Source organism: Notamacropus eugenii, chromosome 1 (genome assembly GCF_028372415.1).
Source record: "Notamacropus eugenii isolate mMacEug1 chromosome 1, mMacEug1.pri_v2, whole genome shotgun sequence".
Lineage (NCBI taxonomy): Eukaryota > Metazoa > Chordata > Mammalia > Diprotodontia > Macropodidae > Notamacropus > Notamacropus eugenii.
This window is the reverse complement of record NC_092872.1, coordinates 267779935-268068292: the sequence shown is the minus strand read 5'-3', so window position 1 is coordinate 268068292 and position 288358 is coordinate 267779935. Positions and strand designations below refer to the sequence as shown.

The following is a 288358-nucleotide window of genomic DNA, read 5'->3' as shown; positions in this document are numbered from 1 at the left end:
GTCAGAGGGTGCAAACCATTGCCATTACCAAAATGGAAAGAGGCATGAATTTTAAAATGCTGCTGTTTCTTCCAATTTTTTGTTCAAATTAGAGAAAGCAGTGGCAGAAGACTGAGAAGCAACATTCACTATGCTATTTTACATTAAAAAGCATCTTAAACCTTAACAATTCTAATCTGTCAGAGAAGGTAATATCATTAAGGGACAGTCATTGTGTGTGTGTGTGTCTGTGTGTGTGTGTCTGTGTGTGTGTGTCTTGTTTATTTCATTGACTGAGTGTAAGACTGACTATTGGGGAAAACAACAGAGACACAGAGGAGGGAGAGTGGAGGGTAAGTAAATAAATAGAATATTAGGCTTAAGAATTAGGAAGAACTGGGTTTGTATCCCACTTCTGACACTGACTAGCTCCGGGAGCCTGGACAAATCACAATCTTTCTGAGGTTTGGTTTCTTCATCTGTAAAATGAAGTTACTATCAACTATTATTTTGACCTGATGGGAAGGTTGCAGATCATATTAGATCATGTAAAGTCCTTTGTAAACTGGGAAGTGTTTACATAAATACTGATTATTAGTCACAACCACCAAGTTGGAAAATACATTCACACCACTGTCAACAGTCTTTTACTGAATGCCTGATATTTTCAGAGGAACTGGGGGAAGGTACAGTGTTTAGCTAAGATGAAATCCCTGCCCTAGGGAAACTTAAAGTCCAGCAAGAAAATAAATGTAATATTAATATTTGAAATGTATGTCTTGCTTTAAGATTTATGGAACACTTTGCTTATATTATCTCATTTGGTTCCCAGCTCTCTGAGGTCGCAGCTATTATTAATTCCATTTTACACATAACCTAACTACAACTCAGAGGTCTCTCAAATGGTATGTGTCTAAGATAGGATTTGACCTTATCATCCCGGAAAGTTATGAATCCAGTATCTTTTTCTCCTCCCTCCCTCCAAAAATCCATCAGTCACCATTGTTTCTACTTCATCTTCTCTTTGGAAGTTATACAATCTGACTTATAACCTCAACAGAAACCCCTCTTGCGAATGCTAAAAATGATATTGATGATGATAGCTAGTTATATTTGTGTAGATAGATATAGATAGTTATGTAGCACTCCAAATTGCAATGAATGTTACAAATGTCATTTTACGGGCATAGGTGCTACTGTTGTGATCATTTGACAGATCAGGAACCTAAGATTGAGAGTGGTTAAGTGAGCTGTCCTGGGTCTCAGAACTAGTATCTGAGGCCGGATTTAAACTCAAATCTTCCTGATTCCAAGACCACAACTCTATCAACTGCAGCACAAAGCAACATCAAAAGCCATAACCACTAATGTTGCTTTCCCGAGATGAAGTAGTCCAAATTGTTTTCCAGACCACTAGATCAATCCACAACTCCACCAACAGCTCATTGGTATGCTTATCTTCCACAAAGCCCTCCAAAGAAAATTTACCATTTTCATTTTGGTCAATCTGACGAATAGGAGGCAAAATCTCAGAGTTGCCTTAATTTGTATTTCTTTTCTTATTAGTGATTTGGAGAATTCTTTCATAGTGCCATTGATAGTTTACATTTCTTCTTTTGAAAACTACCTGTCATATTCTTATCTGTCAGGAAGTAGCCCTTGTTCTACATTTTCCATAATTCTTTGTATAGCTTGAATATCAAACTTTTATCAGGATATTTGATGTCAAGATTTCCACCCAATGAACAGCTTCCATTTTTCTTCCTGCTGCATTTATTTTGCACATACAAAAGTGTTATAAATTGAAACTGTCTGGCTTTTTAAATTTTCATCCTTACTATTCAAATAAAACTGCTCTGTTCAAGGTTACCAGTATAGTTTTCATTGCTAAATCCAATGGATTTTGTTCAGTCCCCAATCCCCTTCACTTTTTCTGAGTATTTGTTACCATTGACCATCTTCTTCTGAATACTTCCTCTTCCATAGGTTTTCTTGACATTGTTCCTTGGCTTTCCTACTTTGTCTGACTAGTCCTCATTATCCCCATAGTGAGTATCTCCCCAAAGCTCTTTCCTGGGCCTTCTCTTTTTTGCATCCCCTCTTTCTTGCTGGTCTCTTCCATCCTTATAGTTGAGTTTCAAATATTGCCCTATAGATGATTTCCAGGACTACATATATATTCAGCCCTAGTCACTCCTTAGTTCAGTCTCATACTACCAATTCCCTAATGGATATATCAAACTGGATGATTTGTGGGAATCTCAAACTCAACATATACAAGATAAACTTTCCCCCCAAAACCTACCCCTCTTCTGAACTTTCTTTTCAGTCAAGTGAACCAATGTTCTTCTAACCATCCAGGCTCATAACCTTAGAACTGTCCTTCACCTTTATTCTCCTTCAACACTCCATATCCAAACACTTTTTAGGTCTAAGAGATTCTAACTGCATAGCAAATTTCATCTCAGGTGCTCACCATTTCTCCTCTGGATTTACTGCCTGCTAATTGATCTTCCTGTCCTCAGTCTCTCTTCTCCTTAATTTATCCTCCACAGAATTGTGAAACTGACATTCCTAAAGCACAGGATGGACCATGTTACTTCCCTGCCCCAGAGGTTTCTGTGGTTCTGTTTCCTCTAAGATAAAATACAACTTCTATTTGTCATTTAGGGGACTTCAAACTGGCTCTGCTCTATCTTTCCATACTGATTTCATATTACTCCACTCCAATCACCCAAACTCCCCCATGGCTGTAGTGGTCCTTACCACTTGTTACCTCTTTAAGTATGTAAATTTATTCAAGGTCCAACTCAAGTGTCCTTCCTTGCATAAGACCATTTGTGGTTCTCCTAATTATTAGCATATTTTTATATTCCTCTCCAAATGACTTCCTACTTATTCTGTAATATACATATGTGTGTACATATATGTGTGTATTATGTATATAGTATTAATTTATCTCAGTGCCTGTTATGATTCCCTCCCCAATCTCAATTGAATTTAAGCTTCTTGAGGGTAGAGACCATTTCGTTTATATCTTAATCCTTATCACCCATGACAGTGCTTTGCACATAGTGCTAAGTTTTTAATAAATTCTTGTTGAATGAATAGTGAATAGTGAATTTTTACGACCACCTTCATTTGTTGGTTTAATAATTCTACCCCTGGCCATAGAGGTGGAAAGTTCCTCCTGCAATTCTCTATAATGCATTGATAATGTCAACTTTTGTATTCAGGTCATGAATCTGTTTGGAGCTTATTACAGTTTAAGATATCAGATGTTAATTGAAACCTGATTTGAGCCAAATGAATTTCCAGATTACTCAGCGGCTTTTTTCAAATAGAGAGTCCTTGCCCAAAATAGTTTGTTTTCCTAGGTTTATTAAACACCAGGCTCCTATGTTCAATTGCTTTGGGACCTTATTTACTTCATCTGTTTCCCTGATCCATTATCCTTTTTTTATTTAAGCCAGCATCCAGTAGTTTTGCTAATAACTGCTTCATAATATACTCTCAAACCTGAAGATAGATCTGTTTATTTCAACTATTTTGCATTATTTCCTTAAAGTTTTTTTTTGCCTCCCTCTCCCTCTCCCCTTACCCCCATGAATTCTCGTTAGTTTTTGAATGGCTGTTGTTTTTGACAACATATAGATAGATATAGATATAAAACACATGTGTATGTATGTACTTGTATGTATTATACATATATACATATATATGTGTTTACATACATATATGGGTATTTTTGTATGTGTGTGTATAACAACAACTCTGATTATTAAAAAATTTAAATATGTAAATATATATACATCATCTATATGTATATGTGTATGTGTGTAGGGGTATGTATGTGTGTGTGTGTGTGTGTGTGTGTGTGTGTGTGTATCTTTTTGGCAATCAGATTGGTATGAGGCTAGCAAATTCATTTCACTGGTATTTGTACAAATTTTACTGGCAAAGCCCAGCCATGATCGCTGATTATCTTGCCAATTATTAAAGACATTTTTGGTTTTATCTTACCTAAAAATTTTAGTGGTTACCGTAACCATATTTTATTTAAAAGGTTGCTAATATTTCTTCATTAAAAATTATGCTAGATGTAAGCTTTATTAGATACCGCGTACTCTGTAAAGGAAAAATCCACTTATCCTTTGCTTTTTTATTGTCTGTAACATGAGTGTTGTATTTTTCAAAGGCTTTTCCTGCACTATTGATGGAGTCATATATTTTTGTAGCTTTTTATTAATATAATTGATTGTGTTTATAGTTTCCCTAAAATTAATAGACTCCAGCATTCCTGCCACGAATTCAACCTGATGATAGTTAATTTACCATATGCATATGCATATATACATATACATGTGTATGTGTATATGCAAAAAGCAATACATTCATTGAAAGAGATTTTATTCAAAAATTTTCATTAATATTCATTAATGTTGTTCTTTGATTTTCTTTCTCTGCTTTACCTTGAGTCATAGACGGATTTGAGTAGCTGTGTTCAATTTATTTTTGTCAACAATTTATACAACATGGAGAATAATTTTTCTTTTAATGTTTGCTGGAATTTGCTTATAAATCGATGGAGTGAGAGGCAGCATGATGTGATTGTGAGAGAGTTGAACTTGGAGTCAGAAAGACATGAATTTGAATCCTAATGCCAGAATTTACTATCTGTGCCTCAGTGGCTTCACTTTATTTTATTGATCATTTCAAAAACATTCTCTTACTTTGGTATTCTCAATAGTCTCTTGGATTTCATCTTTGTTTTTCTCTTCTTCAGTTGTCAGAATTTCTATTTTTGTATTAGTTTGGAAATGATAAATTTGCTGATTTTCTAATTTTTCAGTCAAATGTTTGATTTATTTTTTTTCTGTTGATAAACTTTTAGATTTATAAATTTATAAGTTTTGATGTGTCTTCCATGGAATATACATATATATGTGTATATGCATACATGTGTATATACATATGCATGCATACACATATATGTGTAGGACATATATACATATGTCAGCATTGGTTGCGGCTGGGACACATGCAATAGAGTATTCAGTCTACAATTTGGCCCTGTTCAGTGGGAGGTACATTAGCTTCTTTAATGGCAGCTAGTTGGCTCAGTTGGGACAGCTAAGTGGTGCAGTGGGTATGGTGTCTAGCCTGGCGTCAGGAAGAGTCTTCTTACCAAGTTCAAATCTGGCCTCAGACACATACTAGCTGTGTGACCCTGGGCAAGTCACTTCATGCTGTTTAACTCAGTTTTCTCATCTGTAGAAATGAGCTGGAGAAGGAAATGGCAAACCACTCCAGGATCTTTGCCAAGAAAATCCCAAAATGGGGTCATGAAGTATCAGACATGACTGAAATGACTGAACAACAATAAAAAGTTGACTCAGTACATTGAACACTAGATCTGGAGTCAGGGAGTCATGAGTTCAAATCCTGCCTCAGACATACACTAGCTACGTGATCCTTGGCAAGTCACTCCCACTATGTCTGCCTCAGTTTCCTTATCTGAAAAATGGGAAGGTACTTTCCTTGAGCTGTTGTGGGGAAATAATATTTGCAAAGCATTTTGCAAGGCTTCAAGTACTATACAAATAATAGTAGCTATTGATATGGGACATGCATAACCAACAACTCTAGTATAGCTTCCATATGCTGCTTTTCACCACCCTTTGAGAGGATTAGGAGGGGAAAGAAATAGAATTCTACCAAAGAAGACTGGCCAGTCACGGAGCAGCAAACACTACTCAATTTAAAGAGAGAAAAGCTGTTCTTTGTCTCTTCTTCCGAATGTATGGATTTGGACTTGAATATTTCTTCCATGTACTTCCCATAGTGGGGGACAGGATTTCCCAAATAACTCTTGGGACAGTGTCCTAAGAATTAGGAGTTAATGTAGCCTAATTAAGTATTTATATGTGGATTTTTATGTGGGTATTTTTTGTGGGAGAAAAAAGAAAGAAAGCTGCCATATGCCTGATTTGCTTTGTACATTTAGTATCTTCCTGGAAGGGAACCCATTAATCCTTCTTGAGGACATCCTAAACTCAAATCATTCCTAAGGAGTGTTTAAGAGATTTTTCAAAACTTTTATTCTGAGGTAAGGATGCAATAAGTCAGAGATAATGAGAAAAGTCCAGAGCCCAAAGCTAGAGATAGAAAATACCTTTGTATTACCATTTTTTGTATGTTGATGAACTTTTAGATTTATAAATTTATAAGTTTTGATGTCTCTTCCATGGAATATACATATATATGTGTATATACACATGTGTGTAAATGTGCATGTAGGAAGTAGGACAAGGTTCTTTGAGTCCCATAGAATATGGGAATTTGTACATGAACATATGTGTATACACACAGAGAGACATATATGTATGACACACATATAATATACACATCTATGTATGCTGCATTCATTTATGTGGAAAGATATATAGATATATAAACATATATATATTATCGATAGCTATGAAGAGTGAGTGGGGGAAGAGAGATGAGACAGAAAGATACAGAGACAAGAGAAACAAAGAGAGAAAAAGAGACACAAGAGAGAAAACTGTAAGGTCCTTGAGGGCAGAAAACAGTTTCACTTCTGTATTTGAATCTACATTGCTTCACATAATGCCTGGTACCTAGGAGGTTACAAGTTAGGGGTTCATAAATTGGAGCCCATGAACTTAAAAAATTTTTATACTTGTACGTCCATACAATGTTTCCTTTGTAATCCTATGTAATTTATTTTATTTATTTAAAAACATCATTCTGAGAAGGGATTCATAGACTTCACCACACTGCCTAAAGGGTCCAGGACATACAAAACAATGAAGATCTAAGAAGATGCTCAAAAAATGCTTATTGAAAATAGAATGAAATGGAAAGGCGGTGCGATAGATAGTAATGGTCTCCATTCCTGCCTCTGCCATTTATTACTGGGCATTTTGCTTAATTTTTCTGGACCTGTTTTCTTATCTGTAAAATTACTAGATGACCTTTAAGATGCCTTTCATGTAAAGATCTAGCTTAGAGCTGCTAGACACTTAGCGCTGTGCCTGGAACATAGTAGATGCTTAATAAATGTTTTATTTGATAAATCTATGACCCTCTGGATTAAATTGTACCAACTTTACCCTTTCTCTTAAGTTTCTTACTTTCCTATTCCTGTCTCATAGCAGTTCCTTGTATTTCTGTATTATATTTGATCCCCAACTTTCCTTTTCCTGGCTCTGATAAGACTAACATTCCTGCAATTTCCTGGTACCCCCCCCACCTATTACTCTATGATGTTCCAATTATGAGAAATAGCAAGTTCCTTTCCCTTTTGCCCTACTCCATTCTTAAGAGATACCTTTTTTCTGTCTCTGTTTCTCTCTATGTCTGTCTATGTGTGTGTCTATGTTTCTGTCTCCTTCTCTCAAACATATTCTCTGACTTTGTTTTTCTTTGACCCATAGGGATGGTATGATTCCGAAGAAAAAATAGTTTCTTCTCCCTCTTTCAGGATGTAATCATTTGATCCTCATTCATTCCTTTTAAGTTTCTCAAACCTGTTTATGTTTTCTGTTTTTTTTTCCTTGTTTTCTGCATTTGAATTTCAAATGTCCTACATAGCTTTGGGTTTCTCAACAAGAATGCTTGCATGTCATCAATTTTGTTAATGTCTTTTTTCTCCAGTAGGGATAAATAGAATTCCACAGGAAAAAAAATTGAGTATAATCTTTTTCCTGCTGTCTTTTGATAAATCATATTCCCATCTTTTTCTTACTTATTTTTATAATTGCTACTTAATCATGTGATTCTGACTAGGGTTCCTTGTACATGATCTGTCTCCTGACTGCTTGCAGTAATTTTTTTTTTCTTTTGAGTAATAGCTTTGGAGTTTGGAAATCCCTTTTAGGGCATATTAAATTGGGGGTTCCTGTTAGGTAATAACTTCTGTATTCTAAGTTCACTTTGCTCTCTTGTTCCAATAGATCTAAGCAGTTTTCTCCCATTGACTTCTGAATGTATATTGTCTGGGATTTTTCTTTCATCATGCTTTTAGGGAAGACCAGTAAATCTTCATTTATTTCACTTTAACCTGATTTTTAGAGTAGTTGTTTTTGCTACTAGGGCTCTCTTATGTGCTTCCAATTTTCTAGCCTTTGAACTTTGTTCTGATATTTCCTGCAGTATCATTGAATTTTTTAGTTTTATTTCATCTATTCTGTTTGTCAGGATATCTTCTACTTTGCTAAGGTTTCCAACCTTTGTTCTAAGATATTTATTCTTCTTTTCAAGAGATCTAATTTGACTTTTTTCCTCTTCCTCCGTTGCTCCACTAACTCTTTGGCGTCCTTGTGGTCTTCTTTGGTGTTCTACTTGAAAAATCATGCCTGGCATATGGTAAGCACTTAAGTCTAGTCAAATCAACAAGTATTTATTATTATTTGATGAACACTCTGATAAACTAAACATCTAATAAGTGCCTATTGATGCTTATGTTCTTGAGATGATTTTAGAGGCAGATGGATTTGACTGCCTCAGATCTTTCCCAGTGCCCTCTTTATCTGAAATCCTTACACTTTTCTGTCAAACTCTCTTTTTGGGTGTCAATGTTACCATCATGACCCCTTCTGGGAAAGGATTGAGTTATTCACCCCACAAAGGGAGCATCCTCACTACCACACACTCAAGAACCAATTCAACTTACAATGGTCCCTCAAGTTGTGAAGCTAGGGTCCAGTGTTAGTACATGGCTTCATATCCCACCTGGCTGCTTTCCTCACTTCACAATCTCCAGAAATTCATCCTGCTGGAGAATGAAATCAACTCTGAAATACATATTCTTAGCAGCTTCTGCCCCTGGGGCCTCTCCCTCCCTCTGGTTGGAAAGGGTAGAGGATATCTGGGAAATTCTTCCTGATCCTCCAGTACTTCAGGAGAATGCCCAGCGCATTCTCCTGATTGTTCTGCACTAGTCTGCTTTGTTGGACTCCATCATCTATAGAAATTCACCATTGTGAAAGATGAAATCCGTTCTGAAAATCCCTCTTCCTCCTGTCATTTCCCATCCTGGCTACAGGACCTCATCATGCCCCAGGATCTTCATTATGTCTCATGCCAGGTAAACTTCTCCCCTTTTTAGCTATATATGCATTGTTCCCTTCACCTCATTATATTCTAAACTCCTTGGGGACAAGGATTGCCTTTTGCCCCTTTTTATATCCCTGATGCTTAGGACAGCACTTGACACATAGAATGTGCCTAATAAATGTTTATTAAGTGACTCTTACTCTGATATGTCTAGTGATCAGAACCTGACATTGATATGTCTGACCTGATATGTCTAGTGATCAGAACCTTGCCATTCATGTTTCTCCTTCTCAGAGGGGCAGCATGGGATAACAGACAGAAGGCTATATTAGGAGTCCTCAGTCAAATCCAGCCTCACACTCTCACTAGCTAAGGGACCATAACCAAGTTCTTAACCTCTCGCTGACCTAGTTTCATCATTTGCAGTATAGGAATTGTAATACTTATAAGTACCTAAATAAGAAGGTAGCTATAAGGCTCAAATGAAGTAACACGTAAAGTGATTGGCACGTTTTAAACAGCCATAAAAAGGTAAATTATTATTATTAACTCTTTTAATTAACTTTATTATATGTAACCATTTCTGTACTCTTATCACTGATGCCTAGCACATAGCTGGCATTTAATAAATACTTGATGATCAATTGTTCTGTTATCGATCGGATTGTTGGGAATATATGTCCTGCTTCCCCAGCATGATGGCAGGGGCTATTTCCTTATGTATCTAGGACCAAACCACTCTAGCTTCTTAGCATCTAATTAGCTCAGTTTGTTAATGAAGATGAGACTGGATTGACAGGCAGGGGAGGAGGAAAATGCCTCCTAGAGTTTTTAAAACTAGGTGCAAAACAATTATGTTGTTAGAACCTAATTAAACTAAATAGCATTTAGAGAGAAAAAGAAACGGAAATGATTGCAAAACTTTAAAAAGGAAAAAAAGTTTACCTTGAGGTAAAGCAGCCTTGAAAGCAGATCATAAAGCATCAGTCAGCCTCAAATGTTTTTGTTGTTTTGTTCTGTTTGCTTGGTTTTTCCCCCCAGTTCTTCCCATTTAAAAAAAAATTCCATCTCAGAGAAATAGAAATGGTACAAAACAGCATCAGGGGCCAGGATGCCTACAGGAGCAGTACTCTGAGCAGAAATCTTCATTCAACCAATTCTTCCTGCCTGCAGCTGGAGTTATTTCCAGTGTTGACTGATTTCTTAGTAATGCAATCCAACAAGCATTTATTAGATTCCTATGATGTGCCAGGGACCAAAGACACAAATTCAAAATCAAAACATCCTCTCTCCTCAAGGAATTCATATTCCAGGTTAAGGTTAGAATTTTTTGCATGTGCTTGTATCAGCACAATTGAAGGTGCTTTATTGGCTTGGAGATATGTTGTGTAGACTCATTTGTGTTACTAGAATCATTGACTTAGAAATCCAAGGAACCTTAGAGGTCATTTAATCAAAGGTCATCTAATTCTCAGCAGCTAGGTGGTTCCATATTGCATAGAGGGCTGGGCCTAGAGTCAGGGAGATTCATATTCCTGAGTTCAAACCTGGCTTTAAAGACTTACCAGCTGGATGACCTTGGGCAAGTCACTTCACCCTGTTTGCCTCAATTTCCTCATCTGTAAAATGAGCTGGAGAAGCAAAAAGCAAACCTCTCCAGTAACTGCCAAGAAAACCCCAAATGGGGTCATGAAAAATCAGATAAAAATGAAAAATGACTGGGCATTTAATTCCCATTGTAGAGATGAAGAACTTGGGACCCAGAGAAGTCAAGCTAATAGCTCAAGGTCACACAAGTGGTAGTAAGCGCAGTATTCAAGTTCAGACCCCAGGATTCCAAATCTAATTTGTCTATATGATTCTCATTGAGGACAGAGACTGTGTCTTTTTTCTGTTATTGTATTCTTAGCAGTTAATAAAATTACTTGGCACATGGTAGATACTTAATAAATATTTGCTGATTGATTTATTAGGAAATACTTGAATGCTTAAGCTATATGATAGAAAAATGGAAAAGTGGACAATGAACTGTAACATATCACCAATAATGGCATGTACACTAAGTCAAATAAAAACATCACTGCTCAGAAGAAAGAATAGCCTAGTCATGGAGTGAGCATGAGGGATAATGAGGAGCTGGCCCAAATGTGGCAGTAGAATTCACTAAATATTATATGACCAAGGGGACAGCCTCTACCTCCTCAGGTAGATCTAATATGGTGACTTAATGGAATGAAATGGACAAGAATCACACAAGATGAAAAAATGCGTGTCTAGGCTATGAGGTGTCTACACCAATGAGATCTCAGCAAGTTAGTTAGGAAATCAAACATGAACACCAGAAGGATTTTATTTATATAAAGCTTGGAGTTTATAGGAAAGAGATCAGGATTTGAGGTCAGAAGGCCTCTGTTTCAATTCTACTTGTGCAATTCATCATAAAAAGTGATGGGTGACAGGACCTTAGAAAACCTATTGTTTCACTTTTTAGACTTAGAAAAAAAAAGACAAAGAAGGGAAGGGCCTTGCCTGTGGTCACACAGGCGCTAAGTGTGATTTGGGGTGAGTCATTTACCTTTTCTGGGCCTCAGCTCATTCCTATCTAAAAAAAGGAGTAGGACAAGGTGATTTTGAGTGTCCAACTCTAACATTCAGTGAGTTCAACCAGGTTGTGTTTCCTACTTCTAATGAAGCCCCTCCTTCTGTTTGTTATTGTAACTACACAGTCAGGAAACTGCGCGTATAAGGTCCAGATTTGATCTTGGTCACAGCCACAAGATATCACATCTCTTTGATTTGTTTTGTGTTTATCCAGAGTTTCCTCTTGGAATCTCAGAATATAGCTTATGTCTAGTCTGGAACTGTACTAGGAAGGAAATTGAGCTTGGGATTGCTAGAGGGACAATCTTCAAGTGGGAACTGACTTCAATCCATGGACCCACAACATTCCTCTACCTTTGCAGCACTATCCTGTAGGCTTGGAATCCTCCCACAGGAAAAGAATGTGGGAATGACTTAGCAAGGCAACTCTTTTCTCATCAGACTTACATTATCCAAATAACGATAAGAATAGCTTAACACGTGTATAGTAATTTAGGACTTGCAAAGCACTTAACATGGATTTCTCTTTTGATACTCATAAAAACCATATAAGGTAGTCATTACTATTATTATTTTCATTATTGCCATTTTATAGATGAGAAAACCAAGGACGAAAGGGTGTTAGGTGATTTGTTCAAGGTCATACAGCTATTAAGTATCTAAGACAGTATTTTTGACTACAAGTCCCTCCCAAAGACAAAGATCAGATTTTTCTATTCCTCCATATTGTTGTTTTGTCCTTTTCTTTCTCTTCAGCTGTAGAATTCATGCCTCCCTCAAGAGGTTGGCCCTATGCAAATATTACTTCTCCACTCTCTGGAAAGCTGAATCTCAGGACTCTGCAAGAACTCAGTATCATCCAAAAAAAATCCTCCCTCCAAGAGTCTGGGCACAGAGCTCTTTCCTTTTCTGGAACCACATGGCTAAGAGACAAAGCTGGGACTAGCACAGGTTTGTAGAATAGAAGAGGCCTCAGGGACCATCTTGCCTGACTTATATTTAAGTCAAAATTCTTTTTACAATGTGTCTAAAAGTGAAGCAGCTGGCTATGCACAACCCTCCCTCACTCAAATCAAAGTCAATTGCAAGTCATGTCATCATCTCCCTGATGTCATGGTCCTCTTTGAAACCAAAGGACAAACCACAGCCAACGAGTCATCCATCTCTCACTTGAAGACCATAAAGGGGAGGGGGGGGTGGAGACTTTCCATCCCTAAAGTAGACAGCTCAGATTATTAGAAAGGTTTCCCTCACATCAAACCCAAATTTCCCCCTTTTTTAACCTCCATAAAGATAATTTTTCCTGAATTTTAAGACCCCAATGATACACCAAAAGCAATCCTTCTGCTAAGTCAATTGAATGAACTTTCCACTTTCTATGGTTAAAAAAAGTCAGAAAAAACAACAGCTAGTCCTTTCCCTAGTGAGGAGTTTCTTACATGTTTTTCTCCTTTCCAAGAAATGTTTTGTGTTTGACTGAATCTTCAGGCTACAGTAATTCCAAACATGAGCTCCCTGGATCGCTTTTTGCCAATTTTACTGCTCTCTAAGATCTCATAAAAATAGTTGCTTTTATCCTCTCCTCTTCTTTTGTCCACCATGCTTCCTCCTGCTGCATTTACGTATTTACCATAATATGAATGATTCACCAGTATAACTACCTTATGAGACATTGAGTCTTCTGACCCACAGGCTGAAATCATAATAGGCATGTTGGGTTATGGTTGGAATAAATACAAGCGAATTCCCCAATCCTATTAAAACTGTGAAGAGGATCTAACCACCATAAAAGCCAAATATTTAAATTCCTTCTAAGGAGAGTGTAGTCAAATGCAGTCACCATGATTAAAGGGAAGTAATTTAAGCATACAAGACTCCATCTCTGTCTTTTGCCTTTTGGCTCATCAGTCAGCCTCCGAATTAGAATTCTTGAAAGAATCTGATGGGCTCAAATAAGTTGATAGCTTTCACCATGTCAGTATCCTCCAAGAACTCAAATATTCCCCTTAGGAGAAGGTGAATGTTGAACAATTCAGGGGAATATACCACTAAATTAAAATTCCTAACTCAGTTATTTGAATCACACTGGACCAAATCTACGTCCTCCAAGATTCGATGGGAATTTTCTCTGTGGGAGATTTTCTAGCCCTATTTTTATAAAAATAAAGAAATAAAAATAAAAGAAACAAACCTTTTCTTCTTCTTTTAAGAAAAGGGTAAATTACTTGTCTCTGTACCTTTAACAAGAAGAAGAATGAAATAAAACCTGGGCTGCAGTCGAAAGCAATGAGGCAATAATTTTGAAATTAAAATACAGGGCATGATATATCAATATAATTGTCCTGTATATGTGAAGATAACTCTGCCTTGATAGTGTTATTTCCGGAGTATGCAAAGCCTAATAAAATCTGGAGGGCTGTATTGATGAGCAAGGCAGCATTGGAGGTTATGAAAAACATACTCTAAAATATCCAAACAAAATTACTGAAAAAATTGTAATGAGAAACTGTCTATCTAAATAATAGGTGGGGGGAGGAGTGGAGAAAAAGAGAGAACAGGAATAGGGAAGAAACTTCCTAAACTCCAAAAGACAACTCCTGGAAATAGATAGTGGAGCTACAGATAGAGATAACCAAGAGAGTGAGTGCTAGATTTTAAGTCAGAGGACCCAGGTTTGAATTCTGACTCTGGCACTTGCTATGTGATCCTGGGCAAATTGCTTCTGCTTCAGTTTTCTCCTCTGTTGGAGTAGATGACTGCTGAGATGAACACTTCCAGCTCTCAATCTATGTTCCTAAAATCTGAGCAAGTAGAATGCCTCCTATAGGGTCATACCCTTTTACAGATGAGGTAACTGAGACTTTTATACATGAAGTAACAAGGCTCAAGGTCATACAAATGCAAAATGTCAAAATGCAGGTCTCATGTCTCCAAATCCAATGCTTTTTCCCCTCTCCATGCAATTGAGATTGTTTGTGATTGCCATGGTGCAGCTGCCTCATCATAAAATGTAGATAATAGTGTATATATTATCTGCCTTACAGGGCTGTTTGGGGTAAAGTTCTTCATAGACTTGAAAGCAGTATAGAAATTATTTTTAATAAGTGTCCTTTCTGCTTTACAAACAAGATTACTGTTTAGTGTAGATTTTGACATCATACCTCCTGTCATCCATTGACTTCAGTTTCCTTATCGAAATGGAAATGTTGAACAGATAACCAGAAAAGAATCCTTGGTGAAGAGTTGAAAACCACCCCTACCTCCCACAAGTTAATTAGCCAAATGGCACTCAAATACCAACCTGAATTTTCTAAGACCAATAAGGAAGAAAGAGAATTCAGTAACCACTGACCTTTATACAATAATGTCATTTGGGTACCTTATCCCACTTGATCCTCACCACACTTTTATAATGTAGATGCTACTGTTCTCTCCCTTCTGCAGATGAGGAAATGGAGGCTGAGAGAAGTTAGCTAGAACTACTACGTATCTGAGGCAAGGTGTGAAACCATGTTTCCTCAGACTGCAAACTCATTGCAATGCCCAATGCAGCACCTAGCTTCCACATGAGTACATAAAGGTTAACAAGCACTTTCCATGCTCTCATTTTCCTTCCCTACATTAAGACTACAGTGTGCAATGCTCTCCCTCCTAACCTCCACTGCTTAGCACCCCAAGCTCCAAGTTCAGGTACCATCTCTTTCCACAAAGCCTTTCCTGACTCCTCTCCAGGCATTACTGTTCTTACCTCCAACCTGAAATTCTTTTGAATTTACTTGGTATGATTTTTGTATTAACTCATCTGAGTACCTGTTATGCCCTCCCTACCTCTCTGTCCAATAGAATGTAAGATACTCATGGGCAGGACCTGATTTGTTTCAGTCTTTTTGATGCCACACCAAACATAGTATCTGAGACATAATAGACATTTAAACATTTATGGAATTAATCTGAGTTATTATTATTTTTCTCATTTTATACATGAGAAAAATGGGTCAGCTATGAGCAGAAAAGAAAATGTGTTGGTTAACTGGCTTCCACCACTGTGTCTCACTCTTATTTTATAAAGGATCCCCAGTAGACAACCCGGGAGCACCATTGTGATCCATACAACAAGAAGATTATATGTCTAGCTATTTTTGTTGTTTTTTGGCCATTAAAATAAAAGTTCCTTGAAGGCATAGATTATTTTTGCCTTTCTGTTTCAGCCCAGGGCTTAGCCCAATGCCTAGCACATAGTAAATGCTTAATGAATGCTAAGCAGGTAGGAAACCCTTAACTTTTTGTAAGGATGCATTGTGGAAAAGTTATGTGACAACATGGACAAGAATCTTGAAGAATAAGAAAGCCTAGATGGGTTATACCCACTCTTTCTCATTGGGAAGAATTCCCCAAGAAATACTGAAGTATAATCATTGAATAGAATATTATTGTTAACAATGCTTCTTGCAAGTGATAGGTAGTATCTTGCCCAAGGTCACACACCCAACTAGTGAGTGTCAAGTGTCTGAGGTGAGATTTGAACTCAGGTCCTCCTGGCTCCTGCACTGGGGCTCTATCCACTACACCACCTAGCTGCCTCTTCCCATCCAGATGCATTCCCCTGGACTACTTCATGCTCCAAGAACCTCTTCCTCCTGGAAAATCCCTTCAGACCAGAACTTAGAGCTCCTCAGGACTCTTCCCTCAGGGGCCTCTCCAGCTGATGCGAGGATGGAGAACTCTCAGAACCCCCATTTAAGGAGGTCAAGTGCAGGCTGTCCCTATCTCTTCTTTTCCCAGCTGGCTACACTACTCTGGACTTTTCTGTCATGCTCCTGTGCTTGATACCTTTCTTCTACCTTATCTCCTTTTCAGCTTCTTTTTCTGTTTTGTCTTCCCACATTAAAATATAAGTTTCTTGAGGTCAGAGACTACCTTTTGTCTTTCTGTGTATCCCAAGAACTTAGTATGTGGTAGGCTCTTAACAAATGTTTACTGTCTATGTTCAAAGATAGTCAGTGTTCCTGCTCCCAAAGTCCCAGTATTGCAAATGCTCATTACTACATCAAGGCAAACCCCCATTGCCTCATCCTGGGCCATCTCCAGTCATCCTGATGAATATCAGGTCACTGGATTCAGATGGCTCTAGAGGAGAAGTGAGGCTGGTGACCTGCACAGCCCTCCCTCACTCAAAACAAAGTCAAGTGCAAGTCATGTCATCATTTCTCTGATGTCATGGTCTTCTTCGGCTACGAAGAATGAACACACACACACACACACACACACACACACACACACACATACAGGTAGTCTCCAAACTCACTTTCTCAACCCACACTGGCCTCTAGCAGGTTGGGTAGCCACAACTGGCTACATTTCCCATTCAGGTTTATAGAAATACTTCTCAGGAGCAGAGGAATTCTGTTAATATTATCAGCTCTAGCTGCCATTTGGTCTACCTCCACTCTCCAATATCACTGCTGCTGCTGAGTACCTCAATATCAATATCATTTAATGCATTGATTACTCTTTGATATCATTATTAAATAATTAAAACCAGAGATATTTACCAAAAAGGCAAAAACTAAAGCTCAAAACTATCTCCCCCAAATAAGATAACACACTTTTGCCTCTGTAGGTCACTGGGGAGACTGAATTCAAACTGAAAGTGGCAGCTACAGAATATCAGCCTCACCAAGGTCACTTCCAGGTATGGCATAGCTGATGGATGGGTCACTTCCTTGATTGAATGGTACAATGCCTCAGCTGCTAGGTAGATTGACTACACCTTTCCCCAGTAGAATGGGTGGATGTGGACAATTTGTTTCAAATGCTATGAAGGTGGCAGAAGCATGCACTGTGTGGCACTTAGAGCTTGGTCAGACATTGCAGATGCCAAGTTCATCCACTATATCCTGGGCCATCGCCAGTCATATTTTCTTTTGTCTGGCCACTGGACTTCAATTATTCTAGAAGAAAGAGGGAGACTAATGACTTCGTCAATTCTCCTCACTTAAATCCAATACACTCACAAGAAATCATGCTGTGATGTCATTGGTTCTCTTTGAAAATGAAGGATCAATAACAACACAGATTGACTGCTAGGTTGAATCACATAGGTTCTTCCTTCCCAGACTCAGACCATTTGAGATCTCACAAAGTTCTTTACCAAAGGAAAGAAGACACAAACACAAACAGCAGATGTGCCCATCCAGACAATGATTTGCCTAGAAGATCACATTCCTGAGCTAACCTAATGGGGGAGGTGGGGAGGGTACACCCCACTGACCATTATTATTCCTATTTTATAGATTGGGAAATTGATGGTCAGAGAGGTTATCACTTGCCCATAATCATACAGTTAGAAAGTAGCAGAATTAGGATTTGAATTCAAGTACTTTTGGTTTCAAGTCTGCTGCTCTAAGACCTTCACATCTCCAGGTTGTTCTTAAATACACAGGGAGATTAAAAACAGACTCTGAGCAAATGTATTGTTACTGATTTTGTTTTGTCAAAACATATGGTACATATGACCACTGATCAGGTGTTTTATGGAGAAAACTCTTTTCTGGATATAGATTGAATGAGGTGGTCCTAGCTAGTACCAAATACTACTAACACTACTACAGTACTGTTAGCATATGGTACAGTGTGTTTTCTTTTTAATAAATGTTCAAAGCATTTCAACAAGGTAATTTAGAAATTTTCTCCCTATTTGGCTGCTTATTTGATTATTAGTATTTCTTGTGAGCATTAGGTCGATGGGAGTCATTTCTTAAAGGTTGTGTAGCCCACATTGAAAATAGAAAAACTCCTGAACTCTCTTCTGTAATTGAGGACAGAACAATGTCACAGATTCTGATCTGGAAAGTCACCTAGTCCAACCCAAAACTAGGAAAGAGTATTCTCTACAAAATGCTTGATCAGTGGTCACCCTGTCTTTGCTCAAGGACCTCCAGTGAGGTGAACATGGCTATCTCCTGAAGCTGCCCATTCCGCAGCTGGATAGTTCTCATTGTCAGGAAGCTTCTACTGACTTCAAGATGATGCCTTCTAGTTTCACCATCTGGGGTCAAGTAGAACAAGATTAATGAATCAAGTCCCATTTCTAGAGGGAAGAAGAGAAATTAACAAGGGTACCCACAGTCTACAAGCTAGATTAGCCCTGGAATAATTGAATTGACTGCAGATGTCAGTAGAAGCTTCTTAGCAAGAGGAGAGGCTACAAAGTCTGCTGAAATCTACCCAATAAGACCCTTAGTTCTAACCAGACTGTACAGTCCTTGAAGGTAGGGGGCTGTGTTATGTACTTCTGCATCCCCAATCGAAGAGATACAATAGTTATGCAGAGAGGATGTATGATGCAATAAGTGGGGGCAAGCCAGGGAAATCTGGACAAAAGCCTTGCTCCCAACCCATACTAGCTATGTGTCCTTGGAAAAAGTACTTGAACTCAGTGCCCTAGGCAACGTTCTGGGAATAGAAGTTACCTGCAAGCTGCAATCTATATCAGTGAAGACTTTCCACACTAGGCATTCCCTGCCACTTTGAATCACAGGTCCAAAATACTCCTCCCCCAAAAACAAATCAGTCCTCAGCAGAGTGGTAAGAACACAGCAGATGCTCAGTAGAAATGCAGTAGACTTAAGACCGTACTTCTGAACTGATTGAAATCAACACTGCAAAATACTCAAATACCTATGGAGTTTCACATGTTTAAGTATGTATGTGTGTGTAAATATGTACATGTATGGTCAAACACCTAGAACGTTCAAGGTAGAATTTGAACCCAGGTCTCCCCAATTTCAGGGTCAACCTTCTATCTACCATGGGACTATCTGTCGTGAATAGGTGAGCCCATGTTCATATGTGAGAATTTATATTCCAATATCAACTTTTTATATGCCTATACAAGTTGGGTGTTGCATTTTTTAAAAACATACCTATTGTAAGTGTGCTTTAAAAATTCAAATATATAGAATTTTTAAAGAGGAGGCACAAAGAAGACCATTTTTTTACCCTGTCCTAAATGAAATTGACCCCTGAGCTTGATAAAGTAAAGATGCTAAAGATCAGTCTCCTGATCCTGATTCCTTTCAGGAACTTCCCTAATGGGCCAAGTTAGTTGGACTAAGTGCAGTGAGTGGGTATGAGCATGACCCATTGTACCATAAAAAGGAGAATGAGCATATCTCTGGAATAGATTAGTGGTCAGTTAAGTCCAAGGCTCAAGAGAGATGGCAAGAAATGAAATACTGAAGAACGACCGTTTTCCTCCTCAAAAACCCCAACATTATAACATTGCTGGAGTCTACTAAGTTGGACAACATTGAATGTATTTATACGTTACAGATGGCATGGAAGGCTGCCAGAAAGGCCGTGGGGATAGCTTTTGTCTGACTTTTTTAGGGGCAGAAAGATAAAGTAGCCAGAATCAAATCACTTCAAACCTGAATCAAAGAAATGCAATGAAAACATAAACTCATTTTAAAACTCAGAGGACACCTATGGCTTAATACAAACCAAGGGGAGAATTTGATACCTTCAGAAAAAAAGAAATTATTTCATATCAAATCATCCAACTAAAGTGTCCCTGGAAAAGTGAATAGGCCCACAATGCAACTGTACAAACTCCAAAGTATGAGTGCTAATATATGGGGATGAGGTGGAGGAATTTTTCAGCATAATTCACATAAGTTCTTTATGTTTAAAGGAAAAGAGGAGTTTGCAGCCCTCAGCTGACCAGATAGGCTAATGAGAGAAATGATTATTTCTTTCTTATATTAATAACCAATTACTAATTAAGATTTTTTTCTGTTTTTTCATACAAAAAATAAATCCCTGTAGGTTAATTCAGCCAGTTTTCAAAAGACATTACTGAACTTGCCTTAAAATTTACCCCACTAGACCCTCTTATCTAGGTGGAATTGTTATCCCAGCCAATTAGAAAAACCTTACTGAAGAGAATCTAATGTAGGTGAATTTCAGCCCATTGTGTTCTCCTCAGGCTTGGGGAGGCTGTGGGTAAATCCTTTGTCTAGATTGCTGGGGGGTAGTCTGGGAGTCAGAGTGACATAATCAAAGTCAAGTCTCTTAGCCCCTCATTAGAATAGGCTCACCTCTCATTATAATATTCATTCTCTCAATAACTCAATAAATCAGAGTTGATTGCTGTCCATGAGGAAGACCCACTCTTCCAAGGGTATGTAAGTGTCAAGAGGCTTTCAGGAGGGATCTTTCTTTCAAGTGACCATCCTTTTATTAATTATTCACTAGCCATCATGAGTAAAATGATTAATTACCCAGAAATTACATCTTCAAATTTTTTGTATATCACACTGCATTGATTTAATTTTAAAAATAATTTAGGATAAATTAGAATTAGGGGCAGCTAGGTGGTGCAGTGGATAGAGTGCAGGGCCAGAAGACCTGAATTCAAATCCATCCTCAGGTACTTACTAGTTGAATGATCCTGGGCAAGTCACTTTAACCTATTGGCTTCAGTTTCATCATCTGTAAAATGAGCTGGAGAAGGAATGGCAAACCACTCCAGTATCTCTGCCAAGAAAACCCCAAATGGGCTCATGAAGAGTTGGACACAACTAAAATGACCAAACAATAATTTAGAACCTGAGATTTGTTCGAGCTGGAATGAGCATCTGTGATGTAGTCCATACTTCTCATTGTACAGTTCAAAAACACAAGTAATTTACCCTAAGTCATGCAGTCATTCAGTGGCAGAGCTGGGATTTAGACTTCAGTTTTCCTACTCCTCATCGAATGTTCTCCCTATTATATTGTCCCACTACTCCTTTCTCCTTTTACTTTTTTTTTGTTTGGGGTGTACATAACCATGGAATTCCAACAAGATTCAGAGAGAAGAGAGAGCATTTGATAGAGCTGAAATAAAGCAAGAAAATACTAAAATATGAAATTCCCCAAATTTGCTCAAAGGAGTGAGTGATCGCCATTTTCACCCTTTATCTGATTCCTTGAACTTGGGGAGAAAGGGCAAAATTGAAAACTGAACCTTAATTTATCCAGAAGTTAATTAAACCTTATTTTCCTGAAGTATTATCTTCCCTCTTTGGGATCATACATTTGCTAGAGTCTTGGAGTTCTCAGGGACATACCAGCCTCTGCTAGGAGAACAGCCTCTGAAGGTTCCTTGGAGGACTTGAGGGACCTTAAACCTTCTAAATGCCTGCTTTCACCAATGGGACCCTTCCCATACATCACCACTCTATCTGAACTCATTGCCTGATGGTTACCATACTCCTGCCTCCCTATCCCTCTTCTCTATTCCATCAGATTGTCCCCATCATCAGCCATCATCTTTCCATAGCCTTCCATCTCTCAGTATTAGTTCCTTTCTGTTTTTTATAGATAACACATAACCCTTGCATCCCTAATTCTCTCTACCTCCTGACTAGAGCCTACCATGACCATTCTAAATTTCTCTTTTCTTTATCAACTAACTTGAAAAGGCTGGTACTTCCACGTCTCTCACTCTCTTCTAAACCCTCTGCATTCTGGCTTCTAACTGAAACCGCCCTCTCTAAGTTCCAGTGATCACTTTGTTGCCAAATGGAATGTATTTTTCTCAGTCCTCAATTTTCTTGACTTCTCTCTAGCATTTGACACTGTTACCTAGATACATCTGGATAGACTCCTCTCAAGATTGTCATAATTGTGTTCTCTCTCATCCTTCTCTTATCTTTCTGCCAACTTCTCCATCTCCTTTACTGAATCTTCATATAGTTCAAGTCTACTCTGAAGAAACCTCCAAGGCTCTGCCTGAATCCTCTTCTCTCTCACTTCTTGATCTCATTAGCATCTATAGGTTTATTTATTTCTAAGCAGATGATTCCCAGATCCAGTCCTAGCTCTCTCTCGAAACATCAAGTGCCTATGGTATCCATTAGGCATCTCAAATTCAACATCTCCCAAGCAGAATTCATTAGCTTTCACCCAACAACTTCCCTTTTTTCCAACTCCCTTATTACAGCTGAGTCCACCACCATCTTTCCACTCACCTACCCATGTGCTAGACTTGACTGCTCACTCTCTCATCTCATATGTCAGATCAGTTGCAAAATGTTGTTTCTATCCCTGCAACAACTTGTGTATAAATCGTATACCTTCCACTCACACCCCAACCCTATTTCAAGTCCTCATCACGTCTTGTCGCACTCTTGCAATAGCCTCCTAATTGGTCCCTCTGCCTCTGTTCCAAGTCATTTTCCATGCAGGTGCCCAAGAGATTTTCCTAAAGTGTAAATCTAACCATCTCATTCTCTGACTCAATAAGCTGGTGGTTATGAAGAGTAAGATACCTCCAACATCAAATATAAACTTCTCTCTTAGGTTTCTATGGCTCTTTACAACCTGGCCCCTCCCTAACTTGCCATATTTCTTCTGTACTACCATCTAACTGGGCCACTTGTTCCCCATACTTCTCATCTCCTTGCCTTTGCATTGGTCATGTCCCATGATTTGACTGCTCTCCTTCCTCACCTCTACCTCTTACCATCATTACTTCCTTCAGAAGTCAGCTGAAAAATGCCACGTTTTACCTGAGGTCTTCTCTAGTCTCTTCCCTTCCCCTTCCCTGTTAATGTCTCTCTCCCTCTAAGAGTAAGGTTATCTTTCAATGACTGTTCTATTATGTATCATATATATGACTACTCATATACTTGCGTCCCTATTAGAATAAAGCCCCTTGAGAGTAGGGACATTTTTCTTCTTGTTTTTCTTTTACTATCCTTGGCCTTAGCACAGTGTCTGGCTTACAGGAAGCACTTAGTAGATGCTTCTTAATTAACTGATTCAAGCATCAGTGGTCTTCGTTTGGTGGACATTCCCTCTACAATACACTTTTCTACAACTTGGATCACAACTCTATCTATAATTTAAAGGATAAGTCTTAGAGAGTTACTTGAGTTTCAGAGAGAGTAAGTGATTTGTCCAGAGTCACACAGCCAGTAAGAGTCAGAGTCAAAGTTTGCCAATACACCATGATTCCTTATGTATACAAATCCCCTGCACTGACACCCTTTTTTCCTCTATCTTCTATCTCTTCTCTATCCTCAATATATTCTGCTATTTCAGATTCTCCTGAAATGAGTAGTGGGGTCTCATTAGACTCATTTAATTTCACAAAGGTTATGTTCCAAAAAAGGAATTTGCAGTATTTTTTCCCTCTCACTGCTCTAAAAATTTCACTCTTCTTTGCCTGTGTCTGACACGTTGTCATCAGATAATCTAGTTTAAATGAATTTTTCCTTTCCTGTTTCTAAAATGCAATTCAAAGAGAGTAGGCAAAGAAGCTTACGTCCTTGTTTGGAACCTGTGTCTTTCACAGGCTCACAGGAGAAAATAATACCTGACTCACAAGGTTATTATGAGGCTCAAATGCGATAACATCTTCAAACCTTAAAGGACTCTGTTGACTCCAGTTATTTTTTATGATAATGATAATAATGATGATGACAGTGGTGGTAATGGTGATAATGGTGATGGTGATGATGATGGTGATGATGATGGTGAGGATGATGATGATGATGATGGTGAGGATGATGATGATGATGATGGTGAGGATGATGATGATGATGATGATGATGGTGAGGATGATGATGATGATGATGGTGAGGATGATGATGAAGGTGATGGTGATGGTGATGATGATGATGATGATGGTGAGGATGATAATGAGGGTGATGGTGATGGTGATGGTGATAATGGTGGCAATGATGATGATGTGCCTTTGTCTAGATGCCTGGCCCCCCTTCTCAGGTGACTCAAAGTGAAGACTCAGCTTCTCCCCCATTTTCTTTGCTTCTAGGAGCCAGATACTCAGGGGTTTGGGGTTAGTTTTGTTTTCTTAAAGGGAGAAAATATAAATTGGTTCCATCTAAATGAACACACATTTGTTAAGCTCTTAAAACCTGCAAGTGCTTGACAATATGGCCTCATGGGTAGAGATCCAGGCATAGAGACAGGCAGTGAGGTCTAGGGGACAGAGAGCTGGCCCCCACGTTTCAAAGACCTCCATTCAAGTCTTGCCTCTGAAGCACGCTACCCTTGAGACTTTGTGCAAGCTACTCTACCTCTTAATGCTCTGGAGATCTTTGAGCAGTTCCTGATCCATAGTGGGCAAGGGGATCCCACCCTAGGAGCTCCTTGAACCAATGAGGTCTCTTCAGTGAGATAAAACAAAGAATAATAATTATAGCTTACAAGAAGCAGAAATTCATAGGGTAATGAGATTATAGTTTTAGAGCTGGAATGGACTTCAGGGGTCACCTAATAAATATAAGAGTGAATAGCTAGCATTTCCATATCCCTGCTATGTTTCAGACATTGTGCTAAGCACCTTGTAAATATTATCTCCTTTGATCCTCATGAGAATACTGGGAGGTAGGTGGTGTTATTATCCCATTTTAAAGATAAAGAAACTGAGACCAAGAAAGGGTAAGTGACTTGCCCAGGATTGCACACCTAGTGTCAGAGTCAGGATTGAAACTCTGGTCTCAGACATTTTCCAGCTAGATGATCTTGGATGAGTCATTTCATCCTGTTTGCCTCAGTTTCCTCATCTGTAAAATAAGCTGGAAAAGGAAATGGCAAACTGCTTCAGTATCTTTGTCAAGAAAACCTCAAATGGGGTCACAGAAGTTCAGATACAAATCACAAACAATTGACTAGACTACAAGGCCTTTGCTCTGTTCTCCACCTATAGCCACCTATTTTTGTATTCATAGTGATTGCCGTATAGTAGGAACTTCATAAATACTTATTGATTTGGCTAATAATTCACATTATCCCCAATTTAAACTGCCACCACTCTAGTACAGGCCCTCTTCACCTCACACCTGGGCTGATTTCATAGCTGCTGATGGTTCCGGCCACCTCATCTTTCCCCATTACAATCCATCAATTCAGCCTCTAAAGAAATTTTCCTAAAGCTCAATTCTGGTAATGTCACCTCCCTACTCAGTAAACTCCAGTGGCTCCCTACTGCCTCTAAGATCAAAACAAAATGGCCCATTTGGCTTTCAAAGCCCTTCTTACACTTTACTCCTCCAGTGATTCTTCCATCCAGTGACAATGGCTTCCTGGCTACCAAGACATTCTATCTCAGCTCTGGACATTTTCTCTGATTGTCCTCCATCCCTACAACACTCTCCCTCCTCTTCTCTGACTACTAACCTCCCTGACTTGCTAAAAATCCCAAATAAAATCCAACTTTTCACAGGAAACTTTCCCCTTAATTAATACAGGAAACTTTCCTCTCAATTCCAATATCTTTCTCTATTAATTATTTCCTATTTTTCTTGTCTGTAGCTTGCCTTGGATATATATATATATATATATATATATATATATATATATATATATATATATATATATATATATATATATATATATATATATATATATATATATATATATATATATTCACATGTTGCTTCCCCATTATATTGTAAACTCTTTGAGGGCAGGGACTGTCTTTTGTTTCCTTTTTAATCACCAATGCTTAGCACATCACCTGGCATATAGTAATCACTTAATAAATGCTTATTGAATTGATATTCAGATAAATGAAATATCTTGGCTGTGGTCAAATCTGTCATATGTCAAGGAGAGGATTTCAACCCATTTCATCTCATCTCTAAGTATAGCATTCTTCTCCATGCTAGGTTTGGAATAAGACCTGGGTTCAGGTCCTATCTCTGCCTCTTCCCACCTGTGTGAGCCTCTGTTTCCTCTGTTGTAGATTGATGGGCTTGGATAGGAATTCCCTCTACTAAGGTAGATCACCAAGATGACTCCAATGGTACAAAGGGGTTCTAAACTTATAATCCTAAGCACAAAATATCCAAACACACTTTAGAGCCATACTGGAAGGTATCTCAAACACCATTTGAGTATTAGATTGGCCAACCTGTCTCTGATGTTGAGTATTATCTTAAAGCACCTTCCTATTTCCTAATGGTCTCATGAGAGAAAACTTGACTCAATTACTCTTGTTGGCAAATCTCCCATTGGGGAAAAGGGACACAAGGATATTTCAATATTACTGACTACACAGCCAGTCAAATGAGAAGTGAATTGTGTGATGAGGATGGTGTCACATTGATGCCTCCAATTTACAAAAAATACTTTCTAAGTTGTATTCTCTTCATTTCCTTTAAATAAATGGACCTACTTAGTTTATTCATATCAATTAAGGTTTGTCCCTCTTTGTTTCCCTCACTAAAAAGGATAGTAAATGTTGTGAGCATATTATGCAATGACATGGTCCACCGGTGTCTTTGTCATGTTTTATAGGCAGCTTTTCTTTGCTGGAATCTTTTGAAATGATCATTTCTTTGTTTTCACTGTACATATTTTTTTAATTTTTCTGGATCTGTGTAGGGAATTCTCGGTGCAGGAATAGGAATTCCCTCTACTAATGTAGATTACCATTCATCTCCCATTTATAGTTTTAGTGGGACTAAAAGCTTAAGTACCCTGTCCATGGTCACAAATGCAATAGCTATCAGAGGAAGGATTTGCACCCAGTTTTTTCTGATTCTAAATGCAGCCCTCTATTCACCAGGCTGCCTGGCTCATTTAACACAAAATACCACTGTGTTGATTTAATGTCTTTTTTCTGGACATTTTCTAAAATTTGCACACACAAAAATCAGATTTTTCTCTATATTAAATATGTCCATTAAGTAATACTTGTTTCTGAAGGCTCTGTGTCCAATTTAGCTAACATTTATATAGTACTTTCTCTGTATTATCTCATTTGATACTCATAACAACCTTACGAAATACATAGTATTATTGTCTTCATTTTAGAGATGAAGAAACTCAAATTAATGAGGCCAAGTGATATGCCATGGGCTATGTGATTAGTAAGGGAGGCAAGAATTTAGACCCAGATATTCCTGATTCCAGCTCACTGTTCACTAATCAGTTAGCTATGCAACTAAGAGGCATAATGGATAAAGATCTGGGCCTGGAATCAGAAACACATGAATTCAAATCCAGCCTCAGAAACTAACCAGTTGTGCGACTCTGGGTAAGTCACTTAACTTCTGTCTGCCTCAATTTCCCAACTATAAAATGGGGTTAATAACAGTACCTACTTCACAGGGTTGTTATGAGGAACAAATGAGGTTATATTTGTAAAGCATTTAACACAGTACCTGGTACATAATTGATACTTAATAAATGCTTATCTCCTTCCCTATGCCAAGCTTCCTCTCAGAAAATCATGCTATGTTATATTTTAATGAAATACATCCTCTTCTCTGACAATCAGTGCAATAATATTTTAATGTGAACCCCCAAAACAATGCATTTGGCTAAATTTGGGAAATAGGGAAAAAACACAATCAGACTCGGTGCAACATGGACCTGGCTAGTCCTTGAAGCATGCACAGATATTCCGCGCAAGGTTTTAATCCCAGTGATCCCATGGATGATAAAGATTGGTGCTGTGTGATGATTAAAACTATCTCAGCTGGCCTCAAATCCAGAAAGACTAATGCCTGAAAGGTTTCTTCATGTGCAGGGATAGGGTGTGTCCTGGTTTAGTGGAAATCTTTCGTACCAACTGCTTTTATAATATTTGATTAATAAAAAACCTTTTGTAAAAATTAATTAAGTCTAGCTAGATAACCATGAATGGGGAACTCACTGGTGGGGGCTCATGAGTAACCGTATAGAGATTCCATACCCTCAGGATTACCCCTAGATCTCAGAGGGGAAAACAGTCACCTACCCTCTGCAGACTCAAACTACTAGTGCCCTTGGGAGGAAATAGTAAACCAATATTCAATCACTGTTTAGAGAGAGAGATGCATATATACATACATGTATATATATAATACATATATATGTAACACATATATATTCACATGTGTATGTATATATGCACTCATACAATATACTACAAACATACACATATGTTTGTGTGTATATACGTGTGCATATATTTATTTATATTAGATAACTTTCTGGTTTAGTAGTAATCAGGACTGGTTTCTAATCTTGGTTCAGAAATAAACTTCTTATCTGAACTTGGCCAAGTTGCTTGACCAATCTTGACAGGGTTATATCAGCAATTTTGATGCCTGTGGCAGACAAGTTCAGACAAATGTCAAGCCAGAAGCTAGAGCTTAGATAATGCTACTCAGTGTTAAGATTCAAGGACATGTGGAAGGACAGAGTCAGGATCCCACCATGTAGGAGGAAGACAGAGATTTAGGTATACCATGTGTCTGCTGCTAGGGATAACATCATTTGGAGAAGAGAGCAATGGAAGAAGAGGTAGAAAGAGTGAAATTAGTTCTTTTAAAATTAATTATTCTTGCTAATTAGATGCTAAATATAAGTATTGCCAGTACCTCCTAAATGTGTTCCTTTGGGGGAAAGCCCTGTTGGCCCTACCCAAGTTACATCTCTGAATCTGTGGCTCACTTTTCTCAACTTTAAAATAAGAGAGTTGGATTGAAAGACCATAAGGTTCCTTTGAACACTCAATCCTATTTATTTTTAGAAATGAGAGAAGGGAGACCCAAAGATGTTCACTAAATTTTCCAAGGTCACGCAATTTGGTGGTAAAGACAGTATTAGTTTCCCAGATCATGGTTGTATTTCCACCACTACACTTTGCCATTCACCAAAACCATGCCCAGAAGGAGGTACAGGATGGAGAGATGTTCACAATGTCCAGATCAAATATAAGTTTATGACAGTTCATAAACTGAACAGGTTGGCGGGGTAAAATGGATGTAGATTGTTGGGACAGCTGGGGCATGGGGAAGCTAATAGAGCACTGGGTATGGTAAGAACATAAGAATCTCCACCTTCCCTGAAGGACCAGTCTGGAATGGAAAGAGCATCTGGATGAGATTGTTAAAACCCAGTTGGGAGACAGGAAACCCAAGCAACATTCAGTTACACTGATTCATGTCAGAAACTTGAAGATAGAAACAATTTAAGATAAAACAAAGCCAAAAAGGCCTATGAGAGAAAAGTAGCTGCTATGAGCTAGTGCATGGTAATGACTTTGTAAAATATCCAGCAAGAGGTAAAATACAAGCTCATGTGCTCACACACACACACACACACACGCACACACATGCACACACACATACATGGAAGTAGTAGAAACTGAAAAAAAAAATGAAGTTCAAATGTCTCCTTAGTCTAAGCCCTTCAGACAGTCTAATTGACTTTGTGATCCATTCTAGGCTGAAGCACCACCACTGGGGAATGGAAATTTTTCCAGAGATCTCTTGAAAGGACAAGCGTACCCCAGACCCAGCCACTGGTCCTCTCTAAAGAATGTTAAACCCCATTGATATCTTTATTATCTTATTAAAATATTTACTTCTGAGCTAAGAAACCCATTTATTTATCAGATTCTTCAATATTTTTGTCCAAACATTTCCACTAAAAACTAAATATAATGGAAAAGGTTGCGAAATGTCTCCAAGATAGATAAAGGGCATTTTCATTGCCCTTGACTAAGTAGTTCCTAAAATAGCTAAGAGTATACTCGTGTGTGTGTGTGTGTGTGTGTGTGTGTGTGTGTGTTTTAATTTGGTAGTATTGAAACCCATCATGCATGTGCCTGAAAGATATTTCAAGGCAGCCTAGGTATGGTTTTAAACCCCTTCAGAATATGATTATGGTGAGGAGGAACAAGCAATCACAAGAACACAGAAGCACCAGCTATGGACTCAGAGGACAAGGGTTCATATCTGACCTCTCACAATTGCCTGACTGGTGTCTATATGTGCATTCTTCACAGATCAGGATTTCTCACATTTCACTTTTTACTTACTGACTTGGATAAACCGGAGAAAGAAATGGCCACTCCAATATTCTTACCAAGAAACCTCATAGAAGATATGGTCTAGGAGTTCACAAAGAGTCAGACATGACTGAATCGACTGAAAAATAATAACAGCACCTTTGACACTTAGTTGACTCCCTGACCATTGCTCCATCCAGCACTGGGAGTCATGGTTGCCAAACTCTCATCTTTCTCCAAAAGTCCCCTTGCTCAGTAATGTCCCTATCCCTGGAAAGAACGTTAGATTGCTGAACTCTTAATTTAGAATTGATTACATGCCACTACCCAAGGTGAGTAGTACCCAAGACTTTTCCCTTCTCTAGACAGATGGCAGGATTACACCACCTAGGAAATCTTTGCTGGCTTAATTTCAGACCTCTTGAATTTGGGACAGCTAAAAGGGCAGTCCTTGATTCTAGCTCTCTCCTAAATAGATAATGAGATTCTGGTAATATGCCACCTAGGAATCCCCCATCCTCTCCTTCATTATAACTAAAAGGAAGGTCTTAGAGAAAGACATTGTCTGGGTTATACGTGACCAGCAGGTACTCTTCTGCAATTTCTATCAATGGCTGGGGAGGTTGAAGGGAGATCCCCTTCTCCATGCACTTGCTAAAGTCTCAGGATTGATCAAAAAGAATGGTAGAAAGGTAAGGATTGGAAAAGATCCTGAGTCTTCCATGAAGACCACATTGAAGCCTAGAAGCAGACACAAATAAAACAATTTTATTACCACCTTGTCAAACTTAATATACATTTTAAACAAGCTATACATAGAAATTCACAGGCTCATAAATAGAATCCTCTTTTTTTGTTGCCCGTTGTATGTTGAAATGTTTTGTATTTGTTAATTAGTGTTAAACTAATAACTGAAATTAAAATTTTAAGACTGCCTTCATAGGTGAGCCCCAATCAGTGGCCTCTCAAGCCAGTATCCTTCTAAGCATATGAGATGGATTTCACAGTTCATCCTGGAAACCTAGTGGTGAAATCCAAGATGCAGCAGAAGTTCAGGAACAGACATAAAATAAAACTCAGTCATTGAGACTTACTGAGATCTAGTCCATGTTTTCAATAGGAGATATCCATAATCTCTATAGGAAGAAATAATAAAAATCCCCAAAGAAGATTCATGCAAGCTTATCCACTGGATCCAGAAACTATCATGAGGGTCTTCAAAACCATTCAGAAAACTGGATCTAGGCCTGGCTGAATGTGAGCAGCTTGTCCATGACTTTAAAAGGTAACACATTTCTCTTGCAATATCAGACTAGGCCACGAGACCTCTATTCTAGTCTTGGCATAAACTTGAGCCATTTAACCCTTCTTTGGACTCTAAAAATTAAAAAAAAAAATCTGTTCCTTGTACCCATATACTGAAGAATCTTATTTGTAATAAGAGGAGCCGTGTTCTAATTCCACTTTGAGACTACTCATGTGACCTTGGCAGGGGTGTGCTGAAGCCAGCTCAAACCAGCTCAGAGCTGAATCTTTAATTTTCAGTGAGAAAATTTACACTTTGAAAACCTGCAAATGCTACAAATCAGCTCTTGATTTATTATTTTGTTGATTGTCTGTATCAGAGATGGTAAATACTTGACTGTAGCAGCATTGCCCCAACTCTCAGGCATGCAAGTTGAACCAGAAAAAAAAATGTAATAGGAAAAGATTTCAGAAAAAAAACTAGAATACAATAGCATATAGATGATACTAGCATGCGGTTTTCTAAGTCAATGTGTGCCCCACAAGGATCTTTACGTATGATTGAATGATCCCCATTTCTATGACTTTGAAACCACTGGTTTAAAATTAAGAAAGTGATGGAGAAATTGTTGAGTTGTTTTCAGTTGTGTGGGACTCTTTGTACCTCCCCTCCCCTTTGGGCTTTTCTTAGCAGAGATATGGGAGTAGTCTGCTATTTTCTTCTCCAGCTCATTTATAGATGACTGAGACAAACAGGGTCAAATGACTTGTCCAGGGTCACATGGCCAATGGAGGTCTTAGAAGAGATTTGAACTTGAGTCTTCCTCACTCCAGGCCTAGTTCTTTAATATAGAATAATCTTAAACATATGCTTTAGATATGTTTTTGTTTTGTTTTGTTTTGTTTTTTGGAGAACCCTTTATTAAATGCTTACTAGCATTTCCTTGGACAGTGGGCATATTACCACCATCTGGGGCTCCATTCTTTCTTCTGAAAAATGAGAGGCTTCAACTCAGTGGCCTCTAATGTTCCTTCAACTCTTCAATCTATGGTCCTATTCCAGACAAAATGTCTTCATTCCAACTGTTGGCCACTGTACCTTGGTGGACCCAAAATTTGCATATGTGAAACCATGTAGAAGCACAAAATAATCTGATTTGTGTCAACAAGCCAGACAAGAGGACCAAAGGGGAGCAGGGGAGGAAGAAACTGATTTAGAGCCTTGATTTTTCTCTTCTGTTTGTGGGAGGCAGAGGAGGGAAAAGAATAAATATTTTTATGCCACCTACTGTGTGTGCCAGATACTGTGCTAAGCATTTCACAGATATTCTCACATTTGACCCTCACAGCAACCCTAGGAAGTAGGTGCTATTATTATCCTCATTTTACAGTTGAGGAAACTGGGGCAAACAGGTTAAACTTGTCCATGAGCACAGAGCTAATACATGTGTAAAGCTAGGTTCAAACTCGAGTCTTCCTTACTTCTGACCCAGCACTCTGTGCACTAGGGCACCACTTAGCTACCTCTGGAAGGAAAGAAGACTTGGGTTCATGTATAGTCTCATATGACACTGGGCAAATCATTTAATCTCTCAATGACAAATCTCAAAGATGATAAATTTCAAAAGAAGGTACCTTTGCAAAAGATCCTTTTGTCAATTAAAACCTTTTCTTTATCCCATAATCATGGAATTTTATTTGATAGATGAGCAAACTGAGGCCCAGAGGGAAGTGACTTGTCTAAGGTCAAGCAGAAAGAGAGTCATAGAATCATTGGTTTAGTGTTAGGAGGGACACCAGAGGTCATTTTGACTAGCAGCTTCATGTTGCAGATGAGGAAACTGAGGCACAGAGAGAAGGCCTTCCAGAGCCTTTGGCTTTGGAATCAGACGACCAATGGTCTGAGTCTAACCTTCATATCCTTGTAACCTTGGACAAATTCCTTCCCCCTGCATTTCAGTGTCCTCTTCTGTCAAAGGGTAAAGGACCATTGGAGCTTAGAGGTCATTGAATCTAACTCCCTCATTTAAGAGAGTTTAGCCAAGAGATATCCAGTGACCTACCCATAGTCACACAACTAGTAAGAATCTGAGATAGAATTGGAATTCAGCTCTTCCTGACTCCCAGTCCAAAGCTTTGTCTGACAGCTCTTAAGCCTTTGAATCTATGCCTAGCCCAAGGTCATATAGGAAATGAGTGGCAGCATGAGGTAGGGGGAGTTTGAACCCAAATCCTGCTGTTCCCAACTCCAGCATTCTCAAAGGCACCATGCTGTCTCTCATTAAAACATTGGACATGCATTCTGTACATTTGCCTGGAGTGTGTGGAACAAGTGCTTCTCTAAATTAGCCTGTCTTCATTTTTTCTTTTATTTAACATTCTAAACAGGTTTCTAATTATATACCCTCACAGTACTATTAATAACCAAGTTGTAGAATAAATGTGACTCTCTGGTTGACAGCATCACTTGCAGCTCTCCATTATGGTGATCTACTAATCTCCATGTTCCCCCTTTCAAAAATCCAATCTTCAGCCCATCAGCCTAGTGAGTCAGCCCTCTTCCCCTGTCTAAAGTTCCCCCTAGTGCCTGGAATTCTAGTTCTGTTTACAGAAGCTGATAAAGGAAAGCATTCTCTACTTTGTGTTAGTTTTCCCATATAAGACTGCTGGGTGCTGATAGTGGAAGGCACAGATATTACAAGGCTGAAGGTGGGGGCAGCAAATCATGGAAGGGAGGGAAAATGATGGATGGCACCAAAGGTTTCAGTTAGGATGGGGCAAGATTGGAGGCTCCAATGGAAGCTGTTCCACGGTTCCTGTTCTCTAGGGACACTCAACAAATGGCTGGTTTCCCTTTCCCGTTGAAGTTCTTGAATTGGAATATAGGTGATGGAGAGAGAATATTCTCATCTAAAACTCTCTCAGAGCCAAATGGAATCATCAAATATTAAGTATACCCCCCCAAAGAGCACCTTGAACAGGGTAGGCTTCTAAAATAACCCCCTTTGTTCTTGATTGAAGCTTTTTCTGATATTATCAAAATTTCTGAGTGGTTTTCCTTTTCCTTCTTGGAGTCTGGCTGTGGTGAGATCATTCTGCGACAATTTCCTGGTGCCATTCAGCTGGAATACTGAGTCAGACTTTTGACTAAGGCATATTGGCCATCATTTCAAGTTAGTTCTTTAAAATCCCAAACTGTAGTGGACCCACCATTTTGTTCTAACAAACTTTCAATGAACCATGCCACATGTAGCCAGTAGATATTGTCCGTCTCCTCCTGTTCTCTCCATCAAGTAATTTGATATGGAGAATGAAAGAGACAGAGAGAGACATAGACACAGAGAAACACACGCAGGAGAGAGAGAGAGAGAGAGAGAGAGAGAGAGAGAGAGAGAGAGAGAGAGAGAGAGAGAGAGAGAGAGAGAGAGAGAGAACATTTTAAACTACAGAGGACAGAAGGAGTTTGTGACTTCTCCTCCAGAAAGGCTGCCTACCCTGAATTTTTTTTCACAACACTGACTTTCTCCTTCTCAGCCACCCATAGAACTGACTCAATCTATTCTAGCACAAATCTATACTGGACCTTATTACCTGAATGACCTTAGGAAAACAACTTCCCCTCTTTAGGCATCAGTTTTTCCATCTGCAAAATGGGAGTGTTGGAAAACTCAGTGTTTCAGAATTATAATAATTAAGCCTAGCCCTGAAGAAGAATTGAGATAATGCTTCTCCCCTTCTTCTTTGCAGAGGCAGAGCACTATCGGGATATCATGCTGCTTATATTCTCATATTTAGTTGATATGTTGGTTTGTTTTGTTAAAATTCCTTTTTTCCCTCTTTATTATTTTGTTTTTGAGTCTCCTGACTAGGAGAGGGAGAAGGGATGCTTGGCAGAGAAAGGGGAAGCAAAATGAAAACCATCAATATGTTTAATGAGAAGTTTGAAGGAGATGATCACTAAGATGCCTTCCAGCTCTAGCTTCTAGAATCCTTTGATTACAGTACTCTGTTATACATCATTTCACATTTGATTGCATAATGCCCTCTATTGTCCTACATTCCTCTTGTCTTTAATTGTTTAATGCATATTGACACCAGCCATAGCTCATACTTTAATGCCCTTTGCAGGGATTAGCACAGGGCTAGGCACACAGTAGATCTAGTAAATATTCATTGAATGGAAATGAAAGAGATTTCACCATCATCTGGGAAGTCAAGGTCAATAACATAACCAGAGGAAGAATCCCTCTAAAAACAAAAATTAGAACAATAATTCACATTTGTATAGTACTTCACAATTATTAATTGACATCTCATTAAGTGCCTACTATGCGAAGAGTCCTATAAGATGTTCTGGGGCTACAAAGACAAAACCTCAATACCCTAAGTGCATATCTCCTATTGGAGGTAACACTCCACCATTGACTCTCCACCCTGATCGACCAGGAAGCCTTTGTCCCTTCTAGGTGCCAGGATGATTCAACCCTCAATTCAATTCAGTAGCCATCTATTAAATGTCTATCAGCTGCGGGCAATAAAAAAATAATTTTTATGCCTCGAAGGAGCTTATAGATGTATTTAGGAGTTCATAGATATATAAATATGACATCTATTCCAAAGTCAGAAAAAATAATTTCATGAAGCAAAGAACATTATCCCAACAAAGTCTGCCATCTCTCTACACAGCTTCTCTCCTGTTTTGGAAGGATTTGTTTGTTATTTGATGTCATTCTTGTAATTGTCTTGGGAATCTTTCCTTGGAAAATGCTAACTCTTGATCTAATTTTCTTTTCCCATTCAAACCCCCACAACAACACTGAGAGGTGGGTAGTAACCTGAAGAGGTGATAGAAAAAATATTAATAATGCAAATTAAACTTCAAAAATGTGTCATGGGAACACTTTTTTCCCCTGGAGAGCTTGTCGTTAAACATTTACTAGCATACCCCTGTTTCTAGCCCTACTATTCAATTAGCATTTATTAAATATTTATTCTATGAAAACAAAACTGTCCTAGGCCCTCAGGGGACAAAAATAAAACCCAGTCTCTGCCATCAAAGAGTTTACATTGTACTGAGGTAGTCTTGTTTGCCTGCAGTGAGGTCTGCCATGGTCAAGGTAGTGAAGGTGGTTGGGGAGGAGGTTATTCTCCCCCCATCCCAGCTTGTTTTACCATATGAGATGTATGAAAATTTTGAGAGACAGAGTTTCTGGGCAATTCATAATCAATTTATTAATTAGGCTACCTGGCAATCAATAAATTGATGGTCATTAGTTTCTCTTGGCAACCAAATGAGATGCCGAAACTCTCTAAATACCTTTGGTAAGGGAATTCCCCTGACAAGTGAAAATCAGTTCTAATGGTGGACATTTAATGAGGAGGTGGCCTGAAAGTTTTTAGCTCCTCCTGCTGAGAATGTGGCTTAATAACGAGACTTGGCAACCTTAAGGTGTCTGGGCAAGGAGAAGCCATCTCCATCCCAAACTCTCTGGCTAGTTTTCTCCTTCATAAGCTGGGTCACCCTAAATTCTGCAAAGGGGACCAAGGACAGGGGTTCCCTCCTTCAGGATAATGGCTCAACTTCATTGGATTCTACTTATGCTCTAAGCAGAAATTAAGTCCCCTAGTTGGGTGTGACCCTGCCCAACCTAGTTAACGTCTAGGAGCAAAAATCAATCAGCTTTAATGCCCTTTGCAGAGATTAGCACAGGGCTAGGCACACAGTAGATCTAGTAAATATTCATTGAATGGAAATGAAAGAGATTTCACCATCATCTGGGAAGTCAAGGTCAATAACATAACCAGAGGAAGAATCCCTCTAAAAACAAAAATTGCCTGCAGTGAGGTCTGCCATGGTCAAGGTAGTGAAGGTGGTTGGGGAGGAGGTTATTCTCCCCCCATCCCAGCTTGTTTTACCATATGAGATGTATGAAAATTTTGAGAGACAGAGTTTCTGGGCAATTCATAATCAATTTATTAATTAGGCTACCTGGCAATCAATAAATTGCCTGACTGACTGACCTTAGCAGATATTTGGGCATTTACAGAAAATGAAGGAAAAAAAGGTGAACCACAATTAAAAATTAGTTATAAATAAAACAGTATAATGTTAATTTCTCTCCCTTCGTCTTGGAAAGCCTTTATCTTTTTTTTCTGTCCTGGTCTTTCTCCATTATCTTGACTCCCCCCAGGTCTACAGCTGTCTCTGTGATTGGATCATCTCCCTATAGCTTCTGAGAGAGGGACTGGAATGGGTTAGGGTTAGGGTTAGAGTTAGGGTTAGGATTGAGCTGGTACACCTCCTAGACTTTGAACACTAAGTCTCCATCTTCGTTGAGTCTAGGTACAAGTGGCAGCCAGAGAAGCCAGAAAGATGGGAATTGGGATGTTAATTTTCTCCTACAATATGATGGCACAATACTCTAATATTCTGTCTGTGGTTATGGCCCCTAAATGCTAATTCTGAGTAAGAAACACCAGACTTCGGAGGCAGCAGAAGAAGAGAATGACTTGAGTGTAATTTGAAGAGCAGGAAATAGGTTTAGGAAAAAGCCATCATATAGTTCTGATTTATGACCCTGGGCCCACATCTGGAAAAACATCTCCCACCACCAATTCTTGTATTTCTTCTCCAAAGATAAGAAAAATTATGAGCTTTTAATTTTTCCTTTCTTGAATCATATCGTGAAGGTCGGCTATGAGCCATTTTCCCTTAGTCTCTCCCATCTGCCCAAAATACCAAGCTCAAGTCCAACATTGATGACACCTTTGCTGTCCTACCTGAATACATGAGGGTCTTGAATCCTCCTTAAATGCTCTAAGCTGGGAATCAGGAACTCAGGGCTCATATTGTTACTCCAACACTTTCTAACTGTGGGGCTATGAGCAAATAAAAACCTCCCATTCACTGAATCAACTTCCTCATTTACTGATAATAATGATGATAATAATAGCTAACATTTATACAGAGCTTAAGGGTTTACAAACCATTTTATGCTTGCTATCTCATTTGATCCTTACCACAACTCTGTAATATATGTTATAATAATGGTACTAATAATTTGGGCAGCTAGGTGGCACAGTGGATAGAGAGCTGGGCCTGGAATAAGGAAGATTCATCTTCCTGAGTTCAAATCTGGCCACAGACACTTATTAGCCATGTGACTGTGGGCAAGTCACTTCACCCTGCTTGCCTCAGTTTCCTCATCTGTAAAGTGAGGCAGAGAAAGAAATGGCAAACCCTTCCAGGATCTCTGCCAAGAAAACTCCAAACGGGGTCATGAAGAGTTGAAAATGACCAAGGAACACTTGAAACTCACATTTAGGTTTTGAAACTCACTCTTAGGTTTGAAAAGAGCTTTACATATATTTTCGAATTTGATCTTCAGAAGCTTTCTACCCGGACAGTATTATTATCCTATCCATTTTACAGATGAGGAAATGGAGACTAAAAAGAGGATAAATAACCTGCCCAGGGCCACCCAGTAAGCACTGAAGGCAAAGCTGTGGGTTCTGTTTGTTTATCTTGTAATGAAAATCATCACTTGCCTTATTATTTGGCCTGTCCCAAGTTATATGCTTCTAAACTAGAATAACAATCAAAAGTTTTGATTGTAGATTTATCAAGGTACCAAGGTGGGATGGGTGGTAGCACAGTAGTTGGAATGCCAGGCCTGAAATCAGGAAGACTTGAGTTCAATTCCAGCCTCGGACACTTATTATCTACGTGACCCTGGGCAAGTCATGTAACTTTTGTCTGCCTCGGTTTTCTCAACTGTAAAATGGGGATAATAGCAGCACCCACCTTGAAAGGTTGGTGTGAGGGTTAAATTAAACAATATTCATAAAGCATTAGTACAATGTCAGGTACATAATAGAACTATATAAATGCTTCCCTTTCCCCTAGTTTTTAAAGCCGTCTATTGACTTTGGGGTTTTTTGAGAATTTTTTTTTTATTCTGAACTTAACACCAAGCAGAACAAACATTTCCATGTAACCTAGATAGGGCAAGAAAAGAGTATTACGTACGAAACAGTGAATAGTAAGTCAAGCTTGCTTTTCTCTTTAAACTTAAATTTCTTTTAACATTAAAATTCAACATTCAGTTTGCAAAGCTGCTTCTTCATGATTCTGTCACAGAAGAATTTAAGTCACCTTCCTCTTCATCCCCCTGTGCTGGATTTATGAGAAGATAAAGAAAAGGATACCACAGGATTTCTTTGTGACTGAGCATGAGAAGTAAGAGACTGTTCATAAAATCATGACAGTTGGGAGCTGGAAGGGACCTGGCAGCCAGCTAGAAGGAATGCCGCTATCTGTGGGCATTTGGCAGGTCAATCAGCCAGGAAAGAAACATTTATTAAGTACCCATTCATTACATATGCCAGCCACCAAGAAAGGCAAAAGACAGTCCTTGTCCTCAGGGAGCTTATACTCTAATAGTATAGCAAGTATGTGTGTGTGTTTGTGTGTATGTATACATAATATACATATGTGTGTATACATTATAGATTAAGCATGTGTGTACGTGCTTAATGTGTGCACGTGTGCATGATGGACATATATGCACATGCATGCACCATACATTAGGCATGTGTGTATGTGTGTGCACAATGCATGTACACATACACAATATACATGTGTGTTTATGCACATGTATGCACACAATATACATGTGTATATACTTACACTATACATTATACATATGTATATACATATATGTGTGAGCACAATATATATGCATGCATATATACACTATATATTATACATATATACATATGTGTGTGCACACAACATACATATGTTAATATACATATACACTGTGCATTATATATGGATATATACATAAATGTGTGTTTATGCATACACAAACTATACATTATGTATATATGCATGTATATGTGTGTGCACATATACATATGTGTGCATATATTATACATATAAATATCTGTGCTTGTGTATACAATATACACATGTGTACACATGCGTACATCATGCATTATACCTATGTTTATGTGTGTGTACATGTGTATGTGTATGCAAACAAGTACTACCTAAAACAAATAGGAAATCATTACCAGAGGGAAGCCACTAGAGTCAAGAAGATTGAGCAGAGATGGGTCAATGGTCAGGATGGGAAAGGTTCTCACCACAAAGCGCCATTTGTTAGCATTTTATCTTCACTAATCATTGTGACTGGCTAGGTGTTAAGCCCTGTTGTTTCCATGCTAATAAACAACTCTAGCTTCCCCTCATTTTATCACCATGAGACCAATCCCTAATCACCGTACCTTAATTATGTCTCTATATGGATGGGTTGTAATCTGCCCCTTTTGGAGGTTATACCCACATTAAGGCACCTAGGTGGTTCAGTGGACAAAGTGCAGGTACAGAAGACAGAAAGACTCATCTTCCTAAGTTCAAACCCTGTCTCAGACACTTACTAGTTGTGTGACCCTGGGCAAGTCACTTAACCCTATTTACCTCAGTTTTCTCGTCTATAAAATGAACTGGAGAAGGAAATGGCAAACCATTATGGCATCTTTGTCAAGAAAATCCTAAATGGAGCCACAAAGAGTCAGGTATGAATAAAACAACTGAACAACAAAAAAACACACATTAATGACATCACAAAGGATTGGAATACTATACTATCAGCATTTGAGAAAGAACAAAATGTCTAATTTCATTGCTGTGTTGGAATCTAACTCATGCAAGGAAGGCAGAGATATTCTTTGTCATGGTCATAGTCCTACACTGGTACCTACCATACAAGATGCACGGACTTCGGAAGAAAGCTAGATTATAAACCCACATTATGTAAACAGTGAAGATTTTTGGAAATCAATAATGATGTCTACAAAATATCAGAGATAAAATTAAGCTCATAAGACTTCAGCTGCATTTAATACTGGGTACATTAGGGTCCTTATAGATCTATTTAAACTCTCTGGTTAAGCTATCTGCTTCTGTAATTATGGCATTTTCTTTTCACTTAGCCTATTTCAACTTGCTTGAGGGGGAAGGGGGAACACATGCCCCTGAAGTTAAAGACCCTTTTAGAAAACCCCTCTGTTCACTCCTTCCTCAGAAATTCAATCAAATATTAATATTAGGCTGAGGACATTCAGCCCTGCCAAGATTTACTTCCTGTTTCTGCTTGGGCTGCTTGAATATTATTATCCACCATTCTGAAATTGCATGTCAGAATTTATTTGAAAACATAATAATTTGAAAATGGATTTCTTGCTAATTGGCACATCTGTCTAGAGGGGGCTATTTTCTTCTCCTTTGCACCATTCTGATTTATATTGAACCCCTCACCTCAAGGGCTACTGCACAGTGTTTAGGAATAATGTTCAACTCCATTCTGTCTGTGGAGCAATGGAAAATCATCTCAGGTTCGAAGATTATTCTATCAACAGAGAAAATCTTTCTCTACTTTGTTCCCTGCTGGGCTGGTTTGTTGCCAAAGTGATGATTTATGTTTTGTTTGCTTCCAGACACTGTTATTCCAATTCTTTTTTTTTTTTTTTAGAGAAAGACTGATTGAACTCTACATAGGCAAGAATTTGAAAAGTTCATTCTGTGAGGTGTCTAGTACTGCCTTCCACATCTCTTCCATCTTTCCTAGATAAGCCAGTCAATAAGCCTTTATTGACCTATATAGTGAAACGTATCAAATGCCAGGAAAGTCAAACTTATAACTGTTCTTATTTATGGATATGGTAATAATGATAACGGTGTTGGTCATGGTGATGGTGATGATAATGATGATGGTGGTGGTAATGATGATGGTGATATGATGGTGATGGTGATGATGATGATGGTGGTAGTGGTAATGATGATGGTGATAGCGAAGGTGATGGTGATGATGATGATGATGGCGGTGGTAATGATGATGGTGATAGCGATGGTGATGGTGATGATGATGATGATGGCGGTGGTAATGATGATGGTGATAGCGATGGTGATGGTGATGATGATGATGATGGTGGTGGTAATGATGATGATGATAGCGATGGTGATGGTGATGATGATGATGATGGCGGTGGTAATGATGATGGTGATAGCGATGGTGATGGTGATGATGATGATGATGGTGGTGGTAATGATGATGGTGATAGCGATGGTGATGGTGATGATGATGATGATGGCGGTGGTAATGATGATGGTGATAGCGATGGTGATGGTGATGATGATGATGATGGTGGTGGTAATGATGATGGTGATAGCGATGGTGATGGTGATGATGATGATGATGGTGGTGGTAATGATGATGATGATAGCGATGGTGATGGTGATGATGATGATGATGGTGGTGGTAATGATGATGGTGATATGATGGTGATGGTGATGATGATGATGGTGGTGGTAATGATGATGGTGATACGATGGTGATGGTGATGATGATGATGATGGTGGTGGTAATGATGATGGTGATAGCGATGGTGATGACTGCGATGAGAACTGGAATTTATTTGATATTTTATTTATTCTTTTTTACTTTAAACTCTGCAATTCACTTTATACATGTGATTTCAACGGCATTTCAAAACAACTTTGGGCATTAGATACTATTATTATTCCCATTGCACAGATGAGTAAAGTGAGGTAGATATTAAGTAACTCTCCCAGGACAACACAGTATCAGAGGCAGGATTTGAACTCAGGTCTTCTTGACTCCAAGTCCAGCACTCTGTCCAATATACCACCTTGGTGCTTCCACATCATGAATTCTTGCATTTCTAAAATTCAGAATCCCCGTTATCTTGTCATCGTTATGTATTAACTACAAATATTTGAATACTTGTAATTTTTACCATAGATCTATAGAACTAATCCAGTTTACTGTTTTTTCCCAATATCTTCCATAGATACTGTATTCCCTAGCAATGAAAGCATGGTCACCTCTATGCCACAGAGTCCAGATCAGAGAAGTACAAGTTCTGGAATATCCAATCAAGCCAGAAAACCTTTGAGTATGGGCTTAATTGTGGTAGCCAATGGTAATCAGCCATGCTAGAAGGGGAAGAGTCCCATGTTTCCATCACCTATTGAATATGTCACATGTCAAACCTGTTGGGAGCCAATACTACTTTCAAGATCCCTAGGCTTTGGCCATAGATTATTTACAACACTGAAACTATCCCTCCTCCAAAAATTAATATGCAATTTTGATCAAGGAATAGACAAATTTACTAAAAATTCTCAAACCATAGTGAGCAGGAAATATCAACTCTGTTCCAAATATATAAATTAAATTGTGAAGCACCTGGATTCATTGGGAAAATATTAACTTAGTAAAGAGCATACAAGTCTAATAAATGTATTCTTATACAATGAAAAGAGAATCCTTAAAAATAATATAGATCATATAAGGCAAAGAAAAATTCTTGTAAAAAGGATGGCATTGGATTACAATTAATACTTTTTCTAATTCTTATTCTAGGTGAAGTTAGGTAAATATAGACTTGAGACCATATGAAGTTATCAACTCCTATCAGAAAGTGGGGGAGGAAAGGTGGACAAACTGAAAGATAAGACATGAAGAGAAAAACAGGAGGATGAGAAGGGGAAGAGGGAGAAGAAGAAGAAAAAGAAGAAGAAGAAGAAAGAAGGAGAAGTAAAAGAAGGATAAGAAGAAGCAGAAGGAGGAGGAAAAGAACAAGGAGGAGGAAGAGGAAAAGAAGAAGATGAAGGAGAAAGAGAAAAAGGAGGAGAAGAAGCAAGAGAAGAGGAGGAAGATGAAAGAAAGAAGAAAAAAGGGAAAGAGAAGGAAAAAGTAGAGGAAGAAGTAGAAAAAGAAGAGGAGGGGGTGGAGCCAAGATGGCAGAGTACAAAGATGCACATTCTCTAGCTCTTCCCCCACAGCCCATAAAATACTTGTAAAGAATGACTTTCACAAATTCTAAAGTAGCAGAAGCCTGAAAACAATGAAGTGGAAGAGACTTCCAGCCCAGGGTAACCTGAAAGGCTGATAAGAAAAGTCTGTTGGTGGAGCCCAGCCCAGCCTTGACCATGCAGTGCAGGGAGGAGGACCTGAGCAGGCCTTGGGAGCAGAATCCCCAGTGGTAGCAGCAGCAGTTCGAAAATACCTCAACCCACAGGTGCCAAAGGTCAGTGAGAGGCTTTTTCAGCTGGCCAAGAAGGGAGGAGGGTCCCTTCCTAGCCCTGGCCCCAGGCCATGGCAGCAGAGGTTGCACCAGTCAGTGGTGCCTATACTCAGTCCGAAAGCAGCAGCCCACATCCATTGTTGGAGGCCTCAATGTAAAGCCCCTGGGGGAACTGAACAGCTGATATGAATCTCAGCCCCAAGTGCTGGCTTGGCAAAACTGGAGATGAGGTGGTTGTGTAGAGGAAATTCTACTACTTGCAGATTCTGGGCACAAAAGTTTCTGGTTGCTCCCAGATCAGTGTCCAGGACTTATTGTAACACCTTGGAGGAACTGAGATCTTACAGGTTTCCAGAGTATACCCTATTCTTGACAAAGAACCCAAAAGTCAAATAACTGGTTGAGGAAATGCCCAAAAAAGGGGAAAAAAAACAAGACTTTAGAAAGTTACTTTATGGGGGAACAGGTATCTTCTTCCATCCTTTTGGAGGAGGAAGAACAATGCTTACCACCAGGGAAAGACATAAAAGTGGAGGCTTCTGTATCCCAAACATCCAAAATAAATATTCAGTGAGCTCAAATGGGCCATGGAAGAGCTCAAAAAGGATTTTGAAAATCAAGTAAGAGAGGTGGAGGAAAAATTGGGAAGAGAAATGAGAGAGATTCAAGAAAATCATGAAAAGTGAGTCAACAGCTTGCTAAAAGAGACCCAAAAAATGCTGAAGAAAATAACACCTTGAAAAACAGGCTAACTCAATTGGCAAAAGAGGTTCAAAAAGTCAGTGAGGAGAAAAATGCTTTAAAAAGCAGAATTAGTCAAATGGAAAAGGAGGTTCAAAAGCTCGCTGAAGAAAATAGTTCTTTCAAAATTAGAATGGAACAGATGGAAGCTAATGACTTTATGAGACACCAAGAAATCACAAAACAAAACCAAAAGAATGAAAAAATGGAAGATAATGTGAAATATCTCATTGGAAAAACAACTGACCTGGAAAACAGATCCAGGAGAGACAATTCAAAAGTTATGGGACTGCCTGAAAGCTATGATCAAAAAAAGAGCCTAGACATCATCCTTCATGAAATTATCAAGGAAAACTGCCGTGATATTCTAGAACCAGAGGGCAAATAAATATTTAAAGAATCACCTCCTGAAAGAGATCCAAAAAGAGAAACTCCTAGGAACATTGTAGCCAAATTCTCCAGTTATCAGGTCAAGAAGAAAATATTGCAAGCAGCTAGAAAGAAACAATTTGAGTATTGTGGAAGTATAATCAGGATAACACAAGATCTAGCATCTTCTACATTAAGGAATTAAAGGGTGTGGAATATGATATTCCAGAAGTCAAAGGAACTGAGATTAAAACCAAGAATCACCTATCCAGAAAACTGAGTATAATACTTAGAAAAAATGGTCTTTCAATGAAATAGAGGACTTTGAAGCATTCTTGATGAAAAGACCAGACCTGAAAATAAAATTTGACTTTCAAACACAAGAATCAAGAGAAGCATGAAAAAGGTAAACATGAAAGACAAATCATAAAGGACTTACTAAAGTTGAACTTTTTACATTCCTTCATGGAAAGATATTTGTAACTCTTGAAACTTTTCTCAGTATCTGGGTAGTTGGCAGCATTATACACACACACACACACACACACACACACACACACACACGCACAGAGACAGAGCACAGGGTGAGTGAAATAGGAAGGGATCATATCTAAAAAAATAAAATTAAGGGGTAAGAAAGGAATATATTGGGAGGAAAAAGGGAGAAATGGAATTTGGCAAATTCTCTCTCAAAAAAGAGTCAAGGAAAAGCCTTTCCAATGCAGGGAAAAAGGGGAGAGGTGAGAGGGAAAAAAATGAAGCTTACTCTCTTCACATCTGGCTCAAGGAAGGAATAACATGCACACTCAATTTGGTATGAAAACCTACCTTACAATACAAGAAAGTAGGGGATAAGGGGATAAGCAAGGTGGGGGGGGGATGATGGAAGGGAGGGCAAATAGAAGAATGGAGCAATTAGAAGTAAACACTCTTGGGGAGGGACAAGGTCAAAAGAAAGAATAGAAGAAATGGAGGGCAGGATAGGATGGAGGGAAATATAGTTAGTCTTACACAACATGACTATTACAGAAGTCATTTGAAAAACTACACATATATAACCTATTTTGAATTTCTTGCCCTCTCAGTAGGGATGGGTGGGGAGGGAGGAAGGAAGAGAAGCTGGAACTCAAAGTTTTAGAAAAAAATGTTGAGTATGTTCCTGCATGCAATTGAGAAATAAGAAATACAGGTAATGGGGTATAGAAATTTATCTTACCCTACAGGACAAAAGAGAAGATGGGGATAAGGGAAGGGAAGGATGTTAGAAGGGAGGGCAGATCGGTGGAAGGAGTAATAAGAATGCTAGGCATTTTGGGGTGGGGAAGGGATAGATGGGAAGAAAATTTGAAACTCAAAATTTTGTGGAAATGAATGTTGAAAATACAAAATTAATTAATTAATAATTTAAAAAATAATAATGATAAAAGAAAAATAAGAAAAAGAAAAAGAAGAGGAAAAGAAGAGAAAGAATGAAGGAAAAAAGAAAAGAAAAAAGAAAAGAACCTGAGAGAGAAATAAATGAAATTAATTTTCATAATTAATAATTTCATCAAAGTTGCATGATATAAAAATAATTCACATCAGTTTTCTTAATTTCTTCATAATGCCAACAAACCCCCAAAAGGAAGATATAGGAAGAGGAATGTCAGGTAAATTAAGTGCAGCATATACAAAATGCTTGTGAATCTACCTACCAAAAGATAGAAATTATAAGAATGCAACTATAAAATACTCTTTATAGAAGTAAAGATGGGACTAAAGAATTGGAGCAATATTTATTGATTGTAGACAGACTAAGACAATTTAATAGCAATCATAATACCATCTAAACTAATTTACTTATTCAATGTCATGCCAATCAAACTACAAAAATATTACTTTATAGATGCAGAAAAAATAATAAAGTATATTTGGAGGAACTTAAGGCCAAGAACCAAAAGTGAAATAATGGGGGGAAAAGATAGAGATAGTAAGGGGATCTAGTAGTGCCAGTCTTAACCTACTTTACAAAGCAATATTCCTCAACATTCTTTGGTATTGGCTAAAAAGTAGATAGATTGATCAGTGAAATAGATTAGGCATATAACAAACAAAAACAAGAGAATCCAGTAGCCTAGCATTCAATAAATCCAAACATCTCAGATCCCAGGGTAAAGACTTGCTATTTTATAGAAACAACTGGGAAAATTAGAAAACAATCAACCAGAATGTGTTTAGACCAACACCTTACATGATATAAGAAGTTTAATTAACTCCATAGGTACAAATGGATGGATACAAGTTTAACTAATAAAAAAAAATGAAGAACAAAGAAGAAATTTCCCTTCAGATTTAGGGACAAGGGAAGTGTTCAAGAAATAGAGAGGATCATAGAAGCTACAAAGAACAACTATGATTACATATAACTGGATAGTTTTTGCACAATGAAAACTTATGCAACTAACTTTAAAAGGAAACGAGTTAAATTGGGAAAATATTTGCTACAAGATTCTCATTTCCAAGAAATATAAGGCTTTGATTCAAATGAATAAAAAATAAACCATTTACCAGTTGATAAATGGTCAAAACAAATGGCTTGGGAGGGCAGAAAAGAAGCCATTTAAGCTATCAAACCCCAAGTGAAATAAATGCTCCAAAACACTAATTGTTATACAAATACAAATTTAAAAAATTCTGAAATTCCACCTTCTACCCATAAAATTGTGCAACTAGGTGGTACAGTAGATAGAGGACTGGGTCTAGAGCCAGAAAGACCTAAGATCAAATTGAACCTCAGACTCCGACTCCCTGTGTGACCCTGAACACGTCACTTAACTGTCTGCCTCCACTTCCTCATCTTTAAAATGAGCTGGAGAAGGAAATGGCAAACCATGTCAGTATCTCTGCCAAGAAATTCTTAAAAGGTGTTATGAAGAGTCAGACATGACTAAAAACAACTAAACCCATAAAATTGGCAAAGATGAAAAAAAAGGAGGGAAAGGGACAAATGTAAGAGAGGGTTCAGGAAAAATGTGTTCATTGATGGTGGAGCTATGAGTTGATCCAGCCTTTATGGAAAACAATTTGAAACTATGCCCCTAAAATCACTAACCTTTCCATACCCTTTGACCTTGAAATCCCTCTATGGGGCCTGTTCTCTAAAGAGGTCAAAGAAAGAGAAAAATGGCTCAATATCATTCAAATTCCTCTCTACTATTAACTAGTCTGGGACCTGCCACTAACTAAAAGTTTGTAAATGTAGTAAACCAACCTATGAAATTAACCATTGCAGGTAGCAATAAATCTTGAAATGAGACCACAAACATTTTACTGATCTTAAAGAACTAAATAAGTGTCAGCTGTTAGCAATAATAACATTGCCAGCAACAGAAAATAAATAGAAACATCACCTTCACTTGTTTAATGAGATAGAGATAAAATTAATTCTAGTCAATACCAAATAACTCACATTTTATAGCTCTTCGAGATTTACTAACCTTCCCACAATTCCAAAGATATCACAGATTCTTAGAGCTGGAAAGGCCCTCAGAAGCCAGGTGGTCCAACTCACACCTGATAAAAAAGTTCCCTTTACAAGTATGCAGAGATGGGTCCTCCTGCCTGTGATCTGTAGCCTCCAGGGAAAGGCTGTATTTTCTCATCCTACAGCTCTACATCTCTATATTCTCCAGTTCTAGAGCTATGATATTATAATCCTGCTGGGAGGACCTGTTGGGTATGCAAGCAGGGCTTTGGATTCAAGAGTAAGTGATATAATACAACTACAGCAAAGGTGGCCATTGGTCCAGCTGACAGAGTTCTTTTTGCCAGAACTGGATGCCCAGTCCACTCACCCTGCTCCAGATTGGATTACTTTTGTGTAGAAGAGGTTGAAGGTTCCTAGAAGTAGTTAGAAAAATGCATGGTAGGCTCCTGGGTGTTGAGTCATTTTTCAGGTGTGTCTGACCCTTCATGACCTCAACTAGGGTATTCTTGACAAAGATACTGGAATGATTTGTCATTTCCTTCTCCAGCTCATTTTACAGATGACGAAACTGAGGTCAACAAGGTTAAATCACTTGCCCAGAGTCACTCGGCTAGCAAGGGTCTGAGGTAGGATTTGAACTCGTAAAGATGTCTTCCTGATTCCAAGTCCAGTGCTCTCTCCACTACATCACCTTCAGGGGTGTAGGGTGTGTTCAGGGAAGACTAGTACCATTGCCAAGGGTTGCCAAACATTTTTTAGGGTTGCTTTCCACCTTTGTCTGCCTGATCCACCTTATTCTCACCTGTGACTCCAAGAAGCTATAGCATGGGCAGTGGTCACACCCCAGTAAACCATTTCAGCAGATGGACTAAACCAGGTTGAGTATAACTGAGGGGTCTCAAACTTGTTGATGGGAAAAGGAAGTGTCTCCCCCAAGCATGTGAAAATTTCCCCTAGGGGAATGGGTAAATGAGAATAATTTTTTCCAGAGGCCATGAAGGCAGTTGAAGCAAGTGTCATGGAGCACTCAGAGGTTGGTTAGACATCAAAGTAGTCAAGGTCATTCACTACATCTCGAGCCATCATTCGTCATCTTGACTCTGTGACACTGGATTGTGATAACTCTAGAAGAGAGAGTGAGACTGATGAGTTCATGCAATAAATCTGATTTATGCATGAATCAATAAGACATCAGCCATATCATTTTACCATTTTTTACCTATCTCAAAGTCCTGTGGCAACAGGCAAATGACAAAGCAGTGTGTGCAGATACACTGGAAGCTGTCGTGAAAACCCTGCACACAGGTGACCCAGGTCATGGGGTCCTCTCTCATTGGAAGTGGCAGTGGGATTCGGAAACCCCCTGGTTATCCGAGCAGCCTTTTAAGATTGTGCTGCTTACCTCCTGGTGTGAGGAAGGGGCTAGAAAAGGTGCCCTAGAAATTGTCTGTTTACCTAATCCTGACCTGATTGCTGTGGCACTCAGGGATCCCTGCAGTTGAAACACACACACCAAAAAAAAAAAAGTACAAAAAAACCCCAAGATTCACAAAGTTAGAGAATCTATCCTAAATGTTCATATAGATTATTTGTGCCCAACCTATGGTAGAGCCTTCCAAGCTCATATTGGTCTGATCTGCCACAGTCATAGTGTAACTTGACTTTAACATAGTGAAGTCATTTTGTTCCGCTTTGAGAACGAAGGGCTTAAGAATCTATCTTTTTATCCCCCATGCTGAGCTGAGATCTGGCATTCACTTAGATCCCAAGTCCATGCCCTATGCTGTGAGTGCCCTATAGAAAATGCCTCTAAACTTTCTGCTTCTTCATCATGAGCGTCACGACTCAAGTCTACCTGCTCAGAGAGGTGTGTTAGTGAGGGACTAGACAAAGTCAAATAATTCCTGTTTTACAGTGCCTGGGTCCAACTTGATCCTAGGCCTGAAGTTTAATGGAACAACGCTTTAACAGTTTAACACAACAAAGCTTCTTGGTATGAAGTTTTTTATTGCTGTGCATTGTATTCTTATTAAATGTTGTTTATTTCCTTATTAAGTCTGTATAGAGTAAAACTCAACTGTATGTAGCATTGAAGCATATATGTCTGCTGCCACAAGAGCTAACTGTACAGTGCCAGGGTCACATGACTAATAGATATCAAAATACAGCAAACTCACAAGAAATATAGGGTTTCATTAATAGGTGGGGGCTCAGAGCTAAGTACTAACTGGGTTGATAGACATCTACCTATCCACTGACAACAAGTTGGTATCACTATCTAGCAAGAGGTGAAGCTAAGTGATTAAAGGTCACCAGCTCCCTGGAAACTATAAAAAGGAGCACGTCTACCCATTGAGGTATGTGCAAGCCACCAAGGTAATCATGGGACAAGTCCATCTCCAGATCCAGGTAGTGCTTCCAGTGCCACCCAGTGGATGGATGTGGAATTTTCTTCAGGATCTAATACAAATTGACTCCACAAAGTTATATGCGTCAGGGCAGGATTTGAACCCAGATTTTCCTGGCTCTAACATCACATCTCTACCCACTATTCCATGGTAAATATGAGTTATAGTTAAGACATTTTCCAAAATTTATACCTGAGTCATTGAAAAATTTGGAAATCAAAGTAAAGAAAACCCTTTATTATTATTTTTTTTCCTTGAGGGCACCACCATCCTTCCAGTCATCCAGTTTTCCAGTCATTCACTTGTCCTCTTCTTCACCCCACTCCTCATATCTAAACAGTTTCTAAATGTTGTCAGTCAAGCTTGTGCCCCATGCATATCCCCATCTGTGACAAAGTCACCAAACGATCAGGTCCTCGTCATCTCTCACCCAAATTATTACAATGTCTTCCTAGCTGGATTCAGTGTTCCCAGTGACTTCTCATCCTGATACTATCTCTGTATGGCTGCCAAAATAATGAAAGTAGCTTGATGCAAAGGAAGTCAACCTCAAAATCAGAAAGGTCTGGGTTCAAGTCGCTATCTTGAACTATATCTTGGCTATACGACTGAGAAAGTCACTTAGGGATTACTTCTATTGAAAGCCTATACTGTTCCACCCATATTCAGTGTTTTATCCCTCCTCCTAGAATGAATTATCTTGTATTTATTCCCCCACCAATGAACCTAGCACCATGTCTCTCACATAGCATTGGCTTAACAAATGCATATGGATCAATAGCCTTAAGGTTTGCATTATATCTCTGTGTATATGGCACATATACCATCACTACCATCACAACCCCACTAGGGGATGCTTCTTGAGGTAAGAAACTGTACCATATTTATCTTTGAGCCCCATGCCAAGTACAGAACCTGGCAAATAGTGACCACCAAGTAACTGCTTGCTTAAATGAATTGAATTACAGCATGATTACAAGGAGGCTTATGCTTAGTTAGTCTAACAAGGAATCTTCTCTCTCTCCAAAGCAAAGACCCAAATTTTGAACAAAGCATCCATTTGACTCATCTGAGCCAAAGGAAGGCCTCCTACTCTATTGTTTTAGAGCCCTGCTTCTGGAGGCTTGGCATGGAGGATCCACACACACCCAGATGCAGCCAATAGGAGCACCCAACAGAAAATGCCTTCTTAAACTTGGAATCCTTCTCAGCATCCTTCTTGAATAATACCCCCGAGTAGCTGTTGAATTGAGACATCTGGGAAATGAAGGCATTATGTGTTGACCTGGGATAATTTGCTATGATGCTGGTGATTTTCTATTCATTTTCTTCAGTACTTTTCAAAAGACTATTGTATTTAAAAAACTGAATTGCTGGCACCATGCAATTTTTTTTTAAATCTTAGTACAAAAATTACTGGGGGGGAGGGGGGAAGGAGGAAGGGATATGAGAGTTTGTTCCAAGAAAAGCTGGTAGCATGGAATGTGTCACACCAGAAGCCTGTGCAGTCACTCTTTGTACATTTGCAGATGTGATTTATAACACTCCTATGCAGGCAATGTGCTTGTTCTAGAGCCAAAGACTCCGCCGGGAATCACAGCTTATGGAAGCACTGATTTCTTGTCATTGACTTCAGATGATTCCATCCCATTGGCCTGAAGTGATGCCTTTTTGCCTAACAAGGTCAGTGAATGGACAATGCATCTGTTGATATGGGTGTACCCAAAGTCAATTCTATCGTTTGGCCTTTGTTTCAAGATAACCAAGGAAGGACCTCATCAGAACCATCCCACATGCCCTGCGTGCACTGCTAGACTGCCTTACCATCCCATTATGCACCGTGAATCTCTGAAAGGCTGTGTTTGCACTACCCTCAGTTACTTGCTGAAGGCTGTCCAGGTTGGCCAGTCCATGTCATTGTTTGTACAGAGCAGAAACATGAATTAAATCTGTCAGTCTTTTGATCTACATGCCAAGTCGACAGAGCAGTCATTGTAAGCACTTATCAAAAAAAACCCTCTCTATTCTCCCACTGAAAAAACAGGGAACTGTTTTGCCCTCTTGTCTTTTTTTTTCTTCCCCATATCACTTTCTACGTAATAGTCTTTTAAAAGTGACATTTATTTGTTGGTAGAAAACATAAATTTGTCAGAAGGAGGTCTTAAATATAGATTTTTGTGATTTGTATAGGTTTACATTACATCTTTCATATCAGGATAGACCCCACTAGATAGATATAGTGCAAGGTAAATTGGGTTGTGAGAGGGCTTTAATTTTTTTTATGCCCCCTCCCATAATATAGTATATAATTGCCTTGGAACTCTTTGCAAAGTATGGGCAGAATCTGTTGTTACTCATGCATCATTAAAGTAGACATGATGTGAAGCAACAGGTAAAATGGAAACTCTTTGAGGCCAGGGAGTACATGGTATCCCCTGTGCCTACCCAGCATAATGCTGGGCACATAGTATGTGTTCAATAAATTCTCACTCAATTGAATTGAATTGAATTTCAGGCAGAACATGATAGAAGATGTTGAGCTAGATCCAAATGAAAGACTGTCCTTGAATCACCTAATTCAATTCAACAAATATTTATTAGGTAGTCACTATGTGCTATGTGCTAGGGATATAATGATAAAAAACGACCTCGTCCCTGTCTTCAAGGAGTTTCGAGTCTAGTGGTGTGATAGAACTTTTACATAGAGATAGAACTATAACAGCAAATGGAATATAGTGGAGGCCAAGAGAGATTCCAAACAAAGGACTCTAGAAAGTTCTGAGGAGGGAGAGAACACTTTCAGTTGTGTGGTGGGCAGGGATGGGAAGATGAAGTGCTAGATTTGAAGAAATGGGTTTGAATCTTCCCACTCCTTGGCCAAATTATTTAACAGTGAGAGTCTTAGTTTCCTCATCTGTAAAATAAGGCTTCTAAGATCTCTTCTAGATCTACATCTATAATCCTACAGTTCTATAACTCTGGGAAAACTTCATGCAGGAGATGGCATCTTGACTCACCTTGACAGAAGAGGATTTTCAAAGGAAAGGAGGAAGGAGAGCATTCAAGGTCTGGGAGCAGCCAGTGGAAATACACGGAGGCATGAGATCAAATGTCAACTTAGGATACAAGTCACTAGACCAGTTTGACTGACATAGATTGCATGGAGAAAAGGATATATGAAAGACTGGAAAGGAAGGCTGTAGGCTGATTATAGGAGACCTTTAATGGCTACTTAGGAAGCATGTACTTGCTCCTGTGAGCAATAGGGAGACACTAGTTTCTTGAACAAATGAGTGATATGTTAAGATCTGTTCATTGGAGAGACTATGTAATGTTATCCTTAGGGGGAGAAAACAACAATTGGTATTGAGGACTAAATAGAATTACAGGAAATGAGTATTCTGATCATACAAAGTACTTTAATGAAAGGGGGAAAGGAGAAGGGAATAATCATTAGTTAAATGCCTACTATGAGACACTGAGGCACTATGCTAAATAATTTCCAGTTATTATCTCATTTGATACTTACAATGACTCTTTGAGGAAAATGCCATTATTATCCTCACCTTACAGTTTGTGTTAAGTGACTTGCCCAGGGACACACAGCTATTTAGTATTTGAGCCTGGATTTGAACTCAGGTCTTCCTGTCTTCAAGCCCAACACTCCATCAACTGAACATCCTGGATGCCTCCAATATATAAAAACAATTGCCAAGAGCAATTTTCTAGAAAATTTAGATAGAATAGAAAGATTTCAGAGGGAGGGTCTGCTTTCTCCCCACAGAGCTTCAAGTGCGAGGAAGACCAAGTAGGTGGGTATAGGTAAACCACAGAATGAGTGGAGGGAATGTAACAGATTAAAAGACTGCCAAAGGTAGGACATGGCCATCTTCTGGAAAACTTTCAATGCTCGCTAGAGGAATTTCTATTTCATCCTAGAGGAGATTTTGCACTGACAAAATGCTTAGCACAGTTCCTGACACACAGTAGGGACATAATAATTAATGGTTATTTACTGTCTGGCTGACCAGTCCCATGTCTACAATGTTCTGCCTTCTCCTCTCTTCTAATTTCTTCAAGATGGCTCAAATTGCACCTTCCAAAGGAAGCCTTTCCTGCTTTCCCCTTGAGATTTCCTTCCATGTATATATACATCTTGTGTATACCTAGTTACTTGTGTTGTCTCTCCCATTAGCATGTGAGTTCCTTGAAGACAAGCACCATGCTTTTCCTTTCTCTGTATTCTCAGCACTTAGCACAGTGCCTGGTATACAGGGCATTTAATCAGTGCTTTTTTTCAAATTCAGGGGCTGAAAGAACCACTGGAACTTAATAAGTAGGGGGATGTCATGGCCAGCCCTGTTTTGGGGGAAAATCACTTTGGCAGCTATCTGAAGGTGGATTGGTGAGGGAAGAGACTTGACACAGAAAGCTCCATTAGGGAGTTATTTCAATAGTTGAGATGAGGAGTGTTTAGGGCCTAACTTAGAGTGGTACGAGTGAAGAGTGTCCCTGTATTGCTTCCTCTGATGCCTACACAAGCACCTTCATTGTGTGAGTTCTCCATAAAATAGTCTTTTAGGCAAACATAAGTTTGAAATTCAAACAATGTGGCCAGCTGATCAGCGTTATACTCTCTGCAGTAGAGTTTGGGTGTTTGACAGTTCATCTCAAGAAAGGACCTCAGTGTACCTAATATTGCCAGGTGGCAATAGATCTTCAGAATCTTCCTAAGACAATTCAAATGGAAGTGGTTCAATTTTCTGACTTGATGCTGGTTTCGGAGTCCAGGTTTCACAGGCATACAACACAGTCAGCACAACAGCTTTGTAGACCTTCAATTTGGTAGGCAGCCCAATACTTCTATCTCCCACTTTCCCTCAGAGCGTCCCAAATCTGAGCTAGATTTTGCAAAGTATGCCACCGAGAGAGACTCTCAAGGTCTGTCTGAACAACTTTGAAATCAATTATGTGACATGGGAGACACTGGTACAGGACTGCCCACCATGGTGTGCCTGCATCAAAGAAGATACTGTGCTCTATGAGCAAAGCAAAGTGGCAGTAGTTTAAAGGAAATGTGAAATGTGCAAATTTAGAGACATTTCCATTCCAACTGGTCATATGGATGATTTGTGCCTAACCTATGGTAGTCTTCTGAGCTCATATTAGTCTGATCGGCCACAGTCAGACACATTGTATGTTGACCCTGACATAGTGATGTCATTTTGCTCCTCTTGGAGTATGAAGGACAACAACTAACCATAAATGGAGAGAAGGGGCCACTCAGATATTGTGAAGAAAAAGATGCCAAGATTTGGCAACTTAATGGATGTGGAAGATGAATGAGAGAATAATAAACCTGGAAGACTAGAAGAATAGTCATGTCCTCAACAGTAATGGTAAATTTTGAAAAGGAAAAAATTTGGGAAAAGATAATGAATTCTGTTTTGGATATATTGACCTTGAGATGCTCATGGGGCATCCAGTTCATAACATCCAATAGTCAATTAGTGACGAGAAAGTGGAGGAAGAAGAAACATTAAGATGAATAAATAAGTCAGAAAATCATCTTCACAGAGATGATAAGGGAATCGATGGACTGATGAGATTATCAAATGAAAAGAAAAAAAGGTCTTGGGAAAGAACTTGGAGGACTCTTGAAGTGAATTGCCATGACATAAAGATTTAGGAAAAGATATTGAGAAAGAAAAGTTAGAAAAGTAGGAGAATAACCAAGAGAGATAAGAGTCATGAAAATCCAGAGATGGGAGAGTATGCAGGAGAATATGGTTAAGAATGTGAAATACTACAGGGATGTCCTGAAGGATGAGAGTTGAGAAAAGGCCATTGCATTTGGCAATTAAGAGATCATGAGTAACTTTGGAGAGTGTAGGTTCAGTTGAATAATGAGATTGTAAACTAGACTTCAGAAAGTTTAGAAGAGCATTTGAGCCTAGGGAATAGAAACCACTGAGTGGTGGCAGCTTCTTCAAGAGAAAGAGAAAAGAGATAGGGAATGAGACATAGTAGAGATGATAGGTTTTTGAGAATGGGAAAGATGTGGGCATGCTTGTAGGCAGAAAGGGAGGAACCACTACATAGGGAAAGATAGATAGATAGAGGGGGGGACAAGGAGGGAGGGAAGGAGGGGGAATAATAATAATGGAAGCAGTCTGATTGCAAGAGAAGGATTTTGCTTTGGAAGGGAGAAAGATTACCTCTTCACTGGAAACTCAAGTAAAATGGGAGATAGTGGGAGAAAATGTCAGAGGGATGTGAAATGAGAAGGGAAGATGAAATTCTAGGCAAAGTGCTTCAATATTCTCAGATAAGAGGATAGGAAAGGGAGTATCACAAAGATTGAGAAGTAAAGACAAGGTTTAGAACAGCTTCTGTGGTAGATGGAATAGAGAATTGATAAAGGGGGAATAGAAGGATTGCCTTACTGCAGTGAGGTCCCAGTTGAAATTAGGCGGCACAAGTTCACAGGGGATCCAAAATCATCATGATTCTGTGACCTCGTTCATTTCTGTTGGGCAGCACATAAGTAGGAGAAGAGGAAGTATATGGCCAAGGTCTGGCAAGGCATGATAGGCGATAGGAAAAGGTGACAAAAGATTCATAGTATAAAGTTCAACTGACTCATCAAGGAGTTGAAGTTGGGAAGTGATGGGGAATGTAACCACAGGATAATTTATGATCTGAGAAAGTATATGGAATAATAAAAGGCTATTTATGATAGGATAAATGAATTTAATAATTCTTGAGCATGAAAGTGAAGCACATGTGGGTGACAATAATATCAAGGGCAAAACCATCTTTGTGTGTGACTAAGGTGGAGAACTAGAGCATTAGAGTAGGGAAGGTCATAAGCAATTGAGTAGGCTATATAATTAGGAATTTATGGTATTTGAAGGGTCATCATTGCGGATTTTCCTGCATCCATCCTGAAGTACTTCGCTCTGGTCATCATTACTCCTATATTCTCCTTTCTTCCCAATCTCAATCCTGTAGGAAGGAAAAAGACAAAGAAGACAGAATAACTGTACACTATCCACTTAATTCATTAAAGAAGGAAGGAAAATGTTCTGGGGATCCATAGATAACAACCACCAGATTGAAACTGGGTGATAAATGTTCATGTTGTAAAGGAAAAGAGGCTACTAAATAATGGTCAAGGAAAAGTGTAGAAATGGTGAGGGGGGAACAAGGAGCATTCTGCTTCCCCCACCACATAAGGGGAGTGAACTGGGGAATGATATGAGAGAAAGTCCAACCATATTTAAAAAGGATGGCCAAAGACATCACAACATTAAAAGGAGCTCCATAGAACATGCTGGAAGAGAAAGGCAAAAGGTTGAGGTGGATGGGAATAAGGAAGTGAACAATTTAGGTAGAGAAGGGGAATTTTTCTTTTAGCAACCAGGAGCTTCACCATCACTGCAATGAGCAGAGTGAGAGAAGTTGATGATAATCATTGGGGAAGGAGTACAGGTAGAATATCAGTGGATCAGGAGTAGTCTGCCGACAAAGAGAGGTCATGAGAAGGTTGTTGGTCTTGCCTAATGTTCTTACCTAGAGCCCTACTTCCTAACAAGCACAACAGGGCTTGGTCATATTGTGATGGTAAATGAGCATGGGCTCAAAGACCTGAAGCTGGAACAGACCACAGAAACAATCTATTTCAATACTTCATTTCAATATTCCATTTTACAGATGAGGAAACTGAGACCCAGGGAGTTTAAGTGATATGCTTAAGGTCACAGCATCAGAGACAAGATTTGAACCCAGGTCCATTGACTCCAGAGTCAGTGTGGTGGGTTTCTACTGTATCATACACTGTTATTTTTTTTAAACCAACATTCATCCCACCCCTGCAAAGAAGAACATTTGTGAATCTATAGATTAAAGCTCTCACTCCCTAGAGCTGAAAGTTAAGTCATTCAAATTCTTATAGAAAACTATTGATTTAAGATCTTTAATGAAAGCTGAATTGGCTTTTTTTGAAGGATGGAAAATGCTTTCTAAGTTGTCAGCAATTAATACCTGAACCATTGATCTTCAGCAGCATCCAGCTAAGCACACCTCACAGTCTCTTAGCACTCCCTTCCCTAAGGCTGTGAGGAGAACAAAGGCCTGAGACTGAATGCAGTGTCCCCAGCCCTTTTCTGTGGCTGACCTTCCTGTAGATGAGAAATCAGACACAGCTGTTGCTGTGGACAGCACAAAGCTCGTGCTCATGATTCTGGCGGAAAGCTCCCACTCCCACTTATTCGCCTTTGTTTCCAGAGGCATCTCATACTCCAGTCTCGAAGCTGAGAGGCAAAGAAAAAATGCCAATGATAAGTCAAAAGCAAAACATGGATGAGATGGAATTGAATGGATGCCTGCCTCCACGTTTCTTTTTTTAGAAGCAACCTATGACTCATGTTTGGGTTCTAGCACCACTAAGATGAAGTCACTGAGCCTAACATTGGGTCCAATGTCCAAAAAAAGATGGTTGAGAGTCCTGTGACCTGAGTGCCAATTTCAACTTTTCCAGATCTCTAGGTTTATAACTTTGGCTAAGTTAATTCAACCCTCTGGAACTTGGTTTCTTCACCTCTCAAATGAAAAGGATTGTTTAGATCAATAGTTCTTATCCTAAGGCCTAAAAATTTTTTTTATAAATGTTTTGATGGAATTAGGGCCAAGAGGATGGAATAGTAAGCAGTATTAGAGGTTTCTCATCACAACTTCTCCAAAAAGATATAGTAAATACACCAAACCCAATCCTGATCGGGAAATCCAAGGAAAAATCACAGTGAGTCATTTTTTCCAGCTAGTATAACAACATAGACAGAGATGTATGCAGAGCAGGGATCTAGCCAGGAATATGCTGAGGAGCACTGTGGTGCCAGAAGAAGGTTCTGCAACAGGTCAAGAGGAGGTCTTCTACCTTTACCAAGGCACTGAGATGGGAATATGTGCCATCTACAAACTTTGTCACCCACTGCTTAGTTCAAGATCACAGATCCAGGGAGAACTGAGGAGAGTAATGGCACTTTGGGCGGTGTTTAGAGATCAAGTGCAGTCATAGAGCACCGATTGGGTACCTAGAGAGAAACAAGTTCAGAAGCAAGCAGCAGTAGTAGTGTGACACAGTCTCATTTTCAGCTTCTAATCTAGTCTGAAATCTACAAACAAGGAAGGAATCTCAGACCAAAGGGAAGCCTGAAGTTCTACCTGTCTCCCTAAATCAACCGAGATTACTAGCTGAATGGCACTAGCTAAGTCCAGCAGTGGTCTAATATTGCTTAGACCTAAAACCAGGCCAGGAAGTGGGTGGTTAAAGGAGAGTGGGGAAGAGGGGAGGTGAGAGAACTAATCAGTCATCTCCCTGGATCAGACTACTTTGGGATCACTGAAAGCTTGAACATCCCCAGAATGATCCTCAAACTCTGGAATAATAGAATACTTGATATCCTAAGAAAGCAATAGGAAAAACCCAGACCTTTCTTGTGGAAGTGTAGCAGAGCCCAGCCCTAACATCAGATCTGAAGTCAGGAGGTATACTGGAAGAATGGGCAAACATAAAGGAAATATACTGAGCTATGATGGTGGCCAGGACATTCAACACAGATGGAGAAGGAGAGAGTGACTCCAAGTAATCTACAAGGAAAGCCTCAAAGAAAAATGCAGCTTGGGCACAAATTTAGCTAGAATTCTTATAAGAGACAGAGTAAGAATTTTTAGAAGTTCAATTTTTTTAAGTAAATAAAATGATAGAATTAAAAGAAAAAATGGATGGAAGAAAAAGGTGGAAAGGCTATTAAGAGCTCTCCACAAGAGTTACCTAAGCTTGCCCAAGTAACAAATGCCCTGAAAAATGAGAATGAACCAAATAGATTTCAATAACCTCATAAGACAACAAGAAACATTAAAACAAAGTTAAAAGCCTGGAAAATTAGAAAAAAAAGTATGGTATTTCATATCAAAAACAACTGATTTAGGAAAAAGACCAAATAAAGGTAATTTAAGAACATTGTACTACCTGAACACCACAATCAAAGAATTAAGATGGCATATTCAACTTTATTCAATGTTTTTCTCCTTTTAGAATTCAGGCTTCCTGAAGGCAAGAACTGTCTTACTTTTCTATTTGTATTGATGATGTTTAGCCCATTACTTGATGCATAAAATGAATGCTTTTTTTATTTCTTCATTCATTCATTTTCATTCCCTAAGGACTCAAGGTTACATTCAGTTGTAAATATATGATTCTAAGATTGTATGATTCGTGCAAATAAATCACCTCTGATAAATAAAAAGATGAAAGGGAGGATTAATAGGAGTCTAACTGAATCAATTTAATCATATCTTCTTCTGTAAAAATATGGAAATATGCATTATGGCTTGGTTAAGAGAATAATTAACATCTCCTGAGTGTTTTTCAATAACTTGGTCTTCCTCCACAATGATTGGCTGGAATGAGACTCTTGTCTGTTGAATCACCTTTCGGTACTAGATTATAAAAGAGAACAGTGGACTCTGTTGAGCCTCTTGGCCTCTTCAGTGTTTCTCTTTTACTTTTCTTCTGGGTTACCCCTGGGACAGAGTTGAGCTAAGAAGCAGTTGATGGTGGCTATCTCCGAAGCATGTGCTTGGCCACCCAGCCTGAGAAGAGGGTTCTCAATTGACAGTGGATTTTCCCAATCCAAGATTTGGTAATATCCAGGACAAAAGTAGAGTGCCTGCAGAAACACATGGCAGAAGTAGTCATATTTAGGCCCATGTTGCCTAAAATGGGAGTTCATGAATAATGTTCCTGAACATTTATCTCCCAGGTGGCATGACAGATTTTGATTTCCTGGGCAGTCTGTTCTTGGAATCTTGCCCTCTGGCGAGGGAAGGGAAATTTCCTGGGCAGCACCAGCTTTGGAGTTTGCCTCACAAATAACCCCTGGAACCTGACCTTATAACCACAGAAGTTTTCAGGTGGCCTGATCCTAGATTCTAGAATCTAGTCCTCTAGAAAAAGAAAGGAGAGTTTTGTTGAGCAGCACCAGCCTTGGGGATTTCCAACACCCAACCAAACCACTCGAGTTCCAGGGTTCCTAAGTTTGAGTTCAGGGATTGGATCTTATGGAGAGAGAAGAAAGATGAGTGTGAGCCATCTAGACCCTAAAGCTAGAAGACTAATGAAGGAGATTTGTGACTTAGGGAAGCAAGGCTTCTGTACTCTGGCATCCCCTACTAGAATGTGAGTTATTTATCTAGCACCGCTCTGATGGAAAGCGATTGCCTACATGACTACCCTAAAGTAGATTTGCCTTCCAAATAAAATATAAACTGCTAAGACATTCCAAATGTTAGGAGAGTGAACTCAAGAGAATTTAATAAAGAGTTGCCCCAATGGCAACACCCATTTCGATTCATTCTGAGGAGAATATCTAGATCAACGTATGTGTTTTATGTATTTATGAACTTCTGAGAATTCTTTGTATCTTGTACATCATCAATGCAGTGAAACTAAGGTTATCATCTACCCATATGGTTACCTTGAAGGCTTATATATGACTCTGACACTTTGTTACCCACATTTAGCAAAGCTTAGACAACCTATGTCTGAGCTATATTGTATTTGGAGAATTCCCAGAATAAGCTTTGGATAGGAACAGACTGAGCCAAAAGAGAAAATTACCTTCTTGAGTCAGCTCCCAGGATTGAATTCAGTTTGTATTAGCCCACAGGGGTTTGGGGTCTCTGGGCCATGAGTTACAATAATAGTGGTGTATATTTATAGAGCACTCTAAGGTTTACAAAGCCATTTACATACATTATTTCCTTGGAGCCTCATGACAGTCCTATGAGGTAAGTGCCACAGGCATTATTATCCCAATTCAACCCATGAGTAAACTGAGGTTGAGAGAACTTAGATGATTTACCAAGTATAACAGTCACATCAGAGGTGGCACTCTAGGGCTGGCACTCTATCCGGTACCCCATACTTTGTCTTAAGTTGTCATCAGAGTAGGCACGATTTTTTTTGGCTGCCCTCAATTCAAACAAATTTAGACTCTAAGCAGGAGTGAAAAAAATATTAATAATAACTCACATTTATATAACATTTTAAAGCTTGCAAAGCACTTTATGTATGAGTCATAGGGGTTTTTTGGGACCACTTCTGAGGCCAACTTTCCTTGTTTCTCTAAATACATCTAACATTAGGATATGCTAAAGTGGGATAGAAATCTCATGAGACTAAGCCTTCAAATAAGATTTCTAACACTTCCTGCTTTCCAACAGGCTACAAATGTGATGCCAATAATCTCCCTCTGGTGCTTTTTTTTTTTTTTTTTGGATGTTTGATTTAAGGCCAGACCCAAGGGTCATACTGTTTTGATCAATTTTCTGTGGGCCTCACATGTCTGCAAAAAAAAAAAAAAAATTTCACTTAGCTGTTAACTATCCCATGAGCTTGTATTGGTCTGATCAGCCAGTCAGACACACTGTACTTTGACCCTAACATAGTGATGTCATTTTGGTCCTTTTCAAGAACAAAGGACAACAAACAACCAACTATCCATGGATGAAGTCCTAAAGGACAATTGTTTCACAGCCACAAGAGATGATAGAGATTGGCAGAGAACTTTTGGTTTAGAAATCAGCAGATTTCAATTCAGTTGCTGCCTGTCACTTACAATCCATGTGACCTTATCAATTCATTTACCTACTATGAGCCTCAGTTTGCCAATCTTTAAAATGAAAGAATTAGATTCTATGATCTTTAAGTCATCCTTATATAGCAAGGGAGACTAGGGGTCATTTCCAATCTTAGCACTAAAGATGTGTGGAAAATCTACTCAGCTCATTTCAATGAGGAATCATGTCTGTTTTTTAAAGATGTCAGCATCCACACTGCTAACCCTTGGACCTGAAAATGAAACTACCTGTGATGTGACTCCCCAGGTATGTTTTCATCTAGGTGATCCTGAATCTCATCCACCAAGACCCACCACTGGCATGTTGACATAAACAGCAGATACTTGCATGATCTGGATTCAAATCCTGACTGCTTCCTGTCTGACTATGGATTTAAATGTCATTTAATCTCTTTGAGCCTCAGGTTTCTCAATTGTAAAATGAAGGTATTAGATGATGTTTAAGATGTCTTCCAGATCACAAATTTATCCTCCTAAGTCACTTAGCCTTCTAGAACCTCAGTCTCCTCCTCTGTAAAATAACAGGTTCTAACTAGATGGTAGATAATGTCCCCATCACTAATTAATATGATCTTATGATTTTATGAATTACTAAGCAGCACACCAAGGAAACTGAAGAGGAAGGACTAAAGGAAAATCAAAAGACCTTAAAGAATTTGGGGGAAATTGGGAAAATAAAGATAAGTAATCAAAGTGGTAAAAATGGTCAATATGGTGCTTAGTTCCCCCAGAGTACCAAATTACCCTGAAAATCAGTGTAAGTGCAGAGCCACCAGAGTAGGAGACTCAGCAGTCCTCTAGGACAGGACAAGTAATAACTCACTGATTAGGAGGCTTGAGTTGAAGATTTAAAAGGGCATGCCAAGTCCATCATGAGTTGGGTGGGTGGGAGTTACTTTTGAAAATTTGGAGGATGCCATGTTTTGACTTCATAAAAATGAGTGACTACATCTCTGGCCCAGAGCAGAAGGAAGAGAACCAATATATAGAAAGAAAACTTTTGGATCTTTCTTACTACTTTCTTTTGCCATAATTCCACCAAGTGAGACCTTTCATTGAGACTAAAAACAACTACAAACTCATCTGATAACGTATGCAACATTCCACACCCCTAGCCCTCCACCCTTCTACCAAGAGGAGAGGAATGTTTTAGCATCTGCTACTCAGGACTAAGATTGGTCATTTCATTTCATCTGAATTTATTTTCCCATTAGCTTTTCTTTTCATTTGTATTTTTATAGTCATCATGTACATTTCTCAAGCAGTTTTTCTCTATTTTCTTTTAGGTTTTCCCAGAAGATTTCTTAGATAGGGGGAAAGGAAAGTACTTTCCAAAATGAAAATATTGGTTTTCCAGTATAAGAATATCCTCTCATTTCAATCATTTAAAAAAACTAATCCTTTCTAATGGTTTCTGTACTGCCTCCAGTTGATAAAATATACCAACCTTTTGAGAATCCCAATGCACTTTCTCTAAAGACATGCAGAGGAGGGGAGAAAGAAGGAGGAAGAGAGAGACACTGCTGACATTAATTAAGTCATGAGCTATATATAGCACAAACCTAGGAAATTCTAGTTCCTATCTATTAACCTCTTTTTCTTGGCCTTTATGATGGTGTGTGGAGGGCAAAACATTTAGCAGACTTGGTACTTTTGTTGTGAAGATCAGAAACTGCCTAATATGTTAAGGTGCCTAAATTCTCCCTGGAGAATCTTAATGAATAGCACAGATGCCCAGTTATCAAAGAGGTTTTATGTACAGTCTTTCTTGAAGGTAGAAGGAGGAGCCCTAATAGTAGGTTAGTCAGTCGATCAGCTAGCATATATTAAGTAATACTATAGTGGTGTGGAACACTGTAGTGAAACATGCCATCCCGTCTTCCAGTTAGGACTGGGGGGGAGGGTGACTCAGTGGAGCCGAAAGAACACTGGCTCTATTCTCAGAGGGGTTCTGATGGTCAAAAATTATTATCTGGTGGCCAGAAATCTCAGAAATCTAGAGATGGGCTTCCCTGAAATTAGCTCACACACACACACGCACACACACACACACACACACACACACACACACACACACACACACACACACACACACACACACACACACACACACACACACACTTTGGACCCGGCTAGTAACTGTTGCTTTTCTAGCTTGCTGGGTCTTCCTAGTACTTGTGTGGTCCTGAAACAGACTTCAAGAACCCAGGGTTACCCCCATGATAGGATAAGACTCCAGAAGATGACTTTTGTGAGGATGTGGTGACTGGCTACTTAATCAAATGAAATCAGTCCACTTCTGGCCTGGTCCACATTCTCCTCCCTCTGGGCCCAAGTTGGGTTAAAAATCACACCCAGGGTTGCTTGTTTGTTCACAAGTAGGTCAATTACATTCAGTTCAGTTAAAAAATATATTTATTATATTGATCTCCTTTCTGACCTCCCATCTTACATCTCCAATTATCTGTTGGACATCTTGGACAACATGTAGACACTTGAAACCCAGCATAGCCAAGACTGAACTCATTATGTTAACCCAAAGTTCTCCCCTCTTTTTAAATTCCATGTTACTCTCCACAGGATATAACTCTTCCAGCTGCTCAGGCTTGCAGTTTAGATATCATTCTTCCTTTTGCTCACTCCACACTGCTCAAAGCCAATCTGTTTTCAAATCTGGCCAACTCTACCCCAGTGTGTCCCTTTCTCTCCTCCAGTGGTGCCACCATCCCTGGTGCAGGCCTACTTCACCTCACACCTGAACTACTCCAGCAGCTGCTGGTGGGACCCCCTGCCCATGTCTTTCCCCACTCCTCCCTTCAGCTATCAAATTGATCTTCCTAAAATAAAGGCCCTGCCATGTTATTCCCCTATTCAATCAACTCTAGAGTCACCCTGTTGCCTCTAAATTGAACACAAACTCTTCAGTTTGGCACTTAGGGCCCCTCACAATCTACTAGACCCTTCCTCCCTTCCCAGTCTTTCCCACATGCTGTGACCCAGTGACACTGCCCTCCTAGTTACTCCTCAGACTTCCAACTCTATGGATTTCCACTGCCTGTTGCCCATACCTGGAAATTTTCTCCCTCTAATTAAATTCCCACCTTCTGCAAGAAGCCTTTCTCAATCTCCTTTAATGTTTGTACTTTCCATCCCTCGTCTCTAATTTGTTCTGTGTATATCTCTCAGTACACAGTTGTTTGCATGTTACCTCTTCTACTGGGCTATGAGTTTCTTACAATCAGGAACTGTCTATTGCCTTTCTTTGTATCCCCAGCCTTTAGCACAGTATCTTGCACATAGTAGGTGCTTAATAAAAGCTTGTTGATTTGTGGACTTATTTAGTAGCTACTAAGGTCAAGGCCCTGAGAAAAGAAAATTGAAAAAAAAAATAACATGGTGCTTGCTTTCATCCAGCATGCAGACTAAAAGGAGACATGTGAGATATCAACAGCTAATCATAGTATGACCTTGAATGTGGTTGGGGCTGAAGGGAAAAGTCCAGATAAGAGCTCTAGGAAAAGTGAAGATGGACAAAGTTGCTCTAAAACAAAGGCCTTTAACATGAAGCCTACAGACCAGAAGCTACAACTGGATTTAAAGGTGTCTCTGAATTTGAATGGGGAAATATACATTTTTTTCATTAATCTCTAACTGAAATTTATTATTTTCTTCCATTGTGAATATAGGCAACAAATATGATTCTGAGAAGGGGTCCTTAGATTACCAAAGGGGATCATAACACAAAAAATGTAAAGAATCTGCTCTAAGACCTTTTTGGAGAGTTGATTTCCAATATCCTACTATTCTAGAGAATGTTCCACATCTACTTAACAATTAATATTTTTTCTCAGGGTAATTGTAATGATCTGTAACTGTAATGACTTGGAGAAGGAATGAGGAAATATTTTGATCTCCTTTTTAGGGAGAGGGGAGGGAGAAAGAAGGGGAATTACTATGAATATGGATGTTACATATACTGGCAGACGGTTTATTTTGATTAACTGATTTATTTTTAACAAGGAATATTCAGGAAGGGTGGGGTATATCTGGAAAAAACTGTATAAAAAAAGATTCATTAAAATTATTATTTTAAACTTCTCTCCCAAGCCCTTTGCAGAATACAAGTTATTGGATTGCGTACACTTAAAGCTGGAAGATACATTATCCTTGATTTAGCCTACTCTGTCCGTTCAAGCAAAGATATTAATGGACCAATGTTACCTGTACTTGTGATATGTATATTGTATAGTGGTCTTCAATAATTTACCACCAATAATCATCATGGAGGCTATCTTCAGTTATCATGACCTATATTTTGCTACTGGACCCGGACAAGCTCCAGAGGAGGAAGTGGGGCTAGTGACTTTACACAGTCCCCACTTCACTTAAATTCAATTCACTTGCAAAGCATGACATCATCTTCAGGACTTCATGGTCCTCTTTGAGAACAAAAGATAAACACAACAACAATAATCAATAATCATTATTTACATTAGATAGTTGCCTTCAATAATCCAACTTCCTAGGAGTGCGTAAGATATTTCAGGTCCCAGGGAAGGAATTTGCCTGCAAATGCTTTTCAGCGGACCACCAATCATAGTACAGAGATGATTTTATAGGTCTATAGCTAGAAGGTAGGTCAGATGTCATTGAGTCCAACCCCTTCATTTTATGGATAAGGAAACTGAGGACCAGGGACTTGTATGAGGTCACCAAAGGAGTATCAGAGGTGAGATTTGAACCCAGATCCTCAGACTCCAGCATCAGAAATATTTCTGTTGTATTACCCACCTCCCCATACTCTGCCTATCTGTAAAACCCATCTGCCTAAGAAAACACAGGGGCCAATGGATGTCTGACTTGGATTTCTTGGGATTATGCATCTTGGCTTCCCTCTGGTGACCCAAGGAACTTCCCATGAGCTCATATCAGTTCAGAGCCATGCCAGGGACTTTTGGCCTCAAGGAGCAGGAGATTGGTGACCACAGGAACTTTTTAGAGAGAGAAAGAGGATGGGAGTCCTTGTCTCTTCTATGACTGAGACCATTGTTACAAACATTTGAATTTACAAGGGGAAATTGAATTGAACAAGCATCAGGACCTCGCTGTTTTTCATGGTTACCGTAATGTTTCTGTCCCTTCTAATGGGTTGAAATTTGGGGGCAAGACCTAGAGATGTTCTTTAATTCCTCCCACCTACTCTGCTTTTACTTCTAATCACTGCCACCAGGTATAATCAGTGCATACACGGTGGTGAGGTTTCAAAGGCCAGGGCCACATAACTTCTGAGTTCCAGGATTGGACCACAGAGTAGAAGACCATAGATTTAGAGCAGAAAGAAACTTTACTGCTCCTCTAGGCCTTCTCCCCCATTCTACAAATGAGGAGATTGACATGCAGAGTCCCATAGACAGTAAATGCCAGAACTTGAACCCAGGTCATCTAACCACATCCAGTCTGTGATTCCCCAACAGTAAAATATTCAAGTAAAATGAAACAATTTAATTGGCGCACACATAGCATCTTATACTTAGGTTCCAAAAAATCAAGTACAGTTGTGGGAGGCATGGATGCTTACCTGAAAAGACTCGGGGGTTTTAATATACTTCCAATCTTGGGAAGAGTCAATAGTGAGCTATGAAGCCAAGAAAGCTCCTGCAATCTCAGGCCTCTTTAAGAAAGGAGGTGGGTCAGAGACGAGGGAGTTATTCTCTACAATCTTCAAAACCACATTTGGAATGCCATATTCAGTTCTGGGCATCACATATGATAAGAGAACATTGATAGAATAGAGAGAGTCCAGAAGAGAACTAAGAGGACCAAGAAGATCCCAAGCACCTCCAGATCCTAGTACCTAAGGACTAGTTGAAGGATATTTCAACTGGGGAAGCAAAGACTAAAGGAATCCAGAATAGCCCTTTCAGGCATCTCAAGCTGGATTCCAGTAGACATCTTAAACTCAGTATGTCCAGAACTGAGTTCATTATCTTTCCCCGAAACCCAAGTTGTGACTCAACCAACAGTCTCAAAGTCTCATCCATTGTGCCATCATGATCTAGCTGACCCTGAGGCCTGAGAGTTATTTGATTTTATATGTTTCCTATGGTCATCTTTTGAGGGGAAAGAGGCTACTAGCCTGAATGGAGACTATCAGCAAGAGTTATTTTCTTTTTTGGCAAAGATTAACAGCCCCGTAACCTGACTGTGGCAATATCGGCCATTGGTAACTTCTTAAATGGTAGTATCTAACTTTATATTCTCAGTTTTTGCTTTCTACAAAACAAATTACATAATTGTTTGATTTATCAATAACCAATTTCCTTGGAATATAAGACAACATATAGAGTAATGTATGCTTTTTAATGAACATAAACTTCTATTTATATATAGTAGCTTTTTTTATTTCACTATTTCTGTCCAGTCTGTTTCTTTACTTCATAGTGAGCTATTAGTCATAACTCAGACAATAAACATCTTGTTATGATTTTTCTGCTATTCAATTTAAGCACTAAATATAGCCACATGTCTCTTATGAATCTGGGAATATTTGAGCCCCTGACTATTACATTACTTTACTTGGTTCCTATTCTCAGCTTTAAATTGTTTTAGTGGATCTAAACTGGTTTTTAAAGGGAGAATATGGAACACCAGTATATTTGCCCAGTTCATCCCATTCCCACAAAGTAGTAGAGTTCTTCTGTCCCAGGGATAATACAGTCTAACCTTTTTGACCCTTATCCTTTTCCCATACTTTAAAACAAGACAAAATATAGCCTTAACAAGTAGGACAAACTAATTTTATAAACAAAAAAGTAGGCATAAGCAGCTGGAGGAGCTGTGGATAAAGCACTGAGTATGGTGTCAGGAAGACCTGTGTTCAGATCTGGCCTCAGATACTTACTAGCTGTCCTATATAAAGGAATACTCCCTTCTTCCCTAGGCACAGCATTTGCCAACTTATGAACAAGCTAGGCAGCTAGATGGTACAGTGGAGAGAATGCTGGACCTGGCATCAAGAACATCTGAGTTCAAATTCAACTTCAGATATTTCCTAGCTATGTTTCCTTGCACAAGTCACTTAACCTCTTTTCACTCCATTTCTTCATCTGTAAAATGGGAATACCCCACATTGTTGTGAGGCTCAAATGAGATAATATTCATAAAAAGTGCTTAGCATAGTGCCTTGCATATAGTAGGCACGTCCTTTATAAATGTTAGCTCTCATTAGCTATTAAACTACTAGTGATGAGTCTTTCTGTTCTTATTCCACCACCAAGTAGTGCTACTATCCTTACCCTGATCCTGTTCAGTTGAAAGAATCAGCCATTCAGAGTACCACACTCTCCTTGATAGTTCTGGTGCTTCTGCCTAGGAAGTAGAAATGCTGGGAGAAATTCCCTGGTTTCCATAGATCTGAGAGAGGAAGTGACAGTCAAGAGAACCCTACCCTTTGATGGGCTGTTCCCCAGAATCTGTTGCCATCATCACCATAAAAGCCTTCTGGGATGATTGGAGCTACTCAAATTTGCACTCCACTGACACAGGCTTCTAAAATCCAGGGTCATCTCTTGACAAAATAAAATTAATTATAAGCATAATTTCATTTTCATTGCTAGAATTCTGTTCTAAGTAATAACAGTGTGCAAGTTATAAGCTCTTTTATCTGAAGATTTTCAGGCTGTCTGAACTCACCCCATCACATTGACTTCATTTTGCCTAATACCTACAACATGGCAGAAGTTCCAGCACTCTCTAGATTGCCCTTGAGTAAGATTCATCATCATGTCCTAAATTCTTTACACGCATCATTGAAAGCCTAGTGGCAGACTGAAGGGATTTTCAGGAAGCATAAAAGGCAAAATAAAAATTTTATGCTGTTTTAGGTAAGCGAATAGCTGCCCTATAGCACTTTCTAATATTAACTCATTAATCTTCACAACTGACCTAGAAGACAGGTTTCCGTGAGTTCTAGCCTTACTCCCCTTGTAAAATATATCATTATACATTAGTGGCACCTTTATTTTAGTCCTGAACACTTACAGAATCAAATGACAAATAAGAAATAAAAAACCTTGTGATAATTTAAAAAAGGAAGGGAGGAAGAGGTGCAGAAGGAAGAAGCAGAGAAAAAGGAGAAGAGGAGGAGAAAGAAAAAAAAGAGGAAGAAGGAGTAGAAGAAGGAGAAGGAGAAGACGACCACCACTGGGCAACAAGTTAATATAATTTTCATGTCTTTCAATAATTCAGTGATCCAAATAGCTTTGATGTTGGCATGGGAAGGTTTCTCCCCCAGAAACACACATCCCAATTTTAGCAAACTGTCCTCCTGAGTAGATGGGATAGAAAACATTTATCACCAAGAAACAAAGCTGTTCTTGAGCTACTTGGACCTAGGTTGATTGTTGGACTGTTGACATATAGCAAGTCATGCTCAAAGCTTTTCTAACTTGGTAGGACCTAACAGAACTTGTTGACAGAGATTTTGAGAAGCCTGAGTCACTTCCATGCCTAGATGAGGTATCAGCAGATGACCATGCATCATTGCATGGTCATTTCAATATTTGGGGAAATTAAAATCAAGGCCTTTGTTTCTCTTCAGGCACCTTGAAATCTGTCAGACTTGGGTTTTGTTTTGTCTTGAAAAGGAAATTTGAAACACATACCAATGAATTTTATCTTGATTTTCAGAATACACATGGTCTTCATAATAATAATGCTGTAAGTGTATATGACATTAATATATTATATTAAAGTTTGCAATGTGATTTAGATATATTATCTCACTGATCCCCACAGCAAACTTGTGAAGAAGACACTATTATGTTCATTTTACTGATGAGGAAACCTAGGTTTAGCCATGTTACTTCTCTAATGAAGAGGCCCCCTATAGCCTCTTTTAATGCTAAACTTATTAGTTTGGTATTAAAAGTCCATCACAATCTGAATCCAAATTATCTTTCACAGATGTCACTTTGTATTTATTTGGCATATATCTTATATTTGTTTACCATGGTCCAATTGTTTTCCTCCAGAAGATTGCAAACTCCTTGATCAGAGATAGATTTACCTATCCCTTTACCTGGTATATGCCCTACTATGTACTTAATACATGGTCATTGAATTGAATTAGGTTTAGTGAGTTTATTTGCCCATAGTCAGACAGTTAGTAAGCATCAAAGATTTATGTAACCTAAGTTTCAGGTGTAGAGCATTTGGAATAGACTCTTCTGATTGGTCAAGAGAATGACCAAGTGGTCCTATGTGACTAAGTGAGGGGTATAGTTGGCACAGTTGGTTCAAGAGCTTAGGAGAGGAGAGACATTTTCCATTCTCATTGTGAAAGTGATGCATGAATCTAGACTGTCTTCCAGACACGTGATTCCAAACTTGAGAGAAAAGAAAAAAATAAGGGAAACCAGCATCTCACCTTGCCTTTGGTTTCCAACTTGTCTCCCTAGATGCCTCAGAGGATTTCCCCTTGGATGAAACAGAAGTTTCTCTTTTGGTTAAAAAAAATGTTCTAACATGTATAGCCTTTCAGATTTCTCTTTGAGACCTGTTTGGATTAGTAGGTTGATTCTTATTCACTATTCATAATGGTCTATTGTGTACAGAATTTGTTAGGAAGAAGTCAAAGTGTTAACTTAGGATGCCTTGCCCCTTTAAGGAACAGCAACCAGGGAAGGGAGCAGTTTTGTTGTTTTAGAGGAGGAGGAGGAAGAGAAGAAAAAGAAGAAGGAAAAGAAGGAGAAGGAAAAGAAAGAGGAGGAGAAGGAGGAGATGGAGAAGGAGGAGATGATGATGATGAAGATAATGATGACGGCCCCTAAAACAGAAACATTTTGTGGAAGTGGGTGGAGTAAAGAAATGTAATTTTAATTCTAGTCTGATATATTCTTCTAGAAGAAAACAGAGCAACCAGCTTCATGCCCCTCTTCTGCTCCTTTCTTCCAGGCAAGAACCCAAGTCTCTTGGAGAGAGATGCCTTTCTCTGCAGCTACATTTAGACAAACCCTATAAACATGCATCTCACACACGTAAACTCTATCCATACTACCTCATCCTGGTCTAGTGTTCCATTCTTTTATTTTGTTTCTATTTTTCTGGGTTCAAATACCTCAACTATCCAATGAATAGATGATCTGAGCAATTGATTTTTCCCTCTAGTGATGCAGATCACTGTTGACCACGTCCTCCAATAAGTTCACCTCATTGAGTCCACCCAATGTGCTAGTGTCCTTCCTCAAGCACCTTTGATGTGGCCAGGATATAAGTGAAGAATGAGGGCTACTCACTCATTTTCCATGCCCTCATCCCTAGCCATGGCATCGTCTCCACGCCCTCCTCATCTGAAAATAGGACTCTACACCTGGTTCTTGCATGGGCTGTGATAGACCAACTTTGGCATCTTCTTGCTTGAGTCTAGGCCTCCATTTCATTTCCAGGACAGTTCTAGCCATGCTCCTTCATATGTACGTTTTCCATTCCAGCTCCCCAGCTCCCTTTTGTGGTTGTCTTTTCTCATTTAGAATAGAAGTTCCTTAAAGGCAGGTATTGTCTTGCTTGTTTATATTTGTACCCACTGTGCTTAGTCCAGTGTCTGGCATGTAGTAATCATTTAATAAATGTCCTATCTATCTCTGTCATCTATCTGTCTATCCATCATCTGTCTGTCTTTCTGTCTGTGTGTCTGTCCATGTGACTATATGATAATCTAACCATCTATCTGTCTGTCTGTCTGTCTATCTATCTATCTATCTATTTATCTATCCATCTATCCCTTGCTCTCTTCACAAGACTGGCTCATATATTTTTGCTAATATGTTTCTTTGATGACATCCTTTACACATCTCCTTTGTTATTCCATACTTCTAACATGTTGCCACCTTGCTCACACTCCTCTTGGCCCTCTCCCTTGCCCTCTGAGTGATACTTATTTTCAGTTCTTGGGAGACTAGAGTAGTCCATTCCAAATTGGAAACTGCTTCATTCTCATTTTTACAACACAAAATAAATGTGTTTGTTTTCTCCTTTTATAAAATTGTTGCCATATTCTCCTCCCCTCTCTCATACAAAGCAATTTTCCTCATGGGATTTGGAGTCTCTACTACATGAAATCTCTAATAATCACTATGAAATCATAATTTTACAAACCATTACTGAGCTAATTCCAAGGACTGTAAAAATAATCCAAATCTTTTCTGGGCCTTATTCCATATCTGAATCATAGTAAGTGTAAGAATATTTACCGATGATTCCATATTTCTCACATAGTGTTCTCTCCTCCCTCCCCAGAAAGTTGAGGTTTGTCTTCTTTTCACAAAGAGATTTTGATCTAGCACATAGTAATTCTGGCAAGAAGGCTGGTGTTTGGAAAGACATTCAGTTTATTATAGACTGTAAAAATCAAAACAGAATTAAAGTAAGCTTAAGGAAAAAATAAAAGCAATAGTCTATGTGAAGTATTGGGTTTGAACTCATCTGAATCTAATTTGTTATTTACTTAACAGAAAATATTTAGCTGCGATTATTAACAAGCAAGAATTAGTTTAAAAAACACTCACAAAAAGAATGAAGGAAGGTATTTAGGCTTATTTGCATATTCTAATTAACATTAAGAGAATCATCTTTGAAAGACTTGAAATAATGTAATAGCCTCGTACTCAGTTTATGGAAACACAGAATAGAGGTTTGTTGTTTTTTTTTTTTTTAATTAAGTTGTTACATAAGATCCCTGCAGTCTCTGCTGGCTCAGCATAGTTCTGGAGCTTTGGTCACAGAAGGATCTGTTGACATTTCAGAGCAACTGGAGTGTTCACCAGTGACCTTAATGCAAAACCATAACTAGCAGTCAGCACCCAGGGCAAACTTTACAAAGCATGCCCTCAAATCAATTCCGATTGGGAGGGAGATACCTCAGCAATGTCCCTCGACGATGCTGCAAAATACAAGGCTTCCAAGACTGGACACCTTAGGACCTTGAAAGTTCTTTCACCAATATCTCTTGTCCTTTTTTATGCTGGTGAAGGAATGTGGGTGCTCTTAGTACCTTCAGAAATTTGGTGTCACAGGGCAAAGCCTCAATCACCCTGCCCTCATTGGCGGACCTGCTCTAATGCAGGAGAAAGACATTTTTCACAACTGAACTGGAAGATAGATTACTGATTCCATTTAAATAGTGAGTTCCACTTTCCTATAAGATGCAAAACATCCACATAAAAGTGAAAAGAGGTAATTTTTAAGGCTACAGAGTTTATTTATTTAAAAAAACTTCTATTAAGTGTCTTCCCTGAGCAAACTGTGCCAATTACTAGGAGAGGTATGAAATTCAGCTAGGACTTAGTCCCTGCCACTCTAGACCTTATAATCTAGTGTTGGCATCATGCAATATATTATAGCAGTAGCTGGCATTTGTATGACACCTTAAAAGCTGAAAGATACTCGACATTCAACATTTTACTTGAAGTTTGCTACAACTCTGTGAAGTAGATACTAGTGATAATATCCCCATTTTACATATAAAGAAAGTTATAGAAAGAACTCATCATGTACAGATTGGACTAGGTCACCACTGATGCCCCTTCTAATTCTTAAATTTTATTTTGAAGTGAACTAAACACTTGTTAACTAACAAACCAAGGTTCTAAAAGAGCGAAAATGCCTACAAAATATACATTGTGACCAATTTTTAAATTGTGTTGTATTTTAAAATAATTATTTTCCACTTTTTGTACTTTCCAAAGTCTAGTTTCCTAGAAGCTGATCTCAGTCACCAGTAACACCCCCTCCCCAGCCCACCCTCATTGCCATGGTTCTGGTCACACAATTGAAGAATCCTGTTTAATATCTGAGTGAAAGTCTATCTTGGGTCAGTGTTTTCCATTGCCCCCAGCGCCTTTGTAAAGATGTTTGGCACAGCATCAAAATAACCTAAGCTATGCTCTGATTGACATCTAGGTACTTACAGGTCTGTATTAACATCTTTCAAGCATGGCTATAACACCAGGAAGGCACATTTTCATTTCCCAGATGAGTGCAGCGATCCAAAATTAAGTCAACTACTCAACATTAGGTGTCAATATTAAGAGCAGAGATTTTCTTGAATATCGACCACTAAGTGCTATCCGTCTCAACTAGTACTTACTTAGGGGATAATAAATGGAATGAAAAGAAGATATAATAGACAGCAATCAATACAAGAGGGTCTATAGAACACATTAATCAATGCAACTTAAAATCGTAACTGTATAGGTAACAGAGAGGTATGGGATTTAGAAATGAAAGAAAGAGCTGGGAGACAATTGGGCCACTCCTTGGCTCACTCAGTGACCTTTTACGACTCATTTTGACCTTTCTGGGACCCAGTTTTCTCATATGCAAAGTGAGAACCTTAGTTCTTGCTGTGTGGCTGATGATCAGTTGGAGAATGACAGAACACACTGTGGCATTTGAATGTAATGGAATATTTTATTACATAAGAAATTGCTAATAGGAAGAATTCAGAGAAATCTGGGAAACCTTATATGAACAGATGCAGAATGAAGTAGGCAGAATTAGAGCAATAAATGGTCAATCGTGACTACAATGAATGAAAAAGGAACAACTTTAAAAGGCTTCATGGATCTGATTAATACTAATTAATAATTACATATGTTATATATTATATTGTATATAATATATAGTATGTATATACTATATGTTATATTGTAATTAATAATTACTGATAATTACAGTGATCAATCATCATTTCAAGTTGATCGAGCATGGCCCCTGACTCTCAGGAGAGTTGATGGGCTATTGTTGAAGGAAAGGGGAAAGAGGAAATAAACATTTATACCCATATTGTGGTAAGTACTTTACAAATATTACCTCATCTGATCTTCACAACAGCCTAGGGAGGTAGGCTCTATTATTATTCCCATTTTCTAGATGAGGAAACTGAAATAAACAGAGGCCAGTTGAGAAGTGTCTGAGGTCAGATTTGAACTCGGGTCTTCCTAACTCTGGGCCTAGTTCTCTGTGCCCTGTGGTACCCCTTAGCTGTCTAGTTACCTGTAGTCTTAGAGAGTTGCCTGGGTCACTAAGAAATTAAATGACATTCCCAGAGTCATTTAAGCAGCACTGGAACCCAGGTCCTCCTAACTTCAAGGCTGGCCCTCTACTCTGTATGCCACACTGCAGTCTCAAAGTACCAGAAAAACTTGAGTCATTATTTACTCACGATAGAAACAATTATCATTTGATTACCAAAATCATTTCTCCCTTTGTTTATTCATTGAACAAATATTTAATGACCTCTTATTTTGTAAAAAATCCACAATATCAAGTACCAGGGGACATTCAAAACTGAGTAATAAATGATCCCTGCCACAAGGGAGCTTGCAGTTAAGTCAAGAATGAAAAGAATCATCTCACCAAGCACCTCCTCTATTCCTCAGCCTACAGTATTTCTCCCACCTCTCCAGCCTCCAGTACAACCAACTTTCTTTCAACAAGAACAGATGACATGAGAACACACACCAACGCAAAAAAGGATACAAACGCTAAACAATTCCTTAAGTCTTCAATGTCCATCCTCTATGGATTCAGTCTTGGGCCAAGGACAATAAATTCTTGTTAAGTGATTGATTGATTGAGTAAATGAGGGCTAGATATACAGTCTAGTCATCCATCATGGGCTTTGTAATGAATTATTCTGCTTTTCAGATAGAGAATAAGCACTATGAATCCTCGATAGTCTAGGATACTTGCCTAGAAGTGAGAGTAGCTGAATTTCATCTTTATCTCTCTGCTCTACTAGCTTTGCACCCTCAGTCAAGAGTCTCAATGTCCTCATCTATGAAATGAGGGGGACTAGATCAGATGGTGTTCAAGTTCTTTTCAGTTCTAAATCAATGATCCTAATATTTTGAATTAGCACTAAAGGTTGGTGTTTTTCAGACTAAAGGGACCCCCCACAGTAATATTACTAGTAAGTAATATACCCTAGAGATCAGAGACAAAAATATAGCACCTATTCATAGCAGCCCTGATATTACAGCGAAGAACTGGAAAGTAGGTGTCTCTCTATTGGGAAATGGCTGAACCAACTGTGGCATATAAAGACAGTAGAATAATATTGCTCCATATGAAAAAATGAATATGAGAAACTCAGAAAAATGAAACAACTTGGGGAGATTATAAACTCATGCAGAATGAAGCAAACTGAAATAAGATATCATATATGACTAGAATAATGTCAAAGAAGAGAACACTAAGATGGAGCCTGACTATAAGAAATTGTAATGAATAGTCTTGGCCAAAGAAAATGCCTTCCTCCTTTCAATAGAGAGGTAGGCAGCTACAGGAATGGAATGTTGTATACATTGTCAGACAGAGTTTAAGTCATTATCTCTTCTTTGTTTTTCTCTGTTATGATATAAGGTTTATTAATTTGGGAGAAGAGGAGAAAGTAGGCACATCTGAAAAAAGACAATGATATAAACTCAAAGAGCATCCATAAAACATGGGGGTCAGGCATCTGTCCAGACTTCTTGGGACAGCATCACACCATGCGGAAAGGCCTTGATGCTGCTTTCTGGATAATTGAGGTGATGTATAAGGGAAATGTCTTGAAGAGACAGTGGAGCATGTCTGACCATTCCATGTCTGGTAATGGTTGACCAACCATGGTGGTTGGGAGGAGCCCTTTTTGCATTGACTGCGTAGGTAGAACTGTAGAAACCTCCAAAAAGGTATGTGTCAATAGTGACCATCTCTTGTCTGGAGGAGGATGGTGACACCTTTACTCTCAATGTTAAGTGAGAAATTTTTCTATAAGTGATACAAGGCCTTCTTCTCCCCAGAGGTCATAAGGCCCCTGAGAAAGCGGCCTCTGTCCTTGTCCTTCTCCATCCATTTCCATCCATGGTACAGGGAGTGGAGTTTCAGACTTGGCCAGGAGAGTACACCACAGGAATCCAGGAGTCAGAATCCAGGCCTGGTTTTGTTCCAGTCTAGCATAAAGGAGCAAGTGGAGATCCTCAGGAATGATGTTTGTAACTCCAACCTACAGCAGCCACATAACATATGTGAATTTGACAGGATCAATGCTATATAAGAACCGAGCTATTACAATTTATAATCTTAATTTCTGCCACACCACACATCAAGACACCAAGATGATATACTTTGAAGTCAGGAAAACCTGAGTTCAAATCCAGCTTCAGATACTTACTAGCTGTATCACCCTAAGCAAATCACTTAACCACTGTTTGCCTCAGTTTCCTCCTCTGTAAAATGAGGATGATAATAGCACCTAGCTCCCAGGGTTGTTGTGAGATGCAAATGACATAAGAATTGCTAAGTGCTTAACACAGGGCTTGGCACACAGTAGGCACTATAGAAATGTTAGCTACAATTACTGTTATCGCATATGGAAGGATTTTGCTGTTGAGGCTCTTGCTGTACATTTATCTCTTTGTAAAAACCAATTGATGTTCAATAGTTCATTGGAATTAAGATACTGAGATAATGGAAGGAAACAGCTGGTGGAGGCTGGAGTCCATGGCAGTAGGGGATACAGATTCCCACAAATTCCTCAGGGTATCTGAGAATCTGAGAGTGGGGCCAATTTAAAAATAAATTTAAAATTTTAATTTAAAAATAAAAATTAAAATAAAAACAAATACCTCCAAAGGGATTTTAATGTTGGCATGAAATGTTATCATTGTTAATAAGGCCTTTTGAAGACTATTGACCATACATCTAAAAGAAATAAATTTAAAAACCAAGCATTGTGAGAAGGTTAACTTCCAACTCCCAGGCAATTCCCTAAGAAGGCATTACTTAGAGGAAGAGGAGTGAGTAAGAGGAAGACTGAGAGAGCCCATCAGCCTTGGCCTTGTTCTTGGCCTCTTCTGCCCATACCTATTGACCGCACAAGGGTCTCATGAACTTAAGAGGCCTGGAGGATTTGGATTTTTTCATTGGTGTCAGCATCTATTGCAATGTCTGCACTGAGGGCCAAGGATAATCTAAACACATTGAGGAAAGTCAGGTTCAAGGTTGTACAAGGAGCCCAGGACAAGTGGGACCATTACCGAAGGGAAATATTTGACTTCCAGGAGCTAGGAGTTACACCTTTTCCATATGCGTTTTTAACTTAAAACATTTTTTTCTTTGTTTCTTCTATACCTGGGCAAGAGTGTGCCACAGACTTGTTTTGTGCCAACTATGCCACCATGCTAAATACCCATTTCTAAAAGCAAATTACATCTGGAGGAATAATAAATACTTATTGATAACTATGGGGGTGGGGGAAGCACAGAAATGCGGGCTTGTGAACAATAGCCCTATTGACAGGACCTGGGGTCCACGAACTTATTTGGGGATTTTGATAATTGTATTTCAGTATAACTGGTCTCCTTTATAATTCCCTTTATGCATTTAAAAACATTCTGAGAAGTTCCTAGGCTTCACCAGAATGCCACGGGAGTAAAGTTGAGAATCCTTGCACAAGAAAGACACCTCCCAAAATCCCTTCGGGCTACCTTCAGAGGCCTGAGGGGTGTAACAATAGCCATTCTCTGGCACCTGACTTGCTAGAGCAAGTTGGGTTTGTAAGAGGAAGTCTACCGCAGGTGTTGGCGCTAACAATAACAAGAAGACCAGAACATAAAAAAACCTATAAAGATAGGGAGAGAAAACAAAAATATCTCTATTTGCCAACAATTTAATTGTTTAATTAGAATATTCTAGAGAAATAGGCAAAAAACGGAGCTAACTCATAGCTCTTATAAAGCTGAATGATAAAAGACAACCCCCCAGAAATCAATAGTATTTCTACGTAGCAATAACAAAACTCAAAAGCAAACAATATGAAGGAAAGTCTCATTCAAAAGAGCTTAAAAATGCATAGACTATCTGGGATTCAATCTACTCATTCAACATCAATATAGAAACAACTACAAAACACTCCTCAAAGCAAAAAAGATTGACTTGAGCAATTGATGAGACATTCAGTGTACATGGCTGGGCAGTGCTAGAAACCTGTACTCTTATATCAGTGTAATTAAAAATAATGGTAATAACTCAATAATTTACAAACTAAGTATTACACCAATCAGACTACAAGGGGAGACTGTACAAAGCTAAACAAAATCATTTTTACATTCATTTAGAGGAATAAAAATCTAGACAATCAAAGGAAATAATAGGGGTAGAATCAAGAAGACTTGGCATACCCCCGGGTTTGGAAGTGAGAAGAGTCAAGAGAGTTCTGGGAAAGGGTTGGGGAGAGAAGTTTAAAGGAACGGTAGGCTTAAAGAAAAAGATATTTAAGGCACAAAACACCACAAAATGGTAGAACCATTTAATTCGATTCAACAAGCATTTATTAAGCACCCACTATGCTAGACACTGTGCTAGGTGAGATAGATCCCAAAATCACAGATTTAGAACCAGAAATAATTTTAGAAATATCTTATCAATCCCCCTCATTTTATAGATGAGGAAACTGAGATCTAGCGATTTTAAGTGACTTGCTCAAGGTCATAAAGCTACTAAATGATAAAAACCAACCCTCCCCTCCAAAAAATATGGTCTCTGCCCTCAGGGAGATTACATTGTATTGGACTATGGCATTAGATTGTAACAGGCCTTCATGCTAGCCAGATGGATTGGGAACAACTTTGGCCTAGGTAGGAGTCAGAAGACAGAAGTTCCACTCAGGGTTCTCTCATTACTCATAATGTGATCCAGGGTAAGGCACAATAATGTTAGCTAATGTTGATATAAGTTAACACACAGTGTATGTGTGTGTGTGTGTGTGTATATATGTATATATATATGTATGTATATATATATATATATATAGAGAGAGAGAGAGAGAGAGAGGGAGGGAGGGAGGGAGGGAGGGAGGGAGAGAGAGAGAGAGAGAGAGAGAGAGAGAGAGAGAGAGAGAGAGAGAGAGAGAGAGAGAGAGGGAGAGAGAGAGGGAGAGAGAGAGAGAGAGAGAGAGAGAGAGAGAGAGAGAGAGAGAGAGAGAGAGAGAGGGAGGGAGAGAGAGAGGGAGAGAGAGAGAGAGGGAGGGAGAGAGAGAGGGAGAGAGAGAGAGAGAGAGAGAGAGTCTGCAAGGTAAAATGACTTGCCCAGGGTCATCTGACCAGTAAATGTCTGAGGTAGGAATCAAAGTTGGGTATTCCTGACTCCTGCCTCATGACTTCACTGGATCTCAGTTTCCTCATCTCCACATAAGGGGATTAGATCAATGCAGACTCTTAGCACCTCTGAGCCAGAAAAGGCCAAAGGGCTAAATTTCCTTCTATCTCCAAAATCCTCTATTCCTTAGCCTATATTTCAGCATGTCTGAGAAGAGTCTACAGCCTCCCGGGTAATATTACATTTTTGAGCCTTCAAATTTAGAGCTTAAAAAAAGCTGTTACAAGCAGCAAATAATGGAGCACAGCTTTCTTGAATCTCCTCAAAAGAGAACTGAGCCAACATTCGCCTATTTTTGATCCCAGGATAAATAATTTTGTGAGAAAATATACTGTGTGCAAAAAAGATGCCTCTGCCCAGGAAATCTAACAGATATTTTTCCTCATGTGTCTCCTTCATCTTGTTATGATTTTCTAATCAATTGCTATAAAATTATTTTGGATGACATGTGTCTATAAGAGTGTTATTTCTTCCTACCCCTGGGGTTGTTTCTGCCAATAGATTTTGAATTACAAATGTATCTTTGAAAATAGGAAATTATGAATAAAATGCATGTTGGGTCGTGGGGTTGGGTTTTGTCAGAGTAGCGTTTTCAGACTGACTCAGCAGCTCTGGGTCCAAGGCAGCTGCTATAGGGAAATTGCCCTGATTGACTCTGTGGTGAGAAAAAAAAACTGGAGATAGAACAGAGAGACAGGACAGAGGAAGCAGTGTGATACAGAGAAGCAGCACAAGATTTGAATCACAGGTCCCGGGTTCAAATCCCAGTGGTGGTGCCACTTACTACCTATGTGACTTGATCCATCTCAGCCTCAGTTTCCTCATCTGTAAAATGTTAGGGTTGGACTAGATGTGCATTCGGTGAGGATGAGATGACCAGAGAATAGCCATCATGCTCCACTAATATCCTCTCAAAGTCTCATGGGTGGATTCCCTATGGCAAAGAAGGGATGATGTGCACAAGATGGGCAGATGGAGTGATCTACACTATTAGAGGGAACACTGTCATCAGAGAGGCGTCAAGTTCACTGGAGCTTTTGAGGAATAGCTGACATGTATTTATTTACATTTAAGGGGTGGTTTGTTTTTTAAGCACTCTCCAAACATAATCTAGTTCAGACTCCTCATGGGCCCATAAGGTAATTACAGCAGACATTACCATTCCCCATTTTGTGGATGAGGATATTGAGACTCAGAAATGTTAAGTGATTTACCCACCATGACATAGCTAGGAAAGATGAGAGACTGAACTTGACTCAGGTCTCACTTGGCTCCAAGCACATAACATCTACAATACCTAGGGAGCTGTTAAATGTTTAACAACCAGATTCTCTGAAGGAAAGAGATATATCAAGACACATTTTTAAGTTTAATCTGCATTACTAACTTTTCTCCATCACTTTCTTAAGTCTAGACAATTGATGAAATAATAAATCAAGTCCCAATTTGTAACATGCTGATTCCAAGGTATAAATGCTCACATTGGAAATTTCATAATGGGCTCCCATAAGTCAGTTAGAGTTGGCTCCAGCAGACTGCTGAGCAACAGTGAGTCTCACCCCGAACTGACAATGTACAAAAATGATAATGATGTAACAGCAACATAATCTGACAAAGAAGTGACCAGTATATGTATACGCATATGTGTGCATGTGTATGTAAATATGTATATACATGTACATACACACACAGAGAAGGCAGAAGGAAATAAGAGGGTTTTGTTATTCATTCAGGCTAAGCCTTGGGGTCAAGGGCTGAATCTGAAGGATGGCACAGTGGATAGAAAGCTGGCTTCAGAGACAAGCAGGCTTGGGTTCCAGTTCCATCCCCGACGGCCACTGGCTATGTGACCCAAGGCAAACCATTTACCTCCTGGACAACATTCTAAGAGCCTGAGTTACAGAAAATTTGCAGACTTGCTTTGGTTCAGGGAGTTTCCTCATTCCAGAGACCCTTATACCAATGAAATCACCCACCTAGTCCCCCTTCCTCTCTGAAAGACATGAACTATGTGATGACTGGCCAGTTAGTGAACTTCTCAGGATCCCAGGATATTCTCTAAGAGCTTAGAGATAAGTCACTGAACTACAGTGGTGGAGAAAGATTCCATATGAGGCTTTCTCTACACCAATAGAATCAAGCACAGGTTTGGACCACCATATACATGCATACATATATATGTGTAGAGAGAGAGAGACAGAGAGACAGAGAGAGAGAGAGAGAGAGAGACATATTTGTGTACACATACATATGTATATGCACATATATACCTGTGTGTACATACATATACCTGCATGCACCTGTAGAAACATTCACATGTGTATAATACATGCATATATATTTATTTTTATATATACTTACACAGAGATGTATAGATGGTTAGCTAGATATTCAGTGGATAAAGTGTTGGTCCTGGAGTCAAGAAGACTAGAGTTCAAGGCCAGCTTCAGATGTTTACTACCTATGTGATCCCATGCAAGTCACTTAACTTCTGTCTGCCTCAGGTTCCTTATCTGTAAAGTAGACATAATAATATCTGTATCACTTATCTGACTGGATTGTTGCATGGTTCAAATGGAGTTTAAAGAGTCGAATAAATGCCAGTTATCATCATCTAAGTCATGCAGTAGATAGGGTGTCCAGTCTAGAGTCAGAAAGTTTTTGTTGTTGTGGAGCTGTTTTCAGTTGTGTGCAACTCTTTGTGACCCTATTTGGGGTTTTCTTGACAAAGATACTGGAGTGGTTTGACATTTCCTTCTTCAGCTCATTTTACAGATGAGGAAACTGAGCTCAGCAGGGTAAAGTGACTTGTCCAGGGTCACAGAGTTAGTAAGTGTCTAAGACTTGGATTTGAACTCATGACTCCAGGGCGGGTGCTCCATCCATTGTGCCACCTACCTTCCCTGGCCTCAAACACTTGTAAGATGTGTGACTAGCGGGGTGAGTCTCTTAACCTCTGTTTGCTTTAGTTTCTTCATGGGTAAAATGGGAGTAATAACACCACCAACCTCCCTAGGTTATTATGAGGATTAAATGAGATAGTAAGTATAAAGAGCTTAGCACAGTGCCTAGCACATAGTGAGCTATATATAATTAACATATAAATGTTAATTATTATGATTCTTATCCATCTTTCTCTTCATCTTTTCTACAAGGATAGGAGTCCCAGTCTCCAATCTTAACTTACGAACTTGTTAGACTAGAAAACAATACCAGATCTCTGGTTCATAGATCACAGATCTAGAACAGGAAGAAAACTGGAAAATCCTCCAGGGCAACCTCTTCATTTTACAGAGAAGGAAACTAAGACCCAGAGAGGATAATGACTTGGCAAGGCTCACAAAGCTAATACTTTTCAGGATCTTAAAAATTATCTAGTACAACCCTTCCATTTTATGAAGGAAACTGAGACTGAGATGTGAATTTTCTGGACTAGGTTGAACAAGTAGTAAGTAGCCAAAGTAGGTTTTGAACTCAGGTCTTCCTTAGTCCAAACATGCCTCTTTTTATCCACATGTCACACTGCATCCCTATTGCACCAAAGATTAATTTGTAGCCCAATTACGTTAATGAGTTATTTTTTCAGCCCAATGGGAAAAGTCTATCCAAAGTTCCATTAGGGTTGCTAATAGAATTGTCCTACAGAAAACACAGAGACCGTCTCCCCACACACAATGGACACATTGACACTTCGATGGCCTCCAGAACAGTGTCCTACTTGACATCCAGCAGGCGACTTAGAGCAAATGATTTCATAAGTGGAATCCCTCATTGTGAGAAGATAGCTACGCTCACTGTCATCCTGATGCACCCACCAAACACAGAGCCACGCTTCCCTTTAAACCATCCAAAGACTGGATGTTTCTTTCTTATGAGAACCAAATGAGATAACAGCTACCCTGGGAAACTTTAAAATGCTAGATAAACATTGGCTATTATTCTAGGCATCTGGGTGGTACAATACAGAGTGCCCTAGATTTGAGGTCAGGAAGACCTGTGTTCCTGTCTTACCATAGTCACTTAAGAGCTGTACGTTTAATCATGGACAGATCCTCTCATCCTCAAGTTTCTCATGTGTAAAATAAGGACAGTATTGCAGAACACTGAAAACAAATAAAATAATTTTTTTAAAAAAAACGAGGATAATAGCGCCTACCTGGCAGGGCTGTTGTGAGGAAGGAGTGAGATAATATATGTTAATGGCTTTAAAAACACTTTCTATAAACACTAGCTCTTGTGATTATTAGTGTTATCATTGCTATTTGTTGCTATCCATGGAAACAACTGCCTAACCCATAAGGCCAGCTCTCACAAAATCAAATCTAAGGACGGTTTTCATCCTTCTTTTTTCAAAAATGTGGATTTCCAAGGCAACAAACAAGAATTTTGTTAATATCATTGATAAGCTTGAAAGCATTTCTAACTTGGTAATAATGTATTATCTGTTCCCATTTGTCCTCCTCTTCATTGCCTACAGTTTTACAGTGATCATAATTATTTGTGTTCTTCTAATAACAAATGAAGACTTCATAAATGACGAATTCCCTAATGACCCGGACAAACTCCTACATTCAAAAGCAGTAGGCAGAAGCGGGGGAGGGGGAGAAAGAAACAAGAAAGGAAGAAAAGCCAATATGTTCCATGTACATTATTTTAATGCACATGATCAGTTAATTAAATGGTAAATAAAAAACAATCCAAACATGTAATTTCATCTTGGTGGAGATCCTATTATGGAAATGCCCTTTGCCGATTCAAATTAGCAACTCGGCTGCAATTTAGGGAGTTGCCTGGGGCCCAAGTTCAAACAGCTAACATTTGTTTATCTGACATTTATTCCATAAGATCGTGGAATCGGAGATTTAGAATTAGAATGGACCTCAGAGGCCATTAAGTTGAACATTCTCACTTTGCAGATGGGAAAATTGAGCCCCAGAAGGGTTAAGTGATGATAATAGCAATGATTATTATAAATAATTATTATAATATTATAATTATGTGTATAATATTTAAGTACAATATTATAAATAACTATTATAATAATAAATAGCTAGCATTTACATAGTATTCCGAGGTTTGTAAAATACTTTACACATGTTATCTTATTCTATGTCACAACAACCCTAAAAGATAGGTGCTATATTTTACGGTTGAGGAATCTGAGGTAGAGAGAAGTTAAGGGAGTTGCTTAGGATCATATAGTTAGTAAAGTCTAAGGCTGAATTTGAACTCTGGTCTTCCTTATTTCAGATCCAGCACCACATAACTCCCTCTAGGATCGACCAGCTAATAAATGTCTGTGACTGGATTCTAATGCAAGTCTTCCGGACTCTAAATCCAATCTCTTCGCTTTACTAACAAACTCAAAACTGGTTGCTTACAACCCTGCCAGTGTATTCTCCTCAACAAGCCTAGATGATCGGGGTCCCATGCCTCATCTTGCCTCATATCAATAAATCACATTCAATAAAATGGAGCTGATTCACTGCAAGCATAAATGTCTTTTCTCCATCATTCCTTTGAGTGGGCATTTCTGCCTTAGTGTTTCTCCCGCATACGCAAACACACATGCTGTAATCATAACCATAAACCAAATGACTCCATACACCACATAGATGGCTGGGAGAAAATACTCCAGCTAATTGATAATGACATCATGCTGGTATGTGCATTACAGCGTAAATGAGGCTGCTAGACTCATTTATGGATCTTTTATTCAAAGTTCATTCCCAATTCCTTTTATTTATATGGTTTTGAAGATTTTTCTTCAGCCTTTGAAATAACTTATCCCTGCTGATTTGCCCCCTTTGAAATTGGAACGCAAGTTCCAGTTTTTAACTGGATTTTAAGACAGATACTGACCAGCATTGAAGTCAAAAGAAAATGTTACCATGAAAACCACATTATTGAAAAGAAAACAAGAGGGAAACTGATTCATGAGTCTGCCCACAGCGTTACTTAAAAATACAATAATAATGATGTCAAGTTGTACTTTGTATCAGAATGTATTAGTGCTTATTGTGGGGATGGGAGGGCATCATCTGTGAGTACAGAGTAAGTGCTGTGTCTTCCATTTTTCAATACTCATGTGGTTTCTAAAGTGGGTTAAAATTCATTACAGATGCATCTATAAAGTTACTATATGGGTGTATATATAGTCACTATAAAGGTGACCTCCTAGGATCAAATGGATCTACAAGGAAAATGTAGGGCTCTGGACTATTCCTGAAGTGTTTGAAAAACAGCTAGGGAAAGAAAAAAAGATATTTGATCTCACAGACCTATTTTTGGTTGTCCTGCCTTGGGAGGGAATCCCACCAAGAGAATCTCAATTCATTCCTTTTCTAAGAATTTCCAGTTCCTAAAGTTGTGTCTTACTGACCATCCTGAAGGGCTTCCATAGGAATGCCACTCTCACTTTTCATAATTGTTTATGTTGAGGAAAAACAGCCTGAAGATCTTAAATTCGTTCATATTCACAGGAATATGAATTTGTGTTCATACATGGATGTGTGTGTGTGTGTATGGTTTTTACTTTCGCTTCTATAATTCATGCTTTTAATGGGTTATCTTAACTATAGTATTTGGGCCTCATTTTTAAGTAGAAATGGGCTTGCCTCACCCACCTTTTGAGATGGTTCAGCCTATTCCCACAAAAGCCAACTTGGGTAGTAGAAGGAGCCCCTGGACTTTGAGTCTGAGAACCTGGGCTCTGTTACTACTTGAGTAACCTTGAATTACCTGTGACTCACTGACCATGTCATCTAAGTTCTCTGGGCCTGAGTGTTTCATATTTAAATGAGAATCTACTGTTCAGTTCTTTTCTACTTCGTGACCCCACTTGGGATTTTCTTGGCAGATAGTAGAGTGGATTGTCATGTCCTTCTCTAGCTTATTTTACAGATAAGGAAACTGAAGCAAAAAAGGGTGAAATGACTTGCACAGGGTCACACAACTAGTTAGTTTCTGAGGCCAGATTGGAACTCAGGTCTTCCATGACTACTAGCCCAGTGTTCTAACCACTGAGCCACCTAGCTGTTCATTTAAATGAGGTGGGGGGATGGACTTAAATGATCTCTCAGGTCCTATCTAATTCCAAATCTATGAGCCAATGTTCCTTCCTACCTGAGGGACCTTGGGCAAGTCCATTATTCTCTCTCGCCCTTGGTTCCTCATCTGTAACATGGAGAGGATGGAATGACGGTCTCTAACATCCCTTCTCAGTCTAAGTCTGGGCTTTTATGGTCCTCTTTATGTAAGTTTGGACAAGCCTCTTCAGCTTTTAGCCTTAGTTTCTGTATTTGTAGAATGAGTGTTGGACTGGATGTCCTCTGAGGATTCTTCCAGCTCTAAACCTACACTCTTTCACTCTTGAGATTTATGATCTTATGATTTACACAAAAATGAATTCCAGGCCATCATGAAGTGGAGGAAAGGGACAAGTTCATTAGCCCTGATCAATCAGCGAGGTGTCAGAAATGGTCCTGGAAATGATGGAAACACGGAGAAAAGCGTGCTAAGGGATGATCTCATGCACTGATCTCACAAGAACCATTCGTCAGCCTCCCATTCTCTTGGCAGGGGAACCAGGTGATTGGAGCTGAGAGCCTTCCTTGAAGCCTGAGCTATCACCAAATGAAAGGCATCTTTCTGCTTTGTCTTACTGTTCCTCATTCAAGTTAGGTGGACAATCACCATGCAGCTGGTAGGTATTATTACCATCTAAATCATCCTTCTCTTTGTAAAAGAACAGCTCATTTGAACACCCCCTTCCCAAATTCATCTGTATTTTCCATTGACTCTCAGTGAAGACCCTGGATGAAACACGAAGTACACTCACAAGAATCTCAATCACATCATTTGTTCCCTCTAAGAGGGTAGTGGAGAAAGATGCAAGCATTGCATGAGAGAAATCAGGTACATAGAACACACTTGCTGGTGCTAAATGGTGCATCCTGGACTAGAGGGGAGGAGAGGGGGGCTCTGAGAAGCTTCTGGGAGAATTGGGATTCATTCTTTCTCCTGTGTCACTCACTGTGAACTTGGAATGATAGGTCACTTTTTATTTGAGGTTCAGGATTCTGGCAGGAATCATGGGAATCTAGAACATCTAAGTAGGAAAAAACTTGAGAGGCCAAGGAGTCCTCTCTACTTCATTCTTGGCAAGTGGTCATCAAGTCATCACTGGAAGACCTGTGCAGAGGCCAAACCCCTCACCTCCCATGAAGGTAGATGGGATGTTATATATTAGCTAGTGACAGCTAATGTCCCAGCTTTCATTGATAAAAAGTAGTAGAAGTTGTGTTAAGACTTAGGATCTAGACATAATAAGTCATTTACTTAAGAAATGATCTTTCTTTTTCATTCAAAGCTCAAAAACAGGCTTGTCAAGCTTGAGGAAATGAATTATGTTTGTGTTTACCCTTTGTTCCCAAGGCTTTAAAGATGCCTTTGATATCATAGGGTCAATGTATCACAGAATGAGAGAATTTAGAAAAGAAGGGGCTTCAATGCCATCTAACCCTGGGGTTCTCAGCAAGGAGTCTTCTGAGAGATTTAGAGGGAGGGAGGATTGAGAACTTGTATAGGGAAAAATACAGCTATTTTCACTAACCTATAATTGAAATTCAACATTTCCTTCAATTATGAATATTTAAATGTAAAAAAAAATCATATTATTCTCAGTATGAATCCATAGGTCACCAAAATCCCTAATCTAATCACCTTCTACAGATAAGGTAATTGGAATTGAAATGACTTGGTCAAGGACCAACAGACAATTCAGCTGAGTTTTGAACTCAGGTCTTCTGTACCTAAAGTTTTTACTGAAAGCAATTAAATAAACAAATTACTTGATTAAGAACATAAAAGTTGAGATGGGTACTGAATTTATTTATATACATATGCACACAGACTTGCATGTATATAATATATATATAATATGTAGCATGCACATTTCTTCAGTGATTTATACACATATCACTGATCACATAAGAAATTTTCTGGTGTGTGTTAGCTTGAAAATATATTACAGTCAGAACTAGGCATATTTTCACCTGGGGAAAACAATAATTGAGATGAGAGATGGGCAGTAGGGAGTAATGATGTAGAGGGGCAGAGTTATCAGGAGAGAGGGAGTGATGGAGCACTCATCCCTGTAGGGGATAAGAGAGAAAGCAGGTCCCATGGCAGAGTCTTATCAGGAGAGGGGAAGAAGAGCAGTGGTGGCAGTCCTTGATTACATACAAAGTAAGAAATGAAAGACTTCTGAATCCGAACTCCAAGGACCTAAGTTTGAATCACTAGATCTGCCAGTGATGGTGACTTGGGTAAGCAAACCCACCGAATCTCTTTGGGTTTCAGCTACAATAAGGCGGGGGTTAACCGAGGCTCATCCCAGTTCCAAATCTGTGATCCTCAATAAACTAGCAATATGAGAAGCTGTTCACCCAATCTGGAGCTACCTCACACCCATCCAGACCCCCACGCCCAAGCCCAGACCATGGTCTTTATGATTCCCTTCTTGGATTTAATGTTGTTTATCCCTGAACTGCTCCTCCTTCCTTCACCTCCAGAATGGTTCCCCTCATTGTGAATGTTGTCACAAAGCATCCCTATTGAATTGTGTTTATAGCAGCACAAAAGCCAGACTCTTAGTGAAATACTTTAGAACACACATAGTATTGATGGATTTTCTGAGTTCATTTCTATGCTTTTATGAGAGGTATAAATGTCTTTATGATTTTTTTTTGGTCCAGACTTATGATTTCATCTGTGTAGGGCACTGCTAGTGAGAAAACCTCTTCTAATCAGATGCCGACCTGCTCTGTAACTTAGAATCTTAAAAAGTTGTCCCGGACACTGAGAGATGAAATACTTGCCCAAGGTGATACAGCCGACATATGTCAGAGGACAAGACTGAAGCCTGGCCTTTTCAAGGCCAGCTTTCTATCCACTGAGTCATTCTGCCTTTTCTGGAATTATTCAAATAATTTATTCTAGTCAAGGATTCCCAAATAGACAAATCTGTGAAGGATCATAAGAGACCTCATCAGCCTTGGAGATCACCAGTCTAGGGATCCCCTCCACCAACACACATTGCAACCTACTGTGACTTAAAAAGTGGGGTGGGGAGGGAGAAGATGGGTAGTTCAAAGGAACCATCACTGACTTTGGAGTCAGAGGACTTTAGTTCAAATCCTCCCTTAGTCACTCATTCCCTGTATGGTCTCAGCACAGCAAGTCATTTCCATTATCTGGACTCTGGTTTCCTCAGCCATAAAATGAGGAGATTGAACTAGATGTCTTCTAGGGTCCCTTTCAGCTCTTAACCTCTGATCCTAGAGAGTTGTTTAATATAAACTAAAGGTTAAGTGACTTACCCAAGGTCATCCAGCTAGTAAATGCTGGATGCAAGACATACAACTAACTCTTCCTGATCCCAAGCCCAGTACTCCAACAACTATACAGTGCTGCCTTTACACATATACACACACACATATACATACATTACATACATATATATATACTTCCACATAATTCAAAAATATAGTCTTGGATGTATTCATGTACAACATATAGTGGAAAGAGAGGACTCTTTCCTGGGCTCAAATTTTGTCTCTGGAACTAAACACAGAGAATCTACGATATCAAGAACTGAGTATATTGCAGCTGTGAAGTGACCAGGACTAATGGTTGGCCAGCCACCAACCCTGAGGGTAATTGTGTTCCAGTAGTCTTCACATAATGTCTCTGATCCTCAGTTTCCTTCTTCATAAAATGAGGCTCAATCATGCACATAATGCTTTCCTTGAAGGGCTGTTGAAATTCCAAAGTGATGTCCTGTATGTAAAGTGCTTCACAATCGCCAAAATGCTGCATACATGCCTGTTGTTTTTGTAGTAGCTGACATTAAGCACTTGTAATATACCCAAAGAGCCTTTAGGACCAGAATCTGCAGCCACAGTTTCTCTCTTTGTTGCTGTTGCTTTTCAAGTTAATTTGACTCAGTGGAGAGCTGTGACAGGCAAAGAACGGTTGAGGCAAACTTGGCTCTTCAGAGACAGTCATTGCTTCCAGGACAAAGAAAGTGAAAAATCCCCACGACCTCCATCTTGGTCAAGTGTTCAGTACTCAAGGTCACTGAGAAAGAAGGGCATTGATGAGATGGAGGGAATCCCAAGGTCAGCCAATTTGGTTAAGGTCTATGAATTGTTGGCTCATCAGGAGCAGGAGAAGGAAATGGGACTGTGTAGCCTAGGATAAAAGACATTTAACAAGAACAAAAAAGCCTCTTCGGATATTTGAAAGGAACATCACCCAGAAGATAGATTGATCCTGAAGGGCAAAAATGCCAGGGGATGAGGAGAAGGCACAGAGAAGCAAATTTAGGCTTCATTTCAGGAAAAAATTTTTAACCATTCAAGCTGTCCCAGAGTGGAATGGGCTACTGCCTCAGTGGGATGGGTTTTCCTTCATTAGTTGTTTTCAAGACAAATCAGAATTACTGCTTATAGAGTATATTGTACACTCAGATTCAGACATAAGTTGGCCAAAATGGCCATTGAGGTCCCTTCCAACTCTGAAATCCTGCGATTTGGCGAAAATCATGTTTGAATCTCACTTCTTGTTTCTCTCCTACCCCCCCATTCATAAAATAGATTTCTTCATTCATTATTTATTTGATTTATTTAAAATGTGCTCACTGCCCAAAGACCTCTGGGCATGTGCACAAAATATAAATACAAAACTCAAACTAAATCTAACTGTGAAAATTTCTGTGGAATTAGAATGGAATTACCAAGTTAATGGAGCAGCATAATGAAGGCAGACTTAATAAATATGGCGTGGCGTTAATGGACACTATAAGAAGAAATGTCAATAGATATTGACGATTTGCTTGGCCAAGGCCTGACATTTGTTATGTTTATCCTCATGTTGTCAAGAATTAATTATTTTTATGGCCCGGTATTGCTGAGTGTTTTGGAGCTAGAGTGATAAGCCACATGGAAAGAGGAGATTTCGAAAAACCTTCTTTCCAGGATTCAAGTTATCTGAGCTGTTAAAAATAACACTAATTAAAGCTCTCCAGAGGTCTATCCAAACTCAACCACCAACACTAACAAACAGATCTGAAAACATGTCCTTAAAGTGTAGTGGGAGTTGGGGTGAGTGCTAAGCACTCAAGGAGTTTGTTCCAAACATTCTACAATGCTGTTCCACAGAGTCCTAATAGATGTCAGTCCTGTATGTATGTGTGTGTGCGTGTGTTCTATTCTCCTAGGAGGAAACTGGTTAAGCCCTTCAGAGCTTACCCTCCTCACCCCATCTCCCCCATATACAAGCAAGTGCCTAATCCTTTTGGAGAAAGTATGGTTCTTAAGTCTTTCTCACAACTCTTTATAAACATCTGCTAGCACAGCATGGCTTGAATTTCAGCCTCAGAATGCAAGAATGAAAGCACTCCCCAGACTGATTACAGAATATATATAAGCCTTGTACACTAATGGGCCCTGCCAAGCTCTATCCATTAGCCAACAAGAACAAAGGGAGGAAAGGGGAACAGCAATAGATGGTCTAGCTGACTGTCTGCACTAATTGGAGAACTCAATCAGAGAGAATTATCATGTTTGTTTTCCTTTTTGTTGTTTAATATGGTCCTGTGATTTCATCTTTGACGGGTACTCCTGATGTGAAAGCTCTGTCAAAAACTTAGTCCTATACAGGCATACTGCTCCTTTGTTGTGTGGACATTTGGTCAATGAAATAAGCAAGGGGAAAAAAAGACTATTTGCACCTGGAACACTGATCCAATCAGCCTGAGAAGAAGCAGAGCCCGGCAGATAAAAGTCCTATGAGAAGCACTTGCAGTTCCAGCAGGACAAGAGAAAAAAACCTGACTGAGGCAAAAGATAATTATTTTGTATTATGTTCTACCAACAAATTTACACATTTCCATTTTAGAACTTTAGAAGCTAAAGTTGAGAAACATTTAATTAAATAACTAAGGATTAAGGATGAATACATAAGGACTCAGGGATTGTTCATACATGACATAAAAGAGGATTTGTTAAGCTTCCCATCATAAGGGAGAGATGAGTTATTAACCCAAGAAGGTCCTTCTTTGAGCTAGAAAACTCATTTGTTGACTAGAGAACGTGAAGACAGGAGGAGACAGAAGAAGGTAGAGACAGAAGACAATAAGAAAAACTTCTTACAGAAGTCATAACACAGATCATGAAAGACAGGCTTCTCGGCAACTTTGCTGGGAGATATGGTGATTGGAAGAGAGGCATTATTTTACTGAGAGCTGATTGGTGGAAAAAAGTTCATCACTTTTTGTCACCAACAACAGTTTGAAAGAGGGGAAAATTCTCAAGGATGTTTATTTTGTCCTTTACAACCCTGTTCTTCTTAAGAATGAATGAAAGAATGAATTGGGGGGAAGAGTATTTATTAAGTATTCATTCTTTAATTATAATATTATAATTATAATATTTAATTCATTCATTAAATATTCATTAAGTATTAAGTTAAGCAGGAGACAGACAGATTTTAGAGATGTTTTACTGTAAACTATACTGATTGAAAGAGAGAAAACATTGCAAACAGCAAATGAACAGAGAAAATTCAAACTGTAACATTTAGATGAGCAACCCATGGTTCTGGTCCATAAATATTTGCATCTTGGACAGACATGGCAGATGGGCAAGGGACTGGACTCATAATAGAAAGAGAAGAAAAAGAAGGAAACAGGATCGCATTTGGGAAATCATATGGTGCTTTTCATGGCCTCCAAGCTTCTCAAGGTTCATCTTTGTAGAATAAGCATTGTCTTGGTTATGCTCCGTGATGGTGAATCATAGAATATCATAGTCTTCAAAGAATTAGTGTTGCAGGGCAAGCAAGGAGTAAGGGAAAGGTATTTGATGGGGCATGAGTAAGCAGTAACCCATTGTTGTTGTTCAGTCTTTTTTTTTAGTCAGATCTGACTCTTCCTGACTCCATCTAGGGTTTTCTTGAAAAGATACCAGAGAGCTTTGTCATGCCTTCTCTCGCTCCTTTTACAGATGAGAAAACTGAAACAAATAGTTTTAACAGGATTAAGTGACTTGTCCAGAGTCCCACAGCAAGCTGGTATCTGAGGCCAGAATGGAACCCAGGTCTTCCTGACTCCAGCTATCTGTCCACTGTACCTCCTCAGATTGATATACAACAAGAGAAGTCAACACATTGGACATGTAGCAAGAGTTAAGGGTTAGCCAGTGGACAACTTGTGGACTCAAATGGTACCCACATGACAGCAAAAGAACTAGAGTAAGACTCTTCCCATATAGGGTGGGCTTCCTAGAGATACTAAGGGAGAACATGAGCAAGAGTCATCAGCATGGGCAGACCTGGAAAAATCATGACCTTTACTGTTGAAAAAAGTTCCCAGAGAACATCCTCACAGATTGATCAAAGTATTAGAGTCCTCAGCAAGTATTCGTTTAGCATTTACTATGTGCCTGGAGCTAAGCTAGTAGCTCAGGATGTCACTATGAAGCTTAGGGACCTCAAGAGAGCCTACTTAACATCTCATCAAATCACAAAAGCAAAAAGTACTTTCTATGATTTGCAAATTTCCCTCACTCTGAATTTTGTCTCTCAAAGATTCTCTCCTCTAGCACTTAGGAAACTCTCACAGATGAGCTCATCTTCTCCTGAACTAACTAAAGAGAAGAGCTAAGCTATATCAAGAGTATGTTATACTCTTCCTAAGGAGTACACATTTCTTCTGTGCCAAAGGACAGGAATCTACCTTGTGGATAACCTAAAAATCAGTGAAAAGTGATTGTGTATTTCTGAAGATGACTTACATTCAAGAAGGAGTGTGAGGGATATCATTGAGGAAATGTAGGACCAGGAAGAAAGGAGACAAGAGGGATGTGCTGGGGTCAACTCTTCTGGCTTTTGAGAGCTAATTGTTAAATTTTCAGTGGAAGTATTTACACCTTGGCTATCTGCAAGCATTATAAATCAGGGCCTGATTGATTGATGGGAGAAAGTGATGGAGAAAATGTTTTAAATGCAGATTCAACTTGAGCATGTGGTGTATACTTTTTTCTCCCCAGAGAGCTGGTTCTTAAACATTTACTAGCACACAACTGGGTGAACCATAATAACAAATGGACAATCCAAGCACTCCACCAATCCTCCCAAGACCTAAAAGGATAAGAAGGCCTCCAGGATTGGAAGAGGACGGGGGACACTACATAAAGGATTTATGGGAGAATGTGAACAAATATTGCAGAAAATAAAAAGATGTGACTGGGTCACAATCTGAACCAGTGAAGGACTTACCTTCATCAGTACTTGGAAGGACTGAAGCATCCTGGTCCTCCATATTTGGTAGCCCATCTTATGCAATTTTTGTCAGTCCTAACACCAAGACCCTTTAATATTCTTACCATTTTGCATAAAACATGGAAATATGGAATGTTGTTGTGGCTATTTTCCAGGTATTTTATTACCAGAATTTCTGATATCATAACCAGGAAGATAGCCAGCAAGCATGCCACAGTGAATATCCAGAGATGATCAACCAGACTGCTCTAGACTCAGTAAAGGAAGCTGGTTTTGTAGATTATCCAATAGACTTAAGTCCAATTATAATGATTCCAGTCCATAAATAGGGAAACCTGTGAAATGAAAAAGCTTGGACCAGATGACCTCCATGATGGAGGCCACACAGTAGAGTGAGTACAACACTCCACCTGCAGTCAGAAAAACGAGAGGAAAACATAAGTTTGAATTCTGTCTCTGACATTTTCTACATATGTTACCTTAGGCAAGTCACGGGATCTCTGCGTCTCATTTTCTTAACTGTAGAATGAGAGAGTTAGACTCTATGATCTCCAAGGTCCTTCCAGCTCCAGTTCTATGATCCTATAAACTGGGTTCTAAATCTTAATTCTTACTTACTACTGATGTGATCATGAGGGCAGCTAGGTGGTGCCATAGTGCATAGAGCTTGGGGCCTAGAGTCAGGAAAACCTGAGTTCAAATCAGACCTCAGACACTGACTAACTTTGTGACCCTGGGCAAGTCATTTAACCCTGTTTGCCTCAGTTTCCTCATCTATTAAAATGAGCTGCAGAAGGAAATGGCAAACTACTGCAGTATCTTTGCCAAGAAAACCCCAAATGGGGTCACAAAGAGTTGGATATGACTGAAACAACTGAAACAACATGTGACTATAAGCAAATCAACTGACTTCCTGAGATATCAACACCATTCCCTTTCTTTGTGATATATTCAATGTAATATTTTTCATCACAACCACAAGATCACAGCTATAAAACTGGAAGGAATCTTGGAGATCACTGAACTTGACCCACTCCCACGTTTTACAAACAAGAAAATTTAAAACCCAGAGAAAGGGATGACTTGCCTGAGGTGACAAAGGCTTCAAGAGACAGAGCCAAGAATCCAACATGAGACTCCTGATGGCATGCCCATTGCCCCCTCCACCATGAGATCCAAATAAACTTGCATTGAATGCCTCTTTCAGTGGTTCTGAAAAGTGGGGGAGAAATAATTCCTCAAGTCTCAGGGCATGAGCTTTCATTGCCTTTGTATTATGTGCCAGCTCATAAACATTTGTCATAAAATTATCCAGCCCTTGTCGAAATCTGGCTCCAATGTGTTATTTTCTGAGCCCTTTTAAATAAATGTACAGTACTGAAGCTGGTTCAATTTCACCAACCTTCATTTTTAAAACATTCCTTTTCCAAGAACAGAAGTCAGCAGTCCCACCAGTTTGATAGCTTTAAAGGCTATCTCTAAAGACAGGGCAGGAAGAGGCATGGGCCACAGAACGATCACTGATTTTGAAGTCAAAAGACATGGGATTATTTCATATATTATAGGACCTTGAGCAAGTCACTTATTTTCTGAGGCTCAGTTTCCTCATCCGTAAAGTGAAGAATGACCTCTGAGACCCTTTCAACTCTAATCTATGATTCTATGATCTGAGTTAAAGTGCTAGCTTTGAGTCCTGTCATTTGTGTGCCCCTGGGTAAGGAATGTCACCTGTCTGGGCTCAGTTTCCTCATTTGTAGATACCATTAAATGAATTCAAAGGTCAGTTCTAAATCCACAGCCTATAAATCAAGGAGCATTTATTGAACATTTACTATGTGTTTGGCCTTGAGCTGGCTGCTTGCCATGCAAAGACAAAAATGGAAAAAAATAAGTCGCTGCACGCAAGGACCTCACATTCTTTGGTAGGGAGGGAGGACTTGGGTAGACTTAAGTAAGCACAAAATAAATACAAAGAAAATGGGAAGTAATATTGGGGAGGAGGCCTCAACAGATGGGGGAATCAGGAAAGCTTTCATGTAGGAAGTGGTGTCTGAGCTGAGCTTTGAGGGAAACCAGGGATTCTAAGCCTTATGGGAGAGAAAGAGGGCATGTTCGGTAGGGTCCCAGTCTGGGAAAAGGCTAAGAGATCAGAGAAGGATTACGTGGTGTGAAGAGCAGTCAGCAGGCCTATTGGTTAGATTGGAGCAAATAAAGGGTAATAAGCCTCTGGTTGGATTTGCACTTTTTTTTGTTTTTTGCACAAACATCAATAAACATTTGTGGCTCAAGATAGGAGGAACCATCTGTCACCTAAGCCCTGTAGGAACTGGAAGTCTTTTTAAAAGTGAATTCAGCATAGGACTTCTGCCTGTGTCTGGGAAAGGCATATATCTTACAAATGGATTCAAAATGAGAGCGACTCCACTAACCTCCCAGGTGACCAAAGCCTTCCACTGTGGAGATTTTTCTTCTCCGTTGGCACCTGCCTACCAAATATATGGGAGATGAAAATTAGCTTCCTTTCAGCCAATTCAGGTGTGGCCTCCAGCCTACCTGACTGTGTCCTGACCGGACAAAGGCTGCCTTCGCTCACCCCCATAAACTCAAATGACCTCCTCCCAGAATAGATCCACAAATGACCCACATGGCAGCAATGCTAGGAGTCCTCGGGCCCTCCCTCTCTTGTCTCGAGTCGCTCCTGCCTCCCCCTCCTTAGTTTTGACCAGATCTTAATAGAGTACTCCGTCTTGATCTGGGCTTCCCCAGGAAAGATGAATGCGGAGAATTTCCAGAGTGCTCAGAAATAACCCCAGAATGAAAGAATACGGCTTCCAAGGGAAGGTTCTGCTTACAGGGTCGCTCGGGCCCCAAGGAAGAGCCAACAGGTGACTGTGTTGGCCTGTTATCAGGGGGTGAGGACCCCAGGTCAGCTTCTCCTCGGGGGGAGGGTTTGTATGCCCCTTGGTACCTACGAGATACGGGCCCCGAAGAGGAAGGGGAAGCTCAGAGGGTTTGGCACCGGCAGAGGGGGGACCAGGGAGGGTAGGGCTCCTGTGCTGAGCCTCAGCGAGCAAAGGTGCCCTCCCAGACCATCTGCTCCAACCCCTTTATTTTACAAAAGAAGAAAGTAAAGACGACGGTCGTGAAGGGCGTGGGAAAGAGAATGTCTCCCAGCTTCCTCCTCCTTCGCCAGCCCCCACCCCTCAGCAGCAGGAGGGAGCCCACTCCAGACCCACCCCTAACTCCGCCTCCTCCCGGTGCCAGGTTCCCATGGCAACAGAAGGACGCTTCTCCCGTAAACATGAGTATGGCCTCTGCCTCCTCGTCTGGGATCCAGGTATGGGCTCCCTCCTTTCCTCTCTTCCCTCCCTCCTGCGTCTCACCCCCATGGGACCTCTGCAGGGGTCATGTCTCCCAAGCACCCTAAAGTTCAGAGCAGAGAGGGACCTTGGAGAGCATCCAGTCCAATGACCTCATTTTATAGACAAGGTGAGTGTTCCTGAGTCTGGATGGAGTGCTGGGCTTGGAAGCCAGGTTCAAATGCCCCCTCCATACTTCCTGGCCAGGTCTTAGTTCCCTTCTGTGTAAAATGAGAGGAGTGGTGGATTGGATGACCTCTAAGATCCTTTCTGGCTCTCAATCTGTTATTTTGACTTGCCCAAAATCACAGTAAATATCAGAGCTAGTATTTGAACCCAGGGCCTCTGACTCCAAATTCAATGCAGTTTGCAAGTTCTTTGAGGTTTTTTCATGGTTTTAATAAAATAAAAGTATCTACTTTCTAATAAGAATTAAGCTACATCAGGCTTAGAACTAGAAACATCCTCAGAGATCAAGGCTAGACCTCTCTCCCTAAAGATGAGGAAACTGAGGCCTGACACCTGAAATGACTTGGTGCTGATTGCAAATAAATTTCACCTTCTAGCCTCCAAGAAAGTTTGAGACAGAAAGTTTGGAGTCAGAGTAATAATAATTTTTATATAGCAGCTTATAAAGCACTCCCCTACTACACTCCTGAGACAACCTGAGTAACACAAAGAGGATTATCTAACTTTAAAAGTCAAGGCTCAGAGAGATCGCTGGCTTGATCACTGTCACAAGATTAGTACTCACTGGTACAAGATTAGGAGTCAGAGGGCCTGCTGACTCTTAAAACCTGTGAGATCTCAGGAAAGTGACTCAGGCCTCCCTTGGTCTTAGGAATTTTTCCCAAAAAGGGGGTTGACCTGTGTCTGCCATCGTGTAATGAAAAAAGCACAGATTCAGAAGATATTGGTTCAAGCCTTGGTTTGGACCTCAGTTTCCTCATAAGTCAAATGATGGTCTCTAAGACCCCTTCTAAATCCTTTGATATTTGTAAGAGAAAACTGTACCATTTGTTCTCATGAGCATGGCTTGCGGAGAAAGTCAGCAAGCACCTTTTTTTTTTCCTTTTAGATGATTTTTTTATTCTGTTACATATTTCCCAGTTACATGTTAAAAAATGTTTTTAACAATTTTTTAAACTGAGTTCCAAATCATTTCCCTCCCTTCTGTTCACAGCCCTCCTTGAAAGGTAAGAAATTTGATATTGCTTATACATGTGAAATCTTACAAAACATATTTCCACATTGGCCATTTTGCAAAAGGAAAAAAATAAAACATCAAAATAATGAAAATTTTTTAAAAGTCTGCTTCAGTCTGCACCCAGGGTTTATTGGTTCTCTCTCTCTCAAGGTAGATAGTATTTTTCCCAATTTACTTTTTTTTCCTACTAATTTTGTCTAAATTAGTTTCATTTGTGTCATGAGTCCTTTAAAATTGTCTCAGATCATTGTATTGATCTGAGTAGTTGTCTTTCACAGTTGATCATCACTACAACGTTGTTGTTACTATGTAACAACATAGTTCTCCTGGTTCAACTCGCTTCACTCAGCATCAGCTCATATAATTCTTTCCAAGGTTTTTCTGAAAAGTTTCCTATTTATCGTTTTTAATAACACAATAGTACCCTATCACAATCATATACCACAACTTGTTCAGCCATTTCCCAGTTGATGGTCATCCCCTCTATTTCCAACTCTTTGTCACCACAAAAAAAAAGCTGCTAATAAAAATTATTGTTATAAATACATCCTTTTCCATTTTCTTTGATCTCTTTGGCATCTAGACCTGCTATTGCTGGGCCAAAGTTTTCTCACACAGTTTTCTTGGCAAAGATACTGCAGTGGTCTGCCATTTCTCACACAGTTTTATAGCCCTTTTATACCCAAATTGTTCTCCAAAATGGTTGGATCTATTCTCAATTCTGCCAATAGTGCATTAGTGTCCCTATTTTTCCACACCCATCTAGCATTTGTCACTTTCCTTTTCTGTCATGTTAGCCAATCTGAGAGGTATGAGGTAGTATCTCGGAGTTATTTAAATTTGCATTTCTCTAATCAGTAGCAATTTAGAGCATTTTTAATGTGACTATAAATACCTTTGATTTCTTCTGAAAACTGCCTATTCATATCCTTTGACCATTTATCAACTGGGAAATGGCTCTTACTTTTATGAATTTGACTCAGTTTCCTATATATTTTGGAAATGAAGCCCATTCTAAAACTTTTTTCCCAATTCATTTTTTCCTACTAATTTTGTCTAAATTAATTTCATTTGTATAAAACCTTTTTTATTTCATGTCATCAAAACCATTTATTTTGCTTCCAGTAATCCTCTTATCTCGTTTGGTCAAAAAATTTTCCCGTATTCATATATCTGACAGATACATTTTTCCATGCTCCCCAATTTAATTATGCCACCTTTTATGTCTAAATCATTTATCCATTTTAACATTATCATGGTATAGAGTGTGACGTGTTGGTCTGTGCCTAATTTCTTCTGAACTGCTTTCCAGTTTCCTCAGCAATTTTGTCAAATGTTGAGTTCTTATCTCAAAAGCTAGGGTCAAGTCATCAATAATTTATTAAGTGCCTAGTATGTGGCAGGCACTGTGCTAAGTGCTAGGAATACGAACATGAGCAGAAAGATAACCCCCCATCTTCAAAGAGCTTCCTTTCTAATGAGAGATGACAAAAAAAGAAAAGCAAATTGAAGGCATGAAGGGAGAAGGGGAGAGAAGGTCCCTGGTGCAGCTGTGACCAAGAAATTCCATAGAATTCCATAGAACCAGCCACTCAGAGGAAGGGACCACAGGAGTGGAGGATACTTCAGTGTGAGGAGTCCAGTGGCAGAGTGAATTTTCAGAGTAAGGAGCCCACTGAGGTGAATGGTTCAGAAGTAAGATCTGAGCCAAAGTCTTCCTCACTCCAAACCTAGCACTATCTCCACTGTGTTTTGTCACTAGTGGTGGTGGTAGTAGTAGTAATAGTAGTAGTAGTAGTAGTAGTAGTAGTAGTAGTAGTAGTAGTAGTAGTAATGGTAGTAGCGGTGGTGGTATTAGTAGTAGTAGTAACTGCAGCCATAACAGCAGCAGTAGCAACAGCAACAGTAGCAGTAGTAGTAGTAACAGAAACAGTAGAAACAGTAGTAGTAGTAGTAACAGCAGCAGTAGTGGTGGTGGTGATAGTAGTAGGAGCATTAGTAGTAGTAGTTGTTGTAGTAGTAATACTAGTAGCACTAGTATTAGTAAAGAGGTTTGGGGTGCTGGGACCCCGAGAATGCCAAAGTAGAGTTGCCTAGAACAAATTAACACACTCAAGCCTTCTTTCAGTCAAATGGCAAAAAGTTTGTTGTACCACCAATAACAGCAGGCAAAGTTCCTTTGGGGAACTTGCAACTTAATGGGGGTGAATCTAAAGCTAATACAGAAAAGGGGCAGGGAAAGGAATGTTAAAGATGCTAATTAGGTAATTCAAGGAGTCCAGTTATCATTGGGAGCAGGCATCAGCGATCTATGACTGGGAAAGTTCACAGTGTCAGCAGAGACAACTTTGTTGATACCGCACAGGGAGAAAACACAAGTTTTTGTTTTTTTTTTTGTTTTGTTTAGTTGCCAAAGTCATGGGCCTTGGGGATCTGGCAAGAGGGAGAGTCCTTGGGCCAGAATCCCTGTGTCTGTTCTGATAAGGGAATATGTTCTACAACAAGGGAAAATTTTCTCCCAGGACTAGAGAGATTGGGAGGTTTCCAGAGATATAATCTTAGGGCTGGGGCCCAAGCACAAGCACCCCACCATTAGTAGGAGTAGTAGTGGTGGTGACCTAAATTCAAATCCTACCTCCATCACATGTTACCTATGTAACTCTGGACAAGTCACTTAACCTCCCTCAGCCTCAGTTTCCTCATCTGTAAAATGGGAATATTAGCAGCTCCCTCTGAAAGTTGTTGTGAGAATTAATAATAATAATAATGATAACAGACAGATGTAAATTGATTTGTCAGCTTTAAGGTTAATCATTATTAATTGATCACCTTATCGTGAGAAGCACATTTCCCAAGCCTTAAAGTGCTACAGAAATGTGAGTTCTTCATTTTTCTGCATCAGACATTACAGGGCTTGTGCCCTGCCTATGGCTACTCATGAGTAACCTGAATCTCTATCCATCATCACTAAGCACGTCAATATTTCCACTTTACATCTTGTCTTACTGTACAGTGTAGCAAAGCCACAGATGGCTTGGAAATAAGTTTGAAGACAAGAAAGGCAAATAAAGCCAGGTTTGTGATATTCTGAAAGAATGTCTTTTGTTCCACGTATTACACCACCCCCTCGCCCCCAAATAGAAACCACCAAACTGAGGCCACAAATCCCTCCCCCACCCCACCTAGCCCTTTCTGTTTTTAAAGGACTTATAGGTAAGAAGTAACTTGAACATCAACTTTGTAACCAAGTACTTTGCAACTCAGTGAATCCAAACAACTTTCCTGAGTAGGAGATCAGCATTATCTGCATATTACAAATGAAGAAACAAAGAAAACAAGTCATTAGATGTCTTATGGAGAGCCACCTTGTAGATCACTGGCAAAGCTGGCAGTTCCCCCAGAGGTCCAGATGTCTAGATTGCTCTCAATGCTGACTCTCCAGTGTGCTTTTAAAAACAGGGATGTATCAAAACATATTTTAGTTGTGTATTTCTTTAGGTAGCTAAGTGGCACAATGGCTAGAGTATTAGACTTGGAATCAGAAAAGATCCTGAGTTCAAATCCAACCCCAGATATTTACTAGCTCTATGACCCTGTGCAAGTCACTTAACTTTCCCCTACTTCGGCTTTCTCATTTGTAAAATAGAAATACTACTAATAAACATTTGTGTGGTACTATGTGCCAGGTACTGTCCCCAACAAAAGAGTTGATGGGGTCATTGGTTTCATGCCAGATGAAAAGTCTACTACCTGATTCTGAGACTGGCACCTTTCCATGGCTAGAAAAGAGAATCTAAGGACTGTAATGAGCTCATTAGTTTGACTCATTCCTTATGAAAATAGGAAATGGCCTCTTCCTCAGGAGATATCAACCTTCATATCAGTTGTTTAAAAGGTCTATCTAATAATGAATAACAACATCTGGCAATCATATGGTGCCTGAAGGCTCACAAGGGGCTCTCCATGTGAGGCAGGGTCTTCAGAGTGGGGAGTGCTGGACTTAGGAATCCAAGGACCTAATTCTGCCACTTCCTAGAAGGGTGACCTTGGGTTAGTTACTTAACTGTAAATTAACTGCTACTTAACTTTATAATTAGTATTTCCACTGGCACTCTCAACAGTCCTGGGAAGTAAGTGTTATTATTTTACAGATGAGGAAACTGAGACAGGCAGAAGTTAAGTGACTTGCCCAAGGTCATAATAAATAGCTCCCAGGATTTTTGTATCAAATGAGATAATATGTGCCAAGTGTTTTGCAAGCATTAAAGTGGTTTAAAGGGGCTCACTTTTATTATTGATCATAGTAATAGTGTGACTGGTCTAAATCCTTAGTCTCTCCCAATGATCTTTCAGTTGTCTTAGCAGAAACTTGGAAAATTTGAAGGTGTGAATTATCTCCTATACGTGCTATGTTGACAAGAAGTATGGGAAATGACCCAACTGAGAGGCAGGACAGGATAGATTGCCAGCCTTAGGACTAAGAAAATCTGAGTGGGGGGCAGCAGTTGGGAGGAAGTGGAGCCTAGATGGCAAAGAAATGCCAGAAATTCGTATGAGCTCTTCCCAGTTTCCCTTGGAAGTGTTAAATTAAATCTTTAAAGAGATTCTAGAGCAACAGAACCCACAAAAAGAAAGAGTGAGACAATTTTCAAGCTTAAGATGACTTAGAAAGACTCCAGGAAAGGTCTGTCTCACTTGAATAAAATGGGAGCACAGCCCAGCACAGACAGCGTCTGGGCAAGCCACCAGGGAGGTTCTTAGCCACAGCACAGAACAGCAACCAAGGTCCCTTGGTCCTGGCTCAGCCAGTCAGTGCCACAGTGGGCCATCTATGAGGCTTCCAGCCCCATTACAGAAGATGAAGTGCTAGCCCTGGAAGCCCCAGCACAACAAGCATGACTAGGCCAGGCACCCAGCACAGTGGGCAAGCCACAAGCACCTGAGGCCCCAGCACAGTGACCAGACCTCTGGCCCCCAGCATGGCAGAGCTCAACTTCAAAAGTCACAAAATAAGCTAAAAATCAGCAAAAACCAGAAAACAGTCCTAACCATAGAAAGCTACTACGGTGACAGGGAAGATCCAAACACAAACTCAGAAGAGGACAACAGTGTCAAAATGCCCCCATGCAAAACCTCAAAAGGGAGTATGAATCCTTCTTGGAAGAGCTCGAAAAGAAATGAGAATTATTCAAGAAAGAGTCAACGGTTTGGAAAAGGAGAGACAAAAATTGACTGAAGAAAACAATTTCTTTAAAAATACATTTGGCCAGATGGGGGGAAAATCCACTGAATAAAACAACTTCTTAAAAAGTAGGATTGTTCAAATGGAACAGGAGTTACAAAAGCTAACTGAAAAAAATAATTCCTTAAAAATTAGAATTGGTCAAGTCGAAGCTATTGACACTATGAGACATCAAGAATCAAGCAAGCAAGATCAGAAGAATAAAATATTGGAAGAAAAATATAAAATATCTCATGGGAAAAACAACTGATTGGGAAATAGATCAAGGGAAGATAATTAAGAAATTATTAGACTACCTGAAAGTCTAATCAAAAAAAGAGCCTAGACAGCATCTCTCAAGAAATTATCAAGGAAAACTGTCCTGATATCCTAGAACCAAAGAGATCCCAAAATGAAAACTGCAAGGAATATTGTAGCCAAATTCCAGAACTGTCAGGTCATGGAGAAAATACTGCAAACAACCAGAAAGAAGCAATTCAAATATCAAGGTGCCACAGTCAGGATTACACAGGATTTAGCAGCTTTTACATTAAAGAATTGGAGGACTTGGAATATAATATACTGGAAAGCAAAGGAGTGTGGAGTATAACCAAGAATAAACTACACAGCAAAATTGAACATTATCTTTCAGGGAAAACATGGACATTCGGTGAAATAAGGGACTTGCAAACTTTTCTGATGAAAAGAACAAAGCTGATCAGAAAATTCTGCTTCAGATACAAGACTCAAGAGAAGCATAAAAAGGTAAACAGGGAAGAAAAAACATGCTACTAATAAGGTTAAACTATTCACATACTGGAAGATGATACTTGTAGCTCTTGAGAACATTATCTCTATTAGGGAAGTTAGAAGGAATACATATAGACAGATGGTGTGGGTATAAGTTGACTCTGATGTGATGATACAAAAAATTAAGGGGTGGGAATAAAGGATTATATTGGGAGAAGAGGAAGGAGGAGGGAAATTGCATCAAACAAAGTGGCACAGAAGACCTTTTACAGTAAAGGGAAAGAAGGGAATGAGCATTGTTTGAATCTTACTCTCATCAATTTGGCTCAAAGAGGAGTAATATATACACACAGTTGGGTATAGAAATTTATCATACCCTATAGGGAAGTAGGAGGGAAAGGGAAAAGAACAGAGAGGAGATCGAAGTGAGGACAGATTGAGGAAGGGAGTAGTTAGAAGCAAAAGGCTGGTGAGGAGGGACTGAGTGAAAGGAGAGAAAAAGAAAAATATAAATAAGGTGGAAAATAGCATGGATGGAAATACACAGTTATCGTAACTGTGAATGTGAATGGGTTGAACTCTCATAAAATGGAAATGGATAGTACAGTGGATTAAAAACTGGAATCCTGCAATACTTTTATTTACAAGATATATTTACAAAATATATTTACAATACATTTATTTACAAGAAACATATTTGAAGCAGAGAGATACAGAGTAAAGATAAAAAGCTGGAGTAGAATATATTATGCTTCAGCTAAAGAAAAAAAAACCAGTGGTAGAAATCCTGATCTCAGACAAAACAAAAGCAAAAATAGATCTAATTAAAAGATATAAAGAAGGAAACTACAACTTGCTAAAAAGGTACCATAGAAAAGGAAGTAATATCAGTACTAAACATATAGCACCAAGTGGTATAGCATCCAAATTTTTAGAGAAGTTAAGTAAAATACAGGAAGAAATAGATAGCAAAACTATAATGGTGTGGGACCTCAACCTCCCCCTCACAAAACCAGATAAATCTAACCACAAATAACCAAAAAAGAAATTAAGGAAGTGAATAGAATTTTAGAGAAGTTAAATATAACAGAGTTCTGGAGAAAGTTGAATGAGATGGAAAAGGAATATGCATTTTTCTTGGTAGTACATGGCACCTACTCAAAAATCAATAATGCATTAGGATATAAAACCTCACAATCAAATACAGAAAGGCAGAAATAAAGGCATCCCTTCATAGAATGATGCAATAAAAATTAGATGTAATAAAGGGCCATGGAAAAACAGATTAAAATTAATTGGAAACTAAATAAGCTAATCCTAAAGAATGGATGAGTCAAACAACAAATCATAGAAACCATCAATGATTTCATGAAAAAGAATGATAATAAGATAGCATGCCAAAATTTATGGGATACAGCCAAAGTGCTTCTTGGGGGAAATTTTATGTGCCTAAATGGTTACATGAATAAAACAGAGTAAGAACATAGCAATGAATTTGGTATGCAACTGAAAAAAGCTAGAAAAACAAATTTAAAATCCCTAATTAAATCCCAAATTAGAAATTATTAAAATAAAAGAAGAAATTAATAAAATTGAAAATAAGAAAATGAATGAATAAATAAAACTAAGAGATGGTACTATGAAAAAAACAATGAAATAGATAATCTTTGGTTAACTTGATTTTAAAAATAAAGAAGAAAACCAATTACCACTATTAAAAATGAAAAAGATGAACTCACCAACAATGAAGAGGAAATCAAAGCAATAAATTGGACCTATTTTGCCTAAATGTATGTCAACAAATCTGACAATCTAGGTTAAATGGACGAGTATTAAGAAAAATATAAATTGCCCAGTTTAACAGAAGAAATAAAATATTTAAATAACCCCATTTTAGAAAAAGAAATTGAATAAGTCATAAATGAACTCTCTAAGGAAAATATCTCCAGGTCATATAGATTTACAAGAGAATTCTACCAAACATTAAAAGAACAATTCATTCCAATACCATATAAACTATTTGGGAAAATAGTCAAAGAACAAATCCTACCAAATTCCTTTCATTGAACAAATATGATACTTAAGAGCTGAAACAGAGAAAGAAAATTATAGGCCAATTTACAAATATTAATGCAAATTTTCAAGTAAAATATTACCAAAGTGATTACAGAAACTTATCACAATGATTATACACTATGACCAGGTTGGATTTATACCAGAAATGTGGAGCTTGTTCAATATTAGGAAAACTGTCAGCATAACTGACTATATCAGTGACAAAACTGGCAAATTATATTTGTTATTATCTGAATAATATTATCTAAATAGATGCAGAAAAAGCTTTTGACAAAATATAGCATCCATACCTATTAAAAACACTGGGGAGCATAGGAATAAATGGAGTTTTCCTTAAAATGACAAGTAGTATCTAAAACCATCAGCAAGCATTATCTGTAATGGGGATAAGCTACAATCTTTCCCTGTAAGATCACGGGTGAAACAAGGATATCTATTGTCACCACTCTTATTCAATATTGAATTAGAAATGTTAGCTTTGGCAATAACAGAAAAAAATGAAATTAAAGGCAATAGAATAGGTAATGAGGAAACAAAACTATCGTTCTTCCCGGATGATTTGATGAAATCAATTTAAAAAAACTACTTGAAACAATTAACAATTTTAGCAAAGTTACGGGATATAAAATGAACCCACATAAATCATCAGCATTTCTATATCTTACATAAAAAGTCCAGAAGCAAGACATAGAAAGAGAAATTCCATTTAAAGTAACTGTAGATAGTATAAAGTATTTGGGAGTCTACCTGCCAAGACAAACCCAGGAACTATATGATCACAATTACAAAACAGTATTCACACAAATAAAGTCAGATCTAAAAAATTGGGAAAACATAATTGCTCGTAGGTATAATAAAAATGACAATTCTATCTAAATTAATTTGCTTACTTAGTGCCATACCAATCAAACTACCAAAAATTACTTTCTAGAACTAGAAAAAGTAATGATGAAATTCATCTGGAAGAACATAATGTCAAGAGTATCAGGGGAAATAATGAAAAAAAATGCAAAGGAAGATGACCTAGCCTTATCAGATCTAAAACTGTATTATAAAGTGGTAGTCATCAGAATTATTTGGTACTCGATAAGAAATAGAATGATGAAACAGTGGAATAGATTAGGTACACAAGACATAGTAGAAAATGACTATAGTAATCTACTATTTGATAAACTCAGAAACTGGGATAAGAATTCACTGTTAGACAAAAATTTCTGGGAAAACTGGAAAATAGTATGACAGAAACTAGGCATAGACTAATATCTGTAAGCCAAGGTAAAATCAAAATGAGTACATGCGTTAGACATAAATGGTGATACCATAAAGAAATTAGGAGAGCAAGGAATAATTTGCCTGCCAGATCTATAGAAAAGGGAAGAATTTATGACCAAAGAAGAAATAGAGGACATAATGAAATGGAAAATCAAGAATGTTGATTACATTACATTGAGAAGGTTTTGCACAAACAAAATCAATGCAGCCAAGATTAGAAGAAAAGCAGAAAGCTGGGAAACAATTTTTCCAGCCAGTATTTCTGATAAGAGCCTTCTTTCTCCCATACAGAGAACTGAGTCAATTTATAAGAATATAAGTCATTCCCAAATTGATAAATGGTTAAAGGATATAACCATACAGTTTTCAGTTAAAGAAATTAAAGTTATCTATAATCATATGAAAAAAATGCACTAAATCATGATTGATTTATGCAATTTAATGCATAAATACATAAATGAAATTTGAAACAGCTCTGAGGTGCCACCTCACACCTACCAGACTGACTAATCTGACAGAAAAGGAAAGTGATAAATGTTGGAAAAGATGAAGGAAAATGCATTGTTGGTGGAGTTGTGAATTAATCTAACCATCCTAGAGAACAATTTGGAACTATTTCCAAAGGTCTATAAAACTCTGCATATTCTGTGATTCAGCTATAATTCTCTTAGGTCTGTATCCCAAAGAGATCATAAAAAAGGGAAAAGGACCCTTATGAACAAAAATATTTATAGCAGCTCTTTTTGTGATGGACAAAATTGAAAACTGAGGGGATGTCCATCAATCGGGGAATGGCTGGACAAGTTGTGGTATATGAGTGTAATGGAACACTACTGTGCTATAAGAAATGATGAACCGGCAGACTTCAGAAAAACCTGGAAAGACTTATATGAACTGATGCTGAATGAAGTGAGCAGAACCAGAAGAACATGATCCAAGACAATTCCAAAAATTCATGATGGAAAATGCTATCCATCTCCAGAGAAAGAACTATGGAGTGTGAATGCAGGTCAAAGCATAGTATTTTCACTTTTTTTCACTTTCTCATAGTTTTTCCCTTTTTTTCTGATTCTTCTTTTACAACATGACTAATGGAGAAATATTTTTATATTATGATTATACATGTATAACCTATATCAGATTGTTTGCTATCTTGGAGAGGGGTGAAGGAGGGTGAGGGAGAAAATTTGGAACTCAAAAATCTACTAAAAATGAATTGAAAATTCTTAAAATTCTTAAAAATGTAAAAATAATGATAATAGCAACTAGTGTTTCTTTACTACTTGAAGGTTTACAAAATGCTATACATATGTCATCTCATTTAACCTAATTACATACCCATTTGGAGTTTGTCTTGGGATGTGGTGCACTTGGTCCAAGTCTGACTTCTGCCAGACTACTGCCCAGTTTTCCCAGTAGTGCTGGTCAAATGAGTGAGGAAGAAATGCGAATGAGAGGCCTTCCTCCAGAAACTGGGTTCTTGGGGTTTACCAAACCCTATCCTGCTGTGTTTCTGTACTGCTTCTTATTTGCATGTAATATGTTCCACTGATTCATCTCTCTCTCCTCTTTTTTAAAGAGTACTAAGTCCTTTTAAACTAAAATTGCTTTGTAGTGCAGTTTGGGATTTAGTACTAATAGATCCCCTTCTTTCCCATTCTTTTTTTCCCCATTATTACTCTTGAGATTTATCTTTTTTTTGTACCTCCCTATGAATTTTGTTATTTTTTTCTATCTCCATAAAATATTCTTTTGAGAGTTTTATTGGTACAGAATTGAACAAGTAAATTAATTTAGATAGTATTAAATGTTGTTGTTGTTCAGTCATTTCTGTTCTGTCCAACTCTTCATGACCCCATTTGAGGTTTTCTTGGCAAAGATACTGGAATGGTTTGCCATTTCCTTCTCCAGCTCATTTTACGGATGAGGAAACTGAGGTAAACAGGGTTAAGTAATTGGCCAAGAGTCACACAGCCAGTAAGTTACTGAGGCCAGATTTGAACTCAGATCCTCCTGACTCCAGACCTAGCCCTCTATCCACTTCACCATCTAACTGCCCATTATTATATAGTATTAGCTAATATTGTCATTTTTTATTGTAAAGGCTCAGTTTATCCATAAGCAGTGCCTACTTCATAAAATTGTCTTAAGGTTCACAAGATAATGTACATAAAGCATTTTGCACATTTAAAATGCTATAGAAATGCCAGGGATCATAATAATTATTATTATCATTAAAATTGTCATTATTACTATTATTAACCTTGTAAGCTTTAGGCATTTAGGGCACTGGTACAATTCTTGACTATGAGCATGTATTAATATTCTTTAAACAGTATCATAGGCACCAAAACAAGACCTGGAGAGGATGCCATTTTTCTACCTGTTTCCCCAAATGCCAGAGAGTTCCAAGCAGTCTCCACCTGATTCATTAGTCATACTACACTGTTTCTTCCCTTCCAAAGGGAAAGATGAAGGTACTTATAAGAAAGAGTAGAGAGAGACTACTTGGGCTATTTTGTACTCTGAATATCATAAACAGAATTATTAGTATTTTCTCATTTCGATTCAACTAAACCTAATAGTTATTTATTGAAAATGTATATGTGCTTGTCACAGTGTTAGGTACTAGAAGGAAAGATGCTACCCAAAGCCAGTAGGGTTTTGCCCCAAGGTAAGAGATGTAAAGAACACAAAAATATAACCCTTTATCAGCAGAGCAAAAGGAGGTAGAACTGAGAAGAGAGCAGAGTTTAGAATTTCAGTGTCTGCTCCCTTTTTCTTTCTGTCCATCTCTAAAGAAATCCTCTCAGACAGGAGATGTCCATGTACTTTGGAGTGATCAAGTACTTGACTCTTGTCTTGAAAGAGAATGGTATTTAGGTATATATCTTATCCTAAGGGATAAAACTTAAACTCATTTTTCCTGTCCTTTAAAGCCCTCCATAATCTACCTCCAACCCATCTTTCCAGACTTATTTTGTATTACGCCTATGCACATTCCTTATATTCTAGCTAACTTGGACTGTGAGCTGTTTCCTGACAAAAGTGTGCCATCTCTTGTGCCCTTGAAGCTGAGAGAATGTGTTTTATCGCAGTATCATTTCCTGGCATATTTGACCATTACGTAACTCGATGTTAATAAACATATACAAAAATCATCACTATGAACATGATTGTAGTTTACATGCCATTACTGGTTTTTGAGGATGAAGAGATAGAGAAATTCTATGAAGAAAAGGATAGGTCTTCCAAATGAAGTTGGCATACATTCTGATACTTGGTGACTTCTCTGCAAAGATGGAAAAAGGTGAAGGCATTTATGGGAAAGCATAATTCAGGAAAAATTAATGAGAGGTGTCAAAGAAATGAAAACTTTCATTTCTCCCTTCATGAGTTCCCTGCTCTTCCTTTACACAGTTTACTTAATTCAAACTTCTATCATACCCTACCCCACCTTAATCAATGCAATGCCCTCCTAATTGGTCCACCCTCACTACTGTCCATCTAACACACTGCTGTCAAAGAATTTTCCTTTTTGGTACATATCCTGCCCATCATCACACTACTCAATCAACTCTCCTGGCCCCGTATTGCTTCTAAGATAAAATGTAAGCTCCTCCATTCATTTTTTAAAATCTTCTACAACCTGACCCCAACTTATCATTACAGGTTCTCTGGATATTACATCCTCTCCAGCATTCTTCTATGTATCCAAATGGGTCTTCTCTCTATTGCTCATACCCCAAAATTCATCTCCCACCTCAGAGCTATTAACAATGACCTTTCCCTACTCCTCGCCTCCCCTTTATAGAATCCCTCTTCTCTTTGAAAATGAAGTTCAAGCCCCAGCTTCTGCATGGAGTCATTATTGATTGCCTTGCCCACAGTTTTAGGTCTTTTCCTCCCAAATAGTTTAGGGGAACTGAAAATAAGAACCAGGAGTGTACCCACAAAAGTGAGAAGGAGAAAGCATTGTGAGAGTCCTGAGAATGAGCTGAACTGAGAGTGAAGTGAGTTTAGGTCTTTTCCTCCCAAATAGCAGGATATTTAACTATTTTGTATTTATTCACTTTCTTTGTGTGCTGCATTTATTTTTATATGTGCCTGTTGTCTTCCCCATTAGAATGTCATCTTGGGAGTAGAGGTTGTTTTATTCTTTGTACTTGTGCCCTCAGTGACTAGAATATAAATACTGACTCATTGAATGATTGATTGACTTGCAGATTGTACAGAAGCCTCATGATTTTATTTTATGAGCAGCTTTTCAGGGGGAAAAACATCGGTCATTTGCTAGACATGGCAAGCACAGAATAACATCACAAAATTAATTTGAAATGAATTCTACTTTAACAGACAGGAAAAGATTTGTTATTGATATGAAAGTTATCCAGTGTGCGTTGAACTTGTCAGGGCTAAGATCAGAATTAATAAAAAGCATGAAGAAAGAAAAATAATCAGAACAGGATATAGTCTAAATTGAAACAACTCAACCCTGAATGATTTAAACAAGCAACTGACAATCAAAGAGAGGGGATGGGCAACAAAATTGACATCAGAATCATTTTTAACAAGTTTAAAATTTAAGTTTAACTCTTTCAACCCAAACTCACTGAGAGATGAAAATGGAAGAACAATAAAAAGTAGGAAGTTGAAAAAGGTGTGTAAACAGACATTTTTATTATCCTTTATTTAACAATTTATTTTAACTATTTCCTCTATCAAGGAACATGGATATACTTATAAAGAAAGTAGAAATGGTATGAAAAAGAATGAAGAAAAGAAAAACAAGCTAGATATGTAACTCAAGAGTTCACTATGTTAAATTCGTAGTCTGAAGAGACAGATTTAAAAGGGTCCAAGTTTGTAGTCATTCCACCCTTGGAAAGGAAATTATGAAACACAAGAGAAAACTCTCTAATGATGGGCTGGGAAGTTGAGATCTCAGCCCTACCTGGAAAAGGCCGTTTCTTCTGTGTGGCTCTCAGAGCTGAACAAAACTTTATACATGAAGCAAGGGCATTCTTGATAATGGCATGAATAAAGAACAAACAGATTTTGACAAGTATTTTCCACAATGGGCCACTTCCATAGCATTTCATAATTGACTAAAAGATGCAGAGAATATGAGTTCCTACTTTGTCTATTGTTTATTGATTGTGAAAAGGCCTTTTATTCAGTGGAGTAAAATACTACCTTATAGATACTTTTTCAACCAGATGTCTCCCATCCATAGATAGGACAGACAGACGTGGGGTGGAGGGGGGGGAGGGAGGGAAGGAAGGAGGGAGGGAGAGAGGATATTGTCTTTTATAGGTACCACGTACTATGCTAAACACTGAGGATAAAACCACAAGAAAACAAAAATGGTGCCTATTTTCAAGGAGTGTATTTCTAACAAGGGAAGACAAAACATAAAGGGGAACTGAAAATAAGAGCCAGGACTGTACCCACAAAAGTAAGAAGGAGGAGCCATTGTGAGAGTCCTGAGAGCTGAACTGAGAGTGAAGTGAGCATTGCTGGGACCTCTCATGAAGTGGCCATCCCAGCCAGCCAAGGACTCACTGGATAGGAGGCCAGGGACCAAGCCTCAACATGCCAAGTTAGCCAAGTCTGGAATGGGTACAGAACAGTCCATGGAGAGGAGAAAAGTATAACAGAAATGACTCTCTGATCAGAAACACCAAGAAAGGCATAAAGCATGAAGATGGACATTTATCAGATCTTGGAAAGATTCAGAACAGATGGCCAAGTACAGGCCAAGATCCAGCTGCTCTCTCCCAACATTTCCCTCTAAACAACTTTAAAATAACTCCTGAAATCAAATGTGGGAGCAACAGAGCCAACGAAAGATCAAAGGGAGATATTTTTTTCACCTAAGACAACTTAGGAAGTCTGCAGGAAAGGCCTGTAATGCCTGGGTCACAATTCCAGGGCAGAAAGCTTGTAATCAGTCACAAGGGAACAGGGGACCTGATCAGAATTCCAGGGCCAATGTGAGTGCTAGCATTTGAGGCTGCAGGGATGCAGAGGCCCTTCCTGAGTTAAGACCAGAGTACAGACCAGAAGAGTAGTGACCACACCTCTCCCAGAATCACACTACCTTAGAAGCACCAAAAACTTGCACACCCCCAGAACTTGCTCTGAAAACAGAAGCACAAAAAAGGCTGGAGCTTGGCACAGTGCCTCTGAACCCCAGGTGAGCAGAACCCAACTTTATCATGAAGTTCAAAGTCAAGACTGGTAAAATGAGCAAGCACCAAAAAAAGAACTTGACCATACAAAGATTCTACAGTAGCAGGGAAGAACAAGACAGACTTAGAAGAAGATAACAATGTGAAATTCACTACAATCAAAGCCTCCCAAAGATAAATGCTATTTGGACCCAAGTCCAACAAAAATTCCTAAAAGAGTAAAAGAAAGAGATAGAAGTGGTAGAGGAAAAATGGGGAAACAAATGAGAGTGATGTAAGAGAATTACAAAGCGAGAATTAACAGCTTGTTAAGAGGCATAAAAAAATTGAAGAAAATGACACCTTAAAAATAGAGTTGGCTAATGTTAAAAGAGGCACAAAACTTCCCTGAAGAAAAGAGCTCCTCTACAAACAGAATTGGCCAAATATAAAAAGAGGCACAAAAGCTCACAGAAGAAAATAATTCCTTAAAAATTAGAATTAGAGGAGACCAGCAAAGCCGAGCCAGTGAGAGCCTCTGAGTGCCAGATATCAGGGTAGCAACTCCTGAAACTTCCAGCCCAAAGATTAAACATGGGTAAGTCACCTACTTGAACTTCCAGGAGCCAGGATGGTGGAGTGATCAGTAAATGCTCTCTCTTCCTGCCTTGATGACCGTGAAAGAACCATAAAATATTTCCCCAGAAAAATCCTGGATCAGCAGGAACAGCAGAGGGGGCAAATGTCTCATAACACCTGAGGCTAGGAAAATAGCTAAGGGGGATTCCTCCTACTGTGGTGGAGGCAAACTGGAAGGACAGAGGACCTAGGACAGAGAAAACTCACACTAGGACCCAGGCAAGCCTCAGTGTCAGGAGAGGAGCCCTAGGAGGGGTGGGAAGCTGCACTAGCATCTAGGCAAGCCTCAGCACTCCAGGGGAAATGGGAAGACAATAGAGCAGCTGGGATCACCATCCCCTGAGTTTACCTTTGCCTCAATTCAACTGAGGAGATCTCTCATTACCAGACCACTCCTCCCCCATACTTAACAAGCTAACCCCAGGGCTGATCGAGGAAACAGAAAACAAAAACCTGCTTTTAGCTTTTTTCACACAAATCGGTCCAACACCAAATTCTGCAGCTTCTAACTGAAAGAATCAGAAGCCACAACACACAATCAACATTATGAATAAAAAAAAGCAAAATAAGTGCAAAAAAAACCCGTAGAATCTTTCTATGGGGATAAGGACCAAAACACAAATACCAAAGAGGTCAGTACTGAGACTGTACTTCCACCTGAAACTTCAGAAGGGACTATGAGCTGCTTGCATGCACAAACAACTCTCCTGGAACAGCTGAAGAAGGAAAAAGAAGAAAAACTGGCCAATGATTTTAAAATTATAAAAAAAGAATTCCCTGATGAGAACATTTCTTTGAAAAGGAAAACTGAACAAATGGAAAAGGAAATTCAAAAATTAATTGGAGAAAATAACTCCCTAAAAGGAACAGTTGGTCAAATGGAAAAGGAAACACAAAACCTAACTGGGAAAATTGGACAAATGGAAAAGGAAGTACAAAAATTGTCTGGAGAAAATAATTCCTTAAAAGGAAAAATTGGACAGATGGAAAGGGAGATGCAAAAGTTAACTGAAGAAAACAATTTGATAAAGATTAGAATTGGGCAAGTCAAAACTAATGACTCAATGAGACAGCAAGAATCAGTCAAACAACATCTCAAGAATGAAAAGATAGAAGAAAACGTAAAATATCTAACTGGAAAAACAACTCACCTGGAAAATAGATCCAAGAGAGAAAATTTCAGAATTTTTGGCCTGCCAGAAAGCCATGATGAAAAAAAGAGTCTGGACAATATCTTCCAGGAAATCATCAAGGAAAACTGCCCAGAAGTGCTAGATTCATAGGGTAAAATAGTCATCGAAAGAATCCACCATTCACCTCCTGAAAGGGATCCCAAACTCAAAATCCCAAGAAATATCGTTGCCAAATTCCAGAACTATCAAGTGAAGGAGAAAATACTACAGGCAGCCAGAAAGAAACAATACAAATATCAAGGAGCTACAGTCAGGATCACACAGGACCTTGAGGTTCTACATTAAAAGATCGAAGGAATTGGAATCCAATATTCTGTAAGGCAAAGGAGTTGAGACTACAACCAAGGATTAACTACCCAGCAAAGTTCAGCATAACATTTCAGTCAAGGAGAAGGTCATTCAGTGAAGTAACAGATTTCCAGACCTTCCTCACAAAATTGCCAGAACTTAATAGACAATTCGATCTTCAAATGCAGGTATCAAGAGAATCATAAAAAGGTTAAACAGGGGGAGAAAAAAACCCAAAAACTTGTTACTCAATTTGGGCAAACTGTTTACCTCACTATAAGGGAAGATGATACCTGTCAATCTTGAGAATTGTGCATCTATTATGAAATATAAAAGGGATATACATAGAGGGAATGGGCATAAAGTAAATGATGTCATGTTAAAAATATGATTTAAGTATGCCAAGGGATTGTAACAGGAAGTATGAAAAGGAGGAAGCAGAAAATGGTAAATTACATCACAGGAAGAAGTACAAAATTACAGTAGAGGGAAAGAGGGGGAGGAGATGAGCATTACTTGAGAAGTACTCTCATCTGATTTGTTTCAAGGAGGGAACAGTAAACTTAAGTAGATAATCCTAACTAGCTCTATAGGCAGTAGGAGGGGAAGGGGGAAGAAAGGTGAGGGAAGCTAAAAGGGAGGGAAGAAGCAATAAGGGTTAAGGGGAGTAAAAGGGTGGGGGACTAAAAGAAGGAAGGGAAGGCTGGAGGAGGAGGTGGTGAAAAGTGAATACTATTGAGGAGGGGAAGGGAGATGAGAGAGTTAAAAGAACAAATGGTGGGAAAGAGGATGGAGGGAAATACACAGAATGTAATCATAACTGTGAATATGAATGGAATGAACACTCCCATAAAATGGAGACAGATAGCAGAATGGATTAAAAGCCATAATCCAACAGTATGTTGTTTACAAGAAACACCTTTGAAATGGGGGGATACACACAGGATAAAGGTCAAAGGTTGGAGCAGAATATATTGTGCTTCAGCTGATGTAAGAAAAGCAGGAGTAGAAATCCTAATCTCAGACAGAGGAAAAGCAGAAATAGATCTAATCAAAAGAGATAAGGACTGAAACTATATCCTGCTAAAAGGCACCATAGACAGTGAAGCAATATCATTACTAAACATGTATGCTCCAAGTGGTGTAGCATCCAAATTCTTAGAGGAGAGTTTGGGGGAGTTGAAGGAAGAAATTGACAACAAAACTATACTAGTGGGGGACCTCAACCTCCCCCTCTCTGAATTTGATAAATCTAACCTCAAAATAAACAAGAAAGAGGTTAAGGAGGTAAATAAAACTCTGGATAAGGTAGATATGATAGATCTCTGGAGAACATTGAATGGGAATAGAAAGGATTATACCTTTTTTCTCAGCGGAACATGGCACATTTACAAAAATTGACCGTGTACTAGGACTTAAAAACCTCACAGTCCAGTGCAGAAAGGCAGAGATAATCAATGCATCCTTCTCAGATCATAATGCAATAAAAATTACATGCAATAAAAGGCCATGGAAAGATAAACCAAAAATCAACTGGAAACTAAATAATCTAATCCTAAAGAAGGGGTGGGTTAAAGAATAAATCATAGAAACAATCAACAACTTCATTCAAGAGAATGATAATAATGAGACAACCTACCAAATCTTATGGGATACTGCAAAAGCAGTCCTTAGGGGAAGTTTTATATCTTTGAATGCCTACATAAATAAAATAGAGAAAGAGGAGATCAATGACTTGGGCGTGCAGCAGAAAAAGCTAGAAAAAAAGAAATAATTGAAAATCCCCAAGTAAATACCAAATCAGAAATATTGAAAACCAAAGGAGAGATTAATAAAATTGAAATTAAGAAAACTATTGAATTAATAAATAAAACCAATAGTTGGTTTTATGAAAGAACTAATAAAATTGATAAACCTTTGGTCAATTTGATTTTTAAAAAGAAAGAAGAAAATCAAATTACTAATATTAAAAATGAAAGGGTTGAACTCACCTCCAATGAGGAAGAATTAAAACAATAATTAGAAATTACTTTGCCCAACTTTATGCCCACAAATTCGATAATCTAAATGAGATGGATGAGCATTTTAAAAAATAGAAATTGCCCAGATTAACAGAAAAGGAAGTTGAATACTTAAACAACCCCATCTCAGAAGAAGAAATCTAATAAGCCATCAATGAACTCCCTAGGAAGAAATCTCCAGGGCCAGATGGATTTACAAGTGAATTCTATCAAACATTTAAAGAACAGTTAATTCCAATACTATATAGACTATTTTTGAAAATTGGGGAGGAAGGAGTCCTCCCAAATTCTCTCTATGATACAAATATGATTTTGATACCTAAACCAGGAAGAGACAAAACAGAGAAAGAAAATTTTAGACCAATTTCTCTAATGAATATGGATGCAAAAAATTTAAATAAGATTTTAGCAAAATAAATACAGCATCTTATCTTATCTTATCATACATTATGGGTAGGATTAAAACCAGGAATGCAGAGCTGGTTCAATATTAGGAAAACTATCAGCATTATCGATCATATCAACAACAAAACTAACAAAAACCACATGATTATCTCAATAGATGGCAGAAAAAACTTTCGACAAAATTCAACACTCATTCCTACTAAAAACACTGGAGAATATAGGAATAAAGGGAACTTTCCATAAAATAATAAGCAGTATCTACCTAAAACCTTCAGCAAGCATTATATGCAATGGAGATAAGCTAGATACATTTCCAGTAAGATCAGGGGTGAAACAAGGATGTCCATTATCACTACTATTAATCAATATGGTACTAGAAATGTTAGCTGTAGCAATTAGACAAGATAAAGAAATTGAAGGAATAAGAATAGGGAAAGAAGAAACTAAGTTATCACTCTTTGCAGATGATATGATGATATACTTAGAGAATCCCAGAGATTCAAGTAAAAAACTACTTGAAATAATAAACAACTTTGGCAGAATTGCAGGCTACAAAATAAACCCACACAAATCTTCTGCATTCCTATATATTAGCAACAAAGTCCAACAGCAAGAGATAGAAAGAGAAATCCCATTTAAATCTGGGGTAGACAGTATAAAATACTTGGGAGTTTACCTGCCAAAACAAACCCAGGGACTATATGAATACAATTACAAGACACTTTTTGCACAAATTAAGTCAGATTTAAGGAAGTGGAAAAACATCAGTTGCTTATGGGTAGGCTGAGCTAATATAATAAAAATGACAATTTTACCTAAATTAACTTACTTATTTAGTGCCATACCAATTAAACTATCAGATAATTATTTTCTAGAGCTGGATAAAATAATATCAAAATTCATCTGGAAGAACAAAAGGTCCAGAATATCAAAGGGACTAATGAAAAGAAATGCTAGAAGGTGGCCTAGTGCTATCAGATCTCAAATTGTACTATAAAGCAGCAATTATCAAAACCACTTCTTATTGGCTAAGAAATAGATGGGTAGACAAGTGGAATAGACTTAGCACTCAAGACACAGTAGGCAAGGAATATAGCAACTTCCTGTTTGATAAACCCAAGGACCTCAGCTTCTGGGATAAGAACTCACTGTTCGACAAAAATTGTTGGGAAAACTGGATAACAGTGTGGTAGAAACTAGGCATAGACCTATGTCTGACACCATACACAAGAATAAAGTCCAAATGGGTACACGATCTAGGTATAAAGATCGATACCATGGACAAACTGGAGGAGCAAAGAATAGCGTATTTATCAGATTTGTGGAAAAGGGAAGAATTTTTGACTAAAGAAGAGATAGAAAGCATTATGAAATGCAAGATGGATAATTTTGATTACATTCAACTGAAAAGTTTTTTCACAACCAAACCCAATGCAACCAAAATTTGGAGGGATGTAGTAAATTGGGAAAGAATTTTTACAGCTAATCTCATGGATAAAGGCCTCATTTCTAGAATATATAGAGAATTGATTCAAATGTACAACTATACAAGTCATTCCCCAATTGATAAATGGTCAAAGGATATGAACAGGAAATTTTCAGAAGAAGAAATTAAAGATATCTATAATCATATGAAAAAATGCTCTAAATCACTTTTGATTAGAGAGATGCAAATCAAAACGACTCTGAGGTACCACATCACACCTATCAGATTGACAAACATGACAGAACAGGAAAATGATAAATGTTGGAGAGAATGTGAGGGAGTTGGAACACTAATTCATTGTTGGTGGAGTTGTGAGCTCATCCAACCATTCTGGAGAGCAGTTTGGTACTGTGCCCAAAGGGCTACAAAAATGTGCATACCCTTTGTCCCAACAATATCGCTACCAGGACTGTATCCCCAAGAGATCATAAAAATGGGAAAGGGTCCCACATGTACAAAAATATTTATAGCAGCACTCTTTGTAGTTGCCAAAAACTGGAAATCAAGGGGATGCCCATCAATTGGGGAATGGCTGAATAAATTATGGTATATGAATGTAATGGAGTACTATTGTGCCATAAGAAATGATGATCAAGAAGACTTCAGGGAGGCCTGGAAGGACTTATATGATCTGATGCTGAGCGAAAGGAGCAGAACCAGGAGAATTTTGTGCACAGCAACAACCACAGTGTGCGAGAATTTTTTCTGGTAGACTTAGAACTTCGTAATAATGCAAGAACTTAAAAAAAAAAAAAGTTCCCAATGGTTTTCTAAGGCAAAATGCCTCCCACACTCAGAGAAAGAACTATGGAATTCATTCACAGAATGTAGCAGATCATGTTTGTGTGTGTGTGTGTGTGTGTGTGTGTGTGTGTGTGTGTGTATTAAGTTTTGATTTGTTATATGATTTCTTCCATTTATTTTAGTTCATCTTCATAGCATGACTATAGTGAAAACTCATTCAGTAGGAAAGTATACGTAGATCATATATAGAATTGTATGCCATCTTGGAGAGGGAAAGGGGTGGTGGGGGGTAGGTGTAGGGGGTAGAAATCTAAGTTTTATGGTGGTGACTGTAGAACATTAAAAAAAAAAGTAAATAAAATTTAAAAAAATAAATAAAAATTAGAATTGGACAAGTAGAACCTAATGACTCCATGAAATATCCAGAAACAATAAAAGAAAGACAAAAGAATGAAAAAACAAATAGAAGAAAATGTGAAATATCTCAATTTTTAAAAATGACTAAGGAAAATAGATCAAGTAAAGATAATTTAAGAATTATTGAACTACCTGAAAGTCATGATCAAAATAAGAAGCCTAGACATCATATTTCAAGAAATTATAAAAGAAAACTACTTCAGATATCTTAGATCCAAAGGGTAAAATAGAAATGGAAAGAATTGACCAATCCCTTTTTGAAAGAGATCCTAAAATGAACTCCCAATGAACACTATAGCCAAATTCCAGAATTCCTAGATGAAGGAGAAAATATTGTAATCAGTCAAAAAAGAAAAAAGAATTCAAATATCGTGGAGATACAGTCAGAAACACAAAAGATTTAGAAGCTTCCATATTAAATGAGCAGAGGGCTTGGAATATGATATTCCAAAAGGCAAAGGAGTTAGGATTATAACCAACAATAGCCTACCCAGCAAAACTGAGTATAATCTTTCAGGGGAAAATATTGATATTTAATTAAATAGAGGATTTGCAAGCATTCCTGATGAAAAGACCAGAGCTGAATAGAAAATTTTGTATTCAAACCAAAACTCAAGAGACGCATAAAAAGGTAACCATGAAAGACCTATCAAAGGGATATATCTCCTAAGAACTTTATCATTATTAGGGCAGTTAGAATGAGTTTACATAGGCATAGGGCATGAGCATGAATCAATTGTATCAGGATGATCTCAAAAAAATGAAGGGGGAAAAAGAGAAGAACTGGGAGAAGGACAAGTGAGATGGAGAATGAAGAAAATTTTCTCACATAAAAGAGGTCCACAGAGGGCAGCTGTGATGGTGGAGGGGAAATGGGGAGTGGTGATAAGCAGTGTTTGAATTGGAATTAGTACAAAGAGGGAGTATATGTGTGTGTATATATGATATATTTCTCTGTGTATGTGTATGTGTCTACATTCAGTTGGGTATAGAAGTCTATCTTACCCAATAAAGAAACAGGAGAGGAAGTGGATAAGAGATATGGGGGAGGATAAAGGGGAGTCTGGATTAAGGGAGACAGTGGTCAGAAGAAAAACAGACTTTTAAGGAGGGACAGGATAAAAAAGAGGGAGAGAGAAAGATAAACAGAAGAAAATAGGATGTAGGGGGGAAATAATAATCATAATTATGAATGTGAATGGAATAAGTTCACTCATAAAATGGAAAACAAGATAGCAGAATGGATAAGAAACCAGAATCCAACAATTTGTTGAACAGAAGAGACACACTTGAAAGAGAAAGACATATACAGAGTTAAAAGAAAGAGCAGGAGCTAAATCTATTATTCTTTGGCTGAAATAAAAAAGGCAGGCGTAATCATCATGATCTCAAACAAATCAAAAGCAAAAAGAGACCTAATTAAAAGAGAATCATGGAAATTGCATTTTGCTAAAAGATACCACAGACAATGAGGTAATATAAAAAATATATAGTTAAGTTTCTCTAATAAGGGCCTCAGTTCTTAAATATGTAGGCAACTGAGCTAAATTTATAAAGATAAGAGCCTTTCCCTGGATGATAAATGGTCAAAGGATAAATAGTCAAAAGAAGACATCAAAGTTATCTATAGTTGGATGAAAAAGTACTCTAACTCACTATTTATTAGGGAAAAACAAAGTAAAACAACTCTGAGGTACCGCCTCACATGTATTAGAGATGATAAATGCTAGAGCAGCCGTGAGAAAATAGGTACACTATTGAACTGCTGGTAGAGTAATTAACTGGTCCAACCATTCTGGAGAACAATCTGGAATGATGCACTTTGATCCAACAATACCACTACTAGGTCTGTACTTCAAAAAGATAAAAAAACAAAAACAAAAAGCACCTATATGTACAAAAATATTGATAACAATTCTTTTTATGTTGGCAAAGAATTGAAAATTGAGAGGATGCTCATCAATCAGGGAATGGCTGAACAATTTGTGGCATATGATTATGATGGAACAGTATTGTGCTATAATATATGACTAATGGGGTGGTTTCAGGAAAAAAGCACATGCAAGACTTATGTGAACTGATGCAAAGAGAAATGAGAACCAGGAGATCAATATCTATGGTAACAGAAATGTTGTAATGATGATCAGTTATGAAAGACTTGGCTACTCTGATCAATATGGTGATCCAGGACAATTCCAAAGGATCCATGTTGAAAAAATGCTATCCCCTCCAGAGAGAGAACTGATGAACCCTGAATGCAAAATGAAGTAAAATTCATGCTCCTCTCTCTCTCTCTCTCTCTCTCTCTCTCTCTCTCTCTCTCTCTCTCTCTCTCTCTCTCTCTCTCTCTCTCTCTCCCCATTTCTCCCTCCCCTTATCCCTCTTTGGTGGGAATATGGCTAACATGGAAATGTGTTTTGCATGGTTTCACATACATAATTGATATCATATTGTTTGTCTTTTCAGCGGGTGAGGGAGAGGTGGGAGGGAGAAAATCTGGAACTCAAAATTTAAAAAGAAAGAAATGTTTAAAATAAATAAATATGTTACTCCCCTTCACACTGTATATTTTAGTCCAACTGAACCATTAGAGCTCTGGGTTCACCCAAATTTCTCCCAGCTCCTAACTCTGTATCACTCTCATGTTTTAAAGGCATAACTCTGCCTGTTCTGATCTTTCTCTTCCTTCCAGATTCCTGTCAGGTTACATCGCTTCCTTTAAGCTTCTCTGAACCCAAATAAAAGTGGCATAACGCTTTCCAGATCTTCTTGTAGCTTATTGTCTGCTTATCTCTTTTGACCCTATTACATCCTACCTTTGTCATACTTGCTTGAGTATGTGACTTCTCCTTCCTATCCTATCAGAACCTCCTCAAGAACAGGGACTGAGGTATTTATCATCACTGTATCTCCAGCAGCTAGCACATGCCTTAAACAACAATAGGTATTTAATAAATTCTTACTGAATTTATTAAATCAAGAGCTAATTTGAATTGTGAGGTCTCCAGTTGAGGAGAGACTGCCCCAGCTGTTCCTAAGAAAAGTATGAAAATCATTTGACTTCTGTCCATGGGGAAAGGTTGTGGGAGAAGGAATTGAGATGAGTAAGAAGGAATCGGAAATAATGTGGGTGATTTGAAGGAGTTTGGATTGAGTGACATAGGTCAGAGGCTACATTCAGGGAGGAAAAATTGGGGAGCAATTCAGGGATTTGAAAATCATTCTCCAGATACAGATGTTGAACAAGACTGTCCTTCAGGGTTGAAGAAGTAAGCTTAAAAGTGACTAAGTAAAATTCAAAAAGATTAAAGAAGATTCAGGAAAATTAGGGAGTAGGACCTGAAGAGGACTCAAGAAGGAAAGAAGAAGGTAGTTGCCAAAGTAAGTAAGAAAATATATATTGGACAATTGAAGATAAATCAGATTGGTAGATGGGTTTTGTGTATGAGTAAAATCAGAAAAGAGGTTGATACAAAGGGATGAAGGATGGATGTAGATTGTTTAAAATAAAGAAAGGGAGATAAATAGGGTTGTTGAGTTATTAACAAGTGATAACTGACCATAAAGAATTGAGGAGGTATTTAGAGATGAGGTGTAAACACCTCTAAGTCATTTAGAAAGTAGGCAAGGATTCAAATCTCAACCAGTGTAGGGAATAAGGGAAATAGTGTAGTGACTTGTGTAGAGTGCGTGATGCCTATATTACTCTCATGTTCCTAGGATAGGCTATCTCTCTCCCAGGTGAGAAGGTGAAGGGATTCAAAGTATGATTTTCTACCCTATTAGCTGTTAAGGACAATAAAGTATTTCTAAAGGATTGATACTTCAGTGGATCATGGGAGGAGACCAAAAGTGGAGGAGTGTGGACCCTTGTCAGGATGTTGGAGACTGAAAGTGTAGTACAGAGGGAAGAAAAAGGGAGAAGAGGAGGAAAAAGGGAAAGAAGGAGATAGCTATACACTTGTTAAAAATAAGGGTGAGGCTTTTCTTGAAGAGGAAGGAGCTGGATGATCTGAGGAAACAGCTGCTTATCATCCAAACAATGAGTCACAGAAGTGATCAAGGGAGACAGTACAATGAGAGTCAGAGAATGAAAGAAATTTAAGAATTGTTGTGTTGCTACTCATTGAAATTGAGGCAGCTATTTGTCAACTGAATAATGACAAGGGAAAGGTTTTGTTTTGGTTTTGGTTTTTGTCTTCTAGTGGTAAAGAATGTAATACATAAAAGTCCTCTGATTTCTAGAGATTCACAAAGGTACAAATGATGTCATCGGAGGAAATCTAAAAATATCACCAGTGATTATGCCATCTTTGACAAGAAACTGGCAACCATAGGGATATGGGTTGTTTTCCCCACTGTTTGACACTAAAACAAGGGATGCAGAAGGGAGCAACTGATTAAAAAGTTGGCATCAGAGAATAAGATTTGTACCTCTAGATGATGGTATAAAACATAGGGTTGATAGATTCCTTACCAGAGATGGAGCAGATTTAATAAAAGCTGGTAACAATGTACTTTCTGAGTATCTTGAAAAATCTAATGAAAGACTATAAACTGAAAACAATGGAAGAGGGAGACTACTGTCTATGTCTATACATTATCTGAGTCAGATAACATACAAAGAAGGGAGAAAAACAGTTTAGACAAAAAAAAATTCATAGCAGAAAAATGCCAGCAAAGAAGATAGTAGTAAAAATCCTGAGCGCATATGTCTATATAACACCTCCCAAAGTTTGGGCAACAAACAAGAAGAATTAGAAATCCTAATTCAAGAAGGAAAAAATGTCTCATGGCTACTGTTGAGACTTGGTGGAATGAAATGCATGACTGCACTATTGTTTTAGATGACTGTCCCATAAAAGGGGGTGGGAGAATTGCCTTGTTTATTAAAAAAGGGTATGTGAAAATATCCAGGAATTAGAAAAGGGAAGTATGGGGGAAAGCATTTGAGTGAAAGGCAGTGAAAGGAGATATACATGCTACTGTTTACTATAGACAACCAGGACAGAAGGAGGAAATAGATGAGGAGTTTAGGAAATATTACAAACTTAATGTGAAAGTATGTCTTAGTTGTTATAGGAAACTTCAGTTTTCCTGACATTTTCTTGAATCTCCCTCAGCCCTCTTCCTTCCTTCCTCCTTTTTCCTCCTTCTTTCTCCTTTTCCCTCCTCTTCCCTCCTCCTCCTCCTCCTTCTTCTTCCTCTCTCCCTCCCTCCCTTCTTAGAGATGTGCATGGAACATATTAGGCACCTAATACATGTTTATTGATTGATTGATTATCAATTTTCCTCTCTGGCATTACCCTCCTTAACTATAAAATGAAGAGGTTATGAGAGTACATCTCTAAGATTCTTTATAGCTCTAAAAATCTACAAGCTCCTAAGCAGACCACCATTGGAGGCAATTACTACTCCACATGACCTTTTACTTTTTAATAAAGCTAGTTTACTCTGGGGTTGAGAGAACTGGGGAGAATAGGGCATGTATTCAGGTAGACAAGCATATTAGTGAATTTCCTCAAACACAGTGATGCAGTAAATATCTCCCAAAGCCTCTTTTTAGTATCAAAGGGTGCCGTTCATTTGATATTGTGCCATTTGGATAGGCAGGAGAGAGGTCTTCACCAAACTATGGCCAAAAGAAAGGGATTCAGCAAAAGCAGCGTCTAGAAAGCACACATTTATGGAACACGTATGGAGGCTCATCCCACAAGAGCTTCTTTCCAAAGCCATTTCTTGTTCAACTTTTCCGTACAATTATTTTCCTTTATCATCATTGGTGAGAGCCTCTGTAGGCCCTTTCTTTCAAACTGCCACCATATTCCTCCCCATACTCTGGCCATCTTCTCATCCCTGCTAGCCCCACCCCACCACGAGGTCCAGAAACCTAATGAAATCTGCTCCGCCATTGTTCCTGGAACAATGGTTTCACTCACCTTCTTTGTAAATTTCTATAGTAAAGAGCTCTTCCTGCCCAAACTCCCAAATGCCTGTAGGCTCTTCCTATTACGTGGAGGGGGGGAGGGAACAAACATTTATTAAGTGCCTACTATGTGCCAGGCATTGTGCTAAGTGTTTTACAAATTATAGCCTATTTGATTGGCACAACTCTGTGAGGTAGGCTTTATTATTATCCCCATTTCACAGTCAAAGGAACTGAGGCCAACAGAGGTCAAGTGATTTGCCCAAATCACCTAGCCAGGATGTATCTGAAGTGAGATCTGGACATAAGACTGAAAGGACTCAATGGCAAGTGCACCTAAATGCAGGTCCAATGTTCCATCCATCGGGCCACCGAGCTGCCTAGATTTAGAATGTTACCTCTTGTGAACAGAAACTGTCTCTTTCCTAATATTTGTATCCCCAGAGCTTAGCACAGCGCTCAGTACATAGTAAGCATTTAATATAAGTAAATGCCTTTTTCATTCATTCATTTCCTTAACATTTGCCTTCAATTAATTTGTCATTTGGATTTTATGCCATTTGTAATATTTCCTTGGTGGATCAATGATTTCATCTAGCCCTTCCTTGGCTTCCATGGCATCAGCTTTGTGCTTTCTGACATTGGAATTCTGCCTTCTACATCTGTGAATTAATTATGCCATTGGATACGCTTGGGCTTGTTTTCATTTTAATTGTATGTGCTACAATATCTCCAAAGGCATCATTTCATGTTCAGGCTGATTTAGGGGAATATTTCTTCATAATATTTTACTGTTAGAGACCAGATGTTTGAAATATCATTAATCCCAGAAACAATGCCACTCTTGGAATGGAAATACATAAAGCATTAATGCTCTTTTTTTTGTGGGGTGTGGGGGAGAGTCTAAGCCTGTGATTTTATTGGTGTAGGGAATTCCCAATGAGGAAACTCCTTCCTCCAATGCATAGCAGCCCCTACTCTACAACATGATGTCTTAGAGATATATCTAGGGGCTTGAGACATTAAGTGACTTAGAATCAGAGGTTTAGAGCTGGAAGAGATGAGGAACCAAGGCTAGAAAGGTGAAGAACATTATCATAGGACCATATGACTATAGATTTTGAGCTGGAAGAGACCTCAAAAGTCATCAAATATAGCTGTCATTTTACAGATGAGGAAACTGAAGCACAGAAAGATGAAATGACCTTTCTGAGGCTACAGGACTATTAAATTCTTGTGGTAGGATTTGAAACGAGCTTTTCTTGACTCCAAGTCTAGTGCCACACAACTCTAAAGTAGCCTGAGGATACCTAAATTGTAGGTAGCAATACTGGCTTCTGAACCTAGCTCATCTGGGTCCAAACTTTTATTCTTTCTACTGGACCAGGCTGATTTACTCAGGATCATGCAGCCAGTGTGTCAAAGGGTCCAATTCATTGTCCATCAGCATCATCTGTCCAAGATCTGTGTCCAGTATAATGGCTAAGAAGGCATGTCTCAGATGAGGTCACAGGGACTGTCTGCCTATATTGCTATTTCTCATTTACCTGCCATTTTGGGCACCAGTTCTGGGAGAAGCCTGACTTTTCAGCAGGAATATTCAACCCCCTGGTTTTCATTCACTGGCTCATCACCCTAACCTGTTTCCTGAGAAAAGTTGCCAATTTCCATAATGTTAACTTTGACTCTAGTCAAAGATTTGCCTTCAGAAGGGGAGGGAGAAGGGAGGAAGTAAAAAAAAGAAGACATTCAGTGCACCAAAATGAATCAAGTATAAGATGGGTTTATACCTACTCAAAAAGTGGAAAGCTAAGCATAAAAAATGAAAGCGTGTATTATGAAATGATTAGGCCAGAACACAGTCACTTATCACCCTATTATAATCATTTGGGAGGCTTGTATTCAAGCTTCATTGGTACATGAAGGATTTTGCAATGCTGCTTATTAGCCATTTTTAATTTTGCCTTTATGAGCATGGTCTAATCAAATGCCAAATGTTCTCTTCTTTCTGATGCTCCCCTCCCCAGCCCGATCTTTCCCTTGGTATTACTGCTGCCACTGCAGCCTCCAATAACTCTATTCAATTTTATTGCTTCTCTCCACCATTCAGAGGTCTCACAGAAGCTTTGGAAGCTCACATCACAGGCTAGGGGCAGCCAGGGACCTTGGTAACAAACCCAGCTGGTTGAATCCATGGTCCACATCCAGCTCCCACCACCATTATGTGAAGGTATTGAAGTGCTGCCCTTTTCCATCCTTCAGTGCACCAACACCTTGTCACAGAAGGAATTAGCCAAAGAGAGACTCCAACCAAAACTCTCTTCTTTTTATCCAAGCAATGGTTCTGCCTTCTTAGCACTTTCCCAGGGTTGAACCCCTGGATGGGGTCATAGAGATGACCAAAACACGACTCAGATCTATTCCATTATTTTAAGGCTTTTCAGCACTGGGCCAGTATATGACTGGGCTTTAAAAAAAAAGTATTTATTAAGCACTTATTATATACTTAGTATTGTACTAAGTGCTGTGAGTACAAGCAAAGATGGTGCGCCCTGATCTCAAGGAGCTCATGGTCTAATGGCCAGGAAGTTCCTGATCTCCAAAAGCTAAAGCAATGAGACATTTTGTCCTTGTAGTCTTAGAGAGATTCAGGGGGGTGGGTATGGGGGGTTGTAGGCACATACATCCTAAATAACTGTAGTAAATGCAATCATTCTTGTTACATATGAGTAGATGGACCAGTCCTATTGGTTCTCCACCTAACTGCATAGTACAGTGTGGACAATATCCATTCTTCCATTATTTGGTTTTTCCTGTGTGGAAAGTTAAACACACTAATTTAACTAATTATAGATTTCATTTAGAAGGAACTAAATTGTTCCATTTCTTGATTTAAAAAATAATAATTGTTAACATATAGTGACTACTATGTGCCAATAATGTGCTGTGGTGGGTTTTTTTCTAATCTCATTTGATTCTCAACCCTGGGAGGTAAGTGCTATTATTATCCCCATTTTACAGATGAGGAAACTGAGGCAAATAAAGGTTAGGGACTTGCCCAGAGTCACATAGCTAGTGAGTATCTGAGGCTAGATTTAAACCCAGGTTTTTCTGACTCCAGGTATGGTGTTTTATCCACTGTGCCACCTAGACGCCCCTATGATAATGAGCTAATCTGTTTAGTAAGAGTTATATTTGTAAAGCGCTAACTGTGTGCCAGACATGGTGCTAAGCACTTAGCCATTATCATCTCATTTGATGCTCACAACAACCCTGGAAGTAGGTACTATTTTCCCATTTTATAGATGAGGAAACTGAAGCAAACAATAGTTAAATGACTTTCACAAGGACACAGCTAACTGTATATTTCTTGATTCCCCACATCATAACTTATATTCCTAATATTTCTCTATGTGGTCATTGATTTCTCATAGCATATCACCATCATGAGAACTGGTCCTACTACTGTGTCTTTTTTCATAGTAACAAAATCATATTTATTTCTGAATTTATCAAAGAACAGCACACAAGAGATTTAGCAGCATTTGATTGTAATGCAGTAAGAACTGATCATAATTCAGTAGGAACAAAATGAAGAAAGAAATCATAGGAGCACAGATTTAGAGCTATGATGAATCTTCATGGTGATCTAAGTCATTTCTTCCTATCTCCGCTCACTTGCAGATGAGGAAACTGAGGCTCACAGAGGGAAAGTAATTTGTTTGAGGTCCCATGTTAGGATGCAGATGTCTGATCTCCATCCCTTTCATGGGATTATAGGATCATGGGACCATAGATTACAGCAGGAAAGGACCTTGAAAGTTATAGAGTTCAGATCCTTCTCTCATTTTGAAGCTGAAGACATTGAGACATTGAGACTAGAGAAGTGATTTGACCAGTATCACAAAGATAATAAGTGGCTGAGACAGGATTCCAACCCATGCTCCAGTCCAGCATTCTTTTTCTATTGCATGGTAATGCCTCCAAAAACAAACCGAAAATTCATTTCCATCATTAGAGCATCAAATGTTACAAAATAATAGAAAATTGGCATAATTTTCTGTTCCAAGAACTTTAAGAATAAAATCCTTTTTCTTATTATAATTTGGATTGTAAGAGCATTACATGCTAAACCAAGCTGAGTCAAAGGGCTGGTTTCATGTAACCAAAAGTCAGATGAAAAATGATACCCATGATTTGACTAAGGTTTTCACTTTTCTTCTTTTTCTTTTATGCTGTTTCTAAACTCAACTCACTCCCATGCTCTCTCCCCCCACAAAAAAAATTAACAGTAATTCCCAGAGAAAGCATATCTAATTCTGAGATTTTTAGTTCACTTTCCACATTCTGTGGGTTGGACCTACATTTGGAATCTCTACTTGAGACATATTTCACTGTTCATCAGAAAAATGCAACAGGTTTCTGTGAATGAGCCATCTTGGGATATCAGATTCCAGTGGGTCCTATTGTTGAAGGAACAATCCAAGCCCAGCAAGGTATGGGAAAACAATAAGGTACAACCTAGCTAGGGGGCGCCATAGTGCATAGAGCTCTGGCCTGGAGTTAGGAAGATTCATTTCCTTGAGTTCAATTCCAGCCTCAGACATTTACTAGTTGTGTGATCCTGAGCAAGTCATTTCTCTTTGTCTCCCTCAGTTTCCTCATCTGTAAAATGAGCTGGAGAAGGAAATAGCAAATCACTCAGTATCTTTACCAGAAAAAAAAATGGAATCAAGAAAAATCAAACATGACTGAAAATGCCTAAACAAATAGCCTACTTTTGGCTCATATGGTTCCACCCCAACTGGTAAGGGCATTTCACCAAAAGAGCCACAGTGGTACTTCCAAAGAACCATCAGGAGTCTGACTCTCTTTTCTAATTTGTTTGATTTTTACAATTGTCAGTCAATAAATATTTATAAGCACCTACTATGTGCCAGGCACTGTGCTAAGCCCTGTGAATGAAAAAGAAGCAAAAGAAAGTCCTTGCCCTCAAGTTGCTTACAATCTAATGAGGTAGATGACATGCAAACAGATACAAAGTAAGTCATATACAAGACAAATAGCAAACAATTGACAGAGGAAAGGCACTAGAATTAAGCGGGGTTGGAAAAGGCTTCCTGGGGAAGAAAAAGAAATTTCCCCTTCTAATAAGAGTGTGAGTCAAATTGCCATAATGCTATTTCCTTTTTAAAATAAATTAGAGGAAAAAAGGTTTCCTAAAAGGCAGATTTGAAAGAAACAATCATGTTTCCCCAGGAACTACCCTTCTAACATAGATATAGTCTATGCTATGTGGTTGTTCAGTCATTTTTCAGTTGTATCTGACTCTCTGTGATGTTATTTGAGGTTTTCTTGGCAGAGATCCTGGAATGGTTAGCCATTTCCTTTTCTATCTCATTTTTACAGATGAAGAAACTGAGGCAAGGAGAGTTAACTGACTTGCCCAGGGTCACACAGTTAGTGTCTGAGGCCAGATTTGAACTCAGAAAAGTGTCTTCCCGACTCCAAGTCTTGCACTCAGCACTATGGTAATGCCTAACTGTCCAGTCTGTGCTATATTAGTATCGATAATAGTTGCCACTAGGTGGTGTATTGGACAGAGCCCAGCACAGGAAGACTTGAGTTGGAATCTTGTCTCAGTCACTTGATAGCTGTGTGACCCTGGGCAAATTAATGTCTCTGATCTTCCATTTCCCCCTCCATATAATAATGGATATTTATTATTATGAGGCTCAAATTTAATTATGCTTTTAAAGCATTTTAAAGTGTTGTATTCATGTCTGCTATCAGTGGAGAGAATTTCCACAACAGGACTTCCCCCAGCTGATGAAACCACAGGTCCAACATGGTTCAGTGGAGAAAGCACTGGATTTGGAGCCAGAGGACTTGCCTCTGCCATTTACTGCCTCTGTGACTTTGGGCAAATCACCTGACTTCTCTCAGACTCAGTTTCCTCATCTGTAAAATGAGTTAGACTAGATAACCTCTAAAATACTTTCTAGTTCTAAAGTTATGATTCTGCTACCCAGATCATGTCCCTGACCCTCACAAAAAAAAAAATAGTCAGTGTTATTTTATGTGTTAAAATGTAAACCACACCCCTGACTTCAATCAGTTAGCGTTTATTAAGTGCCTACTATGTTCCGGGCACTGTGCTAAGCTCTGGGGATGCAAAAAGAGACAAAAGACACAGTCTCTGCCCACAAGAATCTTATGATCTAATAGGGAGAAAACATGCAAACAAATATATGCAAACAAGCTATAGGACAATTATGCAACACCAAAAATTTTCATATTATCCTTGCTATTAACCCTTTGAATTGTTTACTTCTTGGCTTAGGAGAATGATTTAGAAGACAGGTTGGTAAAGTGGCCCTGGACCCAGAGCCTGGAACTAAAGGGAATAATCACCCTATACACATACACACACACACACACACACACACACACAAACCAGGAGTGTGGGGAACAAAATAAGAGGTCACAATCCTTACACGGGAACATTCAGAGTTCAGGTTGGGGCTGCAGACCTTGGACATGACTTTTTGAGTTTCCATGAAAGAGAATGGGAGCATGTGGGGCTGCAGCAGTTAGTTGTTGCCAAAGGCACAAGCGATATACAACCAGGATCACATGGAGCAGCAGAGACCATGGCCAGTGTTTTCCTGTGGTTGTGGTGACACACACAAGTGGGATGAATCATATGAGAGTAACTTACGCTGGAGACCAGCAGAAAAGATGCCGATTCTGAAACAGAGAGGGGGGCCAAGAGATGAGAGCTTTTATATATACTGATGGGATTGTAAATTTGGAGAAAATTACTTCTCTGCCCAGTCTCTCCATCTTCCCTGTATGTGTTTTATTTATTTATCTGTAAAATAATCTGGAGAAGTAAATGGCAAGCCACTGTAGTATCTTTGCCAAGAAAACCCCAAATGGGGTCATGAAGAGTCAGACAAGATTGAAAAATGACTCAATAACAACAAAAATGTGTATATGTATTCTCCCATTAGAACATAAGCTCCTTGAAGACGGTAGCATCTCACTTTTATATTTGTATAATCATTATCATACCACTTGGCACATAGAAGTTGAATAGTAAGTGCTTAGTGATTAGTTGATTAGTGCACAGCAGAGTATATAATTATACCATACTGATTCTCTGACTCTAGTTATTATAGAGATAGAACTGAGAGAAGGAAAATTATAGGTGGTAGATTTCATATTTTAATGTTTTCAGAAATATCTCATTTTTCCCCCTTAGATTGACTTGAAACCCAGTCAGTTGAGGTTAGTTCAAACTACTCAACACTAACAAAGCCTGGGCTTCAGTTGGGGGAAAGGGTCAGGGTGTTTGCAGGTTGTGTGCCATCTGATGGCCAACAGAGATAATGCAGTCCTTTTTGGAGACTAGGATGCACTTAAACCAGAGAAACTGACAAGCTTACTATGGCTCAAGGAGATCACTACCTTGTGGACTCCTCCGGTATTGCACTCCCTTTTTGGAAAATTAATGTAATGTCATGCTGTCTTTCAGTCAGGTTATGAAAGACAGTACTCAAGCCACTTGCACAACCCCAAGGGTCGCTGGAGTATTTGGAGTGGAGGAGAAAAAAATCACAAATATCACAGAGAAACAAAAGCAACATATTTTAAAGATTACTAATAAAATGAAGACTAGAGGAGGGTCAATGATTTGCTCAAAGCCATATGGTTGGTCAGGCCTAGGGTTAGGGAAGAAAGGTTGCTCTAATTCTTAGTTTATGAGCGTTTCTCCCATATTGAAGAGTTCAGAAGAGAGGTATCACATAAATTCAGGGCGAATTATGGAGATTCTTATTCCAATTAGCATAAAAACGGTCAGCATTTTGGAGGAGGTTTTAGATTTCCTTACTGAAGAAATAGATCCAAACCAACTGGCATTAGCTCTGTTTGGGGACATAAGGATTAGGTCTATATGATACTTGATAGCAGAACAGGCTCTAGGTCCAAGTGGGTACTGAAATAATCTTCACTATTGTTTTCTTATAGAAACTTTCTGACAAAGACTCAGCAAAGATCCTGGATTCAGATTTCCTTTCAGATCTCCAAATCAATGATCTGCTAAATGAAAACATACACGGGGTTCAAAAGTGAGTATCCTGACAGTAGAATTTAATCCAGCAACTTTCCCAGCAAAGGAAAGAATTGAATGGTCATAGTTTTTAAGGTGGTCTAAAAGAATTACCCATTTTAGTTCGGATATCTCAGTTTCCTTGCCCCCACTAGAAAGTGGGGGGGGGAGGTGAATGTAAATGCTACATAAAGCATTCTTGTCACAAAGACTATAAAAACTTGTAAAGGTGTTTTTTCCCCACTTTATTTTTTTTAACATCCCTGGAATCCATTGAGATGGAATTGACCACAACCATACTTTTCGGCTAGAGTTCTTGAAAGAAAAGAGAACCCTAGAGGTGCACAAAGGAAAGTACTCTGGTCATGGGAAGAGCACTGGACCTAAAGTCAAGAAACATGGGACTCAGGCCGGGATCTCCCACTGCTACTCAATTCAAGAAACATTTATTAAGCAATTTCTTTGGGTAAGGCCCTTTGCCAGGTGCTGGAAAGACAAAAATCGAAAATTAGCCATTGTCGGAGTGTTTTCACTTCTATTCAATTTCTTCCTCTCTGAAATGAGGTGATTGGGATGAGGTCCCTAAATTCCTTTCCATCTTTAAAAGCATATGAACCTATGGAACAGGTAACAAAACGCAGCTAATCAGATCATGAAAGGAAGTAGATGCTGATGAAAGTTGGAGATGGTGTATCTGAGGCTACCCATGTCTTCACTTCTGGGGAAGAATGTGGTTCCTTTGGAAAAACAGAAACTATGTCACCAGTTGTTTCAGGCATTTGTCTTCAAGGTTTTGCATTCCTCATGCTAGTTAGTTGTTCTCAAGCTTGAAAGGAGTCCAAATCAATCTAGTCTTGTATTTTTTTTTCAATCAATGAATGCTAATTGTACAACTGCAATCAGGTGTGGAGCTATGAAATTATTTTGATGTTTAAAAGGGCCCCTTGTTCTAATGATAACGAGTAGTTTCTGCACCTGAGGCAAGTGGCAGCTATATGTGTATGTGGGAGGGTTTGAGGGGGTGTGGGGTGTGTCATGTAGATTCACCTATGATGTAACCTCTGGGCAGAAGAAGCACATTCTAAATAACCACAAGGTTTCTGAGCTATTCAAGGATGAGAAAGGGCCCTGAAATGAGTGTATTACTTCTGCCTTGAGGGTTGGGGTAGGTAAGGAAAAAAGTGACCCCTGCGATGAGACCACCACCATTACCACTTTCAATATTGGGAAAGCAGAGACTGGGGAAAAGCATCCCCAAGATGATACTCTTTGTACCTTCTTAATTTCTTGTCCTGAAGCAAAAACTCAGTCTCCACCCTAATTATAGCTCTAGCCATCAACAAACATTTGTTAAGTGCTTGTTGTATGACTCTAGGCTTTGTACTCAAAAAGGCTGAGAATTATTGCCAGAGAAGATAAGTTTGGACAAAGTTTCAAATTCCTAGGATCCTAGATTTCATGCTGAAAGGGTCCTGAGAACTCTAGTCCAATCTGATCATTTAATAGATGTGGATTAGGGTTAGAAACTGAGGCCCATAGAAGTTAAGTGATTTTTCCAAGGTTACCCAAGTAGGAAGGGGCAGAGATGGAATTCAAGCCTAGGTCTTCCCAATCCAGAATACTCTCTTTCCACCATAGTACATTGTCTTTGTTAAATCACACATCCACACAAAATTAGTCATAAATTGACATGCCTATCCATCCCTTTACATAGGGAGTATGTGCAAATTTACTCTCCTCTCCCCATTTTGATGGAAATTTCCTTGAGACCTCCTAATTCTACCTACCAAGCCTAGAAGAGTGAGTGTTGATGGAAAATGCCAGATAAATCTCTTTGGCTGGGACCAGTACCATGCCATCTAAACCCTGCAGGGCCCATCCTTCACAAACACCTCTTAGAGAAAACCATCTGACCATACTGGAGCTACATTGAATTTCTGTGATTCTCTTTTGGCTACAGAAAACTGGAGGAGTTCTTGAACTTCCACAAACTTCCTACTTCTCTTAAGGAAGCCATTCTGCTGGATTATTACACATCCGGGTTCTGGTGGGCCAAAGGCAAGAACTTCACCGTTTCCCAACTGTCCAAATTTATGACTTTGCTAGACAAGTTGCTACACAATCTCCAGAGTGAGTAGACGCACCCCCTTTCTTCAAAGGAGCTGAATATTGGCCCATCTTCAGAATTCATTGTTCTAAAGCAGTATTTTCTCATTTTATTGAAATTTTTTCATGAAAATGATATCATTTTCCCTCTGGGTGTAGCCAAAATGTGATACCTCTCTCTTTCAAGGAGTAATAAAACTCTGAATCAGACTTAACAAGAAAGAAATCATCTTTGAAATAATTTAATTTCATGTAAAAATTTGGGTTCCTCACTATCCCCAACCTATTGGAGAGTTCAAATTTGCCCATTTTATTTCTGTGTTTGAGCTTGTGTCATCTAAATGTTACTGGGAAGGGTTATTGGTGCATCTCGGGATAAAAGTTGCTAGGTTCTGCCTGGGTCCTCCTAGGGTCCCTGGGAAATGGCCTGATATGGTTAGTCTTATGTAAGAAGAAATTTTGCAGAGCGTCTTGATGGAATGAAGAACCAAAAGGGCTTTAGAATCATCTTTCCTGAAGATATTTTTAAAATAGGGCAGACACTCATCTCCCTTTTAAGTGCAGAACTATTCTGAGGAAGAGAAATGGACTTGCTGAACTCCCCAGGTCTTACTAGCTCAGTTGGAAGAAAATATGCTTACCATTTCTCCTGCTCATAGACTGGAGCATCACTGCCGCTGAGACCTGCCAGTGAGGCAGAGGATGACCACCATTTCTATCCCATCTACTCTTACAGTCTCACTTTTGCACCAAAGTATCATCAGGTACCATCCACTGGGGTCCTATCCCCTCCAAATGCTGTAGTGGATAGACTTGGCATCAAGAAGATAAGAATTCAAATCCTGACTCTAACATTCCATAGAAGAATGACCATTGGGAAGTCACTTCACCTCACTAGTATCATTTCCTTCATCTGTAAAATGAGAAGATGGGGGTGAATTCTATGATCTCTAAGGTCCTTTCTAGGCCTAAACCTATCACTTCATGATTCTTCTTTGGGCCTCAGTTTCCTTATTTATAAAACAAAGAGATTGGATTAAATGGCCTCTAAGGTCCCTTTCAGCTTTAAATCTCTGACCCTCCAATCCCTAGCATTCCTGGATACCTGACCACAGAATCCCAGTAGGAAGGAGGGAGAAGGGTTTTCTCCTTTGCCAAAAAAGACAGTTATTTTAAAGAGAGATTTTCTGCAAAGTGCAACACAGAACAGCAATAGGCCACAGGGTGTGGTAACATAGAAAATATTAACAGTTTCCTTTTCTTTCATTTTATATTAAGTGGTGCCTCTCATTGCCCACTCTCCAACCAAACACATACACACACACAAAGGAAAGAAAAACCCTTAATATGCAGCTACATAGCCCAGACAAACAAATCCTCCCATTAGCCATGTCCAAAATGTGTGTCTCTTTCTGGATTCTAAGTTCAGAACCTCTCTATCAGGAGGTGAATGACATACTACAATACACTGTTTTGGACTCCTAATTTATCAGTGTGATAGTCAGAGTTAGTCTTTCAAAAGGTTTTTTTTTCCCCTCTATAATGTTGGTGCTACTGTAGGAATTGTCCACATAGTCCTGTTCATTTCCTTCTGTGTCAGTTCATAAAGGGCTTCCTGGTTTCCTTGGAAAATTTCCATTTCATTATTCCTTCTGATACAATAATATTTCATTATATCCATATACCACAACTTGTTCGTCTATTCCTCAGTTAGACAACCCTTTTGTTTTCAATTTGAGTTTAACATGGAAAGAGCTACTATAACTTAATTTTTTTAATGCCTTTTTTCTCTTTCTTTGATTTCTTTGGGATATAGACTTTTTTTTCTTTGATTTCTTTGGAATATAGGCCTTTTTTCTTTATTTCTTTTTCTTTTGTTAGGATATAAGCCTTTTTTCTTTGATTTCTTTAGGATATAGGCCTAGTCATGGGATAGTGGGGCCAAAGGACATGCACAGTTGGCAGCTTTCTAGGGAGGGCTCCAAACTGCTTTCCAGAATGTCAGGACTAATTCACAGCTCACCAGCTAACTCTGTGCCTGTCTTCCCTCAACCCCTCCAACATTTGCCATTTTCCTCCTTTGTTATCTTTGCCAGTCTAGTGAATGGTGGAACTTCAAAGTTGCTTTAATTTGCATTTCTCTAATTATTCACGATTTTTATATGAATATTGATGGTGTAGATTTCTTCTATGAAAAATTTCTTCTTGTCCTTGGGCCATTGATCTATTGAGTTCTTAGATAAATTTCAACTAAGTCCTTATATATCATGGTTAAGAGACTTTTATCAGGGATTCCTTCCTAATTAGGAACGTGTAACTTTTTCACAAGACTCTTCCAGGCCTACGCATCAATTACATGATACTTGGTCTATTCTTAATTTCATCATATCCACCTTCCATGCCATTCTCGCCCTTGAAAACAGTCTGATTTTGGTTTCTTTCTGCGCATTTTGATACTTTCTCTAAAAAGAACAGACTTTGTCATTCAATCAACTAGATTCATTTAATATCTATTACATGCCAAGCACCATGTTAAATGCTAGAAATACAAAGAAAAATCCCCCCCCCAAAAAAAATTCCCTAATCTCAAGGAATTCACATTTGGATGGAAGAGATAACATGCAAACAACTGTGTACAAATATGATATAGACAGGATAAATTGAAAATAATCAACAGAAGGAAGTACTAAGATTAAGGAGGATTGGGAAATACTTTTTGAAGAAGGTAGAATTTGCCTGAGACTTGAAAGAATCCAGGGAAGATAGGAGGAAAAGAAGAGAGGGGAGGGGAGGAGAGAAGGGGAGGAGAGGAGTAGAAAGGAGGAGAGGGGAGGGAAAGGAGAGAAAGTATTAGCTCCATACGTAGGGGCACAGGCAAGGAAAATACTCAACGTCAGGAGACTGAGGAGCAAACAGACTAGTGACTCTGGATTACAGAATATGTGGAAGGGAATAAATATAATAAGACTAGAAGGGGTGGAGAGTAGAATGAAAATCAAACAGAAGGTTTTATGTTTTATCTTGTGGGTAATGGGGAACTACTGAAGTTGATTGAATAGGGGCTGCAATGTAGTTAGACCTTAAATTTAGGATAAATGAAGGATAGAATGGAGAGGGGTGAGGCTTGAGGAAGGCAGACCAACCAAACTTTGTTATTCTAATGCAATTCAATTCTGGGCATCCAGAGCCAAGGAAAGGTCCGCTCTCTTACTGATGTCTCAGTGCAGTGTGGCCTTTTCCCCAGATTCCTCACCCAGGCACCAGAATAAGACCCTGGAAAGATTTCTTCCTGTCCCACCCTCTTTCTTCCAGACCTAGCTCAAGCACCACCTTTTTTACACAAAGGCTTTTCTCAACCCTCCAACAAATATTTCCCCTCTCTCCCTAACTGCCTTATATTTAATTACTTTATATTTTAGAATTATTCTGCATTTACTCATTCTACATATGTACATAGGTGTGTGTTTTCTTCCCAAATAAAATGTTAACTCCTTGAAAACAAGGATTATTCTTTCATTCTTTGTATATGTATGCTCAGTGCCAACATATAGTGCATGCTTTAATAAATGCTTGGTGATTCATCCCACCAGCGTGATCTCTTATATTAACACCAAGCTATCTCTTTTGATTCCAGGCCTGGGTGTCTATCTCAGCCATTTTCTGGAAATATCCATAGGCCATCTGGGTCCCCCTGAAATCTGCTCCCATCATGGGCACCTCACTCAATTTCTTTGTGTTGAGTGTTCTTACCAACCAGGTCTTTCCTGTCATGAAATCATCCTTTGTATTTCTGCCAAAAGGGCCTTGGACGTTGGAATCCTAGGTCCATGGGTCTTTTTGAGAATGGAATCCCACAACTCTCCCCTCATGGCTCCTCTCCTACACTGACCTCCCATTCTGGAGCTATGTCCCATTGCTGGCAAACATGAGGATACCTGGGACCAATAAAAATTGCAGCCCTTCCTTGGTGTGATGAGTCATTGGAGGCAGATCCCACACTTTATATGCTTTCAGAGTCCACTAACAAAACCACATAGGAATGAGACAGAGGTAATGTTTGTACTACCTCTCTCACACCTGTTGTAGGGAAAACATATCACAAAGAAAGGTAGCCTTGTATCCTGGGAAATGACTAGACATGAGTGCCAGGACCCCTCAGTTGAAATCCTAATTCTAAACTCTATTGCTTATGCAAGTTATCTTCCTCTTCATGTCAGTTTCCTCATCTACAAAATGAGGACAATAATACCAATAGTTATGACATAGCAAGATGATGAGTCATAGTGAGTTGAAAATGGCGCCTGAGCTGTATCTTAAAGAAAGCAAAGGAAATGGGTGAATGAGTGAATTCCAACAGAGTGTGTGTGTTTGTCCTTCATTGCTGAAGAAGACCATGTCATCAGAGAAATAATGATATGACTTGCACTTGACTTTTTTTGGAGAGAGAGAGGTCTGACCAGGTCACCAGCCCCACTTCTCCTCCAGAGTCATCTGAATCCAGTAACAAGATGTTCATCAGGATGACTGGAGATGACCCAGGATGAGGCAATTGGGGTTAAGTGACTTGCCCAACGTCACACAGCTAGTGAGTGTCAACTGTCTGAGGTGAGATTTGAACTCAGGTCCTCCTGACTCCTGCCCTGGTGCTCTATCCACTGCACCACCTAGCTGCCCCATTCCCACAGAGTGGGAACTTCTGGAGGACCAAGCCCAACTCAAACTTTTCTTTGTACCCTTACGGCTCCCTCCCATGGTTAGTGTCTACCCTTACACTTCAAAATCATTTTATAGCTAATTTGTACACATTGTTGTACTGCTTCTTTGTATGCATAATTCTTCTACCCCCCTCCAAGAAAAATATAAAATCCTTGAGGGTAGGCACCCCTTTGGTTGACTGGGTTTTTTGGCACATGTCTAGCATAGCGCCTGCAACACAGTGAGCATTTAGCAAATGTTCGTTGGATTAAATTCAATCAGATAGAAAGCCCTACACAGTACCTAGCATATAATAGGTACTTAATAGCTGCTTATAACATTGAGCAGAAATGAACTGAATCAAATTGAATCCCCAGAGTCCAGCACAGTGGCTTGTACATGGCAGCAGCTTAACAAATTCTTGTTAAATTAAATAAATGAAATTTTTAACCAATATTCAATAAACATTTATTAAGTGCCTACCATGTGCCAGGTATTGAATTTGCATTAAATCACTTTTTTCAATGAAAAACACAACTTGCATTTTGTGTTTTACTTTATATGACAGTCCTTGAAAGTAGCTCAGTGCCAAGGTTAAATCAAGAAATATATCCATCCAATAAAAAACCAATGGTATCTGAACACTTTAACATGCCTTTAACCAAAGCATTAGTTTCTAAAAGTGATGTCAGAAGGTAGAATTTATAGATTCAAAATCATTGATTTTTTTCCCCTCGTTATAAGAAGTGACCAGTGGACTGTGTTATGTTCACTTTAGTATAAATTATACCAAATACAGGGCTTTAGCAGCATAAATAAGTCATACATTAGATGGACAAGCAATGTAAGATTGTAAGTCCAGTAGTCCTTTAGTCCTTTTAGAAATGCAAATCAAATTAGTATGTCATCAAGAGAAAGACTAATAGGAAATCTATGTGGCAACTAATAAAGGCCCATGCCTAGACAAAGAAGATTTTCACCCAGAATGTTAGCTTTTCTGCATGTACGAGGTCAAATCTACAGTAACAAGGAAGGCGGTAAAAAATTTTCAAAGAAAAACCTACTTGTATGTTATATCTCTGCAGAAAATCGCTTCAATTCCTCACTGTGTTCTCATCACCTTGGCAATGTCTATTTACCCAGGCCTGTCTCTATCCATCATTGTTTGAATTCTATTCATAAATAAATTAATGCTCTTTGTAGTGAAGGAAGAGATCACTCTAAGACCAATAGACTGTGTCCTTCTCTGTACCTGATGGGTCCTTCCTTAACATCTTCACCTCTTGAAATCCCACCCCTCCTTCAAGAACCAGATCAAACACCAGCTTCTTGATGATGCCTTTGAATTTCTTTCCCATTCAGTTTATAAATGAGGTTATATGGTGTCATGGAAAAAGGCTGGTTTTGCCACTATTTAACTGTATGTACTTGGGCAAATTATTTCTACATTTTGAGTCTCAGTTTCTCATCTGAAAAATGAAAGAGTCGGACAAGATGACAAAGTCCTTCCAGTTTGGAATCCATGATTTTTTTCTCCTTCAGTACTTGAAAGACTGAGATTGTACCTCTCTTATTAAAAAATAAGTCTTAATTGATGCTTTTTGCTTTATTATATCCTTATCATTTCCCCCAGTGTCACTCTCCCCTTTCCAGAGAGTCATCCCTTGTGACAAATAGTATTTTTTGAGATAAAAAAGAAGAGGGAAAAATCAGCCTAACTGATGAATACATAGGAAAATACATAGGAATACATATATTGGGAGAAGAAAAGGAAAGGTAGAATGGGGTAAATTATCTCACATAAAAGAAGCAAGAAAAAGGTTTCATAATGGAAGAGGAAAGGGAGCAGTTGAAAAGGAATGAGTGAACCTTACTCTCATTGCCTTTAGTTGACTTCCTACCTCTACAAAGGGAGGAGGTGGGGATATTCTCTTGTATCTCTTCCTTTGATCCAATCTTGTTCTTTGTAATCTTACCACATTCATTTTTTGTTTGTTTGTTTGTTTGAGTGTGTGACTATTCTTTTCTTTTACATCGTTGTGGTCGTTATGTATATTGTTTTCATTTTTTAACTGTTTAAGCTGTTTATTATTTAACATGCAGTTAAATCTTTTCTTGCTTTTCTCTTAAAGTTATTTTTAGTTTTCAACATTCACTTTCATAAGATTTTGAGTTCCAAATTTTCTCCCCCTCTCTCCCTCTCCCCACTCCAAGGCAGCATGTAATTTGATGTAGACGCTATATATACATTCATATTAAACATATTTTTACATTGGTCATGTCATAAAGAAGAATTAGCACCAATGAAAGGAGCCACACAAAAGAAGAAACAAAACAAAACAACAACAAAGAAAGCAAAGAGTCTGCTTTGATTTGCATACAGACTCCAAAGTTCTTTCTTGGTACGTGCATAGCATTTTCCATCATGAGTCTTCTGGAGTCATCTTAGATCCTTATATTGTTGGAAGAGCAAAGTCTATCAAAGTTTGTCATTGCACAATGTGATTGTTACTGTGTACAATGTTCTTCTGGTTCTGCTCATTTCACTCAACATCATTTCATAGAAGTCTTTCCAGGTTATTATTTATTTACTTTTAATTTTTAACACTCATTTCCACAAGATTTTGAATTCCAAATTTTCTCTCCATCTTTCCCCTCCACCCTACCACTAGAGGGTATGCATTCTGACTACCCCTTCCCCTAATCTGCCCTCCCTTCTATTATCCCCCCTTTTTATGCCCTTCCCCCCACTTGGGTAAGATACCCAATTGAGTGTGTATGTTATTCCCTCCTTAAGTCAAATCCTATGAGAGTAAGGATCACTCATTCCTTTTCATCTCCCCCCATTTCCCCTCCATTATGAAACCTCTTTCTTGTCTCTTTTATATGATATAATTTACCCCCATTCTATCTTTCCCTTTCTTCTCCCAATATATTCCTCTCTCACCCCTTAATTTTATTTTTATGAATCATCCCTTCATATTCAACTCACCCTGTGCTTGCTATCTCTCTCTCTCTCTCTCTCTCTCTCTCTCTCTCTCTCTCTCTCTCTCTCTCTCTATCTATCTATCTATCTATCTATCTATCTATCTGTCTATCTATCTATCTATCTATCTCCTCCAACTACCCTAATACTGAGAAAGGTCTTATGAGTTACAAATATCATCTTTCTATACAGGAATGTAAACGGTTCAACTTTAATAAGTCTCTTGTGTTCTCTCTTTCCTATTTACCTTTTCATGCTTCTCTTGATTCTTGTATTTGAAAATCAAATTTTCTATTCAGCTCTGAACTTTTCATCAAGAATACTTGAAAACCCTCTATTTCATTGAATATCCTTTTTTCCCCAAAAGGATTATATTAAGTTTTGCTGAGTAGGTGATTGTTGGTTTTAATACTGGCTCCTCTGACCTCCAGGAATATCATATTTCAAGTCCTTTGATCCCTTAACATAGAAGTTGCTAGATCTTGTGTTATCCTGATTGTTTCTTTCTGGCTACTTGCAATATTTTCTCCTTGACCTGGGAACTCTGGAATTTGGCTACAATATTCCTAGGAGTTTTTCTTTTTCAATCTCTTTCAGGAGGTGATTGATGGATTCTTTCCATTTTTATTTTACCCTCTGGTTCTAGAATATCAGGGCAATTTTCCTTGATAATGTCTTGAAACAAGATATCTAGGCTCTTTTTTTGATCGTGGCTTTCAGGTAGTACAATAATTTTTAAATTCTCTCTCCTGGATCTATTTTCCAATGAGATATTTCACAGTCTTCTTTTTTTCCTATTCTTTTAGCTCTATTTTATAATTTCTTGATTTCTCATAAAATCATTAGTTTCCATTTGCTCCATTCTAATTTTGAAGGAGCTATTTTCTTCATTGATCTTTTGCACCTCCTTTTCTATTTGGTCAGTTCTTCTTTTTAAGGCATTCTTCTCCTCGTTGGTTTTTTGGACTTCTTTTGTCACTTGGGTTAGTCTGTTTTTTAAGGTATCATTTTCTTCAGTATGTTAGGGTCCCCTTTAGCAAGTTGTTGACTTGATTTTCATCTTTTTCATGCATCACTCTAATTTCTCTTTCCAATTTTTCCTCTACTTCACTTACTTGATTTTCAAAATCTTTTTTGAGCTCTTCCATGTGAGATCAATTCATATTTTTCTTGGAGGCTTTTGATGTAGCAGCTTTGTCTTTGTTTTCTTCTGGTTATATGTTTTGATCTTCTTTATCACCAAAGTGAGATTCCATAGTCTGAGTCCTTTTATGATATTTACTCATTTTCCCAGCCAAATATTTGGCTTTCTAACTCTTTGTCAAGGCAGGACTCTGCTTTCAGTAGGGGGGGGGGGGGCAGTGTCCTGTCCCAGACTTCGGGGATTTTGTATCAGCTGCCCAATCCTCCACTCTCTCTGGGTCCAGAGTTCCTGAAGCAGCAGCCACCACTGCTGCTGCTCCTGCTGCTGCCACCACCATCACCACCACCCTCACCACCTTGGGGCTGGAGTCACACATGACCAGAACACACACTCCTCTTTCACCCAGGTGCCACAGAATTTTCCCACTGACCATTTTGGCATTTGTGGGTTGAGAAGTCTGGAAATTGCCACAGTTGCCAATGAGTCAGTCCCCTGAGGCCTGGTCCAGTCCATCTGTGTTGGTGCAGCCCAGCTGGACTGTACTCTGCTCCCTGACTGTACAACGGACCCTTCCTCTTGACTTTTAAGGTTGTCTTGGGCTGGGAATTTGTTTCACTCTATCATTTTATGGGTTCTGTAGCTCTAGAATTTGTTTAGAGTCATTTTTTACAGGTATTTGGAGGATTTCTGGAGAGAGCTCAGGGAAGTCCCTGCTTTCACTCTGCCATCTGGGTTCTGCCCCCTATTGTTTTCTTGATTCTGCTTATATCCTTTTGCATCAGTTCAGATAGATCTTTTCTCTGTATTTATCACATTCACCATTTCTCACAGCAAAATAATATTCCATTACATTCACATAACATAGTTTGTTTAGCCATTCCCGCACTGATGAACATCTGCTTTATTTCTAATTCTTTGCTATCACCAAAACAATAAATAAAGTAACCACTGATGGAAGTATTTTGTTGTATATGGGAACTTTATTCTTATCAATGCTAGCCTTGGGATATGACTAGTCATAAAATCTCTGCATCAATGGTTATGGACATTTTGAGACACTTTGCCAAATTTTAAATTGCTTTCCAAAATGGTTATACCGTTTCACAATTCTACCAACAACGTGTGCCTGTCATTCCACAAGCACTCCAATGTTGACAATTGCCCCTTTGGGGTCATTTTTATCAGTTTTCAAGGTGTCAGATAAAGCCATAAAGTTGTTTGATTTATATTTCATTTATTATTACTGATTTGAAACATTCTTTCATATGGTTATTAATAGTTTGCATTTCTTCCAAAAATCATCCATATCTTCTGATCATTTTGTACCTCTCCTATCCACACCTCCTGTTTTATTGTGTAGTATAGCTTTTAACCTATTCATAACTCTCATTCCATTTTTATATTTGTCCTTGTCATATTTCTCAACAGTTTTCTAAAGACACGGACCAGTTTTCAGTGACCAGTCTGGTTGTTTACAAATGACTCGTAAATGCTCAAGCAAATAAATGTAAGCTGCTAAATTTAGACCAACAAGTAGATCATGCAGCTAGAGGGAATTTTATAACATAAGACTGAAAGACATGTAAGAGGCCAGGTGCTGGTCCCATTGTACTTTTTAAAAACATTTATTTATTTATTTTAGTTTTCAACATTCATTTCCACAAGATTTTGAGTTCCAAATTTCCTCTATCTCTCCTCTCCCCCCACCCCAAGACACCATGCATTCTGTTTACCCCTTCCACCAATCTACCCTCCCTTCTATCACACCTCTCCCTTCCCTTATCCCCATCTCCTCTATTTTCTTGTAAGACAAGATAGATTTCTATATCCCATTATGTGTATTTCTTATTTCCCAGTTGCATGTAAAAACAATTTTTAACATTCATTTTTAAAACTTTGAGTTCCAACTTATCTCCCTTTCTCCCTCCTCATCCATCCCCACTGAGAAGGTAAGCAATTTAATATAGGTTATACATGTGTAGTTATGCAAAAACCTTCCATAAAAGTCATGTTATGAAAGACTAACTATATTTCCCTCCATCCTATCTTACCCCCATTTATTCTATTCTCTCTTTTGACCTTGTCCTTCCCCAAAAGTGTTTACTTCTAATTACCTCCTCCTCCCATTTGTCCTCCATCATCCCCCCCCATACACCCCACTTGTCTCCTTTTCCCCTACTTTCTTGTAGTGTAAGATAAGAGTTTCACACCAAATTGAGTGTGCCTGTTATTCCCTCCTTAAGCCAAATGTGATGAGAGTAGGCTTCACTTTTTCCCTCTCACCTCCCCCCTTTCCCCTTCCCACTGAAAAAACTTTTTCTTGCCTCTTTTATGAGATAATTTGCCCCATTCCATTTCTCTCTTTCTCTTCCCAATATATTCCTCTCTCATCACTTAATTTTATTTTTTTAGACATCATCTCTTCCTGTTCAACCTACCTTATGCCCTCTGTCTACCCAAATACTGAGAAAAGTCTCAAGAGTTACAAATATTATCTTTTCATATAGGAATATAAACAGTTCAACTTTAGTAAGTCCCTTATGATTTATTTTTTCCTGTTTACCTTTTCATGCTTCTCTTGATTCCTTTGTTTGAAAGTTAGATTTTCTATTCAGCTCTGGTCTTTTCATCAAGAATGCTTGGCAGTCCCCTATTTCATTAAATGATCATTTTTTCCCCTTAAGTATGATACTCAGTTTTTCTGGGTAGGTGATTCTTGGTTTTAATCCTAGCTTCTTTGATCTCTGGAATATCATATTCCAAGCCCTTCAATCAAGCTGCTAGATCTTGTGTTATCCTGATTGTATTTCCATAATACTCCAGTTGTTTCTTTCTGCCTATTTGAAATATTTTCTCTTTGACCTGGGAACTCTGGAATTTGGCTACAATATTCCTAGGAGTTTTTCTTTTGGGATTTCTTTCAGGAGGTGATTCATGGATTCTTTCAATATTTATTTTACCCTCTGGTTTGAGAATATCAGGACAGTTTTCCTTGATAATTTCCATTGATAATTTTCTTGATGATATCTAGTTTCTTTTTTTAATCATGGCTTTCAGGTAGTTCCAAAATTTTTAAATTGTCTCTCTTGGATCTATTTTCCAGGCCACTTTTCCAATGAGATATTTCATGTTGTCTGCTATTTTTTCATTCCTTTGGTTTTATTTTATAATTTTCTGATTTTTCATGAAGTCATTAGCTTTCATCTGCTCCATTCTAATCTTTAAGGAATTATTTTCTTCAGTGAACTTTTGGATCTCCTTTTCCATCTGGCCAATTCTGCCTTTTAGGCATTCTTCTCTTTATTGGCTTTTTGGATCTCCTTTGTCATTTGGGTTAGTCTGTTTTGTAAAATGTTATTTTCCTCAGCATTTTTGGGGTCTCCTTTAGCAAGCCATTGACCAGTTTTCCATGATTTTCTTGCATCACTCTCATTTCTCTTCCCAATTTTTGCTGTACTTCTCTTACTTGATTTTCAGAATCCTTTTTGAACTCTTCCCCAGCCTTTCTTGGAGGCTTTGGATAGAGAAGCTTCGACTTTGTTTTCTTCTGTTTGCATGCTTTGGTCTTCCTTGTCACCAAAGTAAGATTCTATAGTCTGATTCTTTTTCCAGTTTTTGTTCATTTCCTCAGCCATTTACTTGACTTTTGAACTCTTTGTCAAGGTAGTTCTCTGCTTCCCATGGGAGTGGGAGGTGTACTGTCAACAAATTGATCCCCCCACAATCTGTGGGCCTAGAGCTCCAGAAATAGTGACTGCAGCTGCTGCTGCTGCTGCTGTGGCTGCTTCAGTTTCCTCTACCCCCTGCCTCCTCAGCCACCCTGGGGCTGGGGCCAGACCACTCCACTCTTCTGCACTGGTGCCACAGGCTTTTCCCTCTGACCTTCCAATTTATCCTCAGCATTTTGGGGTCATGATGTCTGGAAACCACCATAGGTGCAAGAGATTCAGTCTCCCCAAGGTCTGCTCAGGTCCCCTCTGTGCACTCAAGACACTTCCCAGTGACCTTTCAGGCTGGCTTGGGCTGGAGATTTGCTTCACTCTGTCATTCTGTGGGTTCTGCAGCTCCAGAATTTGTTTAGAGCCATTTTTTACAGGTATTTGACTGGGCTTGTCGGGAGCACTTTAGAAAGTCCATGCTGTTACTCCGCCATCTTGGCTCCACCCCCCTCATTGCACTTTCCCTGGTAAGACCACATCTGGAATATTATGTTTGGCTCTAGATGGCAAAATTTTAAAAAAAATATATTAATAAGTTAGAGCTATAACAAGTCTCTGCCTTTCCCTATTATTTTCCAATCTAAAATACTTCAATAGAGAGTGTCTTCACATTCTTCAAACAACTATCTCTTTATATGACTGGAGTACCTACAGTTACTAAGGTAATAACATTTCTTCCTAGAGTTCTTTTTATGTCAGTGATCAATAGAAATCCTAGTGATTTTGGTCCATTAAATAAATATATGGGAAAGATAAATAGAGAGACATAATGAGACAGAAGGAAATAAGCTTTTATTAAGCGCCTACTATGTGCTAGGCACTAAGAAAAGCACTTTACAAATATTACATCATTTGACCCTCACACCCACCATGGGAGGTAGGTGCTATTATGATTTCTATTTTAGAGCTGAGAAAATTGAGATAAAGTCTACATGACTTGCCCAGGGTCACATAACTAATGAAGTGTCTGAAGCTATATTTTAACTCAGTTTTTCCTAAGTGCACATTTCAGAACTCTATCTACTCTACCACCTAGCTGCCTCAGGGGTACAGAGAAACAGAAACAATGTTAGAGACAGAAAGGTAGAGACAGAAAGAGACTTCTTAAATGACAATTGTCAAGCACATGGACTTATGAAAACAAAATCCTTAGTTCAACATAGACATGTGTGTGTATATACATAAGCTTACATATGTGCATATAGATACACATAGATGTATATTATGCATACAAAATGACTTCTAAATGGTGAAATTAGAATATTCAATAATAACCCTGTAAATGTGAGACAGAAGTTTTTTTCAGAAAGGATGGCAATGGATTACCCTTCCTGAGTTTATCCATTCTTAGGGTTAACCATTCCTACCTTGCTACAAGGCCTTGTGAACTTTCCAACTCTCAGCAGAAAACCCAAGAGATGGAGACAGAGAAGGGGGAAAGTAGAAGAGGAGGAGGAAGAAGAGGTGGATAGGGAAGAGGAGGAGAAGCAGGAGGAAGAAGAAGGAGAAGAAGAAGAAGAAATGATAATAATAATCCTTCCTCCAGCCTAAAGGAGAACAATCTTCTGGAACTCTTGAAGCCTTATGAAATACTTCTATTCCAGTATGTCAATAAGGTCCCATATCAGTAACCAAACCTTGTCCTTAACTTATTTCCCAACTCAAAATTAGAGGTAATATCTTTTCTTTTTGTCTAAACTCTACTGGAGCAATCAGTCACTGAAGGCACTATTCCTTTTCCAAAGAAAGAGTCCATTTCAAATCCAGTGGGTCCTGCTCTGCTCATAATAGAAAGGCTCCCCCTCAACCTAGTCAATCTGATTAATTGGGGAGGAGGGTGCCAATCTTTCATGAGTACTTTATTTATTCTGAAAATAAATGAGGGAGAAGGAAGATATAATCACTCCCTTTCATTCTTAACAACTAGAGAGCGTCAACTGTCAATTATATTACCAGAGTTTGTAAACAAGTAGTCTCCATACATGCTACACAACAAGGATAGTTACAGGATGGTGAGGAGGCTGAAGAGTGTGCTACATCAGGCTCAGTTGAATAAACCAGAGATATTCAATGGGAAAAAGAGAAAACTTAGAGAGGATCGTGATAATCTTTTTGTCGTTCAGTCATGTCCAACTCTTTATAACCCCATTTGAGGTTTTCTTGGCAAAATGGCAAACTAAAATGGTTTGCCATGTCCTTCTCCCAGTCATTTTGCAGATGAGGAAACTGAGGCAAACTGGGTTAAATGACTTGTCCAGTGTACCACAGCTAGTCAATGTCTGAGGCCAGATTTGAACTCAGATCCTCCTGACTGCAGACGTGGTATTTTGTCTACTATACCACCTAGTTGTCCCTCATGATTATTAGATCATCAAACAGTATTTAAAGATCTGATATGTGGTCAGTCATTTAGTCAATCAATTATTAAGTGTCTTTTATGTGCCAGTCTCTGAGCAAAGCACTAAGGACACAGAGGAAGGCAAAAGATAGTCCCTGCTTACAAGGACTTCACAGTTTGATAGAGGAGACAGATGTGGAAGGGTAATTGGACTAGCTGGGAGAAGGATTCTTCTTCTAACCCCATCCTCCAACTAAGGCAAGAATGCAGGATTTCCCTGATGAGGTGATGGGCAGCTAGCCTGGCCCTAGAGAGGAGAAGGACCAAGAGAGTGAAAGACGCAGAGAGGCAGACTTTGTCTTGATGGAAAGAAAAATAGAGTTGTCCAAGAGTGGAAAGTGCTACCTGGTGAGGTAATGAGTTCCCTGTACCTGGAGATCTTCAAATAGAGTCTGAATGACCCCTCAACAGCAATGGTGTAAAAAGAATTCTGAGTCAAGTACTGATTGGAATGTGGTTCCGTCCAACTCTGAGATTCTGTGCATCTGAAATCTCTTCCTTGACAACATCACTGAAAAGAGAAGGCAAAGAATGAAAAGGAGCACTAGCAAAATGGGTTAAATAGAATGGAAATTACTTTCCTAAGGATATTTTGGGGGTAAAGAGGATCCTCAGAAGGAAACTGACCAGCCAATAGGGAGGAGAATAGAAACCATGAAATTAACAATAGTTCATGAGATTACAATATTGAATTCATTTATGTAATAAGAACAAATTAGGAAGTAATGAAGCCTTGCTTTAAAAAAAATGGCTATCAAGAAACAGGTCATGGAATGCTGAGAAAAATTAAACATATATAAAATTAGCAACACCAGAAATCCTTCCTGAGGCATCATGAGTCTTGCTTTTGAGTTAGAGACGTATAATGTGATGTGACAACAAAGAGGCTGTTCAGGGTTGAACGTTATTATCAATGCACCACTTGTCTTATCTCCCTGAGAGCAAGCAGCTTTTTCTCTCTCCACACATTGAGCAACACCTCTCTTGGTTTGGACCAATTTTGGAACAGAGTAATATAAGCAAATTGGAAAGAGTTTCAGAGACAGGGGGGAGGGGGAGAGATATACAAGAAAGGTAAGGGAGGGAGCGAAGGAGGGAGAGGAGGAGAAGGGAGGGAGGGAGAGACAAAGAGAGACAGAAGAGAGAGTAGGCGAGAGAAAGAGAGTTTAAGGGAGAGAGAGAGAGGGAAGGGGGGAGAAAGGGGGTGCGAATTTAACAAATGGAATGATTTTCCATTGAAATCTAGCTAGAAATGATTGTGGTTAAATGAACAACATAATTCAAGTGGCTGGAAATTCTGGAACATTAGACAAAATGACAGAATCTGCCATTCCAAATTGGGCAAATATGACTCTTTTCATTTAGATTCTAAGTGCTCTGTCCATCCTCTGCTCTCAGTTCACATTGACTGGGGCTTTAGGATCCAGGCTGGCTCCACCTCTAATTTCTGGGCATCAGATCTGTGTTTATAGCCTACACTCCCACTAACTCTCTCTTGTGTCTTTGCTCACATTCCTGTGGCTTTCAATCAAATGATATTGTCCCTCTGGACTGTTTCATGTCACCATGGCAACCATGACAATTTCTTTCTCCAGCACCTAGAAGCATGTCAAACACATAGTAGGCGCTCAATAAAGAATTATTGATTGATTAATTGATTTTGCTCCTTTAAACTGATTATAACACATCAGCCTTGTTGAATCACCTTCTGTCATCCACTCTGGACCTAGATACCGATAGGCCCTCCGTAATCATTAAAACAACCTCAAAAACAGCTCATATTTATGTAACACCTTAAGGTTTGCAAAATAGTCCTATAGGATATATCCTAGGATACTAGGTGACACCATAGATAGAGTGCTCAGCCTGGAATCAGGAAGGTCCGATTTCAAAAGTGCATGACCTTGAGTGAGTCACTTAACTCTGTATTTGTTTCTTCATTTCTAAAATGAAAGTAATAATAGCACCTATGTTGGCAGAGTTGTTGCGAGGATCAAATATGATTATAATTGTAAAGCACTTAGCATAGTGCCTGACATATAATAAGCACCATATAAATATTAGTTCTTATTATTAACCTCAGTTTCCTCAGGTATAAAATGGGCATAATAAAAGCACCTATCTCCCACAGTTATTGTGAGGATCAAATGAGATAATATTTTAAAGTACTTAGGACAGTGCCTAATACAGTGCTATATAAATGCCAGCTATTATTATTAATAATAATATCATTATTATTAACTAGAAGGGATTTTATAGATCAACTAGCCTAACACCCATTTATAAGATCATAAAATTGAGGACCAGAGAGGTAAACTCACTTCTCCAAAGCCACACAAGTAGTAGATGGACCTAACACATATCATTGTAATATCCTCCAAGTGCTTGACATGTATTATTTCTTTTGAACATCAAGATAACCTTGGGAGGTAGATTTTATAGGCATAATTATCCCAATTTTATACGTGAGAAAACTGAGGCTCAGATAGGCATGGTCACACAGCTAGTTAGTCTTAGAGGAAGGATCTGAATGCACTACCCCATGCTACCTCTCAGAGGAGATTCACCTCACCTTCTTCTCCTCCCGCCCTACTCCCCATCTTAGGCCATGTTGTTTTGGGGGAGGCTCTAGTTGAAGTTTCTGGAGCTGATTCAAGGGATTGAGAAAAATAGTGTGCTCTATATTTCTCCGCTGGGGAGGGGAGAGGTGTAACTTGCTGAGAGAAATAGTTCGATCCAACAGAGTCAACAAACTTTAGGCACCTACTGTGTGCAAGGTGTCACATGTTACTCAGGGAAAACAGAAATGGGGGAGTAGGAGTCCCTACTCTCAAAGAGCTTACGTTCTCTGGACTTTAGGAGGGAATAAGAGAAATTTTGATGAAAATCATTAGGATGCAGATGGGTGAGTCATTAGACAGCTTAGGAAGGACTGTCTAACCTCTAAAACTCACATCAAAAGCTCAGCATGTGTATGTGGCCCCTCTGCCTTTCACCCTTTCTTTCTTCTGCACAAACATTTGAGCTAAAGTGGATAAGGCATTTCCATTTTTAACTCTCTTTGCTTTGCTTAGAACTGACTCAGAATTATTCTTCTAGGCTGAAACTTTATATCACTGGCCTCAGTTCAAAGTTGATTTTGAAGACTTGAGCAAAATCCATTTAGCTGCTCATAAAACCACAGGAGAGTAAAAAGTACAAATGCATAGCCAATCCAAAGAGAGGAGGGGTGGAGAGTATCTAATTTTTTTCCCTTTCTGGCAAAAAATACTCAAACCCCTCAATCTTAACATGGCCAGAGTCACCAGGAAAGAATGCAATCTCAGCCAGCTACTCCAAGAGGGAAGGTGATGTAGGCGTAGGGGAAAGCACAGGCTATTGAAATCATATGTATGCGGGGTACAGACCCACAGCAGCAGACTAGAGTACCATTGATGGAGAAGTGGGCTCTGAATGAAGAGATGCGACACAGTCATTACTACACATCACTGTGCCAGGAACCCAGGACTTTGGTCAGTTTGGGAATGCCAAGTCAATGACCTTCAAGTCAATTCAACAAGCATTGATTAAGTACTTACTGTATACCAACTAGCATGATTTAGAGATTGGAATCAGCCTTGGAGTCAGGATGACCTTGGTAAAGTCTTGCCTCTGTCACATGCTCTCTAGTTAATCATGGGCAAGCTGATTAACTTTTCAGTAGCCCCACAACCAAGACTATAAATTTCAAAACAGTTACTGGTGGTCTGCTTTGCTAGAGAGAATTTCCTCTTCAGGGAACTCCTACTCCAATGAAATCACAGGTACAGACCAAATTTGAAAAATAAATAAATTGCATGAGTGAGTAGATAAATGAAAAACAAATAGACAAACATACTTGATCCTGGGGATACAAAAACAAAAATGCACCTCAAAAATCTTATATTCTCCTGGAGGGAAAAATCATACATTCAAAAATTAATAGTAAAAAAAAAACCATCCAAAATGAGCATTTCAACTTGTGTATATGTAGTCTTTGAGAATTGCCTACAGTTCAGGAAAGAAAATGACTCACTCATTATCACACAGTATTAAAAACATTTGAACCCAGGTTCTCCCGACCACAGTACTGTGGACTATACCTATGATTTCACAACCCATTCATGACTGCTTGTCTTGTCTGGGGAAGTGGATCCACTGATGAAGTCCCAGATCCATCCAAGCAAGTACCAAAGCACTGAACCATCAATGTGAACAATCAATCCCAGAGGAACAAAGAGAATGCCCAGGAATCTTTTACTGCCAATGTCCTCCAGGTCCTTCCTGCACTGAAGCCCAGCCACATCCAAACTTGACCTGATCTAAGACACTGTGGAGGAGTCAGGGAAGAGGTGATATTGGAGCCCCATGAACGTGTCAGAGCTGATATATCTAGATCTTGGCCACAGAAAGTCCAGTTTTCTGGGATTAGAAAGGCAAACTATTTTGTCCCTACCCAACTCCACTGACTCATATCAACTGCTCATGGAGTGTTGATGGAAGAGTTACAAGGCAAGTAGTATCTATTGACAGTGCCTCAGGAAGGCCAATCTTACCATGTAGCCTGGGGCAAGTCACAGAACCTTTGGAGGCTCAGTTTCCTTGTCTGTGAAATGAAAGATTGGGCTAGACACCCTCTGAGGTCCCTTCCAGCTCTGAATCAATGACTCTATGGTCCGGATTTAAAAGGCATGATATGACTGCTTTCAAGCCAATTGAATAAATGTTCATTAAATGTCTGCTATACGTCAAGCCCTATAAAACAATGCCTTTCCCTACGGGGCTTGGATCCCACTAGGGTGAGGGAGGAGGTGCAATGTGTGTGCAAATGAGTAAATACAACATATACATAGAACAATACACAATAAATTCAAAGCAGAGAGAATCCTAATAATTGGAGGGAACAGGAGAGGTCTCATGGAGCTGTGCTCGAAGGAAACTATGGGATTCTCTGGGGTAGACGTGAGGAGTGAAAGCATTCTAGTGATGGAATGACTGTACAAAGGTGTGGAGGCTGGAATTCTGTATTCGGGGAAGCGCTAACAAGTAGAACTGGACTAAAAAATTGGAATGAAGGTAACTAATATGAACTAAGTATGAAAAAGTAGATGGAGGCCAGATTGTGGGAGGTCTGAATGCCAGAATGGGGATTTTATATGTTAAATTACCCTAAATTCCTAGGATAAATCTTGTACCCAAAACAGCTTTTGCTACATAAAAAATTGAATCTTTTCTAGTGGGTAGGATCGTAAAGTTGACATTGAAAGGAGCCTCAGAGGCCAGCTAGTCCAGAACCCCTCATTTTATAGGTAGAAAAACTAAGGTCCAATGTATGTGACTTAGCCAAGGTCACACATACAGCTAGCAGGCATCAGAGACAGAATCTGAACTAGTCTTCTAGCCCCAGGATCTGTGGTCTTACTCACAGGTTTTTAATGTGGACATTACTAAAAACTCATATAAAACATCTGATAACCTTAAACTCATGAGGCACTTAGATTTGAATCCCACCTCCATCATCCAGTGTGACCATTGGCAAGTCTCTCAGCCTCAATTTTCTCACCTGTAAAAATAAGAATGATAATGCCCTAATGATAACATCCACAGAGTATTTGTGAGGATCAAATAAAAATCACTTGCAAACCATCAACTGTCATTGTTATTATTATCACACAAATATCTCATTCACATCTCACAGCATGGAAGGGAAGGGAAATCAGATTCCCCTTTTAGGAATCCATATTTTCCCCTCAGAAGAAATAAAGACACTTAGCCTCCACAAAAGTCCTGTTCCAAGGCTTCTTTTTGATATGGAGGTGACCTTGAGTTCTTGAAAGTTATACCAACAGAGAGCAAACTTGGTGGGGGGGGGGGGGGGTGGAGGGGAATGTTCTTCCAAGCTAGGAACACTTTGTGGATGGGTCAAGTGATGGGTCACATGCTCAGTGAGAGGTTTAGTCCCTTTCAGTGTGGAGATGCCCATCCCCAGACCAGATCGATGGCAGAAAATGGTAGAATGATGAATTTTTCAGTTTAAGCAACTTTCAGTGTTTATATCACAGAAGAGATGCATCCTATAGCAGTGAAAGGATGTCCCGCAAAAGCAAAATCACAGAGCTTTGAAGTACTGACAATGTACTTTGAAAGATCCAGCCATGTTCTTAGAAGATGATCTACACGTATCATAGATCTTCTAGATATTTGTATATATATATCAACATATATGAACATATAAATATATCTTGTGTATATGTCTATACATACATACACGAACATTGCTTAAGACCTTAGATTTCTTCAGGAACTCTTCATATAGAAACTCCCTTCACTGTTAGAAGTCATAGATTCTCAGTAATTTAGAATCTTCGAGCACCCCTAGGACAATTGAGATGTTATGTGACTCACCTATAGTCAGAGGCAGGCCTAGAACCTAGGTCTTTCTAACATGTAGGTTATTTTCTCAACATGATATAATAAGGCCCTACAACACTGCATTTGCCTTTAGCTAAATGGACCTCAAATTGCCATTCTAAGTGGGATGTCTTACCTGTTTCTGCTCATTCTGATGGATCCATGGCTTTGCCAATGTGAGCATTCCCTCCACTAGTCATCCTGTAGAGTTCCCCATCTTATCACCTTATAGAATTCTTATCATTTTTCCCCAATAACTCCTCCCTCGAGAACTAAGCCACTGCAATGAGGATGAGGGTAGGGGTATTGAGGGGCTTTCCCCATCCTCATCTAATAGCTCAGAATTGCTCAGTCTTTTGGGCATCCATTTTCTCTTCTTCTCAAACATCAATGAATATTTTGCTATTTCCATTGGGCCTCCAGTATCCCTAATTTCAATCACAAAGTAACTCTTTTCCAACTTCTCAATCAACAGTTTTATGAACTGCTCCTGTCCAACAGGGATTTTCATTTCACCAAGAACTCCCACTGACGTCAAATGGAGTTAAATGTGGAGATGAAAATGTGCAAAGAATCAGACCCCAGTTATTTTTAATAAAATAGAGGAGGCTGGATACATCCAGAGAGAATTCAGTGGGTACACCACATGCAGAAGAGAAACTTAGATCTATTTGATTTAAGGTGATAAGAAATGGATCCAAAATCATAATTAAGGCTCCCATGTTTTTGTCCCATATCTATCTTCTTTCTAAATCCTACAAGTTAGAAAGTAACCCAAATTAACAAGTACAGAATTGATCCTATTTTTCTGCCTTTCAATTTCCTATTTTTTCTTTCCCTGAGTTTTTATTTCTATAACTGCCATATCTAGTATATCTCCTACACACCAGGATAAGTAACTTTCAATATATCTGCCCAGTTGTCCATTTTCTAAACCAATATGGTGATGGAGGGAGTTGTAACAATGCCTTCTTTGTAAAAAGTTGAATTGAAAGTTTTTGACATAACACCTTTTCAGTCAGATTTTCTTTTAAATGCCAAAGAACATAATGTTTTAGTTTAGCTATAATTTAATAGACTCTCCTTTGTGCATTGAATGGCCTTTGGTTTGTTTTTGTAATGATGGCCATGGAGTTAGACTAGATGGTCTGGCAGCCTTAAAAAACTGAACATGTCCTACACCGGATTCATCATCTGTGTATCCAAACTGGCTTCTTCTCCTGAGCATGAAGTATCATGAGTACCATTTAATGAACACCACCATCTTATCAAATATCCAGGCTCAAAACCCAGAGCTCTAAGGAGCCAAAAATGAACCCCAGGGCTAGTAGTGGGACTGAGATTGGGAGGAAGAGAGGAGTAGAAGACATTACAAGGAATACTCCTGTGGTGGATGCAGTTATGGAGGGAGGGGATGCTTTCTCAATCTATCAATAAACATTAAGTTTCTAATATGTGCTAGGCTCAGGATATACAGCCCCAATATGAAACCATTCCTGCTCTTGACAAATATAGTCCTGTAAACCATTTCAGAGCTTGTATATACTACCTAGAGATTTCTCTAACCAACTTCACCAATGCAGCTACCACCATCCTAACTATGTAATCTTCAGTTCAACCCATTAGGAATTCATTAAATTGTCTATTTTTCAACAATCCAAATTTAAGAAAATTCCCAGTTTCTGGAGAATTTTAAAGATGTGCTTTTTATTGTTTTTCTTTTAAAAGCAGAAATTGTTCATAAGAGAAATGTAAATTAAGTAACTATGTGCTTTCATCACACATCTAATAAATTGGAAAAGATGATTTTTTAAAATCACCGTACAGTTATATTTATAGCAATTTTTGTGTAAACAAAGAGTTGGAAATCGAGGGGATGCCCACCAATTATGGTATATGAGTGTAATGGAATACTATTGTGCTATAAGAAATGACAAACTGTTGGACTTCAGAAAAACCTGGAAAGACTTATATGAATTGATGCTGAGTGAAATGAGCAGAACCAGGAGAACATTATACACAGTAACAGCCACGTTGTGCAAGGACTATTTATAACAGATTTAGCCCTTCACGGCAATGCAAGGACCTAAAACATTCCCAAAAGACTCTTCAAGCAAAATACCGTCCACATCTAGAGAAAGAATTATGGAATTGGAATGCATAATGAAGCATACTATTTTCTCTTGTGTTATGTTTTGGTTAAGTTTAGTTTTTTCATGGTTTCTTCAATTTGTTTTAATTCTTCAGTGCAACATGAGTAATGTGAAAATGTGTTTAATAAGAATGTATGTGTAGAACCCATGTAAGACTGTATGCCATCTTGGGGAGAGAGGAGAGAGGGAGGGGGAGAAAATTTAAAACTTATGGAAGTGATTGTTGAAAACTGAAAACAAACAAATTAATTATTTTTTTTAAAAAGAAGAAAAGAAAAACTACTGGGAAAAATAAATAAAATGGTCCAGGACTATTCCAAAAGACTCAATATGGAAAATATTATGTACATCCAGAGAAAAAATTGATGGAATCTGAATGCAGATTGAAGCATACTACTTCCCCTTTTTTTTAGTTTTTTTGTCCCTTTTGTTCTGTCTTTTTCTTTCACAACACGACTAATGTGGAAATATGTTTTACAGTACTGAACATGTATAACCTATGTCAGATTGCTTGGCATCTTGAGGAAGGAGAAGGGAAGGAAGGGAGGGAAAAAAATCTGGAACTCAAAATCTTTCAAAAATGTATGTTTAAAATTGTCTTTGAATGTAATTAGAAAAAATTAAATATTATTTTAAAAAACTCCAGCGTTGGAGGGACTATCAAAAGATAGGTATGCTAAAACTGTTGTTTGAGCTATTAATTGGTCCAGTCATTTTGGCAAAAAATTAGTAATTTAACAAGAAAAGTCACCAAAATGTTCAAATTCACTGATCCAACTATTGTATGTATACCCCAAAATAGGTCAGTGACAAAGAGAAAGAGTTTGTATATGGCAACATAAACATAGCAACATTCCTTGGAGTAGTTGTTTTTTTTTTTTTTTTTTTAAGCCAGAAACAAAGAGGGTGAGTGCCCATTGACTGGGGAATGGCCAAAAAAATATAGTATATGAATATAAGGTAATATTATTGTACCATAAAAAAGACTTCACGCAAAGAATGAAGAACACAGCAAGACATGCAAACCAATGCAGCACAAAAAGAGTGGAACTCATGGTGGCACCACATTGGAAAGAGTACTAGAGTCAGGAAGACCAGAGTTCAAATCCTACCTTATACACTTTTTAGTTGTGTTTCTTGGGCAAGTCTTTTAATTCCTGTATGCCTCAGTTTCTGCATCTATAAAATTGGGATAGTAACAACACCTAACCTATAAGAGTACTTGAGATGATTAAATAATGTAATATTTATAAAGTGCTTTGCAAGCTTCATTTTTAATGATATTTTATTTTATGCCCAATTATATGTAAAGACAACTTGAACATTCATTTTGTAAAAAAAAAAAAATTAAGTTCTAAATCCTTTCCCTCCCTCTCCAGCCCTGTCCCTTTCCCTGAGACAGGGAGGAGTTTGACATAGGTTATACATGTGCAATCATACAAAACATATTTCATATTAGTCACTAGTGAAAGAAGAAACAGACCAAAAAATAAATAAATAAAGTGGGAAATGGTATGCTTTGATTTTCCTTCAGACTCCCTCAGGTCTTTCTTGGGATATGGATGGCATTTTCCATCATGAGTCTTTTGGAGTTGTCTCAGATCCTTGCATTACTGAGAACAGCTAAGTCTGTCAAAGTGAGTCATCATCCAGTGTTGCTGTTACTGTGTACAATGTTCTCCTGGTTCTGCTCACTTCACTCAGAATCAGTTCATATAAGTCTTTCCATGTTTTTCTGAAGTCCACCTGCTCATCATTTCTTATAGCACAATAGTATTCCATTAGCATTATGCCACATGTTTAACCATTCCCTAATTGATTGGCATCCCTTCAATTTCCACTTCTTAGCCACCACAAAAAGAGGTACTATAAATAATATTGTACAAATAGGTCCTTTTCCCTTTTACAAAAAATCTCTTTGGAATGTAGACCTAGTAGTGATATTGCTGGATCAAAGGGTATGCACAGATTTATAGCTTTTTAGGCATAGTTCCAAATTGCCCCCAGAATGGTTGAATCAGTTCACAACTCCAGCAACAAATAAATGTCCCACATACCCTCGAACATGTTTCCTTTTCTATCATATTAGATAGCCTAATAGGTATGAAGTGGTACCTGAGAGTTGTTTTACTTTGTGTTTCTCTAATTAATAATGATTTAGAATTATTTTCATATGATTACAGCTTTGGTTTTTTTCTCTGAAAACTACCTATTCATATCCTTTGACCATTTATCAATTGAGGAATGACTTGTATTCTTCTAAATTTGACTCAGTTTTCTATATATTTGAGAAATGAGGCCTTTATCAGAGACACCATAAAAATTGTTACCCAGCTTTCTTTTTTTCTTCTAATTGTGCTTGCACTGGTTTTAATTTGTGCAAAACCTTTTTAATTTAATATAATCAAAATTATCCATTTTACATCTCATAATCCTCTCTATCTCTTATTTGGGCATTAAATTCTCTCCCTTCTTCATATATCTGATAAATAAACTATTCCTTGCTCTCCTAATTTGCTTTTTGACCTTATCTTGGCATGCAGTGTGAGATGCTAGTGTATACTGCTTTTCAGTTTTCCTAGCAGTTTTTGTCAAATATTGAGTTCTTGTCCTAAAGGTCTTTGGGTTTTTCAAAAAGTAGATTACTATGACATTTACTGCTGCGTCTTGTGTATCTAATCTGTTCAACTGATTCATCATCCTATTTCTTCACCAGTACCAGGTAATTTTCATGATTACTACTTTATAATTTGAGTATAATATAATTGGAGATCTAATATGACTAGGCCATCTTCCTTTGCATTTTTAAAATTGATTCCTTGATATTCTTGACCTTTTGTTCTTCCAGATGAATTTTGTCATGATTTTTTGTAGCTCTATAAAAAAAATTGTGGTAGTTTGATTGTTTCGTAACTAAATAAGTAAATTAATTTAAATAGAATTGTCATTTTTATTATGTTGACTTGATCTAACTTTGAGTAATTGTTATTTTTCCAGTTGTTTATTTCTGACTTTATTTCTGTGAAAAGTGTTTTGTAATTGTGTTCATGTAGTTCCTGGCTTGTCTTAGTGGATATGTTCCCAAGTATTTTATATTGTCTATAGTTATTTTAGATGAAATTTCTTTTTCTATCTCTTGATGCTGGACTTTGTTGGTGATATATAAAAGTGCTGATGATTTATATGGATTTGTTTTATATCCTGCACCTTTGTTAAAGTTGTTAACTATTTAAATTAGTTTTTTACTTGATTCTCTAAGATTCTCATTGCCTATTCAAATTCCTTCCATTTCTTTTTCTTCTCTAATTCATTATTGAATAATTGTGGTGCTGATGGACATTCTTGTTTCACCCCTGATCTTCTTGGGAAGGCAGCTAACTTATCCCCATTATAGATAATACTTGGTGATGATTTTAGAAAGATATTAGTTATCATTTTAAGGAAAGCTCCATTTATTCATATGCTCTCTAGTGTTTTTTAATTGGAATGAGTACTGTATTTTGTCAAAAGCTTTATAATCATCTGATTTCTGTTGGTTTTGTTATTGATATGGCAAATTATAATGATAGCTTTCCTAATATTGAATGAGCCCTGCATTCCCTATATAAATCACACTTGATCTTAGTGTGTGATCCTCATAATACATTGCTGTGATCTCCTTGCTAACATTTTATTTAAAATTTTGCATAAAAATTCATTAGGGAAATTTATCTATAATCTTCTTTCCCTGTTTTGACTCTTCCTGGCTTAGGTATCAGCGCCATATTTGTATCATAAAAAGAAATTCGATAGGATTCCTTCACCTATTTTTCCATATAGTTTATGGAGTATTGGAATTAACTGTTCTTTAAATGTTTGTTCACATCCTTGGACCATTTATCAATTGAGGAATGACTTACGTCCTTCTAAATTTGAATTCACTTGTGAATCCATCTGGCTCTAGGGATTTTTCTTAGGGTGGTCATTGATGGATTGTTCAATTTTTTTTCAAAAAATGGTTTTATTAAAGTATTCTATTTCCCCTTCTCTTAATCTGGGCAACTTATATTTTTGTAAATATTCATCCATTTTACTAAGATCATCAGATTTCTTGGCATGTAATTGGGCAAAATAACTCCTAATAATTGCTTTGGTTTCCTTTTCATTTGGTGGTGAATTCATTCTATTCATTTTTGATATTGATAATTTGATTTCCTTCTGTTTTAAATCAAATTAACCAGTTATCAGTTTTATTTTTTGGTTCAAGTGTTTTCTTACTTTCAATTGTATAAATCTCTCCTTTAATATTCAAAATTTCCAGTGTTTAATTGAAAATTTTTAATTGGTTCTTGTTCTAGCTTTTTTCTGTTGCATGTCCAATTCATTTATCTGCTCTTTCTCTATTTTATTGAGTTAAACATTTAGGAATATAAATTTTCCCCTAAGTATAGCTTTGGCTCTGTCCCATAAATTTTGGTGTGTTGTCTGACTGTTCTCATTCTCTTTAATGATTTGTTCTTTGATCCACACATTTTTAGCATTAGCTTATTTAATTTCCAATTAATTTTTAATCTGTCTTTGCACTGCCCTTTATTGAATGAAATTTTTATTGCATTATGATCTGTAAAGGATGCATTAGTTATTCCTTTCTACTTTTGATTGTGAGGTTTTTGTGCCCTAACACTTGGTCAATTTTTGTGTAGGTACTGTGTACCACTGAGGAAAAGGTACATTCTTTTCTATCCCCATTCAATTTTCTCCAGAAGTTTATCTTATCTAATTTTTCTAAAGTTCTGTTCACCTTCTTAACATCTTTCTTTTTTGTTTTTGATTAGATCTATCTAGTTCTGAGAGGGGAAAGTTTCACGAGTATAGTTTTACTGTCACTTTCTCCTATAACTAATTTAACTTCTCCTTTAAAAATGTGAATATTATACCATTTGATGCATATATGTTTCGTGTTGTTATTACTTCATTGTCTATAGTATCTTTAAGCAAAATGTAGTTTCCTTCTTTGTCTCTTTTACATTAGATCTATTTCTGTTTTTGCTTTGTCTGAGATCTTGATTGTTACCCCTGCTTTTTCACTTCAACAGAAGCAAAATAGTTTCTGCTCCAGCCCCTTATCTTTGCTCTATGTGTATTTTTCTGCTTCAAATATGTATTTTGTAAACAATAATATTCTAGGATTCTGGTTTTCAATCCACCCTGCTATCTGCTTCTCTTTCATGGGTGAGTTGATCCCATTCACCTTCACAGTTATGATTACTGTGTATTTCCCTCCATCCTATTTTCCCCTATTTATCTTTCTCTCTCTTTTCTTTTACCCTGTCCCTCCTCATCAGTGTTTTGTTTCTGACTATAGTCTTCCCCAATCCACCCTTCCTTTTATCATTCTCCCACTCACTTTTCTTATTCCTTTCCTCTCCTACTTCAAGGCAAGATAGATTTCTGTACCCAACAGAGTGTGTGTGTTATTTCCTCTTTGAGCCAATTATGATGAGAGTAAGTTTCAAGCTATGCCCACCTAACCCCATCTTTCCCTCCACTGTAAAGGTCTTCTGTGCTTCTTCATATGAGATAACTTACTCCATTTTATCTCTCCTTTCTCTTTTCTCCCAGTACTATCATCTTTCTCACCCTTTAATTTTGTTTTTGAGTGTTTTTGTCTATTATCCCATAAAAGCCAACTCATACTTGCACCCTGTGTCTATGTATACTCCTTCTAACTGACCTAATAGTGATAAAATTCTTAAGAGTTACAAGGATCATCTTCCTGTGGAGGGATGTAAACAGTTTAACCTTGTTAAATCCCTTATATTTTCTCTTTCCTATTTACCTCTTGATTCTTATATTTGAATATCAACTCTTCTGTCCAACTTTGATTTTTTCATCAGAAATTCTTGAAAGTCCTTTATTTCGTTGAATGTCAATTTTCCCCCTGAAGGATTATGCTCAGTTTTACTGGATAATTGATTCTTATTTGTAATCCTAGCTCTTGTTCTTCTGGAATATCATATCCCAAGCCCTCTGGTCCTTTAATGTAGGAGCTGCTAAATCTCATGTAGTCCTCACTGTGGCTCCATAATTGAATGATTTTTTTGGACTGTTTACAGTATTTTCTCCTTGACCAAGAGTTCTGGAATTTGGCTATAATGCTTCTGGGAGTTTTCATTTTGGGGTCTTTTTCAGTAAGTAATCAGTGGGTTCCTTCAATTTCTATTTTACTCTCTGGTTCTATGATATCAAGATAATTTTCCTTCACAATTTCTTGAAATATGTTGTCCAGACTCTATTTTTTGTCATGACTTTCACATAGCCCAATAATTCTTAAATTATTTCTCCTGGATTTATTTTCTAAGTCAGTTGTTTTTCCAATGAGATATTTCACATTCTATTCAATTTTTTCATCATTTTGTTTTTTGTTTTTATTGTTTCTTGATGTCTAATGGACACATTAGCTTCCACTTGCCCAATTCTAATTCTTAATGAATTAGTTTCTTCAGTGAGCTTTTCTGCCTTCTTTTTCATTTGGCCAATTTTACTTTTCAAGGAGTTACTTTCTTCAGTGAGTTTTTGTACATGTTTTTCCATTTTTTATGCTTCCTTTACCGAGCTGTTGACTCTTTTTTTGTGATTCTCTTGAATCACTCTCATTTTTTTTCCCAATTTATTCTTCTACCTCTCTTATTTGTTTTTAAAATCCTTTTTAAGGTCCTCCACAAGTTCTTTTTCATCCTGAGAACAAGTCACATTTTTCTTTGAGGCTGTGTATTTAGGTGCTTTGGCATTATTGTCCTCTTCTGAATTTGTTTTGATCTTTCTGGTCACCATAGTAACTTTCTTTGCTTGGATTCTTTTTTTATTGCTTTTTTCTCATTCTCAAGCCTATTTCATGACTTTTAAAGTTGGGCTTTGCTCCTGGGGTGCACCAAGTTTCTTATGTCAGAGGCTCAGAGATTAGCCTCTGATCTGCTACTCTGGGTGTTCAAGGTCTTGCAGGTAACCTACTGTGTTGGTAGCCTACTGCGCCGCTGGCCTGCCATGCCCCTGACCTGTTGTACCAGGGTACCAGAACCCCAAGTTCTCATCATTGACCTACACCAAGGCTCAGGGTACCACTGACTTGCTGGAATACAGCCTGCTTCTGGTTTTCTTGGAGGCCACCTGCACTGGACTTCACTCTCTTTTTATCTGAGTGATGCAAACCTTTACTGTTGACCTTCTAGGTTGTCTTGGGCTGGAAAATTGTTTCACTCTATCTTTGTCTGTTTTGAGGCAACATTTTGTAGTTTTTTGGAGGTAAATTTTGGAGAGTTCAGGTGAGTTCCTGTCTTATTCTGGCTCCACCTAAACTTCAAACTTTAAAGAACTATTTAAGTGTGTGCTATATATAATGTCAACAAAAACAATACTGAGATGCTTCCAAATTCAGGTTTATTGCAATGATCAATCTTGTTCCCAAGGAAAATGAGATGCAATATGTGATAGTGAATAGAATGCTGGACTTGGAGTTAGGAGGAGAGTTAAAATCCCACCTCTAACACTAGCTATAAGACCTTGGGCAAATCAATTTATCTTTTGTATGGGTTTCCTATCTGTAAAATGAGGAGGTTGAACTAAATGATCTTCAAGGTTTCTCCTGGTCTAAATCTATGACAGTATTATCTTATGGAACATACCTCTCTCTAAATGGTAAGAGGTGGGGGACTATGGGTATAGAACAATGTATAAATTGTGAGAAATTATCACTTTATTGGTTGAAATTTCCCTTCCTCATTTAATTCTCACAACAACCCTCCTAAAAGGATCCCTGTTTTACAGATGAGTAAACTCAGGCTGAGAGTTTAAGTGACTTGCTTAGGGCAAATGTCTTAAGCAGATTTTAAATAGTAGTCTTGCTGACTACAAGTTCAGGATATTGTCCACTCCTACAACCACCATCCCAAGAATTCAGTTGCAGTGAGGTGTGCTGGGAAATCATCCTAATGTTTAAAAGCTTGAATAACATTATTAAATAGGATGAAGGAAGAAAAAAAAAGTAAGTAAAAGTCAAAACTGTGCTTAAATGCTTCAGGCATTATTGTGCAACTATTTGTGCAAATAACTCTCAGTTGCTAGGGTTGATGATTGCTTTCAAGGAAAGAATTTAGGCAACAATATTTGTTCTATCTGTCTTTGGAAACTCTGCATTTTAAAGAGTTCAGAAAGCACTTTTTTTTGCACCCTGAGTAGGTCTTGAGTGCCAAGAAAGCATCCATCATAATTACACTTACTTTTCATTTCTTTGAATTTCATTTCAGCCCTACATGCATCCCTGGAAGACAGCATAAAGTTTCTGGGGGAAATAATGGCTGAAGTTGGACCGAATACTGTAGATAAACCCTACATGTCTGTCTTTAATGTACAACAAGCCAACGCAATCATCGATTACCTGAAGATGAGGTATTCTCCCTTTCCCAAAGCTATACCAACCCTGAAGAAAGGGCCTAGGAAAATGACCTATGAGATAAAATAATGCCTTTAAGCAACTTTGGACAATGCCAACTTTTTATTTTTGTACATCAGCACACATAGATTTGCCACCTAACAAACAAAGTCAGGAAATGCAAAGTTTCAGCTAACTTAACATCTTTAAAATGTGATTATGGTAAGATGGCATTTTCTAAAGTTCCTCTTATGCTAAAATACTCCAGGATATTTTTAGATCTAGTACCCAAACCCATCTCTTCTTGAATATCCCATGTTGTTTCAGGAGTACTTCCATAGACTCTCTGAGTTGGAAGGGGTCTCAGGGACTATCCAGAGGTGTCAAACTCACAGCCCAAAGCCCAAGTGCAGCCAGAACCAGGTTAAGATATAATTGGGAAAGTTTAATAAAATAAAGAAAATTTAATACAAGATAGATAGTGTTGATTTGTGGTTTTTGAAGTCAATATGAACCCATAGGCATCATTTCTATTTGAGTTTGACACCGCTGATCCCCATGTCCTGACAAAGAGGCCCTCTGCCTCTCACCCAGAAAATGAACATACATCCTGTGCTCTTACTTCTCTAATGGTGGAATCCACAATCTCCCAAGGAAGCCCATTTCACTTTCAGTAAGACTGATTTCAGGGAAATATATAGAGAATAGGGCAATGGGCATAGAGTCAGGATAACCAAGGATCACATTCTGCCTCTGGCACCAAATTAGGGAGTTGTGTGACTATGTGACAAGCCACTTAACCTTTAAGCCTCAGGCAACATTTTAAGACTACAAGATATAAATGACTATGAATTGGGCCAGTGCAGGCAGTGCCTACAAACAACACTCCAAATCACTGACTGATCTTCCTTACACAGAGGAGAAATGTGCCTTTACTTCTTGTCCCAAGTCCTGCCTTCAGGGGCCAAGCAGAAGAAATAAATCCTATTTCCCTTGACACCCTTCAAAAACAGGAGGACAGCTGTTGTTTTTCCCCCCATCCTTCCCTTCTCCAGTTTAAACATTCCCAGGTCTTTTAACTAGTACTCATGTAGCAGCCACACCTCCACAAATCCCTCTGCTGATGGGCTAAACCAGGCTGAGAGTAACTCAGGGGCCTCAGAGCCATTGGTGATCTAGGGGGATGTCTACCCCAAGCATGGGAAGAATTCCCCTGGTGGAATGGGTAGATGAGAACAATGTGTTCCCACGACCATGAAGGGGGATGGAGCAGGCTCTGAAGCATGCTAGACATCCAAGATGCCAAGATCACCCGCTGATCCTGCACCATCTCTTAGTCATTTTGACTTTTGTTCTGCCACTGGACTTAGATGACTCTGGAAGAGAGAGTGAAGCTGATAACTTTATGCAACTCTACTGCAATCCCATTCATGCTTGAGTCAAGACATCACCCCATGAAGTGAGTGTTCCTCATCAAAAACAAATGGCAAACAACAAAAGTTTAACATAGATTCGAGGCCCTTGTTCATCATCATGGCTTCCTTCTAGCTTATCATTGAGGCCCTCCTAACTGAACCCTGTATTTCAGCTATACTAGAACATTAGAGGTCAACAAATTCACTTGCTTCCTTTTATAATAAGGAAACTGAGGCACTGAGTAGTTTAAGGACTTGTCTATAGTCACACAACTAGTTTTAAAGGGAAGATTTGAATCTAAGTCTTTCTGATTCCAACTCCAACCATTACTCCATGCTCAATCCACCATAACTCATCGCTACCATCTATGAAAGCTCAATAAGAAATGTGGTCATATCCATGAAATCATACCAGCTTGATCATAGAGTTAGAGCTGAAAGAGCCCTCGAGGACCAGGTATTCCAACCACCTCAAGGTCACACAAGAAGTGCCAGAGGTGGGATCTAAATCCAGGTTCTCTGACTACAGTGCCAAATCTTCTCCCTAAGGTGCAGAAGTATGGGAGCTTGTGTAGAATCTTGCTTGTACCAGACAATTCAGAAGCAGCCAAGAACTTCACACTTACACATATTAACTTGATAAATAACATGCAGACGCATGCACCACAAGCAAGTCCAGACATCCCCCATCCCTTCACCATTTCTTCAAAAATACTCGGAATTTCTCTTTCATGTTGATCATGTCCTCATTTGCACTGTCATTCTTTGTTTACTGGCCCTACATCTTACATCCTTTCTTTAATTATGAGCTGCATCTTTTTTGCCTTTGTGTCCTCGGGGCCTTGCACATAGTAGGCCCTTAATAAATGGCTTTTTGAATATAACGGAATTAAATTAAATGGGTTATGTTAGTAGAAAGATCAGCTCCTAATGGAACTCTGAGAACCACAGCTGCCTGAGGATTTCTCCATTGATTTCAAATGCATTGAAACTTTGATCCATTACAACTTTCAGCAAAAGCCATTATTATACATGCTCAGTAGCTACATTTTAAATGTTAATTTCTCAGTTATATTAAAATCAATTTTCTTAAATAGCAAAAGGCACCAGAGTGAAACAGAAACCACTAAGATTTTTTTTTGTTCTCAGGCATTTTTAGAGATTATGAGACTATTAATTTTCCCAAACAGCAGGAAGAGAATTAAAGAAATTCAAATATTACTACAAACAGGATATTAGAGCTCAACATTTCAGCTGCTTCCCAGTCTCCAATGAGATGTCACTGAGAATCATCATTGTGCCAGCAATGGTACCATTGGTTTGGGGGACACTCCCAACCTTTGATGTTGTCAGAGCTACTAAGATTTTAGGTTTTAAAGAAGAAACAAAAACAGACTCATTAATGATGCCTTCTTTTTGCTACATTTATCCAATATATTCCAAGAAAATTAGCTTAAATATATTCAAGTCCATCTTTGAGGGAAAAAAAGGTGACATGAAATTGATGATGATTGCATCCTAATCAGTTCTGTATTAGAAAATAAGCTCCTTGCAGGCAAGGACTATTTTTTTTGTCTGAGTTTAACATCTTGGTGAAATTTCTGATTTTCTGTACTCAGGCACTTTCTCAGAAGCTGGACATGTGTTGAGGAGCAGGTGTTTTGATGTCTTATTGGTTTTCCCTAAATGATGTTGCACGAAAGGGCATCAGTAGCACCTGGTACATTACCCTGCTCATAGTAGAAGCTTAATAAATGCTTTTTGAATTGAAATGACCTGAAATGAATTCAATGGAATTAGGGAAAACCATAGGAGAAATTAAACAAGATTGGAGCCCAGGAAAACAGCATAGTTAGCTCTGGTGACTAGGGCTTTCACATGGGAGAGGAATTGGATTTCTTCTGTTCAATCTCAGAGGGAAGAGTTGGGAGAAATATTTCAGTGGAAGGTGGCAGGATGCTGGTTTATGCCTAATGTAAGGAAGAACTTCTAATGATTAAAAACTGCCCAAAATTAGAAGGTGCTGCCTCAGAAAAAAACATCATGTTGGGACTCCAAGTTACAGAATGGCTACTTACCATGTATACCTTTGAGGGAGTTTCTCTTCAGATATGAATTAGACCAGATGGTCTCTGAGGAACCTTCCTACTCAGATCCAGTGTAGTCCTCCAATTCTGTGACTTCAGGATGGGCAAGCCCAACAGGGCTAGGAGGTTCCCATTACTCAGCAGTGCTACTATTTGGAGGGTTCTTCCAGTACAATAACACTTGAAAGATAGTGTCCAATAATTTCTAAATAATTCTAGTTTCTCAATTTTTCAAATGGAATTAATGGCATGATTTTAAATGCTACATCACATTTTCAAACACCACGTCATTTTAAAAAGCCTTGAAAGTCTTAGCTTTTATGGACAATTTTATCTACATTGAGGAAATAGGGCCATAACCATTAGTGCAGGGCAGCTTTCTCCTGGTCAGCTTGACAGACTGCTAATATAATCATTACCTGTGGATGTGTACTTGACAAGTGAAATTGACTGCAGTTCCCCATTTATTTTGTATTTCAGCTTATTTCAACACTATAAGCTGTATGAATTTCTCTTCTTCTCTCCCAGGGATGAAATTGTGATAGGAACGGAGGTAAGTAATTTATCTGGATGGAACCAATTAAGCTGGATCTCTTAATGCATACTGATTAGCATCTGGGTTCTTTAAAAGCTTAGAGCAAATTCTTGTCATGATTACTCAAGTATTAATATAACCAACTAGTAGTTTGGGAAAAGAATAATGATATCAGAGGAGCTCAGGATTGAGAAAGTCAGCCCTCTCGGCAGTAAGCTTTGTGGATGGCATGTGGTTCATTTGTTGGGACAGTGTTTGAAAAAAATAGATTGATCATGTCTCCTGTTGATCTGCTATCAGCAAACAAAACCAGGCAGGGAAAGGGGACTGGGGCTGAATTTGGAATCAGAGGACATGGGTTCAAATGTCAATTCTGCCCCTTAAGAGCTACTGTATAACCTTGGGGAAAGTACTGTATTTCTCAGGGCCTATTTCCTCTCTTGAAAAATGGGGGATAGGGATGAACTAGATGCTCTTGACAGCCCCTTCCAAGTTAGCCTCTAATCTAAGCTTCTTTGAGACCTTCACTCCACCATTGTCTCTCAGCAACCACCTTCCCCCCCTCCTTGAAATTGTATTCTGTTCTCTCTGGAGCCATGTTATTATCATCTCTAGAATTCTGGGTCATTTCTCCCTAAGAAGTTCCATATTAAAAGGGAGACTTTTTATTTTCACATTTTCTCCCTTCCTATAGAGATTTTACCAACTCAAGTCTCTCTTCTTCCAGTAGTCTGATCCAATGGAAAGAACTCTGAAATTAGAGGCCAAAAGCCTGGGTTCAAATCCACATAATATTTATATGACTTGGAAACCTCACTGAATAGGGTCATAGGTTCCTAAATTTAATTCTGGATGGGATCTTAGAGGTAGTTAGATATAGCCTTGCTTCACACATCAAGAAACTGAGGCACAGAGATGGTAAGTGACTTGTTTACTCTTATATAGAAAATACGTGATTAAATTGAGATTTGAATGCAGATCTTCCTTATTCAAGGCAACGAGGTGGTACAGTGGTTAGAACGCCAGGCCTGGAGTCAGAAAGACTCATCTTCATGAGTTCAAATTCAGCCTCAGACATTTACTAGCTATGTGACCTTGGGCAAGTCACTTCACCCTGCTCATCTCAATTTCTTCATCTGTAAAATGAGCTGGAGAAGGAAATGGCCAACCACTCCAGTATCTTTGCCAAGAAAACTCCAAGTGGAAGAGTCAAACATAACTGAAATAACCAAACAACAACAAAAACTTCCTTACTCCAAATCCAGAGCACTATCCACACTACCACCTCTTCCCTTCTTAGGGCACCAATTTTCTCATTTGTAAAATGAGGTTGCAATCAATGACCTCCAAGATCCCTCCCAGCTCTAAATATGTCATCCCATTATTTGTGAAATGGAGGGGAAGAGGTGGGGATAGAAGACTCACAGCTAGGAATTCTTGCTCCTGGGACCAATTCATCTGAAGGTGTAAGAATACATAGTGATTGGGATGGAGAAGACCATCTGCAAGGTACTCAGTAAGAATAGCTAACAATAACAATGATAGACCAGAAAAGGTATTCTAGAGCACTTTTACAAATGTCATTTCATCTCCTCCTCACAATAATCCTGGGAGATGGGGGATGTTACTATTCTTCATCTTATAGATGAGGCAGAGAGAGATGTTAAGGTACTTGCCTAGGATCACACTGCTAGTAAGTGTCTGAGGCTGGATTTGAATTTGGGTTTTCATGATGATAGGTACAGCACTGTCCCACTTACTTGCCTCTTAAGTTTTGGGGAAGAATGACCTGGAGTTTCCTAGATGACATCAGGACAGGATGGAGTCAGCTTAAAAGGAGGAGCAGTAGTTGCTGAGTGTTAGAACGAGAGAGGGGCTTTGACAGAGGCTGTGGACACCCACTGCAGACTGCTGACCTTCTGTGAGGAGGTGTGGGCACAAAAGCAGCGAGCCTTAGACAAGAAGCCAGGAGATGGAGTGGCTTCAGTAATTGAAATGAGGAGAATGACATCAGAGAACAGAAGGAATGTGAGACAAAGAAAGCCATGATGAATGGGGATTGGTCAGCTATAGAGAAAGGTTCCCAGAGGGGAGAGTAGAAAGGGAGCCCATGGAGGGAGAGGGACCAGAGAAAGCTAAGGCTTAAGTGGATTCTCACCTAGAATTGCAGAGATTAAAGAGACAAGAGGTAGAAACTTGCTTGCCAATGGACAGTACCCAGGATGAAAGAATGAAATAAGCCCAAAGATCTTAATATAAATTACGAGCCCAGGTTCCAGGGGGTGGAGCTCAAGGTGGGGGAATAGGGGTGGGAGTGAGAGATATAAGCATGGGAATAAATTGTTTGTTTGACAGGAAATACATCAACTACTATCATAATCATCCACAAGTGTATAATGAATGTTTACTCTGCAGGGGGCTGTTCCTAGCTCTGAGGGACTAAAGGAGGGAAGAGAGGAGGGAAGCATAGATCCTGCTCTCAAAGAGTTAAAATTGAGGGTGGGGTATGGACTGGTTTATATCACCATCTCTGCTCATCTTTCCATTCATCCCCAACTCCTGCTTCTGATCCTATGCTGCCCAAGGTCTCTATGGATTTGGGACATGATAAAGGATAGGAATCACCTTACCCTCTACCCTACCACCGCACCCAAGGAGAAACACTTCCTCCTTGAATATTGGCATCCTTGAGCCAAAGCACCTTATGCTAGTTCTGGCTCTGGGGATTGAGAAGCTGATCCCTAATATCTGTTTCATCTGGAACATTCTAAATCTACTCTAACTTCTACTGATTTCACTTCTCTCTCTCTCTCTCTCTCTCTCTCTCTCTCTCTCTCTCTCTCTCTCTCTCTCTCTCTCTCTCTCTCTCTCTTACAATATGCACTTGGATCATTTAGCATGTGATTTGGGATGGTTTCATGCCATTCTCTCTAAGTGTGTATAGGGCTTAGAGATGAGGCAGACATTAGGTCTGGTGTACTCTAGCTCCAGCTTTCCAGCCTTCAGATGGAGAATGCCTTGATAGCAGGGTCTACCTTTCTGTGATGCTTTTCCCTTGGATCTCCTACCTTAGAGGGGTCAAACACACTGCCCACAGACTACATGCAATCCTCAGCACTCTTGAATGCTTCCTGAACCAGAGTAAAATGTAATTAGGAAATAGTTAACAAAATAAATAAAAAATATAGGTAATATTCCATTTCAAAACTGTCAATATGCAGCCTCCAGGGATCTGTATGTGCAGATTAGTGACGCCATTTCTGTTTGCCTTTGACACCCTTGCCCTACCTCATCGTGCTGGGCAGACTCCACTGAATTCATGATGCCACTTAATCAGTTATTTAGATCATGTGCCATTCTTGTCCTGTTCTAAAATACCATCCCCCTGCAGAATTGCAAATAATGTGGTGATCTCATTCACCTTCCACTTTCCCAGAAGCAAGAGCAAGGCTCTGAGACAGATTTCCTGGCAGAGAGGTTACGGATATGGTCAAGATTCCCAGGGACAATAAAAGGTGTTCAGATGTATCTCCTCTATGGAAATGGAGAAGCAGGGAATGTGAGAGGGCTGACCTTGGGCTTGATTTCAAGGAGGATTCCCAACCAGAGAGAGCTGTCCAGGGTTAGAATCGGCTGCCTTGGGAGGGAGGAGGTTTAAATAGTATAATGTTCAGGTACATTATAGAAGGCATTGTCTCTGAGAAATGGGATGAATCTTTGGCCTCGGAGATCTTTTGCAGCTGTGATATTTTATGACTCCAAGTCCCAGGGATAAAAGCAAGGGATGGGCAATAAATGAAAACCCAGAAAACTTTCCTTCAATGGATATGACCCCATCATTTAGAGATTTTTCTCAATACTAGGACACCTAAATAATGACAGTCGTTGGGGACAATTGTTTCCCACTCTTAGTTGGGACATTCTTATTTTGAATTTATAAAGGGCCTCCCTTGCTTAGCATTTCTCACCCTCCACCTCAGCAATTGATGAAATTCAATCCAATTTAACTTTTATTAAGCAGCTGTTAGGAGCCAGGAACTATGCTGGGTACAGCAAGGCAAAAAACTGAAATATTCCCTACCCTCAAAGAGCTTGTATTCCCCTGGGGGAGAATCAATGTCTACATACAAATACAAATAATATGCAAATAATACAAAGTAATTGAAGTCTAGAGAAGAACTGGAGGCAAAGCCTCTTACAGGAGACAGCACTTAAGTCAAGCCTTAAAGGGTCACAGGGGTCCTAAGAGGCTGAAGTGAGGAGAGGGAACATTCCCTAGAATAAGGAGAATACCTAGCAAAGGACTTTACTTGTGTTATCTCATTTCATGCTCATAACAACCCTGCAAAGTGGATGCCATTATTGTCCTCACTTTTTACATGGGGAAACTGAGGCTGAGAGAGGATAAGTGACGGTCTTGAGTCATTCAATTATCTAGTAAGCATCTAACTCCAAACCCAACACTCTTACTTTCTGCACTACCTCACTGCTAATACAAAGACATGGAGATAGTCGGTGATGTGTGATGTCTGGGGAACAGTGAGTAGTCTGGTTTGGCTGAAACATAAAGCATGGGGAGTAGGGGGTGCCGGTGGGAGAATAACATGCACATCTTTCAGTGATCCAGAAAAATGAGGGACCCTGTAATGAGGAAAAGAGGTCTGAATCTGCTCTCAGAGGCTTGGGTTCTAATTCTGGTTCTTCCACTTACTGAAAGACTTTGGATAAGTTATCTCCATCTGGCAATTTTTCCTGACCTAAAAAATGATAGGATTGGCCTAAATGACCCTTGAGGTCCTTCGTGGCTCTAAATCTGTAATCCCACAAAGCTCTCTTTTCTAGCCTTTGCTCAGAAATTTTCCCTTTCCATTTTCTTTAAAGTTGGGCACCCTGTAGTTTATATCAACCGTTGCACAGTGGGGGGAAAGGTTGCATTTTAAAAATCTGCTCCAAAATTACAATGTATTTCCTTCCAGCATTCTAGTTATTCACCATTTTGATGGTCATTTTTATCACATCTGTTTAACTGAAATGATGGTAGCAGTGGTGCTGGTCTGCATAGAAGGTCAGCATTATGAAGATAAAGCTTAACTGCATGATAATAATACTTGACATTTGGCAGATAGACTGTTGTACATTCGTGCAGTTGAGTCCCATGATAGCCTTGTGAGTTTCATGTGGGTGCAATGAGGGTTATTATCCCCATTTTGTACAAGAGAAAGTGAGTCTCAGAGACCTGAAGAGATTTGCCTATAGACACACAACTAGTAAGTGTCTAACATCCGGCTGCAGCATAGGTCTTCCTGTACTAAACTACTTCTCGAAGAATATGTGCTTTTCTTCCTCCTCCTCTCTCTTTTTCTCCCCTACTTGCTCCTCTCCCCTCTCTCATCTTGCCTTCACCAATATAGAAGCAACTCAAGTGATATTTATATGTATGACCTTTGGAGAGTCACCCAACTTCTATGGACCTCAGTTTCCTCATCTGTAAAATAAAAGGGTAGAACTAAATAGCCTCAAAAAATCCCTTATGGATCTAAACCTGTAATTCTAGAATCCTATAACTGCAGATAAAATAGAAACCAAGAAGGGCAGCTAGGTGGCATTGTAGTGGATCAAGCACCTGGCCTGGAGTCCGGAAGACCTGAGTTCAAATCTGACCTCAGATACTTCCTAGCTGTTTGAACCTGGGCATGTCATGTAACACTGTTGCCCTCAGTTTCTTCTTCTGTAGAATGAGCTGGAGAAGGAAAAGGAAAACCACTCCAGTATCTCACAAAGAGTCATACATGACTAAAATAACTAAGCAACAACATTTTCTCCAAGTTGACTAAAGCTATAAAAATAAACCTTAAAAATCAGGGGTAGGGGGTGCTGGTCCTTAGCAAGTACCTACTGGATTTAGCTGAAAAGCATACCATAGAAAAGTGAATTATTCAATAGTATCTCAGTAGACAGAATGGAGAGGTGCAGGCTACATAGAATGGTAGGTAACTGTATTTGTTTAAGGTCAAATGACTCCTAAAGGGAAATCATCAATGGATTTCTATTGACATTAAGACAGATCAGCAGTGGAGAGTTATCTAGGGATCTGTCCTTAGCCCTATGCTCTTCACCATTTTTTATTAATGCCTTGGACAAGTGCATAAAGCTGAGAGAGAGAACTAGCATACTAAATGACAGTCAGGAGCCAAACAGAATTTGACAACCTAGAACCTTGAATTTAATAAGATGAAATTTATTTGGGGGAAAATGTAAAGCTACTCACTTGGGTTCAAAAAAATCAATTGTAAATGTGTAGGATGGGAGAACAGTGGGTAGGTAACAGTGAAAAAGGATTATAGGTTCAGTGGACTGCTGGCTTCATCTGAGACTATGGTATGACATGGCAGCCCAAAGCCATTCCAATAATGAGCACTGGTCCCTCTTCCCTCTTCATCTTACCCTCCCCATCATTGAGGCTCTTATCAGGAGGTTGGGTTAAGTTGCCTCTGAGGTCCCTCACAACAGTGAATCTATGTTCTGAGGTTTCATTGATTCTTCATGCCTTTGGAGGCCCAGCTTGGGCTGTAGGTATGGCAGTTTGCGGAAGCTCTGTAACAGGAGATTCAGATCCATCTCTTGCATAATCCTGAAGTTCTGCAAAGTTGACAAACCTCTTCCTTATTATTGATTCAAGATTCCAACCAGACCAATAGAACAAATTTCTAACCAAAGAACATTCAGAAATACTGCCTTGTAAATATCAGTAGAGGACATGGAAAAATGAGACCTGTCTTCAGCATTTTTCCCTGTACAACAATGTGTCTTTCGTGTGTGTGTGTGTGTGTGTGTGTGTGTGTATTTTGTTACTGTTTTTTCTACTATTTCTACTCAAGTTTTCCAAGAAATTTTTGTTAAGATCAAAGAGACAATTTTTCAGGGAGTGTCTTTCATTATTCATGGCCTGGGATTTGCATAGTCCAGTGATCTAGTCAATAGATCAGGTTTCCAGAGAAAAGCGGGGTTTATGGTTCACATGGTGTGAACTGAGCCACAGATGCTGTAAAGGAAGACAATATAGAGATGAGCTTGGGCAGCAGGATGAAAGAACAGGGACTGGATTAGAAAGAAGGCATCCATCTGAATGGAAGAAAGATATTCCTATTGTCCCCTTCTGTCAAAGAAGGAGTCTAAGACTTCTAGTCATCAGAACTGGGAGCTGATGAGATGCCTTCTGCCATTAGGCATGAGCAATCTGTAACATATTTAAGGAACAATGAAGCAGAACCAAAATTAAAGATATCATGGAGAAATGTGTGGTTAAAAAAGAGAGAGAGGAAAGACAGAGAGTCAGCATTTTTGCCTTCCTGGAAGCCTCATGGTGTCAAGAAAACATGACTGGCATCTTGGTTGCCTCACCTCCCAGGGATCCCACAGGATGGGCAGACTAGAGGGGCTACTGTCTGCTACTGGGAAGTATCTCTATCATGGAGATGAATGAACCACTGAAGTCTATGAATAAGGGATATGGGATATGAAGGATGCAGCTTTTCTCAAATGGGTATATGCTTCTATAAGCTCAACCATGACTCCTGAATCTGGGATATACCCCTTCTGGCCCCACCTGATGCTCCCATCCCAGCTGTGAGCATCTCAGGAACAAGAATTCTTGGAGACGCACCCAGGAAGTATGCTCTAACTTAGCAGTGGTAGGGGTCCATCATAATGCCTCAAGGTCCCCAAAATTTGGTCTTGAGATCTCAAGCTAGACTTCCACTAAAGGAGTTTGCTCCTGTTGGACAGACTTCCCACACTGCAGAAGAAAAAATACTGGCTATAGAGTCAGGGGACCTAAGTTTGAAACCTGGCTCTGTCACTTACTACCTGGACCTCAGTTTCCTCACTTGTGAAATAAGTGAGGTTGGACTAGATGACCTTCAAGAACTTGTATAACCATAATGCCATCAATTTGCCACTCAATAAATTCCAAGGGCTTCCTATCACCTCTAGGATCAAATGCAAACTCACTTGTTTGGCTTTTTTTCAGAAGCCAGTCTCTTTCTGCCCTTGCAATCTTCTCATACCTGATACCTTACCAGATACACTATGCATCAGTGACGCCAGCTTCTCACTATTCCTGGCAGAGGATCCTCCTCTTCCAACTCTGGACTATTTTCCTTACTGGTCTACATGTCTGGCAAGCTCCCTCTGCTCCTCCTGACCTCCTTGGCTTCTATCAAGACTCAGTTCAAATCTTCCCTTTTGCAAAAGGCTTTCTCCAATCCCTCTCTTGCCACTGCTAAGTCTTTCCTGAGATTCCCTCCCTTTTATGCTGTATCTTGCTTTTATAGAATTAGAATACAGGATCCTTGAGAGCAGGGGTCATGTTTTGTTTCCCGTTATATCCCCAGGACTTTGCCCAGTCCCTGGCATAGTTTGCTTACTGACTGAACTATTCTCACAAATGGGTTCTCTGTTGAGGGCAGGGAGCATATGTTTTCTGCCCTACTGGCCTCTCCACATCTTTATAAGGTCAGAAGAGACCCCCTGTCCTACCCTGTTTATTTTAATTTGATAAAATGATAGCCTAGAAAATATGAGAATTTTTGTATATTCCACATTGTTCGTATGTATCACACACGTAGCCGCTCCTTGTTTGTATCTGGATGAAAAACAATCTGATGTGATAAAGTTAAGAAGAAACAGCTTTCAATGAAAAAAATGCTGGATTCATAGCCTAAAGGCATGGGTTCAACTCCATCCTCTTCCACTTCTTACTCAAGTTATTTCTTCTTTCTTGGCCTCAGTTTCCCCATCTGTAAAAGAGGGGATGTGGGATTAGATGACCTATAATTTTCCTTCCAGGTCTAATAAAGGCAGTTCAGTGGTACAATAGCTAGAACTCTGAGCCTGGAATCAGGAAGATGTGAGTTCACTTGTGTCCTCAGACACTTACTAGCTATGTGATCCTGGAAAAATCACCTCACCTCTGTCAGTCTCAGTTTCTTCAACTGTAAAACTGAGGTGATAGTAGCACCTATTTCCCTTGGTTGTCATGAGGAACACAGCAAATAACCTGTAAAGCTTTGCCAGCCTTAAAACACTCTTATTATTACTCAACCATGCATTCTTCCTGTTCTACACATACTCTCTCAGTGGCTATGGCTTCCCAAGGCTGTCTCAGAGGTTATGGCTCATCCCTCTGCAGGACTTAAGGCCTCAGTATCTCTTCAGAGGAACATGTGTCTACTCTGTCCTGATGTGGACAAGGGTGAAGGAGGTCTATGTCAATGACACTATTCTGAGAGTGACCTATGTCTTAGCCCAAGCTTCCTAGAGAAGGCATAGGGCATTTTTTCTCAAAGGACCATGCTGCGGCTCTCTAAGAATTGCCAACCCAGCTCAATTAATTTTCAATTCCTTTCCATGAGTGCTAATGAAACTCTTCACAGGGATTTGCCAACAGAACTAGAGTTTTCTAAATTTCTTTTGGCCTGGACAAAATGTGTTTTGGCACAGCTCACTTAATAAATCACAAGCAGAGATTTATCCTTGAAAACTGAGGTATCCATTTATCAGATGAAGTGTTAAAATATAGACTCATTTTTGCCTGTTTGGTTTGAGTTGAAATTTTTTCTGTCCACCAGAAAAGTTCTTTATAGGGAATTTTACTTCTAATACAAATCCTAATAATAAACATTCACACAAAAATATATATATTTGTAGTGGAGACTGACTTGACCTCCATAAGAGCCATCCCAGGGAACCTGTGGGAACTCCAAGGATGTGGTGGCCCATCATCTGGGTCTTTGGGGAGTGATGAACATCCTGTTTGCTTTCAGGCCCAACAATGAAAGGACTTGATGCTTGAGGATCATGTGGCAAACCCTGATGAATAAATGAATGAATGAATGAATGAATGAAGGAATGAATGAAAACCTTGGTCCTCCCTTTGCTCTGTGACAGCAGCATGAGAGAAAGATGCTATGTTAATTAAAAGAAGAGATCACTTCCAGAGTGGGTCTTTTTGTCTTCAACTCCTCCGTGAGTAGAATATATGCTCTGTCTCTAGACTCACTGAGGCTGAGGGGTGAGGGTGATGAGGGGATGAGTTGTGAGTTCCCTCTACACATGCACCCTAACCCACCACTCTTGTAAGGATCATGGACTCAGCTAGGCAAGTTTGCTCCTATCCCTTTTTCTGCTTTGTGCCTGTTTTTTCTGGGTAGGAAACTGATCATGGTTCTCAAGGTAGAGTTTCAGACTTTGGACCTTTTCTAAGATGGGATTAGTGCTTGGAAGTTCAAAAGGTATGAAGATCCTGGATCCAGTGAGTGGAGCTGATTGGTGGCTTTGTTGAAGAAGGTGGCCACCCACAAGAGGATTTCCCAAGTCTGGCTATTATATTGACAAATGGGCATTGAGAATTATCTGGATAATGTAGGGTGGAGGCCAAATGTAAAATGACTATTTAGAAGTCCTATAAATGATTTCATGTTTTGATGAGATCTAAGTATCAGCCTCTTTGTAAATTTTAACAGTAGTTATAAGCCATTTATGAATCCAGTTTTGTTCATGTGAGTTATGAGTCTTTTATGTTTAGCATTTCTTTTATCTGTACCATTAAATTGCTTTTGTCCATTGAGTACCTCCATAATTTCTCTATTGGGGCAAAACTCTACCTTCATCTGGAAGATGGTCATCTACCTGAAAGCCAATGTGGCTTCAGAAAGGGCTGAGGAACAGTCGATATGGTGTTTGCTGTCCAACAACTCTAGGAAAAATGCCAGGAACAGAACAGAGGTCTGTACACAACGTTTGTAGATCTGACCAAGGCCCTTGACACTGCTAGTCATGAGGACTTATGGAAAATTATGTCAAAATTTGGTTGTCTGGAGAAGTTCATCAGTATTATATGTCAATTTCAAGATAGCATGTTTGCCTGAGTTTGGGATAGTGGACAATGCTCTCATGCCTTCCCAGTCACCAATGGAGTGAAACAGGACTGTGTGCTTGCTTCCATGCTTTTTAGTGTGATGTTTTCAGCCATGTTGTCAAATGCTTTCAATGAGGATGAACAGAGCATCAAGGTCACCTACTGTACTAATGGTAAGTTCTTCAATTTGAAAAGGCTACAAGCCAAGACCAAAGTGGAGGGAGTGTTGGTGCATGATTTTCTGTTTGCAGATTACTGTGCACTCAATGCAGCTTCTGAAGCTGAGATGTAACAAAGTATGGATTAGTTCTCTGCTGCCTGTGTTAATTTTGGCCTAATAATTAACACCAAGAAAACACAGCTGCTTCATCAGCCACCACCACACCATCCATATGTGGAATCATCGATTACAATAAATGGAGAAGTTTTGAATGCTGTGAATAAGTTCACTTACCTTGGTAGTGTACTTTCCAGGGATGTACAATTTGACAATGAGGTTGATGCCCACATTACCAAAGCTAGCTCAGTGTTTGCAAGGCTCTGAAGAAAATTTTGGGAGAGAAGAGGTATTAGACTGACTATCAAACTGAAGGCCTACAGAACTGTTGTGCTGACATCATTGTTATATGCTTGTGAAACATGGACAGTCTACCAGTGCCATGCCAGGAAACTGAATCATTTCCATTTGAACTATCTTGGGAAGATTCTGAGGATCACCTGGCAGGATAAGATACCAGACACTGAAGTTCTTGCTCGAGCTGCACTGCCAAGCATTCAAACTATGCTTCAGAGAGTGCAACTCCTATGGGCTGACCATGTTGTCTGAATGCAAAATATATGCTTGCCAAAAAGACTATTTTATGGAGAACTCACATGGGGCAGGCGATCACAAGGTGGTCAGAAGAAGCGATACAAGGACTCTCTCAAGGTCTCTCTCAAGAACTTTGGATTTGACTATGCAACATGGGAGACACTGGCACAGGACCACTCAGCGTGGCATGATCACATCAGAAAGGGTGCTGTGTTCTATGAGCAAAGCAGAATTGAGACAGCACAAAGTAAATGTAGGATGCGTAAATTTGGAGTATCCATCCCAAACATTCATACAGACTATCTGTGCCCAACCTGTGGTAGAGCATTCCAAGCTCATATTGGTCTGATCAGCCACCGTTAGACACACTGAAACTTCACTTTATCATGGTGATGTCATTTTGGTCCTCTTCGAAAACGAAGAACAGCAACCAACCAATTTCTCCATTGGGGCAAAACTCTAGATGTTAGCTGTAACTGAAGTCAAATTATTCTGGAGGTACCAGGGTGGAGGTTTTATTAAGCCAAAAAATGTGAGATCAGAGAAGTTATCCTATCCCCACACCCCACCACTACCTACTTCAAAAGAGTCTGGGCTCCTTAGGACTAACCACAGTACTATGTGGCTGGATACAGAACAGGAAGTGTAGTCTCCTCAAGCCGTGTTTCCTCAAGATTAGATACACATAAGAGTGAAAGAAATTCTACCTTTTTAAACTCCTTGCTTGAGTTTGGACTACCTGGCTTGGAAGTCCTCAGCTAGATCTAAAATCATACTGTCTTTCAAGGACACCTAAAGAGAGGACTCTGGCAAAAGATGTCAGAGACCTGTAAACTTTCAGGACCAAGGGGCCCTAGCAAAGGCTGCTTCAAGTTCTAGGCTCTAGGGGAATTTTAAAAAAAACAATAATTTTTATATTCCCTTCAGTTCCCATGTCGAAGATCTCATTCCTCCTATCAATATCCTAAATGCTAGCTATTACAATAGGTCAACTGTGGGACTCTGAGTTAGGGAGGAAGACCTTGGTTCAAATACTTCCTCAGATTTTACCAGCTGTGTGACCCTGGCAAGTGATGTAACTTCTCTGCGATTCAAGTACCTCATCTGTAAAATGGAGCTGATAACAGCACCTACCTTCCAGGATTGTTATAAGGATAAAATGAGTCAATACTCGTAAAAAAGCTTTGTAAGTACTAAATTGTTTTACATGAAAATGGTAACTAGTAATATTATTGGTCCACTTCCTATCCATTCAGCAAAAGTCATATATCTTGTGATGCCTCCAGAGGGAAGCAAGAAGGTAAGAATAAAGGAGAAGTTAATTCTTCAGTCACCTGAATTTCCAGGTGGAATCTCTCCAGTTTGGAAAGCACTTAATACAGTACCTGACACACCGTAGATATTTAATAAATACTTGTTTTCCCTCCCTTCCCCCTAATTTTCTACCCCTTCACATATCCCCCAAATTTCCTGCTTACTCATGCAGACCTATAATCAGTGATTGTTAGGAGATTTTGTTTGGAGTTAGGTGATCAGTGAAGGCTTAGAGAAATGCTACCCTCTTTCCTCAGTCAGTCAACTAAACAGATTTATTAGGCATCTCTTTTGTACTATCCTGTGTTATGGGAATATATGTACATATATATGTGTATATATATATATATATATGTACATATACACACATGTATACATATGTATACATACACACACATCTGTGTGTGTGTGTGTACCAAATAATGTGAATAAGGAATTTCCCTAAAGAAGTCATATCATTCAAACTCAAACAGTGTATTTCCACTGGACTAGAACCAATTACCATATTTTACATAATTATAACTTCAAATAGTGCAAATATGAATACATGCAACCACTTCCTGGCATTCATTATTCACACTGAGTCCTAACTGTTCAAAGGAAAAAAAAAATGAAAAACTCCCTCCCTTCAAGGAACTTTCATTCTAACAAGAGAGAGAACATAAGAATATACAAGGTGTTCCAAAAGTCTTAGTGCACGAAGCTTTTTGGGACACCTTGTGTAAGCATGCACAAATGATAAACAAAGTAAAGACAACATTCTTCCATTGCCACACATTGCCCCCCAGCTATCCCACCTGACAGCTTCATTTTAGCTTTATTCCATACCCAAAGATGTGTTCTATTAAGCAATTAGAATGTAGCAATCAATCAGTTAGTCAGCAAACATTTTTTAAGTGCCTTCTGTGTTTCAGGGTCTGTGCTGGGCAGACAAAGACAAAAATGAAGCAATTCTTGCCCTCAGTGAGCTTACATTATATCAAGGTCAGCATCGTGTTCATAAATAAGTATATATTAAATAAATCTAACGAGACTCTTGGTGGGGCAGGGTCCTAGCAACAGGGGGGATTAGAGAAAGAGCTATTTGGGCAGAGTTTTGAAGGAGAAAAGGAAATTAAAGAAATAGAAGTAAGGAGAAAGTTCATTCTAGGCATGGAGGAGTAGCCAGTGATAAGGAGTTGAGATAGGAAAGGAAATGTGAGAAATAGAAAGGAACCTGGGCTGACTGGGTCAGGGAGTGTGGTAAGGAGAGTAATTAATGCCTTATAAGATGAGAATGGTAGGTAAAGGCCAGGTTGTGAAGGCCTTTAAAAGCCAAATAGTGGAGCCTATATTTGATTTTCAAAATGGGAAGAAACCACTGGAACAAGACCGCAGGTCACCATGTGGGCACCTGAGTCATTTCTGCATATGCACACACATACAGTTGAGGGACCACCAACCACCACAAAGCCAACAGTCAGCTAGCAGGCTCAGAGCAAAGAACAGTGCTAACTACCCACTCCATCCAGAGGGGTGATTTGCCCTGCAAAGGGGAAGCTAGGAAATGTCAGTGTGAAGCAAAAGGCAGCAATGAAGGTCTAAGACCTCCTCCCTAGAGGAGGAAACCTCCAGAGGGGTAGAATCCGCGGCAGCAGCTTCAGGTCAGTCACAAGCACTTCCACAAAGAAAGCTAGCCTTGTACACCAAATGGTTCCACCATTTCTTTTCTCTTACCCATTCCTCTTAATTTGATAAAATGGCATCCATCAAATCTCAGAATGGTGTTGACGTTGATTCCACATCCCACGTATCTATGTCACCAACCACCCATCCCACCCAAATCCACCCTTTGTGTTCGGAGGGAAAACAATATGATGTGCTCAAATCTGGTTGGAAACTTTGTTCATTGCAAGGAGGTGATGGGTGGGGAAAGATGCACTCCCAGGTCTCTCGTTTATTCAGAAGTTTGCCTCTCTAACAGTACATTTCTTCTAGCAAGCTCCCAGTGGGATCCGATGATGATACACACGATGTATTTTAAATTAAGTTGAAATGCAGTGACACATGGATGCTTAAGCAGTGTGTACTTTGCCTAGCAACATATTTTGGCAAGCTGTCATAACCAGCTACAATCATCCCTAAGTCCGGCAAAAACTACAAAATCCCCAATGTGTCCAAATCAGCAAGATTCAACCAGATAGAATTGTTCATTTTCTGAGCATTTATCCCCAAAGCAAATAAAAGAAAGAACCATTTTCTTTTCTCTTTCATTTCAAATGCCATATGGATTAAAGGGGTTAATGACAAAGTATTCATTCTTTGGGTTCCTTTGGAGAAAAAAAATTATCATATAGATAAATGAATCTTATTTTCCTTCTTAAAATTGTAATGCTACAGTGTCATTGAGTAAGCAAAATATGAGCCTTATGTCAACATTCTCCCCTTTAGAGGAAAAAGCAAAAAAAAATCCCATCGGCATGTCTGATCACATTTTGGAAAAGAACAGGGCACTGAAGTGAAGCTAGAAAGATAGCTTTCTTCCCTCCAGTTTACCCCTGAGCTTTGTGCTTATCAAAAGAATGGAAACTTACCCAACATGATTTTTTTCTTATTATTATTCTAAAATCTCAAAAAGACTCCATAAATGTTGGATTACCCTATTAGTAAACCGCTAGAAGGAAAAATTACAAAGGGGGAATTGATAGTTTGACTTGTTCACTCTTGAGTGTTTCCAGGAAAAATACATCCAAAATTGTTCTGTTAAAATAATTCTGCCTGTGCCCCCTGCCACATGCAACTCACTAACCTTAGGATCTGTCATTTAAAGAAAGTGGGAGATGGCTTAGTAATTTATCACATCTTGCTCTGGTCCTCCTTCCCCAAAGTAGAGGAAAAATAATGGTCCTACAAAGGCATAAATCTTGTCAGAGAAGGGCAGAAACATCTCTTCCCCAGAAAACAGCTGAGAAAATGACAGAAGGAGTATTTTTAAGGACACTGACCTTCCCCTTCACCCCCACACTGCTTCTCAGAATCTTTCCATCAGTTGGTCCCAACACTAATGACTAACCCTCATCCATACGGATCACCATCTTCCTTTCTTTTCACTAAGCACTAAAGATCCGTACAGCCCATGCTGCCCCCTCATATACTTGCTTCTAAGTCAGCATAGGATCATCCAAGGCAGGCAAACTAGCTATGCTGAAGCAGAAAGGCACCCTAAAAGAGGATTACCACATGTACCAGGCAAGTCAAATCATCACACCATCACCCTTCAGATCCCAGTGGAGATAATCCAGGTCCCTAACCCTCCCCAAGGTAGAGTAAGCCCAAGATCCTCAGAAATAGTACTGCCTCCCAGACCTGCTTCTAACCCAACCTTCAATACCATCATCCAGGAAAGTGTCCTTTGTACAGATGTGACTTAGTAGCTGCTTCTGTAGGTGCAACATCCCCTGCCTCATCAGCAGCCCCTGATACCAAGAAAGTTCTCCCAACCAATGTCCTTGGAGCTATGAAATGGTCTAGCATCAGAAACTGAAATGCTGTTATTAATGGAAATGACTTTAGAGAACCATCTGATTTACAGCTATACCTGAAGGTCAACAGGATATTCCTATAGGAATTGCAGCTGATCCTTCCTCTCTGTGGTCTCCCTATATTAGAATGTTCTCTCTTTGAGAGCAGGAACTATCTCAACTCTTTCATCTGTGTCTCAAGTACAAAGATTTGCAAATAATAAATGCTTCATTCTTTTTTCATTCATTCATTCATAAACTGAGAACTGAAGGAGACCATAGAGGCAATCTAGTTCAGTCTCCCCATTTTACAAATGAAGAAACTGAAAATCAAGTATAAGCCAAACCCAAATGCAGTGACTTGCCTCCATCACCCTAGGCAATAAGCAGCAGAGTTAGGATTGGAACCCAGATCCTTGAACCCCAGGGTAAGTTTTCTTTTTCCTGCACTATGGCCATTAGCTGCTTCCTGTATATGTCAGGTGCTTCTCCAATTGGATGGTGCATCCCTTGTCCTCAGAGAGCCTCCAGTCTATTGCTGTAAGCCTGAAAAAGTAAATCTCTTTATGAACATAAGTAGGTACTCAATAAATGTGCAAGCCATACCCTCTTGTTATATATTTTATTTTCCCCAATTACATGTTAAACCCATTTTTAACAATTTTTTTTTAAATTTTGACTTCCAAATTCTATCATCCCTCTCCTTCTTCCTCCCTGAGATTGTAAGCCATCAGATATAAGTTATACATAGGCAATTATGTAAAATATTTCCATATTAATCATTTTGTAAAGTAGACTCAAATAAAAGAAAAAATGAAAAAAGTAAAAAATAGCCTGCTTCAGTCTGTATTCAATAAAGATCAGTTCTTTCTCTGGAGGTGGATAGTATGTATGCCTCATCATTAGTCCTTTGGGATTTTCTTGGATCATTGTATTGCTACAAATAGCTAAGTCCTTCACAATTCTTTATGTACAATGTTGCTGTTACTGTGTACAACGTTCTTCTTGTTCTGCTCACTTCACTTTGCATCAGTTCATGTAAGTCTTTCCAGGTTTTTCTGAAATCTTCATGCTCATCATTTCTTATAGCACAATAATATTCCATCACAATCATATACCACAACTTGTTTAGCCATTCCCCAATTGATGGATATCCTCTCAATTTCCAATTCTTTGCCACCACAAAAACAACTGCTATAAATATAGTTATACAAACAGGTCCTTTTTCTTTTTTTCCAATCTCAATACAGACCTAGCAGTGGTACTGCTGGATCAAAGGGTATGCACATTTTTATAACCCTTTGAAACCACACTCTCTCATCTATGAAATATTATTTATCTCTGGACCTCAAGGTAAATACTAATTTGAACATAAGAGAGCATAGCATGGCTGTAGGTTACAATTATTTAGTAGATGGATGAATGATCATTATCCTAATACATAGGAGGCAACAGTAGTAGAGCAACAAGAGTGAAGTCAGGAAGACTGGGGTTCAAATACCATCTTCTGATATTTACTGACTGTGTGACCTGGAGCAAGTCACAGTCTCTCTGAACTTCAGGAAACTAAGATATATCTAACGAGTTTTACGTGGTCCATGATCTACGTCAGCAGAAGGAACTCAAACATTAAGGAAAATCTGAAATCTTCATAGTGTATCTTGGTATAATAATAACACACATGTAATGCACATGTATGTGTATGTAGTGTGTGCATTTATATATGTAGGTGCATATATTTGTGAAGATGTATGTGTGTCACGTTAAGGTGCTCCCCAAATTTTCCTAACAAACCTGTACATTATGTAGTGTTACAAGCATTATTATCCCCATTTTTAGGGGGAGGAAACTGAGGTACAGAAGATTAATGAGTTGTTCCCAATCACACAGCAAAAAGATTTTTGAGTCAGGCTTTGAACCCAGTCCCCTTGACTTCAAGTGCAGTGCCCTAAAAATGAATATAGACAAGAGAAGGTTGGTTAGTTTTATGTGTTGTGGGCATCTGCACTCAGGAAATTACACACATACACACCCTAATATACATACAGTCCAGGACTTTCTAAGACATCTCAATTATTTTTCTAATTACCCTAGATTTGCTGTCAAAATATTGAAGAGAGTCAGTTGCCTTTTTTAATTAGATAGATCATTTATTAAATGTTTAATATGTATCAAGCAATGAAAATAGGTAAATATATAGATTAATGAAAGAGAGAGAGGAGGGCGAGAGAATATGGACCAACAATCCCTCCCCAACTATTCTGCTTTCTCCCATTAAAAAATGGGAGCTCAACCTAGCACTATTTTACTCCATTCCCTTGTCTTTCCTTATTCAGCATTATTTTTTCTCCTTGCTTATCGTAACTTTAAAAGTTTGCACAGAATTATGAAAATGTCGAGCTGCTTCTGGAGAGATACCTTTCATGTTTATCTGATTAGGCAATGTTCTTCCCCCGAAACAAAAGGTTCTCTTGTAAATGAAGATTTAATTGTTACTCAAGGATAAGAATCATATTATTCATGAGTTACATAACTCATAAAAATGTCCCCTGTGCTCCCAGTAAGACACAGGAAGCTCTGCCTTCGGGGAGTGAGGAATCTAATAGCCTAGAGAAGATGGTGGTGGGAAATGGGGAGAAGTGGATGGTGGGAGAAACAAGATAACTCCCTCTTCCAAACTGACAAGTTCCCCCCCCCCAATTCCACCCTGCCCCAACCATAAAACTCTCTTTGCACAGACCCTAAAAACCAGTGTGCTGGGAGTTGCCAATGCAACTGACAGTGTCTGACACTTTTGCTGATGAGAAAAAAAATTAGTTATTTTCTCAAGTGGGAATCATTCCAGAAAACTTTTGACTTGGCATTGAATAGTGAAAGAGAGAGTTCAACATGAATAAAGAAAAGCCAAATTCTATCCACACCTCTCCCTCAGAGCTCAGTATGACTTGAGCCTAGACTGAGAACCAAGAGCTTAGACTACCAGTGAGAGTGTTGGATGGAGAGAGTTTGAAAAGGCACATGGCACCCCAAGATGCTTCTTGCTTGTGACCTTCTGGCACACTGGGGAGATTCTTGGCTGAAATGCAGATCACAAATGCATGGCCTTATTGTTGGAAGACCTGAGCTTCAATCCCAATTCACCTACTTCTTAGCTGTGCCAGTCTGGGTCTCAGTTTTCTCATCTTTCAAATGGGGATTAGTATAGCACAAATCTCACAGAATTGTCATGAGGATTATTGCAAAATATAAAGTGCCACAAAAATGTAAGTTACTCCTCCTACTCTCCCCATCATCCCCTTCATCACTGTTAGTATCCTCATCAATCAGTCCCTAAGACTAGGGATGAATTAAGAGTAGGACAAATATTATATTTGTTCATTTGAACCAAACTGACCAGAAATGGATCAATTCCTGGGGCTAAGGTCAACAAGAACCAAATTATTGGTCCTGGGTATTCTTGCCTACTCCAAGTTTCCAGCAAAAGAGATGCCCTCAACTCCTTAATGTAGGAGAACAGAAGTCCAAGGTCATAACTGTCCTTTCCCTCTTTCCCTAATGTGAATCAGGAGGGGGCAGGGAATATCAGATTCATGAAGAGAAAATCAACTCTTTAACTATAAATCCTTCCTTAAACATTCCGTACTGGTCCTGCTTTCAAGTCATTGACAGACTAATCTGCCAGACACATAGCACACAGTTGGAGTGAGTATTCCAGAAATATGCTAGTAAAATGTTTAACCACTGGCTCTCAGGGGGGAAAAATTGTACAGCACACTTTTAAGTTTAATCTACAGAATTATCATTTTCTCCACCATTTTCTTGTTAGAAAATCAACATAACAGTAAATCAAGTCCTGACTGATAGCATCTATTAATTTCTGAGATGAAATGTTCTTAGTAAAAATTTAACACTCAGCTCTTGTGAGCCATTTGGAGCTGACTCAAGCATATCCCTGAGTCAGTTTTATCCTGGAGAGCATGATTTATTACATCATAAATTATCAGAAGTGGAGATGATTCCTTCCCTATGGTTAAGCTACCATCTTGATGGTCTGCCTGCTGTTCTCCATAAATTTCCTCTGACTGTCCTTACTGTTCCCTTGATAGCCAGCTTGCTGTTACCTGCACAGTACATCTTCTTCCTCCATGCCTTTGTATAGGCTATGCCTCATGCCTGAAATGCTCTCTCTCTCCCCTTTCTATTACCTCTTGGAACCCCTAGATCCCTTCAAGGACCAGCTCAAATAGAACCTCAGACAAAAGTTCTTAAATGATTCTCCCAAACCTTCAGGCTCTCCCCTACCCAAAATTACTTTGTATATATTTTCCTTAAACTTAATACTTACCTGTGTCCAAGTAGTTTCTCCTTAGCAGAATATAAGCTTCTTGAGGGCAAGGACTCAATCATTTTTGACCTTTATCTTTCCAGAATCTAGCACAGAGCTCAGTAGACAATAAGTGCTTAATAGGTGCTTAATGAATTGAATTGCATTCTTAGAAGTTTAACACTTAACACCATAAAGAGCAACTGTGCCACTACCATTGGCAATGAAGAGGGCACAGGAATTATTCAAACACATGGCAATCAGGTCTTATTTTGGTGGGGAAAAGTCATAGCCAATAGTTCTTGGGGAATACACAGCCCACCCCACTAATCCAAAACCAGACAAATCAGATGCCAGCACCATATAGGTCATGGGGGCTGCTTTGCTCCTGACTTTTTGCTCTCCCCACCCTCACCCCTTTGTGAAGATGTTGGCCAGAATTCTTCAATGCTCAACCACATGCTGATGTTTCCATAACATTCAGGTCTGATTGTAGCAGCAGCCTTAAGGACCATTGAGTGTTTGACAGATGGCAGAGAATTTGCAAGCCAGGCGTGTTGTGCAGAAAAGCATGGAAGTGAAGAGTCAATCAAAAGAACCAACATGCTGAGAAAGAGCTCTCCTGATTGGTATTCAGGCTATGGGACCAGGCAGCTCTCCTTGCGAATTATACTCACCGCATCAGCGCTGTTGACACCATGGGCAGAAAATAACAAAGTGACTTGTGGCCAACTAGCTCCGTGCTTGATCAAGAAAATCATGGGGGAGTAGATGAGGGCCGTGATTTCCTTCAGAGCTCCTAGTTTCTTCTGCTGGCCCATGGTCCTAATGACTCTCCCAGCGCTGGCAAATGGAACTTAATGAATATGGAGTGGCAAAGCTCCCAGAGCAGGGTTTACAAACTAATCAGCATGGAGTAGGGACCAACAACCAACTCTTCCTTATTTAAGGATTTGCATGACTGCTAAACACACAATCCTGGAAATGTTTGCTAGCTCTACAGGGGAGGGCAAAACACATCAAAACTACATTTGTCTTGAACTACATTTGTTCTGTGGATGTGACCAGAGGAGAGGTAGAATATTTGGAAAACTAGAGCCTTCACCTCTAAGGTTGTCTCCTATCAATTCTGTATGGAGCTGATTTGGACCCAGGAGTTGGCATTTCTGCCTCTCCAGTTAGAAGGTGGGCTTTTTGAGGGCAGGGAGATGGAACAGACAGTAAAAAGGACAATTTGTCTGGACCACAAAGTGCAGAAGGGGAAGTCATGTCCATGAGATGAGAGATCCCTTAGGGCCAGGTTGTACAGAGCTGTAAAAGCCATTGAATCCTAGAGGCAATCAGAATCCACTGGAGTTTAATTCAGGAGGGGAGTCACATGGTCACACATGGGCTGAAGATGTATAAGGCAGACTGGAGTGGGGGAGACTTGAGAGAGGGGATGCAAAGGGGAGTCTGTAGAAATAATCTAGGCAAAATATCATGAGGGTCTGACTAAGGTTGGAGCCTTGTAGAGTGAAGAGCTTAGATGCTGTGAAGGGATAAACAGCAAGATTTGACAGCTGATGAGGTCATGTGGGATGTGGGAGAGTTGAGAGTTTAGACAAGGCAGCTCCTTCCTTCCTCAGATTTGTTGTTGTTCAGTCATGTCTGACTCTTTGTGATCTAATTTGGGGTCTTCTAGGCAGAACTATTGGATTGGTTTGCCATTTTCTCCTTTAGCTCATTTTACAGATGAGGAAACTGAGGCAAATAGGGTGAAGCGACTTGCCCAGGGTCATGCAACAGCAAGTGTCTGAGGCCAAATTTGAACTCAGGAAGGTGAGTCTTTCTGACTCCAGCACTCTATGCACTCTGACACCACCTAGCCACCTTCCCTCAAATTACCTCATAGGTATTTTTTTTTATATCCTCTCTATATTCACATGAGTGTATGTTGCTTTCTGCTTAGAAAGTAAGCTCCTATGCATCCCCAATGCACAGTGTCTGGCTCATAGAAGGGGCTTACTAAATGCTCTTTGATTGAACAGAAAAGTATTTAAAATCTCCTATGTGCAAAGCCCCATGTTCAGCTCTGGGTATCCAAAGACAAATACTAAATAGTCTTTGCCTTCAAGAAGCTTATACTTTATTGGGATTTACAAGATGCACCCAGATAAGTCAATACAAAATATAAAAGAAGTAATACCAAGTAGTTTCAAGAGAAGTGCTAATAACTAGAAGGAATCAGAAAGGCCATACATTGGGAGGAGGTGCTGGAGATGGGCTTGGATGGGCAGCGAAAGGCACCATGGAACATCATGTATGGGCAAAGGCAGGCCTGCCAATTTCACTGGAATAGAAAGTAGGTGATGGCGGGTAGCTTGAATGTTTTAAAAGGTAAAAAGTGCTACCCATACATACCAGTTCACACCAACAAAAGTCTGCCGTGATGGTTTTGGACACTTGGGCCAAGAGAAGGCTCTGGAGCTGGTGTAGAACAATCAGTCCATCAACACACCTTTATTCAGTGCTTACTGTATGCTAGGTACTATATTAGGTACCAGGGACAGAGATACAATGAATGTAATATTCCGTATTCTCAAGGCACCTACACTCTAATAAGGAAGACTCTATCTGTCTATCTGTCTATCTATTTATCTATCTATCTATCTACACATACATGCATATACACATATATATGCATATATATATTTTTATATAGAAAATAAATACAGAGTAACTAAATGTAAAGTAATTTGGGAGAGAAGGCACAATAGACAGATGTAAGAAGCATGAGACTTCATCTAACATTACCAGCACTGGAATCCCTTAGAGACTGAGAAAGCCTGGTAAGATGGCATCATTCAGCCTGGATCATCGATGGGCCCAGCGAATCTGACAATGCCAACCCATCCTCAGGAGTTTTGAAGTATTAGAGTACTAATTGGTTGCCACAAAAGTACCAGGATGCTCCAGTGAGTGAATATTCTGACATGAGACACGCTTGGGATCCTAAGAGAGGTCATTATATGGGTGGCTGGGGGGGGAACACTATAAATCATAGAATGTACATATGTTATATAATGAGCAATTCTGATATTTGATCAGCTGCTTAGTGTCACAGTTCATAGAGCACTAGAACTGAAGTTCAGAATACCTGAGTTCAAATCCTATTTCAGATACATTCTAGATGTGTGACCCTGGGCAAGTCACTTAATGTCTGTCTGCCTCAGTCTTCCCAACTATAAAATGGGAATAATAACAGCACTTGCCACACAAGGTTGATGTGAGGATAAAATTAGACAATATTTTATAAAGCACTTAGCACAGTGTCTGACACACAGTCTGTATTTAATAAATTTTATTCCCTTCTCTCCCTTCCTTGTTATAGACTATATGCCTTCATGTGACCTATGCATGTTGCACAATAGACATGCATACACTATTAGTTCTTAATAAATAGTAAGCATTTAATCAATTCTCAAAGGAGAATCAATCAAGTGTATGTACATGTGTCCGATAATAAAAATAATGACATATACAGCATGAAAAAACAATTTACATATATCATTTGACCCTCACAACAAGCCTAGGAGGATAAACCATAGATATAATTGCCCCCATTTCACAGATGAAGAAGCTAAATCAGAAGAAAGCAAAGGACAGATTAGCACTTGTATTATGCGGAATCCATGCTTGGACATTACAGTAAACAAGAGAGGTAGGATTCGAACCCTGGTTTCTCTGGTATTGATGTCCAGCAATTTTTCCATATTATCATGCTGTCTAGCTATTCATCTGGGCTAATTGTCATGTGACTCTCCCAGGAATAAGCTAATGTATACTGCATTATTTGTACCCAAAGCCTAAGAGTGCAATTTGTAGGGACTATATTTTTTTTAACCTCAGATAAAACAGGGATGTTTTATATATACAATATATAATAGGAAAAAGACTACATTTCCCAGGATGCCTGAGCTCAAGGCTAAAGCATTTATTAAAAGACTCCATTTCCCATGCGTCAGTTTGCCTGCCATGCATTGATGAGGAGACCTCTGGGAAAATGGTGAAAAGAATGGAAGTCTTTGGTGACCACTTGTAGAGCAACATTCACTTCTGAGAAAAGCAGCTGCCATTGTAGACTTTTTGTCAGTATACTCTACACAATGATTTCCCAGGTACATCAAAGCAAGAAGGAAAAACATCTGTTCATTTAAAAAGCTTGTGAACAGGAAAAACACTGATGTGTTGGAAAGCAGGGAGGAAAGCCATGCCAACAGCTGCACTGAAACTGTGGTGACCAACAAATTGGCTTGATACAAATTGACATCAATCCAAACCAGGACTTAGTGGTCTGATGAGACTTAAGCTTCACCTTCCCACTCAGAGGAATGAATGAATGAATGAATGAATGAATGAATGAATGAATGAATGAATGAATTTATGGATGGATGGATGGATAGTTGAATGAATGGTCTAAAGATGAGCTATGAAGTTAAAGATCTGGATATTTATTGAGTCCCATTTTCATGCATTGAATTCACTTTTTTAGAGCTACTTGTTTTACTTCTGTGAATTTATAGCTAAAACAACCATGATTCAACATGGTTTTATATCTGCCTAGAACATCTTTCCATGCCTACAATCTCACCTTGCTTCTTAGCTGATTGGAAAAGTAAATACACAGATTCTAGTATGTGTTGTAAGCCTAAAAACTTATAACAACCTGTTGTATTTTTTTCATAAGATGTTAACTTAGGGCCCTGTTTGAAATAAGAACAGAAACTGTCTAAACTACAATTATCTCTGCAAGGGAAAGTTGGTCTCTAAAGATCCCTTCCTACTCTTCTACCCTGCCGGGTTCCCTGCCGGAGAGAAAAGGTCTTTAATATATAGCGATGTGGATGCTCTGTTTATAAATGATTACAATTTGGAGAGTTCAGTGTGTACCGAAAGAAAGCACAAATACATTTCTCAATGTAATTCCGCATAATACAAGTGTTAATCTGCCAAGTAGGCCTACCATCTTAATGAAACCTTTTTCCCTGATGGATACAGACGGGTGAAGGATAGGACTCAGCAATATTCACTATCAAAATATTTGTTTGTTTTTTACTCAGGCTCAAATAGCATTAATATCTCAAATTTTATCTTCTTGAGTTCCTGGAGTGTTTCTTTAGTCCCTTACAAATATATATTACTATTGTTATACTTCTCTGCCTTCCTTATCTTAGAAAATGAATTATCTTTATGAAAAACCCTATTTTATTGTGAAATCCCTTTTATATACTTCACTGGCAACAGAACCAAGGTCTTCAGTTTCCCAGGCTGATAGTCTTTTCATCCGTGATTACACCATCCCTTTCCTCATGCCAGAACTTCCACATGCCTAGGTTAGAATTCAGAGTCCTAACTATCAGATTTCTCCACATGGGTTTGCAAAAGATTTGTATACCTTTTATGGTTGGTGTACTCTAGGAATTTGGATAAGGCTCAGGGTTTGAAATTCGTTTCCATAAATTCAGAATGGATAGATGTTGCAAATGTTTTAACATGCAACAGTTAACTTGGAATTGGACGGATTTATGGTTGCTTTCATTCCCTTTATCCCTACAAATTGTTACAGAAGACAGTTGGGACAGTCAGCCAGAAGAAATCCCCAGAATCTTTTCCAGGGGAATACATCTTTCAAGTGCTGGAGGTCTTCTGACCAGAGATCATTTCAAACAAACACACATATTGTTTGAATTTATATGAAACAAAAGCTCAGAACTGGATTAGCCATTAACTGATTCAATTCCAAATATTTGGCCCCTTCTGGGTAGAATGAGTCTTAATGAGATAACTCCAGCTTTGATTAAGATATGACTACAAGGTACTGGTTATCCAGTCTCCTCATGACACTGCTATAAAAATACTATAAATTTATTCGATTTTTAGTTAATAAATGAACTCAGTATCAATAGCAGTGAGGAGTCACTGATCAGTTTGAGACTATCTATGGAGCTTGATTCCATGTACAAATGGACTTCATCTCATTGAGCAGACCACTGATCCAATTTTGCACCAATATATGTATCTGCCATTGCTGAGTATAAACAAAATGTTTTAAAGTGATCTTCCCTTCCTTTTTAAAAAAAAAAGAAAAACAAATCAGCCAGCTGCTTCCAGACCTGGGAATTTATCATTGTAAGGAGCTCCCAGTCAGGAACTTTTTCTACCAATTTAGATGGGTACTTTTTCTGGAAATTACAGTCTTGGAGAGTTGCTTGGAACACAGAGAGGTGAAGTCACTTGCCTATAGTCACACAGCCAGACTTGAACTAAGACCAGCTTTCTATCCACTGCACCATGGCACCTCTCTTGTTATGAAAATTGTGGTTATTATTAATGTTAATAATAATAGTAACTGGTATTTCATAGTCTTTCAAATTTTTCAAAGCTCTAAGGACCTTATCTCATTGGACCCTCAAAACAACACAGGGCAGTACCTAGCTAAGGAAATATCTAAGGCAGAATATGAACTCGGATCTTCCTGCCTCTGTGTGCAGTATCACCTAGCTGCCTGTCAATGTTTGTAGGATACTCTTATGAACGTAAGAGATTAATAGAGACCTCAAATGTTTTTACACTCTAGCTTCTTTGGCTGAAAACAAACACGACTCTAATTGGTTTGTAAAAACAACATCAGTCATTCACTAATAATCTTTTGTGTCACTATAGCCCAGAACAGGGAAACACAAGGGAAGGAAGAAAAATCAGAAGGGAAGGCAGATGGGGATATAATCTACAAGGTGGTGAAGGAGTTAGAAATCTCCCAGCCTTCTCTAAGTTCTGACAGAATGAGATTTTACAGTGAGGGAAGCCAGACCCTAAATACAGACTCCGGAAATGAATGAACTTTAGAGAAAGGGCGGCCTCGCTCAGAAATAGGATCTGCCTTCTCAGTGTATTTTGCCCTGGACTGTCTATTTCACGCATCTTGTTTCTGAAAACCAAAACACCATTTTCTGCATTATTCAAATGTTTAGAAACTCTGTTTCCTTCGGTCTTGTAGTCCATGCATGTCACTGCTTCTTTGTTTGTCCTCTTGGAAGGAAAACTGCTTCAAAATAATTTGGGAAATTCTTTGTTGCCTCTCTTTGTTTTCCTATACTGCCTTAGAATCATGTACTCAAAGGGTGGAAGGGAAATCAGAGGTCATATAATCCTACCCAAACCATACTGTACCTAAAGGGAGAACAAGCAGCCTTTGCTTAAAGGACTCCAGTCAGGAGGAGGAGGAGAAGGTGCAGGTAGGAACATATAAGCATGTATTAAGCACCTACCAGGCATTTTACAAATCTCTCATTTCATCTGAGGGGAAACCATTACTTCTATGACCTACTTTCAATCAGATTTAAAGACATAAGGGAGCTTTAAGGTCATCTAGAGTCTGGGTCTGAAACCACCCACTTCATTTTATAAATAAGAAAACTAAAACCCAGAGAGGTCAAGTGACTTTTCCAAGGTCACACAGTGACAGCATCATTATTTGAACTCAGATCCTTTGTCCCCAGCTCTTTTCCCACTGCATCCTACTGCTTTGCTTTTGGAGGGAGCCATCAAACCTAAATTTATCTGTGCATCCTCTCTGTATTGTGCCTCGTTCTGTGCCATGGAGCCAAGCTGTACAAGACTAATAATCCCTCTTTTGGGGGCAGCCTTTCACATTTTTAAAGACATCTTACCGCATCCTTTCCCCCACCTTCCCATCTGCAAAAGTATTTCCTTCCCCAGGCTAGGTATCCAGAGATCCCTTTTGTTTCTGAGACTGTTACTTGAATCATCCAAGTTAAACATGACAGGAAGACAATTCAAATTCAGAATTGGAAAATTAAAAAAACAAACCCAAAAACTTTCTAAGGGTGACAGGAGATTAGTCTTATAGATGAATGAATCGCCCAAGGAGTACTTATCAGACCCTGGTCTTTAGCACTTAGTGCAATGCATAGCACATAGTAGGTGCTTAACAAATACGTGTTGAACACTCTCCCAGAGCCATGATGGGTAGAATGCCATTTGCATCCTTAATGAGTTTATAACCTAGTTGAGAAAATAAAAGTATGGCAATTAACAAATACTTCAATGCTAAGCACTCTGATACTCACCCTAAGGATACTGTATCAAGTTAAACTTTGGGGAGAAAGGAGAAATCACCCTGGATTTTCTTAGATGAGTAGGTTTTGAAGACATTGAGAGAAAGAGAACCAGGATCCAATGAGTGAACAAATAGCCAAGCATTTAGGCTAACTAGCCTAGGTGATTTAGGAGGGAAGAGAGCCTCAGGGGATTAGGTGATGCTTATGGTATCTTACTCTAGCTAGTGACCAAAAATACAGGGTTATAGGAGTTTTATATACAAATATATGCATATATATGTATATATACACATATGTGTGTATACATATACATATACATATATAAATATACATACACACACATATAGGTTATAGGATTCACAAAACCCATTGCACCCCTACAGGTTGGTTTAAAATTATTCTCATTTCATTAAAGGGGAAATAATCTAATATATTCATAAGGAAACAAATACTTTGTACCTTCAGCAAATATCTGAGTTTCTCCCATGGTTACTGAATAAGAATTGGGAGAATCTTGTCTTCACATTTTAGACCAAGAATTGGTCAGTTCACTGAGGGGAAATGTGAAGGAATCAAAACCACAAAATTTGAACGAAAGTACTTTTCCAGTTTTGTGTTGCGCGTATAATATGATTTGAAATCAAAAGTCTTTCTGAAGTCAAAATACAGTACATCTATTGTTTCACTATCTCTCTGAGCCTTGTCACCTGTCACAAAAATAAATTAGATTAGGCTGATGAGATTCCATTCTTCACAGAGCATGTTAATTTCTACCTCTCACCTCCTGATCTTCGAGGAGCTCAAAAACTGATTTCCAATTCATTATAAACAAACAAAACTATCAAATAGAAAGAAAAAACTCACAGTAATTACTTTGTTCATATGATTCTGTTTTCCAAACACTTTGCTAAGTTTACAGAAAGTCATTTGGTCATAAAAATGACCTTTATGGGTGTGGAGCAAAAAGAAAAAAAGGCTCAGAATATTTAATTTGCTTCTGAATGCCATAATCACAGTAAGTTTTAGGAGCTAACTGGCTGCCATTCAGACAAGACACTCAATATTGTCAGTATGTTACTGCTCTCCAAAATCATAGGATTAATCGTAAAAATTATGATGGCTGATATTTTGTTCTATGAGACAGGAAAGGGCTATTGTAGGTGAATTGTTATAAAATCTGTGTGTGTGTGTATGTGTGTGTTGAGGGATACAGACTTGTGATTCCATTGACATAAAGAGTTCCTGATGTAGAAACGTCCTTCATCAAATGCAGATCAGCAATTTATCTGTAATTTAAAATTTTCAGAGATTAAGTGATTTGCCCAGGCTCATACACAAAATGTGTCGCACTTGAACCCAGGTCTTGCTGTCTCCAAAACTGTCTATCAATCAGTCAACAAGGATTAACTAAATGCCTACTGTATGCCAAGGACCATGCTAGGCATTGGAAATAGGAAAGAAAAAAGTCCCCGAAGAGCTTACATTTTATTGGGGGAAACAACGCGAACATATAAATATATTTATGCAAAAGTTCACAAAGAAAATACTAGATAATTTCAGAGGGAAAATATGTACGCCATACCACAGTACCTCTCCTGTAGAATTATAATTGTTACATTAATGAATCTTGATTGAACCTCTGGGTCCCTTGGAAAAGCAAAGCTATTTGCACCCACACATAGACTATCAAATTACAGGCGTAAAATTCCTGAGGGAGGAAAAAGCCAACAGATATGAAAGGGAAAGGGGAGGAGGGAAAAGCTCTGTTCCTTTGAGTTTACAAAGACCTTAAACTTTCAAATGACTCTAGTTACAAATAGCCTAGACGCTTAGGAAAGATTTGTTAAATTGTTGAATTGAATCAAACAGCCTGCCTACCAAGGCTTATAGATTACCATCACATATTTCTCAGAAAGATAATTTGTCCAGTAGTAATATTTCCACTGTTTTTCCACCATATACTGTGGAAATAAATTAAAAATGGTTTTAAGTTAATTGAAATGCATCTCCAAGAGCCCCAGAGTTCAAAGAAAGTACAACCAAACCCCTATTCACAGCATTTCTCTCTAGGGAAAGAAAATAGCTAGCAAAGTCTGTTTTCATCCATGGCTCGCTCCAAATAGCAACTCTATAAAAATGATTTTCACATGGATTGAGAATAATTTGGAACGGACAGAAGGTAGACATGGTTTTTTCTTTAAATTGGCATTCCATTTCTGGTCTATATTTTCTATAATGTTCATCTGTGTTGATCAGGGACAGTCTCTAAGCTGGCTCGTCACCGCCATGACTCAATACAAAATAAACTGAAGTCATTTAGAATATCTGACAGGTAATATTTTAAAATATCTACTTGGGCTGCAAAAATGAGATGGGTGAAGCACTTCCTCTGAATGCTAATGCATATCTACTTCTCTTCTAGTCCACATTCATTTCTCTATATATAAACTACTTAAATCACAGTATAATTAGGGAATGTTAGTAGAAAGAAGGAAAAGTGTTTTATCAATCCCTGTAAGCATAATTTGCATTAGCATCTGTTCCAAAAAGAGTTTCAAATATTAATTTTAGAGCTTTGAAAATGGTGGGTCACTGGAATCAGGATTTGAATACTATGAGGCCATAAGACTGGGATCCATGGTCTTCAGAGGCTGAACTCTCAAGACTACCACTAATAATAATAATTATTAAGATGATAATTAATGATAGCTAACATTTAAATAGTGCTTCCTATGTGCCAGGCACTGTACTAAGTGCTTTGCAAATATTATCTCATTTGATCCTCACATTAGTTCTCGGTGGAGGGTACTGCTATTACCCCCATTTTACAGACAAGGAAACCAAGACAAACAGAAGACTTGCCCAGCATGTAAGTGTCTGAGGCTATATTTGAATTCAGGTCTTCCTAACTCCAGGTCCAGCTCTCTATCCACTGTACCACCTAGATGCCCCTTAAGAATTAAATGGTATCTGGACAGCGCAAAAGATATCTTTTAAGAGTTAGATGTTATCGATGCTAGAGTTTTAAGAAGACTATAGTTACCTGTTCATAGATGAACGTATAGATGTATATTGTAGATGTATGGCTAGAAGGGTAAATGAGTAAAGTGAGACCCAGCAAGGCTAAGTGCCTTCCCCCACCAATGCAAAGCCAGGCAGTGTCTGTGGCAGGGCATGAGCACAGATCTTCTTGGCTCCACATCATTCAGGGCTTTCTCTATGACCCCAAAGTGATAGTCAGAAGGGCCCCCCATGGAAGTCATGTAGGCCGACCCCCTCAAACTACTGATCAGGCCCTCATCAAGTGTTCAAGTATAAGGAGTGAGGGAAAGGAAGCCAAGAGAGTTTAAGTGATTTGCCCAAGGTCAGTAAAGGGGAGAACCAGGACTGTAACCCAGATTCTTTGATTGAAAATCCAGCACTCTTTCCACAAAACCACACCTCCATTCAAAAGGCATTTGAGCTAGATGAAGTCTTCAAGGCCACTGAGCCTGCCCCACCCCTTCTATTTTTTTGTTTTGGGTATGGCAATACAACTCTTCATTAAGACAAGAAGGCATAAACATTCATTAATATTAACATAAATGATGTGTTTGTACAGGATATGCAATCAGAGAAAGATTTAATGAATGATAGACACCCAGGTACAATTAAGTACTTGTCTCACTAATAGGAGATCACCATAAATCATTGCTTAGTCTAACTCAGGTTTTATCCTCAGGATTGAACAAGAAGAAGAGGCAGCAATAAAGGGCATTATAAGGAGTCAGCCAACCTGAGATCTGGGCCCTGGCCCCCTAAGGGCTTGAGCTGGCTAAGCTGGTGACTCAATGGAAACTAAAGACTGCCCTCATCTCTTAGAATCACCATGGAAGCTGCTTTCCTTTTCAGCCCCTAGACTACCAATATGTGAGGGGACAGAGACACAATTCAAGCTTGGCAGCCCTCTTAGAGATAGGCAAGGGAAGGCATAAGAGGAATAGGCCAGAGAGACTGGAGAGCTATCTCTCCATGCGTGGCATCTGCCAGTCAGGTCTATACATTCAGAGAACCCATATAGGTACCCACCATCTCTCTTCATAGCTTACGTACAATAGTCATACGTCACTTCTAATAGGATCATAGATTTAGAACTGGCAGGGACTGTAAGGGCCATTGAGTTGACCCATCTCATTTCATAGATGAAGAAACTAAGGAATAAGGGAAAGAAGAGACTTGTCTAAAGTCATGCATGTAGCAGAGCTGGGACTTGAACCCACATCCTCCAGGTTATTTATACTGGACTATTTATACTGTACTAAATACTTACCTGGAAAGCAATGATCATACCAGTAAGTGATTTACCAGTCCTGAAACTTGTTGACTAATCCAGGTCAGCAAAGTATGACTACAAGTAGGTTGGTGACTTTGAGATAAAAAGCCAATGATCTTTAAGGAAAACTGATAAAATACCCATCTTCAGTATTTCAATATTGAGGACCCATCCCTGCATCATCCAGAAGCATTTATTAAGCACCTACTATGTGCCAGACTGTGGGCAGCTAGGTGGCACAGTGGATAGAGTGACAGGCCTGAGAATCAAGAAGACTCTCCTTCCTGAACTCAAATGTAGCCTCAAATATTCACTAGCTGTGTGACCCTGGGAAAGTCACTTAACTCTGTTTGCCTTAGTTTCCTCATATGTAAAATGAGCTGGAGAAAGAAATGGTAAACCACTTCAGTATCTTTGCCAAGATAACACCCAATTGGGTCATGAAGAGTCAGACAGGACTGAAAAACAACTGATGTGCCAGATTAGACTGGTTTTCTCAGAAAAGTATATGTAAGAAAGAGAGGGAGAGAGAAAGACAAGACAGAGATAGAAAAAGACGCAGAAAAAGAAACAGAGAAAAGAAAGGGAGACGGGGGAGGAAGAGAGAGAAGAGATCATCATATATGCCTAAGTATCTGTATACGAAGATATCCATAGTCTCACTAGTATATGAAGGGCCTTTTGTAGCAAGTGGCACCTGAGCTGAACCCTGAAAAGAGGTAGGTTTTCCAAGAGGTAGAAGTAAAAAGAGAGAACATTCCAGGTATGGGGGGCACCTCATACAAAGTTACAGACATGGGAGAAGACAAGTAAAACCTGTTTGTTTGTACAGTATAGAGCATGAAAGGTAGGGGACAAGTCTGGAAAGATTTAGATATGAATGATCTAGATATAGATGGATATAGATATAATATTTAGAGCATTCTATAATATTTACATTTGACATGTACTATCACAGGTTAATAATGCATACAGTTCATAATTACACAACAAATGAATAAATAAATTCTATATGACCTCATTTAAATGAATGTAGGAATGACACTACATGTAAAATGTTGGCTCTATTGGTCCCCTGGAGCATTCCACGCTATTTCAATGTGACTGAGTATCAGAGCATGGGACCTAAGTTTCATTTTCATTTTTCCCCTATCTCTGCCTTTACCACTCCCAGAGGACTGAATTGGGAATAGCCTTCTCCTCAGCCTCTTTAACCAGTCTGGAAAATTCCCTTGCACAGATAGGCTACGATTCCTTCCATGCATTTACCACACTAGACTTGTGTTTCCCTCTATGGAAGAGAAGTATTTCTGAGACTCTGGGCACCGTCTTTTCCCCTCTGGTCCACTATCCCTAAAGGGTTCCAGGGAGTTTCATTTTTATTCTAAACTATAATGTAAGTTTCTTCCTTTGGAGATTTTCAACCCAACATTCAACCAGGTTTACTGACAATTCAAGGTCCCTGTATCTGGCCCCTGGAGAGAAACTGAATTTTCTCTACTAACTCTTTCCCAAAGGTAATAGCCCTGTACAAAATCTGCCCCTCTGAGATGAGGAGACTGATTTCTAATCTAGGGAAAGGTCCCACACTTCCAAACATCCGCTGATCCTTGCTCCATTTACAACCTAGAACACAGGCACACGACAGTGCCCTCCTGTGGAGGTTGAGTTAAAAGTTTCTGTTTACTTAGGGATTTATTTATTCCTTCATTCCTCTATTTATTTATTTATCTGTTCATTGATTCACTTGTTGGTTGGCTTTGTTCGGTTTTCCAGTTGTTTTGTTTGTTTTCAAGCTGGAGAAAACGAACACAGAACTAAGCAAAAGTCTTTAGACAGCCAGGAATGGGAGAGCTTGATTTGCCTTCCCAGGAGGCCTGTATGTTTCTGTTAATTTATTGCTTAAAGGCTCAGCTCAATCAAAGCCAACTACATCAAGAAAGTCCACATTTGACCCTCCCTCCCTTAGTTATAAGAATCAGAATTACTTCTGGAAGAGAAAAACTCTTACACACTTCACAGAACTCTGGTCCCATCCAATACCAGGCCCATAAGGCAGGTCAAATCTCCCCTTCTGTATTTCTTAGCTCTCTTTTCCTATAAAACAGGAGGTTTATTCTTCTCCACTTACACAAGTGACTCAAAAAGGACAAAAGGTACAACCAGATCCATAGGGAAAAATCAATCAGTAGACACTTAATTAAGCACCTACTTGTGTCAGACGTTATGTTAAGTACTGAAGATTGTTCTTGCTCAGTCATTTTCAGTCCTTTCTGACTCTTCATGACCCCATTTGGGGTTTTCTTGGCAAAGATACTTGCAGTGGCTTTCCATTTCCTTCTCCGGCTCATTTTACAGATGAGAAAATTGAGGCAAACAGGATTAAGTGACTTTTCTAAGGTCACAAAGGCTAGTAAGTATCCAAGGCTGAATTTGATCTCAGGAAGGCTCATCTTCCTGACTCCAGGCCTGGCAATCTAGTCACTAGATAGATGCACTAGATATAAAGTCAAAAGTCCTTGTTGTCCTAAAGGCACTTACATCATTCAGCCAAAATACTCTTATATTTATCTAACGAAAACTTTGTCATTCGTTATGCATGTGTGTATATACACGGACACACACATCTACATACCTGTTTATTCATATATATGTGTATATATACATAGCTATATAGTGAAGGGACTATATATTTGTATATTTGACAGGCACTGTGTTAAGCACTTCACAAATATGATCTCATTTGATCCTCACAACAACTCTATGATATAAATGCGTTATTCCCATTTTATAATTCAGGAACCTGAGGTAGACAGAGATTAAGTGACTTGTTAAGTCAGTCTTCCTGAGCCCAGAACTCTATCTACTGTATCATCTAGCTTCCTATATATGTATGTGGGTATACGTATAGACATATATGCAGATGTATGCAATGTATATGTATGCATGTGTATGGGTATGTATACATATGGTATGTAAATATATACATGCTGTGTGATTAATATGGCATATACATGTATATGAGTGTATATTGTATACCTATATTCACATAAACCCACACATGTATGTAGATATAGATATAGATAGATATATCCCTATACATGTGTGTCTGTGTATATAGACACACATATATGTGCATATATTCCCAAGCATCCTTCAAGACCTAACTCAAAGGTCACCTCCACTAGGAAGTCATCCTTCATAATATCAAACAGGTGGATGTGAGCTTTCCTTCCTCTGAATTTCTACAACATCAGAGTTGGTTCATCCATAAGGCACTGAAGCCATATTGAGAACATCCTTTGGGCACAGGTCGTACAGGCCTCCTGGGCTGTAAATCTTTAAGGAAGGATAGGAAATGTGTCTTATGTTTTTCCTTTGTATCTCAATGCAAAACAAAAGCTAGAGCACTGGTTCTGGAGTGAGAGGCACTGGGTTCAAATTCTGTTGCTACCTGTTTGCCCTTGAGCAAGACTCTTCACTTCCTTAGGCCTCAGTTTCCCACTCTGTAAAATGGGGAAGATAGACCAGATGGCCTTTGGAGTCCCTTCCACAATGTCTGGTCCTACTGATACACTCAGCAATGGGTCCAGAATGAGCAGGTGATGGACTACCACCAACCAGGACAACTGCTCCGGCCTCCTGGTTTCCAGAAGTACATGCTTCTTCTGATTTAAAAGTTGCAGGGGTTTTTAAAGGCTTTTCCTTAAGCATAAGTGATGATTTAAATGTAAATTATGCTAGATGTCAAATGAAATGTTTTTATGTAAAAAGCTAAAATGACATCAGAAATTTTTTAAAATGAAAAGAATATTTCCCTTTTGGTTGCTGTTTCAAAATGGGGTGGTTTTTTCTTTTCTCTTTCAACCCTTAAACTTTATCCACCTATAGTTTTCAAGTAGAGAAAAAGGTCATATAAACAGGATTACCATAAATAGAAGAGGAAAAAAAGCAAGCAAATTAACAAACAAACCCTCTCATCCCATGATGTGACTCTGAATTTTGGGTTCAATGGACAGGAAGCCTTCCCTATTATATGGATTCAGGACTCATGGAGTAGAATATTCCCTATCTCAGGTTCCCTCCTGCTGCTCCATCCCCCATTCCCAGCTTCCCCATTACCCCTATCATCACCAGCACCTGGAGCTGTCTGCACAACTGAACCATCTGCAGATGACTGGAGATGGGCCATGCTAAAAACCATTAGCACCTGAGGATTAGCATCACACTACAAAATCTGATAAAAAGCCAAAGAATGAATAATAGTTTTAAAAATGAGAAAGCTTTAGATAGAAAGCATTAAAGGAGTTTATTTAATTGTATTGATATATTTTGTGCATAGATCACATTCATTTCCCTTTGTATCTCTCTCTTCTCCCATCCAAAAAATCATCTTTTATAACTGAGTAAAATCAAAAGGGGGGAAAAGAAAGCAGTTTAGCAAAAAAAAATAAGCAAGATACTGAGATATTTAAACAGCATATACAGTGCTTTACCCATAGTTCCCCACCTCTATAAAGGAGGAGTGAAGTTACATTCTCCTATCTCTTCTTCCTGGCAAAGCTTGGCCATTACGTTTACTAGCAATTCAGTGTCACTTTGTCGTTCTTTCCATTTACATTGTTGCCATCACTGTATATGTTTTTGCCCAGGTTCTGCTGATTTCACTTTGCATCAGTTCATGTTCAGCATACTTCTCACTTCTCACAGTTCTGCATTATTTTATTATATTAATGAGTGCCAGCCTTTTTAGCTGTTCCCCAAATGATGGGTATCTACATTGTTCCAGATCTTTGTTGTCACAAAATGTGCTACTTCATTTAGTATTATGTGTTTCTGTCTTTCTATCTTTGACTTTCTTGGGGTATGGACTAAGCAGTGGACTTTCTGAGTTAAAGGAATGGAATATTTCACCTCTCCCAGCCTCAGTTTCCTCACCTGTAAAACAGAGAGAATAATAGCACCTCCCTCCCAGGGTTATTATGAGAATCCAATGAGATAGCAAAAGTAAAACACCATATAATTGTCAGCTGCTATGATCACAGACACATCCAAGTAGAAATGTTTGACTTTGTATTTGTGACTATTAAATTTTGTCCTAAGAAGCAAAGGATTACAACTTTGCATGTAAGTTTATATTACTTAAAGATCTGAAGCCCATATTTCTTTTAATTTGGACATATTCCAATGTCCAAATATTTTAACTTTATAATTGCTTCTTCCAGGCTGCTTTCAGTCATTTGGAGACTTACAGAAAGTTTCCCAAAAGAATCAGCTGGACTTATGAATGATAAAAACTACAGGCCTTTGTTACAGTTCTTGTTAATTCATGTAAGTGAAGCTTTAAGGAGAAAAAGGAATGGGCAGCAAGGGCAGCTGGCTGGCAGTGCCCACCTCAGGGCAGCTGGTAAACACCTCCAGAGCATACTACTGAAGGGATGGCACAGGGCAAATCCAATGCCAGCTTTCAAAGGAAGGGACAGCTCCTCTTACATGGGACCAGTTGGAACCAGGATTAGGGCAGTAAAGTGCCCGATGTAGAGTCATGGAACATGAATATTTCTGGACCTTTTAGAAGAGGGCAGGAAGAGAACTTTGTCAAGGACAGATATGCCCTGCCATGAGTGAGGATGAGAGACTCCAGAGAGATCTAAAAAATTAAAAATTAAAAAAAAATACAATTATACAAGTCATACTACTTAATATAATAAATGAGACAGCCTGGTATAGTGGTTAGAAAGATGCTCTCAGTCAAAAAGCTCCAGTTCAAACCCTGCCCCTGAGGACCGTGGGTGAGTCACTTAACCTCTGAAGACCCCAGACAGCTCTCTAAGACTATAGAGAAAATGCAGGTCTACACTGGTGTAAGTGGCTCTTCATTCTATGCCATTAAAATCAAACATCTGGTCACTTCCCAAAAAAAATTTACACACATACACACATATATATATATGTACACATACACACATGTACCTGTATATACATGTATTTTTCATCGTGTACACAGGGTATCCCAAAGTCTTAGTGAACTTTTAAGCTTAAAACTGCTCTAATTTTTTAAACATGTAATGTTTCTACACACATGTTTTGGAGAGGAAGAGAATCAGTATTATGATTAGTTTTAATTTTCTTACTAATAATTAAAAATACAGTAATTTTGAATTAGTTATTGAGAATGTGGGTAATAATAATTGTTTACTTTTCTATCCACAGGGAAAGGAACTGTTGAGTAAATTAATAGCATAGACAAGATTACAGAGAGATTGTTGTAAACCAAGTTTGCCCTCCTAGCCCATTGGTTTTTATTCAAATGGACATTGTCAATGGCAAATTAATTTTCTAATTCATTAAAGCAGACCGAGGAGAACCTCTATTTGGTAACCTTTTTGCTAGTAATTAGTTCCAGTTACTCTGTGTCCTTGAAAGTAATAAAACTGCATTTTTAATATAAAAGAGTAAAGTCTTATATAGGGAACATACATGTATGCTTTGTACAAATATATATGTACAGAAGAGTACATGTACATGTGATATGTATATAGACACACATAGACACACATCAGGCTTTTCTCTCATTCACATGGACCTGCCATTCTAATCATTCTAATTAATATGACCAGCTGGCATTTGTATAGTTCATATGTTTAATGTAATAAAATACCAAGTCTTTCCTGACTTCAAAATCATTTCTCTCTTGGGGCAATAACAGCACACATTTCTGTAGCACTCCCTCCAGAGTTTACAAACCACTTGCCATATATTATCTCATTAGACAAGTCACCCCACCTCTCTCCACCTCAGTTTCCTCTTCTGTGATATGGGGGCATTGACTCCAACTTCCCATTCAGGGTCTCTTTCAACACAGTTTCAGGGTGCTCTATGTGCTCTGCCAGCTCTTTGTTTTACTTAGTTTGGGTTTTTCTACTCTTTATCCTGCTTCCCTTAAGTCCATCTCCTCCAGACTTGGGACCATCATCTTTCTGGCTAAGCCTCCTTCCCTGAGATCGTAGGATTAGGGCAGGAAGAGACTCCAGAAGCCATCTTGTCTGAGCCTCTCCTTGTATAGATGAGGAAACCAAGGAGATGTCCCCAAGGTCACACAGATTGGAAGGAACAAAGGTGGGATTTGAATCCAGCTCCTCTGCCTTGAGGTCAAGCGCTCTTTCCTTGGTCCATCTTGCCCCCAGTTTCTGATTGGCATCTTCCTACCTCTAGAGCTGTTGCTTCTCCCCACTCTGCCCCGACTTTTCTTCTCCCTCCTCCAGCAGGCCCCCTTTCTCTCCTTGAACCTCCTCCAACCACTGCTGAACAGCAGGAGCAGGCTCTCCTCGTCCCTCCTCCCCTGCTGCCATGTCGGCATCATTACCATTGGCAATAATAACAAGCATTTATTAAACACCTACTATTTGCCAGGCACTGCACTAAGCACTGGGAATACAGAGGAAGGAAAACAAACACAGTCACGCCCTCAAGAAGTCAGCTAGTAATTGCGAGGTTCTCATTGGGTCTGTGGACATTACCAAGTTCAGTCTCCCTGGTTCTCCCATCCCCGGGGCTCTAGGTTTGTGCCTCCCTATCCCAAACTTCACTTTGGGCACTGGCAGAGTATCGCCATCTTCAATACTGACTCTTGCTGGGTCTGAGGGAGGGACATTGGCCAAGTCTTCCATTGAGGCAGGAGTGTACTGATCACACCAAGATGCTAAGTGTCCCAGACTATCACATGGAAAATGGGGATGGAGGTGCAGCCTAAGATGGTGGTGCCCTGGGGGCATGGAGCATAGCTCAACTCCTTCTGGCCATCTGCCCTATTCCCATCCCTCTGCCATCTTGAGTGCAGCCACTCCTTTAGAGTCCATCACATCTCTTACACTATTCACTGGTAACTCATGATCAATATCACGCTGTAGCTAGCATGGGCCCCCATGTGTCTTTCCTTTGCTTGTTTTCATTCTTCTAAGACTGAGGTACGCCATGTTTAATTCCTGTGTGGAATCCCTAGGAGAATCTTGATGCTGAAAGAGTGGGCTTTGGTAGAATGGGCAGTTCAGAAAGAGAAAGCAGCTCAATATCCCATACAACTTCATTGCCTGCTACTCAATTTTGGGCCTAGTTTATTATCTATCTGCAGCACTTAATCCTGGTGTATACACAGACAGACAGACAGACAGACACAACAAGTGGTAGAGATGGACTATAGACCTTTTGTTGTTGTTGTTCAGTCATTTCAGTCATGTCTGACTCACCATGACCCCATATGGAGTTTTCTTAGCAAAGATACTGGAGTGCTTTCTGCTCTTTCCTTTTCCAGCTTATATTACAGATGAGGAGCTGAGGAAAACAAGGTTAAGTGACTTGCCTAGGGTCACCCAGCTAGTAAAAGTCTGAGGCCAAATTTAAATTCAGGTCTTCCTGACTTCAGGTCCAGCACTTTACTATGCCACCTCAATGCCCGGCTAGGTATGTCTATGTCTACATATCTATCTAGCTATATAATTATCTATATATGTGTATATATGTGTATATTTATGTATACATACACACATATGTATGTATATGTCTATATGCATATGTGTATGTGTGTGTATATAATATTTGTGTGTGTGTGTGTGTATGTATCCCTCTGGACTACTTCCTTAGGCTTGTCAGATTAGGTTCCCAGAGAATAATTGCTTTTCTAATTCTAGGATAGCCTATGGGTCTTTCCTTCCAAAGTGATACCTCCCAAGCTCCCACCAATAGTCCTGCCATTAACAGTCAGTCAACAGACATTAGCTCACATCAAAGGCATTTGCTAAGGTAGCTTATTAAGAACAGTACCTACAAAACATCCTCCCCCAAAAAACTTGGAGTGCCCTCTCTCATAAACATACATAGTTTCTGTAGAAAGAGTAGGCATAAACAGTATAATGGTAGTGAGGCACAAAAGTTGGGAATATACGTGACCAAAAAAGTTGTTTTTTAATGAAATTTTTAGTTATTATTAATTTACAGAAATCTATTTTTCTCTCCTTTATACACTCCCCATCCCATAGGAGAAAAAAAAATAAAAGCAATTTCTTTTGTAAAAGTTTGCATAATAAGTGGAATAAATTCTCTCATTGGTGACATTTTTTTAAAAATGTCTCATTCTGCAACCTGCCCACCCCAAATCCATAGTTTTTCTTTCAGGAGGTAGAAAGCATGATTTGTCATTGGTCCTCTGTAATCATAGATGATCATTGCACTAATCGTAGTTCTTACGGCTCTAAAAAGTATTTGTCTTTACTGTGTTACTGTTGTCATCTAAATTATTTTTCTAGTTCTGTTTATTTCACTCTTCATCTATTAAAACAAATCTTTCCATATCTCTTCAAAATCATCTATTTCATCATTTCAAGTGTCTGTGAAATCCTCTAATTCCTCATTTCCTACACTATAATAGCATCCCAACATATTTGTATACCACAATTAGTTCCATATACTTCATTTTCCAGTTGGGGATAGCATTCTGTTCCATCCAGTCCTGCCTGTAGACATGGAAGGATCATAGCTAGACAGTGTCTAGGGTACAGAGTGAATTTTCCCCTGCTGAGAGATGTTCCCCTCCTTCTTCACCTGCCAAACCTCCATGGATTTTTTAGAAAGTCAGATTTAAATGCCCTTTCCTTAAGGAAGCCTTCCATGATTTTCTTGTGGGTAGCCATCTTCTTGGTTATACTTTGTATAACACTTTTTTCTTCCTCTTCTCTAATGCACTCATCATGTGATGTTGTTTTATAATAGGGGGACTAGGCATCTAGGTGGTACAGTACATTGAGTGCTGTATCTGAAATCAAGAGGACTCATATTCCTGAGTTCACTTCCAGTCTCAGACACTATCTGTGTGATAGTCACTTAACCATGAGCAAGTCACTTAACCATGTTTGCCTCAGTTTCCTCATATGGAAAATGACCTGGACAAGGAAATGGCAAACCTCTCCAGTATCTCTTGTCCAGAAAACTCCAGATGGGGTCCCAGAGAGTTGGACAACTGAACAACAACAAAATCTTGAATCCTCAACAATAGACAAGGAGTTGAAGAGGACTCCATTTGTGGTATTCACAGCATTCTCAAATGAGTGTGAGTTTTCACAAGCTCAGTTCAGTGCCCTCTGGCCTCGTCAGAAGCCCCTCACACCATTCCCTGTACTTATGGCTCAACCACCTTCTTTGACTCCATGAAATCCTCAATGTGGTCGCCATCTCATCAGATTAGTCCACTTCCCTTTACTGTGAGTGTCCCTGAAGAGCATTCATCGTTGAGGGCCCTCTTCTCTTCTCTCTACACTCTCCTTTGTGGATCTCATTAAATCCCAATGATTCAATTACAATTTCTATGCATATCCCTCTCAAATCTCTATAGCCCTGAGCTCTATCCTGAACTTGAGTCTTGCATTGCCAACTGACTGCTGAAAGCTACCAATCTGTTGTACCATAGGTATCTCAAACTCAACATACCCAATGTAGAACTCAGTATATTTCCTCAAAAACCTATCTTACCTATCAACTTCCCATTTTCTGTTTATGGTGCCACCAATTTTCCATTCACCCAGATTCACAACCTCAACTCTTTATGCCCCCTCAGCCCCCATATTCAAACAACTAAAAAGTCTTATTGCTGCTATTTCCACAGTATCTCTCACATCTATCAACTTCCCCCTTGCCATACTCATACTGTCCCAATGAAAGTTCAGGTCATCACCCCTTCCACCCCACCACCAACCAACCCCACCCTCCATGCATGGACAAGTGCCCTCTCCTGACTGGTCTTCTTGCCTCCAGTCTTCTCCCTTGTGTATACATATGCATCTGTGTATACATGTATGTGTACATGTGTATATTGCATCACATGTATGTTTATGTGTGTGTGGCATGTATGTATATATTACTGAGCTGATGAACAGAACTGTGTGACCTTCTACAAGTCACTTAAATTCATCAGCTTCCTCATCTGTAAAATGGGGGTAATAATAGTACCTACCTCCCAGGGTGGTTTGAAGGATAAAATGATATTACTTTTGTAAAATATGCTGTAAACTTCGAAGCACCATATAAATACTAGCCATTCTTACTATTATCCTGAAACAAATATCTGCCCATGTCCTTCTCTTACTCAAAAAAGACTCCCTACTGTCTTTAGGGTATAAAATAAAATCCTCAGTATGATATTCAAAGCTTCCCAAACTGGGTCCTACTTCAGTTTCTGGGTTTAAATCCCCTTCACACACACTGTGGTTGGATCAAACTGACCTGCTCTTGATTTTCTATACATGCCAGTCCATCTCTCACTAATAGTTCCCTCACTTTTATTTACAATCTCCGACTTGTCTTGTTCTGACTCTTTGTGACCCTGTGGACCATACTGTCCGTGGTGTTTTCTTGCAAAGATACTGGAGTGGTTTGCCATTTCCTTCTCCAGCTCATTTTACATATGAGGAAACTGAGGCACACAAGGTTAAGTGATTTGCTCAGGGAAACGCAGATAGTGAGTATCTGAGGCTATGTTTGAACTCAGGTCTCCCTGACTCGAGGCCCTTTGCTCTCATCACTGAGTCACCCCTGCCTCTTTGGTAAGTGCATGTAATCCCTACCTCCCTTCAAATCACAGTTCAGTCATCACTTCTTCTATGAGGCCGTGTTTGATTACATGAGCTAGTAGTACCTTCTTTATATTTTATGCAATACATGTTATATTATAAATACATATAAGCAAATGTATAAATATAAAATATCAATGTGTAATTAATTTATAATTATAATTATTTATAATTATAAACAATATATAATTTAATATGCAAATATAACTTTTATGAATATTAATATATTAAATATATAATAATATAATACTTTATATTACCTTTAGTGTGTTTATCTATACATACATACATAGATGTAAAGTGTGCATGTGGATAGATCCATATTGGTCTATATGGATCTAAATAATATAGAAATCTACATAGTATGTAGAGCTATATAATGCATTATATATAGATCTATATAATATATAGCTCTATAGATAAGTAAATGCTAGATGAATTAATACAAATCACTCATATGGCATATATATACATAAATGTAAGTGCACTTCTGTGTAAACATACATAAACTTTGTATGTTTTTGCATACATACATACATAAACATGTGAACTTTTATTTACTTTTCTCCCCCTGGTTGAATTTAAACTTCTTGAGGAATGGAACCATGTTTGTCCCACGTCTCCAACACCTAACCTTGCTTCATAAGCACTCGTTGAGTTCCATGTTAGATTGCTGGCAAGGACCACAGTGCCATCTACTAGAAGACGCATGGGAAGAGACCCATGTCTTTGCCTCGCTTTGGCCTTTCTACAGGCTGCCTTCCCCAACACTGGCAAACACCTCCGCTGAACATATCAATATTTCTTCCTATTTACGCTTTGCTTGATGTCAGGACGTCATGGCTATTTCCAAAGTCACATCTATCATCGAGCCTTGGATGAGTCTAATCTGCCCAAGGGTGACGTCTCTTCTCAGGTGAACATTCAGGGATGACTTTCACAATACTCGGGCCAACACTTCCTCAAAACCAATAAAAAACAAAGGACACAAGTTTTTGTCATTTCCGTCTTTCAAGCACCCATGAGCTGTTGTCTCCTGTGGTAATAATAGTACCTGACATTTATATTATATTTGAATGGTTGCAAAATGCTTTCTGCACACTATTGAGTTTGAGCCTCACCAAACCTTGGGAAGTAGATACTGAAGGTCTTATTCTCCTCATTTTACATGGGAGAAAATTGAGACTCAGAAAGGGTAGGGTCTTTCCCAAGGTCATACAGCTGGTCAGTATCTAAGGTGGGGCTTGATCCCAGGTTTTCCTGACACTGTGCCATACTTCCTTCCCTTTGGAGGCATCTTTCACTCATCTCTTTTCTTTCTCACCCACATTTGCCTCATCAAGCTCTGTCCATTCTTATTTTCTGTCTCTCCCATCCATCTGCCCCTGACTACTTCTGCCACCATCACTGGAGTCCATCACCTCATGCCATCACACTGGAGGAAAAGGTTTCCAAAGTCAACCTGAAGGGTCTTTATTTGAGTAAAGGAATCTTCCAAGTTGTTTTCTATTATTTTGGAATCTCTCCCTCTTTGAACTACCCTGTTGTGAATGAGAGTAGTAGAGAGACCAGCTATTGTACCAGACGGGTCTAGGCATATAGCTAGGTCACATGCGTAGAGTGCTGGACATGGAGGCAAGAAGGCCAGGGTGTGCAGCCAGCCTCAGATATTCACTATCTGTGTGACCTTGGGCAAGTCATTTAATCTCCTTTGCCTAAGTTTCCTCAAATAGAAAATGAGAATAACTATAGCTCCTACATGCCATAGTTGCTGTGAAGACCAAACAAGATTTTATATATATATATATATATATATACTTTTACAAACCTCAAAGTGCTACAAAAATTCTATTTATTATTATTGTTGTGGTTGTTACAGTCATGGAGGTGTGATGACATAAGGGGATGAACTATGATGCTGTCTGTGGAAATGGAAAGGGGCAGAAGGGTGAGAGGGGCGTGCAAGAAGAATGGAGAGCTTGATGAGTTGGAGGTGGGAGAGAAGGGATAGAGACAAGCAAAAGATGCCAAAGTCTTGAACACTGACAACTAGGATGCACTATTGTTATTCAGTTGCTTCCGTGGGTTTTCTTGGCAAAAATACGGGAGTGGTTTGCCATTTCGTTCTCTGGCTCATTTTACAGATAAGGAAACTGAAACAAACAGGATGAAGTGACTTGCCCAGGGTCACACAACTAGAAAGTGACACTACATTTGAATTCAGGAAGATGAGTCTTCCTGACTCCGGGACCAAAACTCTAATTTGAGTATATTCAGTTCATTCATTCACCCACTCATTCATTCATTCAATAATAATTCAATTCAATAAAAATTTAAGTACCTACTATGTGCCAGGCATCTGGCACATTCAAAAATGCTCATTAAGCAACTGTGATCAGAATCCTGAGCTGTGACAGTAAAAGTTTAGGTAAGACATGGTCTCTGCCCTCACAGGAATATTAAGGTTGCCAATTGGACACATCTACCTGTTTGCCTCACTGTCCCCTCAGTGTGAGATACTGGACCATGAGAGACATCATAATACAACACTGCCTCATAGAGTTGGGGCTGGTCTGGTGTTGTCATGAGGACTCGATTTCAGACCTGGCCTAGCCGCTAACCAGCTCTGTGGCCATCCACAGGTCAGCTGACCTCTCTGATGCTTCACTGATTCATCTGTGAGATGAACAGTTGGCCTAAATGACCTCTAATATAGATTCCTTCCAGCTGCCATATTCTGGGATCCTTTTGAAGCCAGGCAACAAAGCCAAAACTGTCTATTCTGAGTTAGAAGGGTCCCTAGATCCATCAGTGGAAGGATTGTCCACATCACAGCAGCAAGTCAGCAAGTATTGATGGAATGACTGACAGGTACCACGTACAACAACAATTACAAATTCTGGAAAGATAAAAATAAGTGTGCAAGCAGTGAATGTTGTCTCTCATTGGTCTCTCTGCCTCATCTCTCTCCTTTCTAATCTACCCCACTACCACCACCACAGCTGCCAAACTGATAGTCTGAAAATCTGGGGTGTACAATAGATAGAGCACTAGCCCTAGAGTCAGGAGGACCTGAGTTCAAATCTGACTTCAGACTCTTACTAGCTATATGCCCCTGGGCAAGTCACTTCACCCTGTTTGCCTCAGTTTCCTCATCTGTAAAATAAGCTAGAGAAGGACATGGCAAACCACTCCAATATCTTTGCCAAGAAAACCCCAAATGGCATCACAGAGAGTAAGACATGACTGAAACAACTTAACAACAACAAAATCTTTGGTGCCTAGCCACAGTACCTGGAACAAAGACAATACTTCAAAAAACATTTGTTGAATGAATTAATTTATATTTGGTATTTACTTAGGTGAGTATATTCTCTGTCTCTGTCTCTGTCTCTCTTTCTGTCTGTCTGTCTGTCTGTGTGTCTGTCTGTCTCTCTCTCTCTCTCTCTCTCTCTCTCTCTCTCTCTCTCTCTCTCTCTCTCTCTCTCTCTCTCTCCTCTCTCTCTCTCTCCCAATGATATAAGCCTCTCCAGGGCAGGTGCTATTTTCCTTTTTTCTCTCTGTACTTCAGACAGTGATTTCTGATATCAGCACAGTGTCAGGCACTGTTACTTAGTTGTTGCTACATAGCTGAATGCATTTAAATTCTGTTCCACTCTCTCAGTGCTACTGATGACTCTGAGTGAAAACTCCCCTATCTCACGGCCACAGTCAGCCAAGATTCCAATCTGTTGGCATAGGACAAAACTAGCCAAGGGCACAGAAAAGACATTCATGCAAGTAGATTTGCATCAGGATGCCCTACCAGTATAGACGCCAACCATGGGAAGGACATTATGAGACAATAGCATGACAAGAAATGTAAGGAGATAGAGAAGGTACTGTCTCTTTTTCTGAATCAGTCAGATTCTCAAATCATTTCTGGGAAAAGATAATAACCCCCTATGATCTTACAAAACTGAAGAAAAAAAGAGGGGGAAACTAAAATGTATTGTTAACAAAAATAGACCAAATTTACAAAAAAAAAAATTTAGTGCACTGGTTAACCTTTACTTCTCTAATCATATGCACAGCAGGGGAAAAGGATGTGCTAAAACAATTTCTTTATCAGGAACAAAGCTGGAGAATATTTCAGCTCAGAAATCACACTAGGAAAACCATCAGTTGGAAGTCAAGTAATAAGGCCACATTTCGGGATTTTTTAATGGAGACTTGAGTAACAAGCAATAGTTTAATTACATTAATCAAGTCAGCTTCCAGAAGGGCAAGAAGGATGATTCAGAAGTGGCATGCCAAATTTTGCAAAGCAGATGTAATAGAATATATTTAGATATTATTAAAAGAAAAAGCTAAGGGTTTCGTTGGTTTTTTTAAGAATCCATCACTGCTTCTAGTAGGGGTTTAAAAAGTCAGACATAACTTTGTGCTTTCACAAAAGTGTGAAAATCATCATCATTCTCTTCTCTTCCACGGTGACTCTGAGGTCAAAAGGAAGTTCAATCCCTTTTGTGACCTCTGACCAAAGCAAGAACAAGAGGCATTTCAACGCCCCTTCCCACATATGGAGGAAAATTATATTTTCTCCTCTTTTTCAAGGAGCTCCATGTCCATGCAAAAAAGATGATGAAATCCAGGTTGTTTGAGGACACTACAAAGGACAGCAAACTGGCAACATAGTCCAGGTGTACAGAAAGAAATATGTGATCTACATTGAGCATGTGCAGCTGGAGAAGGCTAATGGTACAACTTTCCATGTGAGCATTCATCCCCACAAGGTGGTTATCACAAGGCTAAAACTGGACAAAGATGGCAAAAAGATTCTTGAGCGAAAAGCCAAATCTTGCCAAGTAGAAAAGGAAAAGGGCAAATATAAGGAAGAAACCGAGAAAATGCAAGAGTAAAAATTACATGGCTGTAATTAAATTTCTTGAATAAAAGAAAAGAAAATCACCATTATTACCAGCACCACCACCACCATCATCACCATGAAAGTGTTTTTCTAGATTTCACAAATTGCAAAATGCTTCACATGCATCATCTCACTTGATGCTCACAGCAAACCTCTGCAATGGGTACCACAACGCTGCAATGAGTGTGAAAAATGAAGGGGCTGCATTTATTCAAATTCACCAATTTGAATCAAACTTATAATACATATGATCATTGGATCCAGCCCAGTGTACATGATGGAGTGACAATTCAAGAGGTGTACTGAATTAATGTAAGAGATGGGCTCTACTCTCAGGGAGGATCATTGAAAAATGGGAAAATCCATGGGATTTAGGGAAAGACTTTATGGAAAAGATGAGTTTTGAACTGCCCTTGGAAGGATGAGTCAGTTTGTATTTAAGAAGATAAGATGAAAGGCTGTTGTCCTTCATTCTCGAAGAGGACCAAAATGACATCACCATGTTGGGGTCAAGGTATTGTGTGTCCGACAATGGTTGATCAGATCAGTCAGAACTCAGAGGGCTCTAACACGGGTTGGGCACAAATAGTAGATAAAAACATTTGGAGTGGAGATGGTTCGAAATTTGCACGTCTCACATTTCCTTTGAGCTACTGCAATTTTGCTTTGCTCACAGAGCACAGAGCCTTCTTTGATGAAAGGCAGACTAATTGGATGTCAGAGCTAGAAGGGTCCTTAGGGTTCACCTAGTCCAATGCCCTTATTTTCTAATAATAACTGACTTTTTTAAACCTCTAACAGATAAGCTCAGGTGAGCCTCTCTCTACAATCCAAAGAGAGGTGCTAAAGGTGTTATCTCCTTTCTTTACACATAGGGACACTGAGGCCCAAGGAGGTGAAGTGACTTGCCCAGGGTCACATACTTTGTGAATATGGTCACATTTGAACCCAGGTCTTCCTGACTCCAAGTCCACCACTCCTATCTATTACACCATGAAAACCAAGCCTCAAAAAAAGGGCAGTGATTTACCTATGGTCTTAGAGGTGGCAGAGCAAAGCCTTGGATTCCAGGCTCCTGATCCCCAGAATCCTCATAATTCCTCTTTGTCCTTGCACTCCTCTTTCTCCCTATAGCCTTTTTTTTCTCTTCCATTTCTACTAATTTCCTTAATCAAATTCCAAATAGTCTGTATTTAGTGATCTCATTGTAGTCTCAGAGTATAAAAATTGCTCAGTGTGGACCTCCAGGCATTTAAAAATTATCCTGACCAGGTCCTTTACACATTGCTTAAATTTTAACGAGCAGAACATTTCTTTAATCATTGTCATTAAGCAGGCCACAGGCAAGCCACCTCAATCTCATATTTCATAAATGGCTCCAGCAGCAGCTGTCCAGCTCTAAGAGGATTCTAGGGGGAAAAAAGGGCTTGTCTCCAAACTGAGATGATCATTGGGCAGCCGTCTCCCCTGGGCTTCCTGGAGGCCTGACCCTGACGGTGCTGGCAACTGTGGAACAGCTGGAATTGCCCCCATCCCTCCAAAGATGACTTTCCAGCAGACCCACCATTCTTCCTCAAGTCTCATCCTTCTTCAGTCTTCCTGTCATTGGTTTTACTTCCATTTTAACTGCTTTCTGTCTACAGACATTTCTTGATATATATCCACCTCCATGACCCACCCACCCCCTTATTTCAAGTGTATGTCACACTAAGTACCCAAAGTCCCCCCTGCCTCTCTCCTAAGAAAAGGTGGAGAGTATACTTTATCATATGACATCAGGAACGGACAGTGACTAAAGGTCATTGCCTTGAATCTGAGTTCAAGCGCCTGTTGGTGTTATTTTCTTTTCTATTATTTTAACAATAGTTAACATTTATAGAATGCTTCCTACTACTTACAAAGTAATTAGTAATTACATAATGCTTTATCCTTTTTAAGGTACATGACATGTTATCTCATTTGATCCTTACAACAAACTCGAGTATTAATCCCTTTTTACAGATAAGAAAAGTGAGGCAGATAGCAGGTAAGCAACATGCCCAGCTCACACAGCTAATAAGCCTCTGAGGTGGGATTTGAATTCAGGTGTTTCTGACCCATCATCCCATGTTCATACTCCACTTTCTGTACCACAGAATTGGTACCTAATTGACACCGTGTAGCTCTCAGTAATGTATCAACATCAGGCTTCCCAACCCTGAATTCCTTGTACTTTTTTCTTAGAGCACTATAGAGTCCCATTATATTCCCATACCAAGATTTTTTGAGCTGCTCCTCAATCAATGAGCGCCCACTTTCTTTCCCACTTTTGACTGCCATCCATTAAACAATCAAAAAAATACTTCTCTCTCCCTCCACATCCCCAGTCTCTCTCTGCCTCTTTTGAAAAAAATAAAAAAATCTGTAAGAAACCAAGTACTCCTCATTAGGTCATAGCATGTAAGGCCCAAAACATCAATATGTGTAAAAAAAATACCAAGTTGGGACGTGAGCCTAGAACTCCCTCCACCTCCTTCCACAGAATTGCCTCCTGCGCGCCCCAGCCTTAGGGAGAGAAGACAGTTGTTTCTTCTTCCCAAGTTAGGCCAGAGGAGTCATTCGTGCCATGGTTTGTACAGATGTGTGTGTATAGTAGGTGTTTGTGGATGCTTGTGCCGGTATGTTTCTATAGACTGTATTATGCATGCTTAACAGATGGGTATGAGTATTGAATACATATGTGTATGTATGTATATTGTGGGCATGTTATATGTTGGTGTGTACATTGTATTGTCTGGGTATAGGTACTGTGTTGCATCATATGTGTGTGTTATGTTCATACCTCTGTGTGTTTGTGTGGATGTATATGTGTGTGGATCTGTGTGCATAATCAGGTCTATTGGCTGGGCACATGGAGAGGAAAAGTGCCATATAAATGTCAGTGGTTATTAATATTTGGCCTTTTTATATTTAGCCATCAAGGGCGCTTTCCATAATCAGTGACTAGAGGTCTATTTCTGTCCCTCCAACTGTAAACATTTTCAGTAAAAATAACCATTGACCGGGAACAGTATTTCTACTGTTCATAATTTCTGATAAACATTATCTTGGAGATAATGAACCTTTACTTTCAGCTTCTTAGGGAGCCCCAGCAGGCTGGTTGACCTTTCCCTTACCAGCAGGGCTGTCTGGGTGGGTGGCTCCACTTCAGGGTGAGAGGCCACAACCAGGTACCCACCCATGTAAGTGACCTTGTGGATTCTGCACCTGTACCTGCTCACAAACTGGATAAATGGGTGTTCATGTGTCTGTTTGCACATGCGCACATAAAAGCCTCAGGAAACAGCAATGGCATGTCCACTAGGGTGTTGTTGGGTTTTTTAAGTTCTGACTTAAAACAGGAGTCAACTCCTTTCACTTGGGGGTAGATTGAAAGAAATACCAAGACCCATGAAGGGCTGAGAGTGGAAGATCAAATTACTCCTGAGCTGGGAGGGAGCAGGGTTCAACTCTGAGTTTCTATTACAAATAAAATCATCTGGATGTTCTCCTTCCACATACCTCTACCTATTTATTCATTAGGGGAAAAACAGTGTCCCAACTTGCTGTGTCTTGGCATCAGGCTTAGAAAAACCATACCAAAATGGTACCATTGGGAGGCACTCTGGTGTCATAAGAAGACCATGAATTTGGAGGTGGAGGACCAAGGTACTAACCCTGGTTACAACCTATGGGACATTAGACATTTAACTTCTCCTTGGACTAAATTACCTCTAAGGTCCCTCCCAGCTCTAAGTCTGGGATCTCATGTTCATTTCAACTCTGTAGGCCTCTAGTTCTTCTTCTGTTGGAAGAGGAAAGTAGGCCAGATGAGCTCTGAAGCCCCTTCCAGTTCTGAACCTCTGAGCTGTATTGGATCAGGAGAGAGGCCATAGCCTCCTGGCCCACATATTCCTTGGCTCAATTGGGAATATTGCCTTTTATTTTAGGAACACTCAATCTCACTTTGGTTTTAATATTTAAAATTCTTTTCATTGATATGAGAGTCTTTTTTTTTTTTTAATGATTCTTAGTACTAGAGAGGGGTCAGTTTATAGCATCTGATGCTGGAGGAAATGGACCACCTACTTGGCTCTAGATTTTCCATAATTCAGTGATGAATCAATATTTGTCTACTCCTTCATGGACTAGCCTGGTGGAGAAACCATAGATCTTGTTTTCTTTACTGGGGACATCAACAGTGCATGCTCTTTGAATGGACATGCTCATGTGTCCCAAGTAGCCCCCATCCATCATGGCGGAGGCAAGATCGGCAGATTATGCCTTCCCAATGTCAGGCCTGTGAATTAAAGCTTTGTTGCAACTTGGCACACTTTGCAATTATTCCCACCATTCCCAGACTATAAATCATGACTTCTGGGCAGACAATCAGCGGTTTCCATCTACTGTTTGAAGGCGCCCATGTTTGGTCTTAATTGTGCTGTCTCGTCCTGCACCCAGGACAGTGGGACATGACCAGTCCGGATAGCCTGGGAAATAAATTTCACTGTCATGAGCAGGACCTATTTAAGGCCCATTCTATACACCCTCTGTCTACATAGTTCTTGGGTATTTATGTTTGAATAATAGGAAATGAATTTAAATAGAAACACTTCTCAAACCTTATCTCTGCAAACAAAAACCATAATTTATAATAAATTAACACGGCAGCTGTGAGCCCGCCATGACTTTACTTTGCAGTCCTCACACCTCAGCTCGCAGGATGACGCTTTTTTTCTGATAAGGTAATCTTTATAAGGTGGTTGTGCAGGTGATTAGATCTGACAGATGCTCATGTGGTAGGGAGAGGTTCACAGATAGAACAAGCACAGCTAAAAGGTTCCAGGGGGAAAAGAAGGAAATCACATACAGGGCACTAGTGGAAAAGGGATCTGATAAAAGAATGAATTGGTTCCAAGAATGCATTTCTGGGCCCCCGACAAAACTAACATTATTTACTCAACTAAATAAATCAGACAGAAGAAAAGCTGCTCCAGAAAAAAAAATCAACCTTTGTTGGAGTGGAGGGAGTGAGAAGCATTATTATTCTCTTTTTTAATGCTGTTTTTCTAACTATTCTCTAGTATTTCTGATTTCTGTCATAGATATCACTATCCTTCCAGTCAGCCCAATTTCCAGTCTTCTAGTCGTCTTTCACTTTTCCCTCTCCCTCAACCCCTAAGGCGCAATGGAGACAATCATGGTTCCTGACTCTGCTACCTGCTGCGTAGATGACCCTGGGTCACTTAACCTCCTTGGGCCTCAGTTTCCTTATCTGTAAAATGGGGAGGGGATATATTAGATGGCTTTTAAGGTCCTTTTAGCCCTCAAATTATGATTGTATGATCTTGTATCCATTCAATTGCTCATTCTCAATCAATACTTAAAGAAATTAATTCAGGCTATTCACTGGAAGGTCAAATACTGAAGCTTAAATACTTTGGCCACATAACAAGAAGATGGGGCTCATTGAAAAAGCCCCTGATCTTGGGGAAGATTGAAGGTGAAAGGAGAAGGGGATGGCAGAGGATGAGGTGGATAGGTGATGACATGGAAGCAACAAAGATGAGCTTGGACAGACTTTGGGAGACAGTGGAAGATAAAAGGGTCTGGTGTGACCATGGGGTCACGAAGAGTCAGACAGGGCTGAATACCTCAACAGCAACAACAACAAACATTACTTCTACCCCCACAATGTCTCTTGAATCAGTCCCTTCCCTAAATTCACAAGATGACCTCCCTAATACAATTTCTCACTACTTCTGGCCTAGACTATTGAAGCAGTCAGTCTCTCCTCTGTGCCATCTAGGCATCCACCTCAAACATCTTCATGACACTTGCCCTGCTACTGAATCCTCTGGACCCTTAGACCTCCAGAGACTGGGCCACGGAGGCTTCTTCCATCCACCTTGAAATGTCTGCTCTGAGTGTTGTCCTGCCTGGTGAAGAAGGAAGCCCAGTCTCCACTAGAGCTGCCTGCAGGCTCCACACAGCCCGCAATGCCTGAGCCAGATGGAAATGGAACTCCTATCTGATTTTAATGTGCTATTGTGTTCATGAAAAAGAAATATATGAAGGTATGTGCTTTTCTGGGTCAACATGTGACCTGCAGGTATGTTTAGGTACACTGGGAGGCCCCTGTTTCTATCTGAGTTTGAACCCACTGCACTAGGCTCTGTCTTCTAGTCTATCCTGTGATGAAGGGAGCACATATTCCACTTGTCTCCCTCCACACAGCCCATTCCCCACCTTCTCCCTCCTCTGGAACCCTATATCAAAGCAGCACTGCCATTGCTTCTAGAAAGGGCCCATCAATCCACCAGTCCTGCAGGGCGACTTATCAAAGCGAGCCTCCCTTCCTTGCTCACCCTTCCCTATAGTATTGTCTTCCCCACTTGGAGGACAGGGGCCATTTTGGTTCGATTCTTGAGTCTCCCAGGACTAACAAAATTCTTAGCACATGGCTCCTAAAGACCTGTTGAATTTCATTGTATTAAACGGTGGTCATGAATTGATGCTGTTGTCTCTGAACACCCAGCATCTAGAATCCAGGAGGAATTTAATAAATGCCTGCTAAATTCAATGGGATTTGAGATCATTAGGAGCAAAACAAGAACAAAGAGAGACAAGGATGAGAGAATAAAAGTGTTTTGCAGATATATTATCTATGGTTATTGTCAAAGGGTACATTCACCCTCCTTCATTCAGAAAGAAAACCTAGGTGGTTTTCAAAAGATTCATGGGGCAGCTGGGGAGTAAAAGTGAATAGAGCTCCAGACTGGAGTCAGTGAGACCTGAGTTCAAATCCTGCCCCAGACACTAACTAGCTTCATGAACTTTGGCAAGTCATTTAACCTCTGTCTGCCTCAACTATAAAATGGGGGTAATAAAAAAAGACCTACTTCCCAGGATTGTTGTGAGGATGAAACAAAGCGATCACTGTAAAGTGCTTAGCACAGTGTAAATGCTATGTAAATGTTGACTGTTATTATTGCTATTATGCTAATAATGTTTTGAACGTACAACTTCAATATACATATTTACTCTTATCAATTGTATGTGTACTGCTGCATTAATAATTGTGTACATCGCATCAACTACACAAAAATAAAAATTAACAAAGGAGCTCATCAATATGAAATAATATTTGATCCTAGAATCCATAGGGAGTCACAGAAGTTTACAGAACTAAGGTATGAAGTGATCAGGTCTGCGCTTTGTTGGCTGAGAGTAGGATGGAGTGGAGTAGGGAGCGAACGGAGGCAGGGATAACAATTATGGAGCAATTGCCACAGTTCTGATAAGAGGCAAGGAGGTCCTGAGCTGCTCTGAGAAGAAAGATGTTATAGAGATAAAAATGACAACAGGTGGCCATGGATTGAGTGTGTGGGATGAGGGAGAATGTGGAATCAAAGTTGACATGGAGATTGCACACCCAGGCCACTGGAAGGATTGTGATGGCTTCAGCAATAATAAGTAAGTCTGGAAGAGGGGCAGATTTGGAACCTGAGAGAAAGGTCACAGACCATCCATGCCTGCTCATCCTGCGCCAATTCCTCTACCCCAACCAATCCCAAGGAAGGGGAAACTTGCCCCAGAGCACAGAGCCTTGCCTCTGAAGGGGGGCTGCTCCAACCCTTGGCTGATATGGAACGCAAGACACTGAGGAAGAGGAAGGTGTTTTCCCAACCACACCTATGTTACTGCTGGGGCTGCCTTAAGGAACTAGTTTGACTCAAAGGAAGAAAAATTGCAACCTCATTCACCAGAGGGAGGAGGGAGAGTAGGCGAATTGTCAGAGATTGGAAATTGGAGAAGCCGTTTTGGAGACAAGACTCTCTACTGGCTATTACAGGGAGGTCAGGTTGTAACCCTTCTTTCAACCCTCCAATTGGTTGATTTTGTACTCCCTCAAGTGAGATCAAAATCCACTTAAAGTTAGACTGTGTCCCTCACTTTGGAGATCAATCCTTTAGACCTCAGTTTACTCCAGTAAAATAGAGGCAACAGTATTTATGTAGTTTTCATCACAGAGTTGTTGCTCTCTCCTTATCCCACCATGTAAGCTCTCTGAGGACAGATCTATTTGATACACTACATGTATCTTGCACGTACCTAGGTGATTCCACATTGTCTCCCTTTGACAGCAGGGATTCATATATTTGCCTTTCTTTATATCCCCAGCATCATGAACTGTGCTGGGCAGTCAGTCAGTCAATCAACATTTATTAAGCACCTACTATGTGTTAAGTGCTGGTACACGCTAAGCACTTATATGAATTTTTAATTGACTTTCTCTACTTTCCACAATCAAGTGCATTGGCTGGCATGTAATAAGCACTTAAGAAATCTTTGACAAGTTGAATTGAACTTTAAAGCACTTTAAAACTAGATAAAGAGTATGAAAGGGCCTTTAGAGATCTTCTTGTCTCACCTCTTCATTTTACAGATAAGGAAACTAAGTCAAAAACAGAAGTGGGGTGGAAGGAAGGCAAACCCAAAATCATAGAGCTGCAAATGAAGGATTTAGAACTCAACCAAGTCTCCTAACTCCAAGTTCATTGCTCTTTTCACTAAAGCATGGATGATTCATTAACCTTTAAACTAGGATAAAGGAGTCATAGATTGCTGTGAGGAGAAGAATTTTGGAAGAGGTCACTATATTTTTTATCTTCCCTTCCAAGGTTTCTCATGGCTTTTTCCCATTTCTTGGCAATTTCACACTTCAGGTGATTTACACAACTGGGAGCCAGTAAGGAGAGGGACAAAGTCAGTGGGAGCCAACTGATTCTCTCAAACCTCCAAAGACTCAATGGAAGGTGTTGTCCATGTGGAAGGCACTCCACTTTCCTCCTACGACACTCTATGGCAGAAATGGACAACATGGACAAAACCTCATTGTCCAGTCCCTCCTCTCTGAGAAGGAGTTTTTCTGGGGAGCTTCTCAAAGAAAACACTTGTGGATACTTGTATCCAGTTGTACATGTTATGCTGGTGCAAAATTACCCTATTACAAGCTTTTCCCAGTTATTTACTTGCTATTCTACTCCAGTTGAATACTGTATATTTGATTTGGCAGGTAGGCAAAGCAGTGAATGAAGTCTTGGACTTGAAGACTAGAGCACCTGAGCTCAAATACTGCCTTAGATGCGTAACAGCTGTGGGCCCCTCACCTCTTTAACTCCCAATGTCCTGTGAAAATGAGAGTGTCAGATTGATGGTCTCCAAGGTCCCTTGTTTGTTGTAAATCTATGAGCCAGATCCAGCAATTTAGGATTTCTCTTAGTGAAACCTTAGCTAGGAGCTTGAGTTCACCTAGATTGCCATGCACTGGACCAGCCACTCAAAGGAATTTCAATATATATGTTGCATTAACTTTGTTTAGTATAAATTTATATTAGACGGCTCCATATGCTTAAACATTTGTCCTTTTCTACTTTTCTCATCTTTCCCCCAATTAGCTAATGGTGAGGTTCCATTTCCAAATACAGGCATATCTTGTTTTATTGTGCTTTGCATTATAGCTGTTGCTTTTTTTTCTTGCAAATTGAAGGTTTGTGGCAACCTTGGGTTGAGCAAATCTGTCGGCACCATTTTTCCAACAGCATGCGCTGACGTCACGTTTCCTGTCACATTTTGGTAAATTCTTAAAATGTTTCCAACTTCTTCATTATGATTATATCTGTCATGGTGATCTGTGATCAGTGACATTTGATGTTACCATTGTAATTGTTTTTGATGCAGTAGAGAGAGAGCTGGGCCTGGAGTCAGAAAGACTCATCCTCCTGAGTTCAAATCCAGCCTCAGACACTCACTAACTAGGTGACCCTGGGCAAATCACTTGACTTTGTTTGCTTCAGTTTCCTCATCTGTCAAATGAGCTGGGGAAGGAAATGGCAAACCCCTCCTGTATCTTTGCCAAGAAAACCCCAAATGGGGTCACAAAGAATCAGACATGACAGAAAAATGATTCAACAACAACAGTAAAAATTCCCCCAATAATTCATCATTCCTAGTCTCTCTCCCTCTCCATGGGCCTCCCTATTCTCTGAGACACAACAATATTGAAATGTTGCATTAGCTTTGCTTAGTATCAATGTATATTAGATGCCTCAAAGTGGCATCTAATTAACAACCATGCAATGGCCTCTGAGTGTTCAAGTGAAAGGAAAAGTCAATTACTGTGGCCAAGTTCATTGTTGTCCTATTTTAAGAAATTGCCATGGCCACCCAACCTTCAGCAATCACCACTTTGGTCAGTCAGCGGCCATCAACATTGAGGCAAGACCCTCCACCAGCCAGAAAGGTGAAAACTCACTGAAGACTCAGATGATGGCTAGCATTTTTTAGCAACAAAGCATTTTTTAAACAAGGTATATACAATACTTTTTTTAGACATAATACTATTGTACCTTTAACAGACAACAGTATAGTATAAACATGACTTTTATATGCACTGGGAAACCAAGTAATTTGTGTGAGACTCTTTAATGTAATATCTGCTTTATTGTAGTGGTCTGGAACCAAACCCTCAATATCTCTGAGGGATGCCTGTACCTATAAATGCTCTTGGCATGGGGTTAGCCTTGGCCAGATTCTCCCATTTGCTAGACCACTTATCAGTTTACAGTTATACCTGTAACACTTGGAGAAACCAGACAAGATCAGAGCTGACCTGCTCATTGCTGAGATCTCCATGATCAGAAGGCATCAGCATTCACTTGACCGATTTGCAGCCTGAGTCTGCCATCCGGTGTGATAATCAACATTCCCAACACAAGTTGGAAGCTGTGAGCACTCAAAGATACTTAAACATTTGAGCCATTAGGACTAGAGGCAGGAAAGGAGTCTAAGTAACTGCTTTGGGCTAAGGCAGGTGTCTAAGATCCCACCAAGCCCTTTGGGCTATAAAGCCTTGGGCCCCATAACTCTTGTTTCTATGCCACTAGAGGAAGAGGTGGATGAGCCTTTTCTCACCAGCAACCTGTCTCTCTTTATTCTCTTTATTTTCTAGCATTTTATTCCCTTCCTTCTTCATGACCTTATTGTGTCAGTTTTAGAGAGAGCAGTTTTCTGTTTGGCACCATTCCCAGTAGAATCTAAGTTCCATGAGGGTTGGGACTATGTTTCATTTTGTGTAGGTATTCCCTATAGCTCAGTGCCTTGAACACTTCATATCTGCTAATTGAATTGAATAGAATTATCCCCTTCAAGCTCCTTAAAGACAGGGACTATGTCTTATCTAAATTGTGTTTCTTTCTCAAGGCCTAGCACTATGAGTGTTCCTTAATAAGGATTTGTTGCTGAGAGCAATTGGTAATTTAGGTACAAAGGAGCCCTTGGAAACAGGCTGTAGAGAGTAAGGGCAGAGTGCAATTAAGATTTGGTCCTGCAGTATGTTAAGGAACATATTTGGCAGACAAAGGACTTAAAACTATTACATGATCCACATCAGGCCACAATGATTGCTTCTATTGAAAGCAATATGGTGTCAGGGAAATAGAACCAGACCAGAAGCTGGAACAGCTGGGTGATATAATCCTGGGCAAATTGCTTCGTTTTCTGGTTTCCCCATCATTTTAAGGCTTATGAAGTGCTTGACACAGACTGTTTTGTTGGGTTCTCATAGCCTTTTGAGGTAAGTGCTGAGACTGTTATTATCCCCATTTTACAGAAGAGAAAAATGAGGTCAAGGGAAGTTAAGTGACATAGCAGCTCTCAGATGAAGAGGTTGGGTTCAATTATCTCTAAATTCCCTTCCATCTAGCAATCCTAGGATTACTACTTCAGTATTAATGAAAGTTAAGTTAACTTGCTGGCTGACATGACCAATATCATTTTGTTTTTCTGGACTCCATATACTCTGGAAACTTCTCACTCTGTGCTTTCAAAGAAAGTTACACAGGGGACCCTACACCACATTGAGGAGCTCCAGGGTTCCTTCTTGAAATGGGGACATTCCCTTGCCTCATCGCCTCTGGAAAATGGGAGAGTGTTGGGCCTAGATATTTCCATGTCTGTATCTTGTCTCCCTGTTAGAACATAAGCTCCCTCAGAGTAGGACCTGTTGTCACTTTTTTCTACATCCCCAGCAATTAGCATAGTGACCGATGTATAGCAAATGCTTAATAAATGCTTATTAAGTGATCCAAGATTATTCCAAAGGACTCATGATGAAAAATGTTGTCTCCAGAAAAAGAACAGATAAAAGTCTAAATACAAACCAAAGCACACTATTTTGCACTTTCTTTTTTTGTTAGAGTTTTGTCTACAAAATGACTAATATGGAAATATGTTTTACATGATTGCACATGCATAACCTATATCAGATTGCTTAACGTGTCAAAGGAGAAGAAAAGGAGAGAATTTGGATCTCAAAATCTAAAAAAAAAATGTTAAAAATTGTTTTTAAATGTTACTGGGGAAAATAAAATACTATTTTTTAAAAAATTTTTAAATGCCTGTTGATTGGAGTGACTAGAAAAGAAGGGGTATAAGTAATAGATATTAATTAAGCTCCTACTGTGTGCCAAGCACTGTGCTAAGTGCTCTACAAATTTGATCTTGTTTTAGCAGGGGATAGTGTCAAACAGGATATACACTCCTCCTTTCTCCCTTCTAGAGACAAAGATACAAAACAAAGCATTTAAAAAACAAAAAAGGTTCATCCCTGGAATTCATGAGGCTGGAGGAGTCACGTTCTACTGTGTCTAAGATAAGTCAGTTTCATGCTGGCGTGTCTTTCTTCAATGTGGAAATTCTGCACAGCTGCATTTGTCTTTTATAAAAAGGACGGGCTTGATCAGAAGTCATGGCAGTAGGATAGCCAATGAGTAAGGCCAACTACAAGGCCAGTATCTCCTTCCTACAGGCACAGTCCTAAGATGATAGAGGCTGCCGAACTTCAGAAGCAAATTATCCTTCAGGCCTCTGTCTCAAACGGACATGTTCGTAATTTAATGTTTATGATTATAATGTAAAAATAATAAAAAGCAACCAAAATAGTCTAGAGCAATTTTCTGATGAAGTGAATTTGTTCTCCCCCCTCCATTGGTGATTTAAATGGTCCAAAGTAAGGTTTCATTTTGCTTGTATAACTATGTGTTAATTAAAAATATGGAAATGGATTTTGAAAACCACAGTCCAGCCCACAGTGGAAGGACAATCGCCAGAGATCTGTTCACACAACCAGGCCCTTTTCTTGATGCATTTTAATAAAAATCTAAGTTGCTAATTGTTTCTGCACATGCTGTTCTCCAAAGAAAATTATGATTCCTGCTAAATCCATCATTACACTTGCAACCAACAGGGCAACTTCAGGCTTAGGAGGTACTGGATAATTTGGGTCAGCACAGCACTAAGCCGAATCCTCTTTTGTGCCCTGTTTCTCCTCCTATTAAAGCCAAGAGCCCTCTTCTGCTTTTCACTAAATCAAATGTTTTGATAGTATCCATATTCAAAAGAGGCCTGGCTTACCACACATCACCTCCCTTGAGTCATTTGGAACAGGAACCTGGTAGGCAGAAAACGGAATACATCCGTATGTCCACCAGGATGCCTGCACCCCAACAGTGACAGGTTGAGTGAACGGAGTTTTGTTCTGGGGTAATGAAATTTAGGGAGGGCACTGAGAGCATTTCTTGTTCTTTAGAAGCATAGAAACAACTAAATTTAGGGCATGCAGACACACACACACACACACACACACACACACACACCCTCCTTAATGATTAATAACAGGTTAAAATAGGCAACAGCTAAATGGTAGCTGCTTCTTCTAGAAGCCACATCCTTTGAAGGGTTCTTTCTTAACCCAATTCCTGATTGCTTCTCTTCTCTCTAGTATCTAAACCAACAGAATTGAGGACAAATTCCACACCACTTAACCTTAGGTGGGTTTTGTGCTCAAAAGATGCTAGTTACCCTGACTCTGATATGGAAACACTGCATTGAAGATTTTGGATCATGAATTGTAGGCTCATACATGAAGGAATGAAAGGGACTTTAGAGATCATCTATTCCAAACTCATTTGACAGACAAGGAAACAGACCTAGAGAGGGGAAGTAGTATGCCAAAGGTGGTGTGTATATATGTTTGTGTATCTGTATGCATATATGTATAGTATATATCTCCCTAGTTACTAACACAGTCCCTGGAACATAATAGGGGCTTAATAAATGCTTGTTGAATTAATAAGTGGATGGAACAAACAAGCGATAGAGAGAATCACGGGAGGTAAAAATGGATAATTTGGACTGCATGAAATTAAAAAGATTTTGCACAAACAAAACCACTGCAGCCAAAAGTAGATAGAAAGCAAGTAACTAGGGGAAAATTTACATCAAATTTCTCTGATAAAGAACTCATTTCTTAAATATATAGGGAACTGAGCTAAATTTATAAAAATAAGAGCCATTCCCCAATTGATAAATATTCAAAGGATATGAACAGATAGTTTTCAAAATAAGAAACCAAAGTTATCAATAGCCATATAAAAATACTCTAAATCACTAATAATTAGAGAAACACAAATTAAAATAACTCAGTTACTACATCACACTCATCAGTTTGGCTAAGATGACAGAAAAAGAAAATGACCAGTGCTGGAGGGGATGTGGGAAAATAGGGATACAAATGTACTGTTGGCAGCTAGGTGGTACAGAGTATAGAGTACAGGAGCTAGAGTCAGAAAGACTCATCTTCCTGAGTTCAAATCCAGCCTCAGATACTTACTAGCTATGTAACACTGGGCAAGTCTTTTAACCCTGTTTGCCACAGTTTCCTCATCTGTAAAACGAGCTGGAGAAGGAAATGGCAAACCACTCCAGTATCTTAGCCAAGAAAACCCCAAACGGGGTCACAAAGAGTCAGATACAACTGAAAAACAACTAAACAACAATATACTATTGGTAGAGTTGTCCATTTTGGTCAAACCATTCTGGAGAACAACTTGAAATTCTGCCTAAAGGTTCTAAAACTCTGTGTATCTTTTGACCCAGCAATACCACTACTAGGTCTGTATCTCAAAGAGATCAGAGAAAAGGGAAAAGACTTATATGTACAAAAAATATTTATAGCAGCTCTTTTTGTGGTGGCAAAGAACTGGAAATTGAGGGGATGCCTATAAATTGGGGAATGGCTGCATAAGTTGTGGCATATAATTGTGATGGAGTGCCATTGTGCCCTAAGAAACAATAAGAGAGATGTTTTCAGAAAAACCTGGGAAGATTTATATGAACCGATGCAAAGTGAAATGAGTGGAACTAGGGGAACATTGTACATAGTAACAGCAACTGTGAAAGTCTTAGCTACTCTGATCAACACAATGATCCACAACTATTCTAAAGCACTCATGATGAAGTATCCACTTCCAGAGAGAGAGAGAGAGAGAGAGAGAGAGAGAGAGAGAGAGAGAGAGAGAGAGAGAGAGAGATAGAGAGAGAGAGAGAGAGAGAGAGAGAGAGAGAGAGAGAGAGAGAGAGAGCTGATAAACTGAGTGTAGATCGAAGCAGACTTTTTCCATGTTCTTTTTTTTCTTGCTTCATTTTTGAAACATGACTAATGGGGAAATTTGTCTTGCATGACTTCACGTCTATAATCAGTAGCATATTGCTAACCTTCTCAATGGGGGAGTGACTGGAAGGTGAGAGAATTTGGAACTAAAAATTTTTTTAAATGAATGTTAAAAATAATAATTTTCAAAAATAATTGAGTGAATGAATGCAATAATTGTTAGACCTGGGACTGAAATCTAGTGCCACTGGCTCCAAATGCAGTATTCTTTCCTTTCCTGTCTTTTTCTTTTTGGTAGAGCTTGAATTGGGCTCCCTGCCTCGAGAATTCTCCCACTCCACTTCATCCTCTACTCAGCTGATAGAGTGATTTTCCTAAACTTCATATCAGAACATGTCAACTCCCTCCCCTACTCAATGAGATCTAATAGCTCCCTCTGAGCCCCAGTGTCAAATATAAAGTTTTCTGCTTGTTATTTAAAGTTCTTCCTACCTTTCCAGCCTCCCTGCACCTTATTAGCCACCATGAACTATACAATCCTGTGACAATTCTTACAGTTCAACAAGCATGGTACTCCATCACCCACCTCCAAGTCTTTGTACTACACATGTTACCTCACCTAAACCTCTCAGTTTCCAAAGCTTCCTTTAAGCCTGAGTTAAACAGCACTTTCTACAGAAAGCCTTTCCATGTCCCTTCCAGCTGTTAATGTCTGTCTTCCCTTCTGAGATTATCTCCCATCTAGTCTGTCTATATTTTATGGGCTCATAATTACTTTCATGTTATCTCCCCCAGGATCATTCTGGCAGTAAGCAACAGGCAGAGGACCAAAAAGGCAGGAGTTGGTGCCTAGCTGTTCTGACTGTCTCAGGAGACCCAGCCCCCAGAGACTGTGGTTCAGGCCTGGGCTCCAGCCTTTCAGGATCTGGGCAATAGGCAGGGGGCCCAAGCACAGACTTAGACATGGAAGAATTTTGGTCCAGCTCTATCATTTGTGATCTCTCCAAACCCCAGATTCCTCTTACAGGAATGAATCAGAATGGTTTCCAACATCCATTCCAACCCTGAATTCTAGACTGAGACTGAGGATCAAGACAAGGTCCTCCACTTCAAGAAATAGAGGGACCAGTGGTGATGTGAACTCTAGCCTGATAACCTGCCCTAAGGATCTAAGAGCCTTCATTTCACCCTTTTCTCTATTCCAGCCAGAGATTGGATCGATCCCTAAACTGGTGAATCATGGGAACTCTGGGAGTCAGTGCAGAACCAGGATGTAGTGTTGGAGCTAGGGTTAAAAAGACCTAGGTTCCCACCCCACTTCTGACACTCAGGGACCGTGTGGCCAAGAACCAAACACCTAAGCTCTTCAGCTTCTTTCTCTGTAAATATGACACAAGTAGAGTCCTCACTTGTACTTGGCCCTAGAGAGGGCTGACAAAGCGTGGTGGACATTTGTCTTCTAGATTTACTCTTGAGGTGCCAGTGCTAATGTCAACAGACTGGGTTCAAAGTCCACTTAAGACCCTGGAAAAGTCACTCAGCTGCTCCAAGTTTTCTCATCCTGTGGGAAATGTATCTCCCGCAGCACACATATGTCCACATTGGTTTGTCTAAATGGGGCTCATGGAGAATTTTGAGAGTAATCTCCTCCTCCCAGCAAGATTTTGATTTCTGCCTAGAAGAGAGCAGGAGAAAGGGCCATAATGCTGGATCCTCTGTCCAGGGGTACCTGGCTGGAATTATACCTATTCACTCCCTTGAATATTGCCAATCTAGAGGAGTGAGTTTTTATTTACGTTCAAGCTGTTTTTCTCTAAAGGTTTGATCCCTTCCCATCAAATGCAAAATACAAAAGATCATCACAAATAGTTAATAATAAGTAAAATCATTTCTCTAAGCAGATAACAAACAGAGATCAGAGAAGTTATACAGATTAGAAGACACTAGAGTCCTTTAGCTAGGAAAGCTGAGATCTCATAAAACCAAGAGAAAGACCTAGAAATTGGAGTTGTTATAAAGAGTAAAATCTAGTCACTGTGGCAGCACAGTGGGAAGAGTGCCAGCCCTTGGAATTAGGAAAACCTGAGTTTTAATCTTTGCTCTTATACTTTCTAGCAAGCTGTGTGGTCTTGGGGCAAATCACTTAACCTCTCTCTTCCTCAATTTCCTCATCTGTAAAATAGGTAAATAATAGTACCCTCTCAAAGGACTGTTGTGAAGAACAAATAAGATAATATATCACTCTGCAATTCAATAAATAAATTTAATTCAATAAACACTTATTAAGCACCTACTATGTGCTAAGTGCTGGGAATACAAAAAGAGGCAAAAAAACAGTCCCTGTCCTCAAGGAACTTACAATCTCAATGCTAGCTGTTATCATCATCATCATCATTATCATCATCATCATCATCATCATCATCATCATCATCATCATCACCATCACCATCTACACTAATCTGTAAATTACCAAGAGGCAGTCCCTGATACAATAATTAGAGGAGTGGATTGGAAACTAAAGGACCTGGGTACCATTTACTACTTGTGTGACTTTGGGTGAATCCCTTTACTTCTGTAAGCCCTGGTCTTCTCATCTTTAAATGAGACAGTTAGACTGAATTGCCTCCAAGGTGCCTTCCAGCTCTAAATCTATAATCATATGAATTCTAGATCATTTTGTAAAGAGAAAAAATCCACTTTAATCCTTACAAGGAATTTTTAAATTCTTATTTATTTATTTATCTATTTTTAGTTTTCAACATTCATTTCCACAAGATTTGGAGTTCCAAATTTTCTCCCCATTTCTCCCCTCTGCCCACTCACCCCAAGACAGCATGCATTTTGATTACACTTTCCCCCAATCTGCTCTCCCTTCTATCACACCCCTCTCTTCTCTTATCCCATCCCCTCTATTTTCTTGGAGGACAAGATAGACTTCTATAACCCATTGCCTGTATATCTTATTTCCCAGGTGCATGTAAAAACAATTTTTAAAATTCATTTTTAAAACTTTGAATTCCAACTTCTCCCCCTTCCTCCCTCCCCACTCATCCCTACTGAGAAGACAAGCAATTCAATATATGTTACACATGCAGTTATGCAAAAGACTTCCACAAAAGTCATGTTGTGGAGGATTAACTATATTTCCCTCCATCCTATCCTGCCCCCCCCCCCATTTATTCTATTCTCTTTTTTGACCCTATCCCTCCTCAAATGTATTTACTTCTAATTACACCCTCCTCCGTTTTCCCTCCTTTCTATCATCCTCTCACCCCATCCCATGCTGATTCCATTTTCCCCTACTTTCCTGTAATGTAAGATAGAGTTTCATAGCAAATTGAGTATGCATGTTATTCCCTCCTTAAGTCAAATATGATGAGAGTAAGGTTCACATTTTCCCTCTCACCCCCCCCTTCCCTTCCATTGAAAAAGCTTTTTCTTCCCTCTTTTATGTGAGAAACAATTTGCTTCTATTTTTCCCTTTCTCCTTCCAATATATTCCTCTCACCCCTTAATTTTATTTTTTTAGATATCATCTCTTCCTATTCAACTTACCCTGTGCCCTCTGTCTATGTGTATATAATCCGTCCAACTACACTAGTGCTAAGAAAAGTCTCAAGAGTTATAAATATTATCTTTTCATGTAGGAATGTAAACAGTTCAACTTTAGTAATTCCCTTATGATTTCTCTTTCCTGTTTACCTTTCCATGCTTCTCTTGATTCTTGTGTTTGAAAGTCAAATTATCTCTTCAGTTTGGTCTTTTCATCAAGAATGCTTGAAAGTCCTCTATGTCATTGAATGACAATTTTTTTCTGTGGATGTATTTTACTCAGTTTTGCTGGGTAGGTGATTCATGGTTTTAATCCCAGCTCTTTTGGTATCTGGAATATCAAATTCCAAGCCCTTCAATCCCTTAATGTAGAAGCTGCTAGATCGTGTGTTATCCTGATTGTATTTCCACAATACCCAAACTGTTTCTTTCTGGCTGCTTGCAATATTTTCTCCTTGACCTGGGAGCTCTGGAATTTGGCTACAATATTCCTAGGAGTTTTCTTTTTGAGATCTCTTTCAGGAGGCAATCAGTGGACTCTTTCAATATTTACTTTACCCTCTGGTTCTAGAATAACAGCGCAGTTTTCCTTGATAATTTCTTGAAATATGATGTCTAGGCAGTTTTTTTGTGATCATGGCTTTCAGGTAGTCCCATAATTTTTAAATTGTCTCTCCTGGATCTATTTCCCAGGTCAGTTGTTTTTCCAATGAGATATTTCACATTGTTTGCTATTTTTTTCATTCCTTTGGGTATTTTTTGTTATTTCTTGATTTTTCATAAAATCATTGGCTTCCATCTGCTCCATTCTAATCTTTAAGAAATTATTTTCTTCAATGAGCTTTTGGACTTCCCTTTCCTTCTGGTCAATTCTGCTTTTTAGGGTGTTCTTCTCTTCATTGGCTTTTTGGATCTCTTTTGTCATTTGGGTTAGTCTATTTTTTACAGTGCTATTTTCTTCAGTGTTTTTTTGGGTCTCCTTTAGCAAGAAGTTGACTTGTTTTTCATGATTTTCTAGCATCACTCTCACTTCTCTTCCAAATTTTTGCTCTACTTCTCTTACTTGATTTTCAAAATCCTTTTTGAGCTCTTCTATGGCCTAAAACCAATTCATATTTTTCTTGGAGGCTTTGGATGGAATAGCTTTGACTTTATTGTCTTCTGTTTGCATGTTTTGGTCTTTCTTGTCACCAAAGTAAGATTCTATAGTCTGATTCTTTTTCAGTTTTTGCTCATTTTTCCAGCCATTTACTTACTTTTGAGCTCTTTGTCAAGGTAGTTCTGTGCTTCCAGTAGGCAGGGGATTGGGGGGGGGGGGGGGTTTACTGTCAGCTGCTTGATTTCCCCACAATCTGTGGGCCTAGAGTTCCAGAAACAGTCTTAATCTCTGCCCTTGCTGTTGCTATGACTGCTGCAGGTTCCTCTGCCCCCTGCCACCCTGGGGCTGGGACCAGAACACTCCACTCTCCCACACTGGTCCCGCAGGCTTTTTCTACTGACCTTCTGATTTGTCCTCAGTGTTTTGGTGTCCTTAAGTCTGGAAACTGCCACAGGTGTGAGAGATTCAGTTCCCCCAAGGCCTGCTCAGGTCCCTTCTATGTACTCGTGGCCCATGCTGGACTGCCCCCTGCCCCTTGTGTGACATAATAGACACTTCCTGGTGACCTTCCAGGCTGTCTTGGACTGGAGATTTACTTCTCTCTCTCATTCTGTGGGTTCTGTAGCTCTAGAATTTGTTTAAAGCTATTTTTTTTTACAGATATTTGACTAGGTTTGGGGGCAGCACTCTAGAAAGTGTGTGCTGTTACTCTACCATCTTAGCTCTGCCCCTGCTTTACAAGGAATTTTAGAGCTAGAAGAGACTCTTGAAAGCAAACAATCCAAACTCTTCTTTTGACAGATGAAGCAACTGAGGCCTCAAGTGACTCCCAGGACCATCAAGTTTGTAGATGACACAACTAGAACAGGAAATCTCTCTCAATCCCCAGGCCAATGCTTTTTCCATATTTTTAAATGTCCTTTCCAAAACATTGTATCTATTATTTATGTTTTTTTCTAGTGTGCTTCCTTGCATTTCTGCCTTTTAAAAAGAAGACAAATTTTGGGCACAATCCCTTTATGAGTCATTCCAATTTAATTCAACCAATATTAACCCATTAAGTTCTTAGTACATGCAAGGCATCGTGCTAGGTATTGAACATGCAGAGATAAACATAAAATCATCCCTGACTTCAAAGACCTTACATTCTCCTGGGGGATACAACAAAGGAAGATATAAGAAAGGGACCTCAGTCATTTGAGGGGGAGGGTTCAACTAACATTCATTGTTCATATGATGAAGCTCAGGACCAAGGAAGTCAAGTTGTCTTCCCAAGGCCAGAGCCACAATGTGAACCATGCTCCTCTGACTTGAAATTCAGAACTCTTTCAACAACACCTTCTTGCTGCAAGTGTACAGATAAAGAGACACAAGATATATATACAAGACATTGTGAACTAATTTCTAAAAAGAGCTTTAACTAACAACTTGGAGGCTCTGAAAACGCTTCATAGAAGAGGCAATGCTTGAGGTGTTCATGGAGGGAAGCTAGAGATTCTGGGATGCAAAGGAGAATGTGAAAGTGTGAAATTCGGAAGTAGAATATTATATAAGGAGTAAAGCAACAAATAGCTGAATTCTATTGCCAGGAGAATATGTGGCTAGAAATCAGGTAAAATAAAATGGGAGTCATAGACTTGTCCATACTCCATGGACCAAGATCTTTCACAATCCTAGGATGATGGTAGATTTTGGATAATGGCCTGAAAGTCTTACTTCTGGAAGCTTTCAGGGGAGGCGGAGGAGAGCAGCAACAGAGATGTCCACTAACTCTGACTATTTATTAACCGTTATCTGAATATCTACTTGCAAACCTCATCATGTTTGCAATAAGTTCCAAGTTCACTAACTTGCCTTTGGCCAGCTGGGCTCTATCTTGCCAAATGAAGGCCCTTGTGAGCCTGGGAGGTCCCCAAAGCAATGATATGTACAATGTGTGGGACGAGAAGGTGCTTGGCACAGTCTCTGGGGAGGAAGGGCTTGGCTGCTTCCTGTGGGAGCTATTGGGCTGAGCACAGATGAGGAAACTGGCAACAGTCAAAGAAGGCGCCCCAGAACACTGGCCTGTCCACCCAGTAAAGACTCTGAGCTGGACGCCGGTTGCACAAGCAGTTAGAGGATATTAAAAACGTACAGCACGGAGGGAAAATATTTATAGGCGTGACAGCAAGTTTCCTTGTAATAATTTATGGGCTAACTGCTGAAAAAGGAAACACACAAATGATGAATAAAATAGCCAATATGTAAACATCATGGCTTCTACAAACTCTCCCGTTAAAAATTAGGATTGAGGTTTAGTTAAGTAAATGGCTACGTTTCAGTGGTCCACGATGTCCTTGATACTAAGGGTTACTGACTGATTTATAATTTCCTGGGTTGTTGGGTTTTTTTTTCTTTTGTAAGAATCTATATTTGTCAGCACAATTTTTACATCTCATTCCTTAAAATAGGCACTAGAGATCCCAAAGGACACATAATATTGCCTTGACTTCTCTGAAGATCTCCTAGCACATGAAAAATGTCCAGGATCATCACTAAAAGGTTTTTATTAGTAAACAGAATCAGTTTCTGGAAAGGTAGTACCAAGATATTTTTCCTTCCCCCTTCTCTCTTTCTCTCCTTTCAGGTTAACCCCTCTCTGCCATGTAAACAGTGTAAGAAATACACTCCAGATGCCACACTTTGAAGTCAGGTTAATGACACGTGTGGTTCACTGCTTTCCTGTAATACATACTGAGAAATTGAGTTGCCTAAAGGATTAGTAAGTCAGGAGAGGAGCAGACACGGAAGGAAACCCAAGACTTTCTCATCTTAAGCTCTTATGCTGAATGAGCATGATTTTTCAGGCTTCTTTCCCAAGTGCTCTGCCCTGAGTCTCTTTTTCAAAACTTAAAATTGCCTTCTGTACAAATCATCCCATTCCCTATACTTGTGAATGGCTAGCATTAAGAAATCGTGAGGAAAGCATCGCAAGAAATTAGTTTTCCTCAAGAAGATCTCCATGCTCAACATATGTCAACAGTACAATATGGCACCCATGAAAGCTAATGGAGGAGTGGGGTGAGAATTGTGATTGAGTATTGGGAAGGCTGTCTCCTGAAGGACAGATGAATAAGACTTTGTCTATTTGTCCTCAGAGGGTAGGACTGAGAATAGTGAATAGCTAGTTTTGGGCTTGATGCTAGAAACAAAGATCCTAGCCACTAGAATTATCCTACAGTAGAATGAGCTGCCTTGGGAGGGATTATGCTCCTCTCCGCACCCCCCCCCCCCCACACACACACACACACCAGGGGTGGAGAGTCTGCAAGCAAAGGTTATGTGAGCATTTGTTAGATATGTTGTGATGAGGATTCTTTTTCAGGCGTGGGTTGGATTAGATGGCCACTGAACTTCCTTCCAAGTCTGAGATTCTGTGATTCTAAGAATAAGAAGGAAATCAAACATTTTAAAAGTTTTACTTGACAAACATCCAGGTACATATGTGGGTACCACGGAATGAAGTAACCTGATGATGTTGGAAATCAGAAATGTCACCAAGAAAATCTTTGTCAATCTAAACTAATATAATGTATCAATAATTGACTTCCTAGTCCTTAAAAATAAACCCCATGGAACATTTACTCAAGGTTCAAATATTCATAAGTGCTCATTTAAATAGATTTGGGTTTCGTTTCATACTGAGAGTTCTGTGCTTAAAACCCTTTGAAATACTTTACATTTCATTCTCTGATCCACCATTGGGAGTGTAAGCTACTAATTTGATGGAATAGATCTTTCCAAAACAGCCAATATTTTTTAAGTATTTCTCCAAGTATTCTTTACCCAGTAACAACAAAGTATGTTTTCTAACTCTCAGTTCAATTCAATCCAAACAGTCATAAATTAAGCAGGAACTATGTGCCCAGTACTATTCTAAACACTGGAGATAAGATGGGATATGGGCTGTGCCTTCATTATTAGCAAGTGAGGAGATTCCCTCTCCCATCACTGGTTATTATTTTCTCTGTGATTTATAGTCAGATGCTGAGAAGTTAAATGATTTGCTACAGCTTGGATATGTCATCAGCAGGACTTGAACCCAAGTTTTCCAAATTCCAAGTCCAGCTATCTATACACCATGCCACATTGCCTCTCATAGGGTTACAAAAACAGTAATAAAAAATAAAAAATGAAAAATCCCTGGCATCAAGACTCATATCCAATCAGAGGAGCTCATATTAAAGACAATACCTCAGCCTCAGTTTCCTTATTTTTTTTTTAACATCAGCCATTTAGGAATAAAAACTAAAAATCAAGTCTTTTCTCTAATTATAGAGTGGGGAAGCAGGGGCAGCAAATTCAAGGAGTATAGGAGTGGTTCGGGAACATAGGAATGATGCCATTTAGCATATAGTCAATAGGATTCATTAGTCAAAATAGGAAGCTGCAAGATGAAAGCCTGGCTCCTGCCCACCCTCTGGGATGTTCTCCCTTACCCTTGCCCTCAGAAGTCACCCTCAAGAGGAGTTTTCTGGTGTCCTGGGTGTTTGGCCTGCCCTCGCCAGGGTGTTTTAATGCTCCACCCCTCCAATGAGGTCATGCTTCCTGCCAATGCATGGTAATTCCTAGCTATGGCTCTTACTTTCTGACTCAGTCTCTTGTTATAACCTCTAGATGCTTGTCCCTCGGAGAATCCATTTGGATTTTATAATCAATCAATATCTGTAAGATCTATAATCAATTCTTTTTCAGGAGTGGGTTGGTTAGCTCAATCAATATCTATAATCAATCAATCAATCAATCAGCATTTATAGGCACCTACTATGGTCCAGGACACTGGATAGCAACTAGGGATACAAAGACATATGCAGAACTGGCCCTGCCCTCAAGGACCTTCCCTTCTAATTTGAGAGACAGCATATACATATATAAGCGTGTAAATGTTACATATAAAATGAATACATGGTGACCCGAGGAGGAAGGAGAAGGCACAAGCTGCTGGGGAACTTGGAAAGGCCTTATGCACAATGAAAGGGGAGCTTGAGCTGTCTTGAAGGAAACCATAGATTCCAAAAAGAAGAGGCAGGAAGGAGAACATTCTCTATGGAATCACTGTCTTTTAGAAAATTTCTGCACCATATCTTAAGCATATTTTTTTCCCCTTGAAGTCAGCATTTATCCATTATTCCCTTTCATCCCGGCCCAGGGTTATGGGAAGAACACCAGGAAACCATGAGTTTATAGTGTGGTGCAAGGGAACTTAAAAAGTATAAGAAAGTGACATCTGGTATAAACTGATGCAAAGTGAAGTCAGCAGGACCAGGAGAACATTATACACAATGACCACAAAAACTCAAATTACATCAACCCTGACAGGCTGTGGGGCCCATATTAAAGTTAGTACACAAAGATGAAACATGTTACCCGAATTTTGGCAAAGAGGTGGGGGACTAGAGATTTAGAATGTACACAGGACTCCATCTGCATTACCCCACGCCCCAAGCTACATGGGACCCACTGGGAGGCTTCAGTGTTGGGCCACCAAAGAAAACAATCATGGATGACCTTATCCTCTTTGTTAAAGAAGGTATTAGGTAGTGGAAACATGCTCTTCATGTGTATTTGAATCCATATTGCCTCCCAAACTTTCCATGTGTAAATTATCCCCCTTTTCATGTGCGTAGAAATAAGTATAGGAGTAAACATTGTTCAGCATTGTTGTGTGTGCATGAACATATACATATGTATTCACACATACAAACATATATTTGGTGTGTATAAGTATTAATAAATATATATATTTAAGTATGTAGTAAATATATGTATTTAAAATATGAATATATATTTAAATATAAATGAAACAGTGACACAAAGTTGAAGTGTATATATATATATATATGCACGCTATCTAAACAGATATACTATTTAAATATATGTACATATTATAATATACTTCTATGTATTATAAATATATTCAATATAGTAAGATAACATTTATATTAATCATATATTTTAATATATTAACTATATATTTATTTAAAGATAAATTAAGGATATATTTATAATTTTATACTATATATAATTTAAGTATATAGTATTCAAATATGTTTCAGTATAGAATACATACCATTATGCGTTTGATATAAATACTTCTGTGTAGAACATAAATCCTATTTATATATTTATAGACTATACTACATGTATGAAGACTATATAGGCTATTTATGTGTAGACTGTGTACATATGCTAGATGTATATTTATTTGTAGACTATAATACTATTTATATGTGCAATATATGTTATACATATATGTATGTGTGTATAAATTTCAGATAGATGATAGACAGACAGACAGACAGACAGATAGATAGATGTAAACACACACACAATTTTCCAGCTTAAAACTGCCCTGAGACTGTTGGAACACCGTATGTACACTTTAATTGTATGTTGCTTTATATGTGGTATATATCTATTTACATGTGCACAGGTTAATTTCTCAAATAGAATAGAAGCTCTTGAGGGAAGGGACGGATCGGGTTTCTCTAGCCCTTAGCACAATGCTTGGCACATATTATTGGTCATTATTGTTCAGTTGTGTTCAATTCTTTGTGGCTCCCTTTGGGGTTCTCTTGGCAAAGATCCTGGAGTGGTTTGCCATTTTCTTCTCCAGCTCATTTTACAGATGAAGAAACTGAGGCCAACAGGGTGAAGTGATTCACTCAGGGTCACACAGCTGTCTGAAGCTGAAGTTGAATTCAGGTCTCTGACTCTAGGCTCAGTGCTCTATCCACTGCACCACATAGCTGCCTGGCACATAGTGAGGGCTTAATAAATTTGTGTTGATTGACATGTTGCATAGGAGTTCCTTTTGTCAATTGGTTTTGCTTAGGTGGTTTTCTTTGTTACAAAGGGTTCCTGGTGGGGAGAGAGTGCATATCTGGAAACCTCTCACTTGTATAAAAAGGCAGCAATAAAACTTTCTTTGTGAAAGAGAAAATGTGATCTTTCTCCATGGTTCACCATAGGAAGTTTCCTAATCTGAAGCCATTAAGATCTGCTCTCTGGTTTGTCTAAGCCTCTTTACAATTTTAAAGAAAAATAAAATAAACCTGAAAAATGTTTATAAAAGTCTCTTAGATAAGTTTCAACTTTAATAATTTAAAACTGCCCGAAAACTTTTGGGGCCCCTTGGACCTTGTGTATTTTCATTTTATAAATGAGGAAACCAAAAACCAAAGAGAAGAAAAATAATGTCTTCTGACTTGTTCTTCAAATGGAAAAGTCAGGCTGCTGATTCAGAGGATTGGCCCAGTAAATACTTGGTGTGGGTGGTGTGTGTGTGTGTGTGTGTGTGTGTGTGTGTGTGCGTGTGTGTGTGTGTGTGTATAACTATGTCTGTGTGTGCCTGTATGTGGTATGTGCCTTTGTGTGTGTGTGCCTGTGTATGGTGTGTGTGTGTATCTATGTCTGTGTGTGCCTGTATGTGGTATGTGCCTTTGTGTCTGTGTGTGCCTGTGTGTGGTGTGTGTGTATGTATATCTATGTCTGTGTGTGCCTGTATGTGGTATGTGCCTTTATGTCTGCGTGTGCCTGTGTATGGTGTGTATGTGTATGTATCTATGTCTGTGTGTGCCTGTATGTGGTATGTGCCTTTGTGTCTGTGTGTGCCTGTGTATGGTGTGTGTGTGTGTGTGTGTGTGTGTGTGTAAAAGGTGTTAACCCAGGTGTCCTCGCCAGACTCTAAATTGGTTTACTGTTGGCTGCCAACATAAATTCCTTCTGCAGTTTCAGCTGGAATGGGTGTCCTTCATTTCCTGCCTAAACTTGCTCTCCATGGTTATTGTGCCTTGTTCAGGTGATGTGTGTGTGTGTGTGTGTGTGTGTGTGTGTGTGTGTGTGTGCATCTGATGGTCTTAAAGGCCTATTAAGTTAGAAATGTCCAAACTCCACCAGTATGCTTGAGATAAAAATAGAAGTCAGCTATTTATTACTTCTGTCTTCATACAGTGCAAAACCTGGCAACATTTTGAACTCTTTGAAAATGTAAACACTGCCTATTAAGCAATAAGTTTTTTTTTTAATGTGTTGCAGTTTCGGATTAATTTTCAAGTTGAGAAACGCAAAAAACCTGGTGTCTCTAGCGAATTTAATATTGCCCACGTTCAGCACAACAAATTTAATAGCCTAAACCCCAAAGAAAACTACTCAGCATGTGGATTGTCCCATCTTGTGCAAGTGGTTCTGATAACCTTGCCTTTTACATTTCCTCTCTTTTCATTTTAAATTTATGGCCTCAATGTGGCATTAACAGACTCATTGCAGGTGGCATTCAGATGCTGGTACCACTGGATGTTTCACATATTGTAAGTTCCAAAGAGGGAACAAAAGCTTGTGTCAGGACCAAATAAATAATTCTTTTAATTATGTATCTAAGTGGACATTACTATCTGTCTTTTAAAAAAATGACAACCAAACCTGGTGGGAATAGATTAAACAACAAAAACTTTATCACAACCTTATTTTTTCTTTTTTTTCTTCTTTCTTTTCATATTTATCCCCTATTCCTGAATTCTTACATATAAAGTCTCTCTCTCCTCTGAGCAAGAATTTTTCAGTTGTTTAAACTCCCAAACCCAGCTCAATTTCCTTTTTAAGCCTCAGTTATATTTTGTTCATGGGCCCAAAACATAGACAGTCGAACGGATTTAGCTCACTTCCAAAAATACTCACCTTTTTAGCAGGCTCTAAATGTGGAAAGTTGTAATTCCAAAGAAGTTTCTCCCCCCACCCCTCTCAGAAAATTATGAGCCATTTATGGGATTATAATGCAAACCATTTAGGCATCTTAATTACAGAATTCACTGGGGCATTCAGTACCCCTGAAACAGCACCTCCCCTTATTCCCCCAGTCATCCCAGGCAGGATTAGTGGGGACAAACAATTCTCTGCTGCAGATGCCCAAGAAAGATGCTGATACTTAAATGGAAAAACAAAACAAGAATGAAGGGCTAAAAATTCTTTCATTCCACTTTTCAGGCATCAAAAGGTCAGGAAGTAGGCAGCATCTAATGTCTGCAGGCACATCAGGCAGCCCAAACTGACCCTGACCTTAGCCTTAGCTGAATTCAAAGACCCTGACATTTATCCCTTCAGTAAAGAAGTCCATTTCGAACCATGTACATCAACGCAGAAAAAGATTCCTACAGCCTTAAGATGATGTCTAAGTAAATAGTCGTTTTCATCTCCATCCTATTTGGAGCTGTGACATTTGGTACTATGAATATTAAGATATGCCAAAGAGGCATTTATTTGACACTTGAAATTTCTAGTTAGATATAGAGCTATTTTTTAAAAATGCTATATTGTAATTCGACCAACGCTCAGGTGGCAAACAGTCCTTAAAAACAGGAGGGAACTGTGCCCATAACACATGACTTGGATGTAACCAAATGGGGGAGAGTTTGTTTTCAAATAACAGATAACATCTGGGGGGGTGGAATTGGAGGTTACATGGGCATATTATGCAAAGCTAATTTTCCATTGACCACATCTGTAACTGTTATTTATTATTTGCCTACTTAGCAGTCCATTATTCTGTTTATAAATGTATTCTTTTCTTTATGAGAGGTTTTTTTGTTTTTGTTTTCTAAGAATTCATCCTGGTCAAAATGGTATACTCATTATCGGTCCCCCTCCCCAACCTGCAAAAGTGGGGGGGATGGGAGTGCCAGGAAACTGCACGATTGTTTTTATTATATCCATTTGTGTGCATGCATGCACAAGCAAAAAATTCAAAAGGGGGAAGGGAAGGAACACATTTTATTGCTTTTCATTCAAAGTCATATTTAGAGGGTATTTGAAAGTCAGGCAGAAGCAAATCATTTGGCCAAATGGATGTACCTAATCAGGAACTTCTGATTTTTAATCTCTGCATTAGGCCTCAGGCAACTTACTTAAATTCCCTCCCTCTGTTTTCTTCTCAGTAAATTGGAGGGGGGGTGGGGGGGAGGGAGGGAGGAGGGGACCTAGCCAAGAAAGAAGGGGGTGGGGAACAGAACCAGGGTGCGAAGTATATGATCCAGCATATGTTAGCTTTTTTATAAAAGTGTTTTATCCTCTCTCTTTGGTTTTGATGGGGTTTTTTTCCTTAGACCAAAGCAAAAGAGATTCAGTCAAATTGTTTGAACAACTTTATTTTGGAGAGAAAGCTCTTAAACAATGAGAATTCGACAGTAGGGCATGAAAATAGTTACAGAAATAGTTTGATTTCATTTGTTTCCACTGTTCTGACTTGAGAAAGTTAAAACTTTCTTTAAGGAAAAGAAAAAATTCTCTCTCTCTCTCTCTCTCTCTCTCTCTCTCTCTCTCTCTCTCTCTCTCTCTCTCTCCTCCCTCCTTCCTCCCCTTTCCCCTCCCTCTTTCCCCCGTCTTTTCCCCTTCCCTCCTCCCCTGTCTCTGTTTTAAATAGGTTTTATTACAGAACCAATGATATTATAAAACATGAGGTTTTGTTAAAAAAATACAAAGGCCTAATTGTATTTTTGAAAGGAAAGTATTGCATCAGCCAGCTTCATTTAAACACATTTGCTGGCTCTGGGCTCTCACCACAATTCATTGGTTCTAATTTTCTCTGAATTTGTTGTGTGTGTTTTTTTTAAGTGCAGCTTTTAAGAACAATTCATAATAACACTTGGGAGATATTTTGTTAGCCTTTAAAATACACATCATGTAATGTATTAATGAAAAGACTCCATGGTAAGACCATTTTGCAATTAAGGCACAATTTTCCTTTAGTATTTTGTTGTTGCCTTCGTTGTTTCAACTCTAATTTGGTGAATGTGATGGTTCATGGGAAATCAGCGTAATGTAACTAATGCACCTAGAAAACTTCTCAGCAAGTGGCCCTGGGTTCTCAGAGATGCTATGAGCTCGTTCTACCAAGATGGGATACCTCCAAGCACAGGCTTGTGGAGAGTCAGCCTAAAAGACAGAAAGGTTTTCTCTCAGACAGGCCACAGGGCAACCAATATTACAGTCACGTTAACTCATGAAGATCATATCTTCTTATTCATATGGGCATTGGGAGCTTGGCTAGTATGGAAAACACCCAGATAAAATTGCAGATACTGAGGCAACTGGTATGTAAGGCTACTACAGTCTAATATTTTAACAACACTGGACACCCATAGGAGGAGCAAGACTTACCTAACTACCTACTTGAACTTGGCCTTTGCTAATCTTCATGTGCTGCTGAGCAAAGCTAGTGAAAATCAGGAAAACTAACTGGAACCACTCCAAATTAACGTTACATGTAATCTCAACTGGACTCTCACTACGGCAAGACAATTCCTTGACATCTCCTTAATTGAATCACTAGCCCACTTGGCAAGTGGCACTGCCAAACCTTTTCATCTCTCCACAAACCTTCCATGGCATCTTCTTCCCCCACTCTCCCCCACCTTCATGGCTATGGACTTTGCCTCACACATCACCAAAAAAAAAAAATTGAGGTCATTTGTCAAGAGCTCTCCCTTCTGTCTGTTTCCTCCCAATCCCTCCTCATCTCTCGCCACCCCACACCCCAGAGTTTACATGAGGAGGTGACCCTTCTGGGTTATATCTATTTATTTTTAGTTTTTAACATTGACTTTTATAAGATTTTGAGTTCTAATTTTCCCCTTCTCTCCCCTCCCCAAAACCACATGCAATCTAATATAGGCTATACATATTAAACATATTCCACATTAGTCATGTTGTAAAAGAAGAATCAGAACAAAAGGGGAAAATCACAAGAAAGGGGAAAGAAAAGAATAGATAGTATGCTTCAATCTGCCTTCAGATTCCATAGTCGTTTCTCTGGATGTGGAAAGCATTTTCCACCATGAATGAGTCTCTTGGAATTATCTTGATCATTGCCTTGCTGAGAAGAGTCAAGTCTATCAAAGTTGGTCATCGCACAGTGTTGCTGTTACTGGGTACAGTGCTCTGATTCTGCTCACTTCAGTCAACATCAGTTCATGTAAGTCTTTCCAGGTTTTTCTGAAGTCTGCTTGCTCATCATTTCTTATAGAACAGTAGTATCCCATTACATTCATCTACCATAGCTTGTTCAGCCATTCCTCAACTGATGGCTGAATTTCCAATTCTTTGGAATGTGGCCCTTCTGGTCAAGGTAAACCCCTCTCTATGCTCAAATGATCCCATTCCATCCCATCTTCTCCAGCTGATTGTCCCCTCTATCACTATCATCCTATTCTCTTACTAATCTTCTCTCTCTCTCTCTCTCTCTCTCTCTCTCTCTCTCTCTCTCTCTCTCTCTCATCTCTCTCTCTCTCTCTCTCTCTCTCTCTCTCTCTCTCTCTCTCTCTCTCTCTCATCTCTATCTCTATCTCTATCTCTCTCTCCTTCTCTTCTGCCTGTCAAGAAACATGCCCATGTCTTCTTTAGTCTTAAAAACAAAAACACTTAATCTGACCATTCCTGCTAGCTATCCCTATATCTCTTTTCTCTTTTATGGCTAAAACTCCTTGAGTAAGAGGTCTACATTCACAGCCTCCATTCTTTTCTCACACTCTCCTCTTACTTCTGCAGTCCGGCTTCTACCTTCATCATTCTACCTAGACTGCTCTCTTCAAAGTTACCAGTGACCCAGTGGCCAAGTCCAATGGCCTTTACTCAATCCTCTTTCTCCTTGACCTCTCCATGGCCTTTGACGCTGTCCATCACCTTCTTCTCCTTGACATTCTCTTTTCTCTAGCTTTTCATGACTCTGCTCCCCCATAGTTTTCCTCCCACCTGAATATTCTCTTTTTATTCTCCTGTGCTGGATCTTCTTCAAGGTCATGCCCAGTAATTGTGGGTATCCTTCAAGGCATCGTCTTTCTTCTACCTTTATAGAGTCTCTCCTGGACTTGACTATGCCCCATTTACTGCTGGCTCATCCTGGAACTCTCCTCAACACCTAGGACCACCCCACCCCAGAACAGCTTCCCACACTCACAGCCCACTCACCAAGGAATATCTTCTCCACCCCCACCCCCTGCAAGGTCCTTCCTCTTTTACTCTTTGGTAAGTTCCTCCTGGACCTTCTGTTTGTAGAAGGGAATAGGTAAGCTTGCTTTCATTCCCCATCCATCCTGGTTCCTGACTTTCTCTAGACTTTCAAAACCATGACCCACTCCATGGGTGCCTTCTCCCCCAATCCCACTTTCAGCTTCCATTTATATGGTCTTTCCCCAGTAGAATATAAACTCTTTGAGGACAAGGGTTGTCTTTACCTTTACCTGTATTTGTATCCCCAGCACTTAACGCAGTGCCTGGCACATAGCACTTAATAAATGCTTTTACCTTTCTTCCACCCTTCCTTCCCATCCTCCCTCCCTTCCTTTCTCTCTTCTTGTCTTCCTTTTTTCTTTCCTTCCTTCCTCTCATCCTTCCTTCTTTTCCTTCCTTCCTTTCCTCCCTCCCTTCCTTCCTATCTTCCTTTTTTCCTTCCTTCTTTACTATAAAGATGATTCTTAGGTCTATTTATCCAGCCCTAACCTTTCTCCTGACCTCCAATCTCTAACTAGCTTTTTGGACACTTCAAACTGGACATCCCGTGGGCATCTCAAACTCAACACCTCCAAACCAGAACTCATTATCTTTCCCCCAGGACCTTCCTCTCTTCCTAATTTCATTATTAATGTTAAGGCCACTACCGTCTTCCCAGTCACCAGCACTCACAATCTCAGGGTTAGCCTCTATTCCTGACTTGAACTCACCCAACATATCCGATCTGTCACCACATCCTATCCATGCTAACTTTGTGATGTTTCTTCCCCTCCTCAGCTCTGACGCTACCCCGACCCTGGTGCCAGCCCTTATCACTTCACCCCTGGACTGCTGAGGTGACTAATGTGGGGGGAGGGGCTTCCCTGTCTCAAGTCTCTCCCCACTCTAGTCCTACCTAGAAGTAGTTGGTGGCATGATGGGTAGAGCACTAGGGCTAGAGTCAAGAAGTTCTGGATTCAAATCTGGTTTTAAATTCTCACTGTGTGACCCTGGACAAGTCACTCAATCTCTGTTTGAATCAGTTTCCTCAACTGTAAAATGGGGATAATAGCACCTGCCTCTCTAGGGAAAATCAAATGAGATATTTGGTGGTTTTTTAAGCACTTAGCATGGTGCTTGGCACATAGTAGGTGCTTTATAAATGTGTATTCCTTCCCTTCCCCTCCTCCACTCAGCTCCTCAAGTAGTCCCCCTACAATATAGGTCTGACCATTCAGCCTCCCCTTCTAAGACCCTCCAATGGTTCCCCATGACCTCCCGGGTCAAACAGAAGCTCCTCACAACTTTTCCATCCTTTCCACACTTTCTGACTCACCACATTGGGCCTTGTTTTTTCCATCTCCCTACTAGTTTGGCTGTCCCCCTGTCCGGAATGCCTGGAATCCTCTCCCTCTTGGTTTCCCTGACCTTCCACAAGATTCGGAGAAAATGCCACCTTCTACCTCGCACCTGCCACTGATGCATTCCTTCTGAGATTACCTCCCACGGCCATCCTCTCCCGAGAACTCGTGAATTTTGTTCTGTCCTTTCCCCCATTAGACGGTGAGGTCCTTGAGAGCAATTGTCCTTTGGTTTATCTCCAGGATGTAGTGCAACACCTGGCACACAGCAGGCACTTAATAAATGCTTGTTGACTAATTGGCTGCATGTAATAAGCCAGGGTCAAGTCAAATAAATAGTTCCGTGGTCAACATTAACTAAAGCCAAAGAAAAGGAAGAATGTTGGGTGAAGTCCTGGGACTGGAGTCAGGAACACCTGACTTCAAACTCTTGTCTAATACTTACTAGCTGTCTGAACGTGGGCAAGACCTTTTAGCCAGGCGTGGCGGACCTTTAGCCTTGAGGCCACATCATGTGTCCTTAAGGATCTAGAAGGCCACGTATGACCTTAAGGCTGAAGGTTCCCCACCTCTGCGCCTTGCTAAGCCTGTTCCTTCATTTATAAAGGGAGAGAGAGTGGAACTAAAAACTGTGATCCTAGGAAAAGCCAACTTTACCAAAAGCCAACCCAAAATCCTCAACTTGTTTTTACACAATGCTTTAGAAAAAGTGAGGATTGCACCCTTCCAGCAAATAGCCAGCTGCTTCTACCCTCATCTACCCTCAGCTGACTCAGAGACCTTGGAAAGGGGCTCACCTAGAATAATAATGCTAATGGATTCATCCAGGCTAATTATCATCAAAAAACTGTATCATCCAGGAGTGTGAGGGGGAACAAGGAGAATGTACCCAAAGCATTTGCTGGTGCTTCAGCAAAGATAATGTAGGAATAAGAAATGGGGGAATCAGGTCACCATCAACTACTGAGAGGACCTGCTAAGAGATGGATAGGCATGGACATCCATTGATGGATGAAGCATCCAGCCATGTTCAAGGATAACAACCATCATCCTTCCCCAAGATTTTCAAAATCACCTCCAAGGGCATATATGTTTAATATCATATTAGCAGAAAATAAAATCAGATACTAACAGGAAATGCTACCCAAGAATATATACTAGTTCAATGAATAATTTTAATAACAACTGATCTTAACAGCATCTTAAGATTTGCAAAATGCTTATATACATTATATATATATATTATCTATTTATCTGTTATACATTTGAGGATCAAATAACCCAGTGGCATGTATTACAGGCATTATTATATCCATTTATCAGACTAGGGAAATGAGTCTCTCCAAGAGATGAAATGACTTGCGTTTGGTCACTCAGCTAGATGTCAGGAGAACCCAGGTTTCCTAACTCCAAGTCCCAGATGCTGCCTCCCCATTTATCTTCTGCATTCTCCTCAGGGCCTGCCATAAATCCAATAAGCTGCTATTTTGTGACCCAAATCAATCTTCTTCTTCTTTCATCCTTCCCCTTCCCTTCTCTCTTGCCTTCCTTATAGGCGAGTACCATTTCAGGCTCACACCATGCTCCTTCTTTCCCCTAAGAGCTTACTCTATAAAAATACTTCCTAAGGTTTCATAGACACTTCCAGGTGTACAGACTGTCAAATCACTTCTTTTTCTGAAGCAGTTAAAGAATGGAGGAAAGGGGAGAGAAGGGTTACAGTTGCCATAGGTAAATGGAATAAAGCAGTTATATAGTGTTTTGAAAAATGTGCAGATCAAAGACAGGAGGCAAAGTTCAGGAAATAGCTGAACAAACTGGCATCTAAATGTGGTTATACATTCTAGTGCCATAAGAAATGAAGGCCAAAGAGTCCAGAGAAATTTGGGGAGACTTTTATGAACCGATACCACATGCTGGAAGAAGAACCAGGACTAATTAACTTCTTTCTAAATAATTTCAGTTTGCAGTTTTTTTCTCAGCTAAGAAGCTACATTCATACCAACTGCAGTTGGCAGAAAGTGGGGGAAATGGCCCCGATTCAGAACTCTGATCTGTGAGGTATCTCAACTTTGGGGGCCTGCAGGTGGTGAGAGGCAGTGAACTCTAGGTGCATAATCAGACATGCATTGTCAGATAGGCCCATAAGTGGATTCCCTTTGCTTAACTCTGTTTCTTCATTGAAAGGAAAGTTTGGGCCAATCGTGTGACCATGATATTTTTGAAAACATCAGTGCCTAGTGCATAGTAGGCACTTAATCAATGCTGACTGACTGAAAAACATTGGTCAGATAGTCATTTCAAAGGAAAAACTTTCATATGCTATTTTATCTCTTGCCCTCAGATGATGAAATGTCAAATATATTTTGATGGATGTATAATCTCATCACTGTTTGGCACTTCCTTGACTCGAAAAAGGAACAGGTTGTCCAGGAGACCAGGGTTCCAATCCTGCTTCCAAAACTGAGGATCAAAAGTCATTTAGCTAGAGCTACAAGGGGCTTTCGATATCATGAAGCCCAACTACTTTTGTTTAATGGATGAGAGAAGTGAGGCGCAGATACTATCTGTATACCTAACTATACAGTGGCAGGATCAGTATTTGAATCCAGGCCTCATGATTCCAAATTCAGGGCACTTTATGGTACCCTGTGCCAAAGGAACTGTTTCATTTTATTTTCATTTCAATTGTGTCTACGATGGTCAAAACAAACAAAAAACCCAAATGTGTTGTTGGTATCCTGTGGTGTCTAGGGAAGCCTGTGTGTGTGTTCATCCTTCGTTGCCAAAGAAGACCATGCCATCAGAGCAATAATGACATGACTTGCACTTGACTTTGTTCTGAGTGAGGGAGGGCTGTGCTGGTCACCAGCCTCACTTCTCCTCCTGAGCCATCTGAATCCAGTGACCAGATATTCATCAGGATGACTGGAGATGACCCAGGATGAGGTAATTGGGGTTAACTGACTTGTCCAAGGTCACACAGCTATCGAGTGTCAAGGGTCTGAGGTGAGATTTGAACTCAGGTCCTCCTGACTCCTGCTCTGGTGCTCTATCCACTGCACCACCTAGCTGTTCCCAGGGAAAGTCTAATGTTCCAATCACATCCACAATCTCATGCACTTGTAATCTTAAGTAAGTCAATCAACACACACACACATATAAACACATGCACCCTAAATACATATACATACATTCATGAAAATGAATATAAAATGACCTCTTCTAGTTTTTCAACAGCCAGGACAGTCTCTGTGGTTCACTCAATAAAGGAATAAATACATGTAAAGCCAAAAAGACCTGAGTTCAGTCCCTGCCTCACTGTGTGACGCCAGCAAGTCATTTACCTTCCCTCCACCTCAGTTCTCTCTTCTGTAGATTGGGAATAACCGTACTCTTACTGCAGTTATTGTGATAAGAAAGTAAGATAATGATGTCAGAGCTCAGCAAAGCTCCAAGTGCTCCTTGGCAGCTGAGTTGCCCAGTGGGTAGGGCGACATGCTGGGGTATGTCCAGTTTAGCCTCAGACACTCATTAGCTGTGTGGCCCTGGGCAAGTCACTTACCCTTTCTTTGCCTCAGTTTCCCCACCTGTAAAATGAGGATAATAACAGCACCCACCTCACAGGGCTGTTGTGAGGATCAGATGGGATCACATTTGTAAGGGCTTCACCAACCTTAAAGTGCTCCATAAATGCGCAGTGATGGCAGTCAGGATTATTAAATTTCATCATATCCTTGGTACACAATACAAAAATAGAGTGCCATATGTAATCTGCATCCCTTTAGACACACCATGAAAGAATGTATTTTGCAAATGATAATACGTTCATTCACTTAAGCCCAGTAGAATTAAACTCACTGAAGGCAGAGGCTGTTTGGGTTTTGTTTTTGTATGTCCAGGACCCAGCAAATGACTTTCACAGAGTGGCTGCTTATAAAGTCCAGTTAGATTCAATTGAATTCAATAGCCATTAATTCATTTTTTTCTCAACAAATGTTTTTAAGTGCTTAGTGTGTTCAGAACAACATGAGAGGGGCTGGGGGAAATACTAACCTCTTCAGCACTAAAGGAGCTTAGAGGGGGATAACGTTCCAGTGAAGACAGCCACAATACATTGGATTAAATGAGGGGCATATTAGAGACTTGCAAAACCATGTCTGGTGTGAGCTACAAGCAGGGAGGTCGGTGCCAGCTTGGTGGGATCACTTAACCCATGACACAGAGTTTTATTTAGGATATTTTTAACCTCTTGAATCTGCCCAACTGTGCTAAGTAAACACTATCAGAGCTGTAGGAGTCTGAAACCTGATCTCTGTCCATGAGAAGCTAACAGTCAGGGTAAGGGTAAGGCTAACCCATGGCCCATGAGGAACAAACAATTGAGGTGAAGGTGAGGCTAGCCCATTGCTCATGAGGAGTTAACAGTCAGGGTAAGGGTGAGGCTAGCCCATAAATCACATCTAGCAAATAAGGGAATATGGAGTGTAACACAAAGTTGTGCCATTGACAGAGGTGGACACAGAATGGCAGTGGTAAACAGATGAACTTTTGTCTCTAGGTAAGCATAGAGTCCATCAAGAGCTTTGAGATTTCCTAAAAATAATCCATCCCACTCGTCTCCTCCTGTTCAACTCTGAGTCTACTATCCCATACTGATAGACAAGCTCCATAGGGCATCCAACCAAATGCATATTGAAATGTGGGCATTAGACCTTCTTCATCCACTTGGTCTCTCTTGCATGGACAATCAGTTCAAATTCCTTTGAAGGCCACAGGCAATATGTATAAATAGACTAGAGAAAGAGGAGGGTCATCAGGGAAGACTTTCCATAGAAAGTGGGACTAAAAGTAAAACAGACAAGAAATCGTGATATACTTCTAAGAGGAATTAGGAAAACTGAGGTCTATTATCATAGGCTATGATAGTGATGCCTCCTTTTCTCCTTGCAGAAAGTGATCGAGCTTGTCAAGTCAGCAGATTCCCCTTTCCCAGATCCCCTTGAAGAAGGTCTAGCATGTGACATTTATTCAGCATTTATAGTGCCACCCCCAACATCAACTCTTGACTTAGAGGTAAGCCTTTAGCCCTTTCCCTTGTGTGACACTTACTTAGCCTCAGCCTTCCTTAGACTAGAGAGTCAGTTTGCCAAGAAAGATTCCTTATACACTCATTATGCACCAGGTACTTTGCTAGACATTGGGGATATAAAGAAAGCAGAATCAGGCTCCCTGATTTCAAGGAGCTTACATTCTAATTAAGGAGACAACATGAAAATAACCAGATCATATATCCATATGAAATGTAATCCAAGAGGGAAAAGCACTAATGGGGTATGAGGGAAGGAAGGTTCTCTTGCAGAAGGTAGGATTCAAACTGAGCCTGGAAAGAAGATAAGGAAGTTCAGAAGTAGAAATGAGAAGGGAGAGCATTCTAGTCATGAAGATAAGCAAGTGCAAAAGTGAGAGGTCAAATTTGTGTAATAAACAGCAACAAGACCAATACAGGAATAGTTATGTGGACCAAAGTTCCCTAACTAGGAATGCTTTCACTTGGGGAAAAACCCCTTGGAAGAAGGGACTGGAAAATGGCAGCAACATAGAAGGCATGCACATGGTAGGGGGGTGGGGTGAGAGACAACAGGCTAAACACAAAGGAACAGTCCAAGAACACAGGTGTGTTTTTCCTAAGAGAGAGTGGAGAGTGGATCATCCCACAGACTTCGTTTCCTCCTTCCATAAAAATGGAGATGGAGAAAGTTGAATAAGCACTCTTCAAATGTCATTTCCAGCTCTGAATTCTCAGTCCTCTGAGGATAGAAGTCATTGGGACTGGGACCAGCACAGATGGGCCAACAGAGGGCCTTCAGGCTGACTTTGTCATTGCATTCCACCTCTATCCCCATCCTACCCCACTTAGGACATCTGCATTGTCTTAACTTCCGTCTTTATCTTCATGGGATCTAATGATTCAAAAATCGATGGTAACTCCAAAACCTCAGCCTTCTCTAAGACTGACCTGATTTCTTGTAGAAAAGTACCCAATAAAAGCTTGGGGTTGCAGAGTCATGGAAGGCTCCATGAACAATTGTCTCTGTGCTGTTTACTTGGCATGTCCTAGGATATTGAGCAAGTTCTTTCAGAAGAGTCTCCGGTAGAAAGTGAAGCCACAGAGGTGGATCCATTGGCCAATTTCACCATTGAAGAAGTCAAGACGGTGCTGGGTCAGATCACAGACGAAGTCATAAGCAGAATTCAGGTACACAGCTGGGGCAGCATGTGCATTTATATTTCTTAACTGACCAACTTAAGCCTAAATGAGTACTAACCCTCCCCACAAATGTGGTGAGGATGGCAGTGGAATTCAGACTTACCAGCTCTGCATAACTCTCTGGTTAGTCATCTAATACACAGAAAGATCACAAAAATAGATTCACTAACCATTCCAAGTGTGGTATGACTTCTTTACAGTAGAGAGTCTGACACATAAAACACAGCAAAGTCCCTGTCCCTTCTCACATTGCAAACATGAACCATGTATTTAAATATATCAAAAGAACTGAGAGAAATCATCTGGTATAATGGATAAAGAGCCAAGCTTGGTGTCAGGAAGATATAGGTTCACGTCCTCCATCTGACACATTCTAGGTTGGTAACCCTGGTCTAGTCTTTTCACTTCTCAGGGTCCCCAGTAAACTCTAAGTAGCTGACCTGTGTTAGTAGAGATTGAGAGCACCCCACACCCAATAAAATCCCAGTTCCATTTTTTCAAAGACTATCAAAGAAGCCCAATCAAACCTCATTTTGTTTGTCATCAGACATCCACAAAGTAGCAAAGGAATCAGCAAACTCTTTCCCAGAAAGTTGGTTTCCTTTTCATTTATCACTAGGATCTCAAAACCTCTTAGGCCAGGCTTGGGATTAAAAGCAGCAAAGAAGCAAGCAGCCACTCGTTACCTCGGCTTCAGACTCATCAGTAGAGTTACAGCCCCTTCTCACATTTCCCCACTTTCCAGAGTGACAAGTGACCTAGCTTCTCATTATGGAATGCCCCTCCCACCATGATTTATAGGGATTTGCATCATTCTCCAGGAAGGTAACAGATTCAGTCCATTGGCTATTCTGACCAAGTTCAAGATTTCCATAGAAGTTGAATAAGGCTTTAGAAATTGGGCCCTAGTAAATGGTGCATGCAGAAAACACATAAATGCCTTGCTGGGGGAGGCTTAGTTAATCGTCAGAACATGAGAGCTGGTATGTAAAAAGCACCCTGTTCAAACAACTAATTTAGGACAAGCCGGAGATCAGCCTGGCATAAGCTCCCTTTGTGACTTACTCAATCATCAGATGTTATTGCACTATTTACACGAGCGTGCAGAGATTCTGTGCCAAAAGAAGGAGCCAAAGTCCTCGGCTTAATAAGGGTGTTTAGTGTTTACCAGAAATAGTGGATGAACATGTTTTTACACAAAGCTCTTTATTGTGAGCTGTCTGATGAATGTAATAATTGGCTAATAGCTTGGAGGGCAGAGGGCAGTTGCATGAAGCCAGGAGTTCAGAATGGATCTCCTCTTTGGATCTGATAACATTTCTTCCAAATATAGTTTACATATAACCCTGGCCCCGGGAGGTTCCTCATGATCCTTGGGAATTATCACCAGGGCTGCTCTTAGACAGTAATGGAATTGTGAGGCCCCCAAAACTGGAAACACATCTCTGCCAAGGCTGTACTGCATGCAGGTAGCCATATATCTTTAGTGACTTATTTCAAAAGAGAGGAGCCTGATACCTTTGCCCCACTGATCCACAAAGGAAAATGAGGACACTGTTTAACTTTTAAATTTGGTCACCTCCTTGGCCCAAAGCCATCATCCCTTGGATATGCCATCTAGGGAACAGCCAGGTCAAAGATAATTAAGCTGAGAAAGAAGATGGACCAGAGGTGAGGGACAGTGACCTTTGGGAAGTGGGGGCAGACTAATTTCCATATTAGGTGAGTCTTGGGCACTGGGCAGGACCAAGAAAACTGCCAACTCCCAGATGATGATGATGATGGTGGTGGTGGTGGTGGTGGTGGTGGTGGTGGTGGTGGTGGTGATCACAGTGGTAATTGCAGTAATAACAATAACCATGGGAACTTACATCTCAATATTTCACTCAACAATCATTATTTTTCCATTTTTGTAAAGTACACTGATCATTAAGCATGGAAGTCGAATGGTGCATTGTCTTCAGAGTATTTCTTCATGTTCTCCATTGAATATGAGAACAATAAAAATAAGACTGGATGAGCAATTGACATAATACTTCTAGAGATAGCAGTGATGAAGGAAACTGGAATCCAGAAGGCCAGAGTTCAAATCCTGCCTCAGACCTTTCCTATGTGACCTTGTTAAGTCCCAACTTCCCTGGGCCTCAGTTTCTTCATCTTTAAAAGGAGAGATTGGGCTGATTGGCCTCTGAGGCTCCTTCTGAATCTTCTAATTAGCCTTGCCAACCTCCATGTAGCCACAAGTAAACAGGTGACCTCATTGAAAGCAGGAATAATGATGACTCCAAACAGAGGGTGGCTTTCCTAGATTCCTAGCATGTATCACTAAACATGACTTCACCCTTCCCTTCTTGAGTTCTCTCCACAAACCCACTGAACCCCTAAATCCATTTCCAGATAACTTTGGGGTTTGGGTGCTCTCATGGCATAGCATTTTTTCAACATTTACTCATGTGTCTTAGTCAAGTTAAAAGTTGTTGCATTATACTCTGCGTGTCACAATCTGGCCTTAGATACTTCCTAACTGTGTGACCCTGGGCAAGTCACTTCACCCTGTTTGCCTCAGTTTCCTCATCTGTAATAGGAATTGAAGAAGTAAATGTCAAACCACCACAGTATCTCTGCCAAGAAACCCCAACTTAGGAAGAGTCAGACACAACTGAAACGACTCAACCACAAAAATATCTGAATGGTTCTTCCAGGCAATACAGAAATCACTGCAGGCAATATCCTTTAAGTGTTTTTTTTTCAAAGCTCTTAGAATTAATTATTGGCATACCTCACTTTACACAATTGATGAAGTCCTGAAAATTTAGGGTAAATTATTTTTTACATAAATTAAATTATTTTCTCATTGACTCTCACTTTAATTTTAGATGATCTCTCCCACAGGAATTCTTTTTGGCTCCAAGATGCATAATAAAAGCCACATTTAATAGAGAAAACCTTTTTTTTGTTAAAGCTCACATTTAAAAGGAAATTCCATTTCTGAGACAATATGAATAACGATTCTCTAATCTTGTATTCATTTTGACTGTTGGCCCAGGCAAACTTGAAAAGCTTAAGGGAAGCCAGTAATTTGGAGACCATGGGTTTTTTCAGCTCTATTTCTCATTTCTAGGTTAAGAAATAAATCCAAGTGTCATCACTACCCTCACTCACCACAGTCCCTGGGAAAGAAACATCCCAGGTTTCACAGCTGTGTAAGACAGAGGTTTCTCTTTTTCTTCCTGAAGCAAAAAGAGCCACTCACACAAAGCCCAGACGTGCTGCTCACAGGATAGTTCTTAGAAAGCAATGATCCAGATTCACCTGAGCTGTCAGGAAGAATGCAGAGTTCAAAGAAACAAGTAACAGTTTGTTTGGGAACAGAGTGAGGGAGATAAAAACATAGATATAGGGACTGGAGAAATCACCTAGTTTCAACCTCCCATTTTAAAGATAAGGAAACTGAGGCCCAGAAAGATAAAATAGTTTGCCCACTTCACAAAGTAGTAGGTGACAGAGCCAGGTCCTCCAATTTCAATTTCCACAGCTCTTTCTACTTGTATAACACTGGCTTCTGCTATGACTGCCCAGCCCAGAGGACAAGTACCTGCACACTATCCTAGCTGTCTTTCTATTACCTATTTGTGAAATATTCATTCAGAAACATACGGGATAATTTAAGGAGAAGTAGAGTCATAACTTGGGTGGGGCAACTGGGCCTTTGTCTCAGGGTACAATACACTCTCAGAAGGCATTGATAGTGCTTGCACTTCTTCAAAAATTTCAGTCAAAATAACAGTACCTACTTAGAAAGAACACTTACTTAAAATGAGGGGGTTAGGCTAGATTGTCCCAGAAGTCTCTTCCAACCCTAAATCTACCATCTTATAATGCCCTCATCCCAGAGACTAGGAATATTACGTTATCTCTCTGCAAAACCCCATGGCTGTGGACCACCTTGAGCACACATGATATTGCCCTATGACTCTTCTCCAACGTAGATAGTGCATTTGTTCAGTTGTGTTCCATCAAAGTAACTCTGAGGAAGAAATGGGTCCTCTCCCAAAAGAGGTGAGAGCACTCGATGATTGAAATAGGGGGGGCAAGTAGGACGTTCATTAGTAGAAGAGAGATGGAGTGGGATGCCTAGAATTTTTGGAGTAGTGGAAACTCCCTTCCAATCACCAGGTCAATTTCATAGTAATTGCTATGTGGGACCATATGGGTTTCAAACTAAAGTGATTTGAAATCAATAATAATAATTACACAAAGAACCAGGATTTACATAGCACTTTAATTTTGCGAAACATTTTTCATTCATCAGTTCATTGGAGTTTCACCTCCATCCCCGTCTACTACAAGTAAGCTGCAATATAAATATTCCAAGGAGTGCCCTGATCATCTTAGAAGGTAGCCGGTGACAGCATCAGCTGTTGGGAATCTCTTAGAAAGAAAAACCATTACTCCATGGAAGGGCAGGTGGTTTATTTTAATTTGGAAGATATAAACTAGGCATGGCTCAGAGGCAAAACAAAAAGTTTCCTAAGAGTCAAATAAGGCTATCCATATCTCATCTAATCATTAGCCAAGCTTGAAATCTTGTTTTGGAAGCAAACAGGAATGTGGTAGGATGAAAAACCCAAAAAGGACTTCGCAAAACTTATAAAACTGAATCCAATATCTGACATGAGCATTCCTCCTGTTGAAACTGATTCAGTAAAAGCCTTACGAGACATCAGTGACTCTGGAAAGCCCAAGTGACCCAACAGATATTAACATTCCAAGTTTTATGAGCATTTTTCAGGTCATTGATGGTTTTATTTTATTTTCTATTTAAAGATGGAGGGAAACCTACAAGCTGTTATGAGAAACCATGTTTGGTGCACCAAGGTGGTTTGGGCATGCCTCCATACATAGATTTACCTGTCCTGACTATATTATTTATTAATAATAAATGTGCAATAAATTACTTATTTTTTTATTGTTTATAGTAAATAATGTATTTGTCTTTTAAAATTTGTTTTATTGATGCCTTTTGTTTTTATATCACAGACATTTCCAGATATACTACCCAATATCCCACACACAAGTCCAATGGATCTTCCCCTGTTGCAATTAATAACAATTATGCAAAGCCAACCTACAGAATGACTGCATCTCACCATGTATGCAATATTCCTCACCCACAATCCCTCATTTCTCCAAGGAAAGGAAGATGTCTTCTCATCTCTTCTCACAGACCAAGACTGGTCTGACCACAATTATATGGTCATACTAATTTAAAAAAAAAAAAAAGGATATTCTAGAGCTAGGAGTGTTTAGGAGATATGTAAGCTCCCCTCTCCACAGAAATGTCACCACCAGGGGCCAGAAGCAATCTCAAACCCAGCCATCCACTAAAGCCTGTCAGTAATCACTCATCTTTTCCCAACTAATCACATGCAGAAAAGTGGCAGAATTCCCAAAGTCCCAGAGGAGAAGGAATATTCTCAATTGTGAGAATGACAAGGAGAGCCATAGACTTATTGGCACAGCTCATTCTCAGGTAGCCCTGACTTTCTGGGATTCAGATGAAAATGTATTGCCTTAGAGACAAAAATAATAATAATAACCCATTGCCATTGGGGTTGAGTGGGGGTGGGGTAGGGGTGGAGGGATTGCATTAATAAAACCCAGAGCAGTTATCCTGATTGGGTGTTTATTGGTAAAGTCTGTCTGAAAACACAGATAAATTATCCTATCTCACAACCCAAGGTGATATAAAAAATGGCTGTCCAAATACCACTTCCTGTTGCTAGCAGACACACTCTATGTTGGGACCAGGCACAAAACGATGATAAAGCTTTATCACATCACTCCAGGCTGAAACACCATAATGTCTGCAAAACAGGAAGGTGTGCCTGGGCTAATGTCTGTCTTTAGGAGCTCGAGCATGTCCCAGCCACAGAGACAATGTGCAGGCAGTGATAGCTCCATCATCACCCCATTTTTCTCTGATTGTCTTCACAGGCTGAGATAAACGAGAAGCTGCAGATGCAGGAAGAAAACTTCAATGTACGGATCGAGAAACTGAAACAGGCCTGAGGATGCCCAGGGATGGGAGCCAGGCTGAACGTCCGAGACAGCATCAAAAGCCCAGAACATAATGCCATCTCCATAGCACCCCATCCTCTCCATTTAGTGGAGAATTGTAGCCCCTATCCTTTTATTTTAATATTTTTATTTGATTTGATTAGGCACTCTCTTGGTCCATCCCAACAGCTGAATTGATTTCACCAAGTAGAAACCAAACCTATTTTATATATGAGTTTGCAGAATTTTATGTCAAATAAGAATATTTTAGGGTATATTTTTGACATTATGCATTATAAACACGCTTCTTCCAGGAATAAACTTTTTAAGCCAAAAAGATAAAAAATGAAAATAATTTTGTCTCCATTGACTTCTTCAGTAGACTTAGAACACAACACTGAAACTAGGAGACTGGAGCCTCTAATACCAAGTCTTATTGGACTCTCCTGCCTTCTGAGTCATTGAGTTTTCTTGTTTAGACCTTACATGTGTGAAGCCCATTTCCTGAAATTATATAATGCGTCTCTGAACAGTTTAATTCCTTCTGCACTGTGTTTGTTATTTCTAATCTTGCTACCCTCTCCAGAGAATACATGACCTATATATATACATAAGAGGAAGCAATACGTAAGTGGTTATTGAAGACCAACCTCAATAGAGATGAGAGAAGTCTTAAATACAAATTCTGCTTTGTGGAGCCGTGAAAATTAACCATTAGTGCCACGAAATAATTGAAATGTCGAACATAATTTAAAATAGTTTAATTAAAATGGAATTTTTAAGGAAAAAAGAGTCCTCTGGCAAGCTGATTAGCCCCTGGTTTTACAGATTAGATTCCTTCCTAATTGGGCTCTTTGTCTCCGGGTTTCTCTTAAGATATTCCCTGGAATTGGAAATATAGCCAGAAGGGGGCCCTGGCTTCAGCAGCTTTAACTTTGTGGTTCAAATAATACCAGCCCCTGGGTAGTACTTAAAAGGAAAAGCATTGATGTTATTGCAAATGGAGTGCCAGGCCCTAACACCCTCTCATGTAGGGCACATTGTGGGACAGTAGCTACTCAAAGCGTTACCTCCAAAGCCCCCACTGATGTGTTTCTTTTACCAACTGAACAAAGGATATATTAGTTCAGAGTAAAAGAAATATAATTAAACAACTCAGCAAAATTGCTAATAAGATTCCCCTTATTCAGATATGAGTACATGCTCCCACTTACCATGCTACACATTTGAGAGAAAACATGTTCCAGGATGACTGGTAGCTAGGAAAAATATGTACCCATTGTCCTAAGCTAACATTCATACTGATGTGCCTTTAACACTGCTGCTTGCTCTGTGGATCAGAACTGCTTCTGTTTTCTAGGGATGTCTTCTAGCTGAGCTGGCCTTCATTGCTGTTCTGTTATCTCTGCTGGGTTCTGGGCTGAAAAGACACCTGCTTTCTCCTGGCCCCTCTCCTAAACTGTAGCTCTGGCATCTAGAATCTTAGGTAGCAATCTCTACCTATGATCTCCCTGAGAACTGAATCCATGTGCTCCCTGCACTAATGAGTGGTCTTGGCCTCATCAGAGAACCTTTCTATTTGACAGTCTTACCTGAGCAGTCATCATCAATAACAGTAGTGAGGCCATTAAGAAGGGTAAATAGAGTCAGTCATAGATGGTTTAGAGTTAGGATTTAATAGGCACCAGTTATCAGATGATTGCCTTCTCCAAAGCACAAGGCAGAGAGTGGAAGAACACTACACTTCTAGTCATGTGAATTTTCCCTAAGTGTGCATTGCTCCTGATGAAGGGGCAGGAAGCAAGTGGATCAATATTTAGGGAAATCCAAGGACTACCCATAGGTGAACTGTATCCTTGTCCATATGGACTGAAGGTAAAATTGATAGCCATTCCATCTCAAAGGTTTTATCAATCACTGATCTTTCCAGTCATGCTCATAAGCCTACAACATCATCACCATCATGAAGGCACAGCTTAAAAAAATGAAAACACCATGTGATAGAGGGAAGAAAGGGCTAGACTAGCACACAGCAGACCTGGGTTCAAGTCCCTGATGGGCTGCTTACTAGTTGTATGATCTTGAGAGCAAACTACTAAAATTTCTTCATCCATAAAATGAAGATAGTGAAGTAGATGACCTCTGGCCTGCCAGTTCTGACATTCCACAATCAGTGATGATGATTTTAACTTTCTCCACAAAATATTCATGTCTACAAAGCATTTCCCTCGCAACTAGCCAGTGAGATTATGCCCTCTACACAGCCCTTTGTGAGTTCTGGAAGGAAACGGCAGACATCATCACCCAACCCCAAAGAGCTTGCAGCCTGATTGGGAAGGGAAGATTCAAGCACACAAAACACAAACAGAATGGAGGACCCACCATTTCTCATGATACATCAAGAAGAGTATTAAGATGTAGAGAAAACTATTTGACCTCCAACATCCCTTCTAGCTCTAAGATTTCATGACTCACTCTAACTTGGCATGAACCTGGGAAATCATTTAGTCCAACACTCTCATCTTATAAACCAAGGATCCAAGCAGAGAAAACTTGTCCAAGGTTACATGGCTTAGCAAATGGCAGAGATGAGACTTGAACCCATCTCTTCTGACTCCAAATCTGGCATGCTTTTGTCTAATGAGAGCTCACATTCCTATAATGCTTTCACATTTACAAAGGATGTTTCTCTAACCACTAGGAGAAAGGTAGAATAAGTATCATTGTGCCCATTTCTCACAGCAAGAAACCAAGGATTCAAGACGTCAAGAGACTATCTATTTTCAGGAAGCTTGTTGGAACCAGGATATGAAATCAAGTTTCCTGATCCAGTTCAGTGCTCTTTCCATCAACACTTTCAAATATCAACAATCCAAGGCTGTCAGAACATAAAAGGATCAAAAAAGCCATCTAGTGTAACCCCTTCACTTTAGGGGTGACATGATGACTGTCTTTGAATACTTGAAGGACTGTCACATAGCATAGAGATTATGTGACTCAGCTGCCAAGAGCAGGACAAGGTGCCATAGGTAATTGTTGCAAAGTGCTCAGTGTCAGGAAAAACTTCCTAATGCAGCTCCCCTCCAGGGTTCCCATCCTCCTCCACCATTTGCAATAACACTAGAGCATGGGTCCCCAAGTGGGTGACTACTCTTAGGTACAAAGATACTCTGTGGGTCTTCACTCCCAAAGCTATATAGTTTATTAGTCCTTACTGTGGCACTTCTATTTAATCATCAGTCAATTGATATAATTAGCACAAAACAAAGGTATCACTAAGATAGCAGAGTAACAATAATAGCTCCAAAATGGTGCCACATAAAGTTGGAAACAGCGCCCCACATCTAAATCCACATAGAATCTGTGGAAAGAGTAGGCTCATATGCAGAATTCACCAGTGGAAAGGCATGGATGTAGAGAACAGAGGTGACCAAGGCAATTCATACCTGTGTCCTTACCATAAAACCCAGATGTCTTTCTATTCTTATACTGCTTCATAGACTTCTTTCTTTCATTCAACTTTCAAATTCCAGGGTTAATTCTCTATTGAATCTATAGTTGGCTCTCTTCTCTGCTGCCAGGACTCATGCTCTTTGAAGCCACATTTCTCTCTCTCTCTCTCTCTCTCTCTCTCTCTCTCTCTCTCTCTCTCTCTCTCTCTCTCTCTCTCTCTCCTCCCTCCCTCCTCTTTTCCTCCCTTTCTCTCTTTCCCTCTCTCTTCTCTTCCCCCTCTCAATGTGTTATTTCCTACTGGGAGATTAACACCACGATAAGACACTATGGTGTATGGGGTCTTCAAGGAAGACTAGCACCTCTGATATGATGTCCACCTTATTCACCCAACTTTCTTGATGAATATGACTCCAAGAAGCTGTAGCATGCACAATGGCTACACTCCAGTAAAAATCATCTTGGCAGATGGGCTAAACAAGTTTGAGGGTGACTGATGGGCCTCAAACCCTTCAGTGAGTTAGGGGAATATTTACTCCAAGCGTGTGAAGATTTCTTCAGGTGGAATGGATGGAAGAGAACAATTTGTTCCAGTGGCCATGAACACAGCTGAACCAGGTGTTATGGAGTACTTAGAACTTGGTCAGACATCCAAGATGCCAAGGTTATCCACAACATCCTGGACCATCACCAGTTGCCCTGACTTTTGTCTTGCCACTGGACTTTGATGACCCTGGAAAAGAGTGAGGCTGATGACTTTGTGCAACTCTGCCTCAAATCCAATTCATACAAGTCAAGACATCACCTCATGATATCCTTGTTCCTCTTCAAAACAAAGAAGAAACAACAACAACAAAACAGCATCGAAAGATACCATGGTGGGTAGAGAGGCTAGAAAAGAGAAACTTCCCTCCTCTTCATGTTGCCCTCTAATGGAGGGGCAGTGATCACACTCCACAAAATGCCTCCTTCCACAGCTGTCTCTAGAGCTGACAGGCTTAGCATGGTGGGGAGGGGGGAGGCAATTGGGGTTAAGTGACTTTGCCCAAGGTCACAGCTAGTAAGTGTCCAACTTAGCATTTTAATGGCTACCAGGGGAGTGGCCAACCTTCAACTAGCCAATGGCACTCTGCCCTGCTAATTATATCAGCTTTGTATTGAAATGCTCTCTGCCTTCCAAGATAAGGTTTCTTAGCAGATAATCTCCAAGGTCTCATTCCTGAATCAGAGTCTCCAAATGAGGGTTGATGACTTGTCAAGAGACTGTTGAAGGTATGCTTACCTAGGTATGTGTTAGACTAGATGACACTCAGGTCACCTTCAAACTCTTAGATGCCCAACTAGTAAACTAGAAGCGGTTATAGCAACACCAACATGAAACTGGACTTCAGGGCCCTCTCTGAGAATCCTCATTCTTGCACTTACTATCTGTTAAAAGTAAACCTTGTCAAAACAAAATGAGTAATATTTTACAAGTAGTAATTAGTTGTGGGGACAGCTGGTGGCATAGTGCATAGAGTGCAGGGCCTGGAGTCAAGAAGACTCCTCTTCCTGAGTTCAAATTTAGCCTCAGACACTTCCTGGCTGTGTAACTCTGGGCAAATCACTTAACCCTGTTTGCCTCAGTTTCCTCATCTGTAAAATGAACTGGAGCAGGAAATGACAAACCACTTCAGTATCTCTGCCAAGAAAACCCCAAATGGGGTCATGAAGAATCAGCTATGACCGAAAACAACTGAAGAGAATTAGTTGTTGCTTCATGTTTATGCACGGTTGTTTGTTTTTATATTTATTTATAAGGAAAAAGTAATCACAAGCAAATCCATGCATCAGGGCTTAGCCCATAGTAGGCACTCACTGAATTTAACTGAATTATGTTAGAAAGAGGTACAAATACCTCACAGAACCTCGGAAAATGGAATATAGCTGTTTTGCAGACTTGGGAAAGTATTCTTAGGTAGGAAGTGGAAATGATGAACAAATTGAATTTTAAAGAGCAAACTGCCTTCCATCATGTGTTCTGGTCCTCTCCATCTTCCCCCCAGTCCCTCGCCAGAATCAATCTCCCAGACAAGGAATTTGCATCTTTCTATAAACATGCCTATTCCACAGGAGAAGAGAGTAATTGAAAAAGGTGTAATTGATTTCTGTGAGGACCTAACATTCTGCCACTTAACAAGGCCTAACAACTAACCCTAAAGAAAGAGGGGATCTTTGGAGGAAACAAGCCAGATTATCAAGCTGCAACAATGAAGTGAGTCCCCCTAGGAATCTGCTAAGTGTTCTCCAAATGAATGTTACTTGTGCAGTGCATCAGGGGGAGAAGAAAAAAGGACATTTTTATCAAAGGCTGCCTACATGGCAACATGAGAATCAGAGTAACAAGTAAAGGTCAGGACCTAGAGTCACAAAGACCTGGATGTGATTCCTGCCTTTGACATCCCTCAGACTCTGACCCTGAGTCTCAACAAGTGACTGATGTGCATCAGTGGAAGGACTTTGCATAACAGGGAGTTTCTCTCAACAGTGAAATCCTAGATCCAGAGGCATAAATAGTCTTTGTGAAAAGTAGACAAAGTATTAAAATCTTGAGAGAAATGGATACCTCCCCTGCCAACTTCATACCTATATTTGATCTCCTTCCCAAGCATCTGAAAGCATGAGATGTCTCCTCCCTTATCTTATCGGGTAGCATAGCTAATGCTATTATTTTTCATTAAGTTTGTCCAGGCCCCTTTGAAATCTTTATTGAACTTGATGGATTAGGATAAAGCAAGAACTTGGACTGAACAGGCTATAGCCAAGAAATCTGAAATGAAGGAATACGACCTGTCCTTAGCTCACCCGGCTGGATCCAAGACTGTGACATCCAGGCCTACTTGAGAAATACAACTCCGAGCGGTTGCCTTCCCAGAAGTGGAGCAAGATTTATTTTTCAAATTAGAATCACTGAGTTTTGATAATAAGAGCTGACAGGTATATAGCCCTCTAAAGTTTCAGAGCTCTTTATAGACATGATTTCATTTAGTTCTTGTAACAGTTCTGTGGAGTAGGGGTTGTAAGCATTACTACACCTGTTTTATAGTGAGAAAATTGAGGTTCAGCGGCATTAAGAAAATGCACTTGTGAGGACTCATAGACTGAGCAGCTTCCAAGATCCCTTCCCGTTCAGAATCTGGGATACTATGATCCCTGCATGATGTTGGTGCTAGTGGCATCATTAGACCTATTTTTAACAAATGAGGAAGGCTGAGAAAGGTTAAGTGACCTGCCCATGGTCACACAGCCAGTAATTGGCAGACCTTGGTCACTGGACCACGAGCTTCCTGACACTGGTTTTCATATGCTATCTGCTGTCACTGCCTAAATGATCGGGACAGAGGTCCATCCTTAAATGCAAAGCCTCCCATATCAGACTTGGGGCTGTTGCTGTTTAGTCCTTTCAGTCCTGCCTGACTGTTCTTGACTCCCATTTGGGGTTTTCTTGGCAAAGATATTGGATTGGTTAGTCACTTCCTTCTCCAGGTCATTTTTATAGGTGAGGAAACTGAGGCAAACAGGGTAAGTGACTTGTCCAGGGTCACACAGCTAAAAGGTGTCTGAGGTCAGATCTGAACACAGGTCTTTCTGACTCCAGGCCCAGTGGTTTATCCACTGCACCACCCAGTTGCCCCCCATATCGGATATTTCCATGCGTTTAGATATAAACATGTTTATATGCATGTAAACATACACATATGTATAGTGTATAGTATATATATGTATGTGTGTTATATGCTATATGTGCCAACATGTATATCTATATATTGTCTATATTATAGACAATATATATGCCATACATATATGTATCTATATTTTCTATATGTATACAATATATTCTATATGGAATATATATTACGTAAAATATGTACTATATACAATATGTTATATATAGTAATATATGACATGTATATCATATATGGTTTATATGCTATATAGTATAGAATGTATATAATTGTACAGTATAAAAATACTATATTATATATAACATAGTATAATATATACTACAGAATAGAATATATAGAATATGTATGCTATATAGTATACAGAGAGTGCCTAGAACCTATGTAAAGAGAGATAATATATAGTGACTTTTTTTCAAAATTCAGCCAGCATTATAAAGAGGGAACAACTATTTACAAATTCCTTCATTAGGGACCTGTTTGAAGCTTTATCATAAAGACAGCCCTGGCTTATCTGAAACCCCAACACCATCCTGAAATGCTGCTCTCTGAGAATACTGACAAAGACTGCGCTGGTAGAAAATACAAGTGTGAGTGATTCACACGTCCCTCTGCCACTGAAACACATTCTCTCTTATTTGCTGCCAGTAATGATTGTTTAAAAAGAGAGAGAGACCTCAATTAAAAGAGATAATTATAACTGACATCAGAGGTGTAAACAAGATGAATTTGGTAAGAGTTGTTCACTGTTTGAGAACATTAGCTTAAATCTGATCTTTTTCTTCAATAAGGACTTTTGGAGGAGAAACCTGGCAGGTGAAGAAAGAAATGGCCCCCCCTGCCATTTTGTAGCTTTCGCCTACAAAATCAGAGGTCCAGTCAAAACCAGCAAGCTAGGGGAGGGAGAGAGTCTTTCACATAGAAAGACTTCATCGTTAGCACTGAGACTGAATGACTGGCATCAACAATAAATATAACTATTGGTCAATTTTGATCCATGTCCATGAGCACCACTGATCCAGTTCAGAAAATCAAAATGTCGTAGAATCCTACCTTGTATTTAGAGCCAAGTTCAGTCAATAAGCATGTATAAAGCACTTACTATGTGCCAAGCCCTAGAAATAAAAATATAAGCAGAAAGAATGACAAGCACTGAGGAACATCTATGGGCACGACAGCTCATAACGTCAAGGTGAGAAGTCAGGACAGAATCAAGTTCCAAAGTAAGAAGGCCAGGGGGGAGGAGTGAATTTCCAGGCTGCTATGGAATGGTGGAGAAATTTCAATGTCAAAAGTGAAATCCTGAGGAGAAGGAAGACCTGGCTGGCCTGGGCTCTTTGACCATGTCCTGAATTTGATCAAGAGAGCTGAGATCTAATCCTGGCTCTCCAGCTACCAGCGTGACCTGGAATGAGTCAGTTTTCTCCCTTTTGTAGAATCCTTATGAAGTTCACATTATGTGCTGTTCTCTGTGGGCTCTGAAGGGTGAATATGTGTGTTTGTGTGTGTGTATGTGTACACACATATACATATACATACACACATATACACATATAGTCACATACACACACACACAGAAGAGAGGGAAAAGAAGCAGCTGGAATTGTAGGGTACATAAAAGGGAGTAAGATGTAATAAGCCTGGACATGGTGATATAATTGCTGTTATTAACTATGGAAAACCAATCGAAGCATCTCTGTAATTCAATTTTTTAAGTGCTGAAAAGTTCTGCGTCCGGTGGCCAATTGCCTGAGCCACTGGGCTGCACGGAAAATCCTGCTCCTCTTTCTCATCAGCTGAAGACTAGGAGTTGCCAGTCATAGACATGTGCTCTGACTTCCATACTCAATTGATAGCCCACACTTTATGAGTGTCATGAATTCACTGTAAATGTAGATGTAGAGGCAACTATATTGAAAATGAATTTCATTAACATTACAATGTGCTTTAACACTTGAATTATGGGGACTAGGTTCACAATTTACTGACAGGGAAACTGAGGCTCAGAGAAAAGTGACTTGCTCAAGGTTATGGGATCATTGGATTTCAAAGTGGAAAGTAAAAGAAAAGATCATCTAATCCAATCCTCCATTTTACAAATTTTGGGGTAAAATGTAACATAAACAATAAATAGCAAAGGGAAAATTCAAATCAAGGGCCTTGGACTTCAAATTTAGCATCTTTGTCATTACACTAAGCCCTTACTCAATCAGACAGAACCACGAATAAAACCTTCCCTCAGAATGTAAAATTCCTTCAACTATACCATATCCTCTCCCCTTTGAGGAGCTCAAATTTGGAGTTTTTAAATTGAAAGGCTCAGAAATCAAAGAGCAAAAAATGTCCTAAAATCCAACCAATGGCAAATAGTCATTGAGAGCTTCTCTTTAAGGTTGACAATAAGGATACCTCAGTTCAAAGAAAAGATTATATTTGACAGTGGAGGTATAAACAAGACTCTAATGAATGAATTTGCTAAGAGTTATGCATTGATTATGGATCCAAGCTAAGTTTTTATCCACACAAAGAACTTAAGTTTAATACTGTGGCTGAAATGCATTCATTGGTCAATTGGTCCCACATTTGTTCATGAAGTCACTGCTCAGGTTCTGGAAGTCAAAATAGTATAGAGTTATAGGATTTTGAGCTAGAAGGCAACTCAACAATGACCTCACCCAAGTTCCTCACTTTACAGATGCAGAAACAGAGGCCTTCCTCCTCTTCTACTTCCTCCTCTTCCTCCTCCTCCTCTTCTTCCTTCTTCTTCTTCCCCTTCTCCTCCTTCTTCTCCTTCTCCTTCTCCCCCTTCTCCTTTTCCTTCTCCTTCTCCTTCTCCTTCTTATTCTTCCTTCCCTCCTCTGATTTCATCAGTATGCCTAACTCCTACTGTGAAAATTCTGTCCACTGAAGCTGCTCAGCTAACTATCTATAACTTATAGCCTTACAGAAAATCCTGGAGCACTAAGCAGTTATACAACTTGCCTAGCGTCACAGTTAGTATGTGTCAGAGGTAAGACTTGAACCTAGGTCTTCCTGATTCCACAGAATTTTAGAGGTGGAAGGAAGCTAGAGGTCATCTAGTCCAGCCCTCTCACTTTTCAGATATGAGTCCACAAAGGAAAAGTAATTTGCCTAAGGCCAAATAGGCCCTAAATACCTTAGCTGGTGTTGAACTCAAGTTCTCTGACACTGGCTTCTCCCCCCTGTCTTCATTCCATTATCCAGTGTAGACAATGTGGTTTGTGATCAAGTGTTCTGAAATGAGGGGAGAGAGGGCTAGAGTAACTGTTCCCACTAACTTTCTCTGAGACTTAGACAAGTCACATTAACTTCTCTGGACCTATTTCCTCCTCTGTAAAATAAGGGGGTTGGACTAAGATGATCTCCAAGGTCCATTCCAGTTCTAAAATTCCGAGTCCAAACAACTGAAGACCAGTTCCATCTGTCCAAGGGCTCTGGTTCTACCATTCTAGCTGTGTGAACATGGGCATCACTCAACTCTTCAGAGCCCTGGGCTCATCATTTGTAACATGGGGATACCTAGAAGTATATGACATTAAAGGGCCTTAAAGAGGTCTTCTTTTTCTTTCTTTCCTCCTCTCTTTTTCTTTCTTTCTCCCTTCCTGCCTTCCTCCCTCCTTTCTTCCTTTCTTTCTTCCTTCTTTCTTTCCTCCACAGAAATGATTTGATAAGTGTGGTTAACTCCTACTGTGGAAACTTTTTCCACTGATAGTATTAGCTATTATTCTGTAATCTGTTGTCTTAGGAAGAAGCCTGGGGCCCTGAGAGGTTATTTAGGATACCTTCTTTACAAATTTGTTGGGAGTTATAATGAGCTAATAGACACATTAAGCTCTGTAAATCTTGTAATGCTCCACAAAGGTCAACTATTACCATTATAACTGCTACATCATTTCCTTTTCTCCTGCTCCCTTCCCCCAACTCACACTGGCAGTATTCAGATCCTGCTTAGCTAGGGTGATGATCACTTCAGGTGCGCATGCTCTGGGCCACACCTCAAACTGCAGTTGGGGACCAGGAAGGGGAAGAAGGAGTTCAAACCCCGTAAATTTCAGTTCTGGCCTCCATGATTCAGACATCTAACCACACCATAAAGTTAATGCAAGCCAATGTCAAAGTAGATGCCCCTACAGCTACATTATGGCAAATTCACAACACTCATAAAGCACGAGTCACCAAATGAACCCCAACCTCATGGAATGTGGAGGCCAGAAAGCAGCTTTGTGACTAGAGATTCTTCATCTCGAGGATGTCAACACAATTCAGTAGCCAGGCAACCAGCCACCAGACTCAGAATTTTTCAACACTTGAAAAAATTGAATTACAGGGAAGCTTAGATTTGTTTTCCATGGTCAGTAATAGTAATGATTTCTCCATATCAAGGCTGATCACACACTCTTTTTGTAGTTAAGCTAGCCTAAAAGGGTCACATTCAATATTCCATCTCCCACTTCTTTGTCTTTGTCTATATTGTCCCTTATGCCTGGAATGCTCTTCCTCCTCTCATCTGCCTCGTAATAGTAGCCAGCAAATAGATAGTGGTTTACGTATGTTATCTCTTACTTGATCCTCAAAACAACGTTGTGAGGTTGGAACTATTAGATGAGGAAACTGAGGCTGAGAGTAGTTTGTCCACAGTCACACAGCTAGTAAATGTTAGAGATCGGATTCATACTCAGATCTTCCTGATTTCAGGTCCAGGAGTTACTTCATGGAACCTGTAGCTCCTTCAAAAGATCGACTCAAGGGCCACCTCCTCCAGGAATCCTTAGTGCCCTGTCTGGCAAAATCTTAGTATATATTTTGTATCTATGCAAATTGACAACTGTTGTTTTCTTCTCATAGAATATAAGTGGCAGAAACTTTTTTTTTGGTCTATATCCTGCCATGGGCACATAGTAGGCACTTAACATATGCTTGCTGAATTTGAAGTGGAAAATTGCTTAAAAGGACTCTGGATTTGGAGTAATTGGAGATTTGGACTTGGAAGTAGAAGGGGACTCAGAAGTCAGCTAGTTCAATCACCTCATTTTAATAATAGAATTTAATAACAGAATAAATAGCAGACTTGAGGCTCAAATCTAAGCCCTCTACCTCAAAATCCAAGGCTCTTTTCTTTATACCTCATTGGTACTGCCATTTATTGGCTCATAATGAATAAAGACAAATCACTTTATCCCTGTAAGACCTATTTTCCTGATCTCTAAAATGAGACTAATATATGTAATGTCTATCACATAGGTTTTTATGTGAAAAGATTTCTGTAAACTTCAAAGCACTCCCAGAATATTTTTTTCATTATCCTCTTCATCACTACCACCTTCCTCCTCTTCATTTATACCTGTACCATGACTGATCAGATCCAAATCATATTTCCCCAAACAGATATGATTTCTGAGCCATTACACAAGGGAAATAAGCAAAAATCTCACCCCCTGTAGCTTCCTGATATCCCCACCCAATGACTGAAAACTAGGAGAGGAGAAAGAAGTACCATAGCCAACCCACCAGATGTTTGCTCTACTGAGGGTTGGCATAAGCCAGATGAAAACATCTGGACAACCAGTTGAAATTTTTTTTCAGTCAGATGTTTTGGCATGTGGAGCATCAGCCACAGACCACATATTGCTGAGTGGTGTTTCATAAGCAGAACCTGGAGTAATTCCTTTGAATAACTGCCGTGGAAGAGGCAATAATACTATGCAGTTGAACACACGTTGGAATTGGATTCAGAAGACCTGGCATAGAATCCAGCTCTCCTACTTGCTTCCTGTGTGACCTAGAGCAAGTCCCTTCCTTTGTCCTCAGTTTACTCATCTGTAAAATAAGGGGGTTGGCGTTGATGACCCCCTTAGAGCCCCTCCATTTCTATGTCCAAAATTTCTTTATCTCTTAGGGCTCTCTGTCACTTGTTGATTTCACTTCAGTTTCCTCCCCCCTGCTCCTTGAGATCAGGGCCTGTCTTACTTTTCTATTTGTATCCCTAGTGGTTAGCAAGTTTTTCTACATAGTCAGTG

General features: G+C 39.3%; 1 protein-coding gene, 1 long non-coding RNA gene and 1 pseudogene across 3 annotated transcripts; 2 read left to right on the top strand and 1 right to left on the bottom strand.

Annotated features, from left to right (window-relative positions):
• The first annotated feature begins 102187 nt into the window (after window positions 1-102187).
• Window positions 102188-275500, top strand: CABCOCO1 (ciliary associated calcium binding coiled-coil 1). Its single transcript, XM_072628864.1, has 8 exons — window positions 102188-102397; window positions 140272-140372; window positions 142314-142483; window positions 174266-174407; window positions 178373-178445; window positions 267771-267893; window positions 268939-269076; window positions 275086-275500. Exons 1-8 carry the CDS (start codon window positions 102224-102226, stop codon window positions 275158-275160), a joined length of 996 nt encoding a protein of 331 aa, XP_072484965.1. The 5' UTR covers window positions 102188-102223; the 3' UTR covers window positions 275161-275500.
• LOC140517523 (uncharacterized) lies at window positions 184645-200210 on the bottom strand. 2 transcript variants are annotated; one of them, XR_011971620.1, is made up of 5 exons: window positions 199972-200210; window positions 190219-190371; window positions 189800-189885; window positions 188152-188297; window positions 184645-187225 (listed from the first exon to the last, which is right to left on the bottom strand). It is a non-coding gene; the product is annotated as an uncharacterized lncRNA (long non-coding RNA). The 2 variants fall into 2 exon arrangements; XR_011971621.1 differs by lacking the exon at window positions 188152-188297.
• Window positions 226048-229267, top strand: LOC140529281 (large ribosomal subunit protein uL24-like; annotated as a pseudogene).
• Window positions 275501-288358: the final 12858 nt, after the last annotated feature.

Bases quoted from the DNA above. Each gene is read 5' to 3' on its own strand.
- CABCOCO1 (XM_072628864.1), top strand. From the start codon at position 102,224: ATGTCTCCCAGCTTCCTCCTCCTTCGCCAGCCCCCACCCCTCAGCAGC. The intron at 102,398-140,271 runs GTATGGGCTCCC...GTTTTCTTATAG, and splicing joins CCTCCTCGTCTGGGATCCAG to AAACTTTCTGACAAAGACTC. The intron at 178,446-267,770 runs GTAAGTAATTTA...TTCTCCTTGCAG, and splicing joins AAATTGTGATAGGAACGGAG to AAAGTGATCGAGCTTGTCAA.